Below are 211,964 nucleotides of genomic sequence, written 5' to 3' on the forward strand. Positions count from 1 at the left end.
CCAGAAATCTCTGTGAAAATTCCTTCTTGTTGAATCTTTTGTTTGTAGAAGCTTTTGAACTCGGCAGTTCAATCATATTAAATAGAGAATTTCTGCTGATGAGCTTTTGCCTTAACAGCTATTGATATCTATCTTAAATAAAAATAAGAAAAAAACTAGTTCTGTGCATTTTTAATGAGCAGGATGAATGTAAGAGCTTTCATCAAGAAGACAAAAGTAATTTTCTTGTCAACAATAGATGATTTCCTACCCTTATAATAGCTAGTCTCTAGAGCATGCATTAAAAATGTATGTCAAACAACAGAACCTGTAGCTCTTCTGTTCTCATTATGGGGCCTCTGTAGGTTGCTGATCCCCTTAAGTGCTCACGTACAGTTCTCCTGGCATACCAATCAATACCTGAAGCCATTACACACCAAAATGCAGTGTCAAATCCAGAGAAATATCTCTAATTTAATAGAAGTAAAAGCTTTCTTCTGTTACCTAAAGGAATCCTTAACTACATTTTTTGGGGGATAAGCTTGGTCTTCTTCTTGCAATTTGTCAAAAGTGACACTAAGTCAGAAAAGCCTGTGGTTGTGTTAAGACTTCTACATTGTAACATACAGGACAGATCCTAAAAAAACAATGGTAATCATTGACTAGACTGTGTGTTTATAACAAATGTAATGTGGCAGAACAGTTTATAATGTCATGGTTACAAATGTAATAACTTTTAATAACCTGTTATGAGGGCTTTAACCAGAAAGAGACCCACCTGTGTTACAGAATGGGGTCACTACAAAAATATAGGCACCTACATGTTCATCAGAAATAACAAAGGAGCTGAGAGAGTCTTTTTAAATCATTTACTGTACCTGAACTTTAGCCTTTGACTGTAGTATATCACATAGGGGATGCTGCACCAAAGGTAAACTGGGGCTGTTGCTAATCCCAGACTGAGTTGGGTGTGAATCATCACTCCACACTCAACCACCTGTAAGAGTACAAAACAACAGCTGGGATATTTACAATTCCAAAAAGGTTAGCAGATACAGTTAAATACATAATTAATAGAATCTGAGATAGATCATGACTTCATACACCATCTACTATTAACAGCAGTACTCTGGCATTAACCTTTCTTTTTATTGTAACAGTAATAGTAACAAATGTGGGATTCATAGGTATATGTTTAGAGGGGACAGGGGGGATGTGTACCCCCAATGTTGAGAAAACATTAAATTGTCACCCCCAATAATGTATGCCCGGCTCCATAGCTGTTAGGGACCTGTCCCCTCCAATATTGACAGCATCCCCCCCCAATATTGGCGGTGTCCCCCCCCAATTCTAAAAGAAAACCTACGCCCCTGGTGGGATGATTTAGCCTTTTGGACCTATTGAAACGCATTTAATAAAATATTTTTTAATATGAATTTTGAAAGTCAGTAAATAAATTCTGTATTTAAATCTCATATACATTATAAACTTTTCATGCACATTTTATTTGACTTCTTCACCATCCCCCCAAGTGAAAAGTAAAAGAAATTCCATATGATTTATTTGAATGAGTTCTGACATTTTTCAACAACATTTGGTTAAAGCTGAAAAGTCAGAGACATCTTCAATATTCATTAGGCAGAGCATAGTGCAAAAGAAAGCCCCAGCACTGATCTGGACATCTAGATTGCACTTAGGAACCCTGCCAACTTTCTGTCGGGTTTAAGTGAATAGGGATTTCATAGCAGTTTAATATGACAATATTTTCACTACCCTGCCTTAGCATCATTTTGTGGAAGTGGAAAGCAAAGTTTTGGAAAGGGGGAAGTAGAATGTTAGAGACTGTCCATATGTTGTCCCATGTGTAAGTCTTGCTACAAAACATACACTGTAAAAATAAAATATAAAAACTGTACTTTGTACAGTAACAGAGGAGTACCTGTTAAATGTCCTACTGTAAAATCTGTAAGATCTCCATCTGTGCTGATGTGTTGGACAAGGTAGATACACTGTTGATGTATCTTTTGCTGTACCTTAATATTGTTGGTTTTTACAAAACTGTTGAAAATGACTTTGGTTCTACTCGGATTCATTTTAAGTCCATTTAAGTCAAGTTGATCAATTAAGCCCCTTTTGCCCTTCTCTTCTCAGTGTGGCAAAGTTGACAGGGATCTCAGATGGAGGCTTAGGAAACAGAGAGGCTGGGTTACTGTGCAAAGTGAGGGTTTATTGTACAGTGCGTCGCCAGTGTGTGCCCTTGCAATCAATATGTAAATATTTCTGCCATTTCTTTAAGAGTTTTTTCAACACTTCGTGAATGATACGTGGCTGCATTCCTTTGCATGCATTTCATTAAATACTGAGAGCTGATAATCAACCAGAGTTCTGAGTCTCTTTGGATAACAGAGAATCAATCCACTACAGGGGCAAACACACCACAGTGCAACACTCAAAGAACACCATCCCTATTGTGAAGGGGAGGGACTGGGGCACTAGTCAGGATAGAAGGAAAAATGAATAGAGCAAAGTACAGAAAACCCCTTAAGGAAAACTATCTGCCCTCTGCAAGAAAACTGAAACTCAGATCAAGGGGATGTAGACTTTCTATAGGCACTGTATATTATGTATCAGTTACAATAGTTAGGCCAAGTATTATGCACTGCATTCAATAGATTCACTGGTTGATCCTAAAGATGAGGATGGGTGCTTTACATTAAAATTACTTTTAAAAATGCTACCTGGTTTCCCTCTTATGTGTCCCTGTGTCTGTATTGAAATGCTGTAATGTGTCATCTTGTGGTGGTGTACACATCCGTTATTGTCTTCCTGTCATAAAACTTTTAATTAAAGTCTTAAATATAACCTTGGTTTCACTTCCCCTTTTGTGGCTCTGTTGTAAAAGCTTGTGACGTTGCAAACTACATCGAGATGTACAGAATCACCAAAACTGTGATCTGTACTCATGTGTAAAACGGGAAGAACAGCCTTTTTGAAATATAAAAAAAAACATATACTGCTGTTACAAGTAATACTTACTAATACTACAAGAGGAAACTTTGGAGTTCCATCTAAGGTGACAAATATTGCTTATGCAAAATTGACAAAGGTTTGACTAGTAAGGATAGCTTCCTTTAAAGGATGAAAGCAATATTTATAGTTCAATAAACATTACTCCACTGAGGTGTATCATACGGTCTCACTTCTTTAAACTCAAAATGTTCAGTCAATTGCATAGTATTTTGCTTGTTCGTGGTAAATTTGGGATTTACAAGTTGGCTTGTGGTCAATGAAAGTGATTATGTGGTTCAAAAACAGTTAAAGTTAAATTAAATGTGCTCTGTGTTAGATGTAATAGTGATTGAACTGTTGATACCTCAGTGTTGATAGCAAACCTTATTCATACTATGAGGTTGTTGAAGATAAATGTAAGTCCAAGACAGAGCTGAATGGATTTTTCCCTTCTCTTGTTTCCCTGGCTTGTGAAATGAATGCAAATCTAATCTTGCAAACACCTCTACACTTTTCTGTTGCAGTTTTCCTATGAATGTCAGTGAACACCCTTCATCACTAGATCATTTCTAAAGGAATTCACAAGGACTTAAGAATCCTATATCAGAGGGACCACTGGATTGTGGGTGATAGTAGAATCATGGCCCTACTGCAAAAAGTTGCAAAAAGCACCTTATGTACTGGACAACATAACTATTAATTAAAATATGTTTTCTGCTTCAATAGTTAATTTGCTGGTAATATGTGCAGCACCCTAAACCCAAGGAACACTTAATGGGGATCTTTACATAAGGTGTTGTATGCAATTGCATGCCCTGGATGGGAATTTTTCAGGGGCAAGTATCCACTGATTCATTATTTCAACTTATTATCTTATCATTCATTAGTGGTTGTGTAATAAACCTTATTTTTTAGGATGACTACGTGACTCACTTGTCACTGGCACACTTCAAGACAGGATGGGATTTAGTGTTTCACATTGCACTTTGTTTTACTAATTAAGAGGAAATAAACAACTAGTTTACCGTATTAATTATGGCAAACACAAAAAGACAAATACTGATACAAATGATTTATGAGCCTGTATTTTTTGTATTTACTGCAGTGAAATTGGACTCCTAGCAACCAAGTAAATAATGTATGATTGAGATGTTAATGTCTTTCCATTTAAAGTCAACCTTCAAATCCTGCCCTGTCTTAAAGTGTCCCGGTGAACACTAAGCCATATAGTCACACATTTTTACAATTATTTGACTGTTTGATTAGTAAACCCAGTAGCGTGCTGCTGCCAACACCTTTGTTTACTGAAAGGTCCAGAATGAATTAGTTTACTATAAAGGAGACAATATAGGAGGGTCACATCACAAAGACCCCAAGAGCAACAACTCAGGAGAGACAGTTTATTATTGCACAATTGGTTAAAACAGGGGATTTATTACCAAAACTATGGGGGTAAATTCGATTATCACTTAAATTAATATAATCTTCCAGTGTGTGGGATTAGAAAAGACACTGCAGACCTTCACCAGTGCAGATATTTGAATAAAATCACTACCCATACAACCTGCACTTATAATCAATTGATTATTATAACACATTATATAAGAAAATAATCAGAAACACTACAAACTCAAATATAGAATAAATCCACACCGAGGTTAAAGGGATTTGATTGTGCCTTGATCCACACAGAGGTTCAGTAATGTAATAATAATAATAATAATAAAAAATAATAATAAATAAAAAATAAAAAAATAAAAAAATATCTCCTATGGAAAGGTCCAAATCTGTATACTTTTATTCTTGCACTTTCATATTTAAAAAGATCAGCAAACAATAATGTTGCGTTTCAACAGTTCATCTTCATCATGCTGTTCCTCATCTTCGGTGGTTTTTCGCAGTTGGATATTCTATATATACACTCACCTAAAGGATTATTAGGAACACCTGTTCAATTTCTCAATAATGCAATTATCTAACCAACCAATCACATGGCAGTTGCTTCAATGCATTTAGGGGTGTGGTCCTGGTCAAGACAATCTCCTGAACTCCAAAATGAATGTCTGAATGGGAAAGAAAGGTGATTTAAGCAATTTTGAGCGTGGCATGGTTGTTGGTGCCAGACGGGCCGGTCTGAGTATTTCACAATCTGCTCAGTTACTGGGATTTTCACGCACAACCATTTCTAGGGTTTACAAAGAATGGTGTGAAAAGGGAAAAACATCCAGTATGCGGCAGTCCTGTGGGCGAAAATGCCTTGTTGATGCTAGAGGTCAGAGGAGAATGGGCCGACTGATTCAAGCTGATAGAAGAGCAATTTTGACTGAAATAACCAGTCGTTACAACCGAGGTATGCAGCAAAGCATTTGTGAAGCCACAACACGTACAACCTTGAGGCGGATGGGCTACAACAGCAGAAGACCCCACCGGGTACCACTCATCTCCACTACAAATAGGAAAAAGAGGCTACAATTTGCACAAGCTCACCAAAATTGGACAGTTGAAGACTGGAAAAATGTTGCCTGGTCTGATGAGTCTCGATTTCTGTTGAGACATTCAGATTGTAGAGTCAGAATTTGGCGTAAACAGAATGAGAACATGGATCCATCATGCCTTGTTACCACTGTGCAGGCTGCTGGTGGTGGTGTAATGGTGTGGGGGATGTTTTCTTGGCACACTTTAGGCCCCTTAGTGCCAATTGGGCATCGTTTAAATGCCACGGCCTACCTGAGCATTGTTTCTGACCATGTCCATCCCTTTATGACCACCACGTACCCATCCTCTGATGGCTACTTCCAGCAGGATAATGCACCATGTCACAAAGGTCGAATCATTTCAAATTGGTTTCTTGAACATGACAATGAGTTCACTGTACTAAACTGGCCCCCACAGTCACCAGATCTCAACCCAATAGAACATCTTTGGGATGTGGTGGAACGGGAACTTCGTGCCCTGGATGTGCATCCCACAAATCTCCATCAACTGCAAGATGCTATCCTATCAATATGGGCCAACATTTCTAAAGAATGCTTTCAGCACCTTGTTGAATCAAGGCCACGTAGAATTAAGGCAGTTCTGAAGGCGAAAGGGGGTCAAATACAGTATTAGTATGGTGTTCCTAATAATCCTTTAGGTGAGTGTATGTATATATATATATATATATATATATATATATATATATATATACAATGATCAGCCATAACATTATGACCACTTTGCCTAACATTGTGTAGGTCCCAAAACAGCCCTGACCCATCGAGGCATGGACTCCACTAGACCTCTGAAGGTGTGCTGTGGTATCTGGCACCAAGACTTGTTTTTCCTGCACATCCCACAGATGCTCGATTGGATTGAGATCTGGGGAATTTGGAGGCCAAGTCAACACCTTGAACTCGTGATTGATCAGACCAGGCCACCTCCTTCCATTGCTCCATGGTCCAGTTCTGATGCTCACATGCCCATTGTAGGCACTTTCGGCAGTGGACAGGGGTCAGCATGGGCACCCTGACTGGTCTGCGGCTACGCAGCCCCATACGCAACAAACTGCAATGCACTGTGTGTTCTGACACCTTTCTATCAGAACCAGCATTAACTTTTTCAGCAATTTGAGCTACAGTAGCTCGTCTGTTGGATCGGACCACACGGGCCAGCCTTCGCTCCCCACGTGCATCAGTGAGCCTTGGCCACCCATGACCCTGTTGCCGGTTCACCGCTTTTCCTTCCTTGGATCACTTTTGATAGGTATTGACCACTGCAGACCGGGAACACCCTACAAGAGCTGCAGTTTTGGAGATGCTCTGACCCAGTTGTCTAGCCATCACAATTTGGCCTTTGTCAAAGTCACTCAGATCCTTACGCTTGCCCATTTTTCCTGCTTCTAACAAATCAACTTTGAGGACAAAATCTTCACTTGCTGCCTAATATATCCCACCCTTTGACAGGTGCCATGATAACGTGATTATCAGTGTTATTCACTTCACCTGTTAGTGGTCATAATGTTATGACTGGTAGGTGTATATAAATATATATATATATATATATATATATATATATATATATATATATATATTTAGAATTTAGTCGGTATAGTTTAGTAATACATCCAGTCCCCTCACAGACTAAAATTTCCCAGTCCTACCCCCTTTGTTAGATGCAGGTTCTCTTAAAGTTCCTGTCAGCAGCCTCTAATTGCCACCTTCTCTCACAGTGCTGATTAGTACCAGGTCACAGTCCATCAAAATAGTATGTTGAAATAATGAAGTACTAAGTGGAAATACAGAGATAATGTGTGGACACAGAAAGAAGAAAAAATATCTTATTTTTCTTGGAAACTGCCTTCCATACTCTGTTCTGTTTATGTCACACACACACACACACTCACACACAAACACACACACACACAAAGATGGAAACTGCCTTCCATACTCTGTTCTGTTTATTTCACACGCACACACACACACACACACATAGTGTGACGTGTCAATTTTGCTGTCTGAAGACAATAATATGTACCAGAGAAATTTACAAATGATACAATGATATGATACATATTTACAATGTGTCAAGTAAATGTTTCAAATTTCATTTAGTAAGCAACCAATATTGGTTTTTAATTTGTTTAATTTTTAATGTGTTTTTGGCGCTTAGAAGTGTAAAAATGTCCTGCTGTGTAACCGTCTGAAAGCATGCTAATAGAGATTTAGCAAAAATTGCCAAATATAGAATGTTAGTATGTCTCATGAATATTAAATCATTTTATATTCATGGGTTCTTATAGGATATTACGTTAACCTATTGTCCTTCAGTGTAACTCCTGGAAAAGGTAGAGAATAAACAAATATTTTCAAAATTTCTATTTCAGTAGTTTTACAAGCTAATCATTTTACATATATGGCCTAATTATTGCCTGATAAAGTAGGATTTGATTGAAATAAAATCTGGTGTAACTGCAAAATGTCATTCACTGTAACCAAATGTACTGGTCATACCAAGGTGTCCACATGGTTACACCGAAGGACTTCAGCCATGAAATCTGAATTTAACACATTCATTGATTTGCTTACTCATCAAATTGTTATGAAAGCCTATTTTAGTTACTTTTTTATTAATAGTCAGTATTATAGTTTTATGTACTATTTTCATCACAATTCAGCCCCTACTGTTGACTATACTGAGAACACACAAGAGTCCTCATTACAGAATGTGTCACAAGAAAAACAGCTTTCATCTGTAGCCTTCTCAACCTCCAATATTCAAAATGCAATCAAAATAAATTAAAATAGTTAAAATAAACTGCAGAGGGAAAATAATTACCTTAGGAGCAAAGTGAAAATACTTCCAAAACAACTGGCAGATCCTTAAAGAATTATTCAGGAATGATAAAAAATAAGTGTAAAAGAAGGCTTTAAGTGAGCAAAAAGAGGGAACAAAAAGTTGCTCAGCAGTAAAAGTGATGGAATTTCTCTCCTAGGATGAAATGCTGAATGTTACCTGGTATGAAAAATCTAAATTGAAAATGTCAGAGCAAGTGCTGATAAAATTGCTAAAGCCAGCTAAATGTTCATTATATGCCTTGGAGTGGTTAGGCCATTCTGACTCTCTAATCTCTCTATGAAAGCATCAGCTCAACTAGATTCATCAGGCAGAATAATCTGGAAATCTTAAAAACGTTCTGTAATTATTCACATGGATCATATCTTCCTATAACGAAACAAAAAGAAGAATGCATATGTAAATATAATTGTATGCTTGTTTAGAACTACGCAACATTAATTACTTACATAATTAATTACAGTTCATATAAGGAAATCAGTCGATTTAAATAAATTAATTAGGCCCATATCTATGGATTTCAAGTCTTGAGGTAGCATGCAATTGGCCTGCTGACTGCAGGAATGTCTACCAGAGCTGCACTGATGAACTTCCATGAGATGGTTTCTGACTGTTTGTGCAGAAAGTCTTTGGTTGTGCAAACCCACAGTTTCATCACCTGTCTGGTCTGAGACGATCCCGCAGATGAAGAAGCTGGATGTGGAGTCCTGGGTTGGCGTGGTTTGCTCTGAGGCTGGCTGGCAGTGCTGCCAAATTCTCTAAAACGATGTTGGAGGTGGCTTATGGCAGAGAAATAAACATTCAATTCTCTGGCAACAGCTCTGGTGGCCATACCTGCAGTCAGCCTGCCAATTGCGGGATCCCTCAATCAGGGACATCTGTGGCATTTTAGAATGGCCTTTTATTGTCCCCAGCCCAAGATGCACCCGTGTAATGACCATGGTGTGTCAGATTCTTGATCTGCCACACCTGTCAGGTGGATGGATTACCTTGGAAAAGGAGAAATGCTCACTAACAGGGATATAAACAAAATTGTGCACAACATTTTAGACAAATACGTTTTTTGTACATATGGAACATGTCTGGGATATTTTATTTCAGCTCATGAAACATGGGACCAACATTTTAAATGCGGCGTTTATTTTTTGTTCAGTATAGATACATTTAATCGTATCTTAATAAGTGCAGAAAACTGATCATGTATGTGGATTAATTATTCTCAAAAAAAGTTGCATGTACACTGATACTTTTAATGTTTGAAATTTAAGAATCAAGCAAAAAACTATGAAATTGAGATCTGATCCAATATATAAAGAATAAACCAAACATACTATGTGCATTTTTTCTTGAATGACAATGACCCAAAACACACAGCCAAGGCAACAAAGGAGTGGCTCAAGAAGAAGCACATTAAGGTCCTGGAGTGGCCTAGCCAGTCTCCAGACCTTAATCCCATAGAAAATCTGTGGAGGGAGCTGAAGGTTCAAGTTGCCAAACGTCAGCCTCTAAACCTTAATGACTTGGAGAGGATCTGCAAAGAGGAGTGGGACAAAATCCCTCCTGAGATGTGTGCAAACCTGGTGGCCAACTACAAGAAACGTCTGACCTCTGTGATTGCCAACAAGGGTTTTGCCACCAAGTACTAAGTCGAAGGGGTCAAATACTTATTTCCCTCATTAACATGCAAATCAATTTATAACTTTTTTGAAATGCATGTTTCTGGATTTTTTTGTTGTTATTCTGTCTCTCACTGTTAAAATACACCTACCATTAAAATTATAGACTGATCATTTCTTTGTCAGTGGGCAAACGTACAAAATCAGCAGGGAATCAAGTACTTTTTTCCCTCACTGTAGATATATGCACTTGATACTTGATTTTTTTTTTTAACAGCCTATATAACCAACATTCATTGTGGCGAGAAGTTCAGACACAAACACATTAACAGCATTGCAACATTACCTCCGAATAATAAAAAAACGAAATTGAGATTTGAGAGTCAAACTTCATCTTACAATGTATTGTAGTGGCACTGCGCGAAGGGTAAGCGGCGCAACTGCTTACCGGCTAGCAGCCTTCAAAAATGCAAATATGGGCTAATTTAATGTGTTAATGCAAGACACACATTCTGGTACCTGCACTGGAAGTAGCTTAAACTATAGACATACATTACCCACATCGCATTACCGCGTCCTCGGCAGGTATCGGGTTATTCCTGTAACTGAGCTCATCCCCTAAATAATGCATTTGCGTCGATGTGCGGTATTTAATCAATTTCACCACCTCTTAATTACTCTGGACAGCTCAGCTACACCGTACTTTTAAAGTAACAGATCCAACAGGAGGGCTGTACGAAAACGGTCCACTCCAGATTAACGTGCAAGTTGCAAACTCTGAAATGCGAATGAAGCGTGAAATGTGAGTGTAAGTGAACACAAACGCAACGTTGCTGCAATGTAACAATGTTCAGTATAGTTAGCCTCCCTAGTACACCACTTCTGTACTTCCGCCACCCGTGTTGTGTAGATTTTTATGACCTTAAAAAAAAAAAAAAGCAGGCTGCTGATGATAAGGTTCATCCCACGCTAAGAAACACTGCCAACCCCCCTACAACTGCCTGTACCATTTATATGGTCCTGGAAAGGAGAGGTGCGCTGATCCGGTCCAGCCCAGCCTCTGTGTCTCGGCTGCTTGAGCACTGTGGCCGGCTGCTGCTGCTGCCGCTGCCCGGGGACCATGGACGAGAAGCACCAGGAGGGAAGCGCCTGCGAGCAAGAGGCGCTGTCCTACCAGAAGAGGATCTGGAAGAATCTGCAGGAGAAGACCAAGCCTTTCCTGAGCTCCAAGACAGGCTCCGAGCGCCGCAGTGCAGAAGGAAAGAGGGAGACGGGCAAATGGATGTTCATGAGGAAGAAGAAGCAAGTCCTGGACCGCGTCTTTTCCTCCTCCCAGCCCAACCTCTGCTGCTCGGCTGCGGTGCGTCTCGACAGGGACAAGTCCCTGTGCTGTACGCCGGAGCCCGGCTGCAGTAAACCGGCGTCAGGGCTGAAGCAAGTCGGACCCAGAGATGCGGAGAGCGCCGGCTTGTCCAAGCAGACGGTGGCGGGACGCGGCAGCCCGAAGCCCGCAGTATCTCATCTCGTCCTGTCCCACCAAAAAAGCTCCTCTCTGGGGTCGGCATGCTTCGAGAGGCTGGTGGAGCCGGCTGGGGGCGAAACGGAGGAGCACAGGAGGATGAACGCCAGCGATTCTGTAAGTAAATCATCTTTTAAAACTCTTGCTTAGTATTTATCATGCGTGGTTTTTAAAAAACGGCGACACACACCATGTATTTTATATTTTATATTAAATCGATGCCATTGTCCATTTCCGCACATGCCTCTCAACATAGTTGTGTAAGGAAATGACAGGTCGGGTAGTCAGTAAGTAAGCATGCTTACTGGAGAAAATCAAACACACATCGCCGCGTTATTTTATTACCTGTCTCGAAGCTGTGAGGGGGTACAATTTGTTCATGCATAGTGGTGACCTACTAAGGACACAGAAACCGTTTTTTCTGACTTGGATCCATGCAAACATACTTAGATCTGCATTCCTAAATTGCTCAAAATGAGAACTTAAGGCTGGCATGTGCATGTATTTGAGTGACTGACAAGTTTTGTAAATAGTCTGGTGTCACTGTATTTATACAGAACTCTGAACTCTTTCTTAAAAATGGAATAAATTAGGGAAAACAAGCAAGGAAGTTTTAATGCAGGAAATATTATTATTAGCATTATTATTTTTATTTCTTGGCAGACGCACTTATCCAGGGCGACTTACAACTTAAGTGCAAAAATATTAACTCATACTTTAGTACGTTACAGTCAATGAGCTAAGAACCTATGGTATTTAGGTTGATGTTAAATATGTATTTATTTGAAAAGGAAAAAAAAAATACACTGGATTAAGGGGTGATATGCGCTTTTAAGATATGATGTAAGAGTGTTTATTGTACAGTGTCTTCTGTTCTAATTTGCATATCCATAAACCATATAGTAGCTTCTGCAACAGAGTGCAATTTGATTTCCCTTAAAAAACATGCATGCTATACAGTCAGGTCCATAAATATTTGGACAGTGACACAATTGTCATCATTTTGGCTCAGTATGCCACCACAATGGATTTGAAACTCACAATTCAATTCATTATTATGTTAGTTTGTCCAAATACTTTTGGGCCCCTAAAGTTGGGTGTTATAAAAAATGGGTATTATTTCTACATCCTTCACCCAATTTGGATGTAACTACCCTCAACTTAAAGATGAAAGTCTACACTTAAAGCACATCTTGATTGTTTCCTTTCAAATCCATTGTGGTGGCGTACAGAGCCGAAATGATGACAGTTGCGTCACTGTCCAAATATTTATGGACCTAACTGTACAGATACCTTTGTAACTGGATATTTTGTGACTAATTTTATGCTACATGAGGATTGCAACGATCATTTACGTGAATGCAATGTTACAGCACCCTACAACACAAGCATATTCTGTAACGATGTTATTTAGCAGCTGGCAGAAGCCATTGTATTTATTGGCATGCATAGCTGAAATGATTTAGATCAGGATACGGAGGCATACAGAAATAAGTGGCTTCATGGACATGTACCGGATCAGACATGTCATGTGTTTGATCATTTCAGTTAATGTCTGGTATGGCAGAAAACAGATTGCCAGACTAAACTGTTATGTTTAGTGTATGAGTGGATTTATATAAGTCTTAAGTTATCAAGTTATTCAAGATTATTAAATTGATTATTATAGGAATAATGCTCAGTTGTATTGTACTTTAATTGCCACCTCTTCCCTTGCTCTTTCATAAGGAAACACATCTCTTCCTCCTCAGGTACTGTGTAAACTTCAGTGTCTTGAGTGTGGGGGTGAAGTTTGTAAGAACTGATACAGCCTGTTTTCTCAGCATAATTGTTAAAGTCACAGAAAAATGTACTTTGTTAGGAGTAACTGACTTAACAGATATGTTTTGGATATTGCACTTATTATTTTATTTAAATTAGTTGCTTAACAGGCTGAAGACAACCTACATGTTTTTTTTCTCAGTCATTTTTTTCTTTTTTTGTGTGAGTTTTGTTTGAATGTGAGAATCAGCTCCTAACATGTTTCATAATACTGTGCTGCTATCAGTCATATTTCCATCCCTGACAAAAGCAGCTTTTTAAGACTACAGTGTGATGTTCAGTTCGTCAGTAATACTTGATAATATGATGATTGTGTTCATTTAATGTGGGCCGTGCAAATGCTAATGATGCAAATAATTGGTGGAGCTATGCAGTTGTGGAACTCCGAGGCCTAGTCTGTTTGAATGTAAATTACAGTAACTCCTGGTCTGCTTTACATTTCAGTTCAAAGTTGTCAGTACTTAGCATACAGTGTTGGATGCTGTTTGTGACACATAGATGTGAGATTTCATCATCATCCAGGTTCTTATGTGTGCAAACACCAGTTGGTATTTTGGAGAAATTAAACATTTTCAGTCTTTGCCAAGTCTGGTCATGACTGTGGTGGCATGTTTGTGATGTTCTTGTGTAGTAGCTCAATAGCTGACTTGATGCATCAGTTTAAAATATTTAAACACAGATCTCATGAGCAGGAGGTTGGGCACAGGAATTATTTATTCAGTAATTCAAGTAGGCTATATCCTACGTTATCATCTTGATTTTTTTAATTTGGATTTGGTTTGACCAGTGTTATTAATTATCCCTAATAAATATGAACACAGCAGAGGCTAATATACACTATTGATTTTGTGGCATGCTGGCATGCTTTTGAGGCAGTAGTTAGCTTATTTTTTTCCTGTTTCTGATTTTGTTATGCACATATTTTGACTGCCTTTGCTTCTAAATTCACCAGAGACCTGAGCTGAAATCTCATTCTACATCATCCCTTTTCTCTATCTTAGTCAACAATTAAACAGGTCTTTAAGACACAATTGCAACATGTTTATAGAACTTATATAATTTCCTTCAAAGGAAATGACTGAATGAGATCCTTGGATTGATAAGGTGCTAGAAACCAAACCAGCAAAATGGGTTAAATAGCTTCCTCTTGTCTATATATCCAGCGAGTACATTAAAAATGTCATTCAGTCTATGGAAATGGAGGAAATTGGGGAGACTGATTTTTTTTAGCACACTCATGTGTGCAATCACTGTGCAATTCCTCCAATGTTTCAGTAGTAGAAGTCTTCTGTTTCAGGCCCTCTTTCTCAGTTTCTCTCTCTTTGTCTCTCTCTCTTGCTTCCTTACTAACTCACTCAAAGCCTGTACTTCAGTGACACTCAGCTGCTGCAGCTATCAGTTTCTTCCTGAATGCCTTGAAATATTTAACATATACATGGAGCCTTCTCCTCAGAATCTGCTGGGGGTGGGGCTTGGCCAATTGTCAACCTAAAACAACTTTCACATCATTGCTGCCTAAAGTTCTATGCATGTTTTTGTGTAGAAGAGCTGGGGAGCTGGGATAACTACATCCAAATAGGGGTGGGTGATATATCGAGTTTTTGCGATATATTCGATATATTATTTTGTGCAAAATACAAAAAATGCGAGTATTGAATTTCTGGAATGTGGAAGGAGTAACACAATGTTTTTATACAGCCAATCACGTTGCAGGAAAATGCTTGTCAAGCATTTTTTATGCAGTCAATCACCTCCAAAGAGGAGGGACCTTGTGTTAATTAATTATTTGAATTACACACTAAAAACAGAAGTGAATACAGATTTATATATATTCGGGGTATTCCTGGAGCACTATTCAGGCTGTGTGAAAAATAACAACAACAAAAATAAACGTTAAAGCACAAGCACACGTTCCATCCCGCTCTATCGCAAAAACTCGATATATCACCCAGCTCTAATTTCATTCTAACAAGAGTTTTTGGGCTCTGTTTTAAGACATTTGCCTTGCTAATGCACCAACAGGTAAAAACGATTAAAACTGTTAAGATTTTTACTTTTTTTTTAAGTATTAAAAAGTTAACATCATCATTGTAACTCAAATTTGTATTCAAAATTTAGATTTTACGGTTGGTCGCATTCAAATATATTAATCTTGATCTTGACAGGCTTGGTCTTGGTCTTGGTCTGGGTCTGGGGCACCTTGTGTTGTCTCCATCTTAGCCTCACACAGAATGCAATAACTGTTCTGGTCCTGTTGGCCATAACTGTTGGCTATGCCAGAATAAGCAGATTTTTGACTGGATAATGATATGGAAGAGCACTGGTACTGGAACTCAGAAACCTACAGTACTAATGCTGGGCTTTGCTTCTGAGTGAGCTGTATGTTGATCGATTGCAGGCGTATTTTGCTGTTGATTCAGACCCAGCCTGGTACTGTGCCTAGGAACAATCTCTGATTCAGCCTCAAATTGTATAGTATGGTATAGTATGGAATAGCTTTGGAGTTGCACAGTTATCTGGTCATCAAGAATGAAAATTAGCTGATTTCCATTATTTCACTCATCAGAAATGCCTTCAAAGGGAACCTTTATGTCGACCCTTACGAGCAAAGAGTGACCGGCTTAAAACTGAAGAATGCATCAGCATATGAAGTCAGCATAAGTTAAAGTTATGAAACAGTTTTAAACAACAGGTAATGATTTGAGCTCACATCAAACTCTCAAGATTTTGAATCCTAATGAGGTTTTCCTCAATCAAGGTGAAATAGATTAAGTTCTTCTGACTCATCTGGATATAACACACCTGTCTATCCAGGGATAACTGTGCTGGGTCCTCTCTTGAGTCATCTTTTTATTGTGTGACTTGGTGACCAGACATGGATACAGTAACTTAAGTTAAGGCACACCTGGGTATTATACAGGAAGCCTCAGTTCAGTTTGATGCATATATCTTTCATTGTTTCCATAGTTGTCATAGTTGTCTGGGTGAAGACATTGATATGGGTGATAAATTGTCATAAAGTATGTGTGCTGTTTTCATGCAACATCTGTTTTTTCTGTGCCGTTCACACAAACGGCCAACTAGGACAGGAATTGCAGAGAATCTGCTCAGACTTTGGAAAGTTTGTGTGTTGTGTCCAGGGTTGGGAAGCGGGTATAATGGAAGCTGCTAGTCAGCATCCCAGCTAGTAACACACAGTTCTACAACTGTGGCCATTGTAGCAAGATTGTGTGTTAGCAGGGATTTAATAGTGGAAGTACAGGCAATTGATAACTTTCAAAGAAAGAAAATGGAACAAATATTAAGTGCAATACAAGATGTGCGACCACAGGACAATGTACTATGTGCTTCCAAGGACTCAAATTCAGATCTAAAAAAAAGGTAAGATTTTATTTTTTAAATGTGTGCAACTGTAGTAATACAATGCTAGAGATGCAAGTAGAAAATATGCATTTTTATAAAAATTATAATAAATACGATTTAACAATTACATATTTTTACAAAAGCATAATAATAAGCGAAATGGCAGCACAGGCATAGTATAACCAAAAACGTTATCGATAGTTTGTATTTGCAGTAATAAATTATCCTATCGAAATGTAAGATAAATCCATGTAAATTACAAATAGTTCCTGTGCATCCTAGCTGGTTCTGTGACCTTAACAATGAAAGACTTATTATAATACCAAAATAACATCATACAACGTGTTTATAGTCTAAAACAAAACAAACCAACACAAACTCAATAAACTAGTCCTACGTGGTAGGAAGTAACCCTCCAACCCTGGTTGTGTCCTAGGCCTAGTCCATGTCCTGAGTCCCATCTTATTGATGTCGAGGCTGATCCCAGGAAAACATACTGTATCCATTTTTTATTTTATTCAGCATCAGAGAGGAGTAAAGCATACAAGAAGCAGATTTCTCTGCATGGCTGTACCTGTGGCTTAATCTGGCAGCACAAACCAGGGAAAAGAGTTTAGTGGTGAGATTAGGCAATTTAAATTATGTCATCACCTGGAGAGAGAGTGAAAGAGATAGAGAGAGAAAATTGTCTCAGATCATCAGTTAGTGTTTTTATATGATTGGGCATGACGTAGTGCTGTTGCTATCAAGAGCAAGAACATACAGAAAACCAGCAGACAGATAAACATGTCATTTCCTGCTGACTGAAACTGCACAGTGCTATTAGCTCACCAGATGACGGGAAGTGCTCCTGCAAGATGATTATGGATTGCAAGATAACACCCAAGTTTTGTCACAGCTGCTGTCAATATTTAGATGTGTAAAACATATTTTTGTCATATGAAATGCCATTCTGTAAGTTTCATAATGCATGCTTAAAAATAGCTTATAATGCACATTATTTTCTTTGTGTTCAGTTTTATTTTTAAATGAGATGCATAAGCATGACAATTATCTTGATTATTATACTGATCTGCTGAGGGATCCACTGCTGAGACAGAATAGGAGAATTTAATGCTGTAGTCTTACTAAAACACCCATTACTAATTTATTTCTCTGCTGATGAAAACAAAACTCCCAATCCTTGTGATTTAGCCCTCTACTTTTAATACATGTAAATTCATTTAAATATACATATGTCCTTCTTCCAGTAGGTTTGCATGATTAGAGGACTTTAAGCCTCTGCAACTGGATCTCAGGGATTACATAAATCTCCATTACAATCATGCTGATTTGTCTGTAAATATCTCAAGTAATGTGATGTTACTGATGTTGTCAAAACTGGGTAGTTTCATACATGGAAGATTTCAGGATTTCATTTCTGTCATTGCACTGCTAGGAGGGGGGGAAGCTGACTGAAGATTATTAGACATGCTTGGTGTCAGTTTTTCAATAACTCTTCCTAGGATTCCAGTCACTGAATCTTTAAAAAAAGTGCTTGGTAAATTGCTTTGTTGATCAAGTCACTTATGAGTAAGTTATGATGCTGAAGACTATTGAAAGTTGTTTTTCAATTGGTTTTCCCACCTCCCGGTTCTTCTCTCTGTACTAACTTATTTGCAATGGAACCTGCTGACTTTCCCAGTTAGTGCTGATCTACATAGCAGGGTAGGTCTCAACATGTTGGGTAGCTCAGGGCTATACTTTTATTTATTTTTTAAATCACGTACACCCTCAGCAATTATGGTATTGTAAGAAACCCTGTTGTGTGTGATTCTGTAATACCACTAGGCTATAGTAAGCAGGGGCTGAAAATGAAGACCTCGCTCAAAACTTGTTCACATGCAGACATTTTTTTTTTTTATAATGGGATATATCCATTAACTTATTCTATATATAATTTCTTATTCTTGTTCTTGCCAAATTGATAAGCTGTGTTGCTTTTTTAGTGTTTCTTCAAAGCTGTATTCATTAATGCAAAGTTTGTTAAATATAAAATATATACAAATTTCCTGTATGACACTTTGACTGTCTTATTTTTATATTATTTGCATATGAAAGGAGTTTTCATTGAAAAACTGCTTAATTAGTCTTAAGGTCTATGGTATGATTACTTAAGTTGTAGCAGGAATACCCTTATAATATCACAAATTGTATGATTTGAAACAGTCTTGAATATTCCATAAAGCATGCCAAAGTTTTCTTACTTTTTATTAACAAGAAAATCTATTCCTGCAATTTGTAAAATGTGTAAACGTAGATGCTAGATAATCTTCAAAATAAGTGTTTAGAGAATGTACTGGTCTATGTCTATGTAATGAGAAGGAAAACCCTTCTGGTTCTGGTTCTTATGTCTATTTGACATACATAGAGTTTTCCTCCAATAAAACCATTATAGTCTGACATTAAGTGGATACATTATTTACCATTTCAGTAATACAATGCTTTTAGTTGCTGGATAAGTGGATTTTGGGTGCAGCACTGTGCCATATTTCAACTCTTAAAAAATGAAACAAAATAAAAAACATCTTGTCCCTAGCAGAAGTAAACTAATTAAGGCTCTTTTTCCTGATATTTCATGGTATGGTATCATATTATATATGGTCTTTGGGGCTTTTATTGCTCTTGCAAATTTTTTCTTGTTATTTTATTGTTGGAGGAAAAATAGTATTTATATAGACACCTCAAAGCTGGAGTAGAGGTTGCAAGTTCCCAGTTGGAGAGCATCAGGAACTGGATATCAGATTCACTGCATCCTCTTGGCTCCTTTCACCAAATTCTGAAAAGCCCTGTCAGGAGTCAGACTAGACTGTTTAGTTAGCAGTGGAAGAAGAGAGCACAGGTGAGTTTGATTGGATTCATTTGGTAGAGCTGTGATCAATGGGGGGACAAAACTAATTTAAAAGTATTTCAAGAAAAATTCAAATGCATTTGACAACCAAATGTATTACATAGAAATGGATAGACACGTAGGCCTACACACCACTTCTTCTTCTTCATTTAAAAATATTTAAAAATCCACACTGTCTCTTCCACTTGACTAGGCTATGTCTCGTTTCTTCTTTGCTTTGTGAAAATACTCTCTGTGTTTAACATCAAGTCATAAATCTTGAGCCCAAGCTGAGCTGGTTCTTTTCTTGGATTTCTCCCAGAAGATAATTAAACGAAGACATTGATTTCTGTGTGACATACAAATGGTGAAAGAACTGTTGCTCAAACTGTGCACGGGTTTTAGAAGACTTAGAATAAGAATTATATTTAATGATACAAAAACATGTTTTTTGTTTTAGTAACAGGATCTCAGTATAGAGATCAATTAGTATGCCACTGCAGATCGTGATTGTTTACTACAGTAATTGTCGACAGTCATTTTGCAGTTTCCCATGTTACTCTGCTTGCTTACACCGAACTTTACTTTGCATTGCCGTATATATCCTGGTGTTTGACTCAGCAGACCTCTCTGTGCTTTACTTAGATTTCACCTTGCATTACTTAATTGCACTGTGCTTTTACAATGGTATGGCACAGTATACTGTTATTAGGAGCCAGAGCTCTGTGTGCAGGGTAGAGGAAGTAGCTTAGGAAATGTATCTGTGTCTGGTAGAAGGAAAAAACTTTCCAGCCACTTGGTATTTTTACCAGCCAAAGGCAAACATCACCAAAAATGCATGAGGGTGTGTAAATGTGTGTTGAACATGTTAAAAATCTGCATTTATTCAGGTAATTAATCAATCACTATAACAAAAGCTAATTGCACACCTGTATAGACTAGACGGGTGTGTATGAGGGAAAAGGATCTGGATAGAAAAAAACATGCTCCCACACAGTTTCTACTTGCAAGTGTTATAAGGTCGTTGATCAAAAAATTGCATTCTATTGAATTATAACACTTTTAAGTAGAGACAGTGTGCAGGAGCATTGTTTTCAAATTAATCACATATGAAATAACATGGCAGCTAATGGGGATCTGTATAAACACACTAAACTAACACAAGAGAAGTGGTATTATATGGTGACACATCATTGCTCTTCATACTCCTCTTCCTCTTCAGTGCTACTCCCTTCTCTGGGTCTCTTTACTTATCTCCTCCCACATTGATACTCCCTTCTATTGCCCATTAATTTTATATCTAATTATTCTTGCACTTTAATTATTTGTCTGTACTCCATGATTAGTAATGATTTGACTCAATTGCATGTCACATTGATGTAACTATTAACAGATTACTGCGTTTACCTCTTGCACTGTATGTTGTGCTTCTTGTTAGTTAATATTATTGCAATTAACACTAAAACAACTTTTTTTTTTCCTCTTACAATATTGTTTTCGTGACAGTGGCCCTAGGTAAGGACATAAAATTAATTAATAAATACATTTCAATAATAATAATAATAATAATGATAATAATGATTGCCTTTAGTAGTGCTAGTTATTTCTACTGATAATCTTTTATTTTCTTTCCTGTTCCAAAGTTGCCTTTTAAAAGCTGTTAGCAATTAGGCCTATCTTTTCCAGGATAGTAGGTGGTGTCTTACAGAGGAATGGAATGCCATAGGTTTAAAGTTGGCAATAGCAGTTGCGTCCTTTAGAGTTGTGTGGTACATCAGTGTCTTCTAAATAATCCAAGATGAGGCCCATTTGTAATAGAAAAAATGTTTGTACTTCACCACACCATACAATCTCATTAATGGCAAGTCAAATTAGGTTCACATTTTGCATAGGCAGGCGCCCTTCATCAGTCTATACATTTTGCATTTAATAAGAAAACAAAACGAAACATCAGTATTGGTTTGGAAGAGTTTGCATACTGCCATAGTTCTATCTTTTCAACCTGTCATGCTCTAAATATTTTTTTCTAGTTGCTCACTGATGTATTAAGAAAATATCTGGTGTGTAGGCAGTCTCAGATGATTGGGCATCTTCAATAATAATACCATAAAGTGTTAAACTTTCCTCTTCGCAGAACAGTTCTAATCGGTCTGTTGATTTCAAAATGAGACTGAATATTTGACATAAGTCTTCTCTTGAGCTGGAGGATACAGTTAAAATTTCTAGCAGATCATGCAGTGGGAATTTCCTGTTGACTACCAGCTTCTTGTTGGTAAGCTGTGGGATTGTTTGTAAGGTCAGGTCTTTAGAACCTCCTGTTGCCTGCAGGATGAAGCATTTTCTGCCCTTTACCTGGTCTGAAGATGTTTATATACTCTATATACTCAATGTTATTCTTGTAAAGAGCATTTGATCACTGCCAGCATTTCAATTAAAGATTACAAGATCTCTGAAGGCAGGGAGCCATGGCTGGAGATCAAAATCCCAACTCAAAAGCAGGCTTCTCATTTTCATCTGTGAAGGAAGAATACTTCACCAACATAGAATGGTCACTAGAGATTAGATGATTATGTTTTGTCAGTTCACTAAATGCAAGTCAGCAGCTCCTTTAAGTGGCAGAAGTAAGTCTGATTAATTTGGAAAGGGATGGTATATTTGCTCGTCTTTATTGTACACTAATGGAAAATTGTTGTGTCTGCAGAAAATTATTTCAAAGGAGTCAGTTTTAATTCCTGTTTTGCTACTTAATAGTAATAACAAAGCTTTGCTGGATGCTTAGGAGCTGTTGAATTCTAGCTGGAGAGAAGTTAAAAAGAGGAATTGCATAAAAATGAGGAATTAAATACACAATGATTTCAAGCGTTTAGTGTGGTATTCCAGTCCACACCTGCTGTATCATACATGTTGTTTTAATCTGCATGAATGACTTCAATTCTATAGCTGTTGCTTTTCTCTGAATAATTCAGGTTGATTCTGTTATATGGGTTTCTTTTCATGGTGTTAGTTGGTTTATGTAGTCCAGATAACTTCAGCTCTATTCTAGTGGCAAGCACCATTTAAGTCTAGATATTGGTCTTGATCCGTATTTCTCACATCTCAGTGATACATCAATTCAGGAATTATTTATTTTATTTCCAATGTGTGCAAAACAATTTCTGCATGTGCTGTATTCAAATGAGAAATAAACCTAATTTGTGTGGCAGATATTGTTATTCCATGATAGTTACTTTACGTTACCAATTTCTGTTTGTTCTGTTGGGTACTTTCTTGTGTGTTTTGCTGATACTGTAACCAGTTTGCTTTATTTTTGCATGTGACATTCTATATTAACTCAGACTCATTGTTCACAGCACATAAGTAACTTTTTGTGATGAGATGTAGACATATTTTTTTATATCTGTATTATCCTCCTCCACACCTGTGGTGGGTTATCCAGTGTGACTAAGCAGCTCCCATTCTCTTTCTTCCAGGTCCCTCTAGACAAAATATCTTAAAACTTAAAATATCACACAAAGAAAAAAGGCATACCTATGTCAAATACAAACTGACCTACTGAATTAACCCATGCAAGGCATCATTCTTTTCTTGTATTACTGAAGGAAAACATAGAGCAATGATATAAGATCTGTTAGCTCAAGAGAAAAACTGAAAAAACATAGCAGTGTTGCTGCAAGGTGGGTTAAATGAAGCCTGTCATTTTCCCCCACTTTTTCCACATAATAAAGACAATACATTTGGTTTGTTTCTATGGTATGTTGGTGTTCTGATTTTTGATTTAGAGTTTTTATTTGGATACTAGGAAAATTAACTTAGTATATGAAGAACACCTATTTCTGAAAGAGAACATAATGGCTTTTAACAGTTGAGTTGCTCAGGACACCCCTTCCTGGTCTACAGTGAAACATTATAGGGTACTGAATCAATACAGCAGACTGTGAAGCAAATCTCCTTGGCCTAATGTAACTTAATTTGCAATAATTCAAAGTCTTTATAAGTATAAGTCACTGTTCATGACTGTTACACCAGTGGTTATTCACAGCTTATTTCAAGGGAAAGAACTTTTGAATCATTAAGTAATTCAGTCACCCATGTCTGTGGTTTGTGCAAGATCCTGAGGCCAAAGCACACAAGTCACACCTGACAAGCCACAAGAGAGAACCTTAGAAATTGACAATCCCTTTAAACCCTGGCCAGAAGGGAACAACCATTGTTCTCCAGCCTAGGTCTGTCCTCACTGCCTCTCTGGGGAGCACATTGCAAGCAGAGAGGAGACCTATAACCTCCCATTATAGCACTGACAGGGAACGTGCAAGGGCTTTACCTTGTGTGTTCTTTTTGGACTCAGGCCAACCGTGAAGTGTGATGGTAAAATTTGTTACGAAAAACAAAGCTGTCTTCCAGCTGGCTAGGAATCTTGAGCAGCCAGAGGGAGGAAAAATCTTGCATCAAGGAGGGTGCAAATCAAATACTTTGTGTGGGAGGCTGGAAAATAATGTTAAAAAATACACCTCTTTGCATGTCTTCAGGGGCGCCACTGTCTAAAAAGACAAATCCCTGGTACGTTTCAGTTCTACCCACTTGTCCAACCCACATACTGAAAGATATAATGGGATCCAACAAAAGCAACATTATCCAATCTCTGCCTCACCACTGTGCCCTAAATACAAAAGCCACAGTTATTCCCTAGTTTAAACCACCATTTAGCTCTCGTACTTTTCAAAACTGTATTTTATATTAAACTGTATTTCAGTCCTCCAATCCTCTATGCATGATAGAGAAGATCTCATACTTATGCATTACTTTGTAAAAAGTAACAAGACTTCCTCTGTCAATAATGAATTATAAGAAACATACCAAACATAAGAAAGTTTACAAACAGCCATGAGGCCTTTTGGTCCATCGTGCTCGTTTTGTGTCCGTTAATAGCTAAGTGATCCAAGAATCACAAATTTTATTTAAAATAAATGTTCCCAAATTGTCAGGTTTAACCACATCGCTGGGGAGTTTGATCCAGGTTGTAACAACTCTCTGTGTGAAGAAGTGTCTCCTGTTTTGAATGTCTTTAAGCCTGATTTCCATTTGTGTCCCTGGGTGTGTGTGTCCCTGCTGATCTGGTTAAGCTCCTCTGGTTTGATGTGGGTAATGCCTTTCATGATTTTGAAGACTTGAATCAAGTCTCCACGTAGTTTCCTCTGTTCCAGGGTGAAAAGTTTCAGTTCCCTCAGTCTCTCAGTAGGACATTCCCTTCAGACCTGGAATAAGTCTGGTTGCACTCCTCTGAACTGCCTCTAGAGCAGCGATATCTTTCTTGAAGTGTGGAGTCCAGAACTGTCCACAGTATCCAGATGAGCTCTAACTAGTGCATTGTACAGTCTGAACATTACTGCCCTTGTTCTCAATTCTACACTTTTCACAATATACCCTAGCATTCTGTTTGCCTTTTTTATTGCTTCCCCACATTTATTGGATGTGGAAAGTGATGAGTCCTCATAGACTCCTAGGTCTTTCTCATGCGTTACTTCTAATCCATCTACTTACATTACCCTGAATGCCTACAGCTTTCAATTTGAGGATCAGTTTTTGGTGTTGAACCTTATCAAAAGCTTTTTGAAAATCTAAGTATATTATATCATATGTTTTCATTTGATCTACAGCTGCAGTTGCATGTTCAAAAAAACTCAAATAGTTTGGTGAGACATGATCTGCCTCGTCTAAACCCATGTTGACTATCACCAAGAATATGGTTTTCATTAAGATGCTGCTCTATTTTCTGTCTAATCATTGTTGTAATGCAGGTGCAACTGACTGGTCTGTAATTTCCTGGCTCAGTTTTGTCACCTTTCTTGTGGATTGGTATGACATTTACCATCTTCCAGTCAGTTGGCACATCCCCTGTTCTAAGTGTCATTTGGAATATTTGAGTTACAGTTATGTACAAAGCCTTCAAACAAATCTCACAATATCAGCATTCTGTTGAATTTACATCTAAATAACACCAAATCCACACTGATATGATCATTGTACCCACAGGATACTGTAGAAGATCTTGACTTGTTAGAAACATTTCTTCACTGGTTTCGACATTTATTGTTTGAAGTGAGGCAGAAAGAGTGCTTTTCAACATTTTTAAACTGTTGGAATGTGACCAAACTTTGACATTTGATAGAATATATGAATTTAATAATTGAAACAAACAATCTTATTTCAAAACTGAAAGGGGCTGTTATTGGGATGGTTGTACCTTTGTCAATTATAGTTAGGCTATAGGAACAAGGAACAAGATGTTAGACCTAGAAGCCACAGTGCTGGCGTGCGGAGGAGTGACAGTAGCTGCGGAGAGGAGCGCCCACAGCTGGCTGTGAAACCCGGCCGTGAGAAAGTTAATGTGTTGTGGGAGGAGTAGAGTGATTGTGGGTTTGTTTTGTTTCGTTTTAAAAACAAATAAAACAACACTACGAGCCTGATGTTGAAAGTGTCTGTTTTATTCTTTATGCTTTACATGATTGGTAATAAAGTGTAATAAATACACTTTTCTGTTAAGAGATATTAAGAAGAGCTAAACGTGTATAGACAACATTATATTCAGACACGCATTACGTTACTGTAAGAAAACTTTTCCATGTGCAACGATAAAATATTCTCGCTATTTATTATTATTGTAATCATCGAGATATGTGCTAGTAGATAAGTATTTTAAATGGCACAACTTGACTCCCTTAACGTATTACTCTTACTACAGATTTGTAACTGCAAACAATACTTTTTGCGGTATTATTTATAATGTATTAAAGAGACGTCCTTAACCAGGGCAAGTTACAGTTGAAACAAAAATCACACGTTTCACAATTAATCATCCAGCTACAATATAGCAAGTTATAATTTAACTAAAGTGTGCGCGTCTCAGTCATGGCGTTTATGGACTTATGGATGCATTTATTAAACCAGTCCTTAATGTTTTAGAGGGAACCCAGATCCGCTGTACTCTTAGGCGCCGAGTTTTGAAATTCTCGGGAGGGGGGCTGAGTTACTAAGCCGAAACCCCTAGGACCTCTGTCAGATAAAATAGTTTTCTCCGGTAGTAGCGGGGGGTGGTTTTTTTTTTTCATTTTCTTCCTTTAATGATTAAGTAACTCATCACAATTCCAGTGGGGGCTGAGCCCCGCTTTTTATGTTGGGGGCGGGCTCAGGCCCTTGAGCCCCCGCGTTGTCGGCGCCTATGGCTGTATTTATTTATTTATTTATTTATTCATTCATTCATTCATTCATTCATTCATTTAACTTGTAAATGGACACACGTTAACTAAATCATGTTCGCAACAGACCTACAAACTACTCACAAGACAACAGCCTGAAACACCGTCCACTTGTTAATGAAATATTAATAAAATCCGCTGATACCGCTATTATTATCCTTCAGTTTATTTTGACTAGTCACAGCACTGCACCGGTCCTGTGATATCCAAGTTTTTACTACACTCGGATATTAACTGTAAGCAGTCATTGTTTCTGTACGTGGATTTCACTCCATGCTGCTAATAAACTAATTTGTGGTGGTGGTGGTGGTGGTGGTGGGGGGGGGGGGGATCAATAAAAAAGGCAAACAGAATGCTAGGGTATATTGTGAAAAGTGTAGAATTGAGAACAAGGGCAGTAATGTTCAGACTGTACAATGCGCTAGTTAGAGCTCATCTGGATACTGTGGACAGTTCTGGACTCCACACTTCAAGAAAGATATCACTGCTCTATGAGGCAGTTCAGAGGAGAGCAACCAGACTTATTCCAGGTCTGAAGGGAATGTCATTCTCGGGGAGACTGAGCGAACTGAACCTTTTCACCCAGATATCTTTTCATACAGAGATGTTAAGAAAGGGATCAGGAAAGCAAAGAGGGAATTAGAAAGAAACATAGCTGTTGGAGCTAAAACTAATGCAAAGAGTTTTTTTCAATACTACAACAGCAAGAGGTTAATAAAGGAGGAAGTGAAACAGATAAATGGCAAACATTGAAGTATCTTGGAAAACGAACCAGATGTGGCAAATGTTCTAAGTGAGTATTTCACAGAGGTTTTTACAGAAGAAAAAACAGATAACATGCCACAGGTTAACAATCAGTCCAGTCAAACCCTAAGAGAGATCAGGATAAATGAGGAGGACGTACTACATGGACTAACATAATTAAAAACAAACAAATCACCTGGCCCAGATGGTATATTTCCAGCAGTACTTAAAGAAATGAGGGAAATTATTTATAGGCCGCTGACTCAAATAATCCAAATGACACTTAGAACAGGAGATGTACCAACTGACTGGAAGACAGCAAATGTCATACCAATCCAAAAGAAAGGGGACAAAACTGAGCCAGGAAATTACAGACCAATCAGTCTCACCTGCATCACCTGTAAAATGTTGGAAAAAATGATTCAACAGAAAACACAGTAGCATCTTAATGAAAACCATATTCTTAGAGATTGTCAACGTGGGTTTAGATGAGGCAGATCATGTCTTACTAATTTATTAGAATTTTTTGAACATGTAACTGCAGCTGTAGATCATGTGAAAGCATATGATATGATATACTTAGATTTTCAGAAGATTTTTGATAAGGTTTCACACCAAAGACTGATCCTCAAATTGGAAGCTGTAGGCATTCAGAGTAATGTAAGGCTGACACCTGGCAGATGAAATTCAATGTGGACAAGTGCAAGGTATTACATGCAGGTAACAAAAATAGCCACTATAATTATACTATTAGAGGGATAGAACTAGAAGTAACACATGAGAAAGATTAATTGATTATCAAAATAGTTGTTTGTTGCAGCCCTAATACATATGTACCATATGATTCAGCAGCATCTCCTACTGGGACCCTGCAGGGTTACTTTCCGAAAGAACACTTAATGAAGCCTAAAACTAATTATCAATAAATATTTGGACCTGTAAACAAGAAATGTCTAATTACTTTATTTCTTAAATGCATGGTTTGAATAGCCCAAGCAACTGCTGGAATGAAAACATTTACACATAGGAAATCACAAGGATCCCTATTTTAATTCAAATATAAGTTTGCAAAAATGTTAAAATGTTGTCTTCTCAACTGTAAAAACACAGTGAACAACCCAAGCATGCTTGGCATGGTGGTACTGAGAGAGGATTATTGAAAAGATGCTTCTTACTCCTGATGATCTCTGGTTTGGGTGCTGATCGCAGTTAGCTCAGCAGGACCCCATGCTCAACATTACAGAAGAATTATGACCAAAAAAAAATCAAGAATAATCAATTACAATCAACTGTACTTGTTACTTGTTTCCTCCACAATGTCTCACAGGGAGAATATTTGACTACAGAACTAACAGGGATATACAAGACTCAGTCACATGGAACACAGGCCTGAAAGAACATTTACTTCCTGCCTGCCCCTCCAGCCTTTTTTTCACTGCGGTCACAAAGAGGAAACCAGTTGCCAAACTGCCACTTTCCTCAGAGCTAATAAAGGGGATGTCCTCTTGATATTAAAACATGCTTTACAACATCTGTGGATAAGGTCCTATAGGCCAGATTTCACTGATTTCCAGCTGGGTTGTTATATAGTAGTAGATTCTGACTTGGTTTCTTTAAAGGTTGGTGTGCAATTGGTTGAGTTATTGTGATTTAAGTTTACCTGTGATTCCTTAGATTGCCAGGTACCTGTGAGCTCTGTAGAGGCTATCAGTATGTATCAGCTTGTATGTTATTTTCTCCTGTTCTTGTGCTTATACAATTGGATATTTAAAATCAGTGGTACTATTTTAAAAAACACTGGAAGAGTTTTTAGTTTTTTTGTCTATTTCACCTTTGGAAGCTGTAGCACTTAATGATTCCTCACCACAGGCCATTTCATTTTGGTAGCTGTTTGGTATTGTTAGTGCAGCTATTTGTCCATATAAGATATTCAATAAGATTATTGAAATCCTTTGACCACTGGGTTTAATTTAAAAGAATAATGGATGGAAACGCACAGCAGAGCACTGGTCAGGAGCCAGTGACAAAGGAGCTCTCCCAGGGATGCTCACCACAGCCAGACCAACAATATGCTGAGCACCTTTGCTGATCTGCCCTCTCTCTCTATTCACAAGCCTGAGAGTGGCAAACCGCTGGCACTCTGTGTACGTGTGGCTTCACAGCATACTTAACATTTATTGTTCTCTGGCTAAAATGGTTTGACTGGCTGTATGCACCATAGGCACTGCCCTCTGATCTCATGTAATGAAACTGTGCCTTTTGCCACTTAATTAACTCTGATACAAAGCGATGTACAAAGCTGAGTAACTGGATTTTGTCATGCATGGCAATGCTTTCTCTTTATGGGAATACAACTAGACGCAGGAAGAAATAATAATAAGAAATAGCTTTGTTACCAAATAAATCGAAGGAAGACATGATTTATTTTTATCAAAATTAGCTTGATAAGACATTAGGAACCTTTTTTGGAACAAAGCCTTCTTTTTTGTTTTGTAACTGGGCAGTACTGAGTAGACTTGGCCAAAGCTACTGTAGCTGACATAGAGAAGAAATGTATTATGTCCCTTTGGTACAGACAACAGCATTTCTGCAGTGTGGCTGGGACCCTTCTAACCTAATGTGGCATACAGAGGTGACACATAATGAACCACTGCACCATTGCTCATGTGTGGTGTTCCAAGAATCGATAGCTTATAGACCATTTAACCTGACAGAACTTATGCGAAGACTGTTACAGACAACTGTCTATCGAACTCACAAGGTACAGTCTCAGATGTGATTCTGTGTTTTAATTTGTTTGTTTTTTAACTCCACATGATACAATCTAATCTAATTTACCTCCAGGGAAGGTCAAAGTATTTTGTTTACATTATCTTTCACAATGTAACAGAAAGGTTTCTCCTCACCATTTGTTTCTTTAATTCAATTATAAGTTATGTATTGTGTTTTATATAAAGAATAGTAATGATCTATGAACTCAAAAAAGAACAGAACAGGCCTCGAGTGTAGTCACTACACTCAACACTGTATATTAAGCTACTTATTGATGGTAACATGCAATGCAATGCTATTATCTCAAATGGAGAAGAAGCATAATCTAGACATATCTTTAATGTATTGAACCACACAAATATTTCAATGAATATCTCAGTTTATGATGCAGCTGACATTGTACCACTTCTTCTGCAGAGGAAACTGAAGACTTGTGTGGCTCCATCTGCTGGAAGCAGCTGATAACAAGGAGGCTTTTTAGAGCATAGAGTGATGCAGGCTGCTATTATAGGATCTATTGAAGATACAGCATTTCTGTTCCTGTATATATTCATCTTTAAAAAAAAAACTGAAAAACTAGCATATATTTGCTTAGACAGCTTCAACTGAACAGAACTGAGCAGAACATCTTTCATTTGAAGGATATGATTTAATAACCAGATTTGTAAAGTGTTCAATCTCTTTGCCTGCAGGAATATTTTTGGCTTATTTCCTTGGAGAAATTACAAACACACATGGAAAAAAATCTACATACCTACAACGAAAGTCAAAAAAATGGGGTAACTTTGAAATGCAAGTGGGAAAGGAAGAAATATTTAATTATATAAAATGATTTACCATCGCAAGAGACATTTAAACAGACAACATTATTTGCCAATTTTATTGCAGGATTTTATTATTGAAATAACTCCCCTTTTGGCAGTAATGTCTGTACATTTTGTGGGCATTCTCATGCATATATTTAGCAGTAAATCTTTTGCAGACATAAAATGGCAGTATAATATCAACTTTTATATTTTCCTTTGTAATGCACTCTAATCTTTTACATAAGCCAATGGTTTATACAATTGCTTTCTTAGAAGGATGTCAGCAGCATTTTGACACTTGTCCTTGTAATTTTGATCACCATTGTATTTATAAAATTGTTTACCCATTTCAGAAAATTGAAAGAGAAACTGACAAATTACCCATTTCACAAAATGGAAAGAGAAACTGATTAAACAAATGTTATGAAATGGAGAGTGGCTACAGATATCCAAAGCATTTGTTTTAATAGCGTCTGATTTAAGTGTCTCGGACCTCAGATGCTGACGCTATTAAAAAATGCTTTGGATTTTGGGTAAAAGTATTGTGTGTGGTTTTTAAAAGTTAAAAAACTAATTGCTATGGGCAAATTCATTACTTGTGTACAAACTCTTCTCAAATCAGCTACAGATTTTTTCCTTTTTACACATAACAGATGCTAAATTAAGGAGTTCAAAGATGCTATAATATTCTGTACACATGTCAAAATAATGGTGCCCCTTAGTACTTCCTGAGAAAATATTTACTGTTAAGTCATTCAATCTCAAGTTGCTAGTCATTGAAGGCCATTTGTAATTTAGAGTTACTAATCTCAGTGAGATTATTCACAAAGCATTATAATGAAAAGGATTGAACTTGTGCTAGTGGGAAATTTAAGTGATCAAAACAAAAAAAGAAAAGTAATTATCCTTAAAAAAGCTTAATTTGGTCATTCCTACACATAGCTGCTGAATGCAACTACAGCTACAGTAAGGGAAAAAAGTATTTGATCCCCTGCTGATTTTGTATGTTTGCCCACTGACAAAGAAATGATCAGTCTATAATTTTAATGGTAGGTGTATTTTAACAGTGAGAGACAGAATAACAACAAAAAAATCCAGAAAAACGCATTTCAAAAAAGTTATAAATTGATTTGCATGTTAATGAGGGAAATAAGTATTTGACCCCTTCTATTTAGTACTTGGTGGCAAAACCCTTGCTGGCAATCAAAGAGTTCAGACATATCTTGTAGTTGGCCACCAGGTTTGCACACATCTCAGGAGGGATTTTGTCCCACTCCTCTTTCCAGATCCTCTCCAAGTCATTAAGGTTTCAAGGCTGACGTTTGACAACTCGAACCTTCAGCTCCCTCCACAGATTTTCTATGGGATTAAGGTCTGGAGACTGGCTAGGCCACTCCAGGACCTTAATGTGCTTCTTCTTGAGCCACTCCTTTGTTGCCTTGGCTGTGTGTTTTGGGTCATTGTCATGCTGGAATACCCATCCACGACCCATTTTCAATGCCCTGGCTGAGGGAAGGAGGTTCTCACCCAAGATTTGACGGTACATGGCCCCGTCCATCGTCCCTTTGATGCGGTGCAGTTGTCCTGTCCCCTTAGCAGAAAAACACCCCCAAAGCATAATGTTTCCACCTCCATGTTTGACGGTGGGGATGGTGTTCTTGGGGTCATTCCTCCTCCTCCAAACACAGCGAGTTGAGTTGATGCCAAAGAGCTCGATTTTGGTCTCATCTGACCACAACACTTTCACCCAGTTCTCCTCTGAATCATTCAGATGTTCATTGGCAAACTTCAGACGGGCCTGTACATGTGCTTTCTTGAGCAGGGGGACCTTGCGGGCGCTGCAGGATTTCAGTCCTTCACGGCGTAGTGTGTTACTAATTGTTTTCTTGGTGACTATGGTCCCAGCTGCCTTGAGATCATTAACAAGATCCTCCCGTGTAGTTCTGGGCTGATTCCTCACCGTTCTCATGATCATTGAAACTCCACGAGGTGAGATACTGCATGGAGCCCCAGACCGAGGGAGATTGACAGTTATTTTGTGTTTCTTCCATTTGCGAATAATCGCACCAACTGTTGTCACCTTCTCACCAAGCTGCTTGGCGATGGTCTTGTAGCCCATTCCAGCCTTGTGTAGGTCTACAATCTTGTCCCTGACATCCTTGGACAGCTCTTTGGTCTGGCCATGGTGGAGAGTTTGGAATCTGATTGATTGATTGCTTCTGTGGACAGGTGTCTTTTATACAGATAACTCCCTTTAAGAGAGTGCTCCTAATCTCAGCTCGTTACCTGTATAAAAGACACCTGGGAGCCAGAAATCTTGCTGATTGATAGGGGATGAAATACTTATTTCCCTCATTAACATGCAAATCAATTTATAACTTTTTTGAAATGCGTTTTTCTGGATTTTTTTGTTGTTATTCTGTCTCTCACTGTTAAAATACACCTACCATTAAAATTATAGACTGATCATTTCTTTGTCAGTGGGCAAACGTACAAAATCAGCATGGGATCAAATACTTTTTTCCCCCACTGTATATATATAGTTAGTGTACATTTGTCTGGGCAATCAGGAGTTTTTCAAGCCCTACATAAATTACATCACTTATTCCCAATGTCCGACTGTGGCTTTGACATTGAAGGCTTATGAGAGCAGAATACTTTTAAATAATAACAATAATATGGTTTATGCAACTAACTTTGTTTAAGAACCACAGTCATGCAATATTCTTCATAAGCAACATTACAAGGATAATAACATCACTACAAGAATTAATCTACATCTTACAGTGAATTTAACTGAGGTATAAGGAAAGATGGGTCAGATGGGTCTGAATGTGAGGCATGACCAGTGCATGGTCACTGAAGGGCAACGGAGAGGAGTACAGAACAGCAGAGTCCTTGATTATAGCCCTGCATTAATTGGTACTTCATCAAAAAACAAAGGGAAAAGGCAAATTGCCATCACATTTTGCAAACTTACTTTGCTTGGCACTGTGCTGGCATTGACCAATTGTCTTTGTTAATCAGCCAGTTGAGTTTGATCTGATTAGTAGCATGATATTCTTACAGAGGGAAGATCAACTTTAACAGTATCTCTCAGATTTTGAGCTATCCTTGCTATTTATTTATTTATTATAATATAAAGTTGTTTAGGCAATGACTTGATAATTGGCATTGTTACCCTTTCACTGGTTTATCACTGTGTAGGCCTAATAGGTATTTGAATAATACTTGGGAGAGAGTTTGCCTTTTCATGAGGCATCTCTATATTTGCAAACAGTACTGTTACCATTATAAAGCAGCTGTATCATTTGGTTATACTGAAAGGTCTGATTGTTCATTTATAAATGTTTTCAGGAAGGGTAAGGCATAACCAGGAAGATTAAAACATGCATTCTCAGTGTAATTGCAGATAAAACTACCTATTCTGAAATTGACTGTTCATGCAAATTCTGATGTCTGTCTTTCTAGGACTCAGTATTTCTTACTTCTCTAACAGTGGGAATGTAAGTTGTTTTCTTGTGGGTTGTACATTTATCTACAGAGATGAGAAACATTATGATGTTTGTAGCAAATGTTTAATTCTCTTCCTGCATTCAAGTTGTATTAAGAACAATAACCAGAACTGGTTAAGAACAATAGTAATTATATTATGATCCCCTTAATTATAAATGGTAGGTTATGTAATAAAGCCATATCTCATTACTGGACTAGTTTGTGAGATATATTTTGAAATTCAGTTTGGCTGAGGGTATTCCCCCTGGCAGAAAATGTGCAGTGTACTTTGCGGCAGCTCCAGCATATATTTCTATTATGTGGGGCCTTCACAACTTTGGCGTAAACTCTAGGTCTATAAATAATTCAGGGTTCCAGACTGTCATTTATTGCAGTGGAATAAAGTAAGTCTCCTCCTTGTTGCAATTGGGCAGCATTTCATAACCTCATTCTGAATTATTTTTGTTTGACAGATTGATGATGAGGAGGTCTTCGTGGAGCTGCTTGTAGGTGAATGTAACTGCAGTATTATCAAACTCCAGCTTAGGCAGAAAGCCTGTGGATATATTGGGATCAGGAGGTGCATGGAAGGACAGGGTGAGATTAACCTTTGACAAGGCCCCTCTGTAATCGACTTCATTTGCAGATGGAATGCATGTCTGTGTGTAACACTTTAGTCACCTGTGTGTTCAGAGAGTGAAGGAAAGCGCAAAGAGTGAAGATTTGTGCATACAAGAAGATAGCTAAGCAAGTCCTTTCAAATGTATTCTGAATCTATACCATTCTAGAATTGTGATATGTTCCAATAGTGTTTTAGAAGATGGAAATATTCTATAAAATAATATTTAGCTAATTCAGTGGGTCAGTAGGACTTAATATACTGGCATTGCCTTGAAACATAGGTGAACATGCACATGTTCATATAATTGTTAAGAGGCATTCACCAATAAATCAGTACATTCAGTTCTCATAATGAGCTTAGTCTCAAAGTTTATTATAAGACATGTTATGATAGAGTGCAGTTAAAGTACAGTTGAAGAATCAAATATTAAAAAAAAAAAATCTGGCTTTATTAAAAAAAACTAAAAACAAAAATGCGATTGACAAAAATCTAGGAAAAAAGTACAGCAGTTCCTGAAAGGCTTAAATATTTAAAGGTTTAATTATTTTAAAGCATATACAATCACATCTTATTAATTTAACATCTTGTGCTAGGAGTGCACTGTGATAATCTTTGTAACAGCTACATCATTTGTTCTATAGATATGCGTGTAAAAGTCAGTGTGAAACATACTCCCCTGTTCCCTTGTAGGGCATAATTAATAATTCAAAAGCTGATCTTGCTTAAACCATAAGTACCCAGTGTGATCTATATGTCACCGACGTTTAACAGAAAATGTGTGTATCTGATATATAGGTCACACTGGGTTCCTAAGGGTTAAAAAGGAAAACAGGTGTTTTCTGTTTAGGATGCTATTCTTTTTAAGGGGCTGCTACATTCTCATGAACACAGATTGTAGCCTTAGAATTCAAGAGAAATTCCCTCCCCAGCCAGAACAGTGTGGGAGCATTCTTGGGCTATTTTGAGCCTGAGCTATGACATGTGACAGAAAGAAAGTAAAAAAAAAATAATAAGTTAAAAGGAATTGCCGTGATGTTATTGCACTGAAGTTACAATGAATCTTCTCCTAAAGCTACATTAACAAAAATTACAGCAGCAGTAGTGTTTTCCTTTTCATGGGCACCTTTTGCCTTTGTGCTGTTCTCCTTTGAGTTACATCACAGCATTAAGGTCAATTGAGATGTGACCCAGAGAGAAGAGGTCCGAAAAGCACAGAACTTTTGTGGTAACGACATTTTAAATCACCTCGCCCTCTTCTTCTTTTATTCCTCCTTCTCCTCTGTTCTTTTTGCAAAGGTCTTCATTGGCTGTTTTATTTAAATGATGCACTGAAAACAATACCTTCCTGAGCCTGATTGTTTTTAGCTCCACTGACTCTCTCCCTCTGCAAGCTTCTTTAAGCCAGCTAACAGCAAAGACATTAGCTAATAGATCCCTCTGTCACAGGATAAGGATTTAAGACAGTACACAGCTTGCCATGTCTCTGCTGAGGGTCACATGCCAGTGTCATTGCATTCAAATATTAGGTTGCACCTTGAAGAAAGGCATCAGAGAAGTCTCTTCTGTTCAGGCCTGTGGCAGTCTTTGGGACGATAAAGCCTGATCTTCTTTTCATGTTCTGATTTCCTGGTAAATTTGAAGAGACACTGCAACACGAGAGGTACCGGTATTCACAGGATAATCAGGAGTGGGACAGAGTAGCTGCTCTGGCTTGTGATTACCATTGCTCAGGGTAAGTTAACTAATTTTTTTCAATCTGCAGTCCTCTCCCAGGTTTCTGCTAGCATTACATAAAAATATCAGAAGATTATAGTTCTATTTATAGTGGTTCTGCATCAGGTTTGATGCATATCAAGTAGTCCTAGGAATGGCATTGAATTTGTGACTGAAGGTGACATGCTTAAGTAGATTTTCTGCTCCTTTTTCTGTGCTGCTTGTAATACTACTGTAGTTATGAACTTACAAAAATGTTATTTAATGAACTATGCTGTTCAGTGTCTGATTTTAATAAGAGTACCATTTTACCAGCCTTTTTGCTTTGGGTAGGATGGTGGATTTTTTGTTGAAATAAATAAATAAATAAATAAATAAATAAATAAATAAATGATAATGAAAGTTTAAGCTGTACACATTTTAATAAAAAATGTAATGTATGCATACTCATAAGAAAGAAGATTTGACATATATAACTAAATTCTGTGAGATTGAGAGAAAGATGGGAGGTTTTGCTGAAGAATATCAGATACAATTAACAAATGGAAACAAGTGATTGATCTTCAAATTCTGTATGTTTATCTCCCCCATTTCCAGAGCCTTGTGAAGGGTCAGGGCAGTTCAGTCAGAAGGGGTGACTGTATGGGGAGTGTGACTATAATGCTGAGAGAGTAATCTGCTTCAGTCAAGCTCCGGGGAGGATGTGATGCCAAAGAAAGTGCAGGTATTTAGGAAGTCAGTTATGTAAACTTGCCTTTCATTTGGTTTGTGTTGAGTTGAGTGCGGAGATATAATAAAGTCATGCCATCATCCCTTGGTGTCATGTCTCAGTTAAAAAAGCTAAACTCGCTTTAAAATATACATGCTCCTGACGTCATTAATATTTAGTAGCGTAACAACTCGAAGCCTGTGAATGAAGAAGAGGTGGGTGTGGGGGCGGTGGGGGGGGTAGCTACAAATGAACTGCTTCATACAATGCCACTCACACAGAAACACTACCGGTCAAAAGTTTTAGAACACCTCAATGTTTTCAGTTTTTATTGAAATGTACGCAGTTCAATGTCTCAGTGTACTCTGAAATTAAAGCATAGAACAAATAAACAATTGTAGATAAAAAATAAATAATGGAATTGTTTTGTTTAACAAAATGTAACCCCTTAAGCTGACAAACCCCTCTGTTACCCTTAAAATTGCACCAAATCCATGTGCTTCTCTTTAATCCCATTTGTACTCTTCACTTGTGTTGTTTGCCAAGTGTTTGGTATCCCATGAAAGCTGAGACTCTCAGCTTTGTAATGATGTGAAGCATTCTCTGATGTGATTTTTTTTTTTTACTTTTGTTTTAACCTCTGACAGTTCACCGCTTACCTTTGTACCATTTCAGGTTATTCTGTGGACTCGAACTGCTTCAATTTCAGTAAAAACTGGAAAAATGGGGGTGCTCTAAAATGTTTGACTAGTAGTGTATGCACATCCACTCATTCACACACAGCTCATATGAGACCATACCATTTAATCGGTGTACTCCTAGAACTCAGCCCCACTAAGATTTTAATTTCATGCACCACTTTGTTCACACTGGATATTGCAAATATCATACATTTTATAATTTAATCCCTTTATGTTTACATTGTAGCTTTGTGTTTTTTCTCTCGGTTTCTAAAGTTTTCTGCAGGTCGGTTCTGCTTTACATTTCAGTATTTCCATTACCATTCATGCCTGAATTAGCTGCATTCACTCCAGCCTTCTTGTCATTGTCGCATAGATTATGTCTAAGAATCATCCCTCATGAGACTAGCATCAGTTTCAGAAGCCTAACATAGATAGCACACAATACCAGCACTGAGCTACAATTGATTATTAAGGATAACAGTAGTATTGCTGAGAGAACACAACTGTACATTGTATTCCGATTTTTGTATTATTTGACTCTTTTCGAGTACCCCTTTTTGATTAAAAAAATTGAAATAAATAAAGCTAGTTAATGCAACATTACACTAGAAAACACAGTTTCATACACACCTATGTGTAGATAGAAACTCTACTACTGAGAGAATCATCCATATGAGACATTAAGGAAACAGAGAAATACAGTAATAAAATTAAAGCACTTATTATCAAATTATCAACTGGTAAGTGCAGTGCAGTTGTCTGTATTATTAAAACTTACCACATCCACCCTTGCAGTCCCCCGCCCCTCCCTTGTCAATGACAATAACATAATTGACTCAGTGGTCCGTAATGGAATAGAGAAAGCCAAAAAAACATTCTGGAGGTGATTTGTGTGTGTTCCACATGTTTGCACTGTTCTGTGTGCTGTGATTGAGTACATTATGATCTCAATGTTCAAGAAAACATGTGTTTGTATTTGCTTGTGTGTAATTTTGTAGCATCTGTAAAAATGTCTTTTGGTACAGCTGCTCATACTTTTTTTTTCCTCTAGCAGTTCTTAGCCCTTTTTCACCTCAATGCCTTGTTGGTTATTAAATTAAATAAGTTACTAATGTCCCACTAATTATTACTATTTTTTGCAAACAACACTTTTTTCCAAGGTTGCATTGAAAATAAAAAATGTGTTAAGAATTTGCATTGTCATATATTGAAGAGTAGTGCTTTGTATATATACATTTACATAATCTCATCATGCAAATACAGTTTTATAGTGTGATCGTTGTAAATTAGAAACAAGCAAGGCTGCAAATGTGTCAGTCAGTCACATTTATAAGTTTACAAAACTGAGAATCCATTAGAAACGTAATATTAACTTCACTAAAATAATGCATGATATGCTGAAAACAAAGTATTCTCCTGTTTTGACAGACCATTTTACAAACAATTGCCTGATTTTCTGATGATGCTTGACAATAATATAAATAAATATGGAATGGAATGCTATTATCCTGCAGTACTCCAGTACTTTCTCATTTAGCTGAATTTGTTATTATTTATTTATTTATGAACTGCACGTATATTGTATAGGAAAACAAATATATTCAAAGGTTGTGACAGCTAAAATGGTGGTAGTTTAGGAAATTATAGTTTACATTAGATTAAAACCTCATTTATTTCAAGAATCTTCTGTAGGAGTTGAAATGTGTTTGACAGGTCTAAATGTATGGCAGGGAAGATACATTATATTTTGTACAGAATTATATAAAAGGTATAGACTGGGGAAGACCTGGGCTCCCATTCTTTATGTCAGACTATAATCATCAGTGTGTGTGAGTGGGGGTCTAAGCATAATGAGCACCGTGCATCAAAATCCTCATTTGCAACATTGCTAAGTTGTAGCCTGTATTCTAGAAATTGTTCTCCAAATCATCAGACAACTATGTTGAAAATCATAACCCCATCACTCAGTAATCTTTTTGACTGGGATTAAAACAGTGAAAAACCTTTAGTAGCAGCAAATTTGAATTACATTGTGAATTAAACCATAAATACTATATTTATTAGTATACATGCAGAAATTCTTGTCTGAAATAAAGGTGCTATCGTTCCTGCAGCTTTGAAGATTGTGTTGATCCAGAACATTATGACATATGGACTGACTCAGATTATGAAACTGAAAAATGATAGAGAATATGGACCAAAATTACTAATCCCTATGAAAAGGTGTATATAGCTGTGAAATGTATGATGTGTCAGATTTTTTCAGTCCATTGCTAGAATTCATGACAAAATAAATATATTTTGTTAATCATTTTGTTTATTTTCTTTAAATAGTTAGTGCTTTCTGTTTATTAACAAGAATAATATAACTGTAATCTGAATATGTACCGGTGGGTATGTTTTGATTTAAATTGAAATACCCATTTTAGTTCACCTTTACATACGCAGAATATGCTGTGTAATGTAGCTGAACCTTTAGAGTAGCGTAATTATTCAGGGCCTTGGAGCACAGGTAAAGAACATGGCCCAAAGCCACCAGTTACTGTGTCAGGTGATACTGGCATTTTGTTGATGTGGCAACGCACTTGTTGGGGCCTGGTAATCAGGATCTGATACTAGGTTCAGCTTATAGTGTTATAGTATTTTAGCCCCAATGCAGGTCAGGAGCAACACCAGTCAACCCACTAAATCATTTAGCCTCACAACCTCTTGGAACTAAAAGAGCACTGTACTCTAATAAGTTACACAATTCTGAATTAACATAAAATGATGTCTAGTTTATTCTCAGTAACCCATAAGTCAATAGGAGAGACAAATCATATATCTGAAGAACTGGATATTTTTAACATTTTTTACAAACGTCTGTACAAACAGTTTATTTGGAGATTGCAGTTGTTAACAGTCAGATATGCATGGCTGGATTGTTTTTAAATTTTATAAACAAAAAAAATGAATTGCCAACGCCAAGACATTTTTTTCTTTTTACAATAAGGCCATAGAGTTCAGACCTGCAGCAGCAAACCGGATTAAATGGGGCATTAACTTCATCTGAAGAAAACAGTAATTTGTTGTGTCACAGGGTACAGCGAGTCCAGTCATTCTGTGCGATGGACTCATTAAGCCTTCTAGAGCGCTGCCTCCTGGTTATTTCTTTGCCCTGGTTTATTCAGTAAGTATCTATTTCGATTACTGCTCCTGGAATATCGTGCAATGCAGGATATGAAAATGTTAGGGATGTTCTAGGAAGCGCTATTCCACAGAGAATGTGCATAGAGAAGGCTGGGGTAATTTTGTTTTATTTATTAATTTGCCCTTCAGCAGCCAAGGAAAAGAGATTTCCAGAATTTCCTAAATAGTTAGCAAACTTTCTTTTCTCTAATGGCCTTCACATGCAATTGTTGGAGGAGTTTTTGGGGAGGATTGTTAGGGAGATTCCCCTGCACAAACAATGCTAGATATAAGATGGGGATTATTGCAGTTAAAAATCAAATATATATGTGTTAACTGATATGTAAGGAGAAGTTTTAATAATGACAGAAATTTTGATTTCACTGGTGGGTGGAGGAAAAAGTTTAATTAAAAAGTTAATAAAATATCACAGTGTTTGGCGGATGTTTATTCAGGATTGCATTAACAGTGGTATGAATTCATAATAAAGCCATCATTTACTACCCTGAACTGTAGTCCATTAAAGGCTGTTTTTTGGACAATGTACAGAGCTTTGATAAAATAGATTACATTTATTTGAATATGATTTGCATCCTGCAGGAAACTAGGTGCAGTTTTTCTGTGGGGGAGAGAGAGGTGAAATGGTTGGTCTGCTGTCTGTTTTCTCAGATAAAACAATGGTAATATCAGCATTTCAGCGGTAATGAGGAGAATGAAGGAGTATGTCTCTGAACAAGGAGCTTTGCACCATGGGAATAAAGAGGGTCCTTTTGTTACTACATCTATCTCTGAGAACTATCTGTAAAGATTGCTGAGATGTTACAGAGGTTGCTCTTCTGTTAGTTACATGCAGTGCAACGGTGCAATTTTTACACATAGTTTTAAAGAAGAAATTAAAAAGTAAATACAGTCCTGGAATCACTCCTGTCAAATCAATAAGAAACATAATCAATTGAAACAATAGAATATACATAATAATAATAAACTCTTTAGCTAAGCCTATACTACTGACAAAATTAGATGTATAGAAATGCTAGCGATGTTGTTTAAGGGGCCTGATGATTTAAAATGGATATAATGTCTTGATTGGGTTGAAGAGGCTGAAGAAGCTTGCTGGAAGCACACTGTTCCTTCATTACATAAAAAGAACACATTCTCTTAAACAGATTTACACTATTAACTCATAGTGTACTATGCACTGCAACATATAGTCAATAAGGTCAATGTCTAATATAGAGTGGTCAATTAAAGATTGTAAAAATTGTAAAACATTGTTAAAATAAAAAAAATCATAGCATAGAACATATAAACAATTGGAGATACAAAATAAATTATGGAATTGTTTTGTTTAAGCTGACAAACCACTCTGGCACCAAATCCATGTGCTTCTCTTTAATCCCATGTGTACTCTTCACTGAGGTGTTGTTTGCCAATCCCATGATCCCATGTTCGGTATCCCATGAAAGCTGAGACTCTCAGCTTTGTAACGATGTGAAGCATTCTCTGATGTGAATAAAATGTTTTTTGTACCGCCCCCCCGCATTTACGCATTTTGAAATGGGTGTGTGGGGGGATACTTCGTCTGATTAGGAATAAAAAATCTCAGAAAATATTGACAATTATGACATATTCTGGAACCAGACAGCCTACTGATCAAAACAAGATCATCCACGTTTTGGTAGAAGCATCACACACCCGTAGAGAGCTCAAAATGTAAAGATGGAAAACTATTTACAGTGTACTAATACACAACGATTTGTGTTAGATAGAACATCAAATAATATATACTGGAGTCATCGTTATGTCATTCTGAACAAAACAAGCGTATTTGCAAAGAAATCCAATCGAAACTGAATGATCCTTCCCCGGAACAGACTGAGAGTTTACCCCCCAGGTTCTGAATGACAGCGGGTGACACTGAAACTGTAAATCAGATGTGTTTGAGAATGAAACGCGCTGGTAGCCAAGAGAATAAGCTTTCAAATGATGTGCACATTGTAGGAATACAGTGTAACTTCTATGCGTAGGAGCTGCGCGTAAGACTGCCAAATAATGCTTAAGAGGGTGTAGTAACAAAGTATATAAATTATTTTTCAGTTTTTGGTAACCTAAACTTTTTTTTTAACATTTTTACTGCTTACCTTTGTACCAGGTTATTCACTGGACTTGAACTGCTTAAATTTCAATAAAAACTGTAAAAATCAGGGTGTTCTAAAATGTTTGACCGGTAGTGTATATCACATATATGCACACTTGGATTTTAATTGGTCTCTCAATCAATTTTTCAGCTTTCTGCTTGAACCTGCTTAGAGTATTTGAGGGCTGGAGGAGAGTGGTAATGCAGTCATTAAGTAGCAAGACTTTTTCAGTTTATGGAAATTAAGCTGGGTTGGTCCTGATTTTGACCCTGTTAAAAAACAGTCCATAGTCAAACAGTGTCCATGTTGAGAGATATAGGACACAATTTAAATCAACAAGAAGTCTGTAATAACATTTCAAACATTATAGGCCCAGTCAGTGGCCAGGTGGCAGAGAGCTCTTTTATCATTTTAATTTGATTTAATTTGTGTGGTCAATTGATCCAAGCGTAAGGATCTGAGGGACTTTGACAAGGGCCAAATTGTAATGGCTAGACGACTGGGTCAGAGCATATCCAAAACTGCATCTCTTGTGGGGTGTTCCCAGTCTGCAGTGGTCAGTACCTATCAAAAGTGGTCCAAGGAAGGAATAGCGGTGAACCGCGACAGGGTCATGGGCGGCCAAGGCTCATTGATGCACGTGGGGAGCGAAGGCTGGCCCGTGTGGTCCGATCCAACAGACGAGCTACTGTAGCTCAAATTGCTGAAAAAGTTAATGCTGGTTCTGATAGAAAGGTATCAGAACACACAGTGCATCGCAGTTTGTTGCGTATGGGGCTGCTTAGCCACAGACCAGTCAGGGTGCCCATGCTGTCCCCTGTCCACTGCCGAAAGCGCCTACAATGGGCACGTGAGCATCAGAACTGGACCACGGAGCAATGGAAGGAGGTGGCCTGGTCTGATGAATCACGAGTTCAAGGTGTTGACTTGGCCTCCAAAATCCCCAGATCTCAATCCAATCGAGCATCTGTGGGATGTGCTGGACAAACAAGTCCGATCCATGGAGGCCCCACATCACAACTTACAGGACTTAAAGGATGTGCTGTTAACGTCTTGGTGCCAGATACCATAGCACACCTTCAGAGGTCTAGTGGAGTCCATGCCTCGACGGGTCAGGGCTGTTTTGGGACCTAAACAATATTAGGCAGGTGGTCATAATGTTATGGCTGATCGGTGTATATATATCTACAGTATATATATATATATATATATATATATATAGATATATATATATATATATATATATATATATATAGATATATATTGGTTCATATGTACCTATTTGCACTTGTACTCACTGATGAGCATCTGTAGGAGAAATGCGTGGCTGGTTTTATTGATTGCTAGTACGTGAGAATGCCAAGGCAGAGCTGAGGATCTGTAAAGTATTCCATTCACACCATACCAGATGGCAGCCATGTAAACATTTATTTATGAAAATGTGCACATTTCCATGGTTTGTTGCACATGTTTCTCTGTATTTGCTCAGTAATCAAGCTTTATTAAACTATTAGTAATAACAATGATACTAATAATATTTTGTAAGTCGGTGAACCAAACAAGCAATAAATAATAATAAATAATAATAATAATAATAATAATAATAATAATAATAATTATTATTATTATTATTATTATTATTATTATTATTATTATAATAGTAATGAGTTGCAAGCATTAATTTCTGGACTATAAAGCAAAATGTATACTTCACCAAAAGTGCAAGAAAGAGAGAAGCTCATTTTCTAAACAGCAGTAAAACAAAATGACAAATTTCGGAAAGCTTGCTAAATTTTGGGAAAACATTATTCAATGCAATCTCTTAGTTGTGAATATCATAGAATCATTAGTTGTCCTGATCTCCTGCAATTAAGGGCTCTCTAATTGTCTAAAAATGTATTCACATTTTACGTCCTTGCTGCTGCATTTTCTATGTGAGCATAAGCACTTTTTGGACTAGTAAAAGGGGAGCACATTTTGTCCTCAAGCTTATCTGCAAAGCAATTTAATTAAATTACTTAGTTTACCTACAACAGCTGTTACTCTACAGGCCCTGTTACCTGTTGAGAGATCTGCTGATTAATTTTCTCAGTAACTTCCCATCATCTAATACACCAGGTGTCAGACTTCAGCCTAGCTGTGTTTTCACATGCCTGATGTCCATATCATAAAAACACATCCCAGCCCAATGCACTCACACAAATACTAGGCCTTGCTGGCCAGCTTGTACACCTGAGTGACACAGGTAACTAAATTCGGTACCTGGACATTGTGTTCTATATTGATACACTCTTACAGGGAACATATCATTGCTTTAATAGCATTGTGCAAAAACTATAATTTGGTTATCTTTCTCTTTTGTGTAAGAGGATAATGTGTTTTCTGTAAATAATATTCTGAGTTTTGTTAGTTTGATTGACTTTTTCACAGTAATGGGAAAAGCATACTCCTAGATGGTTAGTGCTGCAGATACCAATGATTGAAAAAATAATACAGAATACATGACTTTTTATTATTTGGTTTGTCACCAGATATCTCCAGGTATTCACTGCACACATAGATTTCTCAGAGCATATTTTGCAATTTGTTGTTGCTTTGTTGCAGAGGCTTGGCAAAGCAGTAGCATGTGTGGTGTGACCCTCATTCAGATTCAAACTGCCATCTCAGGCACAACTTTGAAGGCCTTTACAGTCTCACTTCCAGAATGATAATAGTGCTAACCCAAAAGACAGTTTGGACACTACCTAGTCTAGGGACAACATCATCATCTTAACAGTTACATTTTATACACTGTGAGCCTTCAACATTGAAAAATAACAGATACAGGGCAGCTAGCATGACACTGTGCAGGTTGCTTTCTCCAAGGTACAAGAACATTGCCATGCATAAAACACAAAGGTTCATTCAAAGGTTAAATTAATATGCCACCCTGTGACACGATCGCCTTGAGTACAACATGCAAAACTGCATAGAAATGATGTATCTGCTTTTTAATGTCAGCTCGAGGGCCTGGAGTCTATGTTTCACAGATGTTGTTTGGATGACTGTATGTGCTGTGTACTGTATCATTCTCTTTTTTATAGTTAATGAGAAACTTGGCCAGTGACTTGTATATGTAGAACAGGGCTGATCCTGGAGAGTCACAGTGTCTTGAGGTTTTTGCTATTTTCAAACTGTAAACTACTAAATTGATAGAGGTAATGGGTTAGTCATAATCACACATGGATTGAAGGTATTGATGATGTTGAGAGATCTATGAAACCCACAAGAAAGTGTGTCCCCAGGATCAGGGATTTGCCATCACTTAGATAGAACATGCTTCCTTGTTAATAAATCATCGTCGGGGCCTTTAACCTGATCTGAAAACTGTGCTGACTGGTGTCTGGACTGTCCCGAACCTCTTGCCTCTTGCCAGACTCGGAGCTGGCAGCTGCAGATGCCCTTTTACCTGCTTGGCAGAGTAGACAATTGATTATCATTCAGACACCGCAGAAGGAGTCCTGCATCTCAGAAATGATTATGTGGACAGACAGCCCCAGAAGAGAGTTATAAAACAAAGGACCTTCCTGAAGCAATGCTTCCTGAAGATTAAACTCAGCAGGTATGGAGGTTCCTGCATAGGAAATGAATAATTTATATAATTGTACCCATCTTCTCAAGACTCAATTAGCCCCTGACATATCCCTCTGTACCACCATATGACAGCTCAAACCAACTCCTTTAATTACTATACTGTAATAGTATAATTGTATTTCCTTTCATGCTAGATTACATTTTATACTATTACTATAATAACACACTAGATACACTCACCTAAAGGATTATTAGGAACACCTGTTCAATTTCTCATTAATGCAATTATCTAACCAACCAATCACATGGCAGTTGCTTCAATGCATTTAGGGGTGTGGTCCTGGTCAAGACAATCTCCTGAACTCCAAACTGAATGTCTGAATGGGAGAGAAAGGTGATTTAAGCAATTTTGAGCGTGGCATGGTTGTTGGTGCCAGATGGGCCGGTCTGAGTATTTCACAATCTGCTCAATTACTGGCATTTTCACGCACAACCATTTCTAGGGTTTACAAAGAATGGTGTGAAAAGGGAAAAACATCCAGTATGCGGCAGTCCTGTGGGCGAAAATGCCTTGTTGATGCTAGAGGTCAGAGGAGAATGGGCCGACTGATTCAAGCTGATAGAAGAGCAACTTTGACTGAAATAACCAGTCGTTACAACCGAGGTATGCAGCAAAGCATTTGTGAAGCCACAACACGTACAACCTTGAGGCGGATGGGCTACAACAGCAGAAGACCCCACCGGGTACCACTCATCTCCACTACAAATAGGAAAAAGAGGCTACAATTTGCACAAGCTCACCAAAATTGGACAGTTGAAGACTGGAAAAATGTTGCCTGGTCTGATGAGTCTCGATTTCTGTTGAGACATTCAGATGGTAGAGTCAGAATTTGGCGTAAACAGAATGAGAACATGGATCCATCATGCCTTGTTACCACTGTGCAGGCTGGTGGTGGTGGTGTAATGGTGTGGGGGATGTTTTCTTGGCACACTTTAGGCCCCTTAGTGCCAATTGGGCATCGTTTAAATGCCACGGCCTACCTGAGCATTGTTTCTGACCATGTCCATCCCTTTATGACCACCATGTACCCATCCTCTGATGGCTACTTCCAGCAGGATAATGCACCATGTCACAAAGGTCGAATCATTTCAAATTGGTTTCTTGAACATGACAATGAGTTCACTGTACTAAACTGGCCCCCACAGTCACCAGATCTCAACCCAATAGAGCATCTTTGGGATGTGGTGGAACGGGAGCTTCGTGCCCTGGATGTGCATCCCACAAATCTCCATCAACTGCAAGATGCTATCCTATCAATATGGGCCAACATTTCTAAAGAATGCTTTCAGCACCTTGTTGAATCAATGCCACGTAGAATTAAGGCAGTTCTGAAGGCGAAAGGGGGTCAAACACAGTATTAGTATGGTGTTCCTAATAATCCTTTAGGTGAGTGTATGTTCGTGATCTGTGTCTTCTATTTTTGATTGGAGAAAGATTGCATTTATAGTGTAGCTTTATAGATTGCATATCTTATTATGTCTGAGCTATTCAAGAGCCCTGGCATTCACTGGGGAATGTGACTAAACGTTTTCCAATATAATCTAATGTTTGTGAAGCATATATTTTATATGTTATTGATGGTGTTTAAGCTATTTGACCTATTGTGCAAGTAGAGTGGTTTTAGGTTTGCAGTTGCCAAACGGCATTTCACAGGAAATACCACACCTTAACTTGGTTAATCTTGAAAGACATATGTGTTCCACTGAATTCACCATTGCTCTTTCAGCTGTTTTAGAGACTTTTTAATAGCGGTAGTAGAGTTTTTAGAAGAGAATCACACCTACTGTACCTGATTCCCCATGCCAGATTTTGGTTTTGAGACTTTGAGACTATGAAATATTAACAAAGATTTTCAAAAGTGATTGTTATTTAGTTATCCAAATATCCAACCCATTTTAATATATATGTGTCATTTTGAAAGTCAGTATGGCAGTTTTGCTGGTGACTATAATATTTTTTAATGTTTATTTCCTGACTTCAGAATGACACATTTAAATAAAAAGTGGTTGGATATTTTCTGCATTATGTTTATTGCTCACACTAACCCTATTCCTTTTTGCTCTTATGGTGACAAATGAGTCATTAAATATCTCTTAAATGTCTATATTAGCCCATCTGTAAAAGGTTTTAGTGGCTCTCTCTTTTGCTATGCCATTTCACAAACAGCAGCTGCCTCCTCTGGTCTTGCTGCAGTTTTTTTTGTACAGTGGGAAAAGTGTGATGCTATCAGCTAGTTGTTATATCTTAAGACACAGTTGAGAAGCTACATTATTTCAGTCCTCCTGCCTTTTGTTTCTGGGTAGATACGTGTTATTTCCTTCCTCCCATCTCAGTTCAGTGCCGCACTTGTGTGTGGGGGTCTTGCAGAACTTTGACTAAGCTGAGAGTATCACTTAGCACATTGTGTGACTGTGTGATTGTGCTTCTGTGTGTTTGTGTGTAATTGTGTGTGTGAATTTGTGTGTGTGTGAGGTGGAGTTGTTTTTTCCTGGAATCCACAGATTGCAGACCAGGGCTGCAGCTGCTGCAGTGCTGCTGACAGTAGGTAGATTCTCTCTTGCAATCTCTCTCTCTAAAGGGCTAGGGGTTTGCTGTTTTTGAAATAAAAATATTCTGTAAACTACATTAATCCAGCGGTAGTGGTACTTGAAGTGGGTTTTTATGTAGAATTTTGGCTTGAAAGGTTTTTGATTTCTGTTTGTGTATTTGTGATATTTTGGGGGAAAAAATAAAACTGAAATCTGATATAAAACAGTATTAGTTGCATGTGATTAGATTTTAGTTCTGTTGTTAGGTTTCTTAGTTAATATGTTTTGGTGTTGTGATTTAAGCATATTACTTTTCCAACTGTTTTGGAAACATTTAATGGTATTATTAAAATGTAGATTTGATTATGATACTGATATCTTCTGTAGTTACATTGAATTAAAAGTAAACTAGAAATCAAATTCATATCATTATAATCAAACATTATAATAGGTTATAGGTTGTGATTTATTAGCTATGGCTATACATGCTATTTTGTTGATCTGATTGAGTGAAAAAATTAAAGGAAAAATACCACAATGTAGAACAATGTTTTTACTAATACTGAAGAATCAAGGACTTTTTAACAGCTTGGTTCAAGAATTGAATGAGAAAAGGCTTTGTTTAAATTAAATGCTGGTACATAGCATTTTCATGTGTTTGATTGTATGAAAGCATTCAAGCAAAAAGGAATCAGAATAAGTACTATATTTGTGACAGCATTACACTTACATGAGGAACTGAGTATGTATTGGTAAGAGTTTGATCAATAAAGAGCATAGGGTTTTTAATCCCAGGTGAGCACAGTACATGCACTGCATATAGAAAGGATTTATTTACAGTGAGGGAAAAAAGTATTTGATCCCCTGCTGATTTTGTACGTTTGCCCACTGACAAAGAAATGATCAGTCATATACTTTTAATGGTAGGTGTATTTTAACAGTGAGAGACAGAATAACAACAAAAAAATCCAGAAAAACACATTTCAAAAAAGTTATAAATTGATTTGCATGTTAATGAGTATTTGACCCCTTCGACTTAGTACTTGGTGGCAAAACCCTTGTTGGCAATCACAGCTGTCAGATGTTTCTTGTAGTTGGCCACCAGGTTTGCACACATCTCAGGAGGGATTTTGTCCCACTCCTCTTTGCAGATCCTCTCCAAGTCATTAAGGTTTCGAGGCTGACGTTTGGCAACTCGAACCTTCAGCTCCCTCCACAGATTTTCTATGGGATTAAGGTCTGGAGACTGGCTAGGCCACTCCAGGACCTTAATGTGCTTCTTCTTGAGCCACTCCTTTGTTGCCTTGGCTGTATGTTTTGGGTCCATCGTCCCTTTGATGCGGTGCAGTTGTCCTGTCCCCTTAGCAGAAAAACACCCCCAAAGTATAATGTTTCCACCTCCATGTTTGACGGTGGGGATGGTGTTCTTGGGGTCATAGGCAGCATTCCTCCTCCTCCAAACACGGCGAGTTGAGTTGATGCCAAAGAGCTCGAATTTGTTCTCATCTGACCACAACACTTTCACCCAGTTCTCCTCTGAATCATTCAGATGTTCATTGGCAAACTTCAGACGGGCCTGTACATGTGCTTTCTTGAGCAGGGGGACCTTGCGGGCGCTGCAGGATTTCAGTCCTTCACGGCGTAGTGTGTTACCAATTGTTTTCTTGGTGACTATGGTCCCAGCTGCCTTGAGATCATTAACAAGATCCTCCCGTGTAGTTCTGGGCGGATTCCTCACCGTTCTCATGATCATTGAAACTCCACGAGGTGAGATCTTGCATGGAGCCCCAGACCGAGGGAGACTGACAGTTATTTTGTGTTTCTTCCATTTGCGAATAATCGCACCAACTGTTGTCACCTTCTCACCAAGCTGCTTGGCGATGGTCTTGTAGCCCATTCCAGCCTTGTGTAGGTCTACAATCTTGTCCCTGAAATCCTTGGACAGCTCTTTGGTCTGGCCATGGTGGAGAGTTTGGAATCTGTGGACAGGTGTCTTTTATACAGGTAACGAGCTGAGATTAGGAGCACTCCCTTTAAGAGAGTGCTCCTAATCTCAGCTCATTACCTGTATAAAAGACACCTGGGAGCCAGAAATCTTGCTGATTGATAGGGGATCAAATACTTATTTCCCTCATTAACATGCAAATCAATTTATAACTTTTTTGAAATGCGTTTTTCTGGATTTTTTTGTTGTTATTCTGTCTCTCACCAACCATTAAAATTATAGACTGATCATTTCTTTGTCAGTGGGCAAACGTACAAAATCAGCAGGGGATCAAATATTTTTTTCCCTCACTGTACATTGTTAAACTTAAATTGTGTATTTCTGTGTTCTTTGTTTTAGAGTTTGTTCGAGCTCAGTGCTGATGACACCAGGTAGCAGAGTTTGCTCTCATGGCTATTTATGCTCCCCTTCTTTTTCAGTTAGTCACTGATGTGCAGCTGGTGTTCTTGACTGTAACGCAATGCGTCTCTGTGTCCATGTCCCTCTCTCTCTTTCTCTGTCCCTCAATCTCCCCCTCTCTTCATCTGTGCCTCCCTCTTTTTCCACTTCTATTGTTGCCCCAATGCCCCCCTACATCATTCCCCCTTCTGTTCCCTCCCTCTCCCTCTCCATCTACCTCTCCACCTCTTACATCTCAGAAATTTGCAGAGAAGAGAGTACTTTAGGATTTATGATTTATGAGTATTATTAAAGTCTTTATCAGGCTTATATTATTAAATTAAATAATAATATAACTCCAATCTCCAATCTTGTCAGTATAATTATTTTTCATACCATTAAAAATACAGTAGAATAAAATGCAATGTAGTAATACAGAACAGCAAAAGATGCAGTGTTATTGTCATTTAAAATATTTAAGGCTTGTGCTCTTAACCATGTTAAGAGCCAAGAGCTTGATTTCTTGGAAGTTGTATTGAATTATTTGGAGAATGTAGCAGCGAGGTCTGAGAGGGAGAAGAGCTGTATTAGTTTAATGAAATGGTTGTTTTTTTCCAATCCTCTCTATGCTCATAATTGTCTCTTTGGCTCTAGGCAGTAAAGCTCATTATAGAGAAACAGCCCAGTGTGGATCTGTGCGTCTCCCTCTCCACTAAACATCTGAATCACACGCCATTGCTGACAACGTTGTTCAGCAATCCTAAAATATTGCAGTCTCCTCTCACCAGGCCAGATTTAGAGTGGCTCCCATGGTTCAGACGAACTGTAAGAATTCCATTGACAATCAGAATGTTTTCATGTATTGGTTTTAAATTAAGTATTGAATGTGATGTTGTACCTGAAATAACATTACACACTGGTGCATTTTATCATGTGAAAATGAATCACACAGTAACCACATTGATATCCTTTCTGTTAACTGGAAGAATTTAGTGAATTTGTCAACCTAAATGGCCAATCCCTCAGTATAGAATACAACCCAGATCAAAGTTGCTTTCATCTTATCTTCAAGTGCATCATGACAAATACTGGAATGCGGAAGCTCCATCAGACAGTTCAATACCTTGATGAGGAGAAAGAATTAAGAATTACATATAACCACAACATATAGAAGTATGCTACGGTATACAGATAGAATGGAAGATGGGAGGATAAAATCATACACTCTGCAGGCAAGACCAAGAAAAGAGAAGCTGAAGTGCGATAGACACATCTTGGGGGGCATTCATCCAGCAATGGATCCATATAGGCTGATGATAATGGTGACACATACATAGCCATTTGCTGAAAATGCTGCCAGTTTTATGTGAATTTCCTTCACTTATCATAAGCAGTTGTATTAATAAGTGCATGCATTTTTGTATGCCTTATATTGAAATGTATTTATGTTCACTGATGGATCTGCAAAGCCAGATCTTATTATTAAAATGATCACCATTTAATTGTGACCTAGCTTTGTAACCGTCTTTTCTATTAGGTGTTTTTTTTTTATCAGAGATAGTATGAAAGTGTTGGTTTGTTTTCTGTGCGGCAGATTAGCTCATTTCCTCTTGCTAAAGTTCAGGCAGACATGCTGTAGTGTTTTGTAGCGATTACTGTTTAATGTATTCAAGCCTTACTTGAGGAGTTTGGAATTGACAAAGCCTTCTGTACTGTGGTGTAAGAAATTTAGTTTTCTGTCTCAAAACGTTTATATCTAATCATGCAGCTGCAACACTAAAAAAAGTATGTTGGAGGAGTTTGGATTTTTAGACAAACGGAGGGACAATAATTAACATTCAGAAATTAATTGTTTTATATTCTGCCTTCCCTACCTATATGTTTTGTGGTTTATCAGTACTTTTCATTTTGAAATTTATTTAGTGCCATCAATGTTAATTAACTGTTGGCTTGACATAATTGAATACCCCACATGGACTTGATTCAGTGGCAGTTTCCATCATTTTGTATTGATCATGATTGTGCAGTGCCATTGCCAGGCTGTGATCTGAGGGCTGGACAGTCTCCTTGCTTCTGTTGAGTAAGCTTAGATCTTGATTTGTAGACTCACAGCAGTCTCCGGCTTTGGCAAGACTCTGGTAAGTTAGAGAAAAAGTAATTTCCCAAATTGGAATGGAATGTGAGTGAACTGCCACATGGATAATTTAATTTAAATGATGTTTCAATGGTGCAAAACCTGAATGGAAATGGAAACAGGAGCTGAGAAATAGCTTTGCAACACTGAATAAAAAACATTATGTTAATTAAGTTTGCTTCCTGTAAAGGCTTTCTTCTTGTTCAAACTGCAGTGCCTGTTTTAAGTGTCTAGGGTTTAGACAATAGATATTTCAATAAGTAAATCAGAGTAATGTTTATCTTGTTGCATGGGAAGAAATTATACCTATGGTGTCTGGGTACAGTTACCCCCTTTTGCGATATTTTTGTCTTTCCAGTAAGGACACACCTGCAGTCTCTCTTACCACATTAAAAATGCCAGTACAGTAGTCCCTCACCAAACACTGGAGACTATGCCCTTGTTGCCATCTGCAGTAGGTGATGCTGTAATCACCAGGGGCCATGGCCAATGCAAAATGCCCTATAAATCAGAAGTCGTTTCTGAATTTGGTTTTGTGTTTTGTGAGTTTCAGGGACACACTGAACATCTGGGACTTCAGGTATATAATACATTGTTAAAATAAGTTAATGAAATGCCGAGTATGTTGGATGTACTTGCCGTCCACCTTTATGATAGCTCAGGCAAATAGATAAGTGAAGTGAATCCATATTTAAACTGTACCCTAATTTTCTGCTGGCTTGTACTTGTTGGGAAATTGGCCTGTATTGTCAAAACATTTAGTGTCAGTGCTGATTCACTTTTTGTCCAACTTGAAGCTATTACTGAGGGAAATGACTGCCATGATAGGCTGTTTTTCTTTATTTTTTCTTCCCTAGGATTTCATCCATCAACTTTCATAAATGGACTGTGTCAGAGGCTAGTTTATTCTACAGTGAAAGTTGCTGTTTTGTATGACTTGTACTTTCTTCATATCAGCAAATTAATTAATGGTGCATTTCCATCAGGGTTAATACTGTAGCCAGTCTTACTTAAGAAAGATGTTTTGGTTACAGAGAGGAGTGATATATAGTAAAGATATTAAAACCGCAGGTATGTTTTCTCCTGCCTCTAATCAAAGAAAGTGAGAATGGGGACTGGCATATTAATTAACTAAAGAATCTGAAAATGTGTTTCTCAAAAATTTGGGCAATTGCAAAATGTATTTAAAGTTAAAATGCCCTTTAACTCATGTGGCAGTTATAAAATAACACTGCATTTTGTACTAGCGATGTAGAAACTATGCATAATTTTAAAAGGGGAGATTGCAAATGTTTTTTCATCAAAGGCTGTCTTGACTTTTCCACAATTGTTTGGTTTATTGCCACACAGTTTAATCACTCACATGCTGATCATTAAAAAAGCTTAGCCTAGTTCATTCCAGGAGAAGCAGAAAGCATTTATGCATACAAATCTATAAAATACTATATCTTTGTTGAATACAGGAATACTGGAAAATCGTAGACAAAGCCAGAGGTTGAAACCTGTGTTTAAGTTTTAAGTTTTTTAGGTTATTTTGGAATTCCAGTGCTTGTTTGTATGACAAACAGAATGCTGTTACGTTGAAGGTTGCCCTATGACTTTCTCCTACTATTAGCTTACAGCGTGCTTTATGAAACATACGGAAAATGTCCAGCACACAGTGTGAGAGATACACATAAAGCATGTTTTCTTTTCATATGTGCCACAACAAATCAGTGGTTAATTAACCATCTGCTCTGAACATCTGCAGAAATAATTAGAATAGAAAAAATAATCATCACCAGCATTTGAAATGCAAATATTTATGGATTTAGTTTGGGTTTCTTGCAGTTTTGAAGAAAACAAACTGAATAAATAACAGCAATAGTACATTTCCACAAAGCAAAACAGTGCATAATACAGCAGTAATAAATTAAATTTTTTAAATGTGTTTATGATATGTAAGGTTATTATTCAAAATCTAGGAAAAGATATATCTTTTCAAGTTGTTTTTTTATATTCATGTAATAAACACAATTCATTAAAATTACTTTGAGATGTGGTGGAGTGTCAGAAAATGTTATTAGTCAATTAACTTGCAGTTTCTGTTGAGCAGCAGTCTTCCTGTTTGGATATATCAGTATCTTTGTTGTGTGTGACATTATACTTTGGACAGGTCTCTGACATTGTGGTATTGATGGTGGAAGGGTTTATGTTCATGACTAATAAAGAGCAGGGTAACAATGCTGTAAAGCAAATGTGTATTTCTGTACCATGACTCACTGCTTTGATGAGTCAGCATTAACTGTGCACCTGTTGCAAAAAACTTGAGGTCTTGAATTTAGTCTTGACTTCATGGAAAAACTCTGAAATATTAGCTAACATTGGCTATGATGACATACTGTCATAGAGTCAAACTGATTTACTGGTATACATTTTTCAAAACAAGCAGCTGCTGAATCAATACATTACAACCAACAAGATGGGGCAAATCATCTCCCCTCATTTGCAAACTTTCTGGGCAACTTTCAGTTATCTGTGCTTACTATCATTTGACACATCTTTTGTGTCTGTATTTAGAGTCTACTGTAAACAAATTTTGTAAGTGCCAACCATGCTGGGAGCCTGACTCCAATGTGTTCAGTGGGAATTTGTTTATTATTCATGCTGTGTGACTCATCTTCTATGTTGAATATCTCTATGGAAGTCCCTTCTCCATCTCAAGTGCAGATAATTGAGAAGTTCTGAAGAATTCAAATTAGAAGAAAAAACAAGGATTCCGACACATTTCAATTAATCTATCCATTTCTTTCCCATGAAGTCACCCAGACTGCACTTTATCAGCAACCTCCCCCGCCCCCCGCTCAGACGGTCGGTCCATCGGTACCCCCAGCTCCCCCCCTGGACCACACTTCATTAGCACTGCACCCCCAACCTCCCGTCTGAATATAATGAAACTCCCAAAAATTTACTCCTAACTAAAATTCATTATAAATAGGCCTATACAATAATATTTTTCCTGTTTGCCCCCCCTATACATTGTTTAAACTTTAGTTTGCCAAGTTGCAGGTTAATATCATAAAAACATGGTCTCACAGAGGGCTGAATTTAAATAATGTATAGTATAGGGGAGTATGGCTTGAGCACTGCCCAATCCCTTCTCAAAGTCCTCCATGCCTTCTCCACTTTTCATTATTTAGGCCTGTATAAAACAGAGCATGATGACAGTTTTGGCTCATGTATCTCTGTGTTGTGCCAGAGATATCATCCCCTGTAGGCTTGCCAAAGTCCATTTACAGTACTCTGCCACATTTATTTCTGATCTGGGCTAATGAGATCTGTCTGTCATCTAATCTGCACTGTCAACCTTTGGTAAAGAGATTCGTCACTAATATACTGTTATGATGTTCTCCGGGTAGAGAATCAATAAACACTCATGTTGCATATTTCTTTAAACCTGTGTCCTTGCTTTGTTTTATTAGTGGGCCAGTCCTTTATTGATTTCTCTTAATGTATCAACCTGCACCCTCATCTTCCCCGGCAATTTAGCTTCCCAATACGATGGGGGTATCATTGAACTAGATGGTTTTTGCACAAAGCCTGCTTACTGAAGTGCACTCTCGTCAATATCTATCACCTGTTTTCTTTGTAGTGCTCCGCAGGCCTGGATAAAAAACAGAACAAACAGAACTCAATGAATTGAACAGCATGGTTCATGACAACCATGAACTGCATGTATCCCACAAAAAAATTATAATGCATTTGTAATTTGAAAGTAAAACCTTAGCCACCATAGACAATTACTTTTAGAAATCAATATTCTGAGCCCTGCAGCACAATGTGTACAGTCTGCATGTGAAACGAAGAATTGTATTTTATTTCTTGCATTCAATGTAACAGTAAGAACTTGGATATCCTTAGGTGCTCACTGTCTGTGGCAGGCAATACCGTTCTAGTACATAACCCTAATATCAGTATAAAATCTGCATGTGGAAGTGTCAGCATTGAGTAGTGTCACCACATTGCTGGTGTCAGGGTTCAGTCTTATTCCTATCTTGGCTTTCTGCTTAGAAAACTGACTGTGAGTGCCCCCAGCTCAAAAAATAATGGAGGTCTGCAGTGGGCTGCTTTTTTGTGCTAATTTCTGATGTTTGATCTTTTTAAAGTAGTTTACAGGAATACAACTAAGATAGGAAGGAAAAATAACTTCCGAAAGCCTTTGTGAAACAGAATATTCAGCAGATCTGTGCAGCCCTCGCCGTATCGACATGACTGATTATACACCCTACTTTACAATTACAATGCTCAACTGCACTTCAGTTAACAATACCATTAAGGCTGTAGGAACAGAACAGTAAACAAAAGGCAGCTGACCAAAACATTGTGCCATCTGGTTCCAGTTATATGTTGCCATTTTCATGTGGTAGCTCCGATTATTAGATGGTAGCTTATATATTCTCCACCTCTCTGTAACTTTCTCTCTCTCCATCTCGTTTTACCAAAAAAACACTTCTGCTCTATCCATTCAGCTTTGTATATTTAAAAAAGGTATAAGGTGGAATTTTCTTTCTTGTCTTTTTTAAAATTAGCATTCTCACAGCTTCCTTATTTATAGGCTATTGATTAAACAGAATGTGGTTCCGTTCCTCACCACTTTAAAAAAATGTAAGTCTTTTAAAATGAGGCAATGTTTAGGCTGCAAGGCTTGGATTGAACAGAAACCTTTCCCAATCTAGGTAAAGTACCTTGCTCAAGGGTACAATATCAGTGTCCCCCAACTGGGATTGAAGTTCAATCATTGAACCTACAATCCTCTGCTTCAGAGTCCAAATATCCAAGAATTTCCAAAACTACAGCTTATTGACATGTTCAGGTATTAACAAAATCATAATCTATATGAAAAAAGTATACTGTAATGTACCAAGGGATGTTCTGTGAGGGAACCTGCATAATAATACCTGTAGCGTTATTGTGTTAGTGTGAGAATGTTCCAGGGTCAATAACCTTTGTGGGCACCAAATATGTCTATGTCAGTATAACTGAGCTTGGCCTATCTGAAGCATGCATGCAGTGCTAACTGATGGTACAGCTCATGGTTGGTTGGTGTGGCGCCAGGGACATGATAACCTAGCATTGGGCTTAAATACAAGGTGCCCAGCATACAGGGTCCACTGTGAGGTGTCTGCTGCATTTGCTATGTATACACTGAGAAGCTGATGAAATAAGCCTGTGCTGTGTTCGTTTAAACCGGAGCATTCGAGAACTATAAAGATGGGTACTTCTCATTATTACCATGAGAACCCGCAAACATTAAATACTTTTTTTATTTAAATGATGCCTTATATGACATACAGAAATTATTAATTATAGCTATAGTAATAGTACAGGTGGTGGTTGTGTTTTTGTAGTTTAGAAATTAGAGAATTATTCATAGTGACAAATGCTTTATTTAATATACTGCAGTATTCTGCTTCCATTTATCAGACAGCCTACATTTTAATAAGAACATACATGTTTAATGCTTTTCACTGTGTCTTGCACATTTATGATTCCTTTTCCAGGCTAGGCTCATTAAGCCATATTATAAGAAACAGACTGAAAGGGTGGGTGAACTTCTGTAAAAACAAACAATGTAGGCTTATACACAAACACAAACACAATATATATATATAAAAGAATATTGGAGGTGGATCTGTTTTGCTTTGGGGTTGTTTTACATCTTCTGATCCTGGTACCCTTGTTTGAATCAAAGGGACAGATGGGTTCAAGCATCTACCAGGTCATTTTGGTAATTTCTCTGCTAAGAAGCTCAAGCTTGGATACATGCTTTGGATCATTATCATGCTGTAGTTCTACAATGGTTAAGTGAACACAAAACAATATTCTCAATTGGTAATTGCAATCACCAGATCTATATCAAATTAATGTACAAGCCAAAACCAAGAACTGGAGAAATATTGGCAGTATCAGGGGTCACAAATCCCTACTCAGAAGTGCCAGAACTTTATATAATCTACTGAAAAGGACTTTGGCATCACAGTCAAAAGATAATGCATAGTTAGTTACAATGTGAATAAATGCTCATTGTATTTTTAGAAAAAACAATGTTATTTGTTGCTCTGTGCAGTGTTCTTCATACTAATAATTTAGGATAATAATTTGGGAAAACATTTTTTTGAACAGTTGCAATTCTTCTGTTAAATCATCTTTTAGTAACAATTTGGTATGAATACATTTGGAGGCCACTGTATGTAGGCTAAATATCAGCAGCAGCAGCCTTGTCAGTCAACTACTGGATGAATGACTCCCCATTATGTTTTCACTTTTCACAGCTCTTTTCTCCAGCAATGGTTCTGAATCAATGTTCCAGCCTTCTACATGGTCTTCTTTTTGGTCTTATTCAAGCTTTTCGGTTCCTTTCTATAGCTTCTTTAGTCCATCTTTGTTCTGTTATTCTTGCAATGTTTCCATATTCATGATTTCACATACTTTTGTTTGTTCTCATATCCCTGTATTTGTTTTTCTCTTTTTGTAGTTTCAGGCATACAAGTTTTAACAGGCATGCTTGTTTGTGTTGTTTACAATTTCTATATCATTTTACTATTTAGTGACAAGGTTGTGGAGCCATACGTGAGCACTGGTAGTATGCATTGGTCAAATACTATCATTCACTATCAAGTTAATTTTGATTCCAAGCCTTGAGCGATGATGAGATTGTCTGCAGCTTTCTAACAGTACTAAGATTACTTATTTATTTATTAAAACAAAAACAAAAACATAATATATAACACAAGAAACCCTGTAAAACAAGTGTAAACATGTATTTATTAATTTATGTAAACCTAAAAGGCTGTGATCTCCTCCGTAACTCATGTGTCAATAAAACTGCAATTTGTACTAGCAAAGGAGAAACTAGGCATCATTTTATTACGAGAGATTGCAGGTATTGACTTTTTCCACAATTGATTTATTGCCACACAGTTTAATCACTCACATGCTGATCATTCAAAAGCTTAGTTCATTCCAGGAGAACCAGAAAGGTTTTTTAGCATACAGAACTATACACTACTATGTCTTTGAATACAGGACTACTGGCAAATTGTTGACAAACCCCAGGTTGAGCTGGGTTGAAGCCCCTGTTTAAGTTTTTATTTTTTTAGGTTATTTTGTATTTCCAATGCATGTTCCTACAGCAAACAGAATACTTTGATGTTGAAGATTGCCCTATGGTTTCCCTTTCTCCTACTCTGAGCTTAAGACGTATTTTGTGAAACCTGTAAGGAACAAATGAAGGCTTTTTTCTTTGCTAAACACTGGAAACCTGAAAATGCTCTGGTCACACCCCTACAGTACAGGAATGAAGGCTGTATTGAAATCAGATAAGGTTTGCATAATGTCCTGAGTGAATACTTCTGCCCTGCTTCCTCCGGGCAGAAACTACAGAAGTGCTAAGCAGATTGTGAAAAGTATATTGGTAAACATACTTCCTGGTGGTAGCAGGCCTACGACACAATCAGTTTCCCCATTCATCAGGAAGTGTATCAGGAAAGCTCCTTTCTTTTGATCATAAATGACTCACTTGAGTTTTGCAAAATCAGACCTATATGGGTCAGAGTTGTCAGGAGGGGGAAATGTGCTGATTTCTCAAGCTCCTTCATGGACACCAAAGAAAGCTGAAGTTTTCCTCACTCTGTTCTGTCGATGCTCTTTTGCTCTTAATTTTCTCTCCTCACCTCTCTGAACTCATGCACACCCAACTGAAACACAGTGTGATCCAGAACAAGCTATATTATGAAAATTACATTGTTGTTTTTTTGTACAATGGTCTCTATTGCTCGTCTGTTAAAGCACCACACACTTTCAAAACCCTGCAACCTGCTTTGTACCAAAACCTCCTGAAAAAAAGACCCTTATATGATTTTGCCACCTAACTTGACTTGTAAAACCTGAGATGAGTTGACTTTGTTTAACATTATTGGTACCTGGACTCATAATCATCACAAGCCTGTGCCATGTAACAGATCTTCTCCATGTCTATCAGCACATTTCTTTCTAACCCACTCCATTGCCTGTGATTGACAAGGCAGCCAGCATAAACTCTGCCTGCAATAAATACACAGATCTTGATGCCTTACTCATACACCAGATATGGCATGTATACCGACCTTATCCCATGACAACCAGCAAGACGCAACTGGATTGTGTGCAGTATAGTACAGAAGACCAATTTCTTAGTAACTCAGCATTTTGGTGCTGGGGTTGCATAACTAGGAAACAGCTTGAGGTCCAGCTAGTGTCATCTGCACTGAATGTGTCTGCATGTCAGTTTCTCATCAGCTCTGTGCATCCTAAAGGGACTTAGTGCAGCAGAAAAAGAGACGAGAGGCTTATGGACAAAGACATTTGAGTTTTATTGTCATGTTATTATTTATTTTTGTTTATCCTGGACACATCCTTACGATGGCATAAATGCAAATTCTGCGGTATTAGATTATATTAATACTACATAAAGGCAAATTTTCCTTGTATATACAGCTTTCCAGGTGTTCAGAAAAACAGAGCCAGAGCAGCATGGGAATTTTGCCAGTTCCCATTTAAGTTTCTACGTGGAAGAGGAATTGTTGATTTGCCTGTATTTGTCTGTTGAGTCTGTTCTCTATTAAAAGTTGATTGTAATGTGAATCCTGTTAAGTTATAATGAGAATGCTATGATGCAATTTAGAATTTAATGGTATTTACTTCTAAACATACAAGAGTGTGTCATCATAAGACATTAAACCACCATTTAGTACAGGTGTTACATTTATTTTTCACTTTTGCTTTATAATTCTTATTTGTATAGATGACAGCACACATGTATGCAATAAAAACAGAACTAGAACAGTGGGATGCATTTGGAATTGTAAGAATTGATCTGTAGAAGAATTGAATTGACGGGGATTGAAATCGAGTTGAATTAGTGGATTGACCCCATCCCTGGAAATTAAAAGTTTTCCAAATGTAATGAATTGGTTTATGGGGGAATTGAATTGGAAGGAATTGATGTGGAGAGTGAACTAAATTAGAGCAATTGTTTCTAACCCTAGTCCTAGAGAGCTACAAGCAATATTCTTGGTCACCATTTTTCAAGGCTGGAAATACCTGATCAAATAAGCAAGTACAGTGGATTGCCTGGATATTCTGGTCCTTGAGGGAGGGCTAAAGAGGTATGCAGTTTTTATTGCAAATGATCTCTAAGTTATTTCCAAAACAACTGCAAAATGTATCAGTATTATAGATTTTTCATGCTAGACTGGGGCTCTCAAGGATTTCAAGATCTCTTATAGGAAAACTTTGGTAAGGGATAAGAAATTTAAGGTCTCAAGAACAGCATTCCTGCAGGGTTTCAATGCATCTTTCAAGAAATGTAAAACATAATACCTAGAAAAGACAAAATAAAAGGTGATTTGAGTTGTTATCCAACTAATTGGTGCAATTCAGTAATTAAGTAACCTGGGGTGGAACACAAATATGTGGACTTTGTGTACAATTCTACATTTACTCAAAATCTGGGTCAAAAATGGAAATGGGGGTGGTAGAGTCTTCTGTGGTTGACACTGAATTATATAATTTGTGTTTAATATTTTACAGATAATTTAGCAGAAAAGTAGGTAAAAAATGTGATTCAAGAAACGAGGGATTATAGCAATACAGCCCAGTAGAAGCAAATTATTTTTTGAAAGGAAGCTGTGTCACTTGGGATACCAATCATATTGTTCTCAATAGAAAGATCTCCTGGACTTAAGCTTTGATATGTATTTTATATTACATCTCCTCTAATAATTTATGAAGTTATATCTGAAATCCTCAATCCTGTAAGCAAAATTGTAAAATTACCATTGCCAAAACATAGATACCTATATTTTACCTATACTTCATCTATAATCACTGATATCCTAATACATTATTAGGGCTTGTTCAGTTTAGCGCCTTCTTTCCTCCAGGTGTGTTGGTTTAGGACAGCATTTGAAATTAGCAACAGCCCAACACATTCAAATACATTTAATATCTATTTACATATCTTACACCAGGGATCCTACTGCAAGGAGCTTAAAGTGGTGAATAAGGTTTCTTGCCTTTAAATGTACTGAGAACTCTTGAGTAATGGTAATAATAACCTGAAGCCAGTTGTATCAACCCAGTTTATCTTTGCTTTGTAATTCTGGTTCACCCCATTATATTAATATTTCAAAATATCCTGCAGCTGTATACTCTGTAACATATGTATATGTAATCTAGCAAGAAATGTAAATAGATTTGACACTTTCTAGACTTGCATGCTTCTCGGATTTGATTTAATTGACACATCTACAGTGTATGTATTTTGGCTTTGCTAATGCAAGAGGATTACAACTGCATTATATGTATAGCAATTTAGAAAGGTGTTACACTTTGCCTCTATGGATAAAGAAGGAAACCTAATATCCACTGTACTTCATCATTTAGCAAGCAATACAAGTAATGTGTCATACTAGGGATGTTAATAATTCACAGTTTAAAGTGATGTACTTTTTTTACTTAGGCCTATGTATTACATACAATTTTGCTTAACACATAAAGAAGGAAAATAACCATAGCAACTGATGTGTAAAAATGATTTCTTATTGTGTTTGGACTTTATTATTATTTGTTGCTGCAGCCTTTCTTTCACACTGTTTCCTGGGGGATTTGTTTTGGATGTGTTTCTCAAAAGAATACAAAAAAAAGGAGGATGTTGTTCTCAATCAGAGTGTGTATTTCCTTCACATGGATATTTATTTCTCAATATCCTGCATTCTTTTATTCACTATTTTACTTTTTAACTTAAATGTTGAGCTTTGTTACAGTGGTAGAAATTATGCTGAATCGCATTAACCTAAGCATCATTTACATGCATTTCAGGGGTAGGATCTAGCACGGAGAATTGATTGCAATGGGTATGCAGCTAATTGCCATGGATCTTGCATTTAAGAAGCTTGTCATTTCTTGTGCCAGATTACAAAATGCCATGTCGACAAACAAAGTTCAAATTTTTCATATTACAAACTTAAATGAAATCTAACACGCTCAGGAAGAATTAATGCATAAGTCTTTCCAATTTCACTAAGTAATTGATGCTGATGTACTGGGATTCTCCTGTAGTAGAGTGGATGCTTATAACAGCAGTAACTTAGGTCATACAAGGATGTATGGGCTTGTGGACTTTTAATGAAAATTCCTCTGTTCTGTCAGTTGTCAAAATGGGAAAACAGTATATGTTATAAATCTATCCTTATTTCAGCAAGGTGAGATGAGCACAGTATCTCATTTGTGCATTTATAACTATTTTTATATAGCATTTGGCCGGTATTGTCACTGGCTTATTATGCACTTTTTTGATATTTTGTAAGTGGCCTGTGATTCTCTTACTAATGAACAGCTGCTCAGAGATTCACTCCACCAGTCATATTACTAAGCGCTGGCTGGGAGTCGATGAGTCGTGCTCTGCCTGCAGTGCTGAGGATGAGGAGGTTGTGATTGCTGCTGGAGCGTAAAATGACTATTAGAAGAAAAAAAAGGCGTTCCGCCAAATTCTTTGGTTATAGAGAAGAAGGGCCTGGCTGAGACATGGGCGTTGCAGTGATTTCTGCATACAGAGACCAGCAGGATTTTGAGACATGACTTGACACTTGTAGGGCATGGAATGCTAGTTGCTAAATTAAATGTCATGCCTTTGATGTGTGTGTTGAGGCGTTTCCTGGAGGGAGTCCCACACAGTGCACACAGAGTTTTACTGCTGTGGCTGGGCAACTTGATGCTGGGTGCTGCAAAAAAAAACTTTCCTTAAAATAAAAATTAATGAATACATACGTTTTGTGCAGAAGTTGATTTTATATTTTCTTATGATGCGGCTCAATCTCTCTCAGTGTTATATCCCTTCCTGCACAAACACCAGGACAAACAGTTAGCAGATTTTTCAAAGAGGCTAGTTACCAGACTCCCTGTAGGATTCATCTAGTCTTTCATTGAACTGTGTTGCTTAGTCTGCCCTGTCTGTACCTTAAGAGTCCATCGCTCTATACAGTGAGGGAAAAAAGTATTTGATCCCCTGCTGATTTTGTACGTTTGCCCACTGACAAAGAAATGATCAGTCTATAATTTTAATGGTAGGTGTATTTTAACAGTGAGAGACAGAATAACAAAAAAAAAAAAAAGATTTGCATGTTAATGAGTGAAATAAGTATTTGACCCCTTCGACTTAGTACTTGGTGGCAAAACCCTTGTTGGCAATCACAGAGGTCAGACGGTTCTTGTAGTTGGCCACCAGGTTTGCACACATCTCAGGAGGGATTTTGTCCCACTCCTCTTTGCAGATCCTCTCCCAAGTCATTAAGGTTTCGAGGCTGACGTTTGGCAACTCGAACCTTCAGCTCCCTCCACAGATTTTCTATGGGATTAAGGTCTGGAGACTGGCTAGGCCACTCCAGGACCTTAATGTGCTTCTTCTTGAACCACTCCTTTGTTGCCTTGGCTGTATGTTTTGGGTCATTGTCATGCTGGAATACCCATCCACGACCCATTTTCAAGCCCTGGCTGAGGGAAGGAGGTTCTCACCCAAGATTTGATGGTACATGGCCCCGTCCATCGTCCCTTTGATGCGGTGCAGTTGTCCTGTCCCCTTAGCAGAAAAACAGCCCCAAAGTATAATGTTTCCACCTCCATGTTTGAAGGTGGGGATGGTGTTCTTGGGGTCATTCCTCCTCCTCCAAACACGGCGAGTTGAGTTGATGCCAAAGAGCTCGATTTTGGTCTCATCTGACCACAACACTTTCACCCAGTTCTCTGAATCATTCAGATGTTCATTGGCAAACTTCAGACGGGCCTGTACATGTGCTTTCTTAAGCAGGTGGACCTTGCGGGCGCTGCAGGATTTCAGCCCTTCACGGCGTAGTGTGTTACCAATTGTTTTCTTGGTGACTATGGTCCCAGCTGCCTTGAGATCATTAACAAGATCCTCCTGTGTAGTTCTGGGCGGATTCCTCACCGTTCTCATGATCATTGAAACTCCACGAGGTGAGATCTTGCATGGAGCCCCAGACCGAGGGAGACTGACAGTTATTTTGTGTTTCTTCTATTTGTGAATAATCACACCAAGTGTTGTCACCTTCTCACCAAGCTGCTTGGTGATGGTCTTGTAGCCCATTCCAGCCTTGTGTAGGTCTACAATCTTGTTCCTGACATCCTTGGACAGCTCTTTTGTCTTGGCCATGGTGGAGAGTTTGGAATCTGATTGATTGATTGCTTCTGTGGACAGGTGTCTTTTATACAGGTAACGAGCTGAGATTAGGAGCACTGGGAGCCAGAAATCTTGCTGATTGATAGGGGATCAAATACTTATTTCCCTCATTAACATGCAAATCAATGTATAACTTTTTTGAAATGCGTTTTTCTGGATTTTTTTGTTGTTATTCTGTCTCTCACTGTTAAAATACACCTACCATTAAAATTATAGACTGATCATTTCTTTGTCAGTGGGCAAACGTACAAAATCAGCAGGGGATCAAATACATTTTTCCCTCACTGTATGTGTTTGTATGCTTGGGAATCCCCTCAGGGTTTCCCTCACAGAGACTTTCTCAAAGAGCTACTCCCCCACACATCACTGCCCACTGTTCAAATGTACAGGAAAGAACCACACAGAGCAACTCGATATTCTATAGAGTCAGTGCTGCAGGCTTCTGCATTGGCAACTATTTATAGTTCTTTAAAATATCAAAAGCATAACGATGTATGGAGAAAACCCACTCAATTCACGACTTAAGATATCCAAAGTATGTTGTCGAGCAGCAGCATTGTACTCTTAACCCTCTGTGGTACTAATGTATTTAAAAATAAATAAAAATTATTTGTTGAATCCTGGATATACTATACTCTTGTAATTGACTGGTACCTTTTTGCACTTTTTGTACTTTTATAGTGTGCCATTTGTGTGTCAGTAGTTCAGGGATTGTGAATGCCTTGTACCTTCTGTTAGGACATCTATACACTGTGATACAAATATTTAAAGCAAGCAGTGAAATTCTTCCAGTTTTGACTTTTAACAACATCATATGTTATTGTATTAGTTGGTTATTGTTTTCATTTCATCACAGGGCACTTATTTATTTTTCTATTCATTCTGTTCTGCTTCTAAGTCCTGGGCTTTGAATTTACGAGACAAGTCTGTCTCCTCTGCGGGGTTGTTTGATGTGGTCTTCCATCTAGCTGTAATAGAAAATAGTGATTCAATTCTCAAAACTAAGTTAGTGTCAAACAAAGATCAGTGGGTATTTGAATTAGGAGTTATAGGATGGTTCAGCAACAAGCAGAAATGTAATTATGCAGAGCTGACAGCTACCTAATGGAATTTACTTGTTAATGCCACTTTACTATTCTTGCCTTATTTTATATTAGTTAAATGCAGATTTGATTTTTTTAAATACTTAAATACCTTTCATCTAGCGAATGGAATGGAATTAAACAAGCAGTAAAGTGTGTGACTTAAACACTAAGGATCTATTTTGCCAATTATATAATAGATATGGGATTTGTTATCATAATGGACTAATGTTTCACCCTCTTATGAGAAAAGATGGCAGACAGGGATCCTTAACAATACTGACAAAGCACCTGTCTTTCTTCCCCCCCCAACCTTGCTTTCATGCTGAGATTGATTTTTGTTGTCTGTGCTGTGTTGTGTTTTACAATTTTAGGCTACAAGTGAGCGAGAACTGCTCGACTGCCAAGAGGTAGAAAATCCCAGGCTGTGAACTGGAACGCAGACTGACGTCACTGTTAGCACGTGAATCTGTGCTGGAGATTCTGTTGTGATTCATCTCTGATTCCTCTCTCTCCCCCTGCAGGGCATCAGTATAGTTGGGCCAAGTAATGCAGATCCCTCAACCACAAATGCAGGAATGTTCCAATTGGATATCATACTGAAGAGGGGACATAATTTAGCCATTCGGGACAGAGGAGGTAAGGGCTTTTGGTTTTTCTGTTGTTACTGTGGTTTCCCTTTTGATCATCCTGGTGTTTTTTAAATAAATGCCCAATAATGTACTTTTACAACAATACAATATATGATTATCTCATAGATATTTCCCTTCAGTCTTCTGTTTCGTATTCACTGCATAACTGAGCCTTTGCAGTTGGGACTGATTCCATCTTTGAAGGTGTATGCAGTGTACTGTAGAGTTAGGGTATTAAGTACAGGAGTTTTAGTATCTGATGCACATACTTGCTGTTAAATGTCTTTTGGGCTGATTGTTTATAATACACTTCAAAATGAGCTCCTCGACTGTGTAACTGATTTAATGGACAAACACATGGAAATAATATATGCGCTGCTAGGTATCTTGAGGCTGTGGTTCAGACAGACCCATCCCAGTGTATAGGTCTAATTGCTCTCCTCTAATTTCCTTACTAATTATATATGTTATTAGATTTAACAAGGAAAAGGCATTGCTTTTTAATCAGGCAACCTAGTGCCACCACTTCCTCCATTCAAACAAACTTTAGAGAATGGATCTTTTCCCCTCATTATCGACTCCATGATTTAATTAGCAGAAACAGTCTTACAATGCTAATTACTGCATTAAAGGCAAGCGGAATGGTCAGAGATGAGAAATGAAAGTGAAAATGACTTTAAGAACAGTGTGCACAAACAATTAGGGTTTAGGTTCAATTAGACACAAGCAATTTGTTCCCTGTGTTCCCTGCATACATATACACTCACCTAAAGGATTATTAGGAACACCTGTTCAATTTCTCATTAATGCAATTATCTAACCAACCAATCACATGGCAGTTGCTTCAATGCATTTAGGGGTGTGGTCCTGGTCAAGACAATCTCCTGAACTCCAAACTGAATGTCTGAATGGGAAAGAAAGGTGATTTAAGCAATTTTGAGCGTGGCATGGTTGTTGGTGCCAGACGGGCCGGTCTGGGTATTTCACAATCTGCTCAGTTACTGGGATTTTCACGGACAACCATTTCTAGGGTTTACAAAGAATGGTGTGAAAAGGGAAAAACATCCAGTATGCGGCAGTCCTGTGGGCGAAAATGCCTTGTTGATGCTAGAGGTCAGAGGAGAGTGGGCCGACTGATTCAAGCTGATAGAAGAGCAACTTTGACTGAAATAACCAGTCGTTACAACCGAGGTATGCAGCAAAGCATTTGTGAAGCCACAACACGTACAACCTTGAGGCGGATGGGCTACAACAGCAGGAGACCCCACCGGGTACCACTCATCTCCACTACAAATAGGAAAAAGAGGCTACAATTTGCACAAGCTCACCAAAATTGGACAGTTGAAGACTGGAAAAATGTTGCCTGGTCTGATGAGTCTCAATTTCTGTTGAGACATTCAGATGGTAGAGTCAGAATTTGGCGTAAACAGAATGAGAACATGGATCCATCATGCCTTGTTACCACTGTGCAGGCTGGTGGTGGTGGTGTAATGGTGTGGGGGATGTTTTCTTGGCACACTTTAGGCCCCTTAGTGCCAATTGGGCATCATTTAAATGCCACGGCCTACCTGAGCATTGTTTCTGACCATGTCCATCCCTTTATGACCACCATGTACCCATCCTCTGATGGCTACTTCCAGCAGGATAATGCACCATGTCACAAAGGTCGAATCATTTCAAATTGGTTTCTTGAACATGACAATGAGTTCACTGTACTAAACTGGCCCCCACAGTCACCAGATCTCAACCCAATAGAGCATTTTTGGGATGTGGTGGAATGGGAGCTTCGTGCCCTGGATGTGCATCCCACAAATCTCCATCAACTGCAAGATGCTATCCTATCAATATGGGCCAACATTTCTAAAGAATGCTTTCAGCACCTTGTTGAATCAATGCCACGTAGAATTAAGGCAGTTCTGAAGGCGAAAGGGGGTCAAACACAGAATTAGTATGGTGTTCCTAATAATCCTTTAGGTGAGTGTATATATAACAGAATGTTAAGTCTCCTGATGAGGTTGGAATCAGCCTATTTAACCTGAAACATTCCTTGTTCCATATAAAGTCCATAGAGAATAAGTTCAATTAAGCCCTTAGGAACAAAATAGTATGTGAAAGTAATCTATTAAGTATGATCTTTTGTAGAAGACAGTAGATAGGCCCAGTATTTGCTGATGCACGTTTCTGTAATAAGACAATAAAAAAATATATATATTTTCTGGACTATGGCTGTGGCTTTTTGAACTGCAATCACATATTCTGCCCATGTTCATATTGTTTGTTTGTTTAATTATTTTTAAATGTAGACGTTAGGCATAACATTACCAACATAAACCTTACGTATTGATCACTGCAATTTATTACCTTTACTATTGTAGGTTTTGCTCCAATAGCTGCATGGTAGCTGCACCTTACCTTGACTTCTGTTGACCTTGTCCTAAAAAAGAATAATTACCTGTTGTTTCTGAGATCTGCTGAGGGCAACCAACTGCCTTTTTGATAATGGCAGCTAATAACAGCATTACTCACCTGAATTGATGCTGATTACAATTAGAAACGTAGGTGTGTCGTACCAAGGGAAATTGTGCAATGTGAAAATGCACTGCCCCCTCTTGTCTGTAGTGTGGAAGTGCAACACTGCTCTGGTCCCCAAAAAACTTTGAGCAAAGGAACAATGTTTGAAGAACACCATACAACATCTTGGTCACTGCAGGTGATATTTTAAATTCTTCAGTATAAAAAATGTTTCAAGTCGAATATTAAAACAATGGAATGATGACTGCCACTTTGATTGATCTTAATGTAATAAAGCATGTCTCCTTACACTTTAAAAGTATGGAGAGTTGGAAAAAGCCTCACAGTGTCAAGCTTCTTAGGAAGTGTTGCATTCTAATAATAGGGTTATTGGAAACCAAACACTAATTCCAGACTGAATTCCTGAATATTTAGGAAATTGACATTTCATCCCTAATAAATAATAATTACAAAGTCTGAATTTAGGAATAAAATAATACACTTTGATGAATAACTATGGCACCGAACAAATATTGTTTTTGGGGCTTTAAAAATGGGTTGTTGAAAAATTATTCTGTTGTCTGTTTTCGGATAAAGTAGATCAATTTAATTCTGTGGTATACCCACTCATTTAGTGTAGGTGATCTAAAGCAGCTTTTTTATTTTATTTGAAGAGATGTGATTTTTTAATCTGTAGGGACATTTCTATCTCCTTTACAGGCAGCCAGCATTTCCTCAAGCCCTCTAAATATCTGAACATCTGCCCAGGTTGCATTACCCACTCAAATGTGATTCGTGTAGCTCTCTTCTTCCTTCTCCAGTGACAGATGGGATTTCTTTTAGAAGGGAGATGCATACAATAAATATCTAATGTAAACGCCTTCAACAACTATCCAGAACACTTTGATGGAGTATAAATCTCCTATTTCCGTGCTAGATTCAAGATTCTGGTTCAAGAAATCTAGGTAGTTTTAATGGAAGAGGCCTTCCACCTTTTGACTGTGATAGGATACCCATTATACCCTTATATCTGTTGGACCAATAAGCTACATGCCGTTGTTCACAACATCTCTTTCTCTTGAGCCCCAGTGAAAGATTCCCATTGTATTGCAGAGAGAGGACACCTGTGCTGTGAGTGTCAGCAAATGTCCCTTGATTGGGAAGATCAAATTTTGGGAGGGGGGTAGGGATTATTATTAATTTACGAGAGAAAGAGGAGTTTGGAGGTCACACAAAGGTTCCCACGGGTTCAGGGTCACTGACATCTCAGGAGAGGTAAAGACTTAAAGATTGAATAATTGCATTGATATTAGTAAAATGTTCGTAATTTGTTAATGTAATATATGATTGTTGCAGTGACATCACACCCCTAGTCATGAACAGTGTATGAATCCCTTACTTCTGCTCTTTTGAGAAAGTGGATTTGGCTCTTGTTTGGGCTGTGCTGATCAGGTGCTATTATAGGATCATTCTTCATGTACAAAAATAAAACATGTTATTTTGAAAGACAAAATACATTATAGTCCAAAGCTGTATTCTTCCTCATTTTTCCAAATTTGAAAACACGTTTAATTTCCTACATGATTACAGCGTGTTCCTCTGCTAATTCAGTCTATGCATATTACATTAATTATGCAAATTCTGTGCCATATTTCAGAAGTAGTGCGCGTTGTTTCAAATTCATTGTAGAATCATAGTAATATACCTCTTTTTGCCACAAGAAGGAAAAATATTAAAGTAAAATAGCATCTGTGCATGGCTAGTGATAAATCTTCCACGAGGAGGAAATACATTATTTTTAAAACTGCATTTTGCAGCATGCTATGCATTTTTATACCCTGTTAAAGGAATTAATATATCATACTGTTTCAATTGGAATTCCTGCAGAGTATTTATCGGAGCTAACATTACATATAGGTAAATAATGACTCCACTTCAGTTGTCCACTTACTGGCATAAATACTAACTATGTGTCTGAAGGAGATAATAATAATAATAATAATAATAATAATAATAATAATAATGACAATAATAATAATTACAACAAGGTGTTTCTCTTTTTTGTCTTTTTCTTCTCTTTTCAATTCATTTCAAGCATTTTCTTTGAAGCTGCCAATGACAAGATAAATGCAGTAGGAAGCACTGCTTAATTAACAATGCAATTTAGTCATCACCTCCTACTCCTGAATTGATGACACTGTTGTTGCCTTATCAGTTCACACAAGCTAATTGTCTTGTTACATGAGCTTTCAAAAGAAAAAAAAGAAAACCGCAGCAGGGCCTTTATATGATTATGTGATTATATTCCTAGTAACTGGATAGGGGGTGACAGAAGGTTTGTGTTTATGTGTATTTGTGTTTATAAATGCAGTGATGGATTGGTTTGTTGTTACCTTCGTCATTGAGATGTTTTGCAACAGCCAATGGAAGAAGTACTGGCCATCATCACATCAGGTCTCACTGTTTCACATGACGATAGCAGCAGGTGTATATTGTTCTTTGTATTTTAATGTGCTGGGGAGAGTTTAATGTTTAATTAGATTATTTCTGAATGTAGCACCACAACATTTTAAACCGAACTTTCACTGAACTGCCAATTCAGCCTGACCTGACCTCAAACCATGTTTTTTTTCTCCACCTCGTATTGATGGTCTGTGTTGTGCTTTTGGCCTATTGATTGCCTGCAAATGAGGGGATTAACTGCTCTTTCTTTATTACAGATGTAGGACTGTCTATTGATTTGGTGTTTCACAGTTTGGTGTATGAAAACCACACCACCAAGTGTGCAGGCAGCACTGTTTAGGTGCACCTCGGCCTGGCCAGGCTGAGGTGCACCTAAATGTGGCCAGTGGAAACGGGGTATAATATGTTATTGCATGGATCACATCACTGAGCAGTCATGTGCTACAATATAGACGTTGAAAACATATTCGACAGAAGCAGAGACAGTTTCGTCATTCTGTGAATTAAGGAGCTCCCTTCTGCAGTACCTGTGTTCATAATGTGTGCAATAATGCTTGGTTGCTGGAGAGCTCTGCAGTTTTATTCTCTGATAGTGGCACACTGCCCAACTCTGTTACAGACTAACATGTTATCTGCAAGCTGCCCTGCATACAAACCACCTTCTGCAGCCTGCTGTAGCTCTCTCCTCCTCCACACTAGAACAGGGCACCAGGCCAGCACTGGCTTCAGTTCTTTTTCTTGCAGCATGTGTGCAGTATATAGGGTGGAGAAAAGATTGATGATCGTCAGAGATTAATTTATCACTGTGCTGAGCCGCAATTAACCACTGTCATGGCAGTGTCCTGCCTGTATAGAGAGTGAGGGCAGGATGGAAAGTGAACATTTCAGTTGTGCCCTGATGGAGGACTACTGTAGCTGAGGCCACAGTAGGTTAGGAATTCAAACATCAAAAAAAGGTTGTGTCAGCACTGTAACTGAAAAACGTAAGAGAGGCAGTCAATAGGAGGCAGAGAACATGAAATACAATATAAACAAACACAAACATTCACAAACTGAAAAATTTGTCAAGTGTCACTTACAAAACAAAAGTATAAATGTTTCTCTTGTTTTGTTCAGATATAGGATCAGGATATAGATCAGGATAGTTTTAATGCCATTGCCATTCCAAGTTAAAAGTAACGTAGTTATCCAATTCAACATGAGCATATTCTCACAGTCAAAAACATCTGTGAAGTTTAACTATGTTTGTCAGCTCATTGGAATCACTCAACTGAAAAAAAAAGTTTTTTAAAATAAATATAAGTGAAGAATCGCAGAAATCCGGAGAGAGATATATATTTCCAATCAAAGGTTTTTATTACAAGCAGCTGCAAGGAAGAGGTTCAAGAGGCGATCTCAAGAACAGTCTTAGAGAAGTTACAAACTACAGGCACTTTTATGCACACCAGACAGGAGAGGAAGATAACAGGGCCACATGTCTGTCCTGTGATGAGTGCAAGTTCGGTTTCTGCCTGACAACTGCTCAGGAAGACCCAAATATAGTCAAACCGGGGAGAATTAAAGCATACGTAATGTTTAATATAAGGGGGGTTTGTACGATGTATCAAGCTCAAATTGCTGGAGAAAACTGGTTCTTATCAGATTGAGTTGATGCCAAAGAGCTCGATTTTGGTCTCATCTGACCACATCACTTTCACCCAGTTCTGCTCTGAATCATTCAGATGTTCATAGGCAAACCTCAGACGGGCCTGTACATGTGCTTTCTTGAGCAGGGGGACCTTGCGGGCGCTGCAGGATTTCAGTCCTTCACGGCGTAGTGTGTTACCAATTGTTTTCTTGGTGACTATGGTCCCAGCTGCCTTGAGATCATTAACAAGATCCTCCCATGTAGTTCTGGGCTGATTCCTCACCGTTCTCATGATCATTGAAACTCCACGAGGTGAGATCTTGCATGGAGCCCCAGACCGAGGGAGTTATTTTGTGTTTCTTCCATTTGCGAATAATCGCACCAACTGTTGTCACCTTCTCACCAAGCTGCTTGGCTGATTGATTGATTGATTGCTTCTGTGGACAGGTGTCTTTTATACAGGTAACGAGCTGAGATTAGGAGCACTCCCTTTAAAAGAGTGCTCCTTATCTCAGGTCGTTACCTGTATAAAAGACACCTGGGAGCCAGAAATCTTGCTGATTGATAGGGGGTCAAATACTTATTTCCCTCATTAACATGCAAATCAATGTATAACTTTTTTGAAATGCATTTTTCTGGATTTTATTGTTGTTATTCTGTCTCTCACTGTTAAAATACATCTACCATTAAAATTATAGACTGATCATTTCTTTGTCAGTGGGCAAACGTACAAAATCAGCAGGGGATCAAATACTTTTTTCCCTCACTGTATATATGTGATTAATTATACTTTAATATAAGTAAACACATACATAAATAGTTACTTATTTGAACCAAGTTCAACTCCTTTTCTAGTGTCTAATGCAGTTGAGAGCCTCTAAAACCTGCTTAAGTGGAGCCCTTGATGGCTGGATTTGAGGTACTCTTGTCTCAGTAACAACTCTCTCTCAGAGAGAGAGAGAGAGAGAGAAAGAGAGAGAGACCATACACTATACCATGGACTATGCCTCAAAGATATATAGGCCAAGTGACTATTAACCATATATTCCTGTAACCTACCTTAAGGAGACATGTCATGACAAAAAGAAGACTTTGTGTCAACATTTGATTTTGGCATTTGACATTGAGACAAAAACATGTTTTCCTAATAACTGAAGTAGCTTTTACTGTATAATACTATTAAATGATTGAAATAAGGTTTTAGGTTGAAGATCCATGTCAATATTATTTGCTTCAAAACCAATTTTTAAATCAAATGGTCCCTTCGATCTGCAGTGATAGCTTGAATGTTTAAAACTCTACATCTTGAGTCGTTAAATAAAGGACATTGGCAAGACACAGGTTTTTTTTTTTTTTTTTAATTAAATACTCCAGATTGTGAGTACAAGGTTTAACAATATAACATTGTATTAATGTAATTAATGTATCATTTATTTTTGGAACGTTTCTGCCAAACATATAGGTGTTTTAGTACATTAGGGAGACATTGTGCAGTGGATTATGGGATCAATACTTTTATAATCACATTTTAGACATAACCAGTCAAATAATGGCTTATATTAAGGACTTAAAAGGTAAACATACTGTGCATTACAAAAGAACGACTTGCTACACATGCATGTATCCATTATAGAGTGTCTACTTGATAAAGGTTTCAGGGTAAAAAATATAGGGAGACAACAAGAGGTTTTCTCACAGTACTTTTCCTACCCCAGGGTCCAGGGATGTGCAGAACTGTTCAGGTCACATACATTTCAAAACAACCCAGACTTTGCCCAACCAAGAGAAGAAGGAGGATTCAGAAGTGGATATAACATGATTACTTTTGTGTGTTCTAGTTGCTATGGCCGCAATATGTTGTTGAACTTATTAAATGCATAATTTTTGAATATATTTGTTTGGTAATACGCACCGTATTACATTATACTATACATTTCTTGATTTCATTTTCAAGCGTGGGGTCTCTCTTTATATATAATTTTACATCACAGGGTGAATGATTTTACCAACATCTTCTGACAATGGGAGATGGGAGAAACAAATGTAAACTGCAAGTAGGAAAGTCCTGAAATGTTTGTACCTCAATGCCCGGAGTATAAGGAACAAGATGTTAGACCTAGAAGCCACAGTGCTGGCATGTGACTATGATGTTATAAGAGTGACCGTAACATGGCTTACAAAAAATGATGGGGATGAATACAGGTTTACACACAGTACACACATACACACAGTTTAGGAGAGACAGGCAAAATCGAAGAGGTGGTGGGGTAGCATTATATGTCAAAAATGACACTGAGGCAGAAGAACTCAAATTAGATCCCAGTAACGAAACAGAATCTTGTGGTTTAAACGATCCGGAGCATTAGTGGTAGGAGTGTGTTACAGACCACCCAACTCAGATACTCAGCAAGATGTTTCATTGTACAATGTAATCAGGACTGCAGTAGCAAGGATGTGAACTGGGAAAGCCCAGTTGGGACTACATAAGCAGAAATCAAAATGGTTGAGATGGTAAATGACTGCTTTCTAACTCAATTTGTCAGGGAACCAACCAGAGAGAGAGCATGCATTGAGTTGATGTTTTCAAATGACCAAGATCGAGTCAGAGGGACACTAGTTAGAGAACCAATGGCAAACTGTGATCACAATATGGTTAGCTTTGAGGCATTCTTTCAAACAACAAGGACCAAGTCTAAAACAATGATCTACAATTTTAGAAAAGCAAACCTTGAAGGTATGAGGCGGCACTTAGAAGAGGTAGACTGGATCACACTGGATACAGATTGAGTTGGTTATATTTTAAGAATATACTACTTGAGGCTCAGGAGAAATTAGTACCAAAACGTAGCAAATTGAGGACCAAAAAAACTGGCCAAAATGGTTTAATATAAGTATGCAAAAAATATCAAGAGAAAGAAAATGTTGTGTAGCACATACAAAAGGGATGGGGATGAAACAAAATACAAAGAAACATGGCTCTTGGAGCTAAAACTAATGCAAAGAGCTTTTTTCAATACTATAACAGCAAGAGGTCAATAAAGGAGGAAGTGAAACAGATAAAGGGCAAAAATTTAAGTATTTTGGAAAACAAACAATGGTATATTCCCAACAGTACTTAAAGAAATGAGGGAACTAAACTATTCCAAATGACACTTAGAACAGGGGATGTGCCTACTGACTGGAAGACAAATGCAAATGTCATACCAATCCACAAGAAAGGGGACAAAACTGAGCCAGGAAATTACAGACCAATCAGTCTCACCTGCATCACCTGTAAAATGTTGGAAATAATTATTAGACAGAAAATACAGTAGCATCTTAATGAAAAACATATTCTTGGAGATAGTCAACATGGGTTTAGATGAGGCAGTTCATGTCTTACTAATTTATTAGAATTTTTTTAACATGCAACTGCAGCTGTAGATCATGTGAAAGGATATGATATGATATACTTAGATTTTCAGAAAGTTTTTGATAAGGTTCCACACCAAAGACTGATTCTCAAATTGGAAGCTGTAGGCAGGGTAATGGAAGTAGATGGATTTGGAGTTGCTTCTAACTGGAGTGAGGTTGTTAGTGGTTAGTGTTTGAAAGGGATAATATTCAGGTGTGGGCTAACACCTGGCAGATGAAATGTGGACAAGTGCAAGGTATTACACAAAAATGTCCACTATAAGTACACTTTTGGAGGAATAGAACTAGATTAAGTAACTCATGAGAAAGACCTAGGAGTCTATGTGGACTCCTCACTTTCTCTAGCCACAAACACTCCATGCTGCTAATTAACTAATTTGTGGTGGGGAAGCAATATAAAAAGGCAAACACAATGCTAGGGTATATTGTCAAAAGTGTAGAATTGAGAACAAGGGCAGTAATGTTCAGACTGTACAATGCGCTAGTTAGAGCTCAACTGGATACTGTGTACAGTTCTGGGCTCCACACTTCAAGAAAGAGGCGAGCAACCAGATTATTCCAGGTTTAAAGGGAATTTCCTACTCGAAGAGAGTGAGGGAACTTAACCTTTTCACCCTGGAACAAAGGAGACTTCTTGGGGATTTGATTCAAGTCTTCAAAATCATGAAAGGAATCGACCACATCAAACCCGAGGAGCTTTTCCAGATCTGCAGGGACACACGCACCCGGGGACACAAATGGAAATTGGGCTTCAAGGCATTCAAGATGGAAAACAGGAGACACTTCTTCACACAGAAGGTTGTCACAATCTGGAACAAACTCCCCAGCAATGTGGTTGAAGGTGAAAATTTGGGAACATTTAAAATCAGACTGGATAGGATCCTTGCATCACTCAGTTATTAATGGACACCAAACAAGCATGATGGGTCGAATGGCCTCCTCTCGTTTGTAAGCTTTTTTGAAAGCCCACATGGACATTTGACTTGAGTTGTAAAGCAACAGTCATTATTTGACTTACAACACTCATCTAGTCTTGTGAGGCATTCAGCAAATTTGAGCATGTATGAATTCGTAGCTTAAAATAAAGATGCAGTGACGATTCACACATGCAAGCTGGTACCCTCATGAGCTGTGGATACAGGTTTCACACTGGTGCTGTCAACGCAAAGTTGCTGCTAAAAATATTACTGTTTTATCAAACTAACAGGAAAGGGTATTACATTTTTTGTATGTATGTGTATGTGTAAGAGCACCTGTCAATTGCTGAGTTTTGAAAGCTCGTTAAACTAAAAGGTTTCTCTGTGTTAATAGTGGTTTGAAGGTTTTCATTATGTTTATTGCAATCTTTATGAGATTACTAAAGTCGTCTTTCCCCAGACAGCTTTAATAAGCCACATTACCTAGAATCTGTGCTTAGGGCAATTCCATAATTACGTTCTTATTGTGATGACAATGTGGAAGACAAGAAGGTGCATGGAACTGGAAGGCTTTGATGGCTTTAATGCAATGGATCAATGGATCAGTATTCATTGACTACTTAGTATAGAAACAAATTATACAAAATAGAAGCAAAAGAATTATGCAGGTGTTCGCTTACCTCACAATTAAAGCTTTTGATGGCAAATGTGTGTCTTCTTTCCTACTTACTTGATCATTTGTGTGTGGAGGGGGAATTTTAATCAATGCAGGTGGTTCTGCATACATATTCATTCTTCTTTGGAGAGCATTATGCAATTGCCCATGTTTGGACACTTTTGCATGAGTAATGAAACAGAGGATGCATTTTTTTAATTGCTTATTAGACAGCAGGTCTCTGAGGAAGGGAGTGGTGTAAAAAAGGGCATTTAAGCAGTTTGGAGGCAATGTTTTGACATCAGCAGCATCTTAACGGCTATGTGTCTTCTGAGCTGAACTGAAGAAATTCTGATTTTAGTGTGATTCACTCTTCACGGCCTTGCTTTGACTCTATGGGCTGGTCATAAACTATCCAATGCTATTGTAGGTACCCTGGTAGAAATCTTGGCCAGGATCCTGTTTAAGATCTTGTACAAGATCCTGTCAGAAAAGGCATAGAATTAGTTGTATAAATCAAAACAGGAACATGCTTGCATATTGTAACTTTAGTAAATAAAATCAGTACACACACAAGCTTCTCAGTATTTTTATTGTTTTATTATTATTCATATTAAATTGTTTCTAAGTCAGGGGTTGACAGATTACTATGTGTTGTAGTCCAGTGGTCTACCAAAAGGTAACCTGTGATACAAATTAATTGCCCACATTTTTAATTAATTAACATTTCCAATAATGCTGGATTAAAGACAGACAGCAATTGTAGAGTGCTAAAGGTCTAGAAAAGAAAAACAAACATGCCAAGTACATACATTGTGGTTCTGTAATCCAGATCAAATATTTGGTATTCTGCATGATATGTTTGCACCTGTAAGCATTTCTGATTCAGGCTAGTCCTACTCATGAGGCTACTCTTGATTAATCAGCTTTGACCATCTGAAGGATTGCAGGAGACCATCATGGGAATGTGACTGCATTTCCTTCCTTCTTTCTCTTATTGGGTGGTCTATCGGCTAATTAATTAATTAATTAATCAGCTATTAGTGTTGTCGGCCTTATTCAGGTGATTATTTTGCCATACAAAAAAGGAATGCTGGAAAGTCCCTTTCTGTGACTTTGCCATACTAGTGTCATATAATGCCCTGTTTCCACTGGCGGACGTGTCCGTGTTTTGTGGCCCAGTTAACTATCTGATTATAAAAAACTACAGTGGGGGAAAAAAGTATTTGATCCCCTGCTGATTTTGTACGTTTGCCCACTGACAAAGAAATGATCAGTCTATAATTTTAATGGTAGGTGTATTTTAACAGTGAGAGACAGAATAACAACAAAAAAATCCAGAAAAACACATTTCAAAAAAGTTATAAATTGATTTGCATGTTAATGAGGGAAATAAGTATTTGACCCCTTCGACTTAGTACTTGGTGGCAAAACCCTTGTTGGCAATCACAGAGGTCAGACGTTTCTTGTAGTTGGCCACCAGGTTTGCACACATCTCAGGAGGGATTTTGTCCCACTCCTCTTTGCAGATCCTCTCCAAGTCATTAAGGTTTCAAGGCTGACGTTTGGCAACTCGAACCTTCAGCTCCCTCCACAGATTTTCTATGGGATTAAGGTCTGGAGACTGGCTAGGCCACTCCAGGACCTTAATGTGCTTCTTCTTGAGCCACTCCTTTGTTGCCTTGCTTGTGTGTTTTGGGTCATTGTCATGCTGGAATACCCATCCACGACCTATTTTCAATGCCCTGGCCTGAGAGAAGGAGGTTCTCACCCAAGATTTGATGGTACATGGCCCCGTCCATCATCCCTTTGATGCGGTGCAGTTGTCCTGTCCCCTTAGCAGAAAAACACCCCCAAAGCATAATGTTTCCAATGTTTAAAGCCCTTACTTCCCATTCACTTCTAGCCACCAGAATTCTGAATTTTAGAGCATAATCTGCTGCACAGGATGATCCTTGACGGAGGACGAGGAGCTGCTCCCCAGCTTCCCTTCCTGCAACAGGATGATTAAACACTTCAGTAAAATGAGAGAGAAAAGCTTTCAGGGACTGGGTGATCTTGCCCTGCTGCGACCAGACAGCTGATGCCCACTGAAGTGCTCTCCCAGTAAGAAGGGTGATGATAAATGCTATTCTAGAAGCATCACTGGAAAAGACGGTAGGTTGGTGGACAAAATACAGCGAGCGAACAGGCTGGTCGGGAGAAAACAAGAATAGATAGTCAGGGATGAAAGCACGGGTCAGGAACACTAGGAGTCAAATGCTGGGTCATAATGCTTGGAATTGTCACACTAAGGTAGAGCAAGACTTTGCGATGTGGTTGTGAACCTAAGGGGTATGTATACACAGAGTAGCAGAGCAGGGAAATGGAAAACAGGTGTAATTAGGTGTAAATGAGCAATAGACCAGGTGAATCAGAGCTGACATGCAGGAAAAAGGGAGACTAGAATTTGGGAGACTGTGACCTCTGGAGGCGATAGGAGGAAGAATGTAATGATGGTGTGACAATGATGAAGATCAACCTTGACAAAACAGCATAGTAATTGTTCCTGGAGATCTGCAGAAGGCACAGTGAGAGGTGCAAGGTAATGTACTGGGTGTCTCACACACAAAGATCATCTGGTTATTCTTTCCCTAAGAAAGAATGGTTGTGGTGATAAGAAGTGGTGGTAAGGTACAGCCATGTGGTTAGCCCAAGGGAGTGGAGAGGATGAGAAGAGGGCTGTAGGAGCAAGAAGGAACAAACACACACACACACACACCTTTGAATACATGAAAGGGCTTAGATACGGCCTGGCAATGTGCACCTAAACGTAGTCAGTGGAAGCGCGGTATTAGACTGCAGGGCTTAGAAGTGAGCCTGCTCTCGGGTGACGTCGAGGAATGATGGAGGTTCAGCACAGAAACTTAGAAAACTATTTTAGGGCTGAAGATCAGTAGGCTTGTGAATGTAATTCTAAATGTCATAGGGCATCACTGTGCATTACGAGTGGTATAGCTTTTGAGTGTATTATGATACCTTTAGGTTAAACAATACAAACCCTGCAAATTAACATTAACAACTGCATGATATTTGAATTAATTAATTGCTTAATTCAATAAATAAATAGCAGACCACCTAATCCAGGGTGATTTGCAGTTTACACAAGAAGCATTTTGAAGCATTACAAATACCATTGGGGCGGGGGGGATATACTTATCCCAATGTCACGCCAACAGAGTCAGGGATGATGGACCCAAGTGCGGGCTATAGGCAAAGTCTGTAAACGAGCAAAAGGTCTGGTGGTCTATTTCATAGGTGATCCAGTAGTCAATAGTCGGGAGGACAAGCAAGAGGTCAATAAATCAGGCTAACTAGACAATGAAGGCAATCCGGCTTAATAAAGTTTAATGGTAGTAAAGCTTAATCCTACAGAGTTACTTTGATCAGGATATATCAACATATTATTATTATTATTATTATTATTATTATTATTATTTTTATTTCTTGGCAGACGCCCTTATCCAGGGTGACTTACAACATAAGTGCAAAAATACAGAGAAGTACAAGGCATCAATCATTACAAATTCAACTTAGCTAAAACATAGCAATTCAAAATAATACATTTTAAAAATTCCAATTACAATTTACACAAGTACAGTAAGAGACTTCCTACATCCTGGACGGTGAAAGCTAAGTGCTGTCAAGATGTAGGGTTACAGACTAGGGCTACGGGAAAAGGAGCAAGGAGGAAAACAATCAAGAACGCGAGGAGCATAATAAGCTGAAGTCCTATCTAGCAGGGATAGAGGACTAATGTTACAAGTGCTGTCGGAAGAGATGCGTCTTGAGTAAGCGCCGGACTGAGGTCAAGGACTCTGCTGTTTTGACTTCGGTGGGCAGGTCGTTCCAACACTTAAGGGCCAGGGATGAGAAGGAGCGGGAGAGGTTGAGCTTGAGGTGGTGCGAGTGCATCCTGGCGGAAATGGTAGACAAGCAGGAAGAGATGCGTGAGGGGATGAGAGGGTCAGAAGAGGGAAAAGACAGGAAGATCTGGGCATCATCAGCGTATAAGTGGTAGGAGAAGCCATGGGAAGTGATGAGGGGGCCCAGGGAGCGAGTGTAGAGAGAGAACAGGAGCGGGCCCAGGACGGAGCCTTGGGGAACACCTGTGAGGAGAGGTTGGGGGGTGGATGAGGAGCCTCGCCATGTCACTTGTTAGGACTGGTTGCTGAGGTAGGAGGAGAACCAGGTGAGAGCAGTCCCAGAGATGCCAAGGTCAGCGAGGCAGGAGAGGAGGATGGAGTGATCGACGGTGTCAAATGCTGCAGAGAGGTCAAGGAGGATGAGGACTGAGGAGAGGGAGGCTGCCCAAGCGCGGCTGAGGGAGTCAGTGACAGCCAGGAGAGCCGTTTCAGTGGAGTGAGCTGTGCGGAAGCCGGATTGCAGAGGATCAAGGAGTGAGTGTTGGAACAGAAAGTCTGAGAGCTGACGGTGGACCGCCCATTCAAGAGTCTTGGAGAGGAAGGGAAGTAGGGAGACAGGGCGGTAGTTCTGAGGAGAGGTGGCATCAAGGGTTGGTTTCTTGAGCAGTGGGATGACAGCAGCTTGTTTAAATGCAGAGGGGAAACAGCCAGAGAGGAGGGAGGAGTTGAGGAGGGAGGAGATGAAGGGGAGAAGATCAGGAGCGGTTGCTTGGAAGAGACGAGAAGGGAGAGGGTCCAGGTTGCATGTTGTGGGTTTGTGACGTAGGAGGAGAGCAGAAACTTCAGCATCTGAGAGAGGTGAGAATGAAGAAAAGGAAGCTAGGTCGGTGGGAGGTTTCGGTGTGATGGGAGATGAGGGTGGAGTATTGAAGAGCCTGCGGATGTCTGCAATCTTGGAGGAGAAGAAGGAGGCGAAATCATCAGCAGTGAGAGATGAGGGAGGAGGAGGGGGAGGGGGGGCAAGGAGGAAGGAGAAGGTGGAGAAGAGTTAGCGAGGGTTGTTGATAGTGGATTCGAAGAGAGATTGGAAGTAAGACTTCTTGGCTGAGGTGAGAGAGGACGAGAATGTGGACAGTAGAGAGCGGTAGAGTTCGAGGGCGGCTGGGAGTTTGGTCCTTTTCCACTTTTGTTCGGCGTCACGCAGACTAGTTCGGGTTGCACGGAGAACAGCAGAGAGCCAAGGCTGAGGAGGGGAGGGACGGGCAGGACGAGACGTGAGAGGACAGAGAGAGTCAAGGGAGGAGGTGAGGGAGGAGAACAAAGAGGAGGTAGCACAGTTGACAGATAGATTTGAACATCAATCAATGGAAGGCAAGAGAGTGAGGGCAGTGGAAGCAAGGGTGGAGGGGGAGACAGAGCGGAGATTTCGGCGGAAGGTGACAGAAGGAGTGGGTGGAGAGGGGAGGGAGGGAAGGGAAAGGGAAAGGGAGAAGGAAATTAAGTGGTGGTCCGAGATTGGAGCAAAGCCACAGAGGACATTATTTTACCAGCTCATCAATTAAGTCACTTTAGTGATCTGTGCACTGTTTCTCAATTACATTTCACATGCAATAGGAATTATATATTTATCCAGATCAAATATGAAAAATTTAATTCCTGAAAAGAAAAAAAAATATATTTAATAACTCATGATAAGAAGAAATGCTGTAAGGCAAAACTAAATTTGCTTATAGTATAACATCACTCAGTTTTGTTGGAAGTAGCTGGGTGGGGGGGTGAATTCATAGTAACATAAGGAAATAAAATGTTCTGCACAAGCAATCATCACACACCAAGCTCACTGCTTACTGCAGAGTGAAGGTGCTGAATGCATTAAACCTCCAATCAATAGTGTTCTAGCAGTTAGTCTTAGTTAGTGGAAAGAGTGGTGGTGGTGGGGCGTCAGTTTATTAAAACCAATTACTAATAAGGAAACTTATTTAGTGTCTTTATATTGATTATTTTATACTAACTCTTTATAGATGTTTTTGCACAATATATCTGTGGCTGAGTGATGTGTGCATATGAGTAATTATTTCTTATTTTTTATGTTGTTTTTCATAGGAACAAGTGATCCTTATGTAAAGTTCAAAATCGCTGGGAAGGAAGTTTTTAGAAGCAAAACAATTCACAAAAACCTCAACCCCATCTGGGAGGAGAAAGTCAGCCTTCTTGTGGACAGCCTCAGAGAGCCCTTGTACGTAAAGGTGAGTGCAAGTTTTAAAAGTGACAATTTTATTTTTTATTTTTAATGCCTTACTACAGTGGTATGCCAGCTGTGAAAAGGGCACATGACCAGTATCATCACTGTCACTTTTAATTGTCCTACTCTAGATTGATTGACTGTGCAATAATGGAAAGTATTAATCCAAAAAGGCCGCTATTGTATTTCTAATGCTCTCAAACAGTAGAATGGGAAATCAGAGTATCTTAACCTTCATGACTTTGCAAGTGCTAAAGCTACAAAATATTGAAAACTGTTGTAGCACATCCCAGAATGTCTCCAGGGATGTTGACTCAGACCCTGATGAATACAGCAGTTTTTTTTTTACTTCTTTATTTCCCCACGGAAATTCATTTTGTCAGTGTTAGGTATCAGATTTTGCTAAGCATACTGCTTGTGGGTAAGTTGGTATGACTAGGTGGTGGTGTTTGTCACTGTTGCATCTGTGTGTATATGAAACCAATAGAAAATATATGGTGAGATGTCAACATAATTAAGTTCAAACGATTAAGGTCTGAGCCCAAAAAAATATAGATCTGGATGTTAAGAACATAAGAACATAAGAACGTTTACAAACAAGAGGAGTCCATTGGACCCATCGTGCTCATTTGGTGTCCATTAATAACTAAGTGATCCAAGGATACTATCCAGTCTATTTTTAAATGTTCCCAAATTTTCAGCTTCAAAGATTGAAGTCAATTAACAATATGCAATAAACTTGTCAGAACTGAAGCACTTTTTCAGGAATTGGAAAAAAATTATCTTGGTTTGAGAAGTGTTCAGAATCACAGAATTACCCCCTGACAGAATCACCCCTTGACAGAATCACCTTTGGTAGCAATTACAGCTGTGAGTTTTTTGGGTTAAGGCTCTACCAGGCCTGCACATCTGTATTGTGGAATATTCACCCATTCTTAAGGGTGGCAGAGTCGAGTGCTCTGGACTCTAGAGTGGAGGGTTGTGGGCTCAATCCCCAGTAGGTGGGGCACTGATGTTGTACCCTTGAGCAAGGTACTTTATCTAGATTGCTCCAGTAAATGCCCAGCTGTATAAATGGGTACACAGGTAAAAATAATGTGATATGTTGTAATAATTGTAAGTCACCCTGGATAAGGGTGTCTGCTAAGAAATTGGGTAGTAATTATTCTTGGCATAATTGTTTAAGCCAAGTCAGGCTGGATGGGGATCATTGGGAAACAGCAATCTTCAAGTCTTGCCACAGATTCAAGTCCAGGCTTTAACTGTTGAAAGTTGAATTTCCAACCCAGTCTTAGAAGTTTAGCAGACCGAAGCAGGTTTTCCTATAGAATTTGCCTGTATTAAGCTCCTTTCATTTTGTTCTCTACCCTAACAAGCTTCCCAGTCCCTGCCACTGCAAAGCATCACAATAACATGACAATGCCACCACCATGCTCAACAGTAGGGATATTTTTTCCCAGGAACTTCTTACTTCTTGCCAATCTTCCATACAGGCCAGATTTGTGGAATATTTGAGATATTGTTGAGACAGACAGTTTCTCCCATCTTGGCCATGGAACATTGTAGATCTTTCAGAGTTGTCTTTGGCCTTACGGTGGCTTCTCTGACCATTGCCCTTTGTACCTGGCTGCTCAGTTTGGGTGCGCTCCAAGGAATATTTGGTGCCTTTGAAATATTTTAATTCCCCTTCCCTAATCTATACCTTTCCACAACTTTATCTTAAAGTTGTTTTGAAAGCTCCATGGTGCTCATGGTGGTATCTTTGTTTTGAATGCACTATCCAACTTTGGGACCTTAAAAATACAGGTGTATATAATCTGAAATCATGTGAACCACTTTTGTTGCACACAGATGGACTCCATACAACTTATTGTGTGCATTCTGAAGGCAATTGGTTGCACCTGAACTTATCTAGGAGTGTCATAGGAAAGGGAGTGAATATTTATCTAAGACTTTTCAGAATTGTATTTTTATTTGATTTGTTTCTTCACCCCATGTTTTGTTCCCCACATTGAAAGTGTAGCATAGGTTGTAAACATAAAAAGGGAAGGAATAGAATATAGTGATGCCACACTAGGTGGTGTGATGAGGAAACTGCAGTGTTTAATGTGTGTTAAGACTCAAAAAATATGTTTTGTTTACCTTGTCTCTTTTGTAAAGCAACACTTTTATTCCACACATCCTTTTTAGATTTTCCTTAAACCATGTCTGAGAGCCCCAGCAGTGCTGTGCCTACAGTACCCCCAATATATCTATTAATTTTGTATTAATTTACATGTAGTTGAATTCTTGGGGGAAATGTGTAGGCATACAGGAATTGTTTTTTGAAATTCAAATTCTCAACACTTCAAATGCTATATATATATATATATATATATATATATATATATATATATATATATAATTCCCTCGCTTTTTATTTTACGTATGTATAGCTTAGATGCTCTTTTTGAGTTATCAGGAAATTAATCTGGTCGTTATTTGTTATTGCATTAATTGAATGTGTTCAGCCACAAGTAGGAAATTAGCAAGTCACTTAACCTCTACATAATCCATCATCCTTTACCTGAGACATAAAACCACTGAGCAATGTATTGTAAATTAATCGGCAGTCTGCACCAGCAGTCAGTGCACAGTTCAGGCCTGCCTCTGTAGGTTTCTTTGAAGAGGCTGCTGGCATTTCAAGCAGCATATTACTATGGTATGTAGTCATTGGAAAGACTTGTATTGCACTGTGCATGAATTATAGTCCTTGCTGGACAAAATGTTGTGTATTCTCCCACACAAAGTGGTTTTGAACTGGAACAGAAGGCCAGTTTATTCCACAGGTTGTCAGGTAGAGGGGCTTATGGTGGTTCAGTTATTTCAGAACTGTGAATAAGAGAAAACAAAACATAGATAGCATTAATGGCACCACATCATCAGAATGCTTTAGATCTGGGGTTCTTAACCTTTCTGACAGTACGATCACTTTTTGAGGTTGAAAATATTTGCGAGAGAGAGAAAGAGAATTGAAAATTGTCATATTGGAGCCTAATTGTTGACAATAGTTTTTAAATAATGTAATATTACTCACTTAATGGGATGGTTGGGCCTGGATTGATGCACAGAGGTGTTACATAAGGGGCTTAGTAGGGCTCAGGAACACTTCTCAGGCTTGTCACATGTGCTGTTACTATTTTGAAGAGCTGTGGTCAAGCCTGAGCTGCACAGGAAATGTTTAAGCATGAGCTTGCAGTGATGTTGTCTCATGTCCCCTATGCAATCTCTAAGAAATTACAATTAAGATGACAAGCTGTGTCAAGCACAGGTGCAGCAGACCTTTCAGGACACAGTACAAAGGGAGTGATATCCCAGACTCAGGCAGAACCTCCATTAAGTTATATTCACTGGCAGCCTAAATGTGAGTCTAATTGTAGACCTGATGGAACAGACATTTCTTTACCATTATGGAAGTTATACCACCTTAATTCTGCATGGTGTATTGGGAGCTCTCCCATAGTTTTGCCATGCATCTACTTTGCTTTGTCATTATGTTCTATGTATTTGTACCTCTCCTCTCCTCTACTCCATAGGTACAGCGTTTAACATTAATTGGCTGGTTTAAGCTGTGTAGTCATGTCACCACCTTCTGACTCCATTCTTAGCGTCAGCAGGCCTTGAGAAACTGTGCACGTTCTGAACAGCAACTGCACTAAACTGGTTCCTTGTGGTGGCCTCATTGTGAAGGAAATCCAATTATGTGTTGTTTGTGTTTCCGTTGAATGCTTTGCATGTGGAAATCTGCCATGTATAGTCAAACACATATCTAGTGTTTCTCTCCAGGAGCGGGGGTTCTAGACCTGCTGAAGTAGGCACCCATGTCTTGTATGATGGCATGAATTTCTTGACTACACCTAAGTTGTACATTTTGATGATGCAGATTTTGTTAAGGCCACACACTCCTATTAAGAAGTTTTGAATGAAAATGTACTGAAATCAAACACACTTTTTGAGACGATGACCAACTTTGTGTGTTGTGTGTACCTTACTTGCACGTGTGGTATTGCAGCTTGGTTCCTGTCATCTTCCTGGATGACCCAATTCAAGGTCAACCCTTAATCACCATTTAGGTCCATTGTATAAAAGTATTAGTGGAGTTGCATGCAGGTATATTCAAATATGTTGAACATTGATTCTGGACTAATTTATGCTCTTCATTGACTGTTACCTCAGTGACACATCTGTTCTCCACAGTTGCTGCTATTCTTAAAGTTTTTCTTGTGTTCTGCTCCAGGTGTTTGACTATGACTTCGGACTGCAGGATGACTTCATGGGATCTGCCTACCTGTACCTGGACGCGCTGGAGCACAAGAGGTTTTTTCTTCTCCTCCATCTCATTCTCATTCTTCCCTCTCTCTTTTCCTCCTCTTTCCTTCTGTTCTTATTTTTGTCCCCTGCATTCGCTTAAGTTGTCGTTTCAAATTGAAAAAAAAGGCCTAAGATTTCTAATGGAGGTAGCGCCATCTATTGGTCTTTGTTAATATAGCAGGCTGCAACCTTGCAACCAGTTTCTAATGACTTCCTTTCTCATCAGAGGTTATACTTGTAGTCAGGGGTGTTGCAAGGGGGTAGGCATCCCAGGCAATTGCCTGGGGCCCCGGGCTGACGGGGGGCCCCTAAATGGGAAAAGTTCTGCAGCCCCCTCCCCCTCCCCCGCTCTCATGGGACAAAGCTCTGTTGCAACCCCGCCCCCACCCCCTTCTCACGGGAGAGGACTCCGTCGCACCCTCCCCCACTCTCACCGGAGGGGGTTTCCGTCGCACCCACAATTCCCCCCCTCATGGGAGAAAATATCATCACCATCAGGAATTATTTTGCCTGAGGGCCCCCACACACCCTAGAATCGTCTCTGCTTGTAGTACAATACAAGTCTAAGAGTAGCGCTGGACTCTTCTGTTCTGCGTTCTGGCTAGGGCTGTGTGTGTGTGCATGTTTGTTTTCTCAAATATCAAACCAACAGAAACATTGACAATGCATTTTTACCTCTCTGTCTCCGAAGGACAACGGATGTGATGTTAAACCTGAAGGACCCCCAGTATCCCGACCATGACCTGGGAGCCCTGTCCCTTTCAGTCAACCTCTCCCCTAAAGAAGGAGACTTGAGGGAAGCTGTAAGTATGCTTTTTAATGGCTGTGTTCTTCTTGGGTCTCAACAGTTATAAATGTTTTGAAATCTCTAATCAGGTAAGTAGTCTGAACTGCAGAGCGGATGGAAACTCAGAGAAAAAGATGTGGTTCGATAATTTCTAAGACAACCCATTTATGTGTATTCTTTGTAATGCAATATCAATAGGCCTACTATAGCAGTCTGGTCTGGATATACACTTGTCGAGGATAAGGGATTTAGGGATGACCAATCATCTGCTTTCAAAGTTGCATATGGTGCTGCAAACTAACATAAATACTCACACAATCAAACAAAAACAAAGAGCAATTAGTTGCTTTTTACACAACTTTCTCTGTAAAGAACCAGTGGTGGTTTTCTTTCACTTCACAGCCCCCTAGTGGCTATCAGAAGAACTGCGTGTATACACAAGTGAAGAACAGTCGATCTCAAAGTGTGGTCCCAGGACTACCAGTGGTCCACGACGGCCCTCCAGATGGTCCGCAAGCTGATGCAAATGCAGGTTGATCCAAAAATAATGTTTGCTTCGGACTTTAATTCATATTTTTTATTTAAAGTAAGATAGTTAAACCATCCTGATTAAATAAAAGGATAATTTTACATTTACTATTTTCATTTACAATATTTCATATCTTACTGGCTGGAGTAAGCCATTCCCACATTCCCAATGGGAGAGGTGCAGTGGCTGTTTTAGGCTTATATATAGTGGTGGGATAAGATCCAAATGACCTAAAAGAAACCTCCTCAAAAGAACTGCATGTTTACGTGTTTTCCGCTTATGGATAATTTTGTATTACCGGTAATGAGAGATAAGCAAATGCATTTTGTCACTGGTGGGAGGTGGTGGTGGGTTGTTGTCCACAGAAATGTTTGTATCTGCTAAGTGGTCCGTGGAAATGTTCATTGGCTGAGTGGTCTGTGAGCCCAAAAGGTTTGAGAAACACTGGTGTTGAGGGAGAGGGGAGTCAGTGGTCCGGATTCCCTAGTTGGTTGTTCAAACACTCAAGTTCATGTCACTTTTGGGTAAGGTTTCCTTTTCAAGGTGAAAGGATGAATCTAGTGCATATTTTGATGGTTAAGCATGTTATTATTATTTATTATTTATTTTTATTTTATTTTCATTTTTCCCCCTCAACAGAAAGCAATGTTCAAAATCCATCGCTGGAGGCCTTACAGGGCAACAGTGAGTCTACCTGTAGCAAAGATGTACCTGTAGCAGAGAGTTACCTGTAGTTATCCTTCCTGTCCCCATGTAGTGAATCCTTATTTGGCGCTTGCTTTATCCAGGTAGCTAGAAAAGCATCTATGTAAAGTCCATTTAGTAGGCAGGTGTATGGGATATGCTCTTCTAAAATAAGATTTATATTTCTTGTGATATTCAGATATTATTGAATGATTACCTATGTAATAAATAACAATGCTATTAAGCAATTAAAGAAGTGAATTTGGTCAAAACAGGCGACTAAAAAAAGTTCCATGTACTCTGTTAAACTCCCAGGTAACAATACTTGTAAACGGTACTCTGTTATAGTTACAGTAATCTGGTTCCATCTAGTGGCCAAAAGAAAACAAACTCTGATTGGGAGGTTTTAGCCTTGATGGGAAGGGTGAAATGTATGTATGTGTCTGTATTAGGCATGGGCCGGTATGAGATTTTGACGGTATGATAACCTTAAGCAAAAATATCACGGTTTCACGATATCACTGTATTGCGATTACAGCTCTAAAATGTGTTATTTTTAAGTGTCTGGGTAAAAAACATTTTTTTCCATTGAACACAATATATTTTATTTTTAAGCAATATATAGAATATTTGGAACAGAGTAAACATTTATGTCAGGTTAAATAATTAAATAAAATAAATAATTGAATTCTTCTTAAATTAAAATAAATGCAGTCATTTAAGTGAGCCTAAACCTGCAGCTCAACAAGGTTTTTGGAGACATGCTTACATTCCTGCATCATAACTTGGACCAAAAGAGAAATGTGTAGAAAGTGAGCATGTTCACCTGTTCTGGATTATGTCTGCAGTGGTGAGGTACGAGGCTGTGTCCACTAGAACTGGACACCCTCTGAGGGCACCCTGGGGCTGGGATGCACAGACACTGTCTTGCTACGTTGCCACACACACACACACACACACACACACACACACCCACATGGTCTCTCTCTCCATACAACACACAGACAGCGTCGTAATGTTGTGATTTTGAACAGATACCAGCTAAATTGTATTATTGTACTAAATCGCAGAAATGCAGTACTCTGCTCTTCCCTGCTCTGTGAAGTAACGTGAGGGGGAAACCAGCTGATGTTAGCAAGTTAATTAGCCGTGTTATCTGCCTCGGTAACAAGCCAATAATATTTATTTCACCAGTGCTAAACATGCTAACTCTCTTAGCTTGTTGCAAATGTTCATTTCAAGACAGCGTTACCTTGAATTTAGCGAAGAGGGGCGGGTGGTGTCACGTGGATGGGATATCATATCGTATTGCCTCCTCTAGCAGGCTCTCTTCTTAAACACGTCGTACAAAGTTTGAAGTTCTTCCTCCTCCAAGCCGTGGCCGTCTAAATGTTTCCGGTACCCGAACAATTCCCATACGGCACACTCCATCTTTTTCGACGTTGGAAAAGTTCCAGCGGTTCAGCTCCTTGGCCATCCGGCACACAGGAGACTGACTGCTCGCACCGGCTGCGGCGGAGGGGTCATGTTACTCTCTGTGCTGCACACAACCTGAGGGATTCCTGCACTTTCCGTCTTCGACGAGACATAAAAAACAGCTCATACCGCAGGAACGGTATCACGAAAAATTTGAGTGATTTTGAAACCTTGACTTTTTCAAACCGCGGTATACCTGGAAACCGGTAACCGGCCCATGCCTAGTCTGTACCCAGAGATTTTGTACAAAAAGATAATTAGCTTTAATGGAGAGTGATATTCATAATCAGACCAATATAACATCTTAATATAAGTCCCCTAAGAGTTTTTTTATTTTATTTTTTCGATAATTCCCTGATATATACAGCGAGCAGCAAATAAACAGAACATATATATATATATATATATATATATATAGTGAGGGAAAAAAGTATTTGATCCCCTGCTGATTTTGTACGTTTTCCCACTGACAAAGAAATGATCAGTCTATAATTATAATGGTAGATGTATTTTAACAGTGAGAGACAGAATAACAACAAAAAAATCCAGAAAAACGCATTTCCAAAAAGTTATACATTGATTTGCATGTTAATGAGTGAAATAAGTATTTGACCCCTTCGACTTAGTACTTGGTGGCAAAACCCTTGCTGGCAATCAAAGAGTTCAGACATATCTTGTAGTTGGCCACCAGGTTTGCACACATCTCAGGAGGGATTTTGTCCCACTCTTCTTTGCAGATCCTCTCCAAGTCATTAAGGTTTTGAGGCTGACGTTTGGCAACTCGAACCTTCAGCTCCCTCCACAGATTTTCTATGGGATTAAGGTCTGAAGACTGGCTAGGCCACTCCAGGACCTTAATGTGCTTCTTCTTGAGCCACTCCTTTGTTGCCTTGGCTGTGTGTTTTGGGTCATTGTCATGCTGGAATACCCATCCATGACCCATTTTTAATGCCCTGGCTGAGGGAAGGAGGTTCTCACCCAAGATTTGACGGTACATGGCCCCGTCCATCGTCCCTTTGATGCGGTGCAGTTGTCCTGTCCCCTTAGCAGAAAAACAGCCCCAAAGCATAATGTTTCCACCTCCATGTTTGACGGTGGGGATGGTGTTCTTAGGGTCATTCCTCCTCCTCCAAACACGGCGAGTTGAGTTGATGCCAAAGAGCTCGATTGGCGATGGTCTTGTAGCCCATTCCAGCCTTGTGTAGGTCTACAATCTTGTCCCTGACATCCTTGGACAGCTCTTTGGTCTTGGCCATGGTGGAGAGTTTGGAATCTGATTGATTGATTGCTTCTGTGGACAGGTGTCTTTTATACAGGTAACGAGCTGAGAGAGTGCTCCTAATCTCAGCTCGTTACCTGTATAAAAGACACCTGGGAGCCAGAAATCTTGCTGATTGATAGGTGATCAAATACTTAATTCCCTCATTAACATGAAAATCAATTTATAACTTTTTTGAAATGCGTTTTTCTGGATTTTTTTGTTGTTATTCTGTCTCTCACTGTTAAAACACACCTACCATTAAAATTATAGACTGATCATTTCTTTGTCAGTGGGCAAACGTACAAAATCAGTAGGGAATCAAATACTTTTTTCCCTCACTGTATATATACATACAGCTCTGGAAAAAATTAAGAAACCACTCCAAGTTCACAAATCAATGTTAAGTGGTCTCTTAATTTTTTCCAGAGCTGTATATATATATAAATGTATATAAATATACACAGTATATATGGACTATAGAACCATACTAATGCTCATATCATAGAATTCTCCTTTACGCTTCCTTATACGTCTTCTCCTGCTTCTCCTGCGTTTGGCCTTCCATTTACCCATGCTGCCACTCTGCGGGGTTTTAAACTGCTTTATTTCATTTACAGACCATGCTCTTGAGAAGGAGTTGGAAAAGATCAAGTAAGGTAATAACCAGCATGTGCTCAGTGCTATTTCTATGGAGGGAATGGAATCAACATGTGTGATCAAACTGTGTTGAAAGTTATCATTTTTAAATCTTATTTTCATATTTTATTTTCCTCCAAGCTGCAATATATGTCATAACATATTATTAATATTTGTATTTGTGCATAGCTTATTTACTTATCGCTCTTAATAAAATAAAATAAAACACTATAGAAATATGAAAGATTCTACGCTTTGTATAAATGTTCTGGGTATTTTTGGGAATGTCTAAAACATTCCAAATGATATATAAAAATGGCATAATCATGTTATACCATCTATATTTTATTTATGGTATAACATAGCCAAAACAAACCATCAGAAACACATTTCTATTCAGAGCTTGAATATTTCATATATAAAGATATGACCTATATAAATATATTACATCTAACTATTTCTTACAGTTGGAAATATATAAAAAATTGTGGCAATAAGTTTGATGGACTGAATCCTCACAAAACTAAAAATAGTGAAATGTATTTATAACTGTTTTCTAAATGGTGATAGAGCATAACTTTGCTATTGGCATACATTCAAGTAAAGTTTACTGCCTTGTTCATTTGAAAGGTTTCTGTTTTGTGGGTCGATGTTTAGCTGCACTTTTGTCTGTGTTTGAAAAAAGAACAGAAGTGCGTTCAGTGAACCAGTGTGTTCAGTGTAATTAATATATATTGCAGCTGTCACTCTTGAGCAAGGAAATTAACTGTTCTGCCAGCTCTTCATTGGCTTTCATCACCATACCTCTCAGCCTTCAGAAAATTACATCAGGGACACAAGAGTAATACATCAGGGACACAATATTAATACAAAAGAGTGACACTTGAGTTTCATACTGCTGTATGGATGGCAGTCTGGATAACTAATCAAGAGTACTGAAGACTTTGTGTGATGCATTCAGGGCAACATTAGAGCATATCTATATTTATATCTATCTATCTCTATATATATCCATGCAGCCGTGGTCCTCTACTGGTTATTGGGTGGCGTGTGAGGCATATTGCTGGATGGCAATAGTTGGAACTGTGGGGAAATGTTGCAAAAGTGTAGATTTGGATTAAAGAGATTAAACGAAGACACACTCATTAGAGGAAAGTTAATGGGCTGTATAGTCCAGTTAGTTAGTGTGGGATTGAAAACCTAATTGTCACACCTGCATTAAATAATACAACTCAGGGCTCTCAGGTCATGGTCTGGAATTTGGAAATTCACTTGAGAAGGAGTTGAGAGGTATGTTTCACCCTATGCATTCCATTATTTTTCCATCTCTTCTTACAAGTTGTTGCCATTTTGTATTTTTCGTATTTTTTCGTCTTCAGTTTTGTTCTGTTTCTCCAGCAACATCTGCTTTAAATAAAGCATGATGGGATGTTCTACCCCCCATTTCCATCCTTGCATGTGTGATGAGTCAGTTTGCCAAACGTGTGTGTCATCTTGGGTGTAAACCGCAACATTTTAACTTTTTTTGACATTATTTATATATATATATATATATATATATATATATATATATATATATATATAGTTTTTTAAACTTTGATTTAGTGTAGACCAAAAATGTCAGTCATGGAGGGTGTTTTAAGTTTTGTGTCAAGCTATGCTGTATATGATCTAAAAATGGCAACACAAAACAGACAGGCTGATGTACAATTCGTAAAGGATTTTTGTTACTTTCTTAATATTTAATGTAATTTAATTATACAAGTAATACACACAGCAACATAAACTTGACTGTTCAAAATATACTGCTTTATTGCTTATTGATACAGATTTTGAGCTCAGAAAGTGAGAGAAGTGCAGTTGAATGTGCAACTAATCAGAAACACATATAACACACTTTGAAATAAAACACCAATCTGAATGCAGTATTTTTGTATATATATATATATATATATATATAAATATATATATATATATATATATATATATATGGAATACTTAATGAAGTACAAGGAATGGGAGAATTCTAAAAATGAATAGAAAAGGGAAACAAAAGAAACATTTGCTTAGTCTCTAGGGCTGGTTTCACAAACCCAAATCAGCACTAGTCATGGATTTCCCAATGTTAATTTTGGTAGAGTTGTCCTTGACTAGTGCTAATCAAGGTCTGTTATACTAGCCATTAGTGTTTTTAAAAAAAAAAACTTAGTACTTGTAATCCTTTGGAGTTCTTATTCATTTGTTTTTATTTGTTTTTTGGTGGTAATGTGTCATTTGTTTTAGTGACTCAGATTTTACTTTCATAATTTGCATATATTGTTATATATTATATATATTATAATGTTTGCTATATTCTTTTATATTCTACCCAAACCATTGACTTAGTGGCTGTAGAAAACTAGTCTGACAGTGCAGACTGCAGAACATATTTAAACCTTGATATTCCTACTTCAAGAGAATGTGCTCAAATTTGTGTGTTCTGGGAGAAATGTTGTTCCAGATATTATGACAGTCTGCAAATTGATCACAAAACACAGGTAAGAGAGAAGAGGTTAAGATGAAAAAAAAAAATAAACGTGTTCTGTAAGATCAACATGTGCTTATTTTATTCTATATATGTATACTCAATGAGCTGGTTTCACAGACCCAAATCTGCACTCATCGTGGACTACCCAATGTTATTTTAGGTAGAGAAGTCCTAGACTAGTGTTAATCGAGGTCTGTGAATCTAGCCATATTTGTACTATATACAGTTACCTCTAAATATGAGCAAAAAAGGCAAAAAAAGGCTGTACAAAGTAAACGCAGGTAACGAACTACATTGTAATTTTCCAAAAATGGAGAATGTCCCTCCATTATTGAAACCACTTATCCTGGTGAGGGTCACGGGGATGCCAGAGCCAATCCCAGCAGGCATAGCGCACAAGGCAGGAGTACACCCAGGACAGGACACCAGTCCATCACTGGGCACCACACACACACACACACACACACAGGGCAATTTAGTGAAACCAATTAACCTAACCTGCATGTCTTTGGACGGTGGGAGCAAACCAGAGTGCCTGGAGAAAACCCACATGGACATGGGGAGAACATGCAAACTCCACACAGACAGGTGGGCACCCTGAGCTGCGACTTGAACCCTGGACCCTGGAGCTGTGAGGCAGCAGCACTAACCTCTGCCACCGTGCCCCCCAAAATGGAGAATATATTGTACTTTATTAATGATTCAAGGGAATCAACCAAAATTACACATTTCTCAATTATAAATGTATTAAGAAAAAATTATATTAAAATCAGTTTCACAATTTCTGGCATCCTTGTTTTCAGTACTTTGTGCATCCTCCCTTGCAAGAATAAGGTCACTGAGAATTTTTCTATATATTTTTTTTAATTGGAGAACATTGGAAGGGATCTTAGACCATTCCTCCATACAAAATCTTTCCAGACTCTTAATATCCTATGGTCTATGCTTATGGAGGGCCCTCATACATTTATACCACAGAATTTCAATGGGATTCAAGTACGGAGACTGAGATGGCAATTGTAAAATTATGATTTTGTGGTCAATGAACCACTTCTTTTGATCTGTGCTTGGGGTCATTGTCCTCCTGGAAGATCCACTTGGGGACAAGTTTCAGCCTCCTGGCACTGGCAACCAAGTTTTTGGTTAAAATGTCCTGTTACTTGGTAGAATTCATGATGCCATTGACCTTAACAAAGGCCACCCTCCCCAGGGCTCAGGACCAGTGGAATCAAAACAGACCCATAACATCAAAGATCCATTACCATATTTTATAGTAGGTATGATGTTCTTTTTTGCATATGCATCGATGCCAAACCCACTGCTGGTGTCCCATGTGTCTCACCATGTGTACACAAACAACCTAGTGGTAGAATAGGGAAATAGGGCAATTCAGAGACATTTTCTACGAAACATTCACATTAGTTAATAGTGCAAATAGTGGTAATATTAGCATGTCAATAAACATAATCTGACCAATCGAGTGTGTAAGAGTCGTGTACGCATGCTTCATAAATCCCAGTTTTCTTGTGCATAAGAACATTCTAAAATTCACTTGTACAACAGAATTTAGAACTTTTTCTATGCAATGTTGATAAATGAGGGCCCAGGTGCTTACATTGGTTGGTTGCTGTATATAAAGACTTTTATTCTGGCAACCCTTACAAATAGGAAATTGGCATGGAGGTATCGTGTAATTGTAGATTTGGAGACTTGGTGACCCTAACATGCAACCAAGTTCTGTAATTCTCAATTTGGATACTTCTTTGCCTCCCAAACCATCTTCTTAATTATTGCTTTTATAGTGATAAAGGGTATATTTAGGTTTTTTGCAAAACATTTTACCCATTGCCTGATTTATGAAGATGAAGAAACCTTTCCCCATGATGATGGAAAACACATGGATTTATATACCCTAGTGAAATGTACTTTAAAAAGTAGACTGTTAATGCAGATTAAATTTTGTTTGATTTTATTTATAAGAATCTTTATAAGAATTTGCCAATCATTTTGACACCTATCTTTCTGAGAAAATCAATATTACTTGAGTTTTCTCTGAGCAATTATATTATATAAAATAAAATAGTTTTCCCATATTTTTGAGAATTAAATATAGCTCATTACCTATGTTGTTTATTTTATACAGCTTTTTTTTACTCATCTTTATCAAGGGTGCCAATAATAATTCAAAATGTATTACATATGTATGGATGTATGTGTGTGTGTATGTATATATTACTGTATTGTTTTTCAAGCTATCTATGATGCTTTTACTCCCAGGTTTAATATATACTTCATGTACAGTGTGACAGTGGTGGGGGGTAGGTCCAAAATTGTTGGGACGTTAAGCGGGGTTTTAGGAACACTAAAAGGCAGGGAAGTGTGGTGAAAATGGTGCAAGTGTATTATACAGTGCACAAAACTACAATACTAAACTTTTTGAGCCTACACTAAACAAACACAGAGCCCTATCTAATAATACTACTAATAATAAGACTAACACACTAGCAACCAAGCAAAGTCTGTTATCCAAGTTGTAATCCAAGTCTCATTACCATTGTAGTTTTCCTTCTATCTCTCTCTCTTTTGCTCCTACACACCCTCCTCCCCTGGGGTCTAGAAAGGTACAGGGCAGTTCAGTGTGGATCCATACTGCCTCACCCAGCACACTGTCCTAATAGATATACACTTGTTAATAGGTTAATCAGTTTATTTCCTTTAACATTAAATTACATTTTATGCCAAACAGTACAGGCTTCTTGCCCTATGTGCCGTTCCCTGGTCTAGTCATGATTCTGCTCCCTAGACTGTATCACCTTATTCAGGATGCCATCTGGGATGGATTGGCTCCTAATCTTAATTAGTGTAAAGACTGGGGTGTAGTGTATATTCAGAGTGTTAGTGTGGTAAAAACTAATCTGTAGCATGTATTCAGTGCTCTGGGGTAAGGATTGGTCTGCATTGTACACTCACCTAAAGGATTATTAGGAACACCATACTAATACTGTGTTTGACCCCCTTTCATCTTCAGAACTGCCTTAATTCTATGTGGCATTGATTCAACAAGGTGCTGAAAGCATTCTTTAGAAATGTTGGCCCATATTGATAGGATAGCATCAAGTTGATGGAGATTTGTGGGATGCACATCCAGGGCACGAAGCTCCCGTTCCACCACATCCCAAAGATGCTCTATTGGGTTGAGATCTGGTGACTGTGGGGGCCAGTTTAGTACAGTGAACTCACTGTCATGTTCAAGAAACCAATTTGAAATGATTCGACCTTTGTGACTTGGTGCATTATCCTGATGGAAGTAGCCATCAGAGGATGGGTACATGGTGGTCATAAAGGGATGGACATGGTCAGAAACAATGCTCAGGTAGGCCGTGGCATTTAAACGATGCCCAATTGGCACTAAGGGGCCTAAAGTGTGCCAAGAAAACATCCCCCACACCATTACACCACCACCATCAGCCTGCACAGTGGTAACAAGGCATGATGGATCCATGTTCTCATTCTGTTTACGCCAAATTCTGACTCTACCATCTGAATGTCTCAACAGAAATCGAGACTCATCAGACCAGGCAACATTTTTCCAGTCTTCAACTGTCCAATTTTGGTGAGCTTGTGCAAATTGTAGCCTCTTTTTCCTATTTGTAGTGGAGATGAGTGGTACCCGGTGGGGTCTTCTGCTGTTGTAGCCCATCCGCCTCAAGGTTGTACGTGTTGTGGCTTCACAAATGCTTTGCTGCATACCTCGGTTGTAACGAGTGGTTATTTCAGTCAAAGTTGCTCTTCTATCAGCTTGAATCAGTCGGCCCATTCTCCTCTGACCTCTAGCATCAACAAGGCATTTTCACCCACAGGACTGCCGCATACTGGATGTTTTTCCCTTTTCACACCATTCTTTGTAAACCCTAGAAATGGTTGTGCGTGAAAATCCCAGTAACTGAGCAGATTGTGAAATACTCAGACCGGCCCGTCTGGCACCAACAACCATGCCACGCTCAAAATTGCTTAAATCACCTTTCTTTCCCATTCAGACATTCAGTTTGGAGTTCAGGAGATTGTCTTGACCAGGACCACACCCCTAAATGCATTGAAGCAACTGCCATGTGATTGGTTGGTTAGATAATTGCATTAATGAGAAATTGAACAGGTGTTCCTAATAATCCTTTAGGTGAGTGTATATTCAGTGATCTGATTTAGCAATGACTGGTGTCTTGTGTATATTCAATACTCTGGTGTATAGACTGGTATGTAGTGAATGTTTTTAGCTTCAGTGTAGAACTGATTGGTTTGTAGAGTATATTTAGTGCCCTGGTACTGGTGTAAGGACTGGTCTGTAGTGTATATTCTGTACTTTGGAGTAGTAACGGCTATGGTCTGTATATTGAAGCAGCAGTACCAGAGCCTACGGCTGTCTGACCTGCACAGGAAAGCCCAGCTGTGGAGGGGGATTGTCAGCATCAGCCTGATTGAGGGACGTGACCTGAAACCCATGGACAACAATGGCCTGAGTGACCCCTATGTCAAGTTCAGGCTGGGACACCAGAAATACAAAAGCAAGGTACATGCCCCTCTCTCAGACCGGCCGTCTCTACCAAGAGCACACTGACAGCAGGGCCAGAGAGCTACTGTAGTATGAACACTTTGTATGTGTGCAGGTGTGTGTGTGTGTGTGTGTGTGTGTGTGTGTGTGTGTGTGTGTGTGTGTGTGTGTGTGTGTGTGTGTGTGTGTGTGTGTGTGTGTGCGTGCGTGCGTGCGTGTGTGTGCGTGTGTGTGTATGTATGTGTGAGTGTATGTGTGTTTTTGAGAGAGTCGCTCTACATAGACAGATTTGCAGTGTATTATATTCCACCAATACTGTGTTTGGTGTCATTGTGAATTTCCCCAGTAAACAGCACATGCTCTCTCCTGTGTTCTCTGTGTGTGTGTGTCTGTGTGTTTCTGCAGAAAATCCCCAAAACCCTGAACCCCCAGTGGAGGGAGCAATTTGACTTCCACCTGTATGAGGAGCGTGGTGGTGTAATCGACATCACGGTCTGGGACAAAGATGCAGGCAAACGGGATGACTTCATAGGAAGGTGTGTTGTTAATAGGATCTACAAATGACTGCTGGCTCTTTAAAGAGATACAGCACATTCAATTGTGTTATTACATAAAATATTTTTATAATAATTATAAAATGCATGCATTACGTAATGGGACTAATAGATTAAATTTTCTAAATTACTATTAAAAAGCAAGTAATTCCTTTTAAACTTAATTTGCATCTAATTACTGTATGTAAAATGCATCGAATTTTATCACCTAAACAATAGATCCTCATTGCCTTGTCATAGAATCAGTGAGCCAGTGTTACTGTATATGTTGCAACAGATGCAAATTACCCTGGATCGTGGTCAATTTTAATGTATTAAAATAAAGTCTTGCCTACTGAGCCTTTTCACAGTTACATAACCCAATATCAGTCTGCTCCAGTAATTCTCTATTTGCAAAAGTACAATTCTGTATCTTATTTCTGAATATGGGTTCTGTTTTGATGTGTACTGCCTGTGACCTTACTCACTGTTGTAGAATAATGCAATTTTGCTTTTCTGCTGTGAAACAGAGCTCTCCCCTCTTGGCCAGAAGGTGGCAGGGTACACCATGTCAAGGTCATTGCTCTGCACGTGTCATGCACATAGACATTGAAGCAGAGATTGAAACCTTTTTCAGTGCTCTTAATTTCTTTATCAGTTCAGTGTTTTCTAACATGTTAGATGGTTTGTGTGCCCAAAGGTACATTATTACAATATTATTATTATTATTATTATTATTATTATTATTATTATTATTATTAATAATAAAAATGCTTGTACTGATCAGATTGCTAGGGTTGAGGGCTGGGCTCATATCCATTGAAAACACATGTGAGGGTGTCTGCTGGAAAGCCCTGCCACGTTCATACACCATATTTGATTGCAGTTATTCTTTGGCTGTCCTAATCACAGCCCATTTTTCCTTACCTACAGCATAGGCCAGACTGATCATGTATGTGGTAACATTGTGAGATTCTGCCTGTAATGGAATACTTATGAGATCCATTTGGAATTTACCTTTCATTCAGCTTACTTTATTGGCATGAATTCATAATCATGCTTGGAATCAATTGTGTGAATGTTCTTCCTGTGTATTAGGTACACTAAATAGCATAAGGAAAAAAAAATGTGGTTTGGCACACAGACAGAACACACTCATTATTCACCCAGCTCAGAATCTATTAAATGTGTTATCCCCTCTACACTCCCATAGACCCATCGCTCACTGCATTGCCTCTCTGATAAGCAGCTAATAAATCGACATAATTGTTGCACTTTTATGCAGAGCTATAATCGCTTTGAACTGGTAGTTTGACACTTGCCATGAATCGTAAAGACTGAGTGCTGTCGGGATCCTGTTTTTTTCCGTGTGCGTCCAAGACTAATGGAACCTGAAGTCATGGAATCTCCACTTTCTTTTTTCCTTTTCTTCTCTCCACACTCTTTTGTGGAGAGATTTATAACTGGGCACTGCAGCACTTGACTAAGGAAATATGTCTTTGTGTGAAAAAGGACATTGATTTTTAAAATTACAAGAGTTTATCTATATGGACAGGCCCTTTATTCTTATCAGCATGGCATGTATATTAAACGTCAAACAGGATATGTGCATATGCCTGAATAATGAGTCCATAAACCAGAAGCAGTTCAGTGACGGGGAGCAATGGAATGACACCATGTATTGTACATGATCTGAAAGTCATATACGTGCTACATTTTTCTTAATTTTTATTTTCTTAGATTCTATCATAAGATGAATCCTTTATGAACAAAGTGTATCTTCCTTGTCAAGCTTGCATTATTTAAATGACTGTAATACTGGTCAATCTATCTTATCTATCTCTTACATATATATATATATATATATACTGTATATAAAGTTATATATTATGGCTGTCAGTGTTAACACATTAACACATGCAATTAATTTAAATTAAATAACACATTCAGCCTATTTTCAATGTTCTGTGCACCCATAGTTGAAGAACAGATAAATAAGAAAGGTGGATTAATTAATTAATTAATTGTTGACTGGGGGGGATTGCCATAGCACACAAGAGCGGGGGGCGGAACGAGAGCAAGATCGCTTGTATTTCAATTTTTTTTTCAGCATTCACAAATTTGTTTAACCAGGCGACACCAATTTTTTGCCAATATAGTATAGCTGTGGGAAACCTTGATATATATATATATATATATATATAGTCCTCTCCATTTACAACTTCAGTATATCACCTGTTGTGTTGATAACATAACCAATTGCATTACAACAAGTTTTACACAGTAGAATATCCATACTCATGGATTATTTGAAATCAGGGTCCACAAAAGCAGTAACACATCATTTAATTCTTACATTAAATGCAGGTGAAAAATAACATGTGAGATGCACATGGAACCCCCGCTGACCTGGGCTGAACTGATACTGTCTTATCTTGTGAGATAAGAAATTGCCTATGAATTAATCATTCAAAATATATCTTGAGAACATAATAATAGGGCTGTGCAACTAGGGAAATGAAGGCAAAGAAAACTTTAGTAATGATTTTTGAATGATTTCATCTTCTTTTTGATAGCCATGAGACCTTTTAGTAATTTGTCTTGTGCAAGAAATAGAAGCTTTTCTACTTTTCTTCCCCATCACCCCATCTTTCCCCCCTTTCTTTAGTGTGCTTTAACAGAGCCCTCTTCCAGATTACTTTCCTTTTATTTTCACTGTATGCTTTTGAAAAAGCTTGCACTTCTTCTTTTGAACTTCCTCTTTCTTCATCCAGTGGCGTTTTATCCTCCGGCTTTGTGTAATGCTTTTCCTGACAAGCCTGCATCAGGGTGGAAGGCAGGAACACTAATGGAACAAAAGAATCAGGAGTGGACGGGCTAACAGCGGCGCACAGCCTGCCAGTTCCTCTCCCTGACACTAGCTTAATTTTCACAGTCTATCTGAAGGCTAGAATAGAGCAGCTCTTGATCTGTTGCTGGGTGCTCAGTGGACTGCGGTTTGCAGGGCTTCTTTTTCTACTTGTAATTGGCTATTTCCCGTCTTTAAATGCCTATTTATTTGAGTCTGCCACCTTTATCTCGGCTGGCTGGCCCCACGGTCAGTGCATTATCTTCCTCTTCAAAATCAATTGACATTTTCATTAAAAGAGATTGTAAGCTATTTAGCCGAGCGAAAAAGTGGCAGAACGTAAGCTTGTCACGTTACAAGTGATGGGTGTTATAGTAACTGGTGAAATCTGAGAATTCAGTTTCTCACACTTTGATACGAGGCCCTTCTTTAACCAAGGATGTTAGTACTATTATTATTATTATTATTATTATTATTATTATTATTATTATTATTATTATTATTATTATATTTAATTTTAAAAGCCTTTGAACATTCTGGATTTCTTCAACTGCTGCTAATGCTGATACTACTACTGAACTAATTATTGATCCTTACCTCTAAGATACAGCTGTTGACTGTATATATAAATATTGAGTAAATCAAATAAATATATAAATCATCAAACCAAAAAATGTATGAATTATTGAAGGTACTGTTATGGAAGTGGGTTACAATTGAGTTGATTGTGTTTTCCCATGACCCTGACCTTGTGCTTTGTCTCAGCTGTGTTCAGGTGTTCAGTGTTAAGTAAGTGGCTACAACTTTGACCTACCTACTAAACACAAGTTTCAAACTGGTACTTGGTGATGCCTTTTTATTTATTTATAATTGGATATATTTTTAAGAAACGTCCATGTTCTGCACGACATCAAGTTCTAGGCTGTAATTTGGAATTAGAGGATGGGTCAATTGTTGGAATTAAATGGGACCAATATTTGCTCTCACCCTTTGTGTTTATGTTTCAGGTGCCAAGTGGACCTGTCCACCTTGGTGAAAGAGCAGACCCACCGGCTGGATCTGGAGCTAATGGAAGGGGAAGGCATGCTGGTGCTGTTGGTTACCCTCACTGCCTCCACGGCCGTCAGCATCTCTGACCTGTCAGTCAACATTCTGGAGGACCCCAAGGAGCGCCAGGATATCCTCAACAGATATGTAAGGCGCTCTACTCTGTTGAAACCAGTCATGAAAGTCCCACACAGAAATTAAAGCATGATTTATAACATATACAACACTGTTGAGGATAGTTAGGTTATCATGAATAGAGAACAATATATATATATATATATATATATATATATATATATATATATATATATATATATATATATATGGTTGAACAAGAAATTATAATAGGTTGCAGAGAATATCCTTTTCTTAGGTATCTTGTGGCTTGGTGGCTTGTGGTTTGCCTGCAAATTCAATTTGTATTTTGTGTATAAACAAGTAAAAAAAACATAACAAAGCTCTTTCATGCTTTAGGACTTCAGGATATTGTCCTGAACTGTTTTGGTTTAGTTATGTTGTGCAGTATTCAGCCTACTTCACTTCATTTCTCAGATGTGGGTTTGTATATCACATGATCATTGATCTAGTGCGTGTGCCCAACTTTGAGAAACCATGCAGATTTTATTAAATAGTGATGAACCTTCATGAAATGTAATAATAGTATCCCCCTAAAGCCTCAGATTCAGAATTGTTTGAGCAAATAAAGATTAAGATTTATTTTCATCATTATAGTTTTTTTAAGATTTTACTTCCTAATCTTCTTTTTAATGCTAAAACTTTTTTAAAAGATTACTGCATGTAAGGTTTAAATAACTGATTCACACATTTTGTGGGGTAATTTATTCTCTGTTTAACCTGACCCAAAACTGCACCCAACTGTCCCATATAGTACTCTGAGTAGTTTCAAATTGCATTTGGGACGAGAGAAAAATGCAGTCCTTCTCAGTTTCCTTAGAACACACCAACATGTTTTTATTTATATATATATATATATATATATATATATATTAATCTATGCTGCAGACAGACGAAATGTAAGGATCTGGTATTCGTGACCTGTATTACAGTAATTAAGATGCATTGAGTATCCCAGTTCTGTAATCTTTAAAGGTCTGAGGTTTGATTGATCTGATCTGTGTTGCACACCAGTCATGTCATGATACTGGCTAGACTCCCCTTCGCCCTCTAGTGGCATAGAGGGCTCCATCGTTGTGGGGAAATATTTGTCCATTTTCATTATTAACCACCCCTGCTATAGCTTCTCTGCAAGCAAGCAAGTGAGCAAGCCCAGAGAAAATGACTGGATTTGTATGCATGTATTAAAAGTAAAGCCCACCCAGGAGAGAGCAGAGGGCTGTTCAGCTTGCCTGGCAACTGTGTGAGTTCGGCTGACAGACTGGCTGGGTTGCTGACGTGACCTCTTTTTAAAGTCAGTTCAGAGCTTGTTTCTTCTGGATTCAGTGACTGCTTTGGAGAGTTCAGAAAGCTGACGGAGAGAAGAGAAGGCTTGACAAGTTCTTTTGAACTGGATCGGGAGCTGAATGCTTTTTCTCCCATCTGCTGAAAAGACCCCAGCCTAACTAAGAGCAGCCCTTTGGCCTACATCACCCTGATCACCACTTGCTGTGAACGATTCCTGTAGCCTTGTCTTTTGTCTTTTCCGTTTTTAATCCTTTGCTAGCTGTCACTCTGAGCAATCACAAATCATACAATCTACTGTCAATTTTCAATTGAGTCAGTGGCTAATGACTGCCAGGCTATATATTTTGTGGTGTCTGAAGAAAAACAAGTTTAAGATAAGTCCTTGTGATCCTATGCTTTTATCTCTCGGCTCCATGTCATTTGTTATTAAACTGCATGCTTTTAGGACAGAAAATAATTCTTCCTTTTTCCATTTTGATTCAGTTGTTATGCATTTAGGATGTATATACATAATATGTCTCATTTGCTAGTGTTCAGTGTCAGTGGCATATTATAAAGACTTCTTTTTTTCTTCTTTCTCTTTTTTGTGTGTGAATTCAGTCCTAATTTAAGTTAAAAGTCATGCTGAGAAATCTGTTTGATCTCTCGTCTAGCAACAGTGCAAAATACTCCACAGGCCAAATATCGGACGCGTGACCTACATAACCGAGCTAAATCCTCATTTGCTTGCAGCGTGGCAATGCACTCTCTCCACAATGCAGTTTTCTATAAAATTCAGAGAGGGGAGCTCTTAGACCAGGACAGGATGGGGATATAGCTTTTAAAGCTGACAGACCTAGCATACTCCTCTGTGTGAATAAATACAGATGAAAAGCAAGCTGTTCCACCTTACAGAACTCCATCACTTCTTGGCATTCAAGCTACAGATATTTTTATTTTATTATTATTATGTTTTTTCTAAAGGGATTTTTTCTCGCTCTATATTCGGACATTAATAGTTGGCTGTCTGGCTGTAGCAGGGGGAAAAAAATGTTCATTTTTTCACCACATTATTAGCATATTCCTTTTTCCTGACTGACATTCTTTCAATAAGTGAATTTAATAAAGATGTACCTTATCAGCCATAGCAGATAACATGAAGTGCTGGTACTAATGCTGTACAATGCTCCTCAAAACGATTAGCAGGATGTGTGCTTCAGCAAATTTATTCCTGCTACTATCTTTACTGAATCAGCTGTCTGCGGATGCCTGTGCACCTCGAACCCGTTATCATCAACACAGTTTAACAGGGATAAGTTAGTGCAGTCAAAAATACTGTGCATTGTGTTTTTGTGAACCGGTTGAGAACAGATGCACCTTTCCCCTCAGTGTCCCTGCAAAATGCAATTAAATATCTTAATATGAATTCCAATTTCTGCCCCCCTTCTTTAAAATAGCACAATTTCATTTTAAGGGAGATATCAGATGACTTTCAGGGGTTGTTGCAAAAGTCATGTTGCACAGAAACTTTACGGTTTTTGCATTTTAAATGGTTATTTACTGATTATTGTCACAGAGTACAATTTAAATTAATAATAATAATAATAATAATAATAATAATAATAATAATAATAATAACAAATATATGATTAAATGAGGTATGTTCTTTTTATTATATATTGTTTGTTATTTGTGCAGTTAATAGTAATTTTTTCTACTGTATTCAAAGGGGGGGAAACAGGCAGTTTCAGTGGTATAGTTGTTTTACAATTTAATAATGGTTTAACCTCCAAGACACCCTTGTGGTTTAATACGCAGCGTAGAAAGACAGAAATAAAAGAGGGTTTGTTGATCTTGATATCTAAAGGCCGAGAGCAAGCAGACTGGTTTTCTTGTCATTTCACAGCAATGGAAGAATTTTGTGTAATGCAAGTATTTTTATGTATGTGATCTATTGCCTTATCCAGACTACACACTTGAAATTGCTTTGTACAGAGTTTCTGCTTCACATAGGATTCTTTAAGGCTTGCACATAGTGATCTACATTGATGCTAGAGAAAAACAAAAGTTGAAAACAGGTTTTATTTTTTATTTTTTAATATAGATTTATTGTGTATAGGTTATTCCAATTCTATGGAAATTACTCCTTCAATTAAAAAAAAAAGTGTTGTAGATCATAAGATGCAACCTACTTGTGGCAAGAATTAACTGTTGTTATTTCTTTGATAAATTGAGTCAGTTTCTTTGAGTTCTTTCTAAGATATGCAAAGTTACAGTAGTTTATTGTGTCTATTCTTGAGTTTGATATGTTCAAACAATGCTATTTTTTTAACACCAGGGTTTAGAAACTTAATACTTTTGAAATTATTCTCTGAGCAAGAAGGTGCATGGAAATTTTAATATGACCCGAAAGGTTTCTTTCTGTCCTCTCAGTTATAACTGAATGGTAATTTTAGCCACATTGTTTTTCAGTCGTGGTATACTTGATGTCACCTTAGTACTAACACAGACTCACTTGTTGTGATTTGTAGATTATTTTCCGATAAATACTGTTGTCTTTTTATAAAAAAGGTGTGTGATTTCATAATCTTTAATGCTGTCAGGTGAAACAACTAGTGCATTTTATGTATAAGGATATATTTATCTGCAGTTATATTCCAGTTATATGCGTATAATTATATTCCAACATATTGAATATATATTCCAAGTGTGTACAGCAGTGTCCTTAACATTGCAGATATACCCTCCAGTGTGTGTGGATGTGTATACGCATGATTTAGAATCTTTGAGAAATTATTTTAAAACCCAGTCATAAAAGTAGTTACAGTTTTTTATTAGTGTTTATTTTTTGTCTAATTCAAAATTAATTCTAAATTCTAAGTTTAAAGTAGAAATAAGTCAAACACATGAGAAAAACATAATCACTTTAACTATACGTTTCTCAACACAAGTGTGATTTGCTTAGTTTATAATTTTAACATGACTTGAGACTTTGTCAGACTATGTTCTGATGAGTGCAATGCATATAAGTAATTCTTCATTTTCCTTTTGAAAGAATGCAACATGTAAATTTGGTTCATAATCCTTTATAATCACCTGTGGGTAACCTTTTGAACCTCTATATCCCATTCCTTTGACACTCAAAGTCAATATGTGTAGTTATGGGAATTATATTATTGTCTACAGGTTGCAGGAATCCAATAGTGCCGCACATCTACTTGTATATCTTTTTTATTTCTTAAGAAAGCCTCTTGTTTTCTAAGGTGAAATGCCTTGGAAACAGTCACAATTCTCATTCACTTTTCTGTTTTCTTTCCTCTGCAGTGCAGTGAATTGTAATGAGGAGGAAAAGATTGGGAAGGAATAAACCAAAATGGGTAAAAAAAAAAGAAAAAAAGAAAAACCCATCTTGTTATGTCTGCAAAGCTTTTAGTTGAGACATTTTGGTTATTTTATTTTCTGTCATAGAAAATCCCTGCCGTCAGTCGACCAGGGTAAATACCAATAATAAGTTGACCCCATTTTTGTATGAGAGTGGAGGGTGGGGGTACTGGGGAAGGCATCAAAATAAGAAAGAATGAAGGAAAGAAAGCGTATGGATATTGCCTGTACATTTAACTGTTTGCGTCTGAGCTTGAAGTTTGTAACATTATGCATCCTAACTTCCAGTAAGGAAGGCAGAAATCAGATGGAGCGCGAGCGTGGGTGTCTGTTTAATGGACATTAATGGGCGTCGGGCAACGTGACCTCTACAGAAGTGGTGGCACCCAACCCCTGCTCTCCTTGTCACTTGCCTAAAAACCAGAAGCGTGAGCCGGAGAGCAGAAGCTGTTAGCATTCCATTTTCATTATGACATTTCACAGTCATCCGATTTAATGTCCCCTGACCGGATTGTCCACTATGAGACGGTGGGCTTGAAATGTTATTTAGAGCATTGATAAAAGGTGAACGGCTCCAAGATGACAGCGAGTCATATGGCTGGTGGTGTGACATTAATTTTCTCCATAACAGAGATGGAATAAGACGTCATGGTGACAAGCTGTCAATCAGCCCTGGCCCCCATGTGTATGCGAGCTATAGGACGGGGGCATTGCTTCTCCCATAATAGAGCTGAACTGCAGCACTGCCTCTGACAGCTGCCGCAGCTGAACAGCAAAAAATATATTATACAGCCTTTCATTAAAAAAATAAAGAGGACTCATCTCCAGAGCATTTCAATCTCTTTCCCCGTCTATTGAGAGGTCTGAAAAGGATTCGCAGCAAATCAGAAATTCCTCTGCTATGGAAATTTTCAGGCTTCAGAAATCATCCAGGTTTTGAGGCCATCCCCAATAATCATAAATAACAAGCCACTGTATCTACTGATAAATCATGTATTAAAGTTATGTGCCATTTCTTCTCCGTCTTCTTCTTCTTCTTTTCTTTTTTTCCCTTCCAAGGGTTCCTACAATAATATCACATGTAACAGGCCAGGGCTGTCAGAGTTTATAATAAATTAAGTCTGTAGCCTAGCTCTGACTTGAAAATTCAAATTATAATTACTCCTCTGAGTATCTAAGAGGGTTATTGCCAGAAAGAAAAATAAATTGAAGGAACTGCATTTCAGTGTGTTAAAGAGATACTATCAATGCTTTCTTCTCTCTGTGTGTAGGGGTTTATGCATGTATGTACAATCATATGCCTGGTTATACCTGTATACATGTATATTAGCTAGGTTAGTAGGTGGGTCTGGGTTTGGATGCTTACATGTATATTAATATAGATATAAATACAGATTAGATATGGGGCTATGTTCCTTTAAATTATTACATCCAATTAAGGACATATATATAAAGTCAATTAATTATTTTTTGGTTTTTGTAATAGACACTGTGTTGCACAAACAGTTTGTATACAAATCTGCATTAAACCTTTGTAAAATGTCAAATTGTATTGTAATTTTGAATTACAGAAAACAAACAAACCCAGAGGTACATCGTAATGTATTATTTTGTTTACGAGCAGAACAACACTCCAGATTTAGAGAATGTAAAGAATTTACGAATTCGTGACACAACTTTATCTCACTAACTGGATGCTATAGCAGGGAACGTACGACTGCGTAAATCTTCCTCCAGTACAAAGAAAGTGTTTCCCGAAAAGCGCAGTAGATGGCAGCAGTAGGGTTCGTACAAGAACATGGGAATCCATAATAACCATGACCTGTAAAGTCTACAATAAATATTTACACGAAGAGAAAAATTAGCAGATAAGAGTAGCAGTCGTATTAAGGCAGATCATTTAATGACAGCAGAAATAGATCATTTTCTACAGTAAGTGATTTAACTCACATACACACACATACACATACATACATATATATATATATATATATATAAATATAGTGTGTGTGTGTGTGTGTGTGTGTGTGTGTGTGTGTGTGAATATAGAGAGATAGACAACTTATGTAACAGTGATGTACAAACACATTGTCCGCTATTCTGAATGGCTCTTAAATTATGTATTATTTGAAGAATCTGAAACTTGACATCACACAGCTGTAACATTTGTGGCTCAGAATAACAACCCTTAGTATTCTCATTTTGGATGCGGAGATTGTTTCAAAAGCAGGGTCATCATTGCCTGTCTGATGTTATATTATAAGCCAAACCTTGAAACATGTTGTTCAACTGCAGAAACTTTCTCTGGCTTTATGAAAGAGGAACAGAGGTGAGCTGAAGGAGATGGAAGCTCTGGTTCTTAATGCTCCATTGTCAAATAAAACTCTTTGAGGAGATCCTCCACATTATCTCCCATGTTGTATAAATTATATATATATATATATATATATATATATATAATTTATTTTTTGTCATGCAAACAGCTTTGACTATTTGTGTTGATAATGACAAGATGAATGTGACAGTTCAAATATTAATTTACCCATATACTGCATGCACCAAGATAGTTTCTTACCATGGGATGGCTTCCTACAGAAGCTGGCGTTGGTATCCTGGTTTTGGACAGAAAATATGAAGTAGGTATATGTTTATGCAACGAGTATTTGGAATAAATATAATATAGATAGATAGATGAATACATTAAATTCTATAGAAACACGCAAGCCATTTTAACAAGCAGAACAACAAGCTGACTGATAGTAATAGATAATAAATAGGAATTTTACAGATGTTTGATTGCTCTTGGCAATAGCACAGTATATATGTGCTGCATTCAAAGTGGTCACTACAGATGACTAAACTCAAGTTGATTTCAACATATGAATCTGTCATTCACACAGTTATTTCCAATATATCCCTATTTGTTCATCTGAAGGAAATGAAAACAAACTTACTCCATCTTTCACAACACTGGTGAATCATTTTTGTAGCCATACAAATGTCACAGATTTCTTGTTTCTGCGTGTATTTTATGACACACATTGCAGATACATGGTACATGTTATCATAGATATCAGTGTATTTTATAGAGTGTTTCCCTGTATTTTTTAATATGAATATTTTTGTTTGGTCAAGGACTAGACATGAAAATGAAATGGACATGTATGTTCCAACATAAAGGGAATAAAAGCGATAAATGAGGCCCTTAACCCTGACTCAGGCTCCAATAACAAAAACAAAAAAAGTATAACTTGGATTGTTTTGGAAATATTAAATAATCTCATGAAAAGACACAAAAGAACTCTGCAGCAGCAAGTATAATTTTTTAGTGTTTTTAATTATAATATATCTGTCCAGAATAGTATCCATGCTAAAAAAAAAAAATCTTGTTATTCACTATGCTTTACACTGTCGTAAGCCATCTTTGGAGTTTACAGTAGGCATGAACCGAACAGAGGGAATGAGCAGAAGTAAAGTCTGGTGCTTTGTCCTTTAGATGTGAAGGTGCCAACACGCTCTGTGGCATATATAGTGGTGAGTTCTGACATAATTATTGAATTTGACAGGAAGCCAATACAGCAATGCCTTTATTGGAGTTAATTAATTATTGTTAATTTAGTAAAGAAAGAGAGACATTGGAGTTTTGAAATGTTTAAATCGTATTTAGTGGTTTGGGCATGGTTGGGAAGCTTTAGAACTTCTTGTAATGCTCCATTTCCAATCCTATGTCCAGCTTAGCCCCCATTCTTGAACATTTTACAAAAGCAGGCCAACGTCAGAAGTTCTTATACTGCTGTAGGATGTCCTAGAGGAATTGTGGGATAGAATTGTCTTGGTAAAAAAAAGCATGGACAGAACACAATAAGTTGTAAATTTATTGATTTATGTTCACATTATGCATGTAGCCTGAACTAAATGTGCATAAAGTTGTGGTATTTGCTTACTACTACTACTACTACTAATAATAATAATGTGTTGTAATCTTAATTTTGTTAACACATTTATAAAGCAAAAATGTTAAAATAATGTAATTATGGAAACTTTATTCTACCATTTATTATTATTATTGTTGTTGTTACTGCGTGCTGCTAATAAAACCTTAATTTCTTCACCATGATCCCACAAACGTGACATATTCTCCTGTGACATAGCTTATGTGTGTCTCTATTTCCAGTAGGTCTACACATTCAAACACACGTATTTCCAGTGTGGGCAGATTGGCAGCTATTGGTAGCAGATACAAGACAGAGAAGCTGGCATCGGCAGGCCGCATCCAAGCACTTCCCCTGTGGAAACCCCAATTTTATGGACACCGCTGGCAGTGAAAATGGGGCATTAGTTGAATTTATCACTGATATCACGCTCTTCCCGTCAGTCTTATTGGTTTAGAGAACAGGAAATAAAAAAATCACACAAATATTCTGCTGCCTTATAATTCTTAAATAAGACTTTGCTGATGTTTATTAGCTACAGGAAAGAAAACGCATTAAAAAGAAAGAGAAGCTTTTCAGCCTCTATTCACAGTGGCTGTGGTAAGGGTTTTTTCTTTTGTTGACATGCAATGTCAAGTATGCTGTGAAGGACAATGATACGAATTATGTTATCTCACAGCACCACCCAGTCCAGGGTGCTGTAATCTGAACCAGCCGTTGGATTGTATAACAATCTTGATTTAGATGTTCATCTTAATCTCTCCCAGTGTCCTGACTGTATTCTGCACAGGTCAAGCAAGTTGATGTTTCACGAATTGTGTCATAGATACCATGGTGCAGAGTGCATACTGTACATTGTTTTACTAAGATCCATACTGTAAACCTATTACTAAAGTCCATATTTGTAAAGCTATTACTATGATGCATATTGTATATCTATTACTAGGATCCATTCTGTAAATGCATTACTAAGGTACTACTAGTTACTGTATTGTATTGACATCTCGTCTGGATACATATTCCATTTACTGCACATAACATTAGTTAACCCCCCCAGAGTTTGAATGCTCTAACAAATTCAAGGTGATGACATCATATACTGAGTTCTATTGGATCTCTGAAAATATGGTGATGAATTTTCCTGATGTTCTCAGACTTGTGCGAAACAGTAGAACGATGAGGAGGGTGAAATCATGGCTTGCTTCTCACTGTGCAGATAACTGAGATTTTTAGGTTCTGTGGTCTAGATTTGCCCCTGCTTATTGCAGTTTGTATGAACATCCTTATAAACTGCAGGAAGGTTGATTTTTTTTTCTTCATTAGTTGTGATTCCATTCATGAATGTGAACCCAGTGATACCCTATACACTTGGCACTTGACTAGAATCCTGCGCAGTGCATTGGATTCTGAACAGAAAGAGAGTGGGTTGCCAGACAGAGATACAGCATAAATACAGAGGGTGGACAGGTGCAGTCATGTCTTCTCATGTATCTCCCTGTATAATGCTCTGTTTCTTGTGTGCTGACTAAAAGGCATGATCAACGGTCAGTCAGTTCCAAGACATCTTTCCAGACGCTGCTTTTGCTGAAATGGTTAGTTATCTTAGCAAAGGGTAAAGGGCATAGAAAACGATACCGAAAGCTCACAATGGGATACTCTGAAAATTAGTCCTGAAGAAACTGGAAGATGTGCAAACAGAAAAACACTGTGCCACTCTGCATTTTTAATTCAAATTAAACCACAGGGAAAAAAGGAGAAAAGTACATCGTCAAAATGATATAGCACCCCAACTCATCAGGCCCTATATATTAACTGATGCTTGCACAAGGCTGTCTATTGAACATGTAGTCTTTATTTTAAAATAAGGTTTAGACAGTCTTGGAAGCTGCACTGTATCAGTGGTGTTTTCTGCACGGCTGAGTTTTGTTGTAGCAAATTAACTCTTTGGAAATAGTTATTGCAACACTTAAACACACAGTGTGTCGATTAATAATTTGTATTTCACCTACTGGTGTCTGCGAGGCTTTCTAGCACAGCGCAGTGAGTCATCCTAAAGGACTCCTGGAGTCCAAACACAACGAGCCTTTTAGATCCATTAAGTGATATGTTAATACATACTAACATCCTTACACAAGCAATCTAAAAATAAAATGTTCCTAGCTTTAACTAATATATCTGCCGAATGGAAACAAAAGCAACTAATTATAATTAACATATAGTAGCGTTATTCCATGATAAAGCAAGATTGAAAAATTACAGTATGTTAGCTGTCTTTGGTTCATATTTGAACAGTGAAGATTTTATTGTTCCTCATCTCTGGGTTTTGTATAGTGTAGACAAGAATTTATTTTGTATTTAGCATTTATTTATTTTATCCAATCTTCTTTTCACAAAAGACTAATTGTGTATGATATGTACTGTGATCATGTCAGACCCATAAACCCTAGATTTTTAATCTGCTCTATGGACACCTCAAGGCCCTTGATTCCTCAGGCAATGCCTAAACAAGTCAAGATGCTGTTGTGCTTGTATAAATGTTATAGCCTTTAGTTTTGAGAATGTTTTTTCCATTACATCATACTCCATGTCAGCTAGAGAGGAGCAATTTCTTGTTTGTGCCTCAGCAGAGGTGTCATTCACTTCGCAGGCTTAAAATATCTCTATTATCCATCTGCCCTGGCACACAAACCTCAAAGCTGGAATGAGAGGAGGTTTGGGAAAAGGTCTTTCAAATTGTGACTAAATGTTTGATGATTAGTTGAAAAAGAAATCAGTACATTTAATAAAAATCACAATCTAGTGATATATGGAACTTCAGTATAAAACAATTCAATTGTTCAATTGTTCCCCAAAACAATGGCATCATATTGAGTTAATAGTCAAATAAGTCAGAATTCAGATCCAGAAGAATTTTCCCCTGTAGAAGCTAAAAATCGTCAAAACAATGTACTGTAAAGACTAAAATGTAAAAACAAGTGTATTTATCTCTAACATGATTTTTTTTATATATATATATATATATATATATATAGTGACAGTTATAGTGTGCTTAAGTGTTGTGTGGGCTTAAGTAAATTTAGATATTAAATAAGTAAATATACAGTAAACTTTTTACTGTGGAATTAGCACAATGTATATTATGTAACAGGTAGTGGAAGGGCATGTCAATGCACCTTACTCTAAGAAATCATGCTGATACAATGAAAGCAACCTACAAAATTATAAGTCTGTTAAGTTTGCCTGTTAAGTAAATTATTATAATTTTTTTACAATATTTTAACGTTTTGGAATTTTTGCTCACTAAGCATAAATATATACAAACCAAATACAATCCTATCTACAAATATTAATATAACAACACCCTGATGTAATGTCTCCTAGGCTAGAAACTGTGGCCACCACACCGGCTGCTGCAGTTTGTATATTTTATTCATTACATGTCTTTGCAGCATATTTCACACTATTTCATCACTTTCCATTTTAACTGAATCAGCTTTTCATGGATCTGGCCCTTGCAGCCCTGCATCTTATAGATGGTTGGATCCCTCGCCACTGTGCTTCTTGAGGGTTGGTGGAATTTCGCTCAAACTGGTGGCTGAGCGGTTTTCAGGAGGGTTGTCCTTGTTTTCTGATCTTTTCATCTGCCTGATAATTGAACTTGCTCCAACCACAGTGAAATATTTAATAGTCCACATGCAATAGCTTAGTGGTGGGCAACTATGTTAAATGCTGAGAGATGCACAGAATGTTAACATTATATCTATTGTTTTTATATATGTATTTTTTAAATATTTAAAATAGTTACATACCAACTTTCAATATCTTAATCTTTTTCATGTATATATGTTATTTATTGTTAAAGGTAGTTAACCTTTCTTGGAAATGACTTTTCAAAACCTTTTAACATAAAATAACTCCTTATATCCTAACATATGTAGCTGTGTCCCCAGATTAAAAAATAAAATAAAACAAGAAACCATTCGAAAAATGTAATGGTCTCTAAAGCACTTCTGCTAAGTGGGTCACCATTAGAGAAAGCACTACAACATTAACTGAAGCTCTGAATCCAAGTTGGGGGTCAAACTCAGTCACACACTTGCTTCCAAAGACCCAGCTGGGGAGAAGTGCTATACTGTGGGTACAGATCTCAGGTACAGACCATCATTGCCTCCTGCAGAGCTCAGGACCTGTCTCTTTTTCTCTCTTCCAGAGCTTGGTGAGGTCCTTCTACAACTTGAAAGATGTGGGCATGGTGCAGGTGAAGGTGATCAGAGCAGAGGGGCTGATGGCAGCAGATGTCACTGGTAAGAGAGCTTTGATATTCTACTAATAGTATTACTGTTAGTTTGATTTTCCTGCTAGGAATATTGGAAATAGAAGTTTAGCTGTAGTTAGTGCAGAAAAAGCTACATTGTAGTCAAATGTTAGTCCAGGTATGAGTGGAAAGCACACTGTTGATATTTTTGATATTCTAGTAAAAGGTAACGTTTTTGTTTAATAAGTTTAACAAGGAGGAATATTTTATTGTACTGGATACCTGTTAATTTAAATTTTGACAGATTCATTCAAAATCCCTTCCAATGCACTATGGAACAAATATTGTAGGCTATAATACTCTAAAGTGTTTACTTCCTCTTGGTACTGTCTCTCTATGTCTCCATTTATTCTGAGGCTTAATTAGGTCTACAATGGACAAGCCTACATTGATTAGTAGACCTAATGGAGAACAACTGTGAAAAGAATCTGTGGCCTTATTTAGAAATTAAGGTTTGGTCTATTTTTTAATTCTAAAAGAAACAAAACAACTTGAATATAATTACACTAGTAGTGATTCTTCTAAACAACAACAAAAAGAGAAAACAACATTTCTATGTGAACTATTTCCATTTCTATGTGTGTAATTTATTACTAGATTTATCATATAAATATGTATAGAAAGTAGGTGCCCTCATTGCTATATACATCCCACAAAGCTGCTCTATTCAAGAACACAATCGTTACTGCTAGATATGTGTGTGTGTGTGTGTTTGTGTGTGTGTGTGTTTCCCTTCTTTTCTATTGCAAATATCTGAAGTTTTCATTAACATCAAAATTATTACAAGAACTATCCTTAATAATATGCAATATATATATACACACACAAACACACACACACACACACACACATATATATATATATATATATATATATATATATATATATATATATATATAATTATATAGTATCATTATACCTAATCATTTTTATAATAGCATAAATGTAGTGGGGCATTACTTTTCCCAGAATTGAAAGCCATTTCTCCTTTTTTCCCCCTCTTGTCCTCAAAATTGTAGGTGTTTTTTCCCTTTGTTGCGACACATTCAATTAGAAACATGGTGTATTAACTCTCTGTGAATAAAAGGGCAATTCAGAATGCTTTTGAATGAGTTGGTAAGAAAAAGCACAAATTACTTTTTAATGAAACCCTCAATCCTTTCACTTTGTAGGGAGCCTGAGAGCTTTGTACATCTGAATGCCACCCTGGCAGTTTGCTTCATTGAAGCCCATAATAAACTGTTGATTGCAGTGGGCATTTTTTTCTTTTCTTTCCTTTTTAAAAACTTTGCTCTCAAAGGCCCAGTGTTGGGCAGCGCAGCTCAAATTCGGGGGGTTAATGGAGATAAAAAGAGATTAGTTGTTGCATTTAGGCCCTCCGTTTATAACTCCCATACATGCTTGTGTATGGAGTCTGGACATTAGAGTGGATTGGAGCGTTTCTTGTACACTCAGCTGACTGCTTGTGCTCCATGTAGCACGCACTCACTCGGAAGAAAAGGACCAACGAGCCTCAACTTCAGAGACTCACCTTCTTTGGTTTGGAGCCAGAGTTAACCCTATGACAGCCCTACTTGATGGAGAGGTAGATGCTTCTAAAAGCATCATAGGGTATCACCACTGTCATTAATATTCCAGTTGGGTCTTTTCTGTTCGAGGGAATGAATTAGGGAACTGTGAGCTTTTACAGAATGCACACACTATCTAAAGAAAATAACTAACTAAATACAAGCTTTTTGAAATTAGGCATTGAAAATAAATGGAGGGATGCTCCTTTTTTGTATTTTATCACCAAATAATAATAAAGAATAAATCATGTTATCTGTATTTTTAATATGTGGAAAATGTGTTGATCCATCAAATTTTATTTAATATTTTTAGATATTTTTTTTCCATTACAATACAATTGTAATTTGTCCTCCCCTTACCTGAATAGCACAATGGATTGATTGTTTGTATTGATCTGTCTTATCTTTATCTACATTTCTACAGGCCTTCAAGAGTTTTTCTGTTAAACAAAATAATAAAATAAAGCACACAGTACTACAGAAATAGAATTTACCAAGTGTCACATGCAGTAATGGAATTATGACTGGTCTTTCTCCGCCTGTCTCTTTTGTTTAGCTACATTTAAAAAATATGTATCTTCCAAAGAAATTCGGGGGAAGTTTTAACTGTCTTCAACTTAGGTGGGTGATTAGAAATGCTAAACCAGAGCAGGGATCTGTCGGCTTTGCCCCAAGCCTTACAGCGCATTCTGTTTGGCTGTCTGCAAGCTTTAATTAAGACGTGCTCACTGGCAGTCTTCCCCTGCTGTGTCACAGACCAGCGATCAGACACTTTCAGATGGTCCAGCCCATGGCTTTGACCTTCTGCGCAGTCCAGTGTTCCCTGGGGAACCGTTCAGCACATGAGCTCTGATTTCACAGTCTTCCAGCGTCTTGGCTCTCTGAACAATGACAGGGAGACAAAGCCCTTTAGAGCCAGCATCATGGGGACTTGTTTAAATTGGAAACTAGAGAGGTGTCAGGGAACAAGGTTATGGGCTGCAGAACAGTTCTTTTAATAAAGAGCTCACAGCTCCGATTCAGCGTGCGGAGGTCTCTCCCTTAGCACAGTTAATTGAGGCATTTATCTCGAGTACCACCGGTATGTCTCTCGGAATAAATGATAAATATCCGCTAAGTAAACACTAAATAAAGGGAAATAGGACGTTAACCCTGTAGCTGCTTCTCCTTTCTGTTCCCCCTCCTGAACATTAATTCAGGATCTTAATCAGGGAATGAGTTTGACAAGGCTGAAAAAAATATAATGAAATTGGTTTAAACTACGGTTTTGGCTCTGAATGAATGAATGTTTTTCTCGACTCGGAAGGTGGTGATCGATGCCCAGACCTGGATCACACTATTTTCCTGACTTAATGAAGCACTTATTCTGAAATGTATCAAGATATTTTTAGTCAGAATATATGTCTATGTATGTATATTGTTGTGTATATTTTTTTCTCAAATTATTGAGACACACAGCAGTATCAGGCTCATTAAACCACAGTGTGTAGCTATTAGCAAGATCCCTGATATCGTGCTGTAAGATCTGGGACAGAATGCCATTACTTTGGCAATGTGCTCCCTAGTCTTGTCCATTTTTTTAATTATTAGAGACTACTAATGGGTGCTTGAAATGATGGCTGGTTGACATAATCCTTAGATGTCAGAGGGCAATGTGATAACCCAGAAATGTCAGATTAAGACTGAGATTTTTGCTCTGTATTACTGCAAAAAAAATTCTATAAAATGAAATGGTGGTGGTCAATCTGAAGTATGCTGAAATATTTTAATCCCTATTATGTTAGCTGACTGGTAATATGAAGCACGGGTAGGTTGTCTGCAGTTTGCAGGAAATAGCCCTATACTTAGGTTGGACTGAAAATTGTTTTTAAATAATATTGAAGATGTAATTTCTGCAATGCAGGACATATTCAGTACTCCTTGGTAAAATATTTAGTTTATCCTGAATGTGTTGACTTGAAACCTAAAATCTATATGCTAAACATATTATAAACAAAACATACTGTGTCACTTTAGAGGGAAAAGATTTTCTAAATGTTCACACTGCCATAGGGAGGAAATATAAGCTCAACTGTTAAAGTTAATAATAGTTAATAATACTAAATGAAATTGAATGGCTGAATCATCATTGTATTTATCTATTAATGTTGAAATGATGAATAAATATAGTCATACCTGGATATTGAGAGACTACACCTTTCTTGTTCCTTTTTTTTACAACAAAACTCACTAATCATGATGAACATAACACCCTTTTGGGGTTTTTGTGCAATTTATCTTGGTAAAAGGGAGAGTAATTCCATTTGAATGTAAAATACCATTTATGAAAAGAATGGGGCACACTGCATTGTTTTCTCTATGAACACTCAATTACCAAGTCATTTTTTTCTTAATAGTGATAAATAATATCTCATCTGTGTCTGATATGTCACAGGTTATTCAACTAAATGTGAGAATGCAGCTTTTTATACAACCTATTAATTTTGGGGAAAAACGACAATAACAATAATAATAATAATAATAATAATAATAAATATATATATATATATATATATATATATATATACACACACACAATATAATTATATATGTTTGTGTGTATGTATATGTATATGTGTGTGTCTTTTGTATGCAGACAAACATACCACACATTTGCAATACTCTTGCCGTAAACGTTTTATATTACTGATTTTAATACATACTGGTTTAATAGCAGCATAAATGTATATTTCATGCAATATGTATTTCCTGGATTGCAATTACAATGATAATATTCCTTTTTTCAAGCTTAATTTATGCACCCTAACTTCATGATGATTGTGTACAATTTAAGTTAATATGCACATTAACCTTGAGGATACTTATAGATCAATATGTTAGTTTGGTGGATATGCCTTCTAGACAGCAATGGTTTTCTATTGATTGCAGTGACATTTATTTAGTATATCAAGTAAATTGCCTGCCTTTGCCATAACATTTGGATAAACTCATAAGAATCAATGAGAATATGTTATGCTGTGCACAATAGCCAATAATAGCCAAACAATCATGTTTCTATAAGGCTTATATGTTTCTATGCTTTGAAAAATTCTTAATATTCTCAAGATCGATAGCTGGTGAACATAATTTTAATATTTGAGTGTTTTTGTGTGCATGTGCGTGTGTGTGTATGTGTATATATTGCGTAGCTTCAAAACCTTTCACATTTTTGAAAATAATAATTCCAGTTGGGAATATAACAATATTCTTAGTTAAAGATGTTCTTCATCAATTGCTTTTGTTTCTTCCATGATAATTTCATTTTCAAAAGTAAGCATTTGCATTTTTCAGTCCTTAAACCAATTGTAATGTGTATTTAGTAGGCCTAAGTTAATGTGTTTATTTGTATCAATAGGTTTCCATAACTTTTTTTTTTTTTTTTTTAATTCACAAAGAATATATTAATTCCACTTGTTGAGTGTTGACAGTGGTATTTGTCTCTCTGTCAAAGGAAAGCAATGACCACATAAGTTGTATATATATTCAGAGTTTTATAATATATTTTTAAATTATTTTATAATTACCTACACACACTTGTTAAGAAATATATTCTGGTGGTATTTCATTATGATAAGTATTATATGCCAAAAACACGTGTAATGTTGAAACTCCCATGATAAAATACCAATAATGTGTTTTAGAGTGTCCTCTATTGGCAGAACCCGAGTTTTAACTTAGGATATTCATAATAATGTAAAATAAACACAAATAAAAGATAAAAACAAAATAGCTGAAGGTTTAACCTTGATTTGGCCGTACTGCTTCTTTTTCCCTGTGTCTTATAAAATCCGAAGTGTGCATTTTGTGCTGAGTCGATGGCACTTTCACTCAATACTGTGAGCAATGCTGCTGAAGTAGTTATCTTTTTTTTTATGTCTGCGTATATAGATTCACAGTGCTGGGCTGTGATACTAAAAAAAAAAAAAAAAAAATAAGCCTAGCTAGCCCACTGTCTTGTCAGGTTTGGAAAGGTTGTAACTATCTTCCTTGCAGCATTTCCTCGCATGTTTATCTGCAAAAAGTCATCCGCTTCTCAGCGTTCCTGGTCACTGGATTAATAGAGGGGTAAATAAGGGAGCTCTGTGATAAAGTTAATGCATCCCTTTTTATCTTTCCTTCTGTTTCCCTTGTAGGCAAAAGTGACCCATTCTGCGTGGTGGAGTTAAGCAATGACAGACTTCAGACGCACACCGTCTACAAGAATCTTAACCCTGAGTGGAACAAGGTTTTCACTTTGTAAGTATGCCCTTGCTTGCAAACTTGCAGTCACTTCCACCCACACCCCGATGTGTCCTTCTGCTGTGCTGTGCACATTTGGGAGCTTCTATGTATATTTGTATATGTATATTATTATAGCCACTCAAAAAAAAAAAAACATTAATATGTTCCACAGCTCCCTGACATTTATGTTTGACTAAAGAATTCTGATTGAATATTGATTGGCTTATTCAAAATAATAACAATAATATTAATCATCATCTTCACATGTTGACACAGAGGGCATGATATATTAGGCCATTAGATACTTTCAGTTGTACATTTTTGAGTATAAAAAAGGCCTGTGAGGGAATATGTGAATATTACCCAACTGATAGAAACATGCTTTAGGTATGGTGAGATTTATTGTGTGTAACTTACTATACACTTTGCTATTCAAAGTGTATTCAGATAAGAAGGGAACTGATTGGAAGATGTTTGATTTTACCTTTGTAGGTTACTGATAAGTCTTGTGATTTTCTTATGTATTTATTTATCCTACTTTTTTCAGTGTAATTCTATATTCATCCAGATTGTAATGGCAACAAATCATAAACCAAACTGACAAAGGAAATAAAGGAGTCTAAATAAAAAATATCCACATGTATTCATATTATTTGTATGTTTAACTAGAACTAGAGCTGAAATCATCATATGCTATTCTCAGAAAAAAAACTGCTTTCTTGAAAATATTTCATCCCATCGATTGTGAAGTTAATCTGATTAAGAACACTCCGAATCACAGCCTCCATCACATTTTATATTTTACTTTGATATAACCATATCAGTAAGGATCTACTAACAACAAGGAAAGAAAACATACAGTTATTTGAATTTAGGTAGATTTTGTACCAGATTATATTTATTTTATATAATTTAATAATATTGTAATTTGAATTCACAATTAGAGCTATATATGCACAATATCTTGTAACATTATATATATATATATATATATATGGAAATAAAGTCATACATACAGAATAATGTTCTGTAATTTATAAAAATAATAATAATAATAATAATAATAATAATAATAATAATAATAATAATAATAATAATAATAATGGTAGTTGTGGTAGTTATATTAATGGTGGTAGTACTAGTAATATCGCATTTGAATTGATTTAAGTATTATTTCCAGTGATGGAGAAAAACTCAATCTTTCTATAAACTGTAAACAGCACCATAACAGGAGAAAGCAGAGCACTGCTGCCTGTCATTATAATTGCATGAAACACCTTTTACATAGACAGAGATAGTATACAAATAATTAGAAAAATACGCTTTTATTTGTTCTACAAAATGTGTGTGTCTATGATTCACAACACGAAGACAAAATATATTTTGTTTATATATTATTATTTTCTCTAATGACATTCTTCATTGTTCAGCCTTCTTCAGTTCTGTTAGAGACTTATGCTCCGAAATATCCTGCACAGGATCTCAATATATGATAGTAATGTTTGCAGATTAAACTATTTAAAGGAATATTCTTCTCTAAAGCCAATATGTTAATTTAGTATTTCAAAGTTGGTTTCAGATTTTTCAGACTTGGTATACAATTTTTTTTTTCACCTTAATTGCTTTGCCTTACATGAATGATTAATTTATTCTATTGCAACTTCAAAGGTCCCAGCAACTGATGTTATTTATAGTTATTAATAATAATTCTTCTGCTTCTCCTTCCCTTCATTTCCCCCTTTTCATTTACCAGCAACATTAAAGACATCCATTCTGTCCTTGAAGTAACAGTGTATGATGAAGACAGAGATCGAAGCGCTGACTTCCTGGGCAAGATTGCCATCCCATTGTTGTCTGTAAGTCTAGTGTATATGACGCAGCTTTTTATTTTTTTATTTTTATCATCCCCTTAAACAGGAAGAAATCACACAAAAAACGTGCTTTGTCTGTCATTTCTCATCCAAGATTTGTAATCATAACACAAAGAAGAAAAAAAAAAAAAAGAAAAAAAACTTAATGTGCCCAGCAATGTTGATTCCCCCGGATAGTTAATTTCTCTTTGACAGACTTACTCCTAGTAATGAACAGGTACTTGTCAGAGTTGCCACAGTTGTTTTGGGTTCTCTGTCAGTTTCAGCAGCTGGGGGTCAAAGTTCAGAGAGGGAGTGTATTCAGTGGGGACTGCGAGACAGACGGCTGTCATGTCCTTTTCCCGCAGATTCAAAATGGTGAACGGAAAGCCTACGTCTTGAAAAACAAGCAGCTGACAGGGGCAACAAAGGGGGTCATCTTCCTCGAAATAGATGTGATTTTTAATGCTGTAAGTCTTTTCTTTCCATTTTTTTACTTCATTTCTCTGTTTTTTTCCCTTTTGTTTTGTGTGTGTAATTTGCTGAAGCCTAGCATTTTCTGCATTATTTTATAGAAACTGTGAGAAAGAAGCAATACTGTACCCTGTGCAGATTTTATGATGATATCACAAAGACAGCCTATGTGTGTATGGTGTCTGTGTATGCACTCATAATGTTTTCATTTATTAATTTAACAATTGCTTGTTATATTAAATATGTGAGTTTTTGAAATTGCATTTGTAGTTTACCCAGTGGGAGATTACCTGCCATCGCTCTTCCTGACGGATAACTGAAGGGGAGATCTGTTTTAGTGAAATACTTATGTGCAAGTCATGTGAAATGTTGACACAGAATTTGTGCCTACAGGTGAAAGCAGGCCTGAGAACCTTAATACCAATAGAACAGAAGTACATTGAGGAAGAACCAAGGGTCTCTAAACAGGTATTATTAAACTAATTGTCCTTTGACACAAGTGGAATGGAGGGGATCAAACTCTTTATTTTATGCTGACAGTCATCAAGTCCTAAAGCAGCTGAGAGTGTGGGACATCAGTGAGAGTAGACCCCCTATAAAAGAGTCGGTAACTTTCCTGGTGAATAGAAATGTCAAGCTGTCACCAGTATGGCCTCATAAGGAGATAGGCCATCCTACTGGTTGTCCCGGGTCTGCCGAAATCCAGTTCATTGTCATAAAACTGAATGTGCTCTGCTAACAAAGAACTGAATTGAAGGGGAGGTCCAAATGAGATGTGTTGTCACAAAATGCTGTTTGGGCAAAACACATATTTTTCAGGCCTTTTGTGGTGGTGGCTTCATGCTGCAAGACGCAAACACTGCAGTATTTTGTGTGTTCAGCAGTATGCATTTTTTTTAGTTTTTAGTTTTTAACTTGTATTTCTATATTAAAGGTCACTTTTGCACTTTTGCATTTTAATAAGCAACCGATTTCTTTGCAATGTGAAAAAAGTGCATTGCTTATTAAAATACTTGTATTTGTATTCATGTTCCTGAGGATTCATTATTCGGAAGTTATTCAGAAAAAAACTCAGACACATTTCTTAGTTGCATTCGAGACAATAAACTTTATTTAATTCTTAATGGAGGATACTTTGGAAACAGATATTTGCAATGAGCTTAACAGAGGTCTTCTTGAAGGAAAACAAAAACATACTTAATAGTATGAGTATTAAGCGGAATGTGGAGAAAAACACTGCCACAATGAAATACAGGCAACCCCCACACCTCAACCTAATTTGTTCGTGGAGATCCGTTGTAAGTCGAGCCGTTGTCAGCTGAAGTAAGTAATTTGAACCCTTATTTCCCATACAGACAATGTTATAAATTATGTTTCTGTTCCTAAAAACCCATTTAATTATATGTATGCTATTATTATATATATAGGGTTATTGGAGAATGGCAGAAGGGGAGGGGACTCTATCACTTTTCCTTGGTGAACAGCAAAGTTAAAATAATGCACAATTCACTATAAAGTGAAGAGCTATGTGGTAGAGATGCAATGCAGTTCAAGCAGCAGCTGCAAAATGCAGAGTATGACTGACATTGTGCATTTCCTGTTTTGGGATGATGCGTGTAGTCTGCGTCATACGCTATCCTAAATGCGAGCTGTGAACATCAATTGGGGGGTATTTAGGTATTCGCATTCGTAAATCATAAATGCTGGGGGTTGTAAACTCGGGTAGTCGTAAGTCGGGGGTTGCCTGTACTTAATTACTCTCTGTACTGTATCTCTGAATTTCTCAAACTTGAGTTTGTCCTCTTTGGAAATAATTAAAATGTAACAATGGAATATTGTTCACTACCATATGGCCCAGTGTGCAGAATGCTGACTATGTCATGCCAAAAATGCACGTCATCTTGACAGTATGGGTTATGTGTTCATTCACGTTTGTTATGGTTTAGTCCAAGTTCATTAAGTTTCTGTTCCCCTTTGTACAAAAAATAACATTCATGTATGCAATGTATGTTTGTACATAAGTATGTATTTGTTTGTTGCTTTGTTTGTTTGTTTGCTTTCTTCATTATTAATAATATCACATAGAATAAAATGTATATTTCAGTGTTAGGTTAATTCATAAAATGGTCCATATGAAAATGTATAATAATATAAAGTGTAAATACTTTATCTGGTCATTTAATGCATTGCAGGGTACTTTCATTGGGTGTTCCTTTTCATTTAATTTCTGCATGCTTGATGGTAAATGCTTTGTGAATATGTGCAGGCAGGCTGCCCTGCTCTGCTTGCTTTCACAATAGCAGACACTGCACACCCAAAACACCAGCTAACACATTTCATTCTGATAATGTTGTGTGTGGTTGTATTTTGGTTATATTTTGATTCTGAAAAAAGGATGTGAGACAAATGTTGCACAAACGTATTACCCTGAACACACAGTTTTTCTCAGAGTTTTGCACAATAACTTAGTCTGCACATATCATAGTTATGTCTCTGGAATAATACATCTCAATCACAACTGTATCGTTTGTCATGCATTTATACAGTATATTTTGATAGATTATTTTTTCATTTTACTTATTCTGTGTATTGTGACTATTGTGTATATATTTCAATTTAAAACATGGTTTTAGAAAGTTTTGACAGCAACCCCTGGGGTGTACAATTTCCGTTGCCACATAATTATGTTCTGTGTTCACATTACTGCAGTTTTGCTACAGCGTTATTTAGTTAGCTGGGAACATGCTTTAATGTGTGATTAGAAAGGAAGTTTCATACATAATAGGATTTAGGGCTACCTGCTACAAACCTGTATCCCATCATGTTTTATTTTCGTGTCAGAATCTACTATCTGCTTTACTACTTATAAATCAAAATGCAATATGTTGCAAGCTTGTAATGTATAATTTGCAGATTGTTAAAATATTTGATTTGTTCTTTCCTATTAATTATAAAGACATTTGATTGATTGTTGATTGATTGATTGATTGAGTGCCCTGCTGATTCTTTGACTTTCAGTTTAAGGGAGCACTAAAACAAAAGACCTGCACTAAAAACTAAATGTTACAGCAGCCAAAGATGTTTTAACTTTTGCAATGTCTCTTTTGTTCACAGTTGCTGCTGCGCAACTTCAATCGTGTAAAGCGCTGCATCATGGTGCTTATAAATGCTGGCTACTACATTAACAGCTGTTTCGAGTGGGAGTCACCACAGAGGAGCCTTGGTGCCTTTCTGGTAAGAGCAGAACCCGCTAAAACATTTCCCTTCCTTTCACTTTCACTTAGTTGCAGGACCTCACAACGAACAATGTTTGTTATACTCTACTGTATGCTTTAAATTGCATGTATGTAAAAACTAAATTAAATAGTATACCTTTATGATAATGATAATAAGATTAATGAGGAAAAAGTAAAATAAACATGTAATTCGCAGTTATAACAGACCCTATAATGGCATGTTTACCTTGACACATTTACCATACCATTTTAACATGGTTTCACTGTGGTGTTACCTTAATTGCCTTAATTGTGCTTCACTGTACTGGACCATGGGAGTGTGATAGTACCATATGGCTTACTCTTAGTAGTGTGTACGTTGTGTGGTCAATAGTGGGGAGCCCTGATTAAATTAGATTGAGTGAGAATAATGTTGAGTGTAAAGAGCTATCTATAGATAGGACCCTAGGTTTCACATGACCGAAACAAAGCGCTGTGTTTTGCATGACTGGAATACAGTTTAAGAAGCCAAGTCATGCAAAATAAACTATTTTGTATGTGTCTGTAAGGATTACTGTTTAACAAAGCACACTATCAAGAGCTGCCGTTTTGTCTTGATTGTGTGTCATAAGAAACAGTCTCTGAAGATCGCCTCATGTATTGCATTTTTCCTATTGTCAGTGACATATCGTTATATTGTGTGGATCATGCTTAGCATAAATTACTCTGCTTGTAAGAAAATACATTATGTGGAGTATGTTAAGTCAGTTTTAATCTCTTAATAGCAACAGTTTATTGCAGTATTTTGGAAAAGTAACCAAATTTGTTGTGGTTATCAAGAACAGCAATCTAGTGCTTACTCTTGCATTTGCACATACATATAAAAAGTATATTGTATTATTGTGCTCCAAAGACTAATGCTATTGATGCATAAGTAATGCATATTTGATTATCTCTATGCAAAGGGTGTCCTTTTCCATTTCATTTTTTAATTTCCAGTACCTTAAAGCAAACCAGCATAAAGTCATAGCTATAGAATGCGTTGTAGGTTCCAGATATCAGTAAGAAATGGAAATGCCAAAGAGCTTCTGATGTTACCTATTGGTTGTATTATGAAGCAGGAAGGTAGACCCCCTGTGCTGAATTGGATTTCTACTGCATCCTTTATCATTCTGTTATCTGGAAATCCTCTGACAAGCTTTCATATTTCTGACACAACTGCCCAACTGTGTTTTTTTCTCATTCCGAAAGTCTTGCTCTGTGCCTTCTCACCCCCTACTGAAATCCTGACTTCATTCAGTGAATACTTTATATACCCTAACACCTTTTGACTTAGGGGGCATTTTGTTTGTTTGTCCCCTTTTATGTATTGATCTTGGTACCAAGTTTTGGTAGACACTTGACTAGATGCAGTGCTTCGGTGGCTGAGCTGAGATAATAAGCTTAATTACCTTTCATGACTGCTTTAAAACCCGAGCACACATGTGACGCCAGCTATCAATACAGTAAATGTCAGTATAGTGTTTATTTTATTAACAAACTGCTGATACCCCTGCAAATGCTACGATTTGTGCATATAACAAGTATCCATCTGTAAAGACTGCTTTTGAACAATTACCAGTTGAGTAATTTATCAGTGAATCAGTGGTTGGTCAATGATTACAATACTGGTATGAATGTTCACATATCCTATTCAGTCTGTGTCACACTTTACTTTATCAGTCTTGTTCATAAACTTGAATCTGATTTTTCATTTTATTTTGTAATCCCCCCTCTCCACCTCATCTTCTTTCCTCTGTACTGTGTTCCCACCATCACAATTGCTATGTGGTTGACCTGGCTTTATAGTCAGTGGTGCCTCAGTTTAGCTGTTAATTGCTTTTATGATTTTCTAAATGTTCCTGTCAAATCTCTTTGTTCCCTACTTTAATGCCCTATCCAAATTTACAGTGATTAGAATTTTCAATAACACCCAGACATATTCTTCTGTATGAGTCCACGAAAATGTGAGATTTTCCCATTGGTAACGTGCTACATACGCTCTGGATTGTGTGCAAAGCTGGCCTGTCCGTCGATAAACCCTTTCCTGATTTTCCCTTGCTAGTTTTTGCTTCATGGATCTTGCTAACCTGCCTGGTATCTCCCTTTTGTTCTTCCGTCCCCTTTTGTTTGGCAATCATAATGTCTTTTAAAAGCTACAATTTAGAATTTGAAAAGCACAGTCATTCTGTTGCACCTAATGCTGATTGTGCATGAATCCGTTCAATACCGTAATGAATTATCTTTCTCTCTCTCTCCTCTCTCTCATTGACATCGCAACATTTAGAAAAGTCCCAATTTTCCAATACTGTCACTCCTGCTCTGTAATAAGCAGAAATACATAATTGGACAACTGAGCTATCATCAAAAGGACACTCTTTAGCTCATAACTCAGTGAATTGTATTACAAGACAAACTTTTAATCCTTAATGTGATTCTGCATAATTTGCAGCACAACCTATCCATTAGTCTGGCTGTAGCCTTTTCATTTTTTTAAGTGCTTCAGCATTTAGCATTAACATTTGATATTTTACACGTTTTAATTTCTTTACAGTGCCACACTGTCCCATGAGGGCCCACTCTCTCTGCTACATGAAGAGAGTGATTGTATTGATCAGTTAACATTTCAGTTCCATATTTCGTGTCGCTAAAATTAATGAAAATGCCAGACAAAAATGTCAGGAGAATCACAGAAAAAAAGGAAGGATTTAAATTCGATTTAATTCATTCTTTGGAAGTCAAGGATATTTTTTTTTTAAGGAGAACTGAGACTGTTATGTAAACCCCCCCAGCTCAGCTCTTAAATGGAATAAAAGTACATAGCCTGTGCCACAGAACTACCTTTCATTACATCTTCAGGAACAGTGAATTTTTGTAAGTAATTTTCCTCACAACTTGCCCTGTAACGTACTCTCTTTTCAGTTTGATCTTTGTTTTTGTGCACTACGATCAAGCAGCCAATGACCTGTAGTTCAGTGTGTGACACCTGCGATTTACCATGTCACAGATGCAAAGGTCTTTAGTGACATACATTGTTGTTTACTGTTATTCATGGCTTTGTTTTCTATAGAGTAACAATAAGACAAACCTTACAACTGTTTGAAATCTACATTGGCTCCATGGTGTCCTGTTCACCATTATACTAAATTAATGACAAATCTCCTCCTTAAGACAGAAAACAATTTTTACTGTACAGACTGCATATTACATCAGAAAACTCAGCAATTGTTTTCTAATATAATATAATAAGCATGAACTAAGACAGTGACTATTGAGGTGGCCACATACAAATTAATAATGTATTACATCATATAAATGAACAGAAGGGATAGTGTTTGGTTTTCTTTATTTGTTTGATATGAATAATATGAAAACCATTTTATCCATTTTAGACAATTCAGGGTATTTTGAAAACAGTTGTTTATTAATACATTGCATTCATGTTATTTTCTCTGATCCAGTGGTAAGAGCTATATCTTAATTGTGCTATGGGCATAATAGTATTTTGAGAGGTCAACAGAACTAGTGAAATGTTATCCTTTTAATTGAAATTAGGTTAATAATGGATACCCAATGTTACCTGATAATGTTCCATACGGGTTTACTGTGTTCTCTGGGTTCCAGTACCACAATCTTGTAGTTGATTAAACTATTCCAGTTTCCAAAATGATAGATTTTTTTTATATCCAATTGGTAGTATAAGTAAAGTATTTGTGATTTTTCTGTTCAATTCTGTCATATTATCAACTTTTAATACTTAAAGGTGTAACCAACTCCAAAAACATGGAGCGCTGTTTCAGTTTCATCACTTACCCGTTAGTGAACAGACAATCGTACATTTTGAAGACAAATAATGAGAAAACCTGCTATTTCACAGCTGCTACTATTATTGTTATTTTTATTATTAGTTGTTTGAGAATGGCATTACTCCCCAAACACTAGAAGTAAAGTACTCATACACATTATAAACAGGCACCCTGAACAGCACTTCAAAGTAAAGTGTGGGTTCCAAAAAGAAGTTCTGTGGGTCAGAGAAAATTCTTAGTTCTGTATGGTTTCTGGTTCATCCTATAATAGAGTCCAGAGATTTGCATTTTCCAGAGACTTATACGACCTACAAGTAAGGATAACTGGTTAGTAATTGCCTGTTTAGTGTTTCCTCTTACAAATGGGTAGTGTTTTTGCAATTTCCCAATCTGCTGGTATTACTCCTATCTGTGTCTTTGTAAGAGCCTTCAGAGTAATGTTTTTTAAGTGCATTTTTATAGGTACCAGCTGGCCCAGGTGATTTTGTTTCTGTTAAGTGCTCCTATTACCACCAATACTTGTACCTTGGTTAGTTGTTTTGTATCATGTGGCTTACCGAGATGGCATATATAATAAGAACATAACAGGATGTGAAGATGGAGAACAGGACAATCAGTACAACACAGCTTGTTGATACCCTGTAACCTCAGTGATTTTAACAGCATGCAGCTCATTTCTGAAGAACACCACTTCTAGATTCAACTGCTTAAAATTCGCAAAAACTTCCAAACATATGTCACTTCCTATATATATATTTGGATTTGTTAAATAAATCTATATTGGTTTGGTGTACATTTGGGGTCTATATGGTTTGGTGTACATTTTCAATGTGTTAAATGTTTTTTGGATTTGTTAAATAAACTCTCTCTCTCTCTATATTTATAATTATATATATATATATATATATATATATATATATATATATATATATATATATATATATATATATATAGAGAGAGAGAGAGAGAGAGAGAGAGAGAGAGAGTTTATTTAACAAATCCAAAAAACATTTAACACATTGAAAATGTACACAAAACCATATAGAACCCCCTCCCATACTATGGACAATTCAACAAGAGATGCTCACAATGAAACCGTTCAAAAACCTCCCATCCCCCACCCCTCACATACTGCTGATTATTTACAAGCAATGAAAATAATAAAGGAAATGATTTCATAGATAGATAAATATATAGATAGATAGATAGATAGACAGGTGTAGATATACACATCTGGGGGAGTCCTTGATAATGATCTTAATATAGCAGTATTATATCTACTTTGATTGCATTAAAAAACATATACTCCACAGTTGCTTTTTGCTGATATAATGTGCTCTCATCACTTTACAGTGTTTTGTTTTTGTTCCACTGTCATCATTGTAAGTCTCTGTGCAGGTATGTTTTCACTAGCACTATTGACAGTATTCCTGTAGACTATGGATCGTGTTTGGGATAGAAGAAGCTCCGGTCTGAAGGTGTAATCTCTGGTAATTCCAGATGTGTGGCAGTATAAGAGTATTATAATTTTTCTTGAGGATTTTCCTATTAGTTTCTAGTGATCTGCCCTGTGGGAGGCTATCCGAGCTTAAGGGCTGGGTTTAGTTGGAAGCTTTGGAGTTGACTCTTCTGTGCAGTCTTGTATGATGTTTTAAATCTGGAATTGCTAACTGAGTAGCATTTCAGAAATTAGTTTATGCTTAAAGTAAACATCTATATCTTTGAGTTTAAACAAGCTGCTGTTCCGTCTGAAATGATTGGTCAGCTTCTTACAAATGCGACTCAGACTATATATATATTTTTTTTACATGTCGCTTCATCTAGTTTTAATCATTGGTATTTAACAAATGTATAGCTTTCCCTGCCTTTATAGTGATTTTAAGAAATAATGAATGTACAGAAGAACATGCAACTTACAGTTATTAGTTATAGTTATTAGTGGAGTACCACAAGGATCTATTTTAGGATCACCAATATTCCTGATTTACATCAGTGCTCTACAATAGTTAGTAAACTTATTACAAACAAACCTACTTGGGTTTTTATTTTTTGAAATGCATTGCATGCAAGTATAAATGTATGTATATATAGATATAGATACAGTAAACATTTACAAACATGATCATACTCTTAGATACATTGCATCCTTTCTGTTGTGACGTAGAGAGCTCTCATTGTGATTGTCAAGATTAAGTATACTGTGCCAATAAAAAAAAACGAAAAAAAACAACAACCTAGCAACTGTGCCTTTCTGCGAATGGCAGTGATATAATGCCAGCGACTGAAGTTACCTGCCACATCAAGAGAAGCACGAGGGTCAAATACTCTCTTTGCCTTTATGTCTGAACACCTGCAAATTGAGACCTGCTTCCATTCAGCCTCTGAAGAACAGGTCCATTGTGGCAGGAAGTGGTGTTTGTTTCTAGGGGAATATTATGCCAGTTCTAGATATGAATGAAAGACAAGGTTGTTATTACTCCTGGGAGCGTAGGCCTCACTGCTTTTTTCAGAAAACAAATTTGCCGTAACTTTATCTGTAATTGAGTCCTGAATGAGTGCAAATAGACTGCGCATTGTGTAGTGCACGAAAGGAGAGGGGAAAGAAGGAGTCTGTTTAGCACAGGGAAAGGATATGAGTCCTTTATGTCTCCAAAGTAGGAATCTTATCAGTTGTATAAGACAGACAAGGGAACTACTCTCCTTGAAACTGGAGCACCTATCACCTGTTTTGTATTTAAATAAATTTAGCCGTTTTTTTACAGAAAAATCTCTCTATGTCTCTCTTTATATATACACATATGTGTCACTAATGTCTTCAAACATCAAGGCTCTCAAATTTATCAATAAATCTGAGAATATTGGCCTTTTTTTCCCCCACTCTCATTGAAACAAGTCTAGAGATGACCCTGTAGTGTTTTCCTGCATTACATCTGTCCACCTTTCATCTCTTTCAACTTTGAACTGGAATAGGCAACCACTTCAGGTTTCGGTCTTTGCTAAAGTGCACAGTTACAGCTGTGGAAGCAGAGTGCATCTGAAGGCATGTCTCTCATGGTTCTATGATTTCTCTGCATTTGAACGCTACATAGCACACAAGTAATCTGTGAAAATGAAATAATAATAAGTACAAAGTACAAAAAGTAGAACCAATGTTTTTTATTTGGTTTGTTTTTTCATCTTTATAACACATTTCTATATCTTTTCATGATATTCTCTTACATTGTCTTCCTGTTTTATATTTGCAATTCTATTTATATTGGGGGGTTTTGGTTAAGGCTGGAAGACTGTAAAGAAGCAAGTACTGCAATGATTTCAGAGGCAGAAGGTATTGATGAGGTTAAGCATGTATGAAAAATAGAAAAAAAGGTTACCAATACAGCTGAGGTCTAACAAAAATAAAGAATTCAGGCCTGCAAGCATCTTTGATCCTCTTTAATGAGACGTCCATGTACCTTTCACATTTACCAATTCCTAGCTTCATTAAGAAAACAAGACGTTTGAAGCCTTGCAAATGATCTCGATTGGGAATAGAAACATATGAATGGGAAGGCTGTGAAGGCAAATGTGAAATCACATGGAACATGAACATGAAGGTGATTGCGTTTTTTATTATTATTATTATTATTATTATTATTATTATTATTATTATTGTAATATGCAGCAGATGCCTTTTTCAAAGGAAACTTACATTGTTCTTCAAATACTAACATACAGTCTCCTTCAGATAAACAATATTACCAGAATAAGAACATCACTATAAGAACAATGTATGTGCAAATTATAGTGAATATCATTCATTTAGAATAGTTGATCAAAATTGTCTACAGGCTTAAGAATAAGCTTAGTGGAATGAGAGAAGTACAAGTAAGTGAAGTTGGTGAAAACAGGGAAACTAAGTTAAGAATTAACAGTAGTGACTGAGCTTAGACACTATAGTCTTGGTGTTTTGAAGACTAATTTAAACAGTCAGTATGTTATGTGTTTGCAACCAAAATACAAATAATTAACTCTTCATGCAGTTAACATATCTATGGCACACTACAGTATGCATATTAGCAAAATAAGTAAAAAGTAGATTATATAAATCATGTGAAACCTTAGGCTGTAGTTCTCCAAAATACCCAGTAGGGGACACTGCTACACTATTTAATCTTCAGTAAAGCGATCCACAGGCATATGCCACTTGAAATTTAAGAGAGCCTAGTCAGCAAACCAATTTACATGAGGACCTCTGTATAACTGTCTAGTTGGGTATATAATTTAATCTGCATAACCTGCTCTTAATGCATAATTCTCATTGCACACTTTTGCCTTTTTGTGTCGTAGTGTACTTATAATTCTACGAATGCATTCAAAATTGAACATAAAAAAAACAACAACATATATTTTCTTAGTTTTTTTAATAAGAAAGGACAATGATCAAATTAGTACCGTTTTATCTGAGCATTTAATAGAATTTTACATCATTTTTATATGCTGATACTTCCTAGGTTTTTTTTCTTCTCATTATTAATCCAAAGGTACCCAACTGTGTAGATAAAGCAAACATAATAAATAATACATAATAAAGACATTTTTTTATTTGTTCATTTTTTAACTATTCACTTTTTGATTAGGGAATTGATTTACTGTCAGATTAGTTGATCTAAGATGTGATATTTTGTTTAAATCTAATCATAAGACATTGTATTCTGCTACGATTAAATTTGGCTTTAAATTAGATTTTTATTTCAATCTCGTTTAGAAAAATATCTGTTGTTTTATAGTCTGGATTAAAACCAAGTTAGATAATAACCCCAGGACATTTTGCTTTATTTTCAGTAAGAATAAATTAAGTGGCATTTCATGTAACTAAAGTGATATTTACCCCATATTTGTCATATTTGTGCCTTTCATTTACAAACTCAAAAACACACCACAATGCATTAAAGGACACAGGGACCTTGCACATAAATATATCTTAATTCATTTTAGAAATAAGTTTTCTTAATTAAGCAAATGGATAAATACATCTGATTTTCTTTTTCTTTAAAATAACCTTTACTTGAATGTTGGGGTATGTGTTATTCATTTTGATTTTATTTGAACTTAATATTGAAAATTGTATTTGCCACAAATAAATAGATATTTGTTTTGTGAAATTAATATAGATATAATATAGTATTAGAGTTTTTGATGGTGATGGTAAAATGGTAACCATTTTGTAATGTAAGGCATTCTAGGTATACAATTAAGTCAAGTTAGTCACATCATTGAATCTATAAACATGTACACATGCACCAAACGTGAAAATTTTGGGTGAGGGCAAACATTTTTAAAATTATGATTTATTTATTTATTTGTGATATTATAGTGTGTATATATATGTATTTGTGTGTTTGTATATATATATTTCATGTTGTTATACTAGACTTTCTTTGAAATAGAAATCCATAATTTATTTAAATTGCCTTCCATTATTTTGCCTACTTTTTCTCTTAAATATAAAATAAAGACAAACAAACATTGTAATGGTTCATTTAGGCACACAAACAGATTTCTGTGTTTAGATGCAGGGAGACAGTATGGAAGGAATTAAATCAGTAAAGATCTGTAATTTAGAAAGAACACAAAAGCAGTGTGTTAAGAGTTAAGAACAATAAAGAAAAAAACATTACTATTCATGTTTGCTGAGTTACGGATTGACAGTGAATACAGGAATAAAAATGAAAAAAAGATAATGCCCCGTGTCAACTGTTTTTAAAGTATTTAATTTTCCATAGCATTACAATCAGTACAAGTAGGAGGAGCAGAAGTAGTACGGTTATTAAGTAGTAACATTACAAAAAAAAAGAAGGAATGGAAAGAATAAGTGAAGAAAAGTGTGGCTTTTCATATTCACTATGTAATTGAGTAATGTAAGCTCACAGTGCTAGGAGTCCAATTGTGTCCAATTGTTTGTGGTTGGTATTGTAACTACCTGGCTGCACACTCACAATACTTCTGCATGTTTAAGAGGTCTTTTTTTATTTCACTCTTTCTTCCAGCCACATATCTTCATATCTTTCTCCCCTCCCTGCTCTCGCTTTCTCTCTCTGCCTTTATTAAGCCACTTTATTTTGCTCTGATGTATATGATATGGTCCCTTGAACTCAGAGAATAGCCAAGGCTGTAAGAGCCTCAGTGTCTTACATACTTATTTTAGGCTTTGGTGCCTGTGAATGAGACTAGAGTTCACTCCTGGTGGGCCGAGGTTTCTGGTTTCTCTGCCTGTCAATCTGTAGCCAAGAGCTATATGTAAAATAACCAAATCTAAAGGAATTAATCTGCTGACAGTTTAAAAATTCACAAGCATAAAAAGACTAATACACGCTCTGTAACTTTAGTACGAGAAACCTTTAAAAAAAAAAAAAGAAAAAAGGTAGTGGGGTTAAACTGATTTTATATGTTTTTGTAATTCAGTATTTCTATATGTTTGGGTTTTATGATCAAGTTGAACAGTTGTCAAAATGCTATTCTTTACAAAGAAACAAAATTTGATTAAAATAAGAGAAATATAGGTTGCTTCTGAAGAAAAAGTACTAATTTCAGTAAAAAAAGAAACAATTGTTTCTCAAACCATATCCACTGTACATTATTTGTTTTTATTCCTGGCTTTTAAATCCTGGCTAACACTCAGATGTAATAGTTCCTTTGTGTTTCAATCTGATGTTACAATATAGATATATACTGAACTTGATTACTTTTTTGCGGAGGTGTTGTCTGAAATGATGTCTATATTATTATTACAGGGGTGCTGTTAGAACAGAGAGATATTTGCAGCACAGTAATATAGAAAACAGTTAATATACTGTTTTTTGGGGGAAAGAAAATACATTTCACATTGATGAAGTATAAGTGCTGAATTAATAAAAAGAAGGTATGTAGACACTGGAAGATGGAGAGAGTGGAACAGACAGACAGGTGGAATGTTGACTGCTAATCTGAGGGTTTGTGAACACTGATACATTACCACACAAATTCCCAAACATAGCACTATTAAAAATCTCAGCACAATCTCTTGCAGCATAATGTTTTGTTCTCTTGGCAGTCTTGGCAGGAGTTCGGCACTGGACATGCCTATTAAAATAAAAATATTTTGCTTGGAGCAATATGCAAATACACTGGCCAGTTCATTTGTAATGTATTATTTATGTCTTTGTTTATACATGTTTAAGGTATGTGTGTGTATGTGTGTGTGCGCGTATAAAAAAAGACATACAGTTTTATAAACAACATAGAAATATATGTCTTGATTAGAAAAAAGAACAACACATTATCTAATATGGCACTGTTATTTTAATGCACAATGTTTTTCTGTTGAAGTATCATCATTTTATGTTACCTCATAAAGGTATTACTTCACATGCATAATTATGCTTCAGAGCTTTGGATTCTTCATAATAATAATAATAATAATAATTATATGCACATATATGATACACAAAATCTAGGACATGTATGTGCATATACAAGTGTGTGAATGTTTATTATTATTATTATTATTATTATTATTATTATTATTATTATTTCTTAGCAGACGCCCTTTTTTCTGTGTTTACTTTTCAAAATCCTCTAGATTCCATGAAATATGAACATTTTTATACCACCTTGGATTGGTTAAAAAGAATGATGCATAAAATACATTTTTGTCTTCATTATATACTGCAGATAGAGTGTGTGTTGTATGCCGGAACCACACACATTCTGCAAAGTGTTTGTTATTTAGCTGAACTTTTATTTAATTATAACAGTATTAAACTAATATTTTTCCAAGCAACAAATCTCAGTGTGTTTAATCATCCTGCCGAGTTCAGACTGCTAGAAAAAAATAAACTTTAAAATGATTTCTGCTCAATTCCTTTGCTTTGAATTATTGCACAATACACTATACATGAGGGGAAAGTTGGAATTTTCTATATTGCAACTTATATAATAAGTATATATACTATAAAATATATAATATAAATATATGTAATATAAAATTATATCAATTGATAGATAGTAGTTTGAGGACCTAGTTGTTATATAAACAGAGAACTGTATTAGTACATCAATAAAGGTCTTGTGAACTCATGTGGTACAGATCCACGCATGGGGTAACAGCTGTTGAGAACACTGTGTGTGTGTGCGTGCGTGTGTGTGTGTGCGCGTGTGTGTGTGTGCGTGTGTGTGCGTGCGTGTGTGTGTATTTGTGTGTGTGTGTGTGTCTGTCTGTCTGTCTGTGAGTATCTGATTGTGTAGGGGTTGGTATAAATAGCTGTTAAAGGATAAACTTTAATGTTTGCCCAACTAGCAAGCTACTGAAAGATGGACTCTGTAAAGTGTCCTATACCCCGAGCACAAAGCCACACCTGTCCATCTGTGAGGTACACTGGCAATATAATGTTCGGCTACAAACAGAGAGTGAGCTTAGATTGCAACTACTGATGGATGGAAAACGGAATATAAAAACAATGGGAACCCTGCCAGGACACACCTGTCTCCTTCCCCCATACCCCCTCCCTCTTCCCTTCATACTTGAGCTGTACCAGTCCATTTAAAGAGCCGTATGAACCCATTTAAAGCCATTTTTTAGGCAGGGGCACAGTAAAGGGCGAACTCAGAGTACTACATAACTTCATCCAGCAGAGTGTGTGCTACTTTTAAGGTTTAGCAGGAGCTTTAGCTGCTTTGAAAACATTATACCATAAGGGGGTAAAAAAAAGTCCAGCAATTATAAGTTGAAGGAAGAGTAAGTTTGATGGATGAGAGCATATTGTTTTATGTGTGTGTGTGTGTGTTTTCTTACTAAAAAGTCTAAATACAGAGTGCACTGACCCATGTAAACAACACATGGGTCATGTACTTGTTTTAAAGGAGAGAAATGCTGTCTAATTTCATTTTTGATTTGATTATTTTGATGTACTATAATTTATTTTTCACCTAAAAAAGCAGTTTCAAAATGTTTTAATTGAATTAACCACCAATCATAACCAATGTGATTTATGATATATTCAGTTTTTAACTTATATTTTGCATTTCATTTTTTTTCTCCCTTAAAGTATAATGTTATCTGTAGTCATTAATAGATTTTTTTTTTGTGGCTTTAGTAGGATATGGTATGGTAGGGATAATATAATCAAACATTCAGAGAGAGAACAAAGTTTAGTTTGTTACTGAAATATGATATTCAAACATTGCACTGGACAAAGTAATGTTTACAACCTCTTCAAGAAATATAAATCTTTCTAAAACAATATCTACAGGAAAGGGTCAGGTCTGTGACTAATCTTTTACAATATTCACAAGTAAAATTGACACATTTCACCAACTAAATGGGTAATATATAATTATTTTTTAAAAGGGTATTTTATTATTAGTGTTAGTATTAGTATTATTATATGGGCATATGTTCACAATGAATACGGAATGTTTGTCTTTTTGTGTTTATTGTGATTATTTGATTATTTATATATAACTCACATCATTTAGTTCCCAAATTCCATTTCTTTCACATTACCATTACATATATGATAATAAGCATACTATTTTCTGATTAATTCCAATTACTAGTAAAAATATATATATAAAATAATTAAATATATTGCAAATATCAAATAAATAATCGCTCAAAATACGTGCATTTGGGTTACGGAGTTTTGAGTTTCATGCTAACATGATTTATAAATGGACATGCAAGCAGTTGAATCAATTTTGAAATGTGAGACGTTTGCATATATTAATGACAATGCATTTTTCTCAGTGTTTACATAAGTCCATTCCAGAGTGCAGAGAGCAGGCAAGAGATTATTTCACTAAAACCTCATTATAAATCTAAAGTAAGACCAGAAATATGCTTACTGGGACAACTTTCTTCTCATTCAATTTAAAATGCATAAATAAATCTGAACAATGAAGAGTTAAGTTAATAAAATAAGTTTTAATATAACATTTCGACTACTACAATTAATGACTAATATAATTACAAAACATAGAAACCAAGAACAAATCAGGGCTGCAAAGAGTTACAAATACAAGACCCAAACACCAAGTGCATGACCAAGAATGTAAATTAAATGGATTTTAAATTAATTCAAAATTAAATTTACTTAATTGTCTTGTCAGAAATGTATAACTCCGAAAAAATAAGAAAAGATAATAAGTTTGAGAGCATCCCAGAGCAATCAAAAAAGTTCTGAAGCATCACCCTAGGTTTGGTCTCGCAGTCATGTGCAGCTTGCGTTTCTAAAGCTAGCGCTCGCTCAGCCAGGGCACTTGGAGTTTTGTGTTTTTGTCTGAGCAACATATTTGCCTCTGCCTTCTGCTTGAATTCGCATTAAAGAGCCATCAAAATGAGTTCCCGGTGTTGTGGTAGCAGCAATACTTCTTAAAGAGTAACATTGTCCTTGATCTCAATTGAAAATGTTAAGGGCCTTTTTATTTTATAGTGCTTTATAGCTATGATAACTGACAAAATATGATGTTGTAACTGTAAAAGTTTTGACATAAAAATATAAACAAATGTTTACCTTACAGTAAGTGTAATAGATGTGTATAAAATATGGTTTCTGAGTAATGTATTTCGTCAAATTTCCATTGTTTGCTGTGTAATAATGCTCCCCGAGTTGTGAGATTCCTCCCTACGTGAAATTTTCCAGGAACGCAACTCTCTCATATCTCGAGGGATTACTGTACACACAACACCCCCTATGATGATTATACATCCACACATATGAATCGTAGTACGTGCTAGCCTGCTTTCTATCTCAGGGAGCAATTACAATGAAAAAGCAAATTATGGAGAGTAGAACTGTTACACATCTTGCCACACATATGTTTAAGTTAATGAAAAGGCCTGAAATATCTGTGTTTATCAGTAAGCCTCTTATTACATTTAACTTTTGAAGTCACCTTTCTAATAGGCAGGGGCTGATGGCCTTAGGGAGTGTGTTGGACAGTGTGCATGGTGCGGTACTAGGATGAACGCTGAAGAGTCACTCCAGAGACTGTTGGAATTTTATCTCTGTGCTGCATAGTGCATCAGTGCGGCAGACACCGAGAATGCAATTAAAAATAACTACTCTCTACCAGCCCTTTATTTTCCTTGTGGCTATGAAATCATAACTATATCTGTGACAGACTGTGCAACCCAGAAAGTTTAGCAGATACAGATTTGAAAGTCAGTCTTGTTGTGTTACTTAACCACAGACTTTACACCTGGTTTGGGTGATACACTCACTTTCTCTCTCTCTCTCTCTCTCTCTCTCTCTCTCTCTCTCTTTCTGTCTCTCTCTGTGTCTCTCTCTCATGTGAAAGCAGTAGAGTGCCGTGCACCCAGCATAGTCCACAGCTTTAAAACACATTATAGCACCTACATAACAGGCAGGCTTGTGAGAGAAAACTGACAGCATGTTGCAGAGAGCCTCATCCTCTCTTTGTTTGTCGAATTGGCACACTTTAACAAACAGCCACTGGATATACCATTACTTCATTTACACAGACAATACTTGCAACACCACCAGTAACTGCAATTATTAATTCACCGAATTATCCTGTATTTCTAGTTTCACTAATGCTTTTATTAATATTTCATCATTTTCGAAGCCCCCATCTTGCCCTGAAAGAGTTATTTTCTCGATTTGGTGGGCCACTTTATTTCTGGGGTTTATCCCCCAGTCAGATTGTCCGGCTTCTCAGAGTGGTGCCAGCACACAAAGTGGTTCTGCTGGGACGCTGCTGACTTGGTACAGCTCTGGGCCAGTTGGGTTCCCCCTCACTGGAGTGAAGTGCAGCAGGACGGGGGGTAAATCGCCACAGACATTTCCTCCTTTGTCAATTCATCTGAAACGTCAAGGGCAATTAAATGCCCCATTTAGATCCCCTGCAGAGAATCTCAGATAGGGTGCTGATGGGGTGGGGGTTGTAGAACAGGGTACACGTGTATAAACTGGCCCTCACACAACGCCCACAAACAGGAAAAGTCCTGTTTCAGTCCTTTACTATAAGTATTATCATGATACTGTGTTTATATTTGCCTAAATAATGTAATAAAAAATTAAATGATGGTTGTGAGAGAAGGTTGGTTGTTTTTTTAATTTATTTTCTTTTTTGATTTGTTGTGCAGAATTTTGTTGTTGCTCTGCTTTTGGTGTTTAGGCTCATCACAATAGCACCAAAGATGGACAAAATAACATCAGCACTGCGCTGTATCTACATTTCAAGGCATACTTTTGATATTAAGCCCTTTAGCCTTAGTTTACCTCTGTGGGAAGAAAGTAATACATGTATGAGAGATCACCATAATAATAATTTCCAGAAGAATTAAGTGAGGCGTGAAAGTGAGAGCTTAATCCTAACTTCTTTGTAGTTTGCCTTAGAAAGTAATTTATAAATACATTGTGTGTGTGTGTCATTTTTTAAAATCATAAATCATTTGCTAAATGTCATAATACAAAACTGAATTGTGGTTTTATTGACAAGGTTATATAAAAACACTACTGTTGCAGCCATGTGGATGTGCCTATTTCCCCCAAAAAATGATAATACTGATATTCAACTGAAACTTAGCACCGAAGCTTACATTTTTCATTTCCCAGGCACCGAAGCATTGCATTGTTTAGCCTTTAAAGAGGCTACAAAAATAAAATAGTAATAATATTAATAATCAAAATCATAATCAAAATTCGGTGCTATGTATTAAAAAAATAATGAGTTGCTTCTGAAACAGCGGTACCTTCGTGCTGATATCAGAAGAGAGTTTACAATGGCAGGTTTAAGGTCACCAGAACTCATTCAGTTCATTCACCCTAATGATGTCTCTTTGGGAAACATAAGCTTCCTTAATCCTTTTTTTTTCTGTGGATGTTGAATAAAATCTACCTGAAGTTTAATGTCAGGTTTCCTGCTGTTTGAGTGTTCAATGTGGGAGAGAAAGACTTGTTTACACTATGAGCAACTACTGTCAAGACAACGAATGGTCCTGTGCTGCACCCGTCAGCCCAAAACGCTAGGAAACAAACTGCCTCTGTGCAGGATGAGCTCATGTGTCCCAGCTAAGTGCAGGAATAGAGAAACTGACTGACCTTGCATTTAAACCGACGATAATCTAAGACAGGAGAGTGAGGGAGAGAAATACTGAGAAAGAAGAGAGAATTTTGCTCACTTCAGTTACATGTAGGGATGCACCCATATGAAAATTCTGGGCCGATACCGATAGCCAATATTCATATAACACAATTGTTCAATATCGATACCGATGTCGATATTTTGTTATTTAGTTCAGAATGCTGTCCTGATCCGACACTTTGAAAGACGTCTACACAGCCGACATTTTGGCGTAACTAGGCCTAATTACCACATCATAGTTTGTGCATGTCATTCATATTTTGTTAAAGGCACACTAGTAGAGTGAATCGGATGCTTATTTATACGCAATAAAAGCAGCACTATCAGTCTGACAGACGGTACTGTAAGTTTTTGCCGATATCGGACAATACCGATAACTGGCCAATCTATCGGTGCATTTTGCTTATCTCTTTTCAATCATACAATCAGTGAGTCTTGTCTACATTCTCTACTGAAACTGTTTGTAAAACCAGAATGTACAAATCCAGTAAATATCATTCAAACACAACTATTGATCAAGTCAAACTACTGAATTTGCCTTTGTCTTCAGGCTTTTAGTTTCACGTCATTGATGTCTTTGTTTCCCAGATCTTTCTCCTTGTGGTGTGGAACTTTGAGCTGTACATGATCCCGCTGGCTCTGCTGCTGCCTCTGACCTGGAACTACTTCCTTATTATCTCTGGGAAAGACACCCGACAAGGTGATATGGTAAGTGGAGACTCGCTTGTAACACGTCCTCTCTCAAATCTGTCTTTATGGCCCTTAAGCAACTACAGAGGTAACACTTAAATGCTTGGCGGTACATACATTTTGGTTTCTAAACCATCGTTTTTCCATCATTCCGACCTAGTCTAAATGCCAGCATTTTCCCGGCAACAGGTCTGTGTGAATGGAGCAGGAAAACGAATGCCGGCATATGACGTGTCACGTCCTCCCGTTGTCTATGCAGTAAGTTACCTAACTGGTGTAACCAATCAGAATATGGGCGCAAAAGTCGCAACATTTCTGAGTGTTGATTTTAAGGGAGTAATGTCAAACTTTTAAAAGTGAAAAATGAAATAATGTTTTGAGCAATCTATCAATTGCAGATGTGCACACACACTTTTGGTAGATATAGATATGTAATGTAATTTATTTTAGTTGATTTAACTTCGTTGTAGGATATGTCAAGACCCCACACAATGCCTCTCGCTACGCGACCATAAACTGAGAACTCTCATACTGGGTTCACTGGTTCAAATGATCTGTGACCACTGGGTCCAGTGACCACACCGCAAAAACACACAACCATACAACCTGATAAACTGGTCATACCACAAAAATGCACCCTAGATTGATGTATCGTTTGTGTTTCCCTCCTGACTTTTTGTTCTTGGTAAGTGAGTCTGAACTGAACCGGCGCCCTGGTTAGAACCAATAACCCACATTAAACACAGTCGAAGGAAACTGGCAAAACAGTAAATGATCAAACTTTTACAAACACATCGAGTATCGGCCCGTGTCTCCTCTCCTGAATCCGCAGGCTTCTGTAGCGTCTCGATCCCATGGCTACAGTGCTAATGCCTGCATTCTCTGTTTTCTGTGTGAATGGGTACATCCTGCATTTTGCCGGCTTTCAAAGCCAGTGTGAATGGGGGTGTAACAGGAAAATAGCAGGTAAACGTTGCCTGCATTTTGCTGGCATCTCAGTGTGAATAGGGATTCATTCTCTCAGTGGTTTTCATACAGGGTCTTCCCTGTCTTTCATTCTTATGCTAACCCATGTGTTGTTGTTGTTTTTAATTTAAGTGTAATGACCTCATTGGATGAAACTTAAAATTAGTGGAATAAGTAACAGTAATAGCAGAACCTGAAGAACATTCTAATACTTAATATTGTTTTATATATATATATATATATATATATATATATATATATATATATATATATATATATATAGTCCCCCCCAACAATGTGTGTCTGGCTCCATAGGCATTTGTTTATTATTATTATTATTATTATTATTATTATTATTATTATTATTATTATTATTGTTATTTTATTTTTTCCCCAAGTTAATTTTCTTAAGATCCATTTCAGAGAACTTTAAAGGCAGGTATAAGAGGTGTTTGAAGTGCAGATAAGATGCATTTTGTTTTTCTGTGATGTGACACTTGTCAGAGAATATCTCCTTCACAGTCAAGCAGATCAGCCTTTTTTGGAGTATATATGTGTGCAGCTGCAGGGAAACAACATTTATTTATTTTTAAATGATCCTGACAAGTATAAAATAATTACATGAAAAAAATGCAGTTACTGTAGCAGTCCTGCAGTACCAAGTGCACTGGGGAAACTGCAGAATACTTGCAGGTTCTTTGGGTCAATCTTACTTTTCTGTCTACGGAAGAGATGAGATTTATTCTGTGATTTATAAAGTTTTGTGTGTGCATTCTGCTGTTGAAAGCTGTGTATGTTGTTAGGTGTCAATGGAATTTGAAACTTGGTAACTGTCATGAGTGTTAACTCTTGGGGGGTGCGGGTGCTGATTGTAAATTGGCAGACACTGACACACCATTGGGTCAGGATCCCTGACACTGACATGCAGCTGAAACGTGTGAAACATTCTGAGACTCAAAACTGGACCAACAGGGGAAAATTCGAGAGTTTTAATGAATTGTGGTGACATAAATGCGTCTGCACATTCTGCAGCATTATACACTAGCCTGTCTTTCAATTTGTCAGGATTCTAGAATTAAATGTATGCAAATGTGTCTCCTTGCTGTATTGTTTGAGAATATTTTATAGTGGGAGAGAAATTTAAAGTTTTTGTTTCTTCTAGATCAAGAAAAATATAACATTACATTTTACTTAAGGGTGCAATCTGCTTATGATTATTGGTTGTATAATTCTAGATATGAAACACTTGTTTATAGTTTTTATGAAATCACAAAAGCTTAAAAACTATTTTAGTTTTATAAATGTCTTTTAGAAATACATCAATTATATATATATATATATATATATATATATATATATATATATATATATATATATATATATATATATATATATATATAGATTGACAAATACAATAAATATATACACTCACCTAAAGGATTATTAGGAACACCTGTTCAATTTCTCATTAATGCAATTATCTAACCAACCAATCACATGGCAGATGCTTCAATGCATTTAGGGGTGTGGTCCTGGTCAAGACAATCTCCTGAACTCCAAACTGAATGTCTGAATGGGAAAGAAAGGTGATTTAAGCAATTTGGAGCGTGGCATGGTTGTTGGTGCCAGACGGGCCGGTCTGAGTATTTCACAATCTGCTCAGTTACTGGGATTTTCACGCACAACCATTTCTAGGGTTTACAAAGAATGGTGTGAAAAGGGAAAAACATCCAGTATGCGGCAGTCCTGTGGGGGCGAAAATGCCTTGTTGATGCTAGAGGTCAGAGGAGAATGGGCCGACTGCAGGCTGGTGGTGGTGGTGTAATGGTGTGGGGGGTGTTTTCTTGGCACACTTTAGGCCCCTTAGTGCCAATTGGGCATCGTTTAAATGCCACGGCCTACCTGAGCATTGTTTCTGACCATGTCCATCCCTTTATGACCACCATGTACCCATCCTCTGATGGCTACTTCCAGCAGGATAATGCACCATGTCACAAAGGTCGAATCATTTCAAATTGGTTTCTTGAACATGACAATGAGTTCACTGTACTAAACTGGCCCCCACAGTCACCAGATCTCAACCCAATAGAGCATCTTTGGGATGTGGTGGAACGGGAGCTTCGTGCCCTGGATGTGCATCCCACAAATCTCCATCAACTGCAAGATGCTATCCTATCAATATGGGCCAACATTTCTAAAGAATGCTTTCAGCACCTTGTTGAATCAATGCCACGTAGAATTAAGGCAGTTCTGAAGGCGAAAGGGGGTCAAACACAGTATTAGTATGGTGTTCCTAATAATCCTTTAGGTGAGTGTATATAGTATTTGTCAATCTATTTATTTAATTATTTATTTTTGTTTTGTTTTTAGGAGCTAAACTCCTGATATTACCTGATATCAGGACTCCCATTTACCTGATATTTAGTTTTAAATTAAATCATGTCAAAACAATGTCATGCAGAAGTTAACATTTTTAATCATTAGGAAATGTCTCTGTAAAACTGGAAATAAATAAACTAAAGTCAAGTGTGAGCATTGGCATGAACAATGTGGTGATTAATTTTAATAGGCACCATTGCAGGACGAGTTTTATGTTCCTAATTAAAACACTACATTTTTAATAATAATCTTAATTTTTCATGAATACACAGTTAAAGAATTGGTACTGATTTGTATTAGATAGTGATGGAGACAAAAAATGTAATTTTTCATGGCTGTATGAATTTAAATAGGGCATTATCTTTATGAAACAGGATCCACATAATTTACTAGTAAATGAGAAATGAGCACTCTTTAACACGGAATACAGCTGGTGTTGCTTAACTGTAGGATTCTCACAATAACCATCAAAAACACATTTAACATCAATATTACAGTGTTAAGTGCTGATTGTGGACAGAGACATTACAAAGAAAAGCCCTGCTTTTGAGCTTTTTAGACAATTAGTAGAGTAAGAGCTAGCTTCACTAGCTACCTAGTCCTAAATCCACAAAACACAGATGTCTATGTTGTGCACTCTATGTGTACTGTAATTCTTAATATATCAATTCAGAGGAACAGCATAAGATACTCAGCTGTGATGAGACATACATACACCATGGAACCATGACATTGTACTGTATGATCTGTTGGGTTAATAGTTTACTTGTGGTAAAGTTCAGAGTCTGCAGGAGTGGATGCAACCTTTATGATTGACCTGTTCACTGAATCAACTTTAAGATCATAAGATTGCCTAGGTGCTATTATTGTTTAAGGTATAACATTGCTTTCAAATCATTACCTTATTTATACAAATCCATATAAAGTGGTCTATTTTTTGTTTAGTTTTTTTTGCAAGTTCAAGTCTGCATCTCGTTTTTATCTGTAGGATTCCAGACTGTTTCTGGTATAGAAAGTGTTGGAGGGAGTGAGGGAAGCCAAGTCACTGGGATACTTCAATTATGTATAATTTAAAGATAGCCCGTACATGCTGAATAGGATTAGCCAAACAAATATATATACATAGAGAGAGAGAGAAAGAAAGAGATGCAGTTCACTATTCAGTATTTCAGTTCATTATATTCTGAAACAAACTGCCTTTTGGTTAATACAAAATGTTGCCATCAGCCTTTTGTTGTGACAATACAATCTTGTACTAAACTCAGTGAGAGATGCCATCTCTTAAACATGGACTCCAGGTTCATGAGATCTGCTGTCAGGTTCATGTTTCTGTTTGGATAACAGGTTACAAGGTCCAGAATTAAGATTTCTTTCATTTTCAAAAGCCACATATGATCATATCTGTATCTTCCCTCCTTGAAACAGGTAAATACTATATTGAGTACTGAGACAGCTTTAAAATAACACTGCATACAAATTCCTGTAGATGGAGACATTGTTTGCAAATGTTTTTTTATTGTTATATTATTTCTTGATTTGAACAATGAATATTTTTCATACATTATATATATATATATATATATATATATATATATATATATATATATAGTGTGTGTGTGTGTGTGTGTGTGTGTGTGTCTGCATATGTATGTATGTGTGTGCATTTGTGTGTGTGTGTGTATATACTACTGTATATATGTATTGTAGTTCTAATTCTAAGAACACAGCTGGTGTGATAATATTAATGTCTTCATTATAGTTCATCATGGTTTTTATCAATGTATCTCTTTAGTGTGTCTATGTGGGTTATATCCTATTAATTTGTATTTGTGACTAGAAATGGTTATAATACATTTTCCACTAAGGTTAGGATATTATGACTTATGTGGAGGGACAACAAAGCAGCAGAGAATTTGATTCAACCAGTTTAGAGCAAGGTTAGAAAAATAAAGTTGTGGCTCTGGCTAGATGAATAATAAACACATGGCTGTTCAGCCTGTCATTATGCAGTTGCCTTTTTTACCCATTGTTCTGAATTTTGTTATTTGTAACCACAACAAAAGGAGCAGCTCAGCACAGCCCTTGTGAAGCAGGGAAAGTTCACTGTTACAATAAATAAACACAGAAATCATCTTTCAATGTTATCCAATGAACTGAGGAAGTGACTTAAAAAAGGGCTCTTCATTTATTATAAACAATAAGGATATTCATATTCTTTCTACATGTTTGTGTTTTTTATTATTGGGAGTGGGAGGGGTTGTTGGGTAGGAATTGGAATTGATTTTATAACGAACAGAAGTCTAATCAATTATTAAAGTTTGAACTTTAAAAAATAAAATTACTTGGTATGCATCTGTATGTAATTGTTCTTCAATTCTTAAGACACGGTTCACACAGTTCCTAAAAATAACATCTTTTAGTGTTGCTGTAGTGTATGAGTAAGATGTATAGCACTTTTCCACATCGATTCTATCATTTAAACAACTTTTAAAATGTAAAAACTTACCAAATGGCAGATGTCAAAATCAAGCATATATGCTCTTTCAGGGTTTCAGGAACTACAAAAACACTGGATTTGTCTTCCCCACAACAACTGCAGTCATTAATATCAAATTAACTTGACTCTTAGCGTTTTACTGTCTTACTCCTTAATAGTAATTATAGTACCCATAGACAACAGGAAGTGTTTCTGTGATCATGGCTTTCAGACTTAAGCTTAAAGCTAAAGCTGAAAAGACATTGTTTTTTCAATTAAAAAGCAATCTGTGTCTCACAACAGCATTCAGGTGCTGAATGGGTTCTCCAAAAATGTATTTACAGTATACTATACAATTTGGTAATGCATTTTATTGCTAGGTTTATATTTTACATTAGTATTTTCACATATGCCATGTTTACTTTGTGTTTTCCCCCCCGGTTATTATTATAATGCCGAAATTAAACTACATATAAACAACAGAATCTGTTAACACATAAACAAATAAGTTTATGCCTCAGTTGCTTTTTGTTGTGTGCTTTTTTTTGGTTGGGTACCTACAGAAATTAATGTTTTAATTTAACTTTGGGGGAAAATGATGAACAATAATATTGATAAGCAATCATTATAATCATTATGGTAATACAAAACATTTTTTTGTAGGTGGTGCATGTCACCTCAATCTGGAGTGTTGGGATGACATTTGTTTTGAAATGACCCCTGTTATACAAAACACATAACAACTTACTTAGTGCTGATTGTACTGGAATAAAACACATTATTCTGAAAACCCCTGTAACACATTATTGTGCATTACCCTATTCATTCAAACCAGCCTAGCCGAGTTGGATGATTCAAGTGATGCAAATGTTGGAATGCACTGTGATCAAAGTGATCGCTGAAGATTGCTTATTTTTTTTCCCTTTTGTTTACTTGCACAAACAATCTTCACTGTGCATTAATCTCCTCTGTTGTTGGAAAGGAGAATAAATTCACTGTTTTTCCTGCAGCTTCAGCAACAAATGTATTTTGTCTACGGGAACTATAATTACTATGAAGGATTAAGCCGTGAAATGCTAACACTTGGGTTGATAATAATGACTGGAGTTGCCCCGGGGAAGACAAACCTGGTGAATTTGTAGTTTTTCCCGCTATCCATGAAGTTAAGACACAACCCATCATGAAACTCTAAAAAAGCATGCATGCTGGCTTTTGAAATCTGCCACATGTAGGAGTTTTCACCTGGCCTGAATTGTCTCAGTCTCTCTCTGCAGGGACTACTCTCTGTACAGACAGGCAGTGATTTCAGATTACACTAATATGCAGGATCTGCAAATCCACTGTCACACAAACACATGTTGCGGTTAACTGATGCGAAGCGAGATCGAGCCAAACAGGCCCCAGACTGTTTTGAGGGAGCACAATGCAAAACCAAATTCCTCTGCCTCTCCTCGCACCCCCCCACCGCCCCTTCCCTTACCCCCTGGGTGGAAATGTTCATTTGGTTTGTTATACATCCAAATATTAGCATCTGCACACATTGGGATGACGGAGAAACATAAATTACATTATGAAATCCCTTTCATTTGAGAACCATTGCTCTGTTTATTTTTATAAACATTTCCATTGTGTGGCACACATGTTGGGAAGTGGTTTACATTGCTCTTTGAGAATTACGTTTCCTTGCATTCCGCGACGAGACTTTATCAAACCATGTAGCGCTGCCAGAGACACTGGTGCCTCACTTGCCTAAAAAACCCTGGTGCTAATTACTTTAAACAACATGTAAAATTAAACCATTGTGTTTCTTGAAAGGTCAATACCCGGAAAGTGGTGGTTTGAAAGTCTCAGATGATGATATGCTGAAAGAATCCCTCTTATACCATAAAGGACCTTTTTACATCCAGGGTTCATAATTAAATAAATGTTGCGTCGCTGATGGATTCAGTGTGTTTCCATTGTACGTGTCATGACCACAGTCTGTCTGTGTACAAAGAGATGGAAAAGAAACAAAACTAAAGATATAAAAGAGAAGAAAAAAAAATGCTGGCAAGTTTTCTTCTGGAATTTCGGAGTAGTAGGGCTTGGCTATAACCCATACTTCAGAGATGGTTCCCGCGTTCTCAAGCTGACATATTTTTGCTCAGTTTGTTACCTTTTGTCCCACTTGGAATGATGTAACATCTCTGCAATAATGGTTTTGTTTTGGTCATAATCAGCTTTAAAAGCTCAAGTCACATTCAACAGCAACTTTCTTTGTCTCTTTCCCAATGTGTAAAGCTTTCCATGTTATTAATTAATTCTGGAATATACAGGTGTTGAGCATGAATGGTCTCGGCATTTAAGTTTTTCAAAGGATAAAATATTCTCATGAAAAATTAATTATATCAATTTATTTGTGAATCAACAGTTTATACTGTATGGTAAAGAATTATAAAACATTCTTAATAACTTATTAATAATACTATACTAATAATTCAATTGATTACAGGATTACATAGATTTTTCATTGTACACAACTAAGCATCAGCTTTGGATGGTTATGATTAAAGATGTCATAAAACAAACAAGAAAATTATACTAAAGTAGAACATGAATTTGAAACAGAAGAAGGAGAAGGATGTGGAGGAGGAGAGGAATCAAGAGTGGATCCTGCTATTAGGCAAAGATGTCTGTCAGTGGGTTGAAAAGACGTCCTGTCATTGAACATTGCTGACCTCTCTCCATAGAACATTTGTCTGGAGTGCAAATGGTGAGGAGGTGCATTTAAGATCTAAGATTTAAGAACAGGAATCCCTTCTTTAAACAGAGGAGTTGATGGTGCCTGCAACAAGCTGCCCCACCACGTTGTTGAAGATCTTTCTATAAGAGAACTGTTGGATGAGTTCCCCGGATCAATAAGCTACGGCACTAGCAACCAAAACAAGGAAAATGGGCCTAGTGGTCTCTTTCTCTATGTAACCTTTTATGTACCTCTGTTCTTAAATCACACACTGTCTGTCCTACTGGGAAATACTACTATCCTACAGTTCACTGTGCTTCAGACCTTTATCTTGTTTTGCCATCTCTTATGTTGAAAATAAAAAGCTGCCAAACAAAAAGATCACATCTCTCTGCTTGTCCTGGGTCAGTGCCTGTCTGTGGAATTCAATTGCAGGAAATGTTGGTGTCTGTGTTTGTGTGTGTCTGTAAGTGTTCAGGCTGGTTTGTTGGTTAAGTGCTTCTCATCTGGTAATGTTGAAGGGTGTGTGTGTAGGATTTCTCAGTGTTGTTTGAGAAAGGGCTATTGACAAAGCAGTCAGTTCTTGTATCTTGTTCCATGACGGTCTGATGCCTGATTGTGCGTGAAACTGATTACAATTGCTGGTCTTTATTCCCACCTGCTGTTATGTCAGTGTGTTTTTGGTGATGTCTCAAATCCCCCCTAGTTTTGCTCAAATAAAACAAAAGTAAAAATGTATACACAGAAACGATCTCTACTGCAAGTTTTAATCTCGAGAGTCTCAATGCGCACTTTGGTTCTGTCTCAGAACCAAATATGAAAGACAGTGGTTGTTTTTGGAAATAAGTCATTGCCTTTGCTAGGAACTCTGCACCTGTTCAAATACAAAGGAAGTGACTGCAGTGATGTCGCTAACCCGAATGTTTCCAATTTCATGCACATGCTGCTGTTCAATTTTTTCATGCTTGTATGTCCCCTGATAATAATTAGTAACAATAAAAGATCAGCAAGTTACCTATTAATTCCATAACTCCTACCAACTCCCGGTATACCTGTGTGAACTTGGTTGTTGGAATCTTTTACTTGTCTTTGTCTAGTCCCTGGTGGACCAATCCATAACCACTGCTTGGGAAATTCAGACCTGAACTGCTAAAGCATCATTTCAAAGCACAGATATAGCACAGGGACTCAGCCCTGAGATTTTGTGCTCAGTCCTTTTCTCAGGTGGAAACAAGACACAAGGAAGATTTGTTAGTGTATTACGAAAGTGTTCGAGTCAGTTTGGATTTGTTTTTAAGACAAAACACACTTTATAATACATTAATACTTAAATATCTAAAATAAACCTAGTCCCAAAGTGAAAAATACACCGATCAGCCATAACATTATGACCACCTGCTTAATATTGTGTAGGTTACCCTTTGCCACCAAAACAGCCCTGACCCGTCAAGGCATGGACTCCACTAGACCTCTGAAGGTGTGCTGTGGTATCTGGCACCAAGATGTTAGCAGCAGTTCCTTAAGTCCTGTAAGTTGCGAGGTGGGACCTCCATGGATCGGACTTGTTTGTCCAGCACATCCCACAGATGCTCGAATGGATTGAGATCTGGGGAATTTGGAGGTCAAGTCAACACCTTGAACTCGTGATTCATACAGACCAGGTCACCTTCTTCCATTGCTCCGTGGTCCAGTTCTGATGCTCACATGCCCATTGTAGGCGCTTTCGGCAGTGGACAGGGGTCAGCATGGGCACCCTGACTGGTCTGCGGCTATGTAGCCCCATACGCAACAAACTGCGATGCACTGTGTGTTCTGACACCTTTCTATTAGAATCAGCATTCACTTTTTCAGCAATTTGAGCTACAGTAGCTCGTCTGTTTTATCTGACCACATGGGCCAGCCTTCGCTCCCCACGTGCATTAATGAGCCTTGGCCACACATGACCCTGTCGCCGGTTCACCGCTTTTCCTTCCTTGGACCACTTTTGATAGGTACTGACCACTGCAGACCGGGAACACCCCACAAGAGCTGCAGTTTTGGAGTTGCTCTGACCCAGTCGTCTAGCCATCACAATTCGGCCCTTGTCAATGTCGCTCAGATCCTTACGCTTGCCCATTTTTCCTGCCTCTAACACATCAACTTTGAGGACAAAATGTTCACTTGCTGCCTAATATATCCACCCACTGACAGGCGCCATGATAACGAGATTATCAGTGTTATTCACTTCACCTGTCAGTGGTCATAATGTTATGGCTGATCGATGTAATGTCCATGTAAGATGTTTTGTGATAAAAAAAATAACAAAAATCAATTAACCAATTAAATTTAACTTAATTTCAATAATCATTACATTGTGCGCTTGTTTCTTTTAATGGAGGCACACATTTTGTGCATTCATCTGAAAATGGATGACATTGGCTAATCCTGATTGCTGCTATAAAATCTCTGGGAATATGGCCCAGATTTTAATTAATAAACCAGATGTCATGCTACAGGCTGGCCTGTAAGATTCACAGATATCACCAACCACTAATAAAGGTAAAGCGAATAAAAAAAACTAAACACAACAGGTCTTAAATCGATATTTAATTTGACCACAAATTAGTTTTAAGTGGTGGGTGATATTGAAAATAATATCCAAAACTGTTATTAATTCCAATAGATAATCAAAATGGGTAGACAAGCTAATTGACCCACTATGTAAACTGACAGGCATCATACTTTGTAAATTTTATTAACAAGCAAGTAGCTCAACTCCCAGTTCTGTATGCATTCTCTTTATTAACAAAACCCACTGTACAGTAGTACATATTTTAAAGAGCTCACAACTTTTTTGTCGCATTCACCTTTTCAGCAGAACTTTGATATTTTTGGATGCATTGGGATGTGCACTTTTATTTAGTTTAATCCAGCCATCTTTTTCAATCTTAGGTGCATTTTGAAAATCATATATTTTTTCACAGTTTCTGCTTGTGTTGTCACTTACTGAAAAATAGATTTTTTGGTTGCTTTGTTTAAATAGCAGAGGTATAGAAAAAAAAACTGCATTAGGTGTGAATCATTTTTCATTATACTTGGTTGCAATGTGCCTTATGCATTTTAAAGTTTTTTGTGTTTTGTTTGTTTCCCTTAATTTAAACTCTCAAGTCACACAGCGGAAATAAATACGAAGAAAGGTTTATGTTTTACATAGCGTCTGCGTAATTTCCAGAAATGTTCAAGTAAGTGGTATATAAATAAATAATCTCTCCTGTTTTCTACAAGAACCATTTATACTTTAATGGAGGGGTGCGAGGAAGCAGTAGCTGTCAAGCCTGCTACAGGTGAAATCAGAAAAGGAAGCTGTCCGGATCCTTCGCCTTTCATATGCACCTTGTCAGGCCCTCAGATCCAGCCCTCATTTAGGGCATATATTTGTTTCTCGCAGGAATAAAGTATCTTTTTTTTTCCAGCAGCAGCAGCAGCAGCATCGGCGGGTAAAGGAGTCAGTCACACAGCAAGCAGAAAACAGAGGAATTCGTATAATAAAAAGGGGAAATGAGAGACATTATCTTCGGCATTGTGCTTACATATCCTCGACACTTTAATCTGAGAATAATATGCTGTCTCTACCTGATATGGCAGCGCTTTGTTTAGTTACGCTGCCTTTTAACATTTCCTAACTCGCTGCATTTTCCAAGACAGCGGGGTAGAAATAAAGCACCAGCGCCGAATGTTTGGGAGATGTGCCTCCGTGTGTGACATCTGAGCCTGTGACAGGTGACAATACAAAAAGGTCATGTCACTTTTAACTTGGTACATTAGATCAGGCTGATTTCCCCTGTGCCTCTGCACAGTTTGATTTGGAGACATGATTTAAAGCAGTAGTACCATAATTGTTTTTCCTTCTTCCCATGAACTCTGCGTCCCATTTTGCTAATGATGTTCAGGCTGTATTTGCTGTTAGTATTACCTCAATTTTTTGTCTCCCTTTGTGTGTCACCGAGAGGCACAATACTTTTATCTGTTCCCTCTGTCTCAGTGGTTTACGCAGTGGTTCCTCAGACAAGTATAACTGGGTATTAAGTGGCTTTCCACCTGATTGTGTCCCAGTAGCTTTTGACCTGCTGGGAGTCTTTTAACACACACACACACACACACACACACACACACACACACACACACACACACACACACATGTTCACACATAGATATCTATGTAAATAAATAAAATGAGGCTGCAATTATTTGTACATCCTTATGCTATACCTATGATGGCCAGTGATGGAGTGTATTTTTCCAGATAAAGCCAATGTGTCATAATAATACAAGGTCTGTAATGACCATTGGACTTCATTAAACGTTATTCCTGCAGGACTTGCTTTAGGGGGAAAGTGATACCTGGGTTTAGCTCTTGGCTGAAGGAAACTAATGGTTTCCTTCACTGAACTACCAGCTGGGGAGATATAGTTGCAGCACATTCTTTCTTTATTCTCTTTTGATTTCACCTATAGGCCACTTACGACTAATCACAATACAAACTCAATGGGCTCTATATTTGTCATTGTTGTCCTACAAAACTGTTATTTATTCACAGCAAATTAGTTAATTAGGCCTCTAAATTAAAACTTTTCCATGTTTTAATAGAACAGTTGGTTAAAACATCACATGTTCATAAATTAAGTCAAAATTTCTAATCACAGTAGTAATAATAATAATCATAATCATTAGAATCATCAGACATGATTAAGATATGGTAGTCTTATTATAAACAAAATATATATTTTAAAAAGGGATATCAAAATGTATTATTTCGTTTTGCTGATACCTTCTTAATAATGTATATAAACTAAGCATATCTTGCACTGTTCCTGAGGTGTGTATCACAATGGATTGAGAGTAATCTCACTGCTTTATAGGTCTTGTCTTGCCTGTAGTGTAACCTAAGGGAACTTCCCTCTTGGCTGAGAATAACAGGACATCTACAGGTCTGATCAGTATGACTCTGCTTCTCAATGTGATCTGTTTCAGGGTAACAGTTTGTGAAATACTGAAGAAGCCTTTAGCCTTTGAGGTTATTTATTCCTCTTGGGAGATACACCTTGATATGCTAAAATGTTTTGTTGGAGAAAAAAAAAACACTACAAACACTGTTCTCAGTCACTCAGTACATGACCAAGACAATTATTGACAATTGTGTCCCTTGCATTGCAATTATTGATAAGACCAAAACTGTTTTAAATTATACAATTGGACCAATGTATGGCTTTGTCTTTTGACTCCAGAGCTCTGTTGATGGCATGCCAGCATTCGTACTGAAAAAGGTCTTGGAGGATGTGTATGTTGTCTTCTTCTTACCAAGATCCAGGAGGAATGGCAGTCCTAAATCTGAATGCATATTAAATGTTATATTTCAGATTGAATAATATAAAAGGGGAATAAAGGTGTAAAGCTCAGACATTTTGTTAAAGCATTGGCACTTAATTTTCCAGTTTGCAGTGCTACCAATGAGCACTTACAGGTTGCACTTGAAAGTAGATCTTGTGCTACTTGAGAGAAGAAATTGGACTGAGATAACGAGCCTCATGTAGCACCTTTTTCAGTACTGAAACACTAGAACTATGTGCAGACATATCAATGACGAACAGAGAAATTGTTGGGAATATAAAATTACCCTGTTTCAATGCGTGATTAGTTTTCCCTTTCCATTTTACCATTGTAAACTCTTACACACATGTTACCAAGTACTCCAATGATTGTTTATTAATATGTTGTTACTGAAAGTGCAATCCAAACCCTTTATAAAAGCTCTAATCTATAAATGGAGATTTATATATTTTTTGACAGAATCTGTGAAAGTGCTAAAGATTTTTTTTTAACAAACCATGACTTTCAAATACAAAACACAAAACACACATAAATATATATATATATATATATATATATATATATATATATATATATATATATATATATATATATATATATTTAAAAGAAGATATAAAAAAGTGCATTAAAGGTTCTAGGCAGGTCAAAAGGCAGGTGATCTGTAATGGTATATTGAAGGGAATTGGTGGCCTCTCTGACACTTTATTAATTAACCTGTGCGGAATGACCTTTCTTGACCATTACAGTGACCGTGTGGTTGTTTGCAGAAATACTGCAGACCTCTTAGTTACAGAACAGCTTTTTTTGTGAGTATGTCTAAGTCAGCTTTACATTGTTCCTGTAGAATGCTTAAATTATGAATTTGCAAAACATGCATCAAGTTCTGTTTAATGGTTTTCTCTGGGACCCCTAAGGTACTTAATCTGAATTGTAAAGCTTTTGCCAGTGTTCTTTCTGGTGTTTTGGTGCTGTAGTTTTGTTTGTACTGCTTTCTCATTCCTCACTCGAGTATAAAAGTTGTCTCGACCCCTCTAAAGATAAGTGGTCTTACATCAAAAAAGGAAAATTAAAAAGAAAGGAAAGAAAAAGCACATTTGGATTGTATGGATAGATTTCCAATTTTTTTTTTATTATCCTACAGCATTGATGTTATGTTTCATTACAAAATAGATATCGTTTTTGAACTCTACATACCCCCCTCCCCGCCTTTTTATTCAGTAGTGTCTAATATGTTTCTCTGATTCCTGTTTGTGGAAACATCTGGTGAAATTTGTACAAATGGTTTACCAGAGGAATTCTGCTTTGGCAAGCAAGAGAGCAACGGCATCCAACAGTAATTTGTTTTTCTTTTAAAGACAGCTTTCAAAAATGCAGCAATTCTGTACGACCATGACATAGATTTATTTTACATTTGAATTTGCTGTTGATTAATTAGGTTATGGAAGTGTACAATTAAAAGAAAAGTACTGTTTCCAATCCTTAGATTTACTGAAAAACCTTGTTTTGAAAAAAAAAAAGGTAAAACAATTCTTAGCACACATGGCTTTGACAAGAAAACCATTCACAGAAATACACGGTGACACTTTTTGTTTTGTTTCCAAAATGTATAATATACAAAGTATACTTTTACATATTGTAACTTCATATTTACTTACAATAATGTTTACATACAATGATACAGTTTTATGGAACTGCCACCAAGATCAATTAGTTGAATTCTCATGGTCAATTCTCACAATATTTAATCTTAGTTATAATTATTGTAAGACGATTAAAAATAAGGAAATGAAAGAAACAAAAAAGAAATAAGAAAAACATATTGCCAAGATATATTATATTGCTCCAAAATAAAATAATACATGAATTGATTATATAAATTAGACAACTTCTGAGAATGTTGTCAATAAATAATGAATATCTCTTAGTTATAACATGTTTGTTTTTCTTCTGAAATAATCTTTTGGTGTGCAAATTCCTGTGTCACTAAGGTTGCATGAACTGCATTGATCAATAATGTAGTGTATAATATTTGAATGCATTTGGGTTTTGAAAATGTAATCATATGGATATGTTTGGGGTTATTTTCAACACTGTTCTTACACATACATAAATTTTAGTTTTTAAGAATGTCTGATTGTGTTTGTACAATTACAGTGTTGCTTATTAACTCTTATGAATGTAACATAAAAGAGATGTACATTATCAAATATATATATATATATATATATATATATATTAAAAATCTTCGAATTGATACAAGTATATATATATATTATAATACATACACTCACCTAAAGGATTATTAGGAACACCATACTAATACTGTGTTTGACCCCCTTTCGCCTTCAGAACTGCCTTAATTCTACGTGGCATTGATTCAACAAGGTGCTGAAAGCATTCTTTAGAAATGTTGGCCCATATTGATAGGATAGTATCTTGCAGTTGATGGAGATTTGTGGGATGCACATCCAGGGCACGAAGCTCCCGTTCCACCACATCCCAAAGATGCTCTATTGGGTTGAGATCTGGTGACTGTGGGGGCCAGTTTAGTACAGTGAACTCATTGTCATGTTCAAGAAACCAATTTGAAATGATTCGACCTTTGTGACATGGTGCATTATCCTGCTGGAAGTAGCCATCAGAGGATGGGTACATGGTGGTCATAAAGGGATGGACATGGTCAGAAACAATGCTCAGGTAGGCCGTGGCATTTAAACGATGCCCAATTGGCACTAAGGGGCCTAAAGTGTGCCAAGAAAACACCCCCCACACCATTACACCACCACCACCAGCCTGCAGTCGGCCCATTCTCCTCTGACCTCTAGCATCAACAAGGCATTTTCGCCCCCACAGGACTGCCGCATACTGGATGTTTTTCCCTTTTCACACCATTCTTTGTAAACCCTAGAAATGGTTGTGCGTGAAAATCCCAGTAACTGAGCAGATTGTGAAATACTCAGACCGGCCCGTCTGGCACCAACAACCATGCCACGCTCCAAATTGCTTAAATCACCTTTCTTTCCCATTCAGACATTCAGTTTGGAAGGTGAAGGTGGTACAAACTTTGATCAAGAGCTGATAACTAAGTAAATCTGTCAAACTGATGCATATTTCTGATGGCGCTTATTGAAGACAACAATTAATACATTACATAAAATACATTTAAATTTAAATTAGAAATAGGATTTATTTTACCAGTCTGTAATCTGATTGTTGATATAGCATATGTGGTTTTAGATTGTAATGCTTGAAGTCATCAGATTTTTATTTGTGGGAAGTGACTGAGAACATTTCTTCTTTTATTATTATTTTTCTCTCTATTCCATTATTTTCCTTTTTTGTAAAAAATTCTATTGGTATGAACAAGGCCATTTTGTTTCCTTTTATAACTTACCCCCGGGGCAAGAGCTCACAGAACATCTCTCAGTCTTTTCTTTCCTCCTTTCTATTCACTCTTCTTTTCTTCTATAGTGTGGTAGTGCACAACCATACTGCAAAGTGCAGCACATAACAGCAATAAAGTGCCTAAGAAAACAGCAATAAATACTTGACATTATTGACTATTTTCTTAGGCACTGCAGTTCCAGTCTTTTTTGTAGACAGAATCCCACTGTGAGAACTGAACTGTGGATAATTTTGGATAATTATCTGGGCTTTACTGCTGCGTTCGACAAACAAGCCTTAAACTAAACCCTGAACCTATCTGTGTTATTGATTAAGTCTTGCACTATTACCATGACATGAATGCTGTTTACTAAAAAAGACACTTTTGCAGCATGTTAAACATATTTGAGAGGTTTATTATTATTATTATTATTATTATTATTATTATTATTATTATTAATAATAATAATAATAATAATAATAATAATAATAATAAACCTCTCAAATATGTTTAATATGCTGCAAAAGTGTCTTTAATAATAAGTCTTACTACTACTACAGTACTTACAGTACAGTACTATGTGGATTACACACACTCATTTAGATTCTTTTAATTCAAACATGACTAGCCTGGTGTGCATCTTTGATGTGTGAGAGACACTGGGGACCACAAACCATTATCTGTACTTTACAGTCATCCAAAAAATATGAATAGGGGGATAATCTGGACTATGACATTTCTTTCTCTTTATTCTCGACTCCTCAATAGGCTATAGTAGTGTACTGAGTGTTTTCAATTGACCAAGATAAACTCTTTTGATTTCTGACAAAACATTGCTGCTCGGGACACCTGATTTTCATAATTCACCTCATTTTATTATAAGAGATGAGAGATTCTTATTCATATTTACTTCTGGCAGTTCCTCAAGCAGGTATGTAACACATAAATACAATATTATTGTACTATATATAATCATTTGGGAATCTTGTGAGATCACTGTATATGTGTGCGTGTGTGTGTACATATATTTAAATATATATACAGACACCCACACTGTGCCTATAGAAAGACTACACCCCCATTCACTTTTTTCAAATTTTGTTGTGTCAGTGCCTCAAAGTTTCATGCACTAAAATTACTTTTTTTACACACCATATTCCACAATGGGGAAGGGAAAGGGATATTTATTGTGAAAAATTATAAAAATACAAAAATGAAATATAATAAATGAATAAGTTAATACTTGGTGGAAGTATCTTTGGCAGAATTTACAGCTGTGAGTCTGTTGGGATAGATAACTTTTCACACCTAGGATTGGCAATATTTGACCACTCTTAAAAACTGTTCAAGCTCTGTGAAGTTCCTTGGGGAGCACTGATGGAAAGCAATCTTCGAGTCAAATTGGATTTAGGTAGCGGCTCCAAATGGGCTACTTATGGACATTTACCTTTTTGTTCCTTAGCCACTCCAGTGTAGCTTTGGCCATGTGCTTCATGTTGTTATCATTCTGAAAGGTCAACTTCTGTCCCAGTTTCAGTTTTCTTGCACAGGGCAGCAGGTTTTCCTTAAGGGCTTTTCTGTAATTTGCTCTATTCATTTTCCCTTCTATCCAGACTAGTGGCCCAGGTCCCTCACCATAACATGATGCTGCTACACCATGCTTCACAATGCTTTTAGACCAAAAAGTTCCATTTTAGTTTCATCAGACGAAACTTTTTGTTTTTACATACTTCATAAATGATTCAAGGTGGACTTTCGTGAGTACCATACATGCCAGATTTGTGACATGCTTGGGATACTGTTGTCATTTGCACACTTTGACCAGTTTTGGCCATAAAAGCCTATAGCTTGTGTAGAGTTGCCATTGGCCTCTTGGAAGCCTCTCTGTTCAGTATCCTTCTTGCTTGGTCATTCTGTTTGGAGGGAAGGCCTGATCTAGGCAGGGTCTTGGTGATTCCATTAATCTTCCAACTCTTAATAATTGTCTTGACTGTGCTCCAAGGGATATTCAAGGCCTTTACATTTGTGTGTATACCCCTCCCCTGATCTGTACCTTTCAACAACTTTGTCCCGGAGTTCTTTCAAAAGGTCCTTGGTGCTCATGGTAGTATCTTTGCTTTGAAATATACTACCCAGCAGAGGGAATATACAGGAATTGTTCCCGAAATCCTGTGAATCACTACAATTTAACACACTTAACATGATGTGGGATAGTGAAGGAGATTTCTTATACCTGAGCTAATTTAAGATTGCTTCTACAAATTTCTAGATATTTTTTTTCACATTGAAGTTGTGTGGTAACAAATATTTTACTGCATACTAAATCCAAGGCAACAAAAGGTGATTTTTTGGTAGTGTAGACTTTCTATATGCACTGTTTATATTTATATTGAATTCAATCTCAATATTGTATGGAACAGTAGTTTATTTATCAACAATCATGACATATCTTTCTAAATACTCTTTGTTCAAATGTATTCAGTACTTTTTTCCAATAGCCTTTTCATTGGTTAATTATCTTCTCAGGAGGGATGTTCAACCATTACTCCATGCAGAGCCTCTGCTGCTCCTCCAGGCTGTGCGGCCTGTGATTGTGGACTGCTTTATTCAGTTCCTACCACAGTTTTCCTATCGAACTGAGGTTTGCAGATTGTGTTTGCCAATTTAGCAATGTTGATTTTGTGGTCCCCTAACTGATTAGCTCTTGGTCATCGACTTAGGATTGTGATACACAGATACATTCTTCTTATATTCATATAAGAGGAAAATAAAATTCACTACAGGCATTTTATTAAATTCCGTATTTATCAGTCATTAATAAAACAATTCCAGTAATCATAACAATCGCATGCCTTTTACACATACACTCACCTAAAGGATTATTAGGAACACCTGTTCAATTTCTCATTAATGCAATTATCTAACCAACCAATCACATGGCAGTTGCTTCAATGCATTTAGGGGTGTGGTCCTGGTCAAGACAATCTCCTGAACTCCAACTGAATGTCTGAATGGGAGAGAAAGGTGATTTAAGCAATTTTGAGCATGGCATGGTTGTTGGTGCCAGACGGGCCGGTCTGAGTATTTCACAATCTGCTCAGTTACTGGGATTTTCACGCACAACCATTTCTAGGGTTTACAAAGAATGGTGTGAAAAGGGAAAAACATCCAGTATGCGGCAGTCCTGTGGGCGAAAATGCCTTGTTGATGCTAGAGGTCAGAGGAGAATGGGCCGACTGATTCAAGCTGATAGAAGAGCAACTTTGACTGAAATAACCACTCGTTACAACCGAGGTATGCAGCAAAGCATTTGTGAAGCCACAACACGTACAACCTTGAGGCGGATGGGCCACAACAGCAGAAGACCCCACCGGGTACCACTCATCTCCACTACAAATAGGAAAAAGAGGCTACAATTTGCACAAGCTCACCAAAATTGGACAGTTGAAGACTGGAAAAATGTTGCCTGGTCTGATGAGTCTCGATTTCTGTTGAGACATTCAGATGGTAGAGTCAGAATTTGGCGTAAACAGAATGAGAACATGGATCCATCATGCCTTGTTACTACTGTGCAGGCTGGCGGTGGTGGTGTAATGGTTTGGGGGATGTTTTCTTGGCACACTTTAGGCCCCTTAGTGCCAATTGGGCATCGTTTAAATGCCACGGCCTACCTGAGCATTGTTTCTGACCATGTCCATCCCTTTATGACCACCATGTACCCATCCTCTGATGGCTACTTCCAGCAGGATAATGCACCAAGTCACAAAGGTCGAATCATTTCAAATTGGTTTCTTGAACATGACAATGAGTTCACTGTACTAAACTGGCCCCCACAGTCACCAGATCTCAACCCAATAGAGCATCTTTGGGATGTGGTGGAACGGGAGCTTCGTGCCCTGGATGTGCATCCCACAAATCTCCATCAACTGCAAGATGCTATCCTATCAATATGGGCCAACATTTCTAAAGAATGCTTTCAGCACCTTGTTGAATCAATGCCACGTAGAATTAAGGCAGTTCTGAAGGCGAAAGGGGGTCAAACACAGTATTAGTATGGTGTTCCTAATAATCCTTTAGGTGAGTGTACACTTGAGAAGGGCATTACAATATAACCACACAATAGTCGTTTTTTTTTTTAAGTTTAATGTATATTCTCAGTACGGTACCAGGCTTACACTACAAGATAGGTATTTGTAAAGTTTGTAAAGGAGTTATACACACACACACTCACCATGTACAATGTTGAACACTATTACAGAGATGAGCAGAAATACCAGTGTGTGTCTGCTCACTTGCTTTCTTCAGTTACTTTTCTCTCAAGTGTGGTTTAAACAAGAGATGAGAGGGGCTGGAGATGTGTTCATTTCAACTGTTAAGAAGCAGCTACACTCCAGAGCATCCTCTGTTATTGCAATAAAAAATCAATCTTACCATCTCTACTTACTGTGCGCAAAACAGTCCAGTTTTAACTCAAACCGTGTGTGTGTGTGTGTGTGTATGTGTGTGTGTGTGTGTTAGGGGAGGGAGGGCATAGCATTGACCAAGAATTATGAAATGCAAAAACTACATTATAAAGAGAAGTCTTTAAAAAATCTTTATTATTATTATTATTATTATTATTATTATTATTATTGTAATTGCACTGACCTGGGGCAGTTGAGGACAGTAGACACATCAGACATATTAACACTACCAGCCAGGCCACCCCTGCATGCCTGGTATGCAATCAGTAGATCTAATGCTTCAGCCAGTTGACAGATCTAGCAGTCCTTGTTAGCATCCAATCCCATGGTTTCTTGGGTTTCCCATGGGGCACTGGGGCATATAGAGCCTGGGGTCCCTCTACCAAGTCCACCCCACCCCACCCCATCCCACCCCACCCCACCCCATCCCACCCCATCCCATGATTCCTTTGCTGCCCCAGCTGCACTTAACCACTCAGGGTTGCAAAATATCAGAGTTTATCAGGTTGGTCTGGATTCAAACCTGTGATCTCCATGCTACATCCTGCCATCAGCTCAGAGATTGTTTTATTGAATGTGAGACTCCAGCCCCTCCAGTTTCATATCTGTTTAATTTTCTTCAGCACTATGCACACTCTTATTAGCGCTGTCAACTCCTGTAGACTCTTACCAAGAACTGGTGTGACTATGGCAAGCCAAATTATCATTTAGAGATATCTCTAAATCATTTAAAGATATCTGCAAATCATTTAGAGATATCTTTAAATCATTTCAAGATATCTAATTTAAAAGTACATTTAGAGATATCTTTAAATCATTTCAAGATATCTCTAAATGATTTGCAGATATCTTTGAATGATTTAGAGATATCTGCAAACGACTTCCTGTGGGTTAATGAGAATTCGTCGTTCCCATGATTATATATTCTCCACTTTTTTGTATTTTGCATTTGTAACCATGAGTGCATTCACTTATTGTAGACCCATAGAACACACGTATGTGTATATATAGTATTATTATTATTATTATTATTATTATTGTAATAATAATAATAATAATAATTATTATTATTTCTTAGCAGACGCCCTTATCCAGGGCGACTTCCAAAATATAATATAGTAGGCTATATAAATATATATATATATATATATATATATATATATATATATATATATATATATATAATATTATTATGTATTATAATTAATGTTTTTACTTGATACATTTATTTGAAACAATAACCCCAATAACTAAATTTTATACAATTAGTCACAACAGCTGCACACTACTTAAAATAGGTTTAATGTAAAAGCTGTATGTCAGGTGGTGCAGTGGTTAGGAAATAGCACTGCAGATTGGGTTATCAGGGTTCAATTCCTGATTGGTAGCTTTCATTTTCTTATGTGTACATTATTATTATTATTTTGTTATTCTTTCACTTAAGCGTTAAATTCAGTGCATATTCAGTGTCTTCTTCTTCTTCTTCTTCTTCTTCTTATTATTATTATTATTATTATTATTAGTATTATTATTATTGATTTCTTACATTAAGTTTGGCTGAATTCGAATAATGATCCACTCTAACTGGATATTAATGAGTGGATTTTCCTGTCTAATTTGCTACTAGTTCATGATCCCTCAACTGTGTTATTGAAACGCAATTCTAATTAAATTCTAATTTAAAATCCGTATTAATCGCCTTCCAATTCTTATTTCTACTCTGATACCGTTTAATTGAAGGAAATTATATATTTTAATAATAATAATGTACAAGTAAGAAAATTATACACACCAATCGAGACTTGAACCTAGATCACTAGGTTTACAGTGCTATTTCCTAACCACTGCACCACAACTTTTGCATGAAACCTATTTTAAGTAGTGTGCAGCTGTCGTGACTAATTGTATAAAACGTAGTTATTGGGGTTATTGTTTCAAATATGTTTTCAAATGTATCGAGTAAAAACATTAATTATAATACATAATACAAAATAGGTGTGTGTGTGTGTATATATATATATATATATATATAAATCCTACTATATTATATTTTGGAAGTCGCCCTGGATAAGGGCATCTGCTAAGAAATATTATTATTATTATTATTATTATTATTATTATTATTATTATTATTATTAATAATAATAATAATAATAATAATAATAATAATAATAATAATAATAATACTATATATACACATACGTGTGTTCTATGGGTCTACAATAAGTGAATGCACTCATGGTTACAAATGCAAAATACAAAAAGTGGAGAATATATAATGATGGGAACGACGAATTGTCATTAACCCACAGGAAGTCATTTGAAGATATCTCTAAATGATTTGCAGATATCTTGAAATGATTTGCAGATATCTCTAAATGATTTGCAGATATCTCTAAATGATTTATGTGTAATTTTAAGTCAAATATATGTTAATGTTAATGACAGTTTGGCAGATTTGATTTGCCAAATTAACATTTAGAGATATCTTTAAATGATTTAGAGATATCTCTAAATGATTTAAAGATATCTATAAATGATTTAAAGATATCTTGAAATGATTTAGAGATATCTCTAAATATTTGAAGATATCTTGAAATGCATTTAGAGATATCTCTAAATGATAATTTGGCTTGTCATAGTGTGACAGGCTATAAGAGCAAAGACTGCTACAGTTTAACTTCATTTTTCTATGTTGCTTGTTGAACATCCCAGCAGACTTTGTGTTGAAAGTGAAGGATAAACATCCAATTAAAACCTAATGAGAGTATTTTGGATGCAGTTTCCTGAATGTTTCTGAAAGTTATGCCCATTCACACTGAGTCTTTAAACATAACCCAAGGGTTGAGCAGTCCAGTGCAGATCTGATGGAATATCCTGATACAGACATCCAATCTTGATAATAATGAATCCAGCTGCAGTGCTTTCTGAACTTGATGTCTCTATAATTGTTTCTGAGACAGTTTTAAGTCATATAAATGAGTTTGTAGTGGTACATTCTACTTTACAGTCTGACAAGGATTACTGTGAAAGTCATCACTTCCGGCCATGCAGCATTATCATTTCCTTGTGGAGTTAAGTGCAATCAGATTCCACTGAACGGAAAAATATAACCTGCATTTAAAAATGAAGTTTGTAAACTTTCAATTCTTTATCATACTTGTTTTTTAATAATTATTATTATGTATTCTTTATATATTTATTCATCCTATAGTTCTATATAGCAGGAGATTAGTAACCAGCAACCAATGAGGTCTTTGTGATGCTTCTTTTTCTGTGGGGTTAGCTGATAGATTTTACAGTATGTTGAAATGACTATTGTTCCATCAGTTTTGGACCACTGAAGCACATAGTTGGCATCTGACGTCATCCACTCTGTCTGTCTAAAACACTAATGAAGTTTTCATCTTGGGTGCATTGTGATGGGAAACAGTGAGAATGTACCACTGCTGCTGGCAACAGTAAAAGCGGATTTTCTTATTTTTAATCCTGACAATCGCTCTCTTTTCTTCTCTCTCTCTTTTCAGCAGCAGGCAGTGGAGGACATGTTAGAGGACGAGGATGAGGAATACGACAAAGATGACAGGGTAATTATCTTCACTAACGTTCTGCTATCATGGGACAGGCATTTTTAGACATGACACTGTTTCACAGACAGTTAAAAAAAAAGAAAAGTAGAAAATCTTCCTGTGTGCTCTCCCCCACCTAGCAAACACATAGCTGTTTACCTTACTAACAATGGTGTGTGTTCATTGTGAGTAAGGATAACTATAAATCCTCTTTTCGTTAGGGTAATTTCTTTTCTTTCTTTCTTTCTTTTTTTCCTCAAGGAACACAAATAATTTAGGCTGTCTTCCAACTTGATAGCTTTTCAAAATGTGTCTGCAGTGACACCATGCTTGAAGGACAAAAATGTGCTCTATAGTGTTAACATGAGTGCTTTGACTAGAGTTGAAGGAGAAGGAGTCTAAATAACCAGATAAAAACTGAAAAAAAAAAAAAATTGCTTTGTTTGTGTAAAAGCTTAATAAACCTTTATTCACCCCCCAAAACATTCATTTTTAAAAAGGAAGGAAACATATTTAAGCAAAATAACAGGGAAGGAGTCATAGAGATTATGATTTTATTTTTAGACTTAGAAGAGTGAACTCAATTTATGAGAAATGTGAATGCTTAAACTGACGCTAGATGTTTACTGGTGTATGTTTTTACGGAAAACTAAATCTTGAGAATAGATGCAAATCATATAAGTAACGTTTCAATGATTGGTTGAAATTGCTCTGTAACATATTGTGAGAGAGCTAATGTTTGATAATCTCAGTGTAGCCTCTCCAGACAGTGAACACTTTCTGAGTTTGGTCTGGACAAGATCCCACATAATAAATGATTAGAGCTAAGACAATCTTACAGTTTTATAACCTAAACATATATCTTGGTAACAGCTGGCCACATTGATTTACATTATCAGTTACTTTAATTAACTCTACAAAGGTTTATTATCAGAACCTAAATGTAACATGAACTGCTTGACAAAAATAACAGTATCCTTAAAGCAGTAAAGATACTGACAGGACATGCAATAAGACATGTCATAAGGGGGAAATTGGAATATTGCTATGCTTTGTTCACTGTATTCTTTGAGTGGCCAAGGCTGTTAGTTATAATAATAGAAAGAGTTGAGCTAAAAATAACCTTATTGTTTTGGGTGGCGTCTGCTCTCTTGAAAATCATGTTTTATTTAGTGAAGATTAAGCCTGTATTAAACTAATGATTATTGTCTCTTAATACTTAATATTGTATAGAAAATAATTGCCACCTTTTTTTTTTTACTCTACACCAACAGAAAAATCACAGGACTCCCCCTTTGTGTATTTTTCTATATGGTGACTTTAGTTTAATTTCCAGCACCATTTGCCATCATGACGATATTTTCTGGGATCACAGGGTTAAAAAAAAGAAGCAGAGAGACTTAATATTGTATTCGATGATATGAAGTGTACTGGGGATGTAAATTGCTGATGGCAATGTACTTTATGAGAATTTACTTCATGTAGAATATCTGCAACAAAAAAGTTTTTTTTTTCTTTTCAAAAATAGGGATGAAAAGATGCAGATTATCATAAATACATTATAACTTTCAAATTCAAATGAGGGAGCTGCTTTCTGAGCAAGCCTCCTGCAGTTAGATTCAGACCAGTGATTATTATTCCACATAAGAGGAATCCATTATTACTACACATTGGACTCGGGCACTACAAATAGCAGGAAACCACAAAGACTACAATTTACCAACTCAGACTTCATACATTTTGATCTATTGCACCGTTCAACTGTTAGCTTTTCATTTTAGCTGTTGGTAACTTGAAAGGCTGTATTTTTCTTCTTTATTTCTATCCCTATCTCACTCCTACCACCCCCCACCCCACACACACTCCCTTTCAGTCTTTTTTTTTTTTTTTTGCTTTTGCTTTATTCCTGGTTAAGTGTACAACAAATGGAGTTTTGAGGCTGAACAAATTTGTCTTTTCCATTCACTAGTAGGTAGTGACCTCTAGCTCTCATTACCTTTTCTGTTTGCTCAAATTGTAAAATATTAAGGTCAGGTCAGAAGAGGCCTTTTATGGGATGAAAGTAAAAAGATTAATAAATGTGCCAAGGCCTCATTTTAATTGAACCTGAAGCATATGTTGCAAGTATGCGAAATATGTTCCAGATGTTTAACCTTGGCCAGTGCTCTAGCTATCCCTGAGCTCCACAAGGCATCTATTAGCTGGGTAACCTTTGGTCCCCAGGCTAAATGGGGTATTACATGGCACAGAACTAGAGCACCTGTTTTCCATTCAACCAGGACCCCTCACCGGCTCTGCCTAGGTCTCTACATGTGTTTTCACTTAGTGGATTGTTGGATCGATTGTGAAAAGTGTCTTTCTTTGGAGCCAATGTAGATATTAGTCACTTACTCTCCACCAAAGGGTAAGTCACAGCTAATTGATGAGAACCTTTCAGTTGTTAAAACTCGAACAGGTATTTGAAAGGGAAAATGCTATAACTTTTGTTTTTCTGCCCCCACTCCCCCTTGTAGGTTAGGCCTCTGAGCAGTTTAAGTTATATTATTCACACCCAATCCATAATTTCCATCAGGAGATTTATTAAAGTGAAGCCAAGTCTTGACATCAGCCTTTTTTAAACAATTACCACCTTACCACCGTTGCTCCTAAAGTAATGTAGGAAAATATACTAAGCTAATTCAATTAAATAAATAAATAAATAAATAAATAAATAATCCCCTGCTGCTTTAAAACAGGCTTTGGGATGAACAAAATACAAATATTCTTTTGGTCTGTTGAATACCTGCAGTCATCATGTATTTAGAACACCAGTGAGGCATATAAAGTATCAACACTGGTGAACTCTTCACATACGAACATTATAAATAAATAAATATACAGACAAATAAATGAATACATAAACTACAGGCAGACCAAGTCTTGTTCACAAATTGAAAGAAAGAAATGTAATCTTTGACAGTACAACTTCCTTTGGTCCGTCTTTAAACCATATCAGTGCTGTCATTGCACTGTTTCTTTTGACAAGTTTGAGACTGTTGGGGTATAGAGTAATCTTTTTTTGTAGTATGTGTCCTAATGTTAAAGCTAAACAAAGTAGACAAAAGAGTATGTTTCAATTTCTTCATAATGTACTTTGCATTTGGCAACCCCTATTTAGAATTATGAAGATCTCAGGCCTTGCACTTCTTTCTCAAGATATGTCATTGTTTTAATCCTGAAGACTGAGAAAATGCCTATTGTGCAATAAATAACATTTACAGCATTATTTCATTCTCCCTCCTGTGACAAGGGGGCTAGACACACTTTGTGAACCACCTTTTTACTATCCACATAAATTCCAAGCAAAATATAAAAACTCATGTTTAGGTGTAAACAAATATATACTTTCATGTATTTTTTCTCCCCATAGTTACGTTGATAACTCTTGCTTGATTTGTGTTGTTTTGTTTGCTTTTTTGGTTTAACTTTTAATCCTTACAGAAAACTATGAGAATTGATTTATTAACTTTTAAAGACAGCACTTCTGTAAATCACCCTCTTAATGTAGAGCAAAGGCTGTACTGTGACATGATATCATTGACAGATAAGGGTGAAGAAGTATATTAAACTATAAGCCTCTAAACATAGAAGATGCTTAAAACAAAATGTTGAGTGTGCATGGTTAGGTCTGCCCCCCTGTGAGGATGAGGATGAGCGCCCTGAGGTCACAAACTTCTACATATGGGCTCCTTTGCTAAATATCTCCTCTTCCGTGCTGTAGATCTGGTGACATTCTCATAAAATGTGTCTGTTTCCAGTGAGATTCTTGGTGCCATAAGGAGATGTGTGCATGCTTCAGTGGTTACTGTAGGAATACTCCTCTATAGCCAGGGGGTAGGGGGGGCATCTGAGATAAGCTGCATGTAATAATAATATTTTGCTTACAGGGCTCAATTCACCTCTTTATGTTCTCAGCAGTTTTATGAGTAACAATGTATGTATGTCCGTATGTGCTTAATGTGCATCATCTTCCACCCACTAGTGCACGTACTAAGCCATATTTTTCTTAAAAAATGCAATGGGGAAAAACATTTGTTAAAAATACATATTTTTATGGGGATATTGTCTAGCTTCAAGAAGGGCATCATTTTATATTTACATTTGTTTTGTGTGCATGTTCAAGTGATGGTTACAGGGATATGGGTAGTAGATTAGGTCCCGTGCTGGTCTTTAATTATTAACACATTTTTTTTCTCTCCTTGTCACTCTTGCCAAAAGCTACTCCCAGGTTAACTGAGTTATTTTCTATTCACCAATGTCAATACCATTTTCAGAAGTTAAACAATTTGGCATATTCTGGCCCAATTAGGCAATAATAAAAAAGAAAAGGAACGCAAATAATATTGGATGAGTAGGATGAGTAAATAATTATAAAAGGAGACTATTATTTAGCACAATGTTTAATATCCACACTGCCACAGGATGCTCAAAGAAGGTGATACAACAGCTAATTTAAACAATAAACCCATTACAACAGGAGAGGCAAACTGCTTATGTTCTGTACTGACTTCACATAATACTAATAATAATTTCCCACTCAGATAAAAAAAAATAATGAATTTATATTGCATTGTTTTGGATAATAACTGATAATACTGTTTATTTGCAGTTGTTGTCCTTTTTATTTTTAATAGAAAAGGTCTGTATTGTAATGGATATGCATTGTTAAAGTCTATAAAACAATGAGCAGATATATTTCAAAGCTGTTTGTTGTTGCTGTGTTTAGGCTAGAAAGAAAGATAATATCAAAACAAAAAATGTGTGTGAAAAAATTAACAAAAAAAACCCTAATCTTGTTCCTATTAACATTTGGAGGCAGTAATGGTAATCTAATAAACTAAATAAACAGCTGTAACTGCCTGATAATGCAAGGTTATTTATCGATTGTCCAGCAGGTACCATACTGTGCATTAGCTCCAGTGGTATCGCTAAGTCAGTGCCTGAGGTAGGAGGGGGCTACGATTCCATCAGAGCGACCTCTGGGCCCATACTTTCTTAATCAGAGGCTTCAGGTTTCATAGCCAGTAAAGCCATCAGTGTTCTAATGAGTTACATTAAAGAAAACGTTTCACCTTTTAGCACCGTGTAATGCAAAATCAGATCAGAATTCACACACAATTATGTCAGTCGAAATCTAAAATTTCAGCACCGCTTATCTGTAGATAACACATGGAAACATAAACCTGCAAGACTGACAGATTTCCCCTGATTTCACCGATAGCTCCGTTGTGCTGTGTAATTGGACTAAAGAGTGCGCTGGGATTATTTTAATACTTTAAAAAGTGTGACTGAAAACTTGTTTTCAGGCTATTGAGCTTGTGATTTTTCACGCATGTCCTCAGGTAACGAGATTGCTGAGTGCTAAAGAGAAGGGGAAAAAAAGAAAAAAGTTTGTTTTGCTTCAAAATCTTTTCTTCTCCTTCCCTCTGAAGGATGAAAAGTGCCATGCTGTAGAAATGCTTTGACTTTTTCTTTTCTTTTCTGTTTTTTTTGGGGGGGGGTGTTGCTGGTAGAACTGCAATGTAGAACAAAACAAAAGTGAAATCATAAAAAAAAAAAAACGCATTGACAGCATTGTTTCTGTGAAATTGTGCTGCATTGTGTTCCTTTATATACATCAGGTGGGATTGTGTTTGCAGTCCCAAAAGATACACCATTGAATTTCCTGCTCCTTTGTCTCCCTGGTAAAATATTAATTTATTCTGGTCTGCAAGGTCCCCGGTCCCATCCCCCCAACTGATGCCCATCATCCCTCAAGCCATATACTTGAGGATATGTTGGCTTCCTGGCATTTTGAATGGATACAGGTAATGGTGGTAAGTCTAGCTGGGCATTGTCATCTTGTTTGGCACATCGTCTGTGTTTAGTACAGTCTGTGGTAGTACCTGTTGTGGCTTCAATCCTATTGGGTATAGTCCTAAAGTGAGACACTAGTGTGCAGAATCCCCATTCTTCTGACCGACCGTGTTTGCTTCAGATGCTAGAGGGCGGCCCCCGTGAGTCTGAGATTACAAGAACTCAGTTGCAATAGAGTATGGTGTTCCCCTGTATTTGTATTTATATATAAATCCCAAATCCAAATACTCCCACCCCAGAAGTACCTTCCAATCACCTATTACCTAGGGGGTTCCTGTGTTTTCCTTGTGATCACAGACATACAAGGAGAGTTGTTTTCCTGTTGGAGACCTGCTGACACTCACATGGACAATCATTGTCTTGCACAGGCTGGTAAGTTCTTTGATCCAGCCTATACAGTGCCCTACATTTTTACTTTATTTATTATTATTTGTGGTTGAATCTTGAGGTAAGTCTTTAACCCCATTCAAACCAGTTTTGGTTTATATAGATCATTTGGCATTGGTCCATCGTTTCTTTGGCTGTTAAAATGTTGATGTTAATGCACAGGTTTGCTCACTAGACCTGGGCAGGGCTGACCAGCAGGAAACTGAAGCTCTGCTGTTTGGTTTGCAAAATGAACTGGCTGACTTGATGAGCACATGCTCTTTGAAGACACCTCAATCTCATTGTCGGTTCCTGTAAGGTTGGCTTAAGACTTAATAGCTATTCCACTCTGTGTTGCAGTAGAGATGCTGAACCCAGCGGCTTAATTTTTAAGTAAACAAGTGTGTTGGTTGTCTTCTCTGAAAGATCTATCGGAATCACTGCTACCAGACTTGTTCAAATGACTGGATCAGAGCAACCTGATATGCTGATATAACTGAAGCTTTACAGATGTACAGAGTTATCTGGACAGTAGCGTATCTATTGCATTGGAAATTGCCATTATGTCTATGTGTACACATTAGTGCTGGAACTCTTTGTTGTATAAATTCCACCGGAAGAAGTTTATATCAGCATAGCCCCACTGGTAGAAAATAAACAGTGGAAATTACAAACATGCATACAGATGTGGGATGCAGTGAGAAACAGTGTAGTATGATTGTGTGGCTCCATAAGACAGAAACACCACCTCCTTCCTGTCATCAAAAATGGTCTATACAGTACAACATAAGCTACAGTTATCTGTAAATTATAAGTTAAAAATAGTTCTAAGTATATGATATTGCATAACACATTAGAAACACAGAAACCTCATTGGAAAGCTGCCGATAGGTCCTTGTGTGCAGTCACTCAGACGAACCCTGCCCTTTTTCTATTCATCTACACTGCACAAAAGCTGTACTTTGTCTTCTGTCATGCACCCAGTTAGAAGACATTTGTTCTCCTTGAAAACTTTGACTCTTATCAAGTACTATAAACACCTACCCTACCTTTCCTTTGGTCTCAGAAGCCGGTGGTTGCCCCTTCCCAGCGTTATTGTTGTATTTATCAAAGGGGGAGTGTACATGCAGTGTTTTTAACTCGTGTGATATGATGGTGCACATTTGGCCCAGAAGTAAATTACCCCAGAGAAGGACTGGGTCAATCCCAAATACTTAAATGACATATAAATCACTGGAAAATCATGCCCATTTCCATGTGTAAATACTACTGAGATAATCGTATATATTTAAATGATCGGTCTTGTTAACACACCTTTGCTTTCTTGGGTATATTTTACACTCCTTTTGAGTAACACGCCTTCTCCCAGCGTCACCCCAACTCCAGTCTGCGGCTACAACTGTAGTCCGGGATGGTCACAGAGGTTTTTGGTTTATAGGACTACATCACCTATATTTGAATCTCCTGCTTGCATTGATCATTTTCAGGCCTCTGAATTTGCTCCTCTCACATTGCTGCCTGCCTTGGGTTTGCTTATAAGGCACTTGACAGCAGCTCCTTGACACCGCATCGACACAGATTCACCCAACACTCGACCCAACACTTCCGCTCGACATCATCTCGAACACACCCTTTTATTTTCTCTCTCTCTCTCTCTCTCTCTCTCTCTCTCTCTCTCTCTCTCTCTCTCTCTATATATATATATATATATATATATATATATATATATACAATACCTTATAGATCTATATAGGGCTTTGCAAAAGTTTTCACCCCCTACCAGAACTTTCACATTTTGGTGAATTATAAATAATTAAAAAAAAAAAACATTAAAACATTAAAAACTCTAATGATCAAACTTAACACTGGTTTAATGTTAATAAGGTTGACTATCTGACAAACATGCAATGAAAATATATACATTTACATTTTAATTTTCTATAGGATTCAAGATTGGACATTAACTGGGCCACTCAAGGACATTCACTTTCTTCTTTTTAAACCCTTCCAGTGTGGCTTTAGTGTGGTACTTCAGTTTATTGTCCTGCTGAAATGTGACTTTTTCAACCTAGTATTGATTCTTGGCTAACTCATGCAGGTTTTCCTCTAAGATTCACCTGTACTTTGCACCATCCATTTCCCCCAGTCCTGACAAGCGTCCCGGTTGCTGCTGATGAGAAGCATCCCCATAATGTGATGCAACCACCATACTTGACAGTGGACTGCTACATGTCTGCAGTATCATATACATACTTTGTCTTTTTCAAGGTTGCTTTCTGGCCACTTGCCACAATGGATAGCTTTGTGTAGGGACTGGGATGGTGTTTATGTATGAACACCCATCTCAGATGTTGAACTGTGCACATTTTTCAAAGTCACTATTGGCTTCACAGTGGCATCCCTAACCAGTTTCCTGCTTGCCCGGCTGCTCAGTTTGGAAGGGTGGCCCGATCTGGGTAGTGACTGAGTGGTATGGAGCACATTGCACTTCTTAATAGTGGTCTCCAGCATGCATGTGCATGTGTTCGTAATGACATGAATGAACATTTACATTCAACAAGCGAAGGGTGTCCGCCAAAGTGAGACTCATAAAAAGATAGCGTTAGGATTAGCCTGAGGGGATTTGAAAGCACAGTAATTTCACTAGATACAAAACAAAAAAAACATTAAAAAAATAACCCAGATGGATCTGCCTGACTGTCTGTATATCCATCAGTCTTTCTGTGTACATATTTCATGTGTTGATTGTTTCCATTTGTTTTAATGTTTTTTTTTTAACGGTGTTCAATATATTTACATGCATAATATTCACCCGTTTCATCAATAACATGTCTGGATAATTGCTATTTTCATTAACTATGTTAAGTTGATTTATTTATTAACGTATTTATTTCTCTGCAGAGGAAACTAACTACTGGGGAGAAAAACTGGCGGGTACATGTAAGGAAATAATTAACAGATGAGCTTATCTATATTAATCTGTCTGTTTGTTTCTGTCAACCTATTTGTTTGGTTGTTTTGATTTGTTTTGTTTTGGAGAAGTCATCTCAGAGAAATAAAGATATAAAGCTCCTGTGCAATGTGCTCCACATCACACACATTTAGGATGAAGCCATCTTAGAAAAGGGCATAAATAATAAATGCATAAATGGACAGTATCTTTGTCATTTACATCAATACACACATATCCTGCAATGCCTACCACTATATTGTTAAAAAATATACTTGAAAGAAAGGGTGTTAAATGAAAAATAACAAAACAACATACAAGTTACTACAATGCTGATAAGGGGAGAGGCAGGTGTGCATGGAGGCAATTCTCACTGGTGCCAGTAAGGCGGTCATGGCATCAGAGGCAGCTCTTCTCCCAGTTGACCCACAGACCTTACTCATGGAGATGGTCGAGGAACAGAAACGTGTGGGTCTGGACTTTATCCCTGGTGTGTGCACAGACTAACCAATCATCTAGATAACTAGCCAAATGGCTTGGGAGATGGTGTGCTGGGTGAGCATCTTGACGTGCAACACCTTCAGGTAGCGGTTCAGGTGTCTCAGATCCACGCCATACTTCTTGGGCACATGGAAGTAGGGAGAGTAAAAACTCTCGTGCTTCACCTAGGGGGGCACATCCCAGATGGCATGCTTCTAGAGCAGGGTTGAGTTTTCTGCCCGAACACTTTGTGCTACAAGCTGTCCATCATGAGTATGCCCCTACCATGACTGCCTATGGGTGGCCAGTTGTGCACACGCCATGTTGCAAGACTTGCACCAGTAATTCAGCTGTCACTGTCAGGTCTGTGACGCGTCTGGGCCAGGTAAACAGCCAGGGGGCTAGCCATTTTCTGGAACCACACCGCCTGTGCCCCCGCTGCATAGGCCCTGTGAAGAAGGGACTCATTCACCCTGTACTGCCAGTTAGTGCCAGAGAGGTCCTGTGGCTCAGCAGAGATGGGGGGTAGAGACACCATACTGCGATAGAGTATTATTCACACTGAGACAGTGGAGAAGACAATCTCAGGCTCTCAGGCGTGCAAGATCAGCTTCCTTAATCCCAACTTCTAAAGCTCTAGGAGGAGAAGGGAAGGAAATCCCGGATTGTAGCTGGAGCCATGGACTATGCAGTGCCGTGGACAGGAAAGGAGACCCTATCGCGAATGGGATCAAGCAGGAGCCTGGGCACTAAGTTAGGTCCTGCAGACTTTTTGTGTTTGATTGTTAGTTTTACACATGCTCAATTGCCTGTTTGCTGTATAGAAAGTTTATTTACAACAATAATAATATATATGTGTAACAAATATGTATATATCTAGTAAAAATAGTAACAATAATAAACTAAATGGAGCCCCATGTCCAGAGGAACTAATGTTTTAACAGTATTAAATAGTTTGAATGCTAGAGTTTCGAGAACACTGAATAATATATTAGAGAAAAATAGGAGTTAGGAGTCCCATGAATGGCAAAAGAGGCAGAGCACTCTGGGTTGTCACTAGTTAAAACAGGCAGAGGCGGTCTGCTTGAGTGACAACACACAGCAGCCTATAGGCAGCTTTGTTATACCAATGCATTCACTGAGTTCCCATGATAATGACAATGCCCCATTCCCCTTTAGGTAGGGCCTCAACTCTAAAGATAACCAGGGTTCCATCTGCAACCTAACATTAATATTACTCCTTTAGTTGAAGCAGGAAAAAGTATCCTGTTTCTGTACAGGCACATTCATATTTAAATGTTGGTGTTTTTATCACACACAATGTATTGCTTATTTAAAAGGCCAACACCTTAGTTTGATTTTGCTTTTAAAGCATTAGTTACCAGTGTATGAAAGTACACTTTTCTGTCATGGAAAACATAAAAACAAAGACTTTAAGTTTGGTTAATTATAACAACCAGGCACACTGCAGAAAGCATTATATAGTAATGCACAACAAATACTAATATTAAAAAGAAATAAGATAACTAATATGAAATTGTGACCTTGTCTCGCCAACAAATACCTGGGCTACCAGCTAATTATGAATTACAGACGCTTTGTTTATAAAGTGGTGGAGGTGGCTGCCATTCAAGCAACCTGCAGTGAATGTAGAACACAGTGGCATCGTGGAGAGGGAGATTGGGGCTGCGAATCCAGGGCACAGAAGGATACAAATAATAGGACTCGATTCATCAAAGTCAATACGGTGAGACCCAGAAAGGACAACGGGAGGGCACTGTGGATGTTAGGAGGAGGGGGGTCAGCTTCTCAGAGAGCCTGCTTGAGGAGAATGGTGAGCGGAGGGCCACAGTCTTGACCTGACCTTTAGGGTGATAAAGTGCTGTTGTTTCAGGACTTGAAATGCTAAGAGTGATGGTGCTTAGCCGTTTGCTGTGTCTCATTAAGACGCCTCAGGTTCCACTTGTATTCTGCTGTGTGAAAGACTGCAGGAAACAAGAACACTCTCTGGGCCAAGCCAGTATTCCCAGGAGCTTCTTTCCAGCTGTGTTGTGAAAGACATTAGTATTAACAGAGCTACGTTACACTGCCCACTGCTGAAAATAGGATTTCAGGAAGATTTGTTTATCATTAAGTTCTGAACACTTGCAGTTCAAACATACTGTAGTTACGCTTCTGTGTTCAAATTAGTATTGTATGCTATATTTTAGGCTATACCACGCTTCAATTCGTAACATATAACAGTTGTTTATTGAGTGTCAGACTTGCTTCGGACAATTGATAAATATTAGTCATAGTCATAATCATAACGGTCTGTGCTGTTGTACAATCATGAATCACAATGTTTTTTATACTCTGCCATCTCCTGTATCGAGCAGAGTCACCAGTGTATTACTACACAACCTTGAACCAATGTGGTTTCCAGAGGTTTTGGCATTGTCAATATTTACTTTTGTGTTTCAGAAAGCTTGATGTGTCAGTAAGTGCTAAGGGTTATTATACAGTTAAACAGATATTTATGTGGTTATGAAAAAAATAAATGAAGTGTTCCCTATATTCACCCAAGGATTACTTGTATTAAAATGTATTAAAACCTTACTTCAGAATTAAACATCTGCCTCTTTCATGTGGCCCTGGAACCAAGCCAAGTGCACAGCAATGTCTAGAGCTGGATTTAAGTTATCATTGTTCCTCAGTAAGAGAACGCTCTTTTCCACAAAGATTTTCCACAAATTTCCACAATTTCTGATCTGAAGGAATGGAAATGTATGAACTTTTTGAAAGTAACTCTTCTGTAAACAGGGAATGTTCAGGGCAGTTATCAATTCATCCACAAATGCTAAAACTAAAAAGGCTTCTGTAACAACAACTTTGTTTTTGTATAGTGCTTGTCTGGGGCCTGATTTGAATTCGATTATTTCTTTAGCTTTTAATTTAATCAATCTATCAATCTATCTATCTATCTATTTATCTATATAGATATATTATCTTTATAGATAATTTATATATAAAATGCAGATGATTCTACTCATGGTTTTATGTACCTTCCCATGTTACAGCATTAGACAATAATATTCCCAGCAACTGCTTGTGGAATCTGTCTTGTTTTGTATCCATGTTCTACTTCAAGTTTGTCATCAGAGCACAAAAACTGCCAAGGCAGAGTCAATTATTTTTGAAGGAGTCTTGACTAATCACAGAGCTGCTTCGATGATGAGATTTTCTATACTGAGAGAGCTCAGTAGATGCTGAAGGAAAAGATTGCTCTGCTTACAAAGGCAATGCCTCAGCGAACAAGTTCACAGTTGTACTATGAAAATCAGGATTTTTAATGATTAACAAGGCCCTTGTATTGTTATCTGAGAGTTTTAATTTATCTCTCTTATTTTAGAACAGAGGCAGCTTCAGGCACTAACATCCCATGCATATCCATATTGGAGTTTGCCTCATGATTTAAAGAATTCCTTGGCAGTTAAATGGTATATAATTATCGCCCTAGTTTCCTTTAGCCAAGTATCTCCAAGTTCTTTGTATTAACATTTTTCATTTTACATGTTGCAGTATCTGTGTGAAATGTATACACATCATATTTTATTATGGGATTTTGACAGGATTTGACATGCAAGTGATAGACAGATTTAAAAAATCCTGGTTTGAAAAGTATCACTCTGACATCCCTGTTGAACAAATGTCATTTCTTACTAGTTTGCTGTGAGTGCTTTAAATACGTATAATTCTGTCCTTCATTTCTAATGAATTTCACAGTTTGTAAATACATTTGTTTGCAGATAAATTTCTTCAGCTTTGAAATGGCTTTAATATAACCGACAAGAATAGATATGCTGCACAGCACAAGTGAATTTATGAAAATCTTTTAAAAATGCCCCTGAATAATCTGAATAGTCTCTACTAATGATTAAGTGTATATGAACACATTTGTTCTCATATATAAGGCTTATATAAAATAGATGTAACAAATGTTAATAACTTGCTTACTATACATTTATAAACATGAATGTGTGTACCTTCAACATAAAGGAAAACTATAATAAATAACTGATATAAAAATGCTTTACAGAGGATTTTTAACAATGATTTTGCATTTTGTTTCGGTTGTTGCCTCTCCAACTCTGTAGAATAACTACTTTTAACTGCCTAAAGTCAGATGTCATGGTGAAAGCATAATTCAAAGCTCTGTTCCTCAAGCTATCATGTCCTTACAGAAAAAAGTGATTGCTGACATTGCTAGCATACCACGTGATTGTACATCATGGGTGTATAGGGATATGTGTTGTTAATGTTGAATGGTTATTATATAAATTAATGTTGCTAGGTGCGAGCAGGACCAATAATATCTTGGGGGTATCGGTGGCAAGCAGACTCTATGTTGAGCACACAAATAATATAATAAAATCCAAACAGACAAATATATACAACCTGAAATCAAATCTTACTGCCCCACAGAAACATGTATAACATATTAAAAGTGTAATTTGAAAGAACATTTTAATACCATAGTTAATAGCAGTAAACAAACATTATTTATGATATTTGTTTGGTGCAATTGTTCCTGCAACTTTGATGATTGGGTTGATCCATTATGGCGAAGACTCTGAAACTGGAAATGGGAATCCTATTTATTATGGAGAGATTGTTCTGGTATTTGACATTTGTTCTTATATTATTATTATTATTTGTATTTTTATTATTACCACTACTACAGTTGTTGGTGTTCTTTCGCAATTCTGTTATTCATATTTAATACAGAAGTAGACTTTTGTAATGATTTAACAATACACATAACATCAAATTAAATGAAAATGTAAATATTCATACCGGTCATCTCGTTGATGTTTTCAGCATTTCTCATTTTAAGAAAATTTAAACTCAAGATTAAGACCCTACTGGACTATTTTGTTTTATGTTTCAATATCAAAATAAACTGAATAGGGTAACTAGGACTTACAAAACTCTGTAATGCTTTTGAAGGGACAGTTCATTTCAATATTCTGTAGATTTCTTCATGTCTGTTTAAAGTCTTTTTATATAGACAATGTCTGCTTAAAAAGCTGTAAATGCTGGCATACCTTTGCCTGCTCTCTGCAGTTTCTGACAAGGCATTGCTGCCTATTGTGGCATGTTATTCTATCTAGTGGGTTGCTTGGACACTTGTACAGTCTCCGTTATTGCCTGTCAGCTCTGGGGGATACATCCACGCAGTCTGACTAGTTAATTGTCAACATCTCTCTGCTACCTACACTGATACATGATTTATGCTGTGTAGTCTGTTAAATGCTAGCGCATAAGGCAATTAGAATGGAAAGCACAATACATTGTGTGAATTGTGGGACCCTACAAGACACATTTGTATTCATCAGTCTTGGACCAAAATAAATAAATAAAAATGTGATAAGAGGCAAGGAAGAAGTACAACCTTCTATAAACTACAAATCAAACCTGGTAGGCCCTCATCCTAACTATGGGAAACTGCTCTGTCTTTAAAACCGGTCACTGAGTGTGGACTTGTTTTGTTTTTGTTGTGGTTGTTGTCTTCTTTTCCTAAACATGTTTACTGGTTTAAACGTTACAAGCAAACTTTTACAGTAGGAAATAATGCAGGTAGTTGACTTCATCAAATTATACCTCATGACTTTACTTTACTTATATTTGCCTGTATCTGTACTGAGTGCAGATCTGCTTTAAATTGACAAGCAAAGTTAAAAGTGTCTTAAACATTCAAGATAATAAGCTTATGCAGTAGCTGGAGATTCTGTTTTTTACTTGTATTTTTTTTTTATTCCAGTCACCTTTAGAGATCAAAGACACTTCTTAATATAACACAATATAGTGTGCTGTCAGTAAGGATTAACACAGCTGGTGGTCTTTGTCTGTAATTCGTTGTCCAGGTCCTGTAATTGAAGTGAAAGACCCCTGAGACACACACCACCTGCCTCAGCCCTTGCAGACTACACACAGCTACCCACTACAGTTCTCATTTCATGTCAGCTCCTTCATAACAGCCTAATTATTTACCAAACTCCATGCTATTTATGAGAATATGGAGTTCCTGGTGGCATGGTGAAGTGCAAATAGTCTGCTTCACAAGAGTGACAGGGGACGGATACCTGAGCTTGTCCTGGCTTGCCTGCTGCGGAATACAAAACCAGAAAAAGAGCAAGCTGGGTGCTTAGCACATAATTCTGTGACTCTAACACTGATTAATTAGATTGGGATTGTGTGACTTCCTCTGCTAAGCAATCTGCCACAAACCGCACAAAAAAAAAATGTTTGGAGACGCATATCTGACTCACACTAAAGAAAAGAAAAAAGCTAAGGTTAAAAATGTGTTATTTGGTCAGTGACACAATAAGGACAAGCACACAAGCTTGGTTGTGTTTAAAACTTGTTATTTCAGTGATTCTTAAACCTCACAATGCTTCTGGTCTTGACAGTGTCAAAGGAGACAGTCTGTGTGTAATTTGTAAGTGAATATGCAAACTGTGGATGAATATGCAAATTAGCAATGACACTGGTGATGTACACGGTGATGAAAAGTGCGTGATGAAATGCCGTGGACCCGTATAATTGAAACCCTCCACCCAAGCAAAAGGCTTGGAAATAAAATGGAGCTAATGGTTGGTTTGGCGTGTGGAATTGGTTGGGATCCTGAGGAACTCTAGTCCCTGGTCTTTGTGGTTGTTAGAATATTTATGAAGAAAAATAAAATTGAATGTATTTTTTTTCTTGGTTTGTCTAATCCAATATCAAGAAGGGCAGTGGTTTTGTTTGTGGCATTTTATTTATTTAATTGACCTATATGGTATGGTTTATAGGACATAAGACAGTGGTTCCCAAACCCTTGGGTCGTGACATATAGAAATGGGCTCACAAAGTCAGGGTGTTTTTTGTTTAATATCCTTTTATTCCTGTTATTTTTGTCAATATAAAATTAAACATTTTAAATACCTTAAATTGAAAGTATAAACCATATTAATGTACATAGTAATTAAATATTTATTATAAGAAGAAAAAAACATGCTGAAATATTTAGGCGTTTGGAGACAAATTTCACAACGTTTAAATGGGATCTCGACATTATATAATGTTGGGAAGCCCTGACATAGTAGGTGGTGAGGAAAGGGTGCGTGGGTAAGTAGTGTGGTAAACACCTAAAGAACAGGAGAGACGTTAATGAAGCATTATATGTTTGCCCTGCTCTCAGTAAACTGGCCACATATGACAGAAAGACATTCTGAGCTTTAATAGTCCTTGAGATTTGTATATAATTCTGGAGAGCAGGGAAGGCAGAGGAGTTGAACAGAACATTTGGGGTCGGACAATGCTTTAAAAACTTTTTATAGATAAACATATATATATATATATATATATATATATATATATATATATATATACCTACCTGATGTTGTTATTCAATAAAATGAAACTTTTTTAATACAAGAAATAGTCCTGTCTAAATACCTGTCAAGTGACAGTGCAGCAACAAAATACATTTTTCATTATATATTCTTGCCTTACTTGGCCCAGCACCTCATGGGAGTGAAGGCACTGCAGTGCATGGATGCTTTTAAGTTATATTCACATATATATATATATATATATATATATATATATATATATATATATATATATATATATATATATAATTTTTGTTTAAGCAATACAATATACACTTTGTCACAGGTGTACCTTTTGCTCAGGATAGCAGTCATTTGGCTTAGACACTGTCACCAGTTCAGCCTTAAAATCCAGAATCACTAAGCTATTTATAGGCACAAAAAAAAAAACTCTCAGACTGGCTGATGTTTCTGCTACAATGTGTACATTGGGCAGATTGCAGGCTGGAAAAACAAGATATATTTACATTCAGATAGTTGTGGGTGTATGGAGTAGAATCCTTTTCAATAAGATAATAAAATTGATAATAAGATAAGATAATATAGATATACTTATTTGTACATGCTCGTATGTTATTCAATAACCAAACTATTTAGAATAAAACAATCAAAACCTTAAAAAGTTGTTGAAAAGTGGAGTAAATCTGGTTCAGCTGTTATGCAACATGCTTGAAAACATATTGGTGCAGGAAAAAGATGGTCTCTTTGGGATTGAATATATATATATATATATATATATATATATATATATATATATATATATATATATAACTGACATGTTAAAATGATATTGGCATAGAGATCATTTGCATGCTGAACATCACCAAGCAAAAAAGGAAGCACCGACGAACAGCAGCATGTAGTGTGGCTTGCCACATGCAGGTCCTGACAAAAGGTTGATATTTATATAACATGTTTAGAAAGCTTTTCCACAACCAGGTTTTAGATTAAATCAATTAAAGCAGAGTTTTTTATATGTGCAGATCTCCATAGGTTGTGCCTCGGCCCTTGAATAATCTTTTTAGGCTTGCAAAGAAACAAATGTGTATTGTTTAATACATTTGTCAAAGGACTCTTCTAAGACTTAATAACAGTGCTTAAAGGCATATTAGCTAGCCTCTCCTTGGAGACAATGGAAAGCTTTCCCATTTTGGGTATCATGGAATGGCACAGTATGAAACCTCACATGCACACAGGCCAAGCAAGTTTAAGCACATTTAACAGTGTCCACACCTGCACACACCTACACACACACACACACACACACACACACACACACACACACACACACACACACACACACACACACCTCGCATGCATCCACAGCACACTTCCTCTGAGTGTCCCGTCTTCTCCGTCTCTGCTACGCTCCCCTTAAAAATACCTTACCTCCTAGAGAGAGCAAACAGAGTATCTGTCTGAAATACCTTGTGTTTTTGTTTTGTTTTGCTTATATTTAGGGTTAAAAACATGTTGTGGTTATATGGTGTCTACCACCCCACTGATTTTACAGAGTGGTTAAGCCACCTGTAATGGGCTCATGTGCACTATGAGATAAATATCCTATGCACTAAGAGAAAATATGTTAATGAAAACATGAAACATCAACATGAAATCATGTAAGGTAGGCTGCTATATTATTGCTTTGTATTTTAAATAATCATTGATAAAACTTTAAAATCCTGAATTACTTCCAGCTCCAAGAGTAATGTATTTGGAATATACCAATTACTAATATCCTTAAAAGAGTATCCAGGCTCAAAATGGTACGGTAGCGCAAATACTAAACTTGTGTCATGAAGTATCTTCTCTCTTAACTTTGACAAAATCACATATCTGGACATGAAGTACTTATTGACCCTGAAATCTGAGCTATGCTAAGTTTCTCGATTTTACATTTGGTCCATTACGTGAAGTCTGGAAGCTAGTCACATGCTTGTTATTGTAGTTTATTTACCAGCTTACCATTGGAAGCCTTTTAAAGGAAGATTTATTTATGCGAATGGTGTGCGTACAGAAAGAGGAAGTAATGCCATGCTCTTACAGCATCACATATTCCGCTCAACACCAGTTGGTTTCACTGGATTTTTTGTACCTCAACACTCAATTAATGAGAAATGTAATTATTTCCTGTTAATTAAATCCAACCCATAGACACTTAAGTGCTCAATGAATATGCGATTTTTAATTTTGCATCTGTATAAAGTGCAAAACACATTGTCTGCAAAGGGTGTTATAATTTTTTATTTTTTTTTATCACAACTGCACTTTACTTCAAAATATGTCCATAGCATGACACATAACATAACAATAGCATAACTTTAATTTGCCCATAGAGACATACAGGCAATTGAGCCATTTGCCATTCTGTAAGCAAAATTATTTCCACTTGTTTAAGCTACACTGAGAGCAAAAGAAAACAAAATGCTTAAAAGACAATACATTATATACTGAAATGGATCAAAGGCTAAATAGATATCTTTAAAATTACAATAGTAATCTTTTGACCCAAAATGGCCCTTGGTTATTGAAAGTCAAAATGCACTATTCTGTTCCATAGTTCTGAGTTAGTTAAACCTGTAGTAACCATCTTTATTGTTTTGTTTGTTTCTTTATTCTGTTTTTGGCCAGGATGCCATATTGAAATAAAATAGGTAGCTTAAGCACCTTAAAGAAGACTATGATACATAGTGGAGATTAAAAAGCTTTACATTACCATGATCTATGTTAATATTCCAAATCATGCATTTTGTTTATGTCAAAGCATCTCCAATACAGTAATATTGATATTACAAAGTACAGTATTTTGAACTGCATTAAGTTAGATAACTTGGTGACAGCATAATTAATTAACATGCATATAGTGAATATGGATTACTAAATGTTGATCTTGGCAGTCAAAAAGTAGAAGATGATTGAAAACAGTTTCCTTGCCAATATTTCAACTTTTTGTCTAGTAACGTTCCTACATAATGCTTTCTTTAGGTATACCACATGTTTGGTATGTGGATATGTGTTTATTCATGTTTAATGGTTATTAGATATATTAATTTTGCAGGGTGCAAGCCGGAGCAATAATATATAGGGGGTATCCATGGCAACCAGTTTAGAATACAACGTTTTTAATAAAATCCAAACAGACAAATATATGACCCAAAACATTTTACAACCTGAAATACAATTTTACTACCCCACAGAAACCATGTGCAATATATTTATAATATAAAGAACAATGTGCATGAAATGTTAAATACCATAGTTTCTATTATACAAGCAAACTTTATTTATTATAATTGTTCCTGCAGCTTTGATGATTATGTTGATCCATTATGACACTGAAAACTATACAGAATATATGCCAGATCAGGTCTGAGATCATCCCCAGAGCCACAAACGAAATGTGTATATACATATATGTTTTGTGTTTAGAGCTTCAAATAATATTACAGCTTTGGGACGAATAAGTATCAAGTATATTTACATTGTTGACCGCAGTTTAGCCTATGTAGGTTATTTATGTAGGTTCCATACATATTTTTGCCTATTAAATTATTGCTTATATAATTGTATTTGTATTGTAGGTGTGTATTTGGTTTTCCAATTCTTATTGCATTTGTTCATGGTGCTGCCACCTACTCTGTTTTTCAGTTAATGGTTGTTGTTCTGCAGGAGATAGAACGTGTCGTACAAATGTTTATTTCCTGTCTATGGCTCAAATTCTTGAAACAAAACAATTATTTTACTGTTTGTTATCTCCAGATAGATACTGTTCATCTATTTGTAAATAAGAATAATATAACTAATCTGAATATGTACTGGTTGGGATATTTCCTATTTACTTGTCCTTTGTCACTAATTCTGTGACGTGACAGTAAAGCTCTTTGATCAATTATCCATTATGAAAAGGTACTCCATAAAATCAATCAATGTAATCTATACATTGTCATTATGTATTCAATGACATGCTTTTGTATGTGACACATGCATGTTCATTAATGGAATGCCCATAACAACTGCTTTGAAAGATACCAAGTATAATGTATCAATATTTCCATGTCAATGTTATCAACATCAACAACACAATATTTTTCTTTTTTTTCTTTTTTTTTTTCTTTTGGAGGATTCAGTTAAGAGTCTGGATTTAATCATAGCTTTCTCACCTGGCAATCGTGAATTACACACTTGGTTGCTCATGGTGAATGTCATTGAAGTAGAAGTGAGAAACCTGTTGGCATTCAAAAATCCTCCCTCCACTACCAAACAAATATTTTATCATTTGCAACTGGCCTGGTGATCTGTAGGTGTTTATTTTATCCAGGCCAAGGCCAAGTGGGCAAAAGAAAAAGGCACTTGATCTCACACGTCTTGTTCTCTTCTTCGTTTTGTTCCTGATGCCTCAGGACTCGGAGAGAAAGGGCTTCATGGACAAACTGTATGCCATTCAGGATGTGTGCATCAGTGTGCAGAATGCTCTGGATGAAGTGGCCTCATACGGGGAAAGGATAAAGAAGTAAGTGCTTCCCAAATGTTTCTGTGAACCAACTGCCCCTCACTTCAACGTGGATGGTGCATATGCCCTGCCTCTATTTTACCTCCCATATTTGTATGATGGCTCAGGGAACATGCCTTTCTTGGCAGTGTATCTGTATTTAAAGTGATGAGTAGGATATCCTTTATTTCAACGACAAGAAATGTATTGACCTCCAAATAAGTCTTTAAGGAAAAAAAAGTACTGGCAATCCACTTGATGAAGTACCATCAAAAAGTCAGACTCCTGTCCAGGGTTGCTAACATCTGATCCTGAACTTTTGTTTCGTAGTAGCATGGAAAAGAACATAATGTTCTTGTGCCACTAAAAGTCTGCAGGTTTCCAGTTTTAAAAATGACTTTAAATCTGCAATGTATTAAATTCATTTTTTAAATTTTAATTAACCGTTCTAAGTTTTAATCTTCAGCAGTGAGACAAGGCAACCAGAATATGTGACTGTCCAGGGAATCTGGTTTGGGAAGCTCTGAACTAGCTGGTGAAACAAGTTACTGAGCGATCTGTGCATGTTATCTAATTCTTTCCACTCTCAGCTATTGTGAATTTCAAGAGAGCAAGATACACTTTGAACTGCATTTCACTCAGTCGTCTCCTTCAGTTTGCTGTAAGCGTTTTCCTTTTATTCATAGAAACGTTTATGTCTTTCTTTTCACTTGCATGTAAAACGTAGATCTAAAATATACAAGTTTATTTTTCGAACGTGGAATCTGGGAGTCAGTGATACTGAATAAGAAGGATACTCTAGAAAACACAAAAAGAAATGGAAATGTTGAAGCTCAATTCTCTGTCAAGCTCCCCTCCCTTTTCTTTACAGTACTTTCAACTGGACTGTGCCTTTCCTGAGCTGGCTGGCCATCGTTGCTCTTTGTGTCGCCACTGTCGCCATCTACTTCATCCCTCTGAGATACATCGTGTTGGCATGGGGTGAGTGAGAGCCAGCAGAGGCAGCATCTGGGGAGTTGGGGGTCAACGGCTTTTTCCAGTTTAGTCTTAACCTAGTATTGATTTGCTGAGGGTTATATCTGTCACAGCCTGTCTCTAACACTGAATACAGAACTTGGCTGTTCCGTTTCCCTCTTCTTTTCCCGACACAAACATAATTCTACAAAAGGCGTGACTTTTGATCTGGTATAAATGCGAGGTTGGTTTAATAGTTCATAGTTTTTGCAGGTGACTATGGATGCAGTCACAGTATAGATTGGTCTAGAACAGAGGTCTTGCAACTCTGGTCTTGGAGAGCCAGCATGGTGTTCTGTTTTCCTTTTGTTACAGCTGAGCTCTGATGGATTAGATTGAGTAGATTATTTAAATTGCACAAATAAACTATGATTTCCAGGTCTTTCGTCAGTGACCATTTGAAGTTTCCTATCAGACATGGACTGTATCGCTCTGGGGCCTGGACTGCTAACTTCTAATCCATAATAGTTTTATTCTCAGTGTTTGGAACTTAACCAAGGAGTCTTTAAATAATGAGATGTGTTTTGAACTGGAACAGAAAATACCTATCACACAAACACAAACATAAACATAAAAGTACAACTATCATTTTGTATTTGATGGCCTTTAATAGTATGAAATTAAACTTAAAAAATAGAAAAAAAAAAAATTATGGTCTGGTCATGGTCAGGGCTTTCCAGGAAAGCATTTGTCCTCTCAATGGCCTTCAGTTAAAATTGAATTCAGAAGCTGAATAGGAAAAGCACACAGTGTGGGAGTAAATAATGGGTGGCGGGTGATTATAATGATTTTTCTCCGTTTTTATTTAATATATTGAAATTTGGATGTGCGCCCTCTTTGAAAAAACATAATAAATGCATATATGTTAGAAGCATATATATATATATATATATATATATATATACAGTGCATCCGGAAAGTATTCACAGCGCTTCACTTTTTCCACATTTTGTTATGTTACAGCCTTATTCCAAAATGGATTATATTCATTATTTTCCTCACAATTCTACAAACAATACCCCATAATGACAATGTGAAAGAAGTTTGTTTGAAATCTTTGCAAATTTATTAAAAATAAAAAACAAAAAAGCACATGTACATAAGTATTCACAGCCTTTGACCTCAGGTGCATCCTGTTTCCACTGATCATCCTTGAGATGTTTCTACAACTTGATTGGAGTCCACCTGTGGTAAATTCAGTTGATTGGACATGATTTGGAAAGGCACACATCTGTCTATATAAGGTCCCACAGTTAACAGTGCATGTCAGAGCACAAACCAAGCCATGAAGTCCAAGGAATTGTCTGTAGACCGCCGAGACAGGATTGTTTCGAGGCACAGATCTGGGGAAGGGTACAGAAACATTTCTGCAGCATTGAAGGTCCCAATGAGCACAGTGGCCTCCATCATCCGTAAATAGAAGAAGTTTGGAACCACCAGGACTCTTCCTAGAGCTGGCTGTCCAGCCAAACTGAGTGATCGGGGTGAGAAGGGTCAGGGAGGTGACCAAGAACCCGATGGTCACTCTGACAGAGCTCCAGCATTTCTCTGTGGAGAGAGGAGAACCTTCCAGAAGAACAACCATCTCTGCAGCACTCCACCAATCAGGCCTGTATGGTAGAGTGGCCAGACGGAAGCCACTACTCAGTAAAAGGCAAATGACAGCCCGCCTGGAGTTTAAGAAAAGGCACCTGAAGGACACTCCGACCATGAGAAACAAAGATTGAACTCTTTGGCCTGAATGGCAAGCGTCATGTCTGGAGGAAACCAGGCACCGCTCATCAGCTGGCCAATACCATCCCTACAGTAAAGCATGGTGGTGGCAGCATCATGCTGTGGGGATGTTTTTCAGCGGCAGGAACTGGGAGACTAGTCAGGATCGAGGGAAAGATGAATGCAGCAATGTACAGAGACATCCTTGATGAAAACGTGCTCCACACTCTGGACCTCAGACTGGGGCGACGGTTCATCTTCCAACAGGACAACGACCCTAAGCACACAGCCAAGATAACAAAGGAGTGGCTACAGGACAACTCTGTGAATGTCCTTGAGTGGCCCAGCCAGAGCCCAGACTTGAACCCGATTTGAACATCTCTGGAGAGATCTGAAAATGGCTGTGCACCGACGCTCCCCATCCAACCTGATGGTGCTTGAGAGGTCCTGCAAAGAAGAACATGCCCAAAAATAGGTGTGCCAAGCTGTAATTGATGCCAAAGTATTGAGCGAAGGCTGTGAATACTTATGTACATGTGCTTTTTTTTGTTTTTTATTTTTAATAAATCTGCAAAGATTTCAAACAAACTTCTTTCATGTTGTCATTATGGGGTATTGTTTGTAGAATTGAGGAATAATGAATTTAATCAATTTTGGAATAAGGTTGTAACATAACAAAATGTTGAAGTGCTGTGAATACTTTCCAGATGCACTGTATATATATATATATATATATATATATATATATATATATATATATATATATATATTATGTTGGTGTTCTACATGTTGGTCTCACTGTATTCAAGCACGGTTACAAACAGTCTCAGTGAAGTGCAGGGAAGAGAGATATAAGCATGCATCTTTGATAGGAAAATGCCTCCCATAGATCCTCACAATTCACTCCTGAAACCACAATAAACACTTTTTTTAAGATCAAATTTGAATGCCAATATGTCTTGTTGGTACATTTGACTAATTCCAAACATGCTATCATGTAAAAAAAAAAGTTTCTTATGATTTGTAATTCAGGTACAGATTAAAAAAATATAGACAAGTAAGGACTGACACCAGTCCACAGGCAATTGCAGGCAGTGTAATCCGTAAGGAGGTAAAGCAAGAAAATCCATGGAGAAGTGTGAAATTAAAAGATTGCAATGAACAAGATCCATACCAAGAAATACAATGAGATCGGCCACATTATCTAATATTCTCTGACTTCCGAAAAATGTACGGATTACAATGCCACTAGCTGCTCTTCCAGACTACCAGCATCCTGACAGTCCCTTAACTCATCTCGTAAAGGAGTATAAAGTATATTTTTTATATTCCAGTCAGGACTGGAAGTGCTTTTTATGAAGTGCTACATTGCTGAAGAGCAGCTTGTATAATGCTAATGTTAAAAAAAATGTATTAGGGGGAAAAAAAAACTTGCTGATCTTATTCTCACCCAGTTTTATTTTGTGTAGTATCTGGTGACAGGTATAGAGAATCCTTTGATGCTGCTATGATTTAATCTGTCATGTTCTATGTAGCAGGAGACTATAATTCAGGTATGAAGTGCGCTTATTTATACCCTCTAGGTGCTAACTAAGCCTTTTCCCCTAGGTGTTAATAAATTCACAAAGAAACTTCGCGACCCATATACAATTGATAACAACGAGCTGCTGGACTTTCTCTCCAGAGTTCCTTCAGATGTACAAGTGGTAGGTGCTTTTATATTCTTTTCATGTGCCCTAACAAAGACTCCCAGCATTCAGGAAAGGTCGCGAGATGGTGTTTCTAATGCTCTATTATTTATACATTTTGTCCTGTTATCTATGCATCTGCATTTTCACATTAGTACCAGATGCTGGAGAGCATCACTTGTTAGGTAACAGAGAGCAGCAACAGGTGTCCTGATCTGAGGCAAGGACAGAGGCAGAAAAACAAGGTCAGCTGTGCAGTACGTTATTCTGTGCTGGCCAGCTAATAAACTAGACATCCTTACTTTTGAACACTTTTTGGCACTACATCATATAGAGCAGGGGGGAGGTAAAATATTTTCTAAATGAGTCAACAAAAGATGTAGGGATACATACATTAGGACTTTTTGAAGACTCAAATGCAGGGCCTACTCAACAGAACGTTTTTAAAGTCCCCTGTTATTTTTATTTGAATATTTAAGTATGGTTGTGCTGTATTTCCTTTCTTCTTTTAAATAATTGATGTCTGCTGTTATCCTAAAGTTTGAAATTAGTATTAGTATCTGCTGTTTTATAAAAACCTTTAATAACACCAATTTGGGGATTGGTGGCAATACAATGTTTTCAATTATTGCTGGTGGTGTTTCACATCAAAACAGCAGTAATATTCAATCCAGCTTGTAAACATAAGGATTAGGTGGGATCATTATAAAGCCTTTTCCTAATATTTGTCATTTGAACAATTTATTTACATGGAAGATACAATAGCAGTTCAGCTGAAAGGTGGCTACATGTATAATATGTATAATAATGTATAATGTTGTCTATTTGTATTAAAATGTGCTGAGTTTGGCCTTCCTCTCAATTGGTGCAACAAGCCCTATGTTTCTTCCTCTGTTCCCGGAATCTGTATGTAAGGCTCTGTTCTGTACGGTGGTTCTGTTATTACAGGGAGAAATGGTGCAATAAAGGGTCAGATTAAAAAAAGAAGAAGAAAAAGGAAAACAATCCTGCCACATCATCGTTGCCACATTTGCCTTTGATCAGCTGTTGACGGCAGCACTTTGATCTTTACAAGGTCATAATCCCCAGCCACGCAGCCTTGGTGGATTTTTACATGCAGCCACAGCACTGCGTTGCCCAGTCAAATTAACAAAAGGTGCTTTTCTGCCATTGGAATGTTTCCTTGTGCACCTTGAATTGCACAGCTACTAATGAGAGATTATTAGGCCTGTTGATGCTTGACCAGTCATTCGGTGCTAATTGTTGCCAGAACTTCGTCAAGGTGCTTTACGAAGCAAAGTGAAAGAACAGCTGCAAAATTATTCTGACAACCTGGTCCAAAGCTCTGACAATTATTTACATTTAAACAAACAAACAAACAAACAAACAAACAAAAATCTTATGTGCCATAAGTCTTTCTTTTCACTTCCTATATTCGGTTCTTCCTATGTCCCTGTTTCTACACCAGGCTTTAAGAATAAACTGAATTTGACATAGTTGACCTCTGAAAATATTTTAAAATCATAAATCCCTGCAGCCTTCTGTGGTCTAGACCAGGGCTGTCCTACTTCCACCTTAGCTCACAGGTAGCTAATTCAGCTTTGCTTAATTAGGCAAATTAAACATTGTTTCACGGTCCTAAGCAGTTAATGATTTAAAGCTCTCTGTGAAATGTACAGAACTCCTGCCCTGGGGGCCTCGTCTGGACTCTTCAGTTCCTGGGCTGAAAACAGTTTGATGTCTGAATTATGTCGTCTTCTTTTTTTTCCATTTGGATTATTTATGAATTATACATTATATTTCTAAAAGTATTGGGAAATAGCTGCTCAAAATGTGTTACGTAGAGTGTAGTAAAAGCTCCAGTTGGTTTGATAAATGGCCAGTGGAATAATACGTGATTGCTCCTGCAGTGCATTGAGAGGTTTGCAGTGTAGATGTCCCAGTTCATCCAAGACCTGTTCTATGGGACTAAGGTTGGGCATGTGAGCAAGCCACAACTTGTATTTGTAATGTGTTCTCCCTGAATTACTTTGTTACAGCATTGTGTCTTGGTAAATAACTATGTTGGCAGATGGGACAAGGTCTCATCATAAAAGTCTATTAATAATAACAGTACACTGAATGTCCAAAATAGCACAGTGCCCTTCACAAACTCTATATATCTGTGTCCTCTGGCAATACAGTGTGAATACTGCTCTATAGATTACCCCAGAGCATAATATTAGGAAAATTAGGCTGTAGAACCTATGGTGTATTAAACTATCCTGTCTACACAGCATCATGTAAAACTGCTTATCCCAGTGCATTACATACCAGTTATCCACAGAATTACACACTCATATTGCAGTGTATTAAAATGTTATGTTAATTTAATTTAGGTGCATATAATATTACTTGGAAAGGTTAAACTCACATACCGTTAAGCTTAATTAATGATATACAAAAATGCTAATAGTTGCCTCAGTATCCGTTTTATTTATAGATAGAATTATATTGTGCAGTACTGGTGTGTATACCTACACATACACACACACAGATTTATTCATTTTATTACTGTTAAAATATTTATCCTACCTCCTCCCAAAGAGATGCTGCATATCATTTTATGTGAGATTCTGATTCAGGAGTTGTTGAACTAGAATCCAGTCATGAATTATTCAAGTCAAAGCATGAAATACAAATTAACACTAACATCGGCATACGTTGTGATTATGCATCAGCTCTGTTTTTTTTTTTATTATCATTGCTCTTGGTGTTTGTCCTGCTCTGTTCTGTGTAGTTCTGTGTCCTAGACCACGCTTAAGCACCCTGAATAGCTACTATAAGAACCTCAGCAATATTAACAGCCCCACTTCAAATGTCTATAACCTGTCTCTCTAGTCACATTTCCTGAAAGGTGGACTTCTTTGCTTTCTTTAACTGTTTCTTTATTCTAGTATGAGCTATGGTGTCGGTGTAACTGCTACACTCTACTAAAATGGACGATTTCACCATTAATTATATATAAATAACTCTGATGTGACATTCTTCATGGATGTCTCTTATGGACTTCGAGAGGAAAACATAATCTAATGCTAATGTAATCTCTCTTGTATGCTGTTTTGGAAGCCTCTCAAAAGATGTTTTGACTGGAATAGCTTGGTTGCATGGTAAGCAATCAGTCATCCAACAACAAGGTAGCAGAATATACACAAGGAAAGTGCAGTAAAAAGAAAAATTAGTGGACACTAAGAAGAACTTAATCTAAATTACTTATTTTAGGTATCAAATAATTGTGTCAACATTGCATTTGTACGTGTGTGTGTGTTTGTGTGTGCAAAATAAATCAAGGCAATGGGACTGATATTTTTGAAGAGCCAGTGGAAGTTGGTTTGTCATTCACTTCATGGAAGTCAAAAACCAGTAGGAGTCGGATGATTGATATCCCCTCGGTTGCAATGAATACCTACAACAGACTTTCATAGGAGATCTGGGAAGCAGAGAGCGCATGATATGCATTTTGCAGTCAGTTGACAAGAGCTCCTGGTGGGCCTCTTCTGGCCTTCAGAAAGCTCAGCACAGACAAGCATGTCTAGATTTGTCGAGGGTTTACTTGGTATTTGCTGATAGACCTTCAGCAACTTCAGCAACCACTGGACATTGTTCTTAATTGGTCTGTAGTTTCCTGTGCACGGTAACCTAGAACGGCAACAGAGCTATTTAAATATTTTGTTAGTTTAATACAACTTTTTTCGAAGCTGGTTTCAGTAAAGTTGAACTGTTTCTTCCAGCTATGAACTAGGTGATTTATATATTGTTGAAGCAACCAATGTAACATTTCTACCAATAATAACATGGCTTATGATGCAGTTTGTTGTTGGATCTACTGGTGAAGTCTTTAAACTTTCCGCTTTGAAAAACGAATGTGAAGGTTGTTATCTTACGGTGGTTGAGTGGGGAATGGCTGTTTCTTAAAAAGGGTAAGGCCTGCATACCTTAGCAAACTAGCATTTTGTCATGCATTACTTTTGACTTTTTTTTTTACTCCTGGAATTTTCACTGGCTCTCCGTTGCTTCTGTGTAAGGTGCCCAGCTCTGCTCGAGCATCACTGAGGTCAGAAGCAGGTGGCTTGTCAGCCCTGCCAGCCCCAGCAAGCCTCTCTATAGAAAGCGTGTCAGCAACCATTGGTACTGCCTCTGTTTGACAGTGCCAGAAGTCATCAAATAAAGGCACATAGTTTAAACAAGCAATTAGACTCATCCCTGGGCCAGTGAGAACCTTGAAAGCTCTGTGGGAAAAAACGTTTTTTGTTGTTTTTTTATTTTGCTTTCTCCTTGACGTGCATTTCCAGCTTCTCTTCTCTTTCTCAACAATACATTTCAAAGCTCAAGTCTCCTGCCGCTGGTGTCTTCACTCTAGTGTTCATTTAATACCATAATGCTAGGTTAGGCATCACAGGAGATGAAGCGTGCTGCTTGTTTCATAAACAGCATATTATAGCATCATTAAAAATGCTCTGCTTTTTTTTCTTGCTGATGTTGCTTTAAACTAAAATCCCCCCTAACAATAGAGAAGAGAGAAGTGTTCCACACGTCGAGTCCTGGGATGCAGGCTGACACTGTTAAACGAAAAGATGTTGTACAATGAGCCCCCTCCAGAGCAGGGACTTCAAAGATTGTTTTGTAGTTCAACTGTCAACATGGGGAAATTAAGGTGGAGTAGCTTTTGTGCTGCTGAGGGTCTTTACTTAACGTCTCTGGTGGCTGCTCATTGTATCGTCAACTTTTTCAAATTGCTAACATTCCACAGTCGCACTTTTTAACTAGCTTACTGCGTTATCTTCTTTGAAACAGCTTCTCTTTATACAACGACTGAGCGCACGCAGATCTCAGGACTAGCTACATTACTACACATCTGCCACAGAGAAAAATGTATGTGACGGGGGTTAGCCTTTGTCAAATACTCTCCCAAGGAGGTGATGCTTTGATTGGGTTATTAACTTTTCACTTCAGAATAATTTATGTTCTTACTCTTTTTTTTTTTCATGTTGATGTGAATCTGGGCTTTGTGCTTTATAGACTTCTTTACAAAAACAAACCATAGTTCCAGTTGAATGGCAAGACTGTATGCCTGTCATCTGAAATGGGGCAGACCAACTGAAGTCCGACTGAGTGATTATTAAAATAGTACAGATCTATTAAGATCAAAGGGTATTTACTCATTGTTTTCATCTCTAGTGGGATAGCTTCGAATCTTCTTATGATTATGATAAAATGTGTTTGGTCTTAGCAAGCCCCTAGTTGTGATATTAGTATACATAAAAATAAAAAAATAAAACAAGCCAGATAAGTTGATGCAGTCCTGATTGTTCAGGGAAAACTGAATGTTATAGAAAATACTTCAGTAAATAAACTTTCAAGATTAAGAAGAAAATCTGTTTACTCACAGCCTGTGCAAAGCAATGGCAAAACATGCGTCTATTTAATACTTTGTTGTTCGTGCAGAGCAGCACATTGTGCACACAGGAATAGGATTTCAGCCCCCATGCCCTGCACTGACTGTATTAGATAGTTGAGGGGATCCGTGGAGAAGATCCCACACCTGCCTGTAGTGGTTGTGCCAAATACTGACTGTGATGTCAACTCTTTAATATTTCCATTGCATGGCTGTTGTGACAGGCCATCATTAAAATACTGACATATTTGGTTAGAGCACTGACCGCTTAAAATAAGACTTCCCTCCTGAAAAATCACTGGAAATGAATGTCCCTTCAAAGGTTACTGGCTCTGACTCTCCAGTGGCCCACATTGACCACCCTACATCGTCTTGCAGCATTCAGTTCAGAGGGAAATGTTTGGGTGATGGACTACTGCTACACCCAAGCATGACTGCAGTCTGAAAAATGTATAATGCAAGCTGGGGAGGAGTGAACTTCTTAGCATACCTGAGAGCATGCTGATAGTTACAGTCTAAAACAGTTAAAATTCTACTTCTACTTTAACAGCCTTCTCCAAAGGGGATCTGAAGCTAATCCTCATCACATAATTACACATGGGGTGTAATTTGCCTCTTATGAAGATAATAAAATACAGTATATTATGGAGTGCAGTTTGTGTGCACAGATGGGCTTTATAAAATCCCCACTTTGTTCATTTTCCAGTCTCTGTTTTATTTGCAGTGGCCATAAAAATCAACATAAATGCAAACAGTCATCACCCATCGTTTTGATCGCTCACTTTTTAAACTGACTTGTGCTGCTGTTCTGCTATATTCTTTATCTGTTGTTTTTAATGAAGTCATTTATTTGTTGTGGTTTACTTTTATGTCATTTTTTATGACCTGCAGTGGTACCTGTTTCATGTTGCTCATCAAAAATTTAAACATTAGTCTTGATTACCAATGTTGTGACCTCCTTACAGGGGAGATTGAGTTGTAGGATGTGGCTTTTGCTTTGACTTTATTCAGAGTGCCATCAGTTCTGTCAGCAGTGTAGAAGTCTGATGTCTGGATGCTTTTATCAAAACAACCAGATTTCTGATGGTGTTCCTGGTAGCTATGCTATCTTTATAAAAATATAAAGATCTAAAGTATCATTGCAGACCTCAAATGTAAGTACTTTAATAAACCCTGTTATCAAGCTTTTAAGCATGTTTAATAGGTCACAGGGGGAAACCCCAGGGGGTTCTTGGGGTGATTTCACATAATTAAAAGCTGTGGATGGATACAGTGTGTCAGAATTCCCCAGGTAACGCCCCAGTCATGCTCAGCTGCAGGATCCTGCTAGTGTCCAAGCCTATTCAGATCTAGACAAGACAGTTGTTAAAACATTCATTCTCCATGTGTATGTATCTTTCTCATCTTTTCCAAGTAAAGAGTGGAATGGAAATGTGTAACAGGAAGAAATGGCATTTAATTTAAGCTGGTCTTTAAAAAGGATGTGTGTTTGTTGGGGGGGCATTGTACTTCCCACATGTTGGTGCAGTGGTATAGCTCTACCCTACCTTCTTTGCATACAGGCACCTTGACAATTTGCTCTTACAGTAGAAGACTGAATTCTGACATACCCAAGTTTGAAGATGTCTTCTGTCATATCCTGTGTGTTTGTTTTTTTCTGTCCTTGATGTACCGTTGTAACAACACAGGAAAGTGTAATGTATTTCTCAAATTCCCCCAAACCTTTTCTTTAAAATAGCAATATATTCAGTATACTTTTTTTGAACGGAATTAAAAGCATGTTGATCAGAATGAATTGTTATAACTGGTCCAAATGCAGATGTTTGCTTCTAGGCACCCTTCTGAGTCCAAAAGGGGACAACAGATTTAAAGCAGAAGTCTGTGAACAGGGAGGAAGAAAGCCTTCGACATGTTGTAATGCCAATTACTGCTTTTGTCCAGAACCGTCAGCATTTGCAATTAAAATTGTTTGGAATTGTACGCTGGAACGAATCCATCTGAAACGGCCGATGACAGACCCCCCCCCCCCCACCCCAACAACGCTAAATATTTTTTTTAAGATAAAGTGACACAAAAAAATTCCCCGCCTCTTGGGAGTGGAGTGATACAGACCGTGATCCACGACTTTCATTTGTCTAATTCTTCACTGGGATATTGTTGAAAGATGGTTAAGCTCAATTAGTGTAATGCAAAACAGATTTGCTTTTGAAACAGTCTTTTGTTGGGGGTAAGTTCCGACCATTTACCTGTCTAAGCCAAGGCTGCAACACTATTCTCTGACGGATCTGTCATCATCCTGCTGGGGAATATACTTGTGTTCCAACACTGCAGTGGATTAGAAGCATTTGTGGTCTTTCTAAAAAATATTAAAACTGTCCTCTCCCCCTGCTTTAATCTTTCTGTATGTGCAACTTTTTCTACACTGTCACAAACTGTCAGTTGCCAGGATTTACTTGCTTAGCTATGGCTTTCTTTTGAGTCCTGCATGGGAATGAGGCCAAACAGAAATCTAGTCAGCATGCATGATGCTATTACAGTGAATACACTTTTCTATTAATGCCTTCTGTAATCAGATGTGTAATACTGCATCCTTTTGCCCCTTGTAGTTTATGAAACATTTAGCTGTCAGTTGTTGCCTGAAACCCGAGATACCTATCTAATGTAGCCTGCATATCTCAGACTTTGCTTCAGCATTCACAACTGCTTTCATTAAGATATATCATAGAATGATGTAATTCCAGTAGTTGCTTTACCTTACTTGTTTTTAATAACAGGAAAACGTGAGATACTTATCTAAGAAAGATGCTGTATAGTACTTTGAAACAGTAACAGATCAGAACAATATAAAAGTTAAATCCACAATAGATATATAGTCTTAATATGTGGGCTCATGTTGATGAATTCTTCATTATAAATAAATTGCTCTTCAGTTGGTCATGAACAGCTTTCATGAGTGGTTCATGAACTTCTAATGTGGAAGATATACATTTCTGTACAGTTTGGGGATTTTCATGAATGGCTCTTCATGAACAGGTACATAAGGGCACATTAATTATCTGTTATTTTAAATCAGTCATTATTGTAACATTTTAACATGTGATATTGATGGTTGTTGATCTCTCCAATTGGTGGATTTTTTGTTTTTGTTTTTTTGTTAATGAGGCCACCCATAATTCAATTTCCCAATAATGATTTCTGAATTATAGGTTCTTTCAACAGCACAAGAAAACTAAGTAAAAAAAAGATATATACATCATATGAAAGACAAGTCGCAGAGTGCACATCTCCAATATGCCCTTTCACTGGCCTTTGGCAAAGGTCACAATTCACATTTTATCACCAGCATTACTTGTGTAATTACGGTGTTTAACTGTATAAAACTACAAATAAAGGTGTTTTTTTCCAGTGGGAACACTGAACATCAGAAAGAGAAAATCCAAATGCCAGTGGAGAACTGAATTGTTTCAACACACCAAAGTTTAAGCAGTAATCCCCCACCCTACTTTTTAGGAGGTCCAAATTGGCACTGTAGCTCACAGTAATTCACGCATACTTTGATAAACATCAACTTAGATGTCAGGTAATCTTATTGAGCAGCACCCAACTGAGTTTAACTTGTTAAATAATTGATTACTCATGACTGCCAAGGTGGATTGGTGGTGGGAAACCTCTGCAACTTTGGCCACTATTGAAAACAACCCATCTCCCCACTTGGCCAGAATAAGGTTCTAGAGATGCCAACAGCATAAGTAAGCAAGCCCTTATGAAGTTTGTTATTTCCAAACCCCAAATGAAAATGCAGCACTAGGGATCCTGGAAAGAGGCAGCATCTGCGATGACAGAGCAAAGAATGAAATGCTTTGACAAGCCTGTTTTGTCATCCTCTCACTCGCACTGAGCGCTGGCTTCTTCAGGAGGAACGGGGGCAGTTCCAGACTGTGAAGGGTTAACTCCTTCTGTTTCCTGCCAGGATGTTCTGCTGTATCATTTTCGAATAGTCTCCGTCTTTCTCATGTGTTTTATTTATTTTATTTTTTGGTTGTTTGTTTAATCTCTTCCCAGCTGTGCCTCTACTTTACAGCTGTAAAATGAGAGACTGCCAATTCCCAGGCAACCCCCCCTCTTCTCTCGCTGTTTCCCAGCATTCTGCTCCCTCCACCTGACTGCAGCATGTGTGTCTGTGTGTTTTAACAGGTGCAGTACCAAGAGCTGAAACCAGACCCTGGTCCAAGCCCAAGTAAAAGGAAGAAAAACAATCCTGGGTAGCCACTTCCCCGTCCGAGGAGCCGTCCCCTCGCAGCATGGACAATATGAAAGAGACGTTCTGGATCAGCTCACCATTCTGTCTTTCTTCTTCAATTGGGTTTTATTTATTTTCTTTGTAAATGATGTACAGACATAGAAAGTGTAATTATCACTGTATTTATTTATTTTTTGTCCAAGGACAGGAGAAAGGAAATGGTAGTTGCAAAGTGCAAGCTAATGAAGTTAATGTGTTTGATTTAAACTAATTAGCCCTGTTTAAATAACTAGGTATCGAGCTGAAAGGCATCAGGCAGCCCAGTAACCATTACTATGTTTTCATTACATTGTTTTAAAATAAACGTCTCAATCTAAATCATTCTACTGCGCATGCTCACAGTTAAAGACCACCTTGGGTGCCTGCATACTCCCCTGTAGCAAAAATGATTCCATGACATAATTGCTGGTCTTTTTATTGTTTTAAATACTTGATCATTTTTATTTCCTAAACATTTAGCAAGGACCTAAATGTGTAATGTAGTCACATTAAAAAACAAACAAACAAAAAAAAACCATGAAAATAAAAGCTGAATCTAAATCTCATCTAAAGAATAATTTTAGTCCACTGACATATTTGTTTTTTGTTACATTGTTTTATGGC

The 211,964-nt window shown here is 37.2% G+C and overlaps 1 protein-coding gene across 7 annotated transcripts; it reads left to right on the forward strand.

Annotated features, from left to right (window-relative positions):
• The first annotated feature begins 10,884 nt into the window (after positions 1-10,884).
• On the forward strand, positions 10,885-211,468 carry mctp1a (multiple C2 domains, transmembrane 1a). Of its 7 annotated transcripts, XM_066711835.1 has the most exons (24): positions 36,683-36,931; positions 37,510-37,636; positions 69,169-69,283; positions 86,872-87,014; positions 91,287-91,366; positions 92,052-92,163; positions 93,316-93,360; positions 96,715-96,753; positions 103,654-103,824; positions 104,212-104,342; positions 108,195-108,381; positions 121,159-121,252; positions 127,004-127,106; positions 128,845-128,947; positions 129,310-129,411; positions 129,809-129,883; positions 132,530-132,649; positions 150,189-150,308; positions 175,576-175,635; positions 181,371-181,472; positions 197,124-197,233; positions 198,084-198,193; positions 201,548-201,645; positions 211,256-211,468. In XM_066711835.1, exons 2-24 carry the CDS (start codon positions 37,619-37,621, stop codon positions 211,325-211,327), a joined length of 2,310 nt encoding a protein of 769 aa, XP_066567932.1. In that variant the 5' UTR covers positions 36,683-36,931; positions 37,510-37,618; the 3' UTR covers positions 211,328-211,468. The 7 variants fall into 7 exon arrangements, with proteins under 7 accessions (XP_066567926.1, XP_066567929.1, XP_066567928.1 ...); XM_066711829.1 differs by lacking the exons at positions 36,683-36,931; positions 37,510-37,636 and adding an exon at positions 10,885-11,571; XM_066711832.1 differs by lacking the exons at positions 36,683-36,931; positions 37,510-37,636 and adding an exon at positions 10,885-11,571 and having other exon boundaries at positions 175,579-175,635.
• The last annotated feature ends 496 nt before the right edge of the window (positions 211,469-211,964 follow it).

This window comes from Amia ocellicauda, chromosome 8 (assembly GCF_036373705.1).
Source record: "Amia ocellicauda isolate fAmiCal2 chromosome 8, fAmiCal2.hap1, whole genome shotgun sequence".
Lineage (NCBI taxonomy): Eukaryota > Metazoa > Chordata > Actinopteri > Amiiformes > Amiidae > Amia > Amia ocellicauda.

Coding starts and splice junctions, on each gene's coding strand:
- mctp1a (XM_066711829.1), top strand. CDS start 11,056: ATGGACGAGAAGCACCAGGAGGGAAGCGCCTGCGAGCAAGAGGCGCTG. Junction 132,650..150,188: donor GGAGCCTTGGTGCCTTTCTG/GTAAGAGCAGAA, acceptor TTTGTTTCCCAG/ATCTTTCTCCTTGTGGTGTG. Junction 150,309..175,575: donor ACACCCGACAAGGTGATATG/GTAAGTGGAGAC, acceptor CTCTCTTTTCAG/CAGCAGGCAGTGGAGGACAT.